Source organism: Varanus komodoensis, unplaced genomic scaffold (assembly GCF_004798865.1).
Source record: "Varanus komodoensis strain SLA01 unplaced genomic scaffold, ASM479886v1 scaffold21, whole genome shotgun sequence".
Taxonomy (NCBI): Eukaryota; Metazoa; Chordata; class Lepidosauria; order Squamata; family Varanidae; genus Varanus; species Varanus komodoensis.
In genome coordinates this window covers 6,335,558-6,623,915 of record NW_025335589.1, presented here as the reverse complement: position 1 = coordinate 6,623,915, position 288,358 = coordinate 6,335,558, and the positions used below count along the sequence as shown (strand labels likewise).

General features: G+C 41.2%; 4 protein-coding genes across 14 annotated transcripts; 1 reads left to right on the top strand and 3 right to left on the bottom strand.

Moving 5' to 3' along the window:
- Positions 1 to 7,587: 7,587 nt before the first annotated feature.
- Positions 7,588 to 9,484, bottom strand: POU4F2 (POU class 4 homeobox 2). The gene is made up of 2 exons (XM_044430848.1): positions 9,215 to 9,484; positions 7,588 to 8,526 (listed from the first exon to the last, which is right to left on the bottom strand). The coding sequence occupies exons 1-2, from the start codon at positions 9,482 to 9,484 to the stop codon at positions 7,588 to 7,590; spliced, it is 1,209 nt and encodes a 402-aa protein (XP_044286783.1).
- Positions 9,485 to 51,599: 42,115 nt separating this feature from the next.
- Positions 51,600 to 215,487, top strand: SLC10A7 (solute carrier family 10 member 7). 9 transcript variants are annotated; one of them, XM_044430838.1, is made up of 12 exons: positions 51,600 to 51,904; positions 59,400 to 59,482; positions 61,562 to 61,698; positions 66,454 to 66,529; positions 99,257 to 99,295; positions 156,690 to 156,725; positions 165,220 to 165,303; positions 179,076 to 179,241; positions 180,517 to 180,568; positions 182,983 to 183,056; positions 206,117 to 206,262; positions 209,392 to 215,487. In XM_044430838.1, the coding sequence occupies exons 1-12, from the start codon at positions 51,805 to 51,807 to the stop codon at positions 209,434 to 209,436; spliced, it is 1,038 nt and encodes a 345-aa protein (XP_044286773.1). In that variant the 5' UTR covers positions 51,600 to 51,804; the 3' UTR covers positions 209,437 to 215,487. The 9 variants fall into 9 exon arrangements, 8 of the variants coding, with proteins under 8 accessions (XP_044286773.1, XP_044286772.1, XP_044286774.1 ...); XM_044430837.1 differs by having other exon boundaries at positions 208,451 to 215,487; XM_044430839.1 differs by lacking the exons at positions 156,690 to 156,725; positions 165,220 to 165,303; positions 179,076 to 179,241; ... (2 more) ...; positions 206,117 to 206,262; positions 209,392 to 215,487 and adding exons at positions 146,515 to 146,615; positions 147,009 to 147,077; positions 147,273 to 147,429.
- Positions 215,488 to 231,495: 16,008 nt separating this feature from the next.
- Positions 231,496 to 249,564, bottom strand: REELD1 (reeler domain containing 1). 2 transcript variants are annotated; one of them, XM_044430920.1, is made up of 7 exons: positions 248,803 to 249,564; positions 247,527 to 247,743; positions 244,658 to 244,880; positions 241,130 to 241,302; positions 240,388 to 240,700; positions 238,696 to 238,759; positions 231,496 to 234,722 (listed from the first exon to the last, which is right to left on the bottom strand). In XM_044430920.1, the coding sequence occupies exons 1-7, from the start codon at positions 248,812 to 248,814 to the stop codon at positions 234,105 to 234,107; spliced, it is 1,620 nt and encodes a 539-aa protein (XP_044286855.1). In that variant the 5' UTR covers positions 248,815 to 249,564; the 3' UTR covers positions 231,496 to 234,104. The 2 variants fall into 2 exon arrangements, with proteins under 2 accessions (XP_044286855.1, XP_044286857.1); XM_044430922.1 differs by having other exon boundaries at positions 240,388 to 240,541.
- A 4,112-nt stretch (positions 249,565 to 253,676) lies between these two features.
- On the bottom strand, positions 253,677 to 258,659 carry LSM6 (LSM6 homolog, U6 small nuclear RNA and mRNA degradation associated). 2 transcript variants are annotated; one of them, XM_044430889.1, is made up of 4 exons: positions 258,506 to 258,659; positions 256,583 to 256,694; positions 255,505 to 255,618; positions 253,677 to 253,916 (listed from the first exon to the last, which is right to left on the bottom strand). In XM_044430889.1, the coding sequence occupies exons 2-4, from the start codon at positions 256,674 to 256,676 to the stop codon at positions 253,882 to 253,884; spliced, it is 243 nt and encodes an 80-aa protein (XP_044286824.1). In that variant the 5' UTR covers positions 256,677 to 256,694; positions 258,506 to 258,659; the 3' UTR covers positions 253,677 to 253,881. The 2 variants fall into 2 exon arrangements, with proteins under 2 accessions (XP_044286824.1, XP_044286823.1); XM_044430888.1 differs by lacking the exon at positions 258,506 to 258,659 and adding an exon at positions 258,034 to 258,376.
- Between the last annotated feature and the right edge of the window lie 29,699 nt (positions 258,660 to 288,358).

Sequence of the window (288,358 nt, the reverse complement as noted above, 5' to 3'; positions counted from 1 at the left end):
AAGGGACCATGAAATTTGCAAAGGAATCTGTTCGCCAGGAAGGAAAGGTTTATGACCACTGGAGCATGCTCGCATTAGGAAAAGTCCCAGATTTAAATTTACCATGCCCCTGAAAATGCGGAAGACAGGCCAAGAGGCTTGTAGACTGAGTTGGACCAGACCCAAATCCTGATCTTCACTCCCGTTGAAGCTTCCTGGGTGCCCCATTTCTCGGCCCACCCTACTGCACGGGGTCGTTGTGAGGATAAAATGGGGGGTGAGAGGAAGTCCTTGATGGAAAGGCAGAACATAAATAATAAGATGCTGAAGTTTCATTCTATAAAACTTGATCTAAAAGGAGCACTCACAATGCTATTCAAGGGGCCAGCGCGTTAATTCTCACACGCGTTTCTCGGTATGGAAGGCTCAAATAAGCGTGCGTCCCTCTCTTGAAGACTCAGCTACGCCCTTTGGCTCTCTGGAGCATTTCTTCGGGGGAAATGGGGGAATCCACATTAGAATTTAATTTGCCGCAATTATGAAAACACCACGGGCTTCAAATAGCCCTTAATGCTGGATGACTGAATGGCCGCTCCCGGGGCACAGCCTCTCGCCGAGCGCCATTTGGCGCAGAGCTGGCGAGGGGCGGCCACGCAGCAGCTCGCGGAGCCGCGCGGCCACGGCAGGCAGGCAGGCAGGCAGGCAGGCAGGCGGGCGTCTTCGGGCGCGTCAGCCCGGTTCCCGGGCTGCGCCTTCGTTTGCTGCGGAGGCGGCGGGGTGCGGGCCCTTTGCTGCGATTACCGTTCAGCAGCAGGGCAGGGCCTCGAGACGCGTCCCTGCGCCCTGCCCTCCCTTCCCGGCAACGCACTATCAGCACGGGAGCTGCAGGCCGGGAAGCCGCTGCCTTGTCGCCTTCCACCTGCACGAGGAGGCGTCTCGTCAGGAAAGCACAAGCAGAACCGACGATCTTACTCACCCAAAGCTTTGGGAGTGTTTGAAAACGAAATTGCACGGCAAGGAGAGAGGCTGTCTTCCTTTTCGCTCTTTGCATCCCCAGCCTTCATCGATTTGTTCCTGAAAAACCCTGCGCATTCTTATAACAGCCACAACCGATTAATATTGCATTAACCCCATTTAAAAGGAAAAAAATCCGAAAGCACCAGCATTCTGTACCCTATCAAAGCCATGTATTATTAACGCGCATGTAATTGGAGACGCGCGCGCACGCGCGCCCCTGTGCCTACGAGTGTGGGTGCGAGTGTGTTGCCGGGCAAGAAAAGGGAAACCCGTTGGTGACAGGACTGCAGGAAGGGGGAAGACCCGAAAAGGCATCTCATGTTTAATTTCAGGCCTGTGGTTTTGCTAATTCGAGATTAAAAGCAGTCACGTCTTTGAAGCCAGACACTTGGTGTAAATGTACAGTTAAAATATTCTCTGCCTGAATCCCCAGACGAGGCGTCCACGAGGCCCCGGCTTCATTAAATTGTCATTAGCATCCCAGGCTCGAGAAAGGCAAGGGGAGAAAGACGGTCCATCTAATTACAATTGATAAAAAAAAAGCTCTGCCCATCCCTCAGGTTTTTCTTCTTCGATATGTCATGAGCAACCCCTTTATATACCAAAGCATCACATCGTGGAAAAGAAAAGAGTGTTTCACCTGGATTTGTTAGATTTCACTATAGATTTGCCGTCTACAAAAACACCAATAATAATAATAATGAAGGGGGGGGGTCGTGCCAAACAGGAGGAGGAGGGAAATCCTGACTTTAGCTCTGGGCGAGATTTGGCGAAAGATCAACAGAAGAGCCGACCCTGCTCCCTAATTAGGTTCCTGCAGTTAAGAGATGACTGCCTTTATTGTCTCCAAAACAAAGCGCACGCTGCTTCTCTGAACCCTCCCGCTCCGGAGAGCCCTTCCTTTTGCAGAACGAGGGGAGAGCGACTTTCCTTGGGCCTGGATCCTGACTCGCTTCAGTTCGTCCTGCTTAAACATATGATTAAAGTCTTGACCCTACGAGACAAACTGTGCGCAAGATTAGGCTGGCTGCGACGTGTAAATAAACGAGATACAGAAATATAAATGTGGCTCTGGGCACCCTCGCTTTCTCAAAAGAACACGCTACCTTCCTTCCATTCTCTCTTTTGACTTTCTAAGCAGCCTCCTATTACTACCACTTAATTTTATTTCCATTCTCTCTAAGTTAAATAGAAAACCCTGGCACACAAGGGAGCTGCCATGCGCCAACAGACTAAGGATGTCAAGCAAAGCCTCCCTCTGCAAAGTTAATTTCAATTCCCGAGGAGGGTTTCACATTCCAGCTCACCGTGACCCGCAGTAATTAGCTGAGATAACGAATGATTACTTACTTATTCCTTGTAATTATCTGGATTTAATAATTCGCTGTGTAATTTATTAATTCGCCCATAATAGCCTTTAAGTGAATGGCTCATTTAAGTGAGCCATGAGGAACTGCAAAGACTATCAGACTTCGTGGCTTATGAAGGCCCCTGGACAAATCTTGCTCTTCTGCCATTGTGTAGGATTTCTTTGTTTTTTTTCAGGGATTCCAAAATTTCTGACCGGCCCCTTTCATTGCTGCGAAGGTGTGATGTTGGTTAGCATTTACCGGCTACATTAATGAGTCCCAAATCCACCCTAGTTGCGAGGCTTCCATCAAGAGGATCCTGACTGGTCAAGCTGTATGTAGGAGGGGTCTGCCATTTCACAGTAAGCTAAAAATAAAGAGGGGGGGGGGGGGCTATCTTCTGTGTTAGACATTCTAGATTGGTCTAAGGTCTAGATCTGTATCACTGAGTCTGCCAACCTATACACACTTACCAGGGAGTAAGACCTATTGAACTCAATGGAGCTTAGCCACATGGATAGAGGACAGTGCTAAATGAATTCTTAATATGTGTAAGTTTATTGTTAGCAATCTCTGAGCCCTGGGAATCTGCAATAATTACTAGTTAACGAGCAGAGGATGTTCTTTCTATTTTCATAAGGTATTTTAACTCAGTTTAAGTTTGGAGAGGCTGTTTAGCACATAAGACCAAAGACTCAGAAACATCGTAACTGTCCTCAACTCCTCCATCACTCCTCAATTTAGGTTTGATTTTAAAAGAAATCTGACAGGAATGTGTAAATGGAACTCAATTGCAGGAAGAGAAGATTTCACTGCAGTTCTGCTTGCTTGAATACAATTGTGTGTGTTTGATCAGCACAATGTTGAAACTGGGGGGGGGGGGGGGAGGAGCATAAGCACTCTGACAATGAAGGCAAAACTCCAGAACACTCAGTCCAAAGCACATAAAAAAGGGCTTGTGGAAGGAGTGTCAATCTATCTTTTCTGCATTTCCAGCTGACACCCAAGACAATCATTCTAAGTTTCAAAACCAATACTGGGCAGCCAGAGTTGTTGCAATTTTCAGGGCTGGCAACTATTTCCCAGGAAAGGGCACAGGGATCCCCACCTGGTTTGATTGAAAGACTGGTGGCATCCAATGATATCAGGCTCTCAAGTACCACCTTCTTGGCCTGTCAAAGTCTCTTCCAAATAACATTTAGGTACTGGGAGAAGAAGATGAGGATTTAACAGTGGCATTTAAAAAATCGACCACTTTCTTCCCTTTACTGTCAGTTGCTCCCGTCTTATACAATATCTAAATAGCCTGAGGTCTAGCAAACTAGCTTTTCTGGTTTGCATTCATTTTAACTTTATCAAAAAATGACTGTGCATTGACAGGAAAACAGGATAGCACTAAACAGACAATTAATTCATTTGAGTGTGTTTGTGATTAAACGTTTTTCTTTCAAAGTGGTTTTCTACCAGAAAAGCAAGTGACAGAGAAATACTTCATGCTTTGAACTCACAAGACCCTTTAATTAACATAGTGTGATGAAAGATTTATTGATTCAATAATGGTAAAATGACACCATTGTAATAGAATGCATTATTTTAAGAACAAAATGTGATATTCTTATGTATGTGAGGTGGGGCCAGGGGCTTCTATTCTTGTCTCTGCCATATGGACAAAGTCTATGAATTTGTGTCATTTCAAAATATGAAGTGGCTTTCTTGCCATATTCAGCTGCCTGTCTTGAATTCTTCACTTCTTTTTTGATATTTTGCTTTCTTAAAGTTTCGCATATTGTAGGTTCGAATGTCAGCTTATTTTCTAAGATCCGATGATATTTCCTTTAGTTTGCTGAGTCCCTATAGCAAAAAGCTGCCACATTCGTCTCTCTTCCACTCCTACCCGGTTCACCCCGCCTCTTTCTCTCTCGCTCTTTCCTCCTCTTTCTTCTTCGCTCTCTCCCTCTGCGAGGGAAGAGACAGCCTCTGGCGCTCGGGCAAGATTGACCAGAGAGCAAGAGAGCGCCGGGGAGCTGTCCTTGGTCCTGAAAGCACTGGAGACAGGCAGCAGAGGCTACAGCGAGCAATGCCATCTTTGTCCCCGAAAACCAAAGGTGGAAAGAACAAAGTGCAAAGGAGGAAGGCTATTTCCATACTCTCACTTTACCTTGTAATAGCAACAACAACCACAAGCACAACACCCCCCACCCCCCAGACTGCTTAGTTATAGACAGGTCTTTCATAATCCACACCCTCTATTCCAGCATGATTTGGCTTCTACAAGCCAAATTCATTTTATTCTTTAGAAATTCCCCCGTAAAATTCCAGCAGAAAATGCTCCCCATCCTCTGCATTCAAACCTCCCACATCAAAAAGCTTAGCTCCTTAGGCAACAAGGTTACCAATTTACACACCTCAGTTTGATCCTAAAGGAGGCAGAATATAAGAGATACAAACCTTTCTATGGGTTGCTAGTTCTTTGCACTACAAGAGAGAGCACAGTTCTGCGGGGTGTTTATATAACTCCTTCAGGGCTCCCTTTTGATCGCATGGTATCATTTTAATTCAGTTCTTGATCTGGGGCAATTCACGATCGCTTATCAAACACGAGGGGAGGTACAGTAGCTGTTTGGGAAGCGGGAGGATAAAACCCGATGCTTTTTTCTCAGCTTTTTCCCTGGGGCATCTTTGCTCATCCTATGGGAGAATGTCTCATTTAAGTTAGGGGTAACAGAAAGGTTCTGCATCTAAACATCTTGCACAAATAATTTTAGAAATCTTTCCACTCTAATAGTGCAATCCAGTGCATATTTACTGGGAAATAAGTTCGAGTTCATTGGGACTGACTCCCTAGTTAGGTTTGCAGCAGCTTACATTTTACATTTGCCACTGCTGTAGGATAGATTTTTATTGCTGTTGCTGGTTGTTTGTTTGTTTGTTGTTTCTGCAGGTATGGCACATGTCACATTTAATTTTTTCTTTCCTTTTTTCTAAAGACCAAGAAGCACTTTAAACACTACAGGAAATGCAGGCAAGTAAGTGGAGAAGCCTTTCTCTCCTGTCTCCCTCCCCCTCTGTCTGTCTCTTGATCTTGCGGTTATGCGCTTGGCACTGCGGTGGTGGTGCTGAGCTCTTGGGACCCAAACTGCCCCGTCATCATTCCCAGAGCCCAACTAGGAAGCCAGGCTAATTGAATAGCTCCCTTCCAAGGTCCCTGGGCACCTCTGCCAGTCGATGCCCTGGATTTTGCAGTTTGGCTATCTATGTACAGGAAACAGGCTGATCCTTGGTTCAGATGTGTCATTCAAGATAAGATGTGTCAACCAAGTATCATAGATTCACCTGTGACACATAGAAGGAAAATAATGTAATCCTTGAACGGTCCAATAAATGCCAAAGCACAGTTCTATGGGTAATCAAGCTATCTCTCAGTTTAAAATACTAGGAGAAAGAAGCACCTTGGTCAATGGAAATGGCTACAAAATAAATAAACAAACAATACAATACAGGAAATGCTTAATCAGATTGGACATTAGCCATCATATGACATTTCACCACTTTAGAACACATTGATGTAGCAATGTAACCTAGTGATTCTAGTGAAATATGAGTTTCGTATTATAGTTCAAACTCAAGAATATAAGGAGGGAGGGAGTTGGGTAAAGGAGCATGGCAAACATACATTTGTCAATAAAATGTTAAAATCCTTTTTTAATGAAAGACAATTCAACAACATTTTAAAGAAATGAATACATTACCATAATAAATAAGCTTTCTATGAACAAAAACAAAGAAATCATCATAATGTACAGGAGTAAGACTTCAAATAGCCTTTGAATGTAACAGCAATACAGCAACATCTGTAAGAATATAACTGTATGTGCGTCAATCTTGAATGAATTATTTACAATACACAGCAGTACCACAGTCTAAGTACCTTTGGGGGTTTGTTCCAAAAGAATTGTACCAAACGATGTGGATTTACAAACAGTGCTCTCTCTCTTGCTCTCCCTCTTTGTCTCTTGTGATGCTTTTTTCTCACACACTCCTTTTCTCTCCCTAATACAGTGTTAGCTTTTCTATAAACAAAACCTCCAAAAATAATGCAAATCTATTGCAAGCAAAGGAAATAAAGAGTAACTAGGAGATCTGAACACTGACGAGAAATCTAGAACAGACAATACTTTGATGAAAAGAAATCTAAAACAACAAACCCACCACACTGTCACATACTCAAGTGTGTCTTTTCTTAAAGTAGTGTGTATGGTGGGAATGATTTGGGGAATCCCCATTAAATATGTAACGCAGTCAACAAATACCTCCTTGAACAAGTGAGTCAGTCTACACAAACAACGCAGGACAGCCACTACAGAGTGAGAACGCCTTACAAATAAGAATACTTGCTGGAGAAATAGCTTAAATTCAGGTGACAATATACAAATGGGCAAAAGGAAGGTTTTAATAAGAAGAAAAAAAGCATAATTTCATAACTCTACCAACCAACATAAAATAATTAATTTACACTAACCATACTTTTTCCTTTGATTTTTATCAAGACTTTGATGGAAGTGGTGTACTTAATTAGGATGAGCACAAAATTAAGTTACTAGAGAGATAAATTAATAATTTACAGGGGGTTGTTTGGCAATAATCTAATAATAGCTCTTAAAAGGTCTGTGAACACAGCAGGATAATCTCTTTCCCTCAACATCATCTTTTCAGGGAAGATAACAGATAATAACCACAGTAAAAATATATATTTATATATGTATAATATGCAGTGTAATTGCAGAAAGCCTGCCATCTTCTTTTTAAAAAATCAAAATACTTTTGAGATGCCTCTCTCATAGCATAAGCTTCAACTCTAGATTAAAGTTTCGGTCACTCTAGTCAGTTAATTTTTTTTCTGAAAAATAGCTGCAAAGCTGTACATCTGAATAAAGGTGATGTCTTTAAGAATAAAAACAACTCTTACTTGATACGACTTCGGTCCTTTCTAAAGACTTCTTATCTGCCTTCGCAAAATCAGTCTGTCTTTGATGCAGGACTGAGCCTTCAAGCCAGTGTATTTCTGACACCAACTTTTGGAACTTGACGTTCTCCTTTTCTTTTCACAGTCTATCTCTGCATCTGTCCCTCTAGCTCTTTTGGAACATTGGTCTCTTTTCCTCCAAGAAAGATTAATGTCTTCTTCTTACTCTTCTACCTTACTTGTTTTTTGTTTTATTAAGCAGAAAGGTTTCCAAAGACTTTAAATCCCAGCGGAATATTTCATCCGCTTCTGTTTCTGTCTCTGATTACAGAACCAGACTCGGACCACATTCTTCTTCAGGTCCAGTTTCTCTGCGATGGCTGCAATTTTTTCTGAAGAAGGACGCGGCTGGATGGCGAAATAGGCTTCCAAGGACCTCTTTTCAGGAGCAGCGATGGATGTGCGTTTCCTCTTCTTCTCCGCCCCGTTGAAGAGCTCTGGCTTGGTGAGCTTCTCTCGGTGGGATTTCTCTGCCTCTTCCAGCCAGGCTTGTAAGATGGGCTTGAGGGCAATCATGTTGTTGTGGGACAAGGTGAGTGACTCGAACCTGCAGATGGTGCTCTGGCTCAAGGATCCCACCCCGGGGATCTTGAGGTTGGCGAGGGCTGAGCCCACATCCGCTTGGGTCACCCCCAGCTTGATCCTCCTCTGCTTGAACCTCTCCGCGAAGGCTTCCAAATCCCTCGGGTCCGCATCCACGTCGCTCATGCACCCCATGTGCGAGGGCAGCCCGTGGGCGTGCGCCATGCTGAGGGCTGCCTGGTGCATCGGGTTCATGCTGGCCATGTGGGGAGCGTGGCCCGGCGTGGAGACCACCGAGCCGTCGGGACCCGTCATGGCGCCCAGTGCCAGCCCCGGGGTGATGTGTTCCAAGAGCTCCCCCTCCAGAGCCTGGTGAGGCTGGTGGTGGTGGTGATGGTGGTGGTGGTGGTGGTGGGTGCCCGACAGGGCGGACGGGTGTGAGATGGGCACCGAGGACGACGAGGCGGCCGAGGTGCACGGGATGGTGTTCATGGTGTGATAGGTGGCGTCGGGCTTGAAGGGGCTGTGGTGGGGCGGGTGGTGGTGGTGGCTCTTGCCGGGGGAGACGATGTCTACCGCAGCCAGGGCTTCCGCGCGGGCCAGCAGGCTCTCGTCCAGACCACCGAAGATGTTGCTCTGCAATTGCAAGTAGAAGGCACACATTACTGCTGCCAGGAGGGAATTCACCTCCTTTCTCCGTGGGGTGCCATCCGAGAGAGAGAGAGAGAGAGAGAGAGAGAGAGAGAGAGATGGAAGGAAAGGAGGGAGGGAGGGAAGGAGAGGGAGGGAGGAGGCGGAGAGGAAGTGCAGAGAGAAAGGCACCGAAGGAAAGAGTGTGAAGTAGGGAGGAAAGAAAAAGAGAACAGAGAAGTAGTGAGGAAGAGGAAATGGAGAGGAAGGCGGAGGATGAAAGGAAGAGTAATGCGGGAGAAGGGAATTGGGGGAGGATGAAAGAAAGAAGCCGGAAGGAAGGAAGGCAGGAAGGCAGGCAGGAGTGGGGGAACAATGCGGGGGCAAAGAAGGGGACAGAGGGGGCAGGACCAAGAGGCAGCCGGGCAGGCAGCGGCTCTCGCGCGCGCCTCCTCTCTCGTCTCGCGCGCTCGCCCTGCCCGCCTCGGCATCGCCTTCCCAAGTCATAAAAATTCATGGGAGCCCCTCGGACGCCTCTGCTGGGCTCGGGGTGGGCGGGAGGCGCCGCGCCGCGCCGCTGCCTGGCCATGAAATAAACATGCGGCGGCAGGAGGCCCGCCAAGGCTGCCCCGCGCCCGCCGCCGCCGGCCCCTCTCTGCCCCGCGCCGCGGGCGGGAGCGGCCGGGTGACTCACCGGCGGGGTGGGCAGGCAGGCGCGGCGCATGGCCTCGGAGGTGCTGTTGCTGCTGGTGGTGCTGCTCGGGGCGCTGCTCCGGCCGCCGCTGGCGCTGGTGATGCTGGGCGAGCTGGCCGAGGGCGCGGCGGCGGCGGCCGAGGAGGTGCACGGCGAGGCGGAGTGCAGGGCCGAGTACTTGGGCTCGTGCAGGCTGCCGCCGCCGCCGCCGCCGCCGCCGGCGTGGGCCATGCCGAAGGGCTGCTTGCTGTTCAGGGACATCATCATCATCGTGGCCGGCGGGTCGCGGGCGAGCGCCGGCGCGGGGGCGGGAGAGGGAACGAGCCGCGCTCCGAAGTTGCCGCCTCAGTCCCGGGCGCAGCCGCCGCTGCCCGACGGCGCCTCGCCGGCTCTCTCCCCCCTCAGGTGCCGCCGCCGCCGCGGGCCACTCTCCGCCGTCCAACTGGCCCTTCCGCGCCGCGCCGCCGGCTTTTGCCTCGCCTGGCCGCCCGCCTCCCTCCCTGCCTTGCCACTAGACGCGGCTCAACTCTTGGGAGAAGCCCCTTCCTTTCCCTCGCCTTCCCGCCAAGCGCCCGGGGCTCCTTCGCCCTGCCCTGCCGTGCCCTGCCCTGCCGTGCCCTGCCCTGCCCTCTGCCCTCCTCGCCTCCTCCTCCTCCCCGTCCCCTGCCCTGTGGCAGCCCGCCCCGGAGGGGTCCCTCTCGGCCCCGCTCTCGGCACCCCAAGAAGCGCCCTGGTCGCGCAGCCCAGCCCGCAGAAGCCAAGCCAGCGGTCGCTCCCCCGAGCGGCTGCCCGAGGCGCCCCTTCACCCCGCTGGCTGCGCTGCGCTGCGCGGCGGCGGCGACAGGCCGGAGAGTCCTCGGCGCGCCCTATTGTTCGACTTTCTTCGGCCGCTGCCTCAGCCCCGGGCTGGCTGCCGCACACCTTGGCCTGGCAGGTGCCTCATGCAGGCGAGAGCTCGGAGTAACTGGGCTGCGCGAGCCTTCCTCGCTCCCTCTTTTCTCGCTGCTCTTCGCCCATTGGACGGAGGCTCGGCTGGGGCTGGCTGGGGCGCGGGGGGGGGGGGGAGACGCATGCGTCCTGCGAGAGCGATGTGGGGCGGGGGCGCGGGCGCGGGGAAGAAGTGCGTGTGCGGCGACGCGAGTGTGTGTGTGTGTTTGTGTGCGCGCGTGTGTGAGAAAGAAGATGTGTGTCGCTGTCAAGGCTGAGAGAGATCGTGAGAGGTGCGGGGAAGGGGAGATCCTCGGAAGCCTGTTGGCGGGATGTACGAAAACTGTGCGAGGAGACACGGTGTGAGAAAGTGTGGGGGAAATTGATACCTGGCGCGCACGTGAGGGGCAAACTGCTGGAGGGAGAGCGGGAGGGGAGGGAGTGGGGCCCGCACCGGGGAATTCACCCCGAGTGTGCTGGCAGTGGGAATTCACCTGCAGCCCGCGCGCTGGCCATGCAGGATGGAGTTCGTAAGGGAGGGGCTGTCAAGAAAGTGCGCTCGGAAGTCGGACACGGCGTTGGCTTTCCGCTTAGTGTCCGAGGGATGTGAGCGGAACTTTGCTAGCCCAAGGATTGTGTGTGACAGTAAGAAAATGGCATCTCGGATTTGCAACTGTCTCCCCCGCCCCGTGGACTCAATAGAGAGGAGCGCGAGTGCGTGGGTGGGGGGCGACCCCCCCCCGCGCTTGTACAGAGCACGGGTCGTGTTTGCACGCTTGAAACAGGTCTGCCTCGCGCACTGTTGTGCAGGACGAGGAGCAAGAGAAGTGCCTAGTTAGTCCCTGACGCGAAGGGGGAAGTCAAGGAGGAACCGGAGAAACGCGAAAGGCTTTCAGCTCGCGTTTTCCTCGTGCCTTCGCCGCCAAGGCGCAAGGAGCCGTGCGTGTGCCCAGAGAGAGCTCAATGCGCAGGTGCGACGGGAGCGCCCTGCATGCGCGCCCGCGCCCCCCTCCCCACCCCAGCACCCCGGCGGCGCGTCCCAGGAACGGGCTGGCACGAGCCCAAGCGCCGCCGCGGGCGCCTGCCGTGATCGCGTCGCGCGGGCGCCCGGGGATTGGCGGCGGCGCTCCCCGCGCGCCCCGTCCGTCAGCCGCTCCCGCAGCGCCGCCGCCTTGGTCGCTGCCCGCGCTGCATTGCGCGGCGCTGCGCGGCGCGGCGCGGGCTGGAGCCGTGCGCCTCGGGAGCGGGCGCTGCGGGAGAAGGAGCGGCAGGCGGGAGGGGGCTGGAGCGAGGCGCGCGCCGCGCGGAGCCCGGCCCGGCGGACGGACGCGTCCCTGCCGGCCCCCGGCGGCGCTTTCCCGCTCGGCCCCGGGGCCCCGCGTGCGTGCGTGCGGGCAGGCGGCGAGCTGCTCCAAGCGGGGGGAGTAGGCGGCCCCCAAGGCCCGGTCCCTCGGCGCCCCACCCGCTGCCGTGTGGCCCTGCCTCCCGGCGCCACAGGGTGGGCTCCCTCGCGAACTTCGGAGCGCTCGGGCCTGCCCGTTCCACGCATCTGTCAGCCTTAGGATGGACGGGTTTCATCTTTAAAAACGCGCGCGCGCGCGCACAAGTGTGTGTTTGTGTGTGTGCAGGAGGTTGCGTGAGGTTGCCGAGTGGCTTATTTCAATACATCCGGCTCCTTTTTGTGCTTTCATTTTACACCAGGCGGCTCCAGTAAGTTTTTCACCCCAAACGATAGGTTTGGTAACGTTCAAGGAAATAAATAAATAAATAAAAACATAGTATCAGCTCTCACTGTCGCCAGCTCAGAGAAATGAAATAAATCAAAGTTAAAAGCTTGAGTATCATTTAATTATTGTGCGAACACCGCTTGGAAAGGAGTGGAACAACATCTCTAAACAAATTATGGCCAGGCCAGGAAGGAATTATTAGATTGAAATTTCATTTAGGCTCGGGAGACACAGCGCTTCAATATGTAATCTGTTATGCCTCATCTGATTTGTATGCTTAATTCAGCTTGACGAATTTATTAGTTTTCATAATAGTAAAAAAAAAGTGGAGCAACACTATGGGCTAATGCATTGTGTGTACTATAAATTGTATGTAACTGTTGAAAGGCTGAAGTCTATAGAAATCTTTTATTAATGACAACATGGAAAGGGAGCAGATTCTTGCAAGCCTTTAAGGAGTTCACGCCAGCCCTCCACAGGGCTGTCTCGGTAGGCCATTAACATATCGTCATACTAATTAGGCTATTTCATCAGTGATATAATTTCAAACTTTAAATTATGTTCTAATTAACAAGGGTTGTCCAATTTGCTTAATCTTCAAAAGGCTTTTGGCTTGTCTAATTAGTCTAAACTATTGAGCATCTCAAATGCCTAATAAAAAATCCATAGGTTTTTTTTTTTTTAAGAATCACTATATTATATTGGTAAAAAGTTTGCAAGCAACAACTGAAGGGCTGGGTTGAGAGTTATTTCTCAGGTCAGTGACTAACCATCTGACTGGGCTCTTATATTCCATATTCATATTACAGGTTCAGAATATGAAATAAAGGTCTTTAATGTTCCATTTCAAGAGAATATTGAAAATTAAACAAAATAAAGGCCAAGGACAGTTAGGTTTCCCACACATCCCCCAAGTAGATCTAGAATTAAATTATTGCCTAATGATTCTAAATGATAATTAACACGACAATCTACATTTAATGTTTGGCTCTCAAGTGAACTTTAAGTTTTAAACCCTCTTTTAAAAATATTTAACCCCCTGTATGGGGTTTAATTAGTTGCACTAGTTGTTTTAATGTATGCTGTCACATGGGAGAACTGAGAATGCATATCGTTAATATGAATTAATCTTGATTTTAATAGCAACTGACAACTGATCTCCAAAATGCTAAACACTTGTCACCATTTCCTATGGTAAATAACGAATTATAATATATTAATGGAAAATACAGAGAACACTAGTGAAATAAGTGGGCAAACTTTGCTTGGTGCTACATTTAGCTAAGATTATTTAAACACTGCAGCCTCCAAAGTCTGGGCAGGGGGGAATTTACTATATGGATGATAATACTGATGTAGATTAGTCATCCATTTACTTTTCAATCAAATGATCTCTTCTAACAAGTATATTAACCATATCTCCTGCTGCCTACCTGGGCATGTCTTACTGCAGAAAATGGGATTTAAAGCACCCAACTGTTCTCATCATTGCAAGCTTGTCACTGAATGCACATTTTCTACTTTTCAGATATGTGAACATCTGCAAAACCAGAGAAGCAAATCACAACTTACACACTTTCCTTCAAGACTACATGGCATAGGTAACAGAGAATGAGCAATATAAATGAGATGCCAGTTTTTTTCAGGTATTGCAATGAAAAGAATCTGCAATATAGGAACAAAGGAAGTCAGACCATTGGCCCATCCAAGCCAGTATTGTCGACAGTGACTTGTTCTGCATGGTTTTAGGCAGTTGTTTTTCCAGCTCTGCCTGGAGATGCTAAGCTAAGGCATGAAGCTGGAACCTTCGGCAGGCCATGCAGGTGCTCTACTTGAGCCATGGTTCCCTCACAACATAAGCTTTAAGAAAAGGGTGAAGGATGAATAATGTCTAATACTGTAAGTTATAGTTTGGGTTTGAACTTCTGTGAAGGGATGGAATTCATCTCATCAAGGCCAATGGGAAACTGGCCATTGGCTTCACTGCAACAACGTTCTAAACAATTGCTTTGGAAATCCAGGTGAAAACCAGTTAAATGGGGAAAAGGTACTCGGAACTTTAATGGTGGGGTCTGACTGCTTGTAGTGATGCTTTATTAATGGCCTATAGCTTATTTTCCAACAATAATGTATTGTGTGTGTGGATGCTGCTGCAAAAATGAGCAGGAAATCAGGATGGATCCACCACCTCAAAGAGTCTTTGGACACTTTTGGATCTGAAGGCTTCTTTGTGCCATTGACTGGCCTCCGACAGATGTGAAATGCAGCTGTCCCAAAGCAGCAGCAAGCCCTCCTGTGCCCCCTGTGTGAGGCTGCCGTCACAAGCCTTCCAAAGCCATTAGTCTTCCTCCAGGCTCTGCACACAAATGGACTTGCCTAAATAAAATTAGAGTCCCCCTTTCATTGCCTGACCCATGCAGACATCTGGGGAGAAATCACTGTCGCCTCTCATGTATCCCTGCTCTGATTTATGATTAAAATTTAAAGCAATGCATTCATATTTTACTGGACCTAATGCGCTGGATGAAATTTTAATCCATTAAGATGCAGGCTATACTTTTAGGAAGCCCTGCCTCTCTCTTTTTTCGGCAAGGAGCAGAGTTCAGTCACGGCTGTGGCAGTAATTTATTGAAAATGCAGCTGTCCGATGCCCTCCCTGTTTTATATTAATGAGCACACATTGGTTAGCACCTCCATTTTATTTTAGTGCACCTGGATAGCAGCCAGCCACCCGTCTCCAGTCCCCTCCCCTACCTCACTTTCCCAGCCAACAGGCCTGATCTGATATGATTTATTCAAATAATTTGTTCACTTTCTTTGCCTAATATTGAAAACCCTATTGGGAGAAATGCTAGGTGGCGTGGCTTCCAGGTGGTGACTGGAGGTTGGTAAGTGAAATAAGCAAAGGGACACTGAAAGCTTTTGCTTGATACGCTGGAGAACTTTGGAAGGAATCAGTACGGTGGACAGCGCACCACTGCGGGTGCTCCCCTCTCCTGCTTACTGGTAAATGGAAACGGAGGGAAAATTACCACCCGACCCACGTGAAATCCCCTCCTTTCCCCGCACCCGCAACACACATACGGTGAGAAATCAATGCAGAAATATGCTTCTGGCAAACATGTAGTGGCCAGTTCATGCTGAGGTCAGGCTCTCCTGTCAAGTGTTGCTACCCCAAGAAACACCTATTACACTTCCACCTGGCGAACCTCGTGCAGGTCAAGTGTTTGCTTGCAGGAGCTCCACAGTTTGGCGGAGACTGAGGAACGATCATGGGTTCCTTGCAGTTTATCCTCTTCATTCTGCACAGAAGCAAAAAGAATGATTTAGACTCCCATTGAGAAACTGTGAGGTCTAGTCGACAGGCTTTCTAATGGAAAAGGACTTGAGAAATCCATGTGGTTCAAACTCGCTGAGCAGTGGGTCCATTGGATTGTTTCGGGCAGGTCACATACACTCCTTCCCTCTCTGTATAAAATGACTTTTATGCAGTGATTTGCCCTGTAAAATATATTGTAAAGAATACAAAAGGAACATAAGGTAACAAACCATTTTTTTCCCACATCAGAAATGCTGTATTTACATGATTTCCTTTAGTCCATCTATTTGCTTGTCTTGTCAGCAAGAGCAGGCCCAAATCAGTAGAGATTTCAGGAAGGGGAAGCAAGCCCAGGCAAGCTCATTTCTCTGATCTTTGAAAGCAAACTAAACTTCTTTTGGCCTTCTCTTTAAGTATTCATACCCAAAGTTGTTGGCCCTCCATCCAGCTCACTCGAAAGCTGAGTTTCATATATCTTGAACACACTGCAGCATATAAGGGAATGCCAGGGAATCTGCCCAGTCCTAAAGAAGAGCTGTGCTTGGGAGGGATGATGATGACCACAATGATGAATGGAATGGGAGAGACTTTCTCCTGCGTTGTAAATTGCTGAAAGGTTCTCCTTCCACCCCACCCCTTCCAGAGCTAAAGAACGAGTTGCTCTGCAGTTTGTAGGGCAGTAATATTGTCTTCATAGTCCCTTTGTGCTGGGGCAGGAATGTGCGCATGGTGGACAAGGCATCTCTGCACTACAACTACCCCCACCCCCTTTAGGGTTATGCATGTCACTGTTTCATATAAAATTTCACCACCAGCAGCAGCACTGATCAGGACCCATTTGCCCCATAATTTCTCTGGCAAATGTGCTCAAGGAAACCCCCTTTTCTATCATTACCTTTCGGGCCAGTCCCCCAGCCTCAAGAGGATGGCCCCATTCTCTGTACAAATAGGAAGGTCAATGAGTCAGTGTGTGCTTGCCTTGAAGCTCTCCATTGAATTCTTGGCTGAGCTTGAGTCTCAACACTGCTTTGCCATGGACTTTCTGCCTAACCTTGGCCAAGCCTAGGGGAGAATATCCTGCAGGGAAACAGGGGCACCAGGGAGCTAGGATTATTGAGAGGCTGGATAAGCAGCTCAGCAGCATGCTATTATGCACGTGTACTCAGAAGTAAATCCCACTGTGTTCGCTGGGGCTAATTCCCAGGTAAGTGTGCACTGGATCATGGCCTAACGTGCTCTGCACAGCAGCAGCACCATCCCCGCATGCAGACTTGGGAATGAGAGTCATGCTGCACAAAGGTGCAGTTGCAGGAAGAATAGTTTTATGCACACTTACTTGAAAATAAGCCTCATACAGCGAACTCACACAATGCATGTTTGCTCATATGGTGGGATAGATATACAGAATCAAGCTGCAAAAATGCTAAGCGAAGTATGTAGTTCACCAAGATATAATCCATGCTGACTCTCGTAGAAAAGTAATCTCTCGGGTTTGCTAACTCAGTCATGCCATGTTGGTGAAATTATTTCCGCCAGCTCTAAAGGCTGATTTTTTTAGTGGCCTGGCACCTCTTTATATACCCTGCATGTCTGTCTGGTCCAACGGCGCACTCGTACCCAAAATTCAGGGATAAAGCACCCGCTCCACCCTGAGCGAGCACTTCCAGAAGCACCTTTCCCAGGTACAGCTTCAGGTAGCCTCGGGGAGCGGGAAGTAGGTCGCCCCCACTGCCCGCCCGCCCGCCCGCTTATCCTTGGACGCCGAAGCTGGAGTGCCTTCTTCGCCAAGAGCAGGGCTGCGAGAGCGGAGGTGTCTTTGGCAGGGACCTGCTGGCTTTCCCCTGGCCGGCGAGCGTACCTTTCCCCAAAGTTAAGTCAAGTCACGAAATCAAACTAAAAGCACGGAACAATCAATGAAGCTTTTTGCAATCTGTGGCGCCTTGTGCTTCCTGGCACTCACAGAAATGCAAGAAATCGAAACTTAATTACTTGAAAGAAATCCAGAAATCCCTCTGCATAATTTATCCAGGAGTTCTACGGAGAGTTTGTGTTGAATAGATGCATTTAAACACGCTTCCTTTTCGCAAGCCTTTCCCCTTTCTCGGTCGCTCAGCAGGACTGGTAATGAGTCCCTGCCTTGGAAAACTGGTGCTTACTACTAGAGGGCATTCTAAATCGTTCTTGCGTTCCGTCTTCGTACTACTTAGAGTAGACCCGTTGAAATGTATGGGATTGAAGCTGGGCTAACGCTGGATACAACCTTCTTGCTATAAATTACAAGCGGAAGGAGGTGTTGGACGTGGTTGGAAAATTCTGGTTACTTGATTAACAGCGCGGTGCTCTATTTGTCTACTCAGACGTAAACCCCGCTGAATTCGGTGGCAATTGCTCCGAGATAAATGTGCATAAGACTGCAACCTAACTCTGCAGTTTTACACACACCGCGAAATAGGTACTATTAAAGTCAGTGAGGCTTACTTCTCCGTAGAGCGTGCCCTTGTTTCTGAAGCTTTTTTGTAGCTAAAAATATAATGCAAGTAATTTCCCGCAGAGTGGGTATGACCGCTCAGCTCCCACCCAAAAAGGAACGTACCCCTAGCTATATATTAATGCCAGTTCAGTAGTCCGCGCCCGGGGCGGCCGGGAACTCTTTCGAAGGAAGGCGTAAGCCGCGAGAAGGCGGGAGCTCGCTGCCCGGAGAAGGCGGCCTCGGGTCCCCCGAGCGGCTCCTCCCTGCCAGGCGTCGAGCGAGTCCGGGGACGCGGGGGCGTCAGCGCGTGCCGAGGGGCGACCGGGAAACACTTGCTGGGCCCGCGCTCGCGGGCTGCCGGGCGCACCGCGGAACCGCTCGCACGCGGCGCGGGAGGAAGCGCACGGGGTCCCGCGCCGGCGTAGTCCGCCCGCTGCTCCGCCGCCGTCGCGAGTCCCACCCGAAGCGCTGCGACGCAGTCAGGAGTTAACTTCATGCCGGCCTGCTCAGAGAATCTGAACTAATGTTATGAAAAGATGAAAAATGCATCGGGGAACTCCCTGGGAACCCAAGTACATTTTTATTTAACTCACATTAGCGAAAATATAATGTGAAAAGTGAGGGATCTAACAAAACCATTAATAATTAAAAAATAATTACAGATAGAGTGTCCTTACTATTCATAACCATTCAGCACCTTAGACAAAGAAAATGGAATATGCTTAGCATGAGAGAGATGTGAGCAAACTGCTGATCAGGAATCAGGTAGAGACAATAATTACTCTGTTGGTCCAAGAGAATAAAAATACAAAACAGATAAGGGACTATCTTGCATTGGATTTGTTTGTATTGCTGAAAAGGGACGCTGATTTCCCAGAGCCTTTCAGTTAGTGGAATGGTGACCAGTGATCAGCTATGGAGGAATAGGTTAGCCATATTTTGGATAGATTCTGGTATAATGGTCCAATAACAAACCACTTCAGGGACACAGGAAGTAAAGGACCACTGCACATCCACCTGTCTGGGTTCAGGAGCAGGTAGGACAGAGATACAGGCTGATGAAAATGCCCAAATCTCCAAGATTTCTGTTGAAAAACAAAGTTGTGTCTGTGGAATTCCTCAAAGTTATGAATGTTGTCAACTCCTAGGGGTCTCTTTTAGAGCTGTGGTGTAGTTTTGAAGGCCAGAACTAGAAGAACAGAAAACAAGGAGCGCATATGTTGGGGAAAATTGCTGCCTTGAGATTCTTGACTGGAATGTACTTACATGTTGCAAAGTTTCAAAGACTGTTTGGCCCTTAAGCAAGGATATTTTGCACATAAACTGTGGCCAAATTTCCAGTCCCCCTTTCCCTTTACAAGTCTTTCCCTGCCTTGGATCATGGGTGGGGGGTGCGAGACCCTCCAGTGGACTCCAGCCGTTATCAGCAACAGTCAGCATGGCCAATGAACAGGAAATATGGGAACTGAAGCCCAGTGACATGGGAGCGGGCGTTTTCCACCCCTAGCCTAGCAGTTGCTGTTTTCTTCGGTTTCAGAAGTGGGTTGTCAGGTGGAACAAAGGAATATTGTTGGATGTATCCAGACCCGCTGTTATTGCACTGGCTCCTTCCTAAAATAATTCTATGGTGTGCATTCGGATTGTCTAACGGGCTGTTTAGATCAGATCTCCCAACCATTTTGGACCCATGAGCACATTTGAGAATTTGGGTCACTGCTGTGGGTACCACCACCAACGCCTAATCTGTGGATTACCACTTTAGTACTTACCTGTTATGTCTACGGGGATTGTAGCTGCATCTAATTTAGCAATTTGTTTGTTTGTGTCCATCAGACTCTGCAATGTCTCCTTAATAAGGGATTGTGTAATTCAGCTAATTGGTGGTAGTGCGATTCAGCTTATGCTTCTTTTAAACACAAGTTTTGGCAATGTCCAGTAGCTGCTTCTTTTTGGAGGGAAGTTGTTATACAGATAAATTTTATATTGGAACAGTTTTAATATTTACTGACATGCATGCACCTGTACTTGATTTACCTGCTTAATGGAAATTAGCAAATGGTCAGCCTACTTCACTCACTTCATATAACGCAATGGTTTGAGGAGTTTAGAGAAATTTCAATATTTGAACAGGTGGAGTATAGGCATCACCTTCACACGGATATGCATTTGGAGGTTTAATCCACTTTTGTTGAAGCCTATGTATAACTGCCGAAAAACTGTATACATTTCAAATGTATTCAGTTTTATGAATAGAAAGAAATCTGTGTACATACTTTTAAAAGGCTCTGTAGGGGACCCTAGGTGCCACATTGGGAAGCCCTTTGTAGTGTCGCTGGAGCTGTTTGAGGGGTCACGCTGCTTTAGCTCATCCAGTATTATTCCATCTTTGGAGTAGGCAGTGGTGTAGTGGCATCAGGGCACACAGGGCGGCAGCCCCAGCAGGTGTTTACCGGCGGCACAGCTGATGTCATGTGCTACTACCCCACCCACCTCTCAGAACACCTTGATCCTTCTGAGTGATGAAGCTACAGTGCTTAAAGCAGCTGCAGGTGACATGGGGCTGTATTTTCATGGTGACTGTATATTGTTGTGTTCTACCACTGTTATAATGCCAAGTATCTGGGGGCTATTTGGTCTCGAATGGGCAGATACGACTATTGAATTTTACAAAAGATCCTCTCCTTGGTGGAGATTAAAACTGCTAGACTTATGGACATGGATCAACACACTGTGTTTTCTGGACTGTCCTTCAGGGCATGGGTATGGGCACTATCACAATGAGTGCCTGAACCTCAACATTTACTACCCGTGTGAGGAAATACGTACTGCACATGTCGAACTCATTTGCACGATCCTGGGGGACAAAACGTCATGGTGACTTCTTCTCCCCACTCCCTGCATGCCAGTCGTGCAGCATATGATTTGCCTAATGACCCTCATGGTGCATAGCAGCGCATGTCCTTCAAGCCCAGCAAGGTTCACAGTGGCAGAAAATTTGAACACTCCTCAATACCCATGGCTTGTTGTGGGATTTTAAGTCCGCTAAATAAATAAATAAATAAATTTTGGGGTGATTTTGTCTTGCCCACTGTGATCAAGCAAATCTGCCCTGTAGTCCCATCTTCTTCATTGCTATCATTCCCCTAAACCTGGCACAGCATGATTTTGCACTGGGGAAAGCCAAAAGCTCCGAGAGAAACTTGAGCCACCTGTGGCCTTCTCTGAAGTCTGGTAGAAAGGGAGAGATTCCAGTGGCCTAGTGGAGGAAGAACACAGGGGAATGCAGCTCTGAGACCTTTTTCAGAGCAGGAGCAGGGACATCATCTGCCAGTGTACTGGGGTAATTGAGAGCTCTTCCTTCTGAGTTAACAAGGTGATAATGAGGTTTTCAAGTTTTCTTAATGTTTGTGCTTATGTAGTAAGTCAAGGAATGAGGAAAACAATAAAGCAGAAGCTAAATACTTTATTTTTAATGAAGTTCCTACTTTAAGCTAGGAGTATGAATGTTTGCATGTTTGTTTTTGCAAACATGTTGGCATTCCTAAAGGCTAAAGTTTGCATATCAGGGGACTGCTGCATTTTTATTTTATTTTATTTTATTTTATTTATTTTGTTAAAAGCACCAATGGGGCATAATCCCAGGTAACCATGTACAGCATCCTAACAATGCTGATCCTAACAATGCACTGCTGTATCTCTGTGCATGTATCTCATTGTCACAATGAGCATTTGCACTTCTTAACTGACCCCTACACCATGGTGATCTTCCCACCTATGTTCTTTGCTGTATATCTCAGCAGGCACAAAGAGAAAGGGTGGACTTGCCTCACTTTGAACCATGTACCTCCAATGAACTGAGACAAGCCCAGCAAATCCTTTCTGATCTGCCAGGTATCCCTTGTAAAGTGACACAGCGCAGTCCTGTTCTTCCATGCTTGAGAATGCAGTGAGATCCCTCTCTTTATAGTACCTATCTTGAAACAAGGCCGACCCAACCATTAAGAAATGTGTGATGGTAGCATCCCATGGCAGATGCTGGGAGAGATACATTGAGGTGTTAGTAGACAAGACTATGGATGTTCTGCAACCTGCCCTGCTCCCAAAGCCAAGGAGGTTGCAGCTCTTTTAGCCCAAGGGCCAAATGCCATCTCAGAGAAAATATGAAATTCCATTTCAGAGAAAATTTTCATTTCACATTCCAAGGGTTGGGCGGGGCTATATATTGTTGTGTTCCACCACGGTTATAATGCAAACAGGGTGAAGCCAAAATTCCAGCATATTTTAAGTTAAAGTTCTTATCTGCCCGTATCTTAGCCTTCGGAGAGGCATTTCAACCTTTCAGAATGGAGTGTGGGGCATGTATGAAAGGGAGGCAGGGCCAGGCCCCAAGCCTGAGGTTCTGCACCTCTGCGCTGAGCTACCTTGATTGCCTCAGGTATAGTGGGCAGGGGTGTAGTCCCATTGCCAGCATGGAAGCAAGGTTCAGCCATCACTCTGGTCAGCTCCTTAGTGTTGAAATGGAGTGGTGGTGCCATGTTATACTTTGCCTCAGGCAGGAAAATGCCTTGGGCCTGCCCAGCATCACTGTGGTTTCTCTCATGCTGTCTCTTGATCATTGTGATGCAAAGTCCAAGTTTGCATGATGCCAAGTGAGAATGGCAGTAATGCCACTGAACGGGAACTTTTGCTACACTCACCCTAGGCCCTGGAGAACATTTCACTGCACTGGTCTCAATTGTGATGGTTTGGAAGAAACCTACTTTTTAAGCATTTTGTAAATGGAGACAAAAATACTAGTAAGGAACATACTGAAAACCTACTTTTTAAGCATTTTGTAAATGGAGACAAAAATACTAGTAAGGAACAGACTGAAAACAATTTGTGTTAGCTATGATCCAAAGGAGTGGTTAATATCAAGCACTGCTCTGATTTTCCTTTATAGCCTTTGACACTGCAAATCTGACACGCCCAGAACCTGCTCTGTTTTAAAAATGTGTTGCCCCATTGTTAGTTACTGTGCAAAAACTTCAATTAAAGTGCCAAGTGTCACAGGCTTTCCTTGTACATGTACAAAAACCACACAGTTCCTTTGTACTGCAGCCCCTTGGCTTGATCCAACCCAACCTTATAAGTTAAATGGAGGTGCTGTTACAGGGTGGTTTGTCTGTCCAGTTGGGTGATACTCAAACTATTCTGGATGGGGCTAAAATCCCCCAAAAGGACAAGTTTCATAGTGTGGGGATGCTCCTGCATCCAGAACTGTCACTTGAGGCACAAGCAGACTCAGTAGCATGGGGCACAGAGCTACCAAATATGACCCTATCAGGCAGACAGAGCCTAGCTGCAGTAACCTCTTCTTTGAATTACAACAATGCACAGTACATGGTGCTGCCATTGAAAATGGTCCAGAGACTTTAACTGATCCCAAACAGGACACCAAGATTGTTAATAGGGACTGGCTTATGAGAACATAGGATGCCAGTACTTTTCTAGCTGCCAGTTGAAGTCGAGGTCGCATTCAAAGTGCTAGTATTAACATTTAAAGCCCTAAATGGCTTGGAGTCAGGGGATCTGAAGGAATGCCTCATCCCATATGCACCTACCTGGACCCTAAGGTCATCTTCAGTGGTCTTTCTCTGGGAGCCTCCCTCCAAAGCAAGTAAGGAGGGTAACCACCAGGAGAAGGCTCACAGCAGTCCAGCCATGGAACGAGCTTTCCAAAGAGATAGGGGCTCCTGGAACCTACTTTGTATTCTTTTTGGTGCCAGGAGAAAACTTTTTAATTTTCCTAGTATTTTAATAATTTTCTTTTAAGCTTTAGTTTTAATATTGCATTTTAGCCTGTACCGCTGCTATATCTCTGCACTGTTTTGGTTGCAATTACTATGACTTCATTGTCTTATGCTACTTTCTTATTTGTGTGTTTTTAAGTTCTGCTAATCACTCAGACAGTCTAAGCTATTGGGTGGTATAATACATAAATGTCTAAAATGACAGCTAGGATTCCCCAGCTGGTAGGTTTTTTAATTCCCCATTCATTTCAGTAGAGAATGTTGGTCTGTGTGTGCTCCTTTGTATTCCACACCTCCTTCTTTCATGAAAATAATTGGCAGGGTGAAGTGGGCACTGGAATGCCCATGCACCACTGCTTAGAATTGCATACAATTCTTTTCACTCACCTCAAAAAGCACATGCTAGAAATTGAAAAGATAAAGAGAAGAGCAACAAGAGACGCATGGGCCAATGGGAATGATGCATTCCTTATGAGAAAGGCTTCAACGGCGCATTCTAGGGAAAATGGCTTTGAAAATAGTGAGTTGTAAGCCATAATAAAAGGGAATAGTCATTTGCCATTTGTCTTCTTATGCAACATACAAAGATAATATTTAAGCAGATTTTAAAGGAAGCTATGCAGTACAGTTTTACTATTCAGACAAATTTGTTTCATTGGAAGGCACATCTACTGATTTTGTCACCCGTGTCCCACGCTAATGCTTTGAGGCTGCAGTACTTACACATTTACCTGAGAGAAAACTCCACTGAACACAAAAGCGGCATGCATAGCACTGAGTAAGCACACATGGGATTGCACTGTAATTGTTGTGATATTTTAGAATACTGTACACCAAACCTTTAATACCAAGTTAAGAAAAACCCTCCAAATGCTATTTTTAAGCAAGCTTTACCAAAGTATTATCATGAAAAAATGCCAGCTCATTCCCCCAATGCTAAGATTTGTGTAGCTTTTTCCATATGTTCTGCTAAACAGTACTACTTCCATAACTATAGTTATTATAAATGGATTATGGCAATATTTTTATTGGATTAGGAATCTACACCCCTCAGGGGAGAACTTCAGCGTAAGATTTGTTTCTCCACTGAATGATGGGTTTTAAAAAAAGCATATTCAAACAAGAGCATTCACACTCGGGAGGTGCATGTAATATTGCAGAAGAGATAAATGGCATTTTACCAATATTTATTAAAGTACTGCCAAAGTATCTAGTATCAGCCACTGTGACCCAGTGCAGCTTTCCCTCCCTCCCTTCCATCATATTTCTACCCTTCCTTTCTTACATATTTCTAAAGCACCCAAACCTGGGAGTTGTAGGCCTGTGTTAGTCTAAACAGGGATAATATTGCACCCTTAGCTGCCATAAGTTGAGGGTGAATTTACACAATGCAGCACCTTCTCAGTTAATACAGGCCTTGGCAATCTTACCCCACTGATATGAGGAAATAAGATTCATCTGGCATTTTGCCCAGCTTTTCCATGTGGAATGGTAGGGGACGGGCATCTCTTCTTTGCCAGATAAAGCAATATGTCTCCGACTCTTTCCACACTGAACATCCTCCCTCCATCTGGAATTCTTGAATGAAACTAATATGAAATAATAGGATTTAATGTCCTTGAGCATGTATAGAGTGCTTCCCCCTTCCTATCAAGCAGTTACAGATTTGCACATTTAGTATCAAGGATCAAGTCTTCTTTCTAGAGAACATGATAGGGTGTTTGCTGGTTATCAAACCTGGCTTTCCTGTTTTGTTTTGTTTTAACTTATTTACTCAAGAATTCCTTCCATATTGCTTGACAAGTGTTGTATTGTACTTAACATTTTTCTACTCAGTTTGCCACTCATGGCTGCTGAATTAGGAGAAAAAATTCACATACTGCATAGAGTGCTCCTTCTATATTCAACTCAAGTCCTTAATGAATGAATGGAAGATTATTAAGTTTGGATGGATATTAACATAATTAAATGAAAGCAGAGAATAATTTTGAATGTTATGGAGACCATCCATATTGGAAGGATCTGGTTAATTATGCAGTTTTACAATGATATGATTACAAGGTGATTATGCTGTTTTGGAAAGTAAGTGCTTACGACATCCATTCTGTAACAGGCACTTACTTCATTCAGCCATGTGGCACACTGAGACATTTCCTACTGCAAGGTAAGCTGTCCGATCCTAAGGATATAGTATATCACTGCTCAAGTACCTAAAGTCCAGCAGAAGGGCTCCCCAAGTGGACCAACAGTCCCTGCCCTTGGTGAAGCTTCAGCACCTGGTTTGGGTCCACTCTTGGCAATGGAGAGCAGGAATAGGGTTCATTGCTGTACCAACGAAGACCCCTCATGATGGTCATAGCAACAGCCATGGAAATGGCATAATATGCTTTAGGCCGTTGGAACTGGGTGAATCCATGGAGGAGAAATCTACCAATAGTTGCTGGACCTGATGTCTGTTTGCTGCTTCCAGTATCGGAGTCAGTGGCAGAGGCAAGCCTGAACATGTAAGAGAAATTCTACAACAGCTTCCCCACCCTGATACCCCCAGAAGCGTTAAGAGCCACGCTGGACCAGATCAAGGGCCTGCCAAGCCCAGCACTCTGTTTGCACAGTGGCCAACCAACTGCCCATGGGTAACTCAAAAGCAGGAATACAATGCCACCCTTCCACCCATGCTCCCCAGCAACTGGTGTGTAGATTCACACTGCCTCTGATACTGCAGGTAGCAAATAGCTATCGGAACAAGCCTTCTCCTTGAATTTGGTAGACTCCAGCTCCTCCCATGGGTTAAAGTTATGGCAGTTGCTAGGGTAGGAAATGTGTCCGGGAAGGAAGGCAGTCCTAATCCTTCTGGACAATCCATTTGTATGATTAACAGTGATATATTTGAATATGGAAGACAGGATCAAATAGCTAACAAAAAGCCTTATTTTGGTACAAGTAAGTCAAAATTGCCTACCTTCTGGGTCTCATTTAGAATATTGCTTGCTTCTCACTTCTGAGTTAAAGTTAAAACCTCCTTCATACTGTATGATCAGTGTATTTGTTGGTCTTCATGATAAACTTATTGTGATGGATGCCTTATCCTGGTGTGTCATTATTGTCTTGATGCTACATCATCAGTTCTTTCTAGCACTAATGCTCTAGTTGGATAAAATTTGTTTGCATTGTCTGAATTTTAAGTATTCATCAGCAAATTACCGACTAATGTGAAGTGATGCTGGTAACAACATAGTAATGTGTCCTTTGCTGTTCTCCGCTGTTTGTTTGTCTGAAAGATATCATTCTTTGGTTCAGTTTTTCAGAAGAACTTTCTACTGACAGAAATCATGACAAGGCAAAGGGGGAAGAGGATAGGAACTGCACATAAGAGATTTGAATGTTTCCTGAAAGAACAACTGCTTAGCTTTTCTCCAGAGCATGGTCATGTTTCGCCTGCACAAATATGAATGCATAGCAGTGGTGGTGGTGAGAAATAAGTGATTTTAAAGCAAATAGCAGTGCAGTCTTACATGTCCATCCAGAAAGAAGTTCCATTCAGTTTAAGCTGAGCTGTGCTGGTATTTTTGGCCCTGTCCTTTTGATTTTGTTTCCACCCTGCCCCTAGTACAAGAATGTAGCCCTCCAGAGCATCTCAGAAATAGAATTCATCCCACTGATAGAAGCAAATGCTGTCAATACAAGATGTTTCCTTACCTCTCCACTGACTCTTCAAGATCTTCAGGGGATGCACATCAAGCTATATTTTTGTTGTGCTCATGTGCTGTCAAGTCTTCTCTGGCATCAGGTGACTCTATGAATCAAAGCCCTCCAAAAAGCATGACAGCCCTGCTTAGCTCTTGGAAGTTGAGGCTGTGGCCTTCTTTATGGAGTCAATCCATTTCATATTTGGTCTTCCTTTTCTCCTTCTGCTTTGGGCTTTCCCTAGCACGATTGTCTTCTCTAGTGGGTTTTCTGTTCTCGTGATGTGCCCAAAGTATAACAGCCTCAGTTTTACCATTTTTGCTTCTAGGGCAAGCTCTGGCTTGATTTGATCTAGGACTCACTGATTTGTCTTTCTATCAGTCCAGGCTATTAACAAAGCTCTCCTCCAGCACCATGTTTTGAGCACATCAATTTTGTTCCATTCAGCTTTCTTCACCATCCAGCTTTCACACCCATACATAGTGACAGGAAATGCAACAGTGTGGATGATCTTGGGCTTGGTCTTCAGTGAAGCATTCTTACAATTGATGAAATTTCCTAGTTCCTTCATTACTGCCCTTCCAAGTATTAATCTTCTTGGAATTTCTTGGCTTTACCTGCCAATTGAATAGATGACTGAGCCAAGGTATGCAAAATCTTTGACAATTTCTATGTTTTCACCACTGATTATAAATTTCTGTAATTCTTCTGTAGTCATGATTCTTGTTTCCTTAATATTTAGCTACAGTCCTGCTTTTTTATTCTCTTCTTGCACTTTCATCAAGAGTCACTTCAATTCATTGCTGCTTTCCGCCAGTAATGTGGTACCTTCTACATATCTTAAATTATTGATATGTCTTCTGCCAATTTTAACTCCTTCCTTTGATTCTAATCCCACTTTTCTTATGGTATGTTCTGGGTACAGAGTGAACAGATAGTGAGATAAAATGCACCTTTGTTTGACACCTTTGCCTATAGGAAACCATTCTGTTTCTCCTTAGGTAGTCCTAAGAGTAGCTTCTTGAACAGGTCATGTGATATAACCTTCATAGTTGGTTTCATTTTCTCCAGGTACTCAGGTGACATGACAATGCAATGCTCTTGTTGTTATTGTAAATGTATTTGTTGAGTTCTGCATCCTATCCGCAAAAGGATACAATATTAATAATAACAACAGTTTAAATAAATTAACAAAAAATTATGCTTGCAAAAGGGTGGGTCATATACAGTTGATAAAACTGCATGAAAATGCAGCCTGGATGGATAAGCAGATGGTCTTCAGTTCATTGGCATTTTCAGTTCATGGCTTTGCCTTAGATAATCCCCATATGTTTTCCTAGGTATTTTATTTACTGTTGTTCTGTTTTTCCATTGTTCTGTTCTTGCATGTGCTGGTAGAGTTCAGCTCAGAGTGATCACTGTTTTTCATGCTATGTTAGTCCTGCAACTAGGAGGGGGCTCTCTCCCACCCAAGAAAGCATATTCCAGTCTGCTTGCATTAGTTCTGCCCACTGGAGTGATGCTGCTTCTGTGTGTGCGTGTTTTGGGTATTTATTCTGCAGCATTGCAAAACCATGAAAACCCAGCTGTTTTCATTTACAATAAATAAGGCTTTGGTCTTAAGATAATTACATCACATGCTACTAGTTGCCATGTACACATTTATAATACACCTTTTCTCTCTCAAACCAAACAAAACCAAACCAAACCTGCAATTTCCATGGTTTTATCATTAACTCACCAAAAAACACCCATAAGACCTGTATGGGTAGGGATAGTTAGCAGGCACCAATAAAAAGGCAGTATCTTTAAAAGCACACATACAACCATATAAATAATTAGTCACATGTTTCATAGACTCTTTTCTTCCCACCAGGGTTAGAATTTCATTAAGACATGAAAGAGAAGCACGAAGATCTCAAGTTTTATGCTTACTGTAATATAGTTGTCCTAAGATCATAAACAATGCCAACTGCTTAGATGTTATTTCAGGCAACTTCCATCTCCTACACCTATAATTCTTCTACTCTGGTTTGCTCCCTTTAGATGTTGGCCTTCCTGCATAATGCCAAAGACCCTTCTTCTACAACTGTTTTCCAAATGTACACTATTTATGGCAGGGAAATGACATTTCTTCTTGTATTTTGCTGAATAGGCTCAAGAATCAAACAATATATAAAAAATAAATGTCTCAAGTATGTGAGTACATTGCACTTAATGAAAGAGCATTAATTATGCTGATCAAGGGCCTAACTCTAGAGCAATATAATTGTGCAAGGGCTATATCACTTCAGAATGTGTTCTTACCAGGATGCCCATAAAGCCCTGAATTTATGCTCTCCAGGGGCCATAGGATTGCTCTCACCAGGGACATTTTCTGACCTCTCTTCCTTCCTGCAGTCACCTCTGCCTCTCAAGAAGCCTCTCTGGGGGCAGGGGGTCTTGTGGTCTTCCTGAACAATATGGGTTGGGGTGTGAGGGGATGCAGAACAGAGGAGCTGAGGCTGGAAAACTTCCTTCTGTGTGTTTCCTAAAGGCATAATCCAGTGAGGGTGCCCATAGGCTTCCCAGCTCAGGGGATTATAGGTATCCTGTGCACAGCAGGAGCAACATGGTTTGCCTCTGTGCTCCTTTTGCTGTGTGAAGCACTCAGATGGCTGATTGTGTCTAACTGAGGTGCTTCAGAAGGGGGCTGGAGGATACCAGGGCACTGCCCAGATGCAGCATATCTTGCTAGGCGATCTCCTTTCCTCTTCTCCCCTCCTCTCTGCCCTCTAAACCCCTTATTTGAAGTCACCCTTTCCACCTTGGCATGCTTCCTCCCATGTGAGCTGCAAGGAAGGGGAGAGTGATCTTAGGTCAGTGCTTCTTTCTGATCTCAGCTATGGGAATCTGCGAAATGCTGTGTCTGGGGCTCATAGGATGGCTCTGCCTGTTAACCTATCCTAGGTTCCAGGGCTAGGTCCAAGTTTGTTGGGGCACAAGATGTCAAGACCTCAAGGACTTCAAGTTTCATCAGGCCCAGGCATCGTGGCCAGTGTTAGGGAGGCTGATGTCTGCGGGCATCAGACTGATGAAGGCTGCTCCAACCCCATCTCATCTTGTGGAGGAGAGCTCCAAAGGCACTCCAGAGAGGCGTTTCAGGAGTGCAGATGACTGAAGGGGAAGGGAAGAAAATGTTCCTTCTGTGAACCTCCTTGAGGCTGCAATCCTCATAGAAACCTCATAGAAAGCCCCATCGCATCTAGGTAGATATGCATCAGAATGCATCACAAGGTAATTATCTTGGGATCCCAGCAAGTACATCCAATTAGAAATCTTGATTTGTGATAAACTGAAACATATATGCAGAAGCAACAGCAAGTTCACTCACAACACAGAATGCCCTTATTCCCCTGGAGAAAACCAAATTCATCTGAATTTGTCAATTATATTGATTATACTTAAATAGTGGAAAAATCAGCTTTCCCCCTCAGTGATCAGCGTGGCATTGACAGTCTAATAAGTGAAGGAAGAAAGTATTCATCCAGACTAATTTGGCAAGGAAACACACTTTAAAAACTTATCCAGGTCTCTTTATCCCTCACAGTAAGGAAGCATTAAATGCATATATGCAAACAGTATAATCTGAAGCAGCCTAAAATGATGCAAGAAGCTATGTCAGCACTAAATATAGATTTTAAACATCCACAACAAGAAAATATTAGTGCAACCTCCCCATGTGTATACTTGTAGTCCTGCAGGGCTCATCCAGCAGGCACTGATGAGATTACAGACACTAATATCTGGGAAGGAAAGGACTAGTGCTGCCTCCAGGTTGTAAAGGGCCCTTGGTGAGGCACCCTGAATGGGTTTCTTCCCTCGGTGATCCTACCTTCCCACAGCCACTGTCACCAGCAACTCCTGCTCCTGCTTCGCCTCTTTCTCATCATTGCTCCCACTTGCTTGTTTAACAGGCAGGGAACCAGCCAGCAAGGAGGCAGTGGCGTCTGCTCCTCCTTCTCCTCTTCATTACCTATGTGGACCGGGCCAGAGCAAAAGGCAGGTCAACAAGCAGTTTGTAACTTAGCCCAGTGGGGCCCTTATCAGTGGGTCCTTGCTGTGGAAGGGAGGCAACAACCAGGCATGCCCCCTGCCCCTGTGCCAAGATGGTGCCATGATGGAGTTGGCTTGCATGAATCTGTCAAGGCTGGTTTCCCATATTTTCCCAAGCTTAAATTTGGTTCAGCCCAAACATTGAGAACTTTTGCAGCCTTAAGTTTGGTTTATCCCAGACTTTGAGAACTTCTTTTTAAAAGTTCACATGAACTTTTTTGTGCACACTTCTTCCAATACATGCATTTTTGAACATTATTCTTACAATAATGTTTTACTGTTTTATGCCTTTGATCTTGTTTACTGCCCAGAGAGCCTTTGGGCTATTGGATAGTATAAAGATGTATTTAAATAAACACAAATAATAGAAATGCACATATTTTGGAGAGCAATTTTCCTAAATATATAAATATAAATATATTCAAGCAATTTTTGACTGACCAACTCATTTTTAAAAATTGAAGAAGCATAACTACATACCATTTCTCCTGTTCGTTCAGAACTGCACGTATCTCTCCCATTCCTCTGACTGGAACATCCATCCCCAGAATGGAAATCCCAGAATCCCTGTTCTGGGAAGGAGAGAGCAGTAAAGCTAGGCATCCATCCTTTGTACGTCCACAGCAGCTCCATGTTCCGTTTGCAGTGAGGGCCCTGAGTCCTGATGCTGCTCTGTTGCTAGGAAGGAAGGTCAACAGACAGGGAAGTGCTATTGTTCAGCTGACAAAGGCAAGAGGGTCAGTTCTGTGGCCATGGATTGACCCTTTTAGGAAGGCCTGAATAAAAGGAGCATACCTAGCCCTAAAGAGATATTGTAGCTATATCGCCTCCCACTATCCTTTAAACACCCTCGTCCTGTTCCAGAGCACAAGCTGCTACGGCCAGGGCAAACTCCCTTACCACCAGACAATTTGCACCACAAGTATGTGCCCTCCCTTGCACCATCACAGCTGAGGCCCCTCACACTGCATCCCCCTCCCCAGCCCCTGACCTTTGTTGCCACAATGTGTGGCTGCAAGAAGCAGCCCCTGGTGCTCAAGACCTTGCTGAACTCCTGCGGGAAATCACGAGACTGCATCTTCTTTCTCAGAGCAACAGATGGTCTTGCTGTGGCAAATGCCTCTTTGCGGGGCTTGCTGGGGCACCTGCTGGAGGCGTCAATGTTGGACCCTCCTGGATGGGGTGGGGGTATGGTCTGAAAGCACATAAGGCATCCACTATATTGAGGCTAAGTAGGACTGGGGGCTGGCCTGAACTTGGAAGGGAGACCACCTGGGAACCACATGTAGTGACCTTGAGTTCCACAGTGGAAGAAAGGTGGGATATATAATAAAGAAATCACCACTCTTCTGGCTCCATAGCCTGATGTGGGTGCATGAACTCACAGGATGAAAGTGCTAGCTGTGTGAGCTGCTTTCCTTCAGAGCCCAAGTAATGTTTTAAACTAGCGGCTGGACCTACCTTTGCTTGGATTGGAGTAGCCCTTAATCTTATTTAATGAAGCCTTCAAGCAAACATACACAGCTGCCAGGTTTGGTACCTTGCTCTCACTCCACCTAAATAAAACTCAGTGTGCTGGCACTTCTAGAGATGACCCCTCTCATGATGCACCCCTCCAGGAAGGGGTCAGCTCATTGGATTCCTCTGAATGGCTGAGGCAGGTTTATAACTCTTTTCCCTGGCTTCTGACTGTACAGACTGCAAAGCTTTGTGCTGGCTAGGGAAGCCTGCCCCTTGTGGCAGAAGTAGGCTTTGACTGCATGGACATATTTAAATTCATTCACGTGCTTTAAAAAATCCAGGAGGGAAACTCCTGGAGATTCCTTAGCATGCTTGGCAAGTTTTGGGTGCCTAGGTGTCTTGCCTTGAAACAGAGAGATGCACACGTTTGTTACTACAGAGGCATGACTGCCTCAGGACCAGTCTTGCACACTTTCCTCCTGTTGCTAATAACATCTGGCAGTGAATTTGCATTTGGGACCACAACACCACAGGGATCCAGTCTCTGCTTCCTCACGTCCTGCAGTCTAGATGCTGCTCAATAGCTAACAAGAACTGTGTGGGCTAATTGCACGCATGGAGTTAAGGTTGCATCTTCTTTGGTCCCTAAATAACAGCCCTTTGGCTCTGTATGCGATCAGATTTGGGACCAGGCTGCACATAGAGGTGAGCCTAGCACTTTCCCCCTGCTTTGTTCCTGGCAGACCCACCCCTGCAATTGGATTTGTCCTGCCATGAAAGTAGGCAGTAGCACAAATTGCAGCTTCTCTTCCGTCCAGCAAATAATTTGGAAGCTCTTTTCCAGGCAGCTTTGGGAGAGGGAAGGGCGCCTGTTCAAGAAACCCAAGCCTGAAGCCTCTCTGCTTGTGCCAAAATACTGTAGCTCCTTGGATCCTGGATCCAGTCATTAACCTGGTCTGCGGGGCACCTACAAAAAGACAAGATGGGCCTACACATCCTCTGCGAGTCACCTTGTGCAATTTTACAGAAAATCAGGCTAGGCCCATCATAATGTTTGCAAAGGATTTAAACCCCTTGAACTCAAATAGGCCAAGCAATTTTGCCTTAATTATACAATAGCCTCTCACAACTGGGTTCCCTCCAGATGTGTTGGACTATAATTCCAAACATCTTCAGCCAGCATGGCCAATAGTACAAGGGATCTGGAAGGAACTGGACTGAAAAACTGGTATATAGTATTGTGTGCTGTGGTTTTCAGCACATGTGTGATATGTGCTGCCCATGTGTTTGAGGCAGCCATTTAAGGCATTCCTTTAGCAGGGTTTAACTTTTACCACATTTAGAGATCCCTTTTTGGAATAGGGAAGGTTGATTTATGAAGTCTGTAGCAGGAAATGAGTTCCCAAATAGAAAATGCTTGTGTGCCCCAGAATTGCATCAGGATCTTCTGTTAGCGGGTGGTTGTGGAAGATCATTTTCACTGCTATACCCTGTGGTTGGTGCAAATGTCAAAAATCCTCAAAGGCACTCAGTTTAGAGGTCAGGCCAGGGAATTACTGCCCCCAGTTGAGCTGATCTTTTTAAATAAGTGTTCTGGAAAGCTGGGGAACACAGAGTGCTTGATTAACTTCTTTACAGACCTAGAGTTGACTTTCTTTCCTTCAGGGACCCCTCCACACTGGCTAATCCTACCACACATGGAAGAACACATTAGCAGAGCAGTTAGGCAATTTTACAGTCATTGGTGTTGTGAACTTCAAAGTGGCATATACACAATGCTGTATTTTAATCTGGAAACTTGTTGCAGGCATTTTTATATTAATTCCATGATCTTGCTACAATGGGGAGGCTTTGCATTCAACAGCATTGAGACAGGAAAGCAAGATGTGGTTTGAGTAGAATTTGGTCACCTTATGTACCTGTTTTGGTTCTTGTACACAGCTACATTTTCATTGCATTTTATACTATTTTTCTTCTTCTGTCAGTAACACATATAGTGATACTTTTCCATTAATGATTATTTGATAGCATTGTGCAAAATCTCAGCACAGCAGCTTGTGTGAATGCAGAATAATGAAAACAAAATAGTGTTATACTTGGAAACTGGCTTGTTTCACAATTTGTATCAAACTAAATGTCCCTCCAAAAAGATATATGCAATAAGAGAAAGTAATACTGAAACCCAAAGACCTTTGTGATTAAATAAAAGTGCATGCCGTGTCACTTACAAAAGTGATGTAATATATAAAAATACAAAGGTGCTGTTTCATGTATTGGCAAAAGAAATGTAAAACAGCATGCATTTTTATGGAACTAAAAATCTATTTATTGCAAAAACAACTTAACATAGCCATCAGCACAATCAGTTAAATTAATCCCATGAAATAAAACTTGAAATAAAGATGATATCTGAAATCATTTTTATTCATGGTTGGAGACCATGCAGATTCATTTGACAAGCCTTAAAAACCTTATGGGTGATGTTGAAAACTTCAATGTACAAGTACTGATTCAATTTGAGGGGGAAAATTGACTTGATAGGATGGTTTCTGTGGAGAGACATTACTAGAACAGCAAACCCCCAAGCAATACAAAGGCAACTAGAGTATTGTATGCTCATTACCTGAATTTTCAAATGCTTAACAACTGTGAGCAGTATGAATATGCAAAGCTTGCAGTCTCTGAACCAATATGGTTTTTTAAAATCTTTTCCTGCTTTGGAGGCAAGGATGTCACCAGGTCAGACTCAACCTTCCAATATTTGCATGTGCCTCAGTCTTATCTGAGGGACTTGAAGGCTATAGATGGGGAACAGGGTTCACACCAGGTGTAGGTATTGCTGGGTAGTTGAGAAGGCACTCTCTCCAACAGGAGACTCACTGCTAATGCTGGTTCAGCTCCTCCATCTTGCTGCCCCTGCCTGTTCATTTGCCCTCTCAGCCCATACAAATAGTGACAAGAGTGAAGAAACAGAGCCTTGCAAGATGATAGGACATAGCTTCTGAGCAGTGGTACAAATTTGTTCCAGAGAGAGAAAGGGTAGGAAAACAGGCAGCAAGACAAAATGAAGCAGGGGATGAACCAATGCAGGGAGCAGGCCGACCAGAACATCTTGCCCAAGGGCCCCTCCAAACCTGAAGGCAACATAACCTTTTCCTCAGGCCAGCAGCAGGCACTGCTATTCTCTGAAGTCCTAGGAAATCAAAGTCATGTTTGGCCACTCAGGTATTACAAAGGTGTGGGTTCTGCCTCCTCGTCAGCCTCAAACTCAGGTCTGCAAGGATGTATGAAACTCTCTCGCACATATATCTGTACCTGACTAGACATACACAGCAGAAAAGATTGGGCAAGTCAGACTTCTAGCAGGAACCAAAAAAGCCTTAGTTCTCTGTGCCATTATGGAAGCTTGACAGAAACAGGAAGCTGCCATGCACCGCACTTTGGCCCTGTTTTGAGCCAACAGGATCCTAGACTCAGGCTCAGAGGGTGAGGAGCCAGTGGTGCAGACTAAGGAGACACTGACACCAGTCACCAACATGGGCACGACAACTGGGGCTCTGCTGAACCCAGATCTCTTGAGACTACAGACCCATCTGTAGGAGAGTTGACAAGCATATTGTTATTATATTAGCTAAAATAGATTCAACTTGTATAAATAATAAAGCTAGTTGCAGATTTTACTTCAGATAAACACATTACATTCTGTTTGTTCATCTACTCGTATTAGTTTCCTGAGTTCCAGCACTAATTCAAGATCCAGGTACCTCCATAAGTTGCTGGAGACTTAGAATGCTTCTGTAATATCAGTTTATTCACACACACAAAGACAGCAATCTGAATATTGTCTTATCCTCTAGCTTAATACTGGCCATTAACTTAGAAGCTGGCAGTCCCAGGATGGTTCAAAGGAATTCATTTGGAGGTCATTCAATTAGTTTGGGTCAACCCCCCGCCCCCACTTTTGTTCCATACATCAGTTGGAGGAACACTTCCCATATGAGGGAGATCAGGTTGCCCTTTTTAGTTCTACTGAAGCCCAGATTTGCTTGTGCTTCATGTAGATTAGGTTGGACTGCAACTCCCATTATCCTTCACCATTGGCTTCCCTGCCTAGGTCTGATGGGAGTTGTAGTTTAACATGATCTGAAGAGCCACATAGTCATTCTTCACCACTGCTTTAGCACATGAGCAACCAAGTAACCGTTCCAAGTGACCTTAGGCATCAACCATCATCCGGGTCCATCTGCAGGTCCATCTCAATGGCTTACATAACCAATGACTATTTGTGGCTATGTGGGCATAACCCAAACCCATTACTTTTTGCATTGGCATAATTTACATTATGATGCTCTTTGCAACATGTTTCTTTTGAAGCTTCATACAATAAAAATGTAAAACACACTTCTTGGCGCTTGAGAGAAGAGTGTTCCATCACCAAAATGCCAGGTGAAGTCCTTTAGCATAGTTTACACAGGTTGCCAGATTCAGGTTGTTTTAGCACTTAATGCAAGTAACTTTATGATTACAAACAAACCAGGATTTTTATACAAAAATGCACATAACCCCAATAAGGGCTGACTGCTAGATAGCATTTCATTCAAAGAGTGGGGAATGGTCATATTGGTTATTTCCATACATAAATTTATACTCAGTTCTTTAAATTACCTATTGCTTAACATTAAAGCAGAAATAAAAATGTAGGAGGCAATCTGATTGGAGCAATTTAAAACAGGGTGTCCGTCAACCTGACAGATAGTGATCAGAGACCCTTGTTGATGACCATTAAATGCCCAGATCATGCAACTTCCTCTCAGTGGACTGGATTCTGTCACTAATGTAAGATACTTTTATTTCAGTGAGTTTCCTATAGCTATGATTGTTGAGGACAAAAAATAAAAATAAACAATAACTCATCAACCCAGTGATATGGGAGTTACTTCTTGGTATACATTATTAAATGTGATATTCTTTCTGATTCATAGGATTGCAAAATGATTATAATTCAATAAAAATCTTGTTTATTATCATTGTTAATGATTTTCAGAAGCAAGAGGACTTGTGGACATAAATATAGCAGCTCACTGCTCAAGGCTGTGCTATATGTAACTTGCACAAGTGTATGCTACCTAAGAGTTGACAAACTGGTATTTTTCATTTTTGCATAAAATAATCCACATTCTCCTTGTTGGAGTACTGATTTGAAAATTAAAAATGCAGTCCAGTCTCCAGGAAATTTTTACTTACTGTTTTAATAAACTTTTGTTTATGCCTAGAGGTGCAGTTAAATTACCAGCCAGGCATTAATATACAGACCACAAGGGATCCTATGTACCAAATGTGATTATTGCTACGTGATTCACACAGAGCTTGCAATGTGCTTGGATATTTGCTGGACAGGAAGCAAAATGCAAATCTTTCTGAATCTTTCTCTAATGCACTCTAGTAATAAGTATGTATGTAACTTTTAAAAAATCTGACAAAGCCAATTTTGTTCATGTTCTGCCAAACACAAGATACATACAACCTGAAAAACACTGTGAGTTGGGACATTTTTTTAAAAATCAAACACACCTTACTTCCTGCTGAGATAAATGTTTCAAAGTCATTTTAAACACATGCACACACCTCAGCTAACCACAGGTCAGATTCACATGCCATGGTGAATCATGCCTTGACATTTCTGCAGCTCAAGGTGTTTTGCTGGAACATATAAGTTAGACTATCACGGTTGCGGGAGCAGCATGGTTTCCATGCTCCCTACTCCATCCTTCCAGCCTCACCATACATCCCAACAGTCCCTAGTTGGGGGATGGGGGAAATCCTCATCCTTTCCCTAATCTTGACTATGGACAGCAGGGGCCTCGTCCTGATTGGTCCACTGCAATTCTGAAGTGGGATCTGCCCCTTCACCCTCCTGAGTGTACCAACATATTGGCAGTGCTTTCCAGTCACTTCCACCCTCACAGAAATTTTATTAGATAGCAATAAAAATTTGAGGTATGAGTCCCCACTTCTCCTTCCATGTATTTGCATGCAGTCTTTCTGTTTTTGAAAGGAAATTGGAAATAGACACTTCACTCAACCAATATGGATAAAATGAGTGATGACACATCTGTTGCTAGGGAGCTGAAAGCAGGTGACAACAAAGGGACGAGTGGCCACTCTCATGACCACTCTTTCCGCTGGACTCAATGGTGTTTCTGTGCCAACAATGGTAGAATGACCATTGCAGCTCTGGACAACCAGAGAACTTTGATGAAACATGAAACACTACAACAGAGTGTTATTTCTCTCTGTGGATTCAGGAAAACAACTGTACCACATGGAAACTCTGGAACCAGGTCTGGACAACACAACAAATCCACCATAGTAGGATCTTACCATTGCTTATCATTTCTTGTGAGCCCAGACAGTGTATTTTCAAAGTGCCACAGATTCAGCTGCATCCAAGTTTATGGCAAGCCCCATTAAAAGTACATGCCTGTGCACTATGTACATATATGAGAAGGAACCATCTCTGATGGCTCTAAAGAAGAAATCTGGAAATGTGTTTTGAAAAAGGCAATAAAGAAATCTGATTTTATTTTAGCATGACAATACTCACTGTGGCTCACAATAGATGGGGAAATTTGTTTGCATTTTACTGCAAATGCATTTAACTTGATGTATAGAGTTAGGATATCGGTGATGTATTGGGTGGTGTTTTGTTTTTATCTTGTTAAACCATGTAGCAGTTTTTGTGTGATGAAACTAAACTCTAAAGCTTAATTAAATAAGACAGAGTAAGTATAACTTCTTTCTTTAGAAAATCAAGGTGAGTTTCAAACTGGATGAATAAAATACAACTTTTTGCAGAAGGGCAAGCATATTTCTTTGTGGCAACCCTTTTGTTTAGATAATGTCTGACCTGGGAAAATCTCCACAGTAAGCCCAGCTGCTGTAAGAACTGACTTAGCTATTTAATACCAATGTTCATTGCCCCAAAACATATTGCACATCAAAATTCCTGTCAGGGTTTTCCTCCTCATTAAAATCCCAGCCTGATTTTTTTTTCAATTATAAATGAAATGGGTACACAAGAGATCATCCTCCTGCTTTTGAGTATTGCATAAATGCCTGTCATAATAGTTGTATTAGGCTGCAATCCTAGGCAAACACTTAACTAGAAGACAATCCAGTTGAACTCAGTGAGCCAGTGTGGCATGGTGGCGAGAGTGTTGCACTGGGATGCAGGAGCTCCGTGTTCTGTTCTCTGCTCAGTCATGAAACTCGCTGGGTGACTCGGCCAGTCACTACCGCTCAGCTTAACCCACCTCCCAGGGTTGTTGTTGAGGATAAAATAGAAAGGAGAACTAGATAAGGAACTTTGGGTTCCTTGCAAGAGGAAGAAAGGGGAGGGGTATACATGTAAAATAATATAATGCCACAGGGTGCATTAATTGGAACGAGGAGAGACAGGTTAATTATCTCTCAGGAATTAATTCACAATATACCTTTACCCATATTTCTCTCTGATATTTTTCAGCGAGTACTACATGAAATAAATGACAAGTATAACTATCTAGACCAAATATGGTAACTCTAAAGCACACTTAATTCCAAATATGGTGTTACTCTTAATAGAACAGTGACAGTTGGGTTTCACTGTTCCACAGACTGCTGCTGGCCATTCCTGACACATTTTACCATTCCTCACTGGCTGAGGGCCGCTCCATTTGTCTCTTTTCTCTCACCTTCGACCTTCCACCACTGCCCCTTGAGAACATGAGTAGCCATGCTGGATAAGATCCAGGGTCCATGTAGTACAGCATTCTGTTCACACAGTGGCTGACCAGCTAGCTGCAGGATCCCTCCGGCAGACCATGAGAGCCCAGCCCCATCCAAGGGGAATACCTCTGCCCACTGCCTCTGATACTCATCTTTCTCCTCAGCAGCTCTGCTTCACTCTCCTGTCTTCTCAGTGGCCTCTCGTCCCTCCGCTCCTTCTTCAACATCCTCTCCCATTTAGCTCCCCTACCTCCCCAGTCCTAGAACTGTTTCCCCTCAATCCATGCCCTTCCTGTTTTGCATACCTTGCATTGTTAGGTTTTTAGAAGTAGGTATTGCACTTACGCATATCTACTCACTCAGACGTGAGTAGATACAGATAAGATTGCATTGCAGATCTTTTCATGATGGCCAAAACTAGGTTGCAGCTTCACAGGTGAGTAGAGACTTAACTGGGTATCTTGAATCCTAGCCCAGGATTCTAACTACTACACCACATTGGCTCTCACAGTCCAGGGCTATACTTCATTTTTAAAGCTAGAGTAAGGAACCAACTTAACATTTGCTTTTGCCCAAGGGAACTATTGGACATATTGAAAAAGAGGATTCCTATGTCCATTTCTCTGAGAAAGGGAAGCAACTGATTTTCCATTTAAAACAAAACAAAAAGGGCGGACAACCTAGTCCCATTTCTTTATTGCCCCATATGAGTAGTTTTCTCAGCAATAGCATGCGAGATGGTCAATTAACTGCAGTTCAGTTAGAAAGTATTTCCTGATAATGGGCATAATACTGTGTATAGAAGAACGAGTCACTTTCTCCATAAATATTTCCCAGATATCTGTACTTCTGAACTGTGTGGGTCAGAGAGGCACTGTCTTGAAGAAAAGTTAATATATTAGGGGAAATTACAAGCTTTCACCAAAGAGAGAAACATTCCCACCATGTCTTTTCTTTCTCTAGAAACAGTTTGGAGAATAGGGCTAGTTTTCCATCCATTGTGGGGAATCAGCTTTGTGACTCTGCCAGCCTTGAACAACCCCAGCTTTTCTTCTCAGCATTGTTCTCCTTGCTTTGCTACCAGTAAACAAAGAGACAAAAGGTCTGAGGTAGCAGAAGGGATTGTTGAGATGGTTGCTGATGTCACAAAGGCACTTATTGTCCGCTGCTCCTCAATAATGAAGCTGCAACAGTGGGCTCTCCAAGAGTCCTGGGCAGGAAAGGAGAGAAAGAAGCAGCAGCCCAGGGTGAGCATCCATATGAGGGAATGGTCAGATGTGACATAGATGAAGCATAAGCCCAGAGGAAGATGGTGAGGTGAAGCTGTGTGAGGGAAATAAGGCTGGTGTACAGTAAGCTAGAGGAGTGGTTTTCAACCTTTCCACAGCTGGAGACCAGCAAAAACAGGAAAACTACCTCAGGGACTGTTGAGGCAGAAACAAAAAGCACCACACACATAAAACACTGGGAGCTATGCAGCTCACTTCAGAAGAGGCAGAAGCACCCTCTAACCCTTCTGTCCACTGAAGATCATAAAATGCAAGTAGGTACATATGGAGGTCGGCAGCTCTTTGAACCATAGAGTCACCACCTGGCAGTGCATTTCCCCAATGGATCCAGCCATGCTGGATCAGACCAAGATCCATCCAGTTCAGCATTCTGTTCACACAGCAGCCAACCAACTACCTATAGGAAACCCTCAAATCGGACACAAATGCAACAGTAACCTCCCAGTCACGTTCCCCAGTGTCTGATGTTCAGAGGCATACTTCCCGATACTGTAGACAGTGTACAGCCATTGGAATTAATAGCCATTGACAGCATACTCCTCTGTGATTTTGTTCAACCCCCTGGTAAAACCACCCAAATTTATTACCGAATTCCACATATATAACTATGCACTGTGGGAAGACATACTTCCTTCATGTTTTCTGAAACTCCTACCAGCCAGCTTCATGGGATGGTTTTTTATGAGAGGGGGAGAAAGATGTCTGCCCATGTATAATGTTGCACACCTGTATCTTATCTCCCTTTTGCTAAACTGCACAGCCTCAGACATTGTAACCCCACTGACAAATTGTTCCAATCCCTTGATCATTTTAGTTTTCTTTCTCTGCATCGAATTGACTAACTTAACTTGCTTGAGTAAAATAGTGTGAACATTATCACAGTTTGTTTCAGTGGCTGAGAAAACCTTAAATTATACCATTAAGTGTTTTTGAGAAATAAAAATAGGTTGTAATCTGCTTCCCGTATATTCCTACGTTTCTTCCTCAATTTCTCTATTCATAATTAATACCTCTCTTTATCTTGTTCCTTTTGACTACCTTTGTTCTTCCCAAGTTAAATTATTTACAACCGCCTCTTCTTTTCATTTAAACCCTCTTTATCTTGTGAGCTGCTTTCTTTTATTCTGAAATCTCTGCTGTCTAAATGCATAATCAGATGACATCCACTACTGTACAACTTAAAAATCCCAGTGCATTCATGAAAACCATTTAACTGTGTATTTATTTGATGGTAAGGTATGTCATGCGGATACAGAGCTGAGACTTCAGACAGATACAAATTCAAAGGTCAGACCACCATTGCAGCAGCCTTTTATACATCCCTCCTGCAACCTGCACAATAGTCCTTTACCATGCCTGTCGATAAATATAACTTAGCACGTTAACTATATTAACGAATTAGCTAATGAAACAACCACTTTAAAACAGTGATAGTCTGAAGCTAATACACTCAAGATTCTTAAAAAATACATGTGGACACGCCTTCATCCTGAATGTATATCGTTAAGATGGCATTCTACAACTTGGCTCCTTGCAGATGTTTTGGACTGCAACTCCCAGCATTCCTGACCATTAACCACAATGGCTTGATGCAATAAGAATGGTAGTTCAAAACATCTGGAGGGCCCCAGCTTCATGAAGCTGCTTTAAGACATTATATAATACGCCTCCACAACTTGTAACCTAGCCAAAACATTTTGTAGTCTAAGGCATGGGACAAGTGGCCCTGGCCAGCTGTCCACACATAGAAGGCAATGATCAGACAAGCAATGGAGTTGGTACAGGATCCTCCTGAAGGCAAGCCTGGAGGTACAGGGCAGATCACATGGCCCACACAGCGGTGTCTTCCAATATGTCACTGCCCACTTGCTGTTTCCCAGCATCTGCCACTTGAGGCGGCTCCCTCATTCTACCTGATGGCAGGACCATCCAAGACACAAACACAATTCATAACCAGTGTATGCAATTATCACTGAGAACTGTTTGACAATCCCTGTTTTTGCAGCTTTAAGCAGGAAACCAAAATAGGAAGCTTATCAGGTCTCTTGGTGGACAGCTATATATGGTTGGTGGGCTCCATCTGGCTTAGTGGTCACAACTTATGCAAGCTTGCCTTGCGTTCATTCCTGCTTGCTTCCTTTCCACTAACATTTCTGTATTGCCTTATCTGCTTTAAAAGGACATGAAACAATTTCAAACAAATCCTTGCAACAGTAAAATAAGAATATAAAAAAATCCCAAACATTTAGAACTACACATTTTAACAGGCTAAGATATCTCCTAGACAAGTGGTGGCAAACCTATGGCACGCGTGCCACAGTGGGCACGTAGAGCCCTCTCTGTCGACATGTGAGCCAAGTCAGCCCAGCATTGGGCCAGCAGCCGAGCATCAGATGACAGCGCACACAGGGGCCATGCGAATGCAAGGAAAGGAGACGCGGTGCCAGGCAAGCCGCAACTCGCCAGTGCTTTCGCATGGCTGGTTAGTGTGTTGACAAGGATATATATATACATATACATATACATTTGCTTGGACTGGCTGTGAGTTGTTTTTTCCAAACTGAAACCTCAGGTTTCAGGCTTTATTGCAGTGTTGGCACTTTGCGATAAATAAGTGGGTTTTGGGTTGCAGTTCGGGCACTCGGTCTCTAAAAGGTTTAGCATCACTGGGTTAGGGTAAGAAAAATGAGGTGTATGGTTTTGATGGTTGGAGTGTGTTTAGAATGGGCAGAAATGTTGAGCTGTGGAGAAAGAGCTACTCAAGGAAGGCTTTTTCACAATTGCACCCTTTTTAATGAAAGTTTAGCCCCGTACTAGGGTTAGGGGTGTGCACCAGGGCAGGGTTAGTGTTACAGAAACAAGGTGTCCTGGCATGACTTTGATGGTTGGAATGTGTTTAGAACGCGCAGAAAGGATGAGCTGTGCAGAAAAAGCTACTCAAGAAAGGCTTTTTCAAAATCGGCCTATTGTCAATTGAACTTTAGTCCCGTACTAGGGTTAGGGGTGTGCACCAGGGTAGGGTTAGGGTTACAGAAGCGAGGTGTCCTGGTATGATTTTGGTGGTTGGAGTGTGTTTAGAATGGGTAAAAATGTTGAGCGGTGCAAAAAGAGCTACTGAAGGAAGGCTTTTTCACAATTGCCTCTTTTTTAATGGAACTTTAGCCCTGTACTAGGGTTAGAGGTGCGCACCAGGGCAGGATTAGTGTTACAGAAACGAGGTGTCCTGGCATGATTTTGATGGTTGGAATGTGTTTAGGATGGTCAGAAATGATGAGCTGTGCATAAAAAGCTACTCAAGGAAGGCTTTTTCAAAATTGTCCTCTTTTCAATGAATCTTTAGCCCTGTACTAAGGTCAGGGGTGTGCCCCAGGGCAGGGTTAGGGTTACAAAAATGAGATCTCCTGGCATGATTTTGATGGTTGGAATGTGTTTAGAATGGGCAGAAAAGAAGAGCTGTGCAGAAAAACCTGTTCAAGGAAGGCTTTTTCAAAATTGCCCTCTTGCTTGGACTGACTGTGAGTTGTTTTTTCTAAACTAAAACCTCAGTTTTCAGGTTTTGTTGTAGTCTTGACATTTTATGTTAAATAAGTGGGCTTTGAGTTGCAGTTTGGGCACTCGATCTCTAAAAGGTTCACCATCCCTATCTTAGACTATCTTTCAGACTGTCAGGTCCTTAGCCATTCAGAGCTTTAAAGTTAAGACAAACAGCATGAAATGTGCCAACGAGGCAACTGACAACCAGTGCAAGACTTTCAGGACGTCTCTTTATGGTCCTGTTATTGTGAGCTGATTAGCAAGCTAACTGCTGCATTTTGAACCAAATTAAGGTTTCAGACATTCTTTAGGAGTAGTCCCAGTTTGTACTGCAGTAGTCAAAACAAGAGGTAGCCAAAACATGGCTAGCAGTTGCAAAGTCTGACCAACTCAGGCAGGATCACAAGTAGCACATCAAGCATAATTATCCACATGCACTCACTGTCATCGCCACCACAAGGAGATCCAGAAGCAATCCCAGCTTTGGACCTGATCCTTCAGGGGAGTGGAATCCCTTGCAGGGAAGGTTGAACTCCAGTGCCCAAGTCAGGCTCTCCACCGACCAATAGTTCCTCCATCTTGTCTGGATCTAGTTCCAGCTTGTTCATCCTTATCCAGCCCATTACTGAACCCAGGCAGCTTTCAAGCATTTCAACTGCTTTCTTGGAGTTAGGTGACAAACAGGAATACAGTTGGTACTATCAGCGTACTGGTTGCACCTTAGTCCAAATCTCAAATTGACTGATGAACAGGTAACTGAAATGCCTTTATTTGTCCTATCTGCAACTGTATTGGCAAGGGGAAATTATTGTCAAAGGGTAATATCCAGCCTTGTCTCTGTGCTAGCACTAAGGACATTGTCCTCGCATACAATGATGCTTGCATGACATATCTGGCATTTGCTAGTCCTGTGGGAAAAAGCATTGATTGCCACTAAGATTCAGTAGGGGAGGGATGATTTTTTTTTTGCCATGGACTACTGAATTTCCCCAGCAAATCGCCATTTTTCTCTATTATGCTAGCATGTACTACATTCTTTGCACTGTAGCTAATGGTTATATAGTACCTACAGATTGAGAATGAAGATTAAGGACTTAAAACAATAGCCTTGCAGAAAAGGTGGGTTGTGAGGAAGGATTAGAATGAAGAGAGGGAAGTGGCACCATGCACTTGTTTTATATTCTAAGATGAGGTATTTTATGATACAGTTTATTATCAGAGATTTATTTAACATTGAAATAAGCCCACTGACTTCAGGTAAAGTACAGAAGAGGATCATATATATTTTCCTAAGTCTGGGAGAAATCTAATTCAGCAGGAGCTCATACATAATGAAACACAATAAATCACAAGAGATTAAGTTGTCTTTAGTTTATAATAGGTGTGCCCTTTCCCAAAGGAATGGCAGATGTTTCAGAATGCAGTAGGTCAAGGCTTTCATATGGCTCTCAGCAGTGCTGCATTGTAGATGTATTTGCTATGAATAGTTTTATCACAGTATTGAATTAGTTATTAACATGAATACAATCTCTTTTCTAAATCTGCCTGCATGGATCTTTGATTATTATTAAACCCACCTTAAAAAAGAAGTCGCTTGTGGTTTGCCAGTCAATCCCTCATTGCTGCAGCTGACACAACTGAACCGAAAGATTGGATTCACCTTCTCTCCTCAGAGAAGCGCGTGTCTTTGAGGCCAGAAGAGCCAATGAGAGCCTGAGCCAGATGCACAAATAGCACAGCACTTTCCTGTGGCCCTAAAAGACTAGTAAGCCTTTAAGGTGTGCAAGAGAGACTGACCGATTGATCGTATACATCAGAGTTGGGGAGAGAGATAACACACACAGTATCGTGCATGGAACAGGCGCAATTATGCATTTGGGTGCTCACTCAAACAATAGCCGCTCATTCTAAGCAAGTAAATGGAAAAGTACAGGACTGTATGAAAGCATCAGCAGATTGTATAGTTCAACAAAATCAACAAGAATCGGGTGACTTCTTTGGACAACTCCACCAGGATACTTCTCCTGCATTTAATTGGATGTTTCAGCGGTCCTTGGAGTTCTGATCGTTGCTGCTTTTAGGTTGCAATCCACTTACCTGGGAGTAAGCTCCACTAACTTTAGCGGAACTGGCATCTGAATAGACATGCATACAACTGGATTGTTACCATTTTGATCCATTTATTTATGCTGCTTTTGAATTTGCAATCATTTCATCTATGTTTTGTTTGGAGGGGTTCTTTGCTTTATGATGGACACTGATTAACAGAGATACAAATAATAGAGAAACAGGACAAATAGCTAAGTAAGGCTGTTAGCCTACTAATTATCTTGGAGTAAATCCAAGCTAAATGAACAGGACTTACTTCCAAGTAGATAGCATACAGCACTATAATTAAAAGTCATTTGGGGGGATCTTGGGAAGGAGTCTCAAACTAGCAATATTAAACTTGACTGGTTGTTAGTATTAGTGAACCCAGCTACCCTTCCATGCTCATCCCATAGTTATTTTTACAAGCAGAGCAGTGCAGCATCTGCTCCTTCAGATAAGGAAAATATCCAGTCCCAGGAGAAACTCATGATTTCCTCTAGATGGAAATCATGGCCACAAATTGCCCATCCTTGTATTAAACCCAAATGTTTTCAAAAGATTAACAGAGCAATACTATACTAGTCTACTCAGAAGGACATCCCTCTGAGTTCCAAGGTAAGTGGGTATAAGATTGCAGTTTGGGGATACTTCCAGAAAAGGCTTTTCTTAACCAATTTCATGGGATGTCCAGATGCAGTCATCTTCCATTTGTATTCCTTCTGTGTTTTCCCACTATTCTTTTCATCTCTTATCCTACCATAAAAAAATCAGTGCCTCACGTGCAGTGCTATGATATGAGTTAGAACACATCCTAACTCATATAATAGCCTACAATGAATATTCAAATTAAAGTTCCAACAAGATACTGCAGACTTTCCCAACCTGGTGTCCTCCAAACATTTTGGACTTTAAACCCTCAGCAGGCTCAATGTTCTAGAATTCTGGGAACTGTAGTTCAAACAACTGGCAGTCACCAGGTTAGGGAAGACTGCAGAAATGTTTTTTGTAGGTTGGTGGCTTGATGAGATTTTCTAATCACTCCCAAATATTACAGGATAAATAACTTTGTTCAGAGTGACTAACTTGTTTGACCAGTGCAGGGGAAGAGGTCTTCTTTGAAGAGCCCTGCTGAATTAGATTAAAGGCCAATTTAGTCTACCACTCTATTCCCACAGTGGCCAAACAGATGCTATCGGAAAGACCACAAGCAGGACATCAGCACAATAGATCACATCCCCCAGTAACTGATATTGAAAAATATACTATACACCTTTTTCCACTCCTGCCTCTTCCCAGCAATTCCTCTGGCTGTGTCCCCACTGGTACATCTCCACTATAATCACAAAGGCTTTCATAATGCATTCCTGTTCTTATGGCTTGCCTATTGAGATTTCTCTCATGCCCTGCTTAAAGTACATACAATAGTGCAAATTCCAGTGGTGGCATAGAAACTCTGCACATAGTTCTGATTGTAACAGAAGAATAAGAGATGGGAATGATTGACTGAGCCAGAACGGCATGTTGTATGGAGCAAAAGGCAATTAGAAAAGTTAGGAAAGGGAGTTTAATTACAATGGGCAAAGACAGAGAAAGGAATAAGGGTGCACAATAAGTTAAGTTAGGATGCAATCATATGCATGTTTAGCAAAACATTTTACTGTTCCCAGAATTCTCATGACTGGCTGGGGAGTGCTGGGAGTTTTAGGACTTTTTTCTGTCTAAAGATGCATAGGATTGCACACTTAGGGAACAGAAATTGAATCAAGGTATGAATGAGAAGGATTGGAAATAACCTTCTAAAAGTAGAGATATGGTGTTACATTTCTGGAACATAATTATTAATATTAGTCACTTACTGCTTCTTCTGACTAGTAGCATGTTAAATAAATAAATGTTTATTTTTTAAAAAACACCTATGTTCTGATGTGGACAGAACTGACATGTGGTACAATTCATCCTGCATGCTAAGCATATAAAGAGGAAAGCCCTGTAGCTCTGTATAATTCAGAAGGTGGTGGCAGTTGGTGTTTTGGTGGAGGTTGGGGCAAAGTCTGGACACAGGGATCTCTAGGGGCAAAGGCCTTATAAGGGACCCCTGGATACGCCACAAGGAGCAATGCACATGCCAGCTTGTTCTGGAAGAGCCACCATGTGAAAACTGTTTTAAAACAAATCAGTGACAAGTCCTGAAAATGTATACTGGTCATAATTGCCAACCACTACATGTCAGCAATTCTGTTTTCTTCTCTGTGAGTTCACACACACTGCAGTGTTACAAATCATCTTCTGGCTTACACCAGCTTCTATGTCCACATGTGTTCATTTCCAAATATAAAACTGCAGAAATAATACAGACAGCAGCACCACAGTCTTTTTGAATCAATCAGTCGTCATTATTTTTAAAGTAGCAAGACATGATCCCTCCTACCTTTCCATGCACCTGTAGTCCTATAATATATATATAAAGGTTTAAAATAAATGGGAATTTACAAGAGCACCTTCCCACTTCCATCAACTATTTTCCTATTGTATCATTTCCCTTATATTTGTATCCATCTCCTACTTTCTCCACAAAGGTGTTAAGTATTTAGACCTCACAGCAGTTTTATGAGCCGGGGTAGATTAATGGATAGTGAGATTTCTGGTTCACAGAACTAACTTGGTTTTCATTTCTTCCCCAGAACCCAAAAGTTCACCATCCAGAATCAAGATTAGAATTACAGCTGTGGGGGTGGGCAGACCCAGATTAAAAAAAAAAAATACTCAGAGGAAGCATCAATGACCTTCAACTGGGTTGAAGACACTCCCATGTAACTGTAGCTAGAATTCATCCCCCCCAGCCCCCACAACACACCCACACATATTGAAGGGCTTAGAAGTAATATAACATGACATGCTTCCAAGAAGATGCAGAGGTACAATACCCAACAAGAAAAGCACGGGGAGAAAAGGTTACGGGTGCAATGTTATGCAAGTTTAGACAAAGAACGCCTACAACTCCCAGCATGCTCAACAAGCTGCATCTTTCCAAACACGCATTAGATTGTGCCTTTAAGTATTTTTTGCAACAATATATTTTTTTAAATCTGAAGTTGCACAGGATGGTGCTTTAGGGCTGTAGTGCCTATACGTGTTTACGTCTGAGTAGATAGGCACTATAACCAGCAAAGGGTTGACAGCAGCTTATACAGCTCAAACAAGGCAGAGGTTTCGCCATCCCCCAACTCTTAGAACTTCTCCGGCAGAGACAGCGGTGGCTATCAACAGGCAATGCCACTCTTTCTTGTTCTACCCGTTTTGGATAGTTCCAGTCTTGCGCGCCTAAGAGCCTAATATTACTCAGAAGCCCCGCACAAGCAGGAGGTCCCGGATTCGACCCCGGCATCTCCTGGAAGGGCTCCTTAAACCCTGGAGAGCCGCTGCCGGTCAGTGTCGACAGCACTGAAGTAGATGGAGCAAGGGATAAGGGAGGCTAGATAAAAGCTTTCCTCCACCTGCCTGCGTGTCTTGCCGGTAGCCCCGCCCCCCGTTAGGGGTTCCTGCTTATCTCAACCTCCATTCATGTCGCCTAAGCCAAGAGCCTGGAAACGTGTCTCACACCAGGAACCGAAGGCACAGCCCCACCCTCCTACGTCACACGTATCGCGTCAGCGAGTGGCCGTAAAGCCTCGAAGAAGTGCGCAGCTTCTTTCCTGTGCTTGCGAGATACTTCTTTTCCTTTTCTCCGCCACTGCCACGGGGCCTCGCTCTGTCTGCATATTCAGGCTCCCTGCGTAGCACGGTCGCTGGGGGAGAGGAGGCGGCTGGACGTTCTCCTTATGAGCCCCCTTCCCAGAGGCATCTCGTTGGCCTCTATGTGGGAAACAGGAACGCTGGGCTAGGTGGGCTGATGGGGCTGATCCAGCATGAGGCTTCCTGCGGGCTTGCGATGCTGCGGCTCCTAGGCTGCACCCTGCCTGGCGTGGACGGTGGAAGATTCCCCCAAAGCGCCTGGAATCCTTCGTAGCGCGGCTGCTCCTTAGACCTGCTGGCGTTTTGCAGCGGCGCAGAGAAGAAAGGACTTGGGCGGGAGCGGTGTGTGTGCTGGGGGCCGTGCTGGTCCGCGTCCGTTTTCTCCCCCCTGCCCCAGCCCACCATACACCATGTTGTCGCTTTCCCTGTCGTAAGCGAGAGTGTGTGCGAGTCTATTAGCAGACGCGTGGTAGTGATGGCGGCTTTCAGGGCGACTTTTCCTGTCACTGGATACTATTCCTACGACCAGCGGCGGCGGGAGCAGCGAGTAACTCGCCCTGCTGCGGCTGCCGGCACGTTGCAAAGCCAGTCTCCAGGAGGGGCCAAAAGGAAATCTTGACCAACTCCCCTTCCTATCTCTCCCACCCCACTCTCTCTAGCTGCTCGCGGCCGCGGAAGTCTCCTGGGCACGCCGCCGCCACCATGGGCATGTTGGACAGACTGAGGAAGGACTGGTTCATTCTGGGAATAGTCCTGGTGATCACGGTGGCCAAGCTGGAGCCGGCCTTTGGGGTGAAAGGGGGTAAGTTTGTCCAGGAGCCTCGCCTGGAAGCGGGAGGGCACATGCCCTCTCCCGAACAGGCATGCCCGCCTTGCACTCCTCTTTCCCACATGCTTAACTCGCTTGTTTGCAAACAAAGAGGAAACGGGGAGGCTTTTAATAGTCGGAGCCGAGGTCTGGTCTTGCAAAAATAGCTTGGGCATTCAACAAGCGAGGGCTCGGTGCTAGGCTCCGTTTATTGCCAAACAACACGGTGACTCTCCCCACCCCCTCGCCTCAATAAGGTAGCAGCGGCGGTGCAGAAATCCCGCTTCCAAAGCAACTGCTCGTTGCTTAGGATTGCTAGACCACGATTCTCCTTTCCTTGAATCAGCGCAGCCATGCTGAGGTTGGCGATAGCGGCCGCAGCTTCCCGAGACTCCAAACTCCTGAGCGGAGTGAGGTTGACACGTTGCACGCTCAGCGAGAGGGACGACCCAGCTCCCGCGTGGTACAGCTGAGCAGCAGCAAGGCAGGGCCAAGAGGAGGTCTGTTCACCGCTGCAACCAAAATCGAAGGAGAAAAATAGTCGCTTTTAAGGCATCCGCAAACGTACGCACCGCATTGTTGCAAGAAAGGCGAATGTCTCCCGCAACATCGCTACTAAATTTCATAGTGAAGGGGAACCACAAGTGTGAATACTGAAATTCTGACTCTAATGGCAGTCTAGTAAAGTAATGGGGTGGAGTCATTCTTAAACTGGAAAATGTGTTTCCAGTTAATAAGTCTTGTATTTATTCATCTTCTGAAATATGTGTTTTCTGCTGCCTCATTAATTCTCCCAGTAATAATTGATATATTTGGAGGAGGTTTCCCCCCACAAATTCCATCTAAAATGGAATTTAAACAAATACGTTGTTAACTGGGAGTGTGTTAAGTTACATCCAGATAAAATAGCCATTTCACCTGGGAAATTACATGTGTTTAATCTGAGATAATTACTTCTTCTCTTCTAGAGAGAACTGCTTGGAATGCATGAATTATGTATATGCATTCCCCGAGTGTGTGAGCAAGCATAGAGAGCAGTTGTGTTAGTCTTGTTTTCTTCATATTTGAGGGAAGAGCAGACTTTATTGCTGTTTGTCTTTTTTCACACAAGCTCACTTCTTCACATATTGCCAAAACCTTATTTATTTTAGTAGTTATAAAAACTTGGAAATACACACACAATTGGTGCATAAAATCAGTAGCAGATGATCTTCAGTGTATCTTTATTGCACACACAAAGAAAAGCTGTGTTTTTCATACATAAACAGTTTATACTAACTGACCTGTGCTATAGCTTAAAATAATAAATTGGCTGTTACTGGTTAAGCAGCAAGACATAGTGCTAACCATTGAGTTGAAAATGAACAGAAGCATCTTCATGTAGAGAATGCCAAATCTCTCATTTATGTGTAGGTTGATCCCGTGTATGTGAACTTGGAAGTAAGGCCTTGTAACTTTCTCACAGGTATAGGATCTCATATTTTGAGACTAGTAGGAAACAAAAAGGCTTTGAAAACAATGTTAAATGGCTCTTTTTTCTTTTTGCTAAAGTTTCATGAATTCTAACTTGCCGAACTTCTATGTTCAACAGTTAGTTTTTTCTTTCCATACATCCAATTTGACCAGTTTCTGACAGACTAGAGAATGTCTCTTATCTCATGGCACACTCTGATAAATGTCTTTTTAAGACTAGATGATAACATTGTATAGAATTTAATCAAAACAACCTCTACATGAGTGCGCTCGCACGTGCTCGCGTGCGCGCGCGCGCGCGCTCTCTCTCTCTCTCTCTCTCTCTCTCTCTCTCTCTCTCTATATATATATATATATATATATAAAATTCTGAAGAGCTCGCTGACTTGAATGTTACCTTATTATATCCTTAAGGATGGATATATGTAGAACACCTTGCTAACTTTAAACTGAATGATGGAGCTTTTGCACTATTTGTATGATTTCCTGTCAGTGTAACCAAGCATTGTTACTGAGGGAAATTCCTACTGGGTTCTATGAGAATTACTTCCTTGTAAGTATGCTTAGCACTGCAGACTTAGTTATACTTTTAGAATAGGCTCTGCTAGTCAGTTTTAGTGATAGTAGATACAAGAGATGGAAGAACTGTTCTTTCTGAGAAATGGCTTCAAAGAAAGAAATGTGCTGCCAATGATATTTTGGATTATCATGAAAATTTATGCCTGGCTTTTTACTTTACTCTGATGAAGTATGTTTGCTTAGTCCTGGCTCTGGTTATTGGATCAGATGTCTTTGGACACTTGTAATCTTGACAACCATCCAGTAGCCACTTTAAAAGTGCTTGCTCTCTTTTAGAAGTTTGACAACACCTGCTGTTTACTCATGTCAGAGTTTGCTATTTAATCACCTATTGTCTACTACACAGCACAGATGCCTCAGAAACCACCTTTTCCTTAGGTCTGCATGTGAGTTTAGAGCATGCTTTCCCATCTATTTTTGTGTCAGACAATTTCTCACTACAATACATTGAACATAGGGAGAAGTTAGGCATTTAAAACTTCAGGTCTACACCTTTAAAAGTTTCCCCATTTTGATAAATACCATAACCCAGTGGTGGGAATAAAGTAGATACCCAGATGTTTTAGGTTTCATTCCCAGCATTCTTTTCTATTGACCATACTAGAAGGGGCTTCTGGGAAATGAAGTCCAAACATTTGAAAATCCATTGTCCGCCCTGCAATACTGAACATTTAGCTTGTCATGGGACAGAACTTTAACTTAAGGCTAGCCACTAGCTGCTAGTGTGTTACATGGCAAGTAACAATTGCTTTAGATTGTCGTGATGTTTTTGGTAATAGAGAAGTGCCTTGCATCACTGAGAAAACATTAGTTCTTGGTAGATGGCAGTAGGAAAAGCTTTGGAGTACAGCTACAACTGCACATTGTGGGCTGCCTTAGTTCTTTTTTCCTTCATATGCTTGCCCTGATTTTATTGAAGCAGGATGTTGATGTTGTTAGAGAACAGACACTTCTCATTTGTCCATCTATAACTATGCTGAAATGTGAGCGTCTTTTGCTTAACACTGAGGATGAAATTTATTGTTGAAAAAATCCACAAAAAAGTTAGGATTACAAAAGCTTAAGTTCGTGTTAACAAACTAACAAAAAGTTGATTAATTGAGTTTTAGCTGATTGGATGGGTTTTAGCTAACTGATTATTTGATTAAATTGGCATATGAGCAAAAGCATGGCTCAGATGCAAAACTATATTTACTAGATTAGTGTTATAATACGCAACTTCTTAGAATAAGCATTGTCTCTTAGAGCAATGGGATAGCTCTTCTGAGTTTACCATCTTATTTTTATAGATATTTAGCATTAAACTGTTTGTCACTAGGTCCAAGTGTCCCCAAACAGTGCTGGAATAAAATGAATAAAGTTTGGGCAGTCAGTTTTCCGCAGCTGCATGTTCCAGGTATTCTTCAATTATAATGAAAAATTGATATCTTTTAATCTCTCTCACCATCCTCCTCTTAAATTGGCAAAAAACCAATGGCTTGAATCCAGACTTGGTCATATTTAGAGTAAACCTATAGAAATCAATGGGATTTAAGTTAGTCATGACTATCTTAAGTTCCACTGATTTCCATATTTCAACTTTTAGCACAGGGGCAATACTTTTCCTTTTGGTCTGAGAACTGAAAAAGCATGTGCATAGCATTTGTGAGATCCAAGTGACCTCACAATATGCTGTTCAATTATTTAGAGTACAATTATGAGCCTGTTTAAACAGATACATTGGTATTACTGTGCTCTTAGTTATTCTGTAGGTTTCTAGAAGGTTAAACAAGACCCTATTTCCATTTCTTATGAGGAAGCAACAGAAAGGGTAAAAATACAAAATGCCCACTTTCCCTAATAATGCTATGAACAGTGTTAGATGTTGAAGTACCTGACAGAATACACAACTCCTTCAAAACTCTGATTTAAAAAAGGAGAAGCAGCAGCTAGAACTTAGTGAACATTTTCAGAACATGATGAACAATATTTACTAATACTCCTTTTGGGATTATTTTGGCCCCAATTGCATCTGCAAATTTTTGTAAGCAACTCACACCTCTGCAGGTGGCCAGGGTTAGTGACAATTCTCAATCAAGCTGGTTTGAGGCTGCAATCTTGTATCTACTTAACTGGAAGTAAGTCCCGTCAAGTTCAGTAGAGCTTATTTCTGAGTAGTCTTTTATAGTATTGTGCTCTAATTCTTCAGCATGTACAGATACAGCAGTGTTGGACAACAAAGCTGGAGATAATTCCCGTGTCAGTGACAGACTGGCTGGCTGCAGTTTTCCAGGTTTTCAGGCAGGAGTTTTTCCTACATGGAGTTATTAGGGATTGAACATGGAGCCCTCCATGTGCAAAGCATCTGTTCTGCCACTGAGTTACAGCCCTTCCCTTTCTCCGCATGCATTTCTAAATGTAAGATCAGATGATGGCTGAGACTTTTTTCCGGAAATACAGCAGACACTGCCTTTTTAAGAAGTAGCCTGTGAACCGGTCAGGCCTCCCACTGCTGACCCCAAAAGAGAGCAGGAGGGTATCATTACTCTGGTCAGTGCAATGAAAGAAAATTACACTAACTGTGCACTACATGTAGCTGTTTTCTTTGTCCAACTCATATAACTGAATTGTGGTAGCTGTTAACTGATGCCTGGATGTCATGTGCTACCTTCTGAAACATCTATATCATGTGATGTTGTGAATGGCACACTCTGTTTTAAAAACTGGAAACTATTTGTTTCCAAAGCAGCTGTGTACTTTACATTGTTGTGTATCCTGATTAACAATATTACAGGTATATTGTTTTACTGCAAAATAAATATGCTCAGTAAAGGTATGATTTATTTGTAAATGGCATTGTGCATAATACCATTCCCCAAATGTTTTATTTTTATGGCTATCCTGAAGTATATTTAATTCTGGAACAGATTGATAAAGTACACATTTCTGCCAACCGGCATTTTAAAAACTCTGCTAATCAATTAATTGGGCATCTTTTTAGATGATAAAAAGATTTTAATTGATTTATATAACTGATTAATATAATCTCAGTGCCTGGATGCCACTGAACTTGGTGGCTGAAACTGATAGTGGGAGGAGTGGCAGAGGTCGTTTTCACCTCATTCTCCAATCTCCTGTATTTTCACTAGATAGGCTTTTCAGCTTGTCTAGAGAGGGCATTTTGGGGATGGGGGAGGGAAGAAGGATGGGAGAAGTTCAGGATAACTGACATCCCAGTTTCTCTGGTATCTTTCCCTCTCCAACCCTCAGAATGCCTCATTTCTTCCTCTAAAGTCACTTTTCCAACCTTGGAGAAGCAGCTGGAGCAGTTCTTTTCTGCCAGTTGTGGGGAGGGGTTCCATTTCCAATTCACATTTCTGAGGTTGAAGTGCTGCTTCCTGAAAGTTTTTGGAGTTATCGTACAGTCCTTGGGATTCTTGATCATGAAAACATAGGATTGCTCTTGCACTCCTAAGGATGCTCTCAGATTTGGTGAGTCTTTGGTGCACAGAAGAAGAACTAGTCACTTGCAGCCCACACATTTACTGTCACAATAGCACAATTGAGCCGGTTGCTTCTACTCCACACAGACCAAGAGAAATAGCATGGATTGCTTAGTTACTGTAATTCACTCTTGTTCACTTTTCATGCATTACTTCCTAGTTCAGTGCCATCATTCTGGAAGGAATGACAACAGAAAGCCTCCTAAAACTAGCTAAGGGAGGTACCTGAGGGAACAGCTCCATACATATACTTTATACTGAAAGAGTTCAGAGTACTAGCCAGAAATGAAAAGCAATCAGGAGCTTGTGTGCCAGAACATTTCTGATAGTTAGTGCAAGAAATGCACATTTCTTGCTGATTTATTGTGTGAACTGAGACATCATCTCTCAAGGAGGCGCAAGGCCTTTTTAGAGCTTTTATTTTCCAGTGTGGTTGTTGAGATAATACAATTCTTTCCTGTTAACAGAGCCATTGCATTGTGAAGTGCTGGCTGTAATGTTATTTCAGGAGTACCTATTGGGCAGTATGTATGGCATTCTGATAAATGATTCCATGGATGAACCTAGTGCTTGCTTGATGTGAATACTTGCAGGCTCCCATGTGAGCCAAAATTGCCTTGAAAGTTATCAACATGTGGGAGAGCCCCGTTCTACTTCTCCCTTTTCCCACTTCTATCTTAGTTCACATCACTGCCTGTAACTTGCAGGTCTGCCTGTCCTCCATACATCCTTTCTTTAATGAAAGAGAGCACAACAGCTAAGGCATTTTACCACCATCAGTTTGCAGCAAGATTCTCTGTCCTCGTTTATTATGTGTAAATTGGGTATTGCATTATTGGCTATATCTGGACTTGTAGGATTACACTGCAGAGGTTAAAATCAATAGGAGCTGGCTTTAAACTTCTTGTACAGATTTAAGCCCCTGTCTTCTGTAAATATAGATTAGAACTGCATAGAAACTAAATTGTAGTGATTAAGAGTTAATAATAGATCTATGGCCTTGATTTTGTTCTTTAGATCATGAGTCTGTTTTTGTTCTTGAGTTTGTAATTTTCTTAATCTGATCCCTTCTATTTTGTCTCTGTTTCTCCTCTGTGTCTATTTATGAATATGTATTGTATGGGCTCCATTGGAAGAATGTTGAGGAGGTTATTAGGGTTCAACAGGTAATGTAGAAAACTTTCCCTGTGTCCAAATGCCAGGATAGTTTTCTTGGAGCCATGCCAAAATCTGATGGCCTTTAGCTAGTTAGGAAGAACACCAGAGATAATTGCCTTGGACCTGCTTCCTTTAATCTTTCTGTACATAAGGGCTACTTTTGCAGTGAGAATAAGACTGCCTTAATGAAGCAGCTTTGTTTCCAGGAAGGCAGGGCTGGAACATATGTACATACGGACAGAATCTACAATAGTGGGGGAGAAGAACTTTATAAAATCCAAGTCAGTTTTATAGAAAAGACATGGCATAAATCCATTCTCAACCTAGGGAGAGGAATGAATGCACTGGTTACCCAGGTAACTTTGGAAGCTCATGAGTGACCCAATAGGCCATAGAAAGGTGGTGTGTGAGCTTTCCTTCATTTGTTTATATTCTCCAACCATATTTCATCATTTCTGGACTCTGAAGTGAGGTGCCATAGCTGGACCAGGATCGTGGGATGAAAATATTATGTATCTGTACATCTGAATGAATAATCTCCCTGCTATTCCTATACAGATTCCAGATCCGCTAGTTCCACTCTGGTACAGTTGGGCTGCTTGTTATTTTGACTTTTCCTCTCTTGGCTATGGAATGGGAGGGAGCCATTAAGCTTGCATATTTTTATCTATTATAGCCTTCAGCGGGAGCCGTGTGTGTGTGGAGGGGGAAGATTAGGGCTTTCAAGTCTTAACATGGAAACATATCTGATATTGATAAGCTGTCTGAGTTTACCTTTGTATGTGTTTGTGTTTAAGGACCACTGAAACCAGAAATCACCATCACCTATATTGCTGTTTCAGCTATATTCTTCAACAGTGGGCTATCGCTGAAAACAGAGGTACTGCAAATTTAAGGTTCCTCTTTATCATTTCTTGTCGACTTCTTTTTATCTGAATGAAGGTGGAGCATAGTAAGCTGCCTTATTTTGAGTCAGACCATGGAACTGTCTAGCCAAGTATTCCTGACACTGACTGGCAGCAACTCCCTGGGTTTCAGGCAAACTTTTTTCTTGCCCTTGCTGGAGATGCTGTGGATTAAATGTGGGGACCTTTTGCATGCAAAGTGTGTTCAGCCACTGAGCTACAGCCAAGGATCAGGTTGCTAACTTTTCTGGTATTAAGATGCTTGCAATGACAGGAGCCATTTCACAGTACAAGCAATACCCATTTTACATTTTCAGAAGAGCAAATATGTCTTTTTTCACAGAGAATGGTTCAAATAATACCATGGGCTGCATTCTTAGCTCCTACAAGGTTCTTTATTGCTGCCAGTGCATTGAGCACACAGTTCTGTGCATGTTTAGACAGAAAAAAAATCCTTCGGCTCCCAGGATTGTCCTACCACCATGCCTGGCTGGCAGGGGAGGCTGGTGATTCCAGTGTCAGTGGAGCTCTTTCTCCATTGCTGCTTTTTCCTGAGGTTTATATGAGCTGTCCATGGTGCTGAACTCAATCTGCAAGATAGGTTTGCAATCACAGTTATTTACTATAAAACTGAGATTAAAAGCTGCAGTGGAGAAGGATCCCCACTGCCATAGGAGTCAGCAGCCTCCCCTGCTGACTGGGGAAAGCTGGGAGTTGTAGAGCTTTTTTCTGAACATACATTGCATTGCAGACATAATATTACATTCTGGTTTAAATTAAAATGGAATGATTCTTCCTGAGTTATTTTGTTTATTATTATGTCTGTTTAGTGAATTTGTTTAAAGGCCACTTATTAGCATCACTCTTTGTGGGCAGCTATTACACTATAATCGCCAATAGTTAATATAAATAACACAATTAAATACAAACAATAAAATTACATATCATCAACAAAAATAAAACTTAAATTTGTAAATTAAAACCAGTGCAAATTGATGCAAAAAAATTTAGGAGTATTTTAAGAGAATGCCCCTGAAATACTGAAATGGGCGTATGTCATTGCATTGATTCAAATAGCAGTATGTTTCAGGAAAATCATGTCTATGTGGCTCTAATTTTGGTATTACAGTGCTCTGTTTCAGAGTTGTTGATCCTCCGTGTTCAGACAGGTCAGGTGGTTCCACGTGTGGTTAACTAGTTGTCCCTGGACCTACATAGGTCAACCAGTCCTTATAGATAGGCTGCTTTAGAGAGAATTTCATTGCTGGTAAATTTACTTGCTTTCCCCTTAGTTATGTACTGTAGCATGTGCCTTGGTGTGTGTGTATGTGTGTGTGTGTGTGTGTGTGTGTGTGTGTGAGAGAGAGAGAGAGAGAGAGAGAGAGAAGAGCTCTTAAATATTAAAATTAGATTTTTAAATGGTGTTAAGTTCATTAAGCAGTTACCTTAAGGTTTGTCTAAGTTTATTCCTAGTTTCTTATTTATATCAACGTAATCTGAGGCAGAGAATTCATATTCTGTAGTACTTAGGTAGTTAATTGTGCACAAAACTATGTTACAGAGCTCTGGGTGGCTTCTGGGAAACAGCTGTATACATGCATAAAGTAAAGTCAGTTCTGATGTATATTTGAGGGTAGTGGACTTGTGTCATCATTTTTAAAAGTTGTTGGTATTTTATAGTACGGCCAATCACTTCAAAAATCCATTTACTACGACATCATGCTTCTTCTTGTTTTTTTGTTGAACTAATCTGAAGTGAGTCTAGTACATAAAGTTAGAAATAATATTATTCAACCATAAATTAATAATTAATACAGCCTTGAATGCCATACAACTTAAGTCTGTATTTTATTGCTAGTTTACTTTATGATAGTAGGCAGCTGGCTATTTTAAATTTGCACAAATCAAAATAATGTTACTTACTTATTTGGAGCACTGGCTTTTTGAAACAATGTGCACTTGGTGTGCGATGATTATACCAGCTTAAACAATACAAAACAGAGCTGACTTCAGCTGTTAAAACTGCAACCTCTTTTTCTCTCTTTCTTTTGTAGGAGCTGACAAGTGCTTTGATGCATGTGAAATTGCATCTTTTTGTCCAGATCTTCACACTTGTATTCTTCCCAACAGCAATATGGCTATTTCTTCAGCTGTTATCTATCACACCTATAAATGAATGGCTTTTAAAAGGGTATGTTTTAACATCTAAAGGGTGAAATATTTATGGCTGCTTTAGCAATAATATGCTTTCAATGGCATTAGGTTTTTTGACGGGGGGGTGAGGGAGGGCTTTTTTTAAGTCATTAAATGATTTTTTCTGTAGGTGAATGTTTTGACACTTGCTGTTGGAAAAAAACCATATGCTAAATATTATTCTTTCACAATCTTGGTCTCATGTATCCAAAGACTTGGCAGCTAAAGTTGTATTTAGGGACTTACTCAACAGATCATGCCTCTTTTGACAAGCCTCCTGTATTGAATTTACCACACTAGCTTTCAAGGAATATGGAAGGAAGAAATGTGACAGAATAGAAACTTAAATGTATGAATACATATGCATTAGCATCTTTCTATACAGTATGCTAAATAGTTGCTTCTCAATACCTTAAGTTGTTTTTCACTCTTGTGCTTTCTGAGCCAAGGAAAGTTCCTTGCTCCTTGTCCTTGTTCCTAATTGTATGGATATGTTTCCATTGATCAAGAGCTACAGGAAATTATAGTGTAGGTACAGAGGTTAACATCAGGAAAACAATGTCAAGGGTCATTGCTGTGTGTTATACTATTTTTTAAAATAAAATATGTTATAATAGTATTCTATTCTAGTATTTAGATTGTCTCTAAGGGTAGATCTGTTCTCCTATTTATTTAGTATGTTTGTCTACTTGTAGTCCTACCCTAGCAACTTTTTACAAGCCAGGAAAGTAAACAGGAAGTACAAATAGGGTGTGCTTCACCTTTTCATGTACTTCAAGATCCTGCCCATGTACAAGTCAATATTGCCTCAAAGGTCACGTGCATGTTCAAAAGAAAGGTGTGGATATCTTGATGGGTACGGATTCTTCTTTACAATAGCTCTCATAGCCAGTTATAGTACCATATTTTTTAAGATAAAGATCTATATAGTGACTTCAGTCTGGGAATTGCTGAAGAGAAAATATCCCTGACTGGGTAAAACATCTATTCATTTGAACACAGTTGTGTTCCATATACTTGGTTTTAGAATTGGAGTGCAAATATGAATGATGGTTGTGTATAAGATCTACAGGAGTGAGGCACATGCACATACACAGTGTACAAGGTCATTATCTAGGAATAAAGTGATAGATTCTAGTAAGCTATTTAAAATAGCGTACAAAGCAAGGAGATAATATACCAAAACAGCCATGCCAGTGATCCTTACACAAGCACACACAGCACTCCAAAAAAGTTAGTTTAAACCTTATCCCATCCACTTTCATCTTGTGATTCCACCATGCAGGAGCATAAACGTTTTCCACTGACTTCAGTGGAAGCTCCACCCCCTTTTTTCATCTTTCCATGGGAGAAGCGTGGAATTAGGGGACAAAAATGGGGGAACAGCACCCCTCTTCAAGAGCACCATGGTCTTGAACTGAATCGATTCTGCATGTGCTTATAAACAAAGAAAATTATCATCCATGGTTCTCCATGTTTAGACTAACATTTAGTTTGGCCCTTTGCATGGTAATGAATACCTAAACCGAGAGCTGCAAGCACATAAGACTGTTCATAACTGTCTCAGCGAAGTAGACCTCTGTCCTATAATCCCATGTGTATGGAATGTGCATTCAGAAATGCTCTGCTATTCCCAGATTTGAGCCCAAGTACTGGAAGCAGGTTATGGAGATGAAATGAGCTTTCTGGGGAAGCTTCACAAATTATGTTAACACCTCTATGGTTGTAGCCCAAGTCAGGCATTTTTTAATCTAAGCAGGATACAAGCATGAGGATGGAGAGCGTGGTAGATCCATCTCTTCTTCATGTGTTTTCACTATGGAGAAAGGCTTTCTGAGCCTTTGTAGAGGCTCTCCATGCAAATTTAGAAGGCTGACAACCACCCAGAATGTAGAGGAAGGAAGTTCCTGAGCTATCTGAAAAGCTGCTCTGTGTTTTCCCCTCAGCATTTGCCTTTGATGAAGGCCCTTCCAAGACTCATCCTGTCTCAGCTCACCAACATTTGTCTTACTTTTTTAAAGGAACAATGCATATATTCTGAGGAATCTTTGTGTTCTGTGTAGCCTTAAGGAGCTAACATTCCTGCATTCTCTCATTTATAGTACAGTCAGTGGGTAACAGTGAGTACAATCTTTCCTTATTTGTGAGTGTGGGGGCTGAGGATCCTTGCAGACATGATAGGTCAAATTTGTAGCAGTCACTGAAAACTGGAAATTGGTGGGCCAGAAGAGATTTTAGCACGTTAACTAAAAGATCTTGTGGAAATAGGACCTTCGTTTAAGTGCAGTGGTGCCTCAGCTCACGAATGCCTTGGTTCACAACCAAATTAGGTCATGGACATAAATTTCATGAAAATTTTGACTTGGGTCACGAATTCTGCATTGGGTGGCAACCAGGATCGTGGCCATCTCCACTGCGCCCCCCCCCCCCCCAAGTGGGGAGATGGCCACAATCGCAGTTGCGTTTGTGCAGGGAAGACGTGCATGATCGTGGGTGCGCTACTTCAGGAAAGATGGGTGCAATCTCGGCCATCTACCCCCCCAACCAGCACTATCGCAGCCATCTCGCCACCGCCACCCCAAGTGGGGAGATGGCCACGATCGGAGTTGCATTCATGCAGGGAAGACATAGAGGAGCTGACGACAAAAGAACTTGCTGAACTCCAGAGTGAGCAGCAGAAGGCACTTGCTGAGGAGGATTCCACTGAGGAAGAGGAAGACAGGGAGGAGGTTAGCAGTGATGTGATACAGTCCACTATGAAAAAATGGAATGAGTGCCAGGATTTCTTTGAGTAGCACCACCCCAACATAACTCTGTTACAGAGTGTTGAATCTTATGAACGATAACATGGTCTCTCATTTCTGGAGGGTTATGCAGCGCAGGAAAAAACAAGTGACTATAGACAGATTTTTCACCAAAATTGACCCTGCAGCTAAGAGACAAAGAAGAGAGGAAACCCCTGAAGGAGATCTTCCAATGTCCTTAAGGAGGGGGACTACTCTCCCTCAAAACAATAACCTCCCCACCACCTAGGTTAGTGTTCTCCACTGTACTGTACAGTACTTTGTTATTTTTTTGTTCTTTGTCACTTTGATTCAAATTTTTCTGATTAAAAAAAATAGTTACAGAATGGATTAATCTTATTTACATTGAACCTTACGGGGAAATTTGACTTGGCTTATGACCAAAAATTGGCTCACAGCCACACTCGGAGGGGCCAGAATGGATTAACCTTATTTACATTGAATCTTATGGGGAAATTTGACTTGGGTCACAACCAATTTGGGTCACAGTCCGAGTCGTAGAAGGGATTAAGTTCATGAGCCAAGGTACCACTGTACAGAGCTGGGCTTCAGTTTTAATATCTGTTTTCTGTGAGGAGTGGCCATAGCTCTGTAGTGTAGCACCTGCTTGATCCTCGGTGCAATCTTCAGCATTTCCAGATAGGACCAAGAAAGAGTCCTGCCTCAAAGTTTGGGAGAGTTTTGTCAATGTTAGCAATACTGGACTTAATGGGCCAAGCACCTTGAGCCAGCTACATGTGTACCTGGATCTCTTTAGAGTCATGTTCCATTGACTATAAGCAGAGGCTTAATTTAAAAAAAAAATCCTGTAAGCTTCCTAGACATTCAAGTTGCTGAATATACCAAGGAAGCAAAAGGACAGCCTCTGTTCATCTAGGAATGTTCCAAGCCAAAACTGATTAGGGCAAGTGTTGTACAGCCACCATTCTATGGGTTATTTTCCATAACTGAGGAGGGATCTTGAAACCTTTTCTGAATTTAATAGACTGATTGGTCATCTCTCAAAGCAATCCATTGCCACACATCCCATTAACATGAATGAAGCTTGAACAATTGAAGTGTTTAGGAAATCGTAGTTTAGGCCTTGAGCCATACGGCTACTAGGATAAGACTTCATTTACTGAAGAAAACTAGCCAGATTATAACACAGAGAGCTGCTTCTCCAATTCATTGTTTTGCATTGCATTACTTCTGTGAGCTGCTCATGCATCTGCATACATCTGGAAAGAAATAAGTAACACATCTAGATTATTGTTAAGCGTGTATGCTGTTGCAAAGTGATTTATTAGGGCAAACTGATCTCCAACTTGACACCTGCCAGATGAGTTGAAGTGCAACCCTAATAATTTCCAGTTAGCATGGCCAACCGCCATACTGGCTGGGAATTACAGGAGTTGAAATTCAATACATCTGGACTGTGCCAGGTTGGAGATGCCTGTATTAGAGGATTATGTGGTCATTTTTATGAAGATACTTGGTTATTTATGCAGATACAGAATTGGCCCATGCTCAGTTATCCTGATCCAAAACCTTTTCTTCAGTGCAATTCAAAAGTCTTTATTTGCTTTAACTGAGGGTGTAGGCATAGAAATTCTTTTGGATGTGCACAGTTTGTCTCACCAATGAATGTAGAAGCCCTGCTCTGTTAAGACCAACACGCAGTACCTTGGGTAATGCACAAGGATTTCTAAATCAGCGATCTGTGCATGCATGGATGTATAAAACAATGTGGAAATAACTCAGACTTGACTGAGATCAGAGAAATATCTGTGTGAGAGAGTTCAGAAATCTTCCCTGCATTCTGTATTCTGGTCATTAAATAAAGAACTTTTGCATTCATGGCTTATGAATTAGTGTGTGATTGTTTTCATTCTCCTCTGTGGATTGTTTGGTAATTGAATAGAATGAATATTACATTAGAATTTATGTTTTCTCCCCCTTTCCCTTAGTTTGCAGACGGTAGGCTGTATGCCACCTCCTGTATCTTCAGCAGTGATTTTAACCAAAGCTGTTGGTGGGAATGAGGTGAGTTTAACTTTTTTAGGCTTTCTTTCAAAAAATGCTTTTGTGCAGAGAGCAAGATGTGAAAGAATATGAATTAACGGTGATCATCATGAATTTAATTCTAACCATTGTTCAGACAAGGTAGAAGCATGAAACTTGGTGTATTTTATATTTCATCTACAAGTATAAATATCTTAAATACCAAATTTTATTTGAGTTAAACTGAAAACTGCTTACTTTAATGGAGAAAATACATCAACAATACATTCATATAGTAGATGTTTAACTGCAATAAAAATAGATCCAACTTTCCTTCAAATTGGGGACATAGACACTTAGACATAGACACTGTGAAAACTATTTTCACTAAATTTCATAGAAGTAGGTAACAAATACTTGTAATCTTCATTTCTTAATTGTTACTGTTGTCTTATTTATATTTATAATAGTTATATACTGCATAATATAATAAAACTTCTATCTAGTTTACACACAGAATAGTGTAATAGAACTGAGATAGATGTATAATGTAAAAACAATTAGTGATTAACAACTTACAACAAGAAGCATTCTAGGCACAAGCTCAGGATGAATAAGGCCAGTCTGCTCTGGGAAGGTTCTGCTATTATAAAAGAAGATGCATGAATTCACAATAATCTGGATACACTGACTACTCTGAAAGCCAGAATTTCACCCCAAATAGCACCTGTTCTGCTCTAGTGAAGAGTGGGTACAGGCATGTGGGAGAACAGTGTTTTCCTTCCTTTCATGTATTTTGCTCAATTTTCTCTCTCTTTTTTATATGAAATCTTTTGAAAGCCTCCTGTGGCTATTTACAGAGAATAACATTTCAGAGACATTGAAGCATTATTGCAGAGCTGTCATTGTCTGTTGTGTACATATGCCTAGAATCAGGAAAAAGGCTTCTCTACCCTTTCCTGGCAGCAAAATGGTGTTCTCCCATTTGTATAGTTAGCATTCTACAGTCGCTAGATTGGTACCAAGAGGAGCAGTAAGAGGAAAGTAGCTCTACACCTTCCAAAATCTAAGGCAATTTGGGTCAACTGAACTGCAACAAACCAGCAGACAGGCTTTTTCGAATTCTTCCCCGGGCTAAGTGTAAAATCCTTGTTTGGGGCTAGTTGGTAAGTGAACATCTTAAAAGATTCTGACATGTCCAGCAATATCTCTGGGTTCGCACTGTATGTGACAAATCATACCCAAATACATTTGAATGTAGTCCTATTATATGACATGAATATAATATACCAAAGCAATATTCCATGGCAAGTGTTATTTTTTTGTTTGCTGTTGCTATTTTGGGCTGTCAAGTTGTCTCTGACTTAATGGCAGCCCTATAAATGAAAGCCCTCCAAATATCCTGTCCATGACATCCTTTCCTAGCTGTTCTAAATTCAAAGCTGTGGCTTCCTTTGTGGAGTCAATCCATCTCTTGTTTGGTCTTCCTTTTCTTCTTCTACCTTCAAAGAAAAGGAAGACCCAAGTAAGAGATGGATTGACTACGTGTTCTTTTAGCATATCCAAATGTGCCAAAATAGTGGCTAAGATGACTTGCCATTTTGTACAGATAGTAGATATTATGAAATATGTGCACATAATTCACTGCTTCTGGGTGCTTTAGTTTTTATAAGCTAAGAAGAAACTGTGAAAGATCATTATGTTTGAAGTGGAAGCAATGATGTGGTATATTTTATTTGGTCTTGTGTGTTTAGTCCCATAAGAATAGAATGACATTTAAGAATTTGGAGAAAGTCTGTCTGAGGGCAGATCTTGGCAAAGATTGTTGAACTATCAAAAAGGATGTACAGAAGAAATGATGCAAAATAAACTGTAAAATGTTAAAGACAATTGATGTGTCAGTAAACAGGCAGAACTTTTTGAACTCTCAAATGTGTTTTAGTTTATACTCAAATATGGGTTTGAATATTGTTGCCTCTGCGTGTGAATGCCCTGGAAATCTAAATATGGGCAAGAGGGGAGGACGGGAGATGTCTCCATATCATTATAGAGAATTATTGGTTGACCTGCTTCACATATTACAGCACAAATACCTGGGTTATTTAATCCAGGAATTACGGAGACAAGCAGAACACACAAGCTGCATGCTTATTGTTTATGCTTTTAATTAAGAATCCAGAAATATTTCATGGGTTATTTCATGATATGTGAACGTAGACCTCTGGATTATTTATTGTTTAAACAACCCAGGTTTAACTCAGCAATTTCCCCTGGTGTTCTTGGGTTAACTCTGGATTGTTTAACTGACAAATGATCCAGAGTTTATGGGTTTGCACCTCATGAAATAACCTAGAAACAGGACATTTTGCATTGTTAATTAAAAGCAGGAGCACATGACTTATGGTTAAAAAACCCAGGCATTGTTGCTATGAAATGTGGACCAAGTCAGTGTGTGAATAATATTCTGCTTCTCTCCTAATTCTACCCCCACAGTATTATCAAGGAGCTTGGCAGTAGAGGTCACCAGACCAGTATAAACGTGTTGGAATTGGCCTTTAATAGACTGACAGAAACTGCTTGTTCTCTTGGGCCTGAAGTAGTAGTTAAGAAGTAAAATTGAGGCCCCTTCCCTTCAAGCTCAGTTCCCCTTCCCCACTGAAAGGATCCCAAATGAAGAATTGCTTTTTTCCATACCACGTTTCTACTCCAACTTCCTTTCATTCACCAAATAGCATGATGATCATTTACAGTCATCGCACACTCAAGGTGTGTGACCTATCTTTACAAAAATTCTTTAAAGGAACCCTCTATGTGGCTCTTATTTATGACCTGGTGTTAGGCATTTAAATCTATATTAAATTCTTTTGATTCAATTGGTATTCAAGACTCACCAATATATTACTTGGTTTAGAGAATATTATATTATTAGTTCTAGTGATGCCTCCAAATCTAAAACCTTTTCAGAAAAGACATACCAGTGAGTCCCATGGGGTAAGGTAAATTATTGCATGTGGTGAACTCGAAGTCATAGACCAAGGTCACTGCAGTGTGAGTCTATTTGAAAAAGGTTTTGTGTCTGCTTGGAAAGCAAATGAATGCTCTCATCATTTAACTTGAAAATTATAGCTTTAAGAGAATTTTCACCACAGCTAAAAGATCAAGTTCACAGAGGACATAACAGATTCTTAAGTTCCTTCTTCTTTGTAAAACTGGAACATAAGGCAGGCTGATTCCCCTGCCCCTTTTTACATTCTTAATAGAAAATAAGAGTTCATAAAGATCAGAGTCTTGGTAAGAATTTGCTCATGAATAAAATCAAAGTCTTTTCAAGATAGGAAAAATCTGATTATATTGAGCTATCTGAAATAATAGCGTTAAGGCAACTTTTTATTATACCTCCAGTTACACAGTTTTGAGGGATTCCCAGCAAAATACCCTGTCCCATTCAGCAGAGTCCTCTGGCCCTGTGAATGGCTTTTGGGAAGTGCTGAAGGAGCAGTTGTGAGACAGTGACAGCTCACAACTTCCAACCCAGTTGCACGCACTTAAATTTGGATCCAACCCCATGCATTTTGTTTTATTCATGCTAAAAGCTTATATCCCACCTATTTTCATGTAAGGGAACTCTATGTGGTAAACAGATGATCATTAATATGTAAAACAGTCTTTTAAAAAGTTAATAAACAAGAACAGTTTGTGAAAGTAGCAATTAACCATAAATGTTTAACCAAATACCTTCTTAAGGTCCCTCAGTTTTACCTGCAACAGCAGTGTTTGTGCCTGACCAAGTTTTGGCAGAACATTCCGTAAGGTGGGTCCAAGGACAGAGAAGGATCTTGTAGTTATGCTGGGTCACATTATTTAGTGGAGAACCCAGATTTGCCATCATGTGTACAGTCAGGTAGAGGACATAGTCTCAGCTCCTTGAGTATGCCTCTATTTGTGTTTGTGGGTGTGGGGGTAGTATTCATGCTTTCCAGTTGTAGACATGTATTTAAAACATCCATGACATCTTAAAGACACAGCATATAGATCTCAAATTCAGATACCCAAATCTGGACAGATTTGTATTTACCATAGTGGTTCACTACTTAATTGTTGTAGTCAACATCAGTAATGGAAAAGTATGGACATTTACACACTGCACATTATGCAGTAGCCTTGCTCAAATCCGAAACTTGAAAATCCGTTTTTCCTTGTGGTAGGCTAAACCTCTCCAAGTATACCATGCTTTTCATATGGACACATTTCTGGAAAATGTGGTGAAAAGGCCTAAATATCTATGCATAACATCCAGAAAGTATTTTGGGGAATAAAACAGCACGGAAATAAATGCACACTATTCTTCCGTGTTCGGTAATGATTAGTAGCACTAAGCCTGGTGCTGGAGGTTTAATCCAGTTGATCCCTAAAGACTTTTTGGATTCACACATGGGTATTTTGCCTGTTCCAACAGCATGCCCATGTGAAAGGAATGCTATACTTGGAGAAATTTTGGCCCATCGCAAGGAAAAAACTTCTCTCCACACCTGGAGATCACAGGTTGGCTCTGAGCAACACAGCCAATGTTTTATTTATTCTATTAACTCTACGTGTGCTAAGCTTACCTTTGGAGAAAACAGATGTCCATCAAACACTTTCCTCAGTCAATTATTGTGTTTACTGTTTCATTGTCAATTTAATTTTAACCTTTAAAAAGGTTATTTCTTACAGTGTTCTAATCACGTTGTTGTCTTGGAAATCCAAGCATTTATTTTCAGGAAAAGAAAGAAAAATATATCAAGCTATTTTAACAGTAGTTATGAAGATCTTGCAAAGGATCTTGTTTTAAAAATATGGAGAAACTGTTCTTTTGAGTCTTTTTAATTAGCAGGTGCCAGCTGCTCCAAGCTGAGAACACCTGTGCTACCTGAGGTATTAGGGAGTTCAGAGCCCAGTCTCATTGCACACGGATGGAAATTAGAACTAACCGAGTTCTGTGGCAATGTAAATGGCCTTGGTTGCTTTTGCTCTCTTGTTATAAATCTTTAGATTTGGGGAAGGAACTTAAGCATTCTAGTTTTGGAGGGCTATTTGTAAGGCATTTGAATCTTAGTAAGAATGTGTTGAACTTATCAGCTTTTGGCTGGTAAGAAATGAGCTTCTGTGCGGTAGTCAATAAAAATCCATTGTCTATCACATCCAGGCATGCAGAAGAAAAAGTCTTCATAGATAAATTTTATGTAGGATTAGTACATCATCTAAACTTAAATTTCTATATCATTTTCTAAAATAAGATATATATGAAATTCTGAATCCTAACTCTCTAGTCAGTCAGTAAATTTTAATCAAGATGTGCTTATATATTGAATTAACATGTCTGTCCTGATGAAACCCTCCCCTCCTTTCAGGAAACAATTGCCATGGGATGGGGGAATTGGTCTGCAAAATGGATCCATTTTTAAAATCATCTGGGCTGTAATGTCATATTGTCTCCTAGAAGTCTGTTCCACCAAACCCAGTAGGAGTTTCTTAAAAGAGAGTTCTATAAGATTGCATTATCAGTCTTCCTTAAACGCTTGGACCATGTTTTTTGAAATAGCCTGTACAAACACTGCCCCACTGAGCTTCCCTTCACTGTACGACTAACCTCAGTTGTGCTTTAGTGTGCCCTCTGCCTCTAGCCTGGCTGCCCCTTGACAGCCTGCCCAGTGATCTGCTATATGCAAGGGAAGCCTCTTGCATGTTTTCCATTTTTACTGGGGCACCGGGTGGATCTTAAAGAGTTTTTAAATGTACCATTTACCATGCATATTGCTTCTGGCTAATAAGCAGATGAGGATTACTCTACAACTTTCCCTTTTTAATGATAAGTCTATTTGTTGGTATTTTTATTGATGTTCATGGGTGGAACGACTGTGTGTGAGAGAGAAGTTGTGTGTAGTCACATCTTAGAAGACAAGGAAGGTCTTACTTATCCTAGTGAATGGAAAGGAGCCAGGGAGAGAACTGCTACAGGCCAGCCACTACCAGGAAACTGCTGCAGTAGGTGGAGTGTTTTGCACCTCAAGGCTGCTGTTTTATTATTTGCCAAGTTGACTTAAAGTTATGTTGCTGTAACATTAGAGAAGGGCAGTCTCACTAGTGAAGTAGGTATTTGAAATCTTGGCTGCATAACATAAGCTAAATATGCTTAGCCATATTTTCACTCAATGTTGGTATTCCTTTTATTGATGCTTGAAGACAGCAGAGTTCTTCCTAAATTCCTTCTTTACTAGAAAATGTATGCATAAAAATAAAAGAAATACCTTTTTTTCCTTTTAAGTCTTTATTTTCTTTCCACTTAAATGTATGCAACTTTGGATTAATTGAAGTTGCCTATATCTATGTGGGAAGAAAACCTCATTATTAATCAGATTTTAAAAATCTTTAACCTGGTTACAGCCCTTATCTGATCACAGGTTAACCACTCAGACTTTTCTCAGTGGGATTTCTTTTTCATACAGTATAGCAAATCAAGCCTCAGTGTGGACAAGCTGGATGGAGGTGGCCTGCACACATTTACGTGAAAAGAGTATTGATAGTCCATGTGGGTGCTGCAGTCAGAGAAATGGCTACCAGCCATCTCTGTATAGAGTTTAATCTACTGGACAACAAAATTTATATGGAGAGAGAAGTAGATGATTTTCATATTTGTGTACTGGCTCTTGAATTAGATCAAAACAGTGACGGGCTGCTGACTTGGCAATACTTGGTCTACTGTTCTGCATGTGTGTAAGATAAAAAAAATGGTAGAGGTGCACATGGATGTCATGGACTAGCATCCCAAACCATTATTCTCAGAAGAGACTCAGGAGTCAGTAGAAGTTACAGACACAGAAAGGCATTATCAGACTTCTATTTTCTGAGACCTGATTCTCCAGAGGAATCCCAGGATGGTTCTAGGCTCTGAAGATTTGGTCCATGAAGACACTAAAATGGCATGCTGGTAAAATAAGCCAGGCTCCTTCATTATTTGTTGTTCGGTGCCAGGCCAAGACCTTTTTATTTAAACGTTATTTTAATAATTGCTGATTTTATTTATTGGTTTTAAATTATGCCAGGATGTTTCCAGTTTTTTATGTATTTGTATAGATATTTATTTATGCGTTGGAAGCCGCCCCGAGGCTTATGAGAATGGGGCAGCATACAAGAATTCCAAATAAACAAACTTTTAAAAATAATATTTGAAAGCATTTTACTGGCATAAAGTGGTGGCATAAAGCGATTTCCAGTCAGATCAGTCCAAAAACATATAAGTAGCAGAGAAAAATGATGTTAAAGATCCAACTCAACTTTTCAATAAAAATGGCTTTTTGGAGAGAAAATTTATTTAAAGCCCACTCAAAAACAAAGGGGAAGAAGTTCCTTAGATAAAGAGCCACCACTGAAAAAGCCCTATTTCTTGTGTCTACCAGACTAATCTTCAAATGGAGGACCTGCAAGCTGCACCTCTGTGACGTATTTTAAGGCCTAAACAGATTTATATGGGTGAAAGAAGTCCCTCTTTACATTAATATAAAAATCACCAGAAAGCATCAGCAAGTAAAACACAAGTCAATGATTGCAGCTCTGAGAAAATAGCATCAACACCTAATGGTATTAAAAGAGAGGCAACTGTTTCATTTTCTTTTCAAAAGCCAACTGAACTTTTATTCTCACATGATGGTTGTTTGAAGTGAGCACCCTAAAGAAGTCAAATGGAGACCTGAAGGATTGATGGTGTCATCCTGGTCTACTAGCGACTGTTAGGGGAACACTTTGTTTCCAGTGTCCAGGGAAAGGGCAGAAATAAATAGGATTGGAATGTTTTGACTTGCAAATCTTTAATAGCAATCTTCATATCTGAGCTGGTTCACTACGAATAGACACACTCTCAGCCTCTTAACATTTTTTGCTGTGATTTGAGGGTTGCTCCAGTGTAGTCAAAGCTCATATTTGAGATGAGTGAAAGTGGAGACCTACCTCCAAAGTACAGAGCCCATTAATCTGGATTCTGTAGTTGGGTGCAAATATCAAAGTACAGAATATATGTCAGTTGAATGTTATATCGTAAGCACACATGTATATTGCCAAATATATAGGTGAGCTTTTCCCAATTGTCATTTTCACATACCATGATGAAAAATACTGTGATTTAAATGAGCGGGCAGCGTTTGTGTGTTTTGATGTCTGTTTTGGGTAACCAGGTGCAAAATAAGAGTTGGCATAGTTCTTCTAAGACTGTAGTAAGCAGTTTGAGGCTACATATGTTGAATAGGCGGTAACGGAAAGAGTCCAATCTTTTAAGATACAAACTAAATGAGGAAAAAGTAGCTGTGTTAACTTGCAGGCGCAGAGATATTATTTTCATCTTTCATACTTGTAAAGAAAAATGTTTACCTCTCCTTTTTTCCCTGACATGTGACGGAGCAGTTCTACATTTTGATGGATAGATTTCAAAGCAGTAAGCTATTTCTCCCTTTAGCAAAAAGCCCCGCTGAACATAAGCAGACCATCTGACCCCAGCCTGTAAGAAACAGGAAGACAATTGTGATATGCCAACTCAGTTGCAGGATCTGCTAATACAGTCAGGTTTTTTCCCTTGCCAGGAGCCTCTTTGCCTGGTGTCATTTCTTGAACTCTTGTGGGATGGGATTAGTCTGCAACAACAAAGTAGCCAGATGTCTGGTTCTGAGAAAATCCCAGGGGTCAGGGTATGGTAGGCAACTGTAGTCATTTGGGGCTGAGATCAAAGATACCTGAGAATTACTTATGGGCACATAGTGTGTGTCATGCCCGTTATTAACAGTCTGTGAAAATTTGTATCCCTAATTAACCCTTTTGTTGGTTAAGCTTTAGAGTGTGATCATAGTTCTAAATGAAAATATTAGTTCTTTTCAGTAGAAGTTAGAATACTTCATTTTTAATTGTATGCTGCGAATAGTTGTGCTGTAGCAAAAACACAATGTTTCTGCTCACATATTTGATATAATTTTAAGGATTTGGGGGATGGAATAGACAAAAGTAGATTGAGTGGAGAAATATTCCCAAAGCAGAAATCTTAATGACATTTCTTTCCTGTCCCCAAATACCATTCCTGATGAAAACATTATGAGCATTTTAAATATATAGATAATTTTCTGGGAAATTAAAAAATGGCTTTTGTTTTAGCATTAGATATAAGTATTCGGAAGATGTGCCAAAAGGTTTGATTCATCACGTTCAAGTGAATGTACATATTGCAGAATGCTCAAGTCAGAAACCTGTTCTTTTTGGCTTTGGAATATGCAGCCTTTGTTATCATGGGCCTCATTAGTGAACCAGTTGTCTACACTTCCCTCTCTTTATATAAAGTAATGTTAATGCGCTGATATGTTTGTAAGTGTGTGGAGGGAAAATGGGGAAGAGTGGTTGTGTTCATCTTGAAATTGCATTTGCAATTTATTGCCTCTGTTATATGTTGAGCAATTTTAAGGGACAATTTTGAGTGAGTAGACATTTTTAAACCCCAGTAGGAAAGCCCTCTGGAGTAATTTAAAGGGCATAATTGATTTATCTCTTTCAAACTTGACAGCCTCACCATTTTCTTTCTTGCTCTCTCACTCTTACTTAACAGCACTAAAGGAAAATAGAATAAGCAGATCATGGCTAAAAGAGCAGCTTATGTTAAACTTCCATCCTTGCTGGTGATGCCTGAGTTCCACCTGAGAACATTGAGGATGTTTATTATGATGAGATTTCATCATTACTTAACTTTATTTGCAGCAGACATAATAACTGGAGCAAAAAAAATTATTTAAAGGACATAGGCAAAAATAGTTGCTGGAGAAGAAAAGTTGATAGTGATCTTTGGCTGATTTCATACTGTTGCACTGCAATCTATATTCCATGACACATTTTGGACCCTTGCTTGCAATTACCAGTGCTGATAACGCAGGGAATAACTAGAATTGGGGGGTGGGATGGGGTTGCACAAATTACATGTGCATGATCTGTAGCCTGAAATTGAGCCATGGATAGGATTGGTGGAACAAATAGGTGCCAGGGAAGAATTAGTACATGAGGAACATCATCTCAAGCTAAGTCTTTATTTTCTCATCAAGTATAGACTTTATACTCCAGGCCAGATTTGAGGATTGTATGGTCCTCTTGATGTTGCTGGGACTACAACTCATGTCACCCCATACCATTGGCTGTTAGGGCTGAAGGGAGTTACAATCCAACAACATTAGGAGGGTCACATACTCCCCATCCTTGTCCAGACAGCTTTTTCAGAAATGATGGGAAACCATGATGAACAAACCTGCATGAGCTTTGTTCTCACGTTTTCACCTTTTGAGCCTTCTCTTGTACAACCCAGAGAGGGAGATTGGAGGCTTTCCATTCCATTCTTAAGGCATAGTTATCCATTACATCTGAAGATGTGGAACTGTGTTCTGTTGAAGCAGACTAGGATCAGGCTGAGGATTCAGATCTTGGCTTGTTCACCATAGTTTGAATGTAGGGGGAGTTGTGGCTCTTCAAGAAGAATACATGGATGTACTCATGTAGTGGGAAACCATGGTTTCCATAACTCAGTAGCACAATATGAATTCATACCAAATTCTCTGGTGTAAGAGGAAGCTAATGATGCTATTTATTATTTTTGGTAGCATTAAAATAGCACTTTACTAATTTCTTAAACTGATGCTTATTTTAACAAGTAATTTAAAACATGAATAAAAAGGTAAAGGTAAAGGTTTCCCCTTGACGTTCAGTCCAGTCATGCCTGACTCTAGGGAGCGGTGCTCATCTCCGTTTACTAGCTGAGGGAGCCAGCGTTTGTCCGCAGACAGTCCCTGTGGTCATGTGGCCGGCATGACTAATCACCGAAGTGCACGGAACGCTGTTACCTGCCCACCGAAGTGGTACCTTTTTATCTACTTGTATTTGCATGCTTTCGAACTGCAAGGTTGGCAGGAGCTGGGATGGAGCAGATGTGCAGATTCGAACCGGCGACCTTTCAATCAACCAGCCCAGCAGCACAGCGGTTTAAACCACTGTGACACCTGCAGACCTCAAAACATGAATAACAGCCAGTATATAACAGGCTGCTTAAAACCCCAGAGTGATTGTCCGATGCCCTACTAACTCTACTGCACAGGTGGTCCTCATGGCTTGTTCAGTGGTGATTTAGAGCTTGCAGGAAAAACCCAATATAAGTAGATATGCTTGTTTCTGGAAGAAACTTGCTTGGCAGAGTTTGTATAAAGGAGCTCTTTTGACCTGCTTTCTTCCAGAAATAAGCATTTCCACTCATTTAGGAGGTGAACAGAATTAGTGGAGCCAAAGAGAATTAGCAAGGGTGTAAAAAAACCCCTATTGGATATTGACCACTGGTCTCAGAAATATTACCAGGGCAACACATTTTTATACCTTGATTAGAGTATGTGCTTTTTTCAAGCACAGACGTATCTATTCCAAAAGTTTGTAAGACATGCTCATTACTCTTGAAATCCTTATGCTTCAACAGATGATCACTTGTTATGTTGTTCCAAACCTTATAAAACTGAATTTATATTTTGTGGGATTTTTTAAAGGCCACATCTGCCACAACCTCTTATACGTTCCAAAAAGTCAGTCCTTGTGTGTGCATGTGCAGGAATAATTCAGTTCCTTCTGTTGCTTCTTATTATCAGCAGTCTTTTGGGTTGACGTTCACAAATATTTACATGTGCTTGATGGAGTCAAGTTACAAAATGAGCCTCCATCAGAACTTCCATAAGACATTCCCTCTTATAGGGTGCAATCCTATGCATGATCTTTGCTGGCTAGCGCTTGTAACTCACAGGACATTTTCTGTCCAAATATGCATTTGATTACACCCTTCAGACACTAAATTTCCTTCACTGTGTAACTAAATCTTATTTAGAAACATTGTATACCTTGTCCTGGTGACCTGACTTCTCTTTGCCAGAGATTTATGAAACATCCGATTATCTGTGGACAGCCTTGCTGCTGTCTTGTGGAGATCCAAGAAAAATGAGCTGTTGTTGTTATATATTTATTATTAAATTAATAATAAGAAGAATGAATTAGAAAGACGCTTCCCCAGAAACATGTTCACTGCTATTTTTTATCTATAACCGAATGTTGTATGTGACTCAAGCAGAGGCTTGTTTCACCAAAATGTTTTAGTCTTTCTCCTGATCTCTTCAAAAGGATCAAAGAGTTATTGCTGCTCTTCCCTCCCTATTTTGTTCTTGCTAAAATGAGGCTATGAAGGGATCCCATGTGGATATGAAGGCCTCTGTAGAGCAAGTGTATAGCCTAGAGGGATTCTTCAGATGCCTGATGCCCTCCTCCAATTTTTTTTTGCAGTGGAACCAAGTATAAGGGCCTTGTTTCCAAATGTGTGCCATGATTAATGGATTTATGTGCATTTCCGTTTCCTCCCTAGTTTAGAACACAATCATACTGCAAGATTTACTTTTGAAACTACATTAAAGTTAACATTTAGCAATAGACAAAACCTAAAGTACATTGTTATTTTCTGCAATAATTTGGAAAGGTTCTTGAAGCAGATCTTTAATGAAAACAGAATAGCCAGTCTGTATTCAATATGGTCAGTCTGTACAACTTGGCTTGGTTTTCAACAAGGCAAATCATGTATTATTAGTGCAAACCTCCCCCTGCACCACCTTTAAAAGTGAAAATAGTGAAGACATGATATGGCTTACTTCAAAGAATTGAACCAAAATCCAGAATTCTTTCACTTGCCTTTTAACATCGACAAAGTTCTCACCACACAACGAACCATGGTTAAACAACCTATGGTGAATGATCATGGATTGTCATGTTGTGCAAAACCAGCATGATGGCTTACATAAGGATTATTAACCACAAACAACACACCCTTAGAATTCATGGCTTGTTGGGTTATTGACTTTGGTCATAGATTGTTTAAGCCATGGATGTCATGAAATACAAATCTGGGATCATGGGAATTGTATGGCTCGTTCCAAAGGCTACAGTGTTGTTTGGCAAGAGCAGCAAAAAAAGTTGTGTATTGTCATGTTGTCTTTTGTATTGCTTTTTGTTTTCTATGAATTTAATATGAAGTAAGCCACCCAGAGAGCCTATGGCTGGTGGGGCAGCATATCTATCAATCAATCAATCAATCAATCAATCAAATAAATTGAACAGATGGCACTGCAAGACCTTGTGCATACTCATTCCCAGTGCAAGCAGAACTGCATGGATTGAAGTAGGTTAAGGGAACAGCAACCCACAGCAATTGGTTGCGGGTTGAGCCATTTTATGATGTGTTGACAATTCTTCTGGACAGGAAGAACATGACACTTGGTTATACAGCTATCAGTGGCACCGCTTTGCTGCAGCCATTTTTAGGCCCTTGAAAGACCAGGCTTTCAGGACTCCAGAGCCATGAATATGTGTTGTCTGAAGAGAATATTTACTGGATTTTCACCTGGGTCAGGAGAACAGGATTGACAGAATATGAAGGGTAAGATGTGAAAGCAGCAGCAGCTATGAGTGGAGAATCAGAGAATTCCACTGTGAGAGACTGCTGAACTGCAGAGTGTATGAGAAAAGATCCACAGAAGCTGATATGCCTGAGGAACAAGCACAAAACTAACGGTGTGTAGTTTGCTGAAGACGTGGTTGCTACTGCAGAAACATCTACAGAATATTGTGGAATAGGATGCTCAGAAGGAGAGCACACCCAGTTCAAGGAAGTCAGTTGCTACTGTTCTGCATAAAAGCATCCATGTTTCAGATTATATATTTGAGAGGGCAATGGCGGAACAAGTGATGGAATGGCAATTCACTGTTTTCCACATGGAGTCAGCAGCTGTGACAGCAACTGTTCTAGGTTTGCAGGCTCAAGGCACTTATCATCCCTTCTCATATAACCCTCCACAGCCTTGATTCATGTTTCTGGCATATATCCTCACTTCCCAGAGTAACAGCCAAGAAGGCAAAACCAGAATATTATGATTCAGAATATTGTGACCCAGTAAGCCACATATGGATGGAAGAGAACACCCCCTAGAGACAGCTATGGTTCCAAGGTGATGCCTTATTTATTATTATTTATTAAAAACTTTTTATGCCATCATATTATACAAGATCTCAGGATGGCTTACATTATTTAAATACTATTGTCTTGTCATCTTTCCCAGTGTGTCTATTCAAGTGATGGTAGAGATTGCTTTGCAGGTACACCCTTAACACATTTCTGTAACTTTTCTGTTCCTCCATACCCTGCCCTGAACTGTTTGCATCTGCTTGTTCCTCTTTCACCTAAAGCTTTAAATGCACCCGCCTTTCTGGTACCATAATTCATCTCAGATTTCAAAGTCTGAAAATCATGTATGGATGACAGTGCCACAGTGGTGTGCTCTGTCTTTACGAGTCTACAATGCATCTTTGAGTAGTACAAGTGCTGTTCAGAAGCTGTTCAGACAGCATATAAGACTCTTTACAGCAGCTGCTAAAGCCTTGGAGAAGCACCTGCATGTAGTAGGTTGAGCAGAAGGAGAATCACTGTGCTTTCAAAGAGACTGGCTCCATCCCCAAACATGCAGCATGAATTAGAGGTACTGAAAAATGTCTGCCATGGCAGATCAAGCATGAGTGGCTACTGCAACAACTGACAACTGTTCCTTTGTCTGCCACACTGTCCAACCATACAGAATTCTGTAGCCATCAGTGAACAAGCTATATAACTGGACTTATCCACATTTTTGTGGAAATTTCTGGATGTCACAAAAAACTTTTGATACCATTGTTCTAGAAATCAGCCCATGATCCAGAGGCAAAATAGGGTAATGCAATGGATTGTGCCAATGAAAGAAATAGTTGAGCCTGACCCTGTGTGAACTAGTGTTCAACCCGGGCTAGCTTCCATTTACTACCACCTTTGGAGTCAGGAAGTCAACAATCTATGAATTTTTCAGAAAAATCAAGCAATTTCTGAACGAGCTATATCTGGCAGAAAAGATGGGGAATGAGAAAAATGTCAAAGTTTTCTATGAACTTGGATTTCCTTGGGAAGGGTTGGATTCATTCCATATATGAATCCTCGCTCCAAAGGTTAGGAGACCCAAGTTCTGCAACCAACAGGTTTCTACAGCATGCTTTTCAGGCAGTTATAGAGGCAAAGAGCAGGGTCACATGTCTGAAGTCATGACACAGCTGAAATTCACACGTAGCAAATAAGCTAGCTATATTTTCATAGCATTTTCCATCAGCAATTCTGTAACATATAACAATGTTCCCATGGAGCTTCTCATCCTGAGCAACCCTTCATGCTTCAGTCTTGCTCATGATGCCACACTATACCACAAGGGCAGCTCTATATTGAAGACTTAGCAGCAGAAGTTATCCTCATGTTATCATTTGCAATATCTGCAAATCAAATGCTCCTTGAGGAGAAATCCCAGTTTTAAGGTTTTGGGGTTGAGAGCAGTGCCATCCCCATCAAGCCAATAACCCAGCCCATGCATCCCTGCTTGGAAGCAGCAATGTGCCATGAAACATGAGCAATATGAGGAGCTCTAGCTGACTTCATCTGGATCCATTATCCCCTTCCATTATTTACCAGTCCATGAGAAGTTATAGAGTATTCTGGAATGCTTATTGTGGTCAATGAGTGACCATGAACAGATGAATGATGTCTTCATTTGTGACTCTGTGTTATAAAAACTCTTGTGAACCTTATTTCTTATATAAAATGTCAAACATCTATTAATGCTTATGAACCCTAAAAGGGCTAGGGCCTACTCAAGATTTGTAGGGTCTTTTTATAGAAATGTTAACTACAAATATGATCAAGTTATTAGTAATCAAATGTATGAAATATGGAGGCTCAAAGTTATTGATTGACTTTTGCCTGCTGGAACATGGCAGGACAGCCTGTGAGGGTAAATGCCATTTCGTTCTCTTATTCTTTTAAATCCTGTTCTCAGCCCACCCCCAGTTTTATTGAGAAATAAACGACTGAAAAATGCCTTTTTCAAAGCTATACTTTGTATTGAGAATTTGGTTTCAAGGACTCATTTCTGCTTGATGCAGCAGTATGTCCTCTAGACTTTCAAAAGTTAAAAGGCAATAAGTCAATCCCTCTGGAAACTATGCAGAAATTCAAATCATAAATAAGGAAATGCTTCGGATACATTAAACAGACATAGAAAAATGGCTTTCTATCCTTTGTAGCAAGGTAATTGGGCACCACAGCTTGGCAGGAGCTGGTGCTATTGAGTTGGCTGTAACTGCCACAGGTTGATAGGCAGGTGATAAGGCAGCTTCCACTTGGGTCTGCACAGGAGGCCTACCTAATATGCTGTCTGCCCTAAGGGCCTATGGGAACACAGTTGGATTATTATGTTAATGCATGAGCCTGCTGCCCTCTTCCTATCCCAGCTGGGTTCCCTGTTGTTAGGAACTGCTTTGCACTGACAGTGGAGTAATATGCTTCATGATTGAAAGGGCAAAGGGGCTTGGAAGAAAAAAGAATAGGCCTGCACAGATATGTAAATGAGGAAGGGAAGTCAGTAGGAGGGTTTTCATATAGGTATAGATAGAGAATTTATTAGAAAATGAGTAATATTGGACTGCTAATTAAATAGTTGTTTAAAAACCCCATTAAACAAAACTAATTTCCATTCTCATTGTTATTCCTAATATTAGCAAACACTAAATTGGTAGCATTTACCAAAGAAGCTTTATCAATGAAGTTTGATTTTTAAATCAAACAATAACATATAGGTCATCACTGTACAAAGCTGTCAGCAGTTTGGTTGTTGAGGACTTTGATAACTGTTTATGCCCCCATTGCTAATTTTCTTCCGAATATATTTGTGTTGAGGTTATAACTGCAAGTACGTACACCCTGGATTTTGTTGATGCTTCCAATCTTAGAAAACCACTTTTTGATCTGTAGCTAGGTATAGCATTTTTTTAAATTCAGTTTATATATATATATATATATATATGTTATGGGCAGTCTCTGTTGATGTTACATTAACATGAGTGACCTCTAGCACAATGTCAATAGCATATCCTGGTGTGAGAGGGTTTTCAAAGAAAAACCCATTTCACCAGTATACATACAATGCTGACAGTGCACTAGAGGTAGTGTTACATATTCAGGAAGGCCAGTAATAAGAGTGCACTCATCATTTGCATATGTTATCTTCTAAGGGTCAAAACAGACATTACTTTAAATATGTGTCTACAAGCTATGCCAGGTAGCTTCTTTTTGTAAGAGCTGCTTGTATCACCCACTTTCTGAGCCTAGATGAGCTTCACTGTTCACAGATGTACATTGTTGCCATACTTTTGGTAATTCCAGTGTAGGCTGTCCAGTGCCAGGATGGTGCCAGGTTGACCACTCCTGCATGAGTAAGTACCTTGGACAGAGATTAGTCCATTTCTATTTAGGATAAAATTGACCATAAATATAAGAGAGACAGTAGTCATCATGTGGAAACACCCACTCAGTTTGGGAACAAGTTCCTTCTGGAAATAATACTGGATCGTACTAGACAACTTGCTCCTACATTAACTATGTGATGATGTTCTTATGTGGATGCTCTTTTCTCCTAATTGCTACTGCTTTTAAGAGATGAAATGACCCTCTCATAGTGAGCCATCATGTGATGAAAGCTTCAGATGACTAGGCTGTCATAATAATTGCAGTTCTGATGTGAATAACATGTTTCCATCCCATTAACTGCTGCTAAAGTCGGTAAGTCAGCTTTGCCCTGCCCTAATGCTTCTACACACAAAGTTGTCCTGGAAATAACAGCAGAGTTGTAGAAAAATATTTCTTTCTTATTGCCTTAGAGGTAAATTTAAAAAAGGCCACCATTTAAGAAGTGGCCTTGTTCTTTCACTTCACGTAGAAAGTAATAGTGTTTGGAGTTATGGGGATGCATTGTTTTAAGTAGACCTCTCGTCATGTTATAGATTATTTGTCTTGAGGAGGATCGAGGGACAAGACCTTTAAGTGTTTTCATCACAGCTTCAGATCTCAGAAATTTTTAGCTTTAAATGAAACCTTCTGTTTGGGAGGCTGTTATTGCTCTGTATCCATTGGAGAATACCTTCTGAGGTAATTTAAAAGACAGAGAGGAAAAGTCACTTAGAGATATAAAGTGCTTGACTAGAAGAGAGTCACATGTTGGCAGTTACTTAGGCATCGCTGTTCAGGGGCCTCTTCTATTAAATCATAAAGTGACAAACCATTTGTTCTGGTATGACAGCTATTGCCTAGCCTACTAAGCTAATAAGCCTTTGGTAGTGAACAAAACTGAGTCATAAATTAAAATTTCAGTTAGTTTCATAGCTGGGGGTTTGGGGCTGTCTTTTATTCATTATTGAGTAACCTTTTACTGTCTGCACTGTGCATGTGAAAAGTTAAATTTTGAAAATGGCCTGGTGATGGGTTCCATCTCTGATAAGCTGTATTGTAGAAGGTTTTTGGCACAACATAAGACCTTTGTTTGAGCAACGTTCCATCTTGCTATCTGGAAAACCACAGGGCAATCCTATACACACATACCTAGGAGTAGGTACCATTAAATGCAATGGCAATTCTGAGTAGAAATGCATAGGATGGTACTGTGAACCATTGTGTTTTACCACAGGCAGGCAGAGGGCTATTTAGAATAGTAGTATTTAGAAGAAGAAGGGTAGAATGTAGAGCCCTTCATAAAAGAAATTGAGGTATAGGTGAGATTTGCAAATGAAATTATAGAAATTGCTATCATGCAGTATAATTGCCATTTGTTTTAATGTTAATAGTAGGGAGTTGGCTGAAGAGAGCCATTGTCGGCATAGAAGAAGGAGGGACAGATGGTTAACACCTGTCCCTCTTTCTGGTTATTCCCCCAGCTGGCGGGTTCCAGGTAGACCTGTCAACTGCCCTCCGGGCCTGTCGGTGCTACTGCTTAATGCCAGGTCGGTCTAAAATAAGGCAACACTCATCCATGATTTGATCATGGATGAGAGGGCCGACCTGGCTTGCATCACAGAGACCTGGGCGGGTGGGGGGGGGATGTTTCCCTCTCACAATTGTGCCCGCCTGGGTACCTGGTCCAGCACCGACCACGCCTGGAGGGGAGGGGAGGGGGGTTGCTTTGGTTTATCGAGCTTCTATTTCCCTTATGGGGCTTCCTGTCCTCTCAAGGCCGGGGCTGGAGTGCCTCCACTTGGTGTTGGGTGACCGAGACAGATTGGGGATTCTGTTGGTGTACCGTGCACCCTTCTGCCCAACAGACTCCCTGCCTGAGCTGAGGAAGATCGTCTCGGACCTGGTGTTGAAGACTCCCAGGATGTTGGTCCTGGGGGACTTCAATCTCCATGCCGAGACGGTTCTAACCGGGGCGGCTCAGGACTTCATGGCCTCCATGTCGGCCATGGGGCTGTCTCAACACGTCATTGGCCTGACCCATGAACGTGGACACACTCTGGACCTGGTTTTCTCGACGGGGCAGGAAGAGGGTGGTCTGAGGGTGAGGAATTTAAGTTTGACGCCCTTGTCATGGTCAGATCACTTCCTCATAAGGTTTGAGCTTGAGAGCGGCCTTTCCCTCTGTAAGGGTGCAGACCTGATTGTATTGGTCCATTCCCGGAGCCGGATGGATCCTGATGGATTCCTGGAAGCTCTGGGGGATTTTCTGGTTGACAAGGCTGGTGATCCTGTCGATGCCCTGGTTGAACTGTGGAATGAGGAGATGACCAGGCTATTGACACGATCACTCCCAAGCATCCTCTCCCACCTGACAGAGCCCATTCATCTCCTTGGTATACACCTGAATTACGGGCGATGAAGCAGGTTGGGAGACGTCTAGAGCGTAGGTGGAGGAGATCACGGGGTGATTCTGACCGAACACACTTAAGAGCCCACTATCGGGCCTATGCTGTGGCGGTGAGGATGGCGAAGAAGAAATTCTCCGTTTCCATTGCCTCCTCACAATGCCGTTCGGCGGAGCTCTTTCGGGTGGTGCAGCGGCTGGTACATCCAGGCCCAAAGAAAGATCTTGTGCCACTCTCGAAGGCCCGCTGTGATGACTTTGCCAAGCATTTCAGGGAGAAACTCACTCAGATTCGCCACGAGCTTGACTCTACTATTGAATCAAATTCTACTGGGGAGATGCCATCGACACCGTCGAGTCCACGATTAATGGATGAATTTCAGTTGTTGCGGCCTGATGATGTAGACAAGGTGCTTGGACAAGTACGGCCTACCACTTGCTAACTAGACCCATGCCCATCTTGGCTACTTAAGAAAGCCAAGGACGGGATTGGGACCTGGATCCTGGAGGTGGTCAACGCCTCTTTAAGAGACGGCCAGGTACCTGCCCCTTTAAAGGAGGCGGTAGTCCGGCCAGTCCTAAAGAAGGCATCCCTGGATCCAGAGGTGACCGCCAATTATAGACCGGTGGCCAACATCCCGTTCCTGGGCAAGGTGCTAGAGCGGGTGGTGGCGGGACAACTCCAAGCACTCTTGGATGAAACTGATTATCTAGACCCATTTCAGTCTGGCTTCAGACCCGGGTATGGCACTGAATCTGCCTTGGTCTCTCTGTACGATGACCTGTGCAGGGAGAGAGACAGGGGGAGTACGTCCCTGTTAGTTCTCCTGGACCTCTCAGCGGCTTTCGATACCATCGACCATGGTATCCTTCTGGATAGGCTAGCGGGATTGGGAGTCGGAGGCACTGCTTTGCAGTGGTTCCGCTCCTATCTCACTGGTCGGTTCCAGAAGGTGGTGCTGGGGGACTATGGCTCTGCACCATGGCAGCTATGCCATGGAGTACCGCAGGGGTCCATTTTGTCCCCTTTGCAATTTAACATCTACATGAAACTGCTGGGAGAGGTCATCAGGAGGTGTGGGCTGCGGAATCATCAGTACGCTGATGATACCCAGTTCTACCTCTCGTTTTCCACCAATCCAGCTGTGCTGAACCAGTGCCTGGCCGAGATAATGGGCTGGATGAGGGCCAATAAACTGAAGCTCAGTCCAGGCAAGACAGAGGTCCTGCTGGTGGGTACTCGGGCCTCGGGATGGGGAACTTGGGCCTTGTCCTAAATGGGGTAGCACTCCCTCTGAGGGACAGGGTTCATAGCTTAGGAGTGCTCCTCGACCCTGAGCTGTCTCTAGAAGCTCAGGTGATGGCAGTGGTGACGAGCGCCTTCCTTCAGCTTCGGCTGATACATCAGCTGCGTCCCTTCCTGGAGAATGACTGCCTGGTGACAGTGACACACGCGTTGGTGACTTCCCGATTAGATTTCTGTAACACGCTGTACGTGGGGCTACCCTTGAAGACGGTCCGGATACTTCAGTTGGTGCAGAATAGAGCTGCCAGGTTGCTGATGGGGACTGGGCATTGTTCTCATATAACCCCAGTTCTCCGTCAGCTCCACTGGCTCCCGATTGAAGTCCGGGCCCAATTCAAGGTGTTGGTTATCACCTATAAAACCCTAAACGGTTTGGGACCTGGATATCTAAAGGAACGCTTGCGTCCATATATGCCCTCCTGCCCCTTGAGATCAGCAACAGATGCCCTCTGCAGTGGCGCCCCATCTATGGAATGCATTCCCCAGAGAGGTCCGCCTGGCGCCGTTGTTATTTGTTTTTTGGTGCCAGGCTAAGACCTTTTATTTAAAACTTATTTTAAATGTTAAATTATTTGTATTTATAGGATTTTAAATTTTTAGCCGAGATGCACTGGGGATTTTTAATATTTTTATTGTTATATTGTTATTATTTATGTATGTATTTTGTTTCTGTTGTGAGCCGCCTCGAGACTTCATTACGATGGGGGCGGCATAAAAATGTTTTAAATAAATAAATAAATATGGCTGGAACTTGTATATTAGCTCAATGAATCACACAAGGTTATTTTCAAAGTATTCTTTTAACTGGTATAAATTTAATTGTACCTATGCACACTGTTCTTGGACAGGGCTTCTTTGCCTTTGTGGGGAGGGAGTACATCTTGTTTCCATTCAATTATATAATTATACTTAGAACAAGAATAATAGAATACAGAAAGCCATGAAAGGCAGAACAAAACTGCAAGGCAGCATTAGTAATATTCTAAATACTTAAAATGCATTTAGTTTTATTTGTGAAAGTGTGCATGTCACAGAACACTTTTGCTACTTCCAGTATTGCCAATGTTGTCACTTTGAGCTTTGAGAAAATCTCCCTTCTTTCCCCATACTTCTTGCAAAAACGATAAATATTAATTCAAGTACTGAAACTGACAAATTGAATAAGCACAAACATATCTTGCTGATCCATGAAATAGGAGAAAAAGTTGTGCAAGGGTAGGAACATGGAAACCATGTTCCCAGATTTTGTGGTATAAACAATTTTGAAGAGCATTTGCTAATTTTGAAAATCTCAAAATATATTGGCATGTGCAAGGAGACAGAAGCTAGGGTTTTGGCATTACAGCTGTTCTTTCTTCTGCATAGAATAACAGTGGTGTGTGAGATCTGGGCTGCGGCACGGGGGGGAGGGGGTTGAAGCTAGAAGATGGCAAACCATCCTCCATGAAGAGAGGCAGCTGGCTTGCCAAGTTGTCTGAGCCCAGGACATGGTTTCCATGGTCCTCATATACAACTACCACAGAGTTCTGTGGAAAGAGTGGCAACTGCAGGAACCATTCCAGCCATCCAGGGTTTATGTGTACACCAATGAGAGAGAGGCAGGCAACATAAGCAGGAAGTGAACCTTGGGACTGAATTTCAGGCACAGTGGCTGATGGGATACATTCCAACAGTGAGAGGACTGATTGGGGAGGCTAGAAACTACAATAAAGTAGTAACTACCGGATTGTTTGTCAGCTTGATCATGGTAAAAAATTGCAAACCTTGGTAACCTTGGTTGTTTGTCTGTTGTGTGAACTCAGCCACTGTCTCAAACAGAATGCCTATTTGCTTCTTTCCTTCACAAATGTGCTTCTCCTCTCCCTATGCCCACACTTATCCAAGATGGTGCTATCAGACTCAATTCCAACAGCAAATTCCAGAGTCCTCTGTGTAGTGCCCTCTCTTCCAGCAAATCACCTGGAGGGAGCGAGAACAAACACTGATTTGGGTTGGGTTGAATATCACTTTCCTTCTCTGCCTCCCCTCACAGGAAGCCATCCTTAATCCACATTCAAATTGTGGATGTAGTTGTACTTCCATGATATGCTGTGTTCCCACCCTAACGCAGGAAGAAGAAAAAAGCAGGGAAAATTATGTTCCGGTGATCTTTTTTGGCTCTTGCGGTCTGAGATGTCCTATTCTATTGAAAGTTTTGGATTAATTTCTGAAGCCTTGGATGACTGCATATAGCAGCAGGCAGTATCTGTTTTTGAAGCACAGATCATTGGTTGGGCACTGGCTCAGAAGACAGTTAATTTTAGAAATTGAGCCTTAAGTTTCAAAAGGTTTGAGAAAATAATGAAATTCATCAAGACCTTAGGGTTGCAGTGAATGATAAATTCTACTTATTTAGTGGGTTTACTCTTAGTAGAAGAAGCAATGAATACAAACCAATTAAAACAGGTTGAACCCTATTGCATACTACTATGTATACACTAGCTAGAAATCTTTTGTGCATAATGCATTCAGCCAGTGACAATGCTAAATGTGCATGGATTCATTTCTCATTTTGAGCTCTTGCCATGAGCTAAAAACATACTTCTGTACAGTTTTGTGTTTGAGGTTTGGGTTTCGCTCGCTTATAAACAGAACAGTGCAGTGTGTTATTAAGGATGCAATCCTGTACATATTTGCCTGAGAGAATCTCCCACTGATTTCACTGGGTCTTACTTCTGAGTAGACTGCCACTTTAACTGGCTCCTGCCATCCATTTACAAATTTATAAGACAAAACCATTTTCTACCCTTTGTATCTAGATGTAGCTGTTAAATTGAATCACTCCTGGGACTGATCAATTGCAGGCTGCTGCTACCACTGAAGTCATAAATTCCATGGGAATTGGCTGCAATCCTTTCAAGAAAAATGTAGCTTTAACAGTGAATAAATGAATATGAGCAAACAGTGTGCTTGCTGCCATTTTAGTTTGTAGGAACAGGATAAAGTTTGATTTGGTTTATTAAATCCATAGGAATACCCATCAACAAATGTTATCTTGGGTGACTTGTGCATAAAGACAAAGCAAAATGTTAAAAATACCATCCCTTTTTTTGAAAAATAACAACAGAAGAGTCACTGACTCTCAGCCTAATGTACTTCTCACAGGGTTGTTTTTGTGAGGCTAAAATTGAGCTATATAAGCTGGCTTGGGTTCCTCACAAGGACAAAAAAGGTATAATACAAATGTAATGTGTTAATGGTGGTGGTGATTCATTGAGAGTCCAAGGATTGTTGAAAAGACACAGGCAAATACAAAGATAGGTATTTATAGGAGAAGACAACCCTTCAGTTAGCTAATGTGTAATAGTCAGTGTAGAGTAGTGGCTAGAGTATTGCCTGGGGCTCAAGTGATTTGGATTCTAGCCCGACATTGACTATGAAACTCTGAATGGCTTTGGACCAGTCATGGACTCACAGCCTGACCTACCTCACGGGATGATTGAAGTTATGAAGATAATATGGAGAAGATGAGGAAAATTGTGTAACCCACCTTGGATTCTTTGTAAGATATACAAATTATGTAACCCACTTTGGATTCTTTGTAAGATATAGATATAATCAATAAAATAATACTAGGTCCAAGCCACTTAAAGCTCTATCAGTTAAAGCCAACACTTCAAATTGGGCCTGGACAGACTGGGAGCCAGAGCAGTTGGTAAAATATTGGCATATTTGACCACCCAGTCCTATTAAATAATCTTGTAGCTATATTCTGAATAAACTTAAGTTTCTAGATCATTTTTAAAGGCTGTCCTACTGCACTGTAATAGCAAAAACAGGTGGTTACCAAAACATGGATAAGTTTGGCTGAGCTATGAACGTTAAGGTCTGGTGATAGCTGACATATCAACCAAAGCTGAAAAAAGTGCTTTGAAGCACAGATGCTGCTTGCTCCTCTAATGACAATGATGGACCAAAAGAACCCCCAAACTGTAAATTTCATCCTTTAGGGAGAGTGCAGCCTTTTTTAGAACAGGTTGCATACCTATTTAGATGAACCACCAAATAGGTGGCCTCAATTCGTCTCAATCTCTTCACCTTCATTCAGGCCACTACCATTTTCAAGCCCTGATGCAGAACATCTGCCACCTCACTTGCATCTGATGGAAAACAGAGAGAAAGAGAGAGCTCTAATCTCAGATCAGTTCTCTAGTTGCCCTTTCCCATCAATCTCATACAGTGCAGTGGACATGAAATGACAGTTGTCACCAGAGCACACAATAATGCTCCAGCATCTCCTTTGGAAATTGGACCTCCAAGTAGGAGTGGAACCATTATGAAGCAGTACCTTCTAAGTTCAACTTGGAAAGTTGCCATGACTGATGGTATCAAGAAAACTCTGAGAGGTCCATAACAATCAGCAGGCTCCCATTCTTCTGTGTCTCTGGGGCTGAGGTCATTGCATGTGACAGTGAAGGCAGTTGCTGTCCCAAAATTAGGCCTTAGGTCAGCTAAAAAAATCATTAGCATCCAAAAAGGATTGGAGTTGCTTGGCCTTCTCTTTCTTCAGCACATTGTATCAGAGTAATAAATAGGCAATGCACGGGAGTAATAAATAGGTTATGAGCCATTTTGATACAGTGTTGAATACTGGCTGAATTTTTGTAGGTTACTCTGCAACTGTTGAAGTACACTATGAATAAAATAGAAAAAATGGGCTGCCAACTTCTTTTCTTGCCAAGCATCTGTTTCTTGAACAGCTGTAGGACAGCCAGATATTTTCAGGTGAAATTTTCCCTGGCTTGCAGAAGTTGTGATGCAGATGTTATGACAGTGGTGAAAACCTTTCTTCTGCTTAGACACAGGAGCTCCTCTGAGGGCAGGGAGAGCTGAAAATTCTGTGTGCTTAAAACAGCACTTTGTCATTCACTGTCCAAAGATTAGAAAGAGGTCAGAAGATTATTTCTGTGAGATAGATCTAGTGTAGCTGGATTTATTGATGCTAGAATAGCCTTGCAGATAGATCTTCAAAGTTTACTATCCTTCCATACCTATACACATATGGAAACCTTCATTTAAAATAAAATGAAACCAACCCATGGTCACCTGGAAGCAGTGCATGCTGGCCATAGGTGACCAAGGTAGCAATCTCTAGAAGGTTCCAATATGGCCTTCTCAGCTTTCCTGTGCAAGTGTTCATTTGAATGGCTTACACACGACAGCAGTAGGAACTTTTCAGAATCTGTGGAAATACTCTTTTAAAAAATCTGACAAGGATTGCTTAGGGATGCTCTTTGTATGGATACTCAAACAATGTTCCCTCTCTCAGATTAGGAAAGAATACATTAGGATTTCATTCACTTCCTAAATAACAAGCAGTGAAGGACTCTCTTGGGCTTTGCTAGGGAGAGAGAGCCATAGACCTAGGGCAATCATGGAAAAGAACCTGCTTGAGTTGATACCAGCCTTCCCTTGCATGAGAGAAAACCTGAAGCTCAACCTCCAAAAGGATTCCTAGAGGTAAACTAGGTCTATACATGCCACAATTCATATGGATCCAGTATATAAATAAGAATGCTAGTAATAATATTTATCAGCACCACTTTCTGGGGGAGGCTTTTTTGGTTTTTTGGCTCAGGTTTAGTACACATAAAAAGACATACCTTGTAAGACATTAGTTCTTTTGTCATCAGTAGGAACAGGGAATGCCTTGGCTTTGAATCTGAAAAGAATAACACAAAATTTGCTTCTGCTCTTCCGCTTTAAAGTGCCTTCCTTCCCAGAGCTGGGTCCATCAGAAGCCAGCACCCAGCAGCCGCTGATGAAGAGAGGGAGGAAGTGAGACCCCTTTCATTGGCTAGCTGAGGCTAATTGAATTCTATGCTGCTTGTGCTTACCTGGTGTGGGATTTTGTTTTGAAAAAGAAAGGTGGGATAGAATTGTGAAAATTAAACAAGTGAATCTTGTTGCAGGTTTGCTTAGGCTTTGCTTTCCATCATGGGCCAAATAACTGAGACAAGGAAATGGTCTGGAATGCATAAATGTTGAACGTCTGTTTTCAAAAAGGTGTTAAAGTACAGTGAGATCAGGGTGTATTCCAACCCTGTTATATTGCAAGGAAAGTATGTTTTCAAGAGAACAGTAAGGTGTTCTGCATCAAGGGCCTGCGATGCTTGCAGTTTCCACAGAGTTCAGCTACAAAGGTCCATCAAAAGATGGAAGTTGGATTTTTTTCTTTTTTAAAGTAATGATGTTGAAGTATTAAAGCAACAAGGTCATTGCTTTGCTGTTTTGGGGAGCATTTTTGCTTCAAGGGGAACGTATTATATATGCAATGTTTTTTGTTGAACAGTTAGAACCCCTTTTATTTTTCCATTCTGGAATAGGATTTTTATATGCATTTTAACAGTTATTTAAGAGTCCCCCTGTGCTTAAAAAAAGCATCTGAATATATGTACTTTTCTCTCTCTCTTAAATAAAGCTACATCATAACCAAAGTGTTCCATCAATACAGAAGAATGAGAGGGGAGCCATGGCTGGAACAATATGTAAAAACACCGCTCGTAAAAATTTTCCTTTATTAACTGTCATCATCCCCAGAATATATGTTCAAATAAACGTTGTGTAATAACTAAATTTGAGATTAATAGGCCCCTTAAGAAATGGTGAAATCATTCAAGATAGTCAGTGAAAAATTGGCTGTAAGGCTGTAACATGCGCATATTGTCCTGCTTACATGCTCTCTCTGGTGTCATTCCCATTTATCAATGTCGGCAAGCTCTGTTCTCATTAAAACACTCATGCACAAAAGCAACTTAATTTTCTTAAGAGGAAAGGACACCTGATTCAATTTAGCACCCACAACCAATAACTTGAATATATATTCTTTTCCAGTGTGATGTCAAATGAATAATTATGAGCCAAACTGAGATAAAATACACTGCTTAAAAAGCATCACAATTTTTGCAGCCTCAGAAGTGTGTGAAGGCCTGATTTCTGCAAAACTGGAGCATCCACTTCCTGGAAATTGCAGTCAGAACTTAAAATGTAATAATAATACATTTGACTTTGATTCAGGAATAAGCACTTTAAAAAAACCCAAAACATTAATGTGGTTCTTTTAGGCAAACCCCTTACAGTTTAGGACCAAATTAGATAGTATGCACAAAACACAACTGATGTCAAAAATGACATCAATGGAGGTTTAGCTCCCTCTCCTCCTGCATAATATATAGATACATAGCCATAATTTGACATGGCAACGTTCTGCATTTACATGCCTAACATTAGGTCTGGTGTCAAGGGTTGGCATGATTGGGCACCTGCTAAGGGCTCTAAGCAGATTGCCTACTGGCTTATCTTGTTCATTGTTGGCAACCTGCCTATTCACCATCTCTTGTGCTCCAGACGGTGGTGGTGGTGAGGGGGTGGCAATGCCACTTCCTGTTTCATTGTTTGACTGGCAAGCTAGCATGTGATAGTAATGAAGAAGAGGCAGTGTCACTAGTTGGTGAAAATGGCAATAAGAACATACACTCACTAAGGAAGAGAACCCCAGGCGACTGTCATATCCAAGGTTCTTCAAGAACCTGAAACTGGCCTTCCCTTCTCATTGTATATGACATTGGTGCATAAGTTCTGTTAGAGATAGGTGTCAATAAATGTCAATATATTTGTTTTCTAAACAATGTATATAATCCTTGTGTTCCAAAACAACGTAATCATCCTTTGTTACTCTAAGTAACCAAAAGAAGTAAGTCACATCTATAGTGAAACTGTTAACCAGTCAGAACAAAGAAGGCATAGCAAAGGTGTATAGTGTTACATTTCTCACTGTTCTTTTTAATTACCATTTAATGCTATTAACTTCTTGCATGCAAGACAGTATAGCTTCCTGTTAATATTTTTGTGGCAAGCAAAGTGGCAAGTGCTTTACTTTGGAAGGACCTCCAGGTTTGAACCAGAAAGGTCAGCTTCTCCTGGGACTAATTTTGGAATTCCAGAACATTCCCCTTACACAGGTACCAATGTATTCCTGTGGTATGTTGTGAATAGTGTCTGTGTAGACTCATTGGTGATACATCATGACTGAAACTCTTCTAGGGGCCTTGCAGGTTACCCATTTATTGGGCTATGAAGTGAACTGGGTGTTGTGGCTGGGCCTAGAAGAAAGATTGCTGTTTGCTATAATTTGCGCTGTCTTGGGGCTTTGAACCTCTGAAGTGAACTGTTTGTAGCTGCAAGTATCAACTGCTTCTCTCCTATCCAGTAGGCCATGGAAGTCTCTGGCATAGGTGGTACTATAAGGCCAGGTTTGTACATTATGGAAGGGGAGGTATGGTAGGTTTTGCAACATCATCATCATGACTCGCTGCTGGAGCCAGATTTGGCCAATTCAGCCCTGCCTCCTGGCTTTTCCCAGAAGGCTTTAACCATTTCCCCTATCACCACTCCCTTTTTCCTAACCACTGTTTGGTGGTTTCCCAGCTTCTGCTTAAAAAAAAGAAAAAGAAAAGAAATTCCTCCCAAATGGCTTAGTTACTGGCAGAATGACCATTAAGCTAAACAAATATACTGGTATTTTTGTTATTTTGACTCCACTAGATGCTCCCCACAATCCTCTGAGATTGAATTTGTCTCTTGGCTGAAAGAGGCTCAACTCATAGTTCCCCGTTCCCTCCAATAGTTTGGTTGTGAGTCATTCTAGAGAAGACAGAGTGAAATGGAGTATAGGAACTTACCCGCTTCTTTGTGATATGACACAGGGAAAAGACGAAGGTCAGCTTTTTCTGCCCTGTTCTTGCTTAAAGAAGCTTCCTGTTCCTGCAGGCAGCTGAATGGCTCCTAAAAGCCACTTTGGGAGTTTTTAGATCACTTGAATTCTTGAGGTGTTTTCAAGAGGATGGTTGTTCCTGTGTATCTCTGAAGATTAGATTTTTTCCCTTTTCCCCTCAGAGCCTAGCTGACTGCCCTCAGAGCCTAGCTGACTCCCCCTACCCCATGACCAAACTTTGGGGAACTTGAGTAACTACAACAGCTAGCATTCAGAAAAGAAAGCCACAAAGAAGGGCAGGTAGAGTTAGTATTTGACAAATACTGAAAAAGATGATAAGAATATAAAATATCAACCCAATTGCACAATCTTCTGGAACAGAACCAGAACCTCACTCACTTTGCATTTTTGACTTTCTGAAAAGTAAAATTTTAAAAGCAGCAAATCAGAAGGTTGTTATTGGAGCAGGAAGGAGGATACAAGATGGGCCCTGCCCTGAAGGGGACTGGGATACCAGCTGGAAGACCAAGGAAAGAGAACAGGGAGAAGAAGCCATGATGAGTCCAATAGTTTGTCAAGTACACACTGTGAAGCTTATTTGCAGGTTGGCTTAGCATGTCATACAGTCCTGCCCAGTATAAACAAAGGAAATTCAACTTCCAGATATCAACACAGACTTCAACCCTCCTTAGAGTCTAAGCAACTAAAGCATGCTCTTCCCCACTCCCTGCAACACAGCAGCAATTTGGCCTCTTCATTCAGCTCCCCTGCTCAATTGAGCAGCTACCCTGAACTCACATCACTGTGGCTGTCCCAGCACCTTGCTGCAGTCCCATGTAGTTTCCAGAATGGCACTGTACTGACTGTGCTGAGTCTATGAAGCCAGCAGTGGTAGACTTCAGGAAGCTGCAGAAATACCACCTTTGTCACACACTTGCAGGACCCATGATACCACCCAAAGCAGATTACTTCAGCCTGTTGCAGGGTCATGTGTGCAGGGTCAAAAGTACTCTGAAAACAGGATTTATGGTTGTGCGTCGTCCCGAGGCTTCGGCGAATGGGGTGGCATAGCAGCCTCCTAAATAAATACATACATACATACATACATACATACATACATACATCAGAAAAGAGCTTGTCTTCATTTGCTATCCATCTAACCTCTGAAGCTGAGGGCACCTAGGTGGCTTCAGGAGATGGTCGCAAAAATTGGGCAAGTTCATGTGGCAGAAGGTCTGATCCTAAGGTACTTGATCCAAAGGATAGATCAAAATCAGGCTAAGGGATGTGGTATATATAATTCCCATGGGCTCTATCAAGATTTGAAACTACAATTTGAAAAACTTGTTGGATTCCTATTTGTTGGTAATCCACCTACTTGTCTTAGCTGTGATCACTGGCAAAGTGATTCTTTTGGACTGCTGCCTATTCCTTATGTTCAAAAACAGAATGCTGATGAAGTAGAGATGTTAAAATATGTTGCTGTAGTTTTACAACTGTCAACTATGATGTTTTATTTAGCCGCTTGTATTCAGAGGCTCCCTCTGCAACATGGAATGCCATATGCCATTGCCCTTGCTCACAAGAAGCAACTGAGCTAAAGCTTCCAAGCCTGTACTCGCTTGTGTGTTTGGGCCTCTATGAAGCGATGGTCCAGTGATATCTTTTATTGATAGGGCCAGTCGAGAATGGCTCTAATGAAATTATCAAAGCTTTGAATTAATTATGAACTTGAATAAGAAAGCTAAGCTCTCTGGAGCCAACCATCTCATTAGCCATTCATTCTCATTGCACTCTCTCCATAGAGCAGAAGGCAGGTTCTGCTGCAGCTTAGCCTGTGTTTTGGATTTGGTTCAAACTTGCCAGGCTCTTTCGAACATCCTTGCCGTATGACTGGAAGACGTCCTTGGTGATTAATTTGATTCTGCTTCGACTCGTCATGTAAATAGCAGGCTCTTCCCCCTCCCCCATCTTCCCTCTACTCTTGGTTCAGCATCAGTGTAGTGAATGCCATACAAGAGTTCCTTGTTCTTTCATGGTAAAGGCGAAAGCTTACAAGAGTGAAATAGTCTATGTCTCCCGGAATTTAGTAGCATATGCTTAATGCTCTTTCTCATCGCTATTTCTTGGAAATTTCGGTAAGCAAATTTGTCTGCTCCAAAGCACTTCAAAATTGTTTATTTTTTCTTTTTTGTTATGTTCAGTGCATTCATTAGATAGCCCTGTGGCCTTCAGAATTAACTATGTTTTTGTTCTGTATCACTTTTGTTTTTTCACAATGTAAAATTTTACAAAATTGCAAAGGTGGCTCTTGTCGTTTGTTGTCAGCTATCTGCAACGTGTGTAGTTGTTTTGTTTTAAAGTATTTTATTAAAATTGCATTAAAACATTTAACAACATATTCAGTTAAAGGTTTGGAAAATAACTGGGGAATATTCAGGCAAAATATGGCTTGTTCAGTTGACATACTGTGACATAAGTTAATAAGACATTTATATTCAATTAACTATCATAATTTCTCCCCCTGTTGACCTTTTTTTTTGCAAGATTAACAACATAATCCTAAACATGTTTATTCAACAGCATGTCCCATTGAGCATCATGGGTTTACTTGCTAATAATAGTGCATAGGATCACACTGATAGACTTTGTGTACTATTTGTGCAAGTAATTTCAAAAGCATGACTGGCATTCAGTTCTTCTTTGCCTTTTTTTAAAATAGCCCCCTTACTTGCGGAGTTGTAGATTAAAGCATGCCTCCTTTTAGGCGACCTGTAATTGTTTTAAGTGGTGGTGGTGCACATCCAGAAGGCTGCATGGGTAGACAAGAGCATTTCATCTAAAGTACAAGACTATTATTTATTCCTTTTCATTTTTTCTTTTTCTAGGCAGCTGCTATATTTAATTCTGCATTTGGAAGTTTTCTGGTAAGTTTTCAATGTTTTTCCCCGCATACCACTGGCTGCTTTTTCCCACACCGCTATATTTGATTAAACATATTTTAAAATGTTTTAATTATGACTGATCATTGCTCTGAAAAAGATTTGGCAATCCCATATTATCTGTTCTGTTGCTAATTTCAGTACTGAAGCTTGTAGTTCTTTTCAGTGACTCATGCTCTCTAGAAAAATAGTGCACAAATAATCTCCAATCAATATAATTTAAAGATGCTTAACTACATGATAATAGTCTCCTTAATGAGGAGACAATCCATTATTATTCAGATGTTTTGGAGGCTAGTGTCAATATATTGATTTTCTAATGAGGTTTATCACACAATCATTATTTTCTATCAAGGGGCCATGGATTTTGAAAGGAAAACATGGCCCAGATGATGAGAGGCAATGCTAATTTACTCAGTGACGAATCACATCATTAGCATATATCACTGCCAGAGAAAAAGCTTGTTCCATGTCCCCAGGGAGACTATTGGAAGAAATAAAAATAAGCATACACTTGAAGTATAATTCCTGTGTTCGCATGCTAGGGCTGCACTTCTGAGCATGATACACTATAAATATACAGAAAGGAAGGCTTTCCTTTCCCTGTTTTATGTATTAAGCAAATTAAACAGCTGGGCCACTCACTTTGCATAATTTTGCATCTTTATAATGCAAATGGCTCATCTCAAGGATGGTGCTAATACTGTTTTTAATAAAAAGTTAAGTCAGTGGTAAATGCATAAAATAAGGAAGCATGAAAGGTATTGTTTTAGTAGGTTATGAATATTTACCAATAAATTAAACAGGCATATACAAAAATGCTGCAAGGTATGTGAGATAAGATGGGTATTTGGAAACATACTAGCCTGTTTGGATGTGCTTTTCATGTAAGGAGCAGTACATTTTTCAACTATTTTATTTCAACCGTTTTCATTTGAACGGATCACATAGTCTGGGGTATTAAAGGTAAAGGTAAAGGTTTCCCCGTGACATTAAGTCCAGTCATGCCTGACTCTAGGGGGGGTGCTCATCTCCAGCGTTTGTCCACAGACAGTCTCCGTGGTCATGTGGCCGACATGACTAAACACCAAAGTGCATGGAATACTGTTACCTGCCCACCAAATTGGTACCTTTTTATCTACTTGCATTTGCACGCTTTCGAACTGCAAGGTTGGCAGGAGCTGGGATGGAGCAACGGGAACTCACCCTGTTGTGCACATTTGAACCGGCGACCTTTCAATCAACCAGCCCAGCAGCACAGCGATTTAAAACCACTGCGCCACCTGCAGTCCCAGTCTGGGGTATTAGGTCTCTGCAAAAGAGTAGCTTTTGCAGCTGGACTCAGCTGTAGAACTTTTCATATCAGAGAAGTGTTACCTTGCCCTACTGTATGCCCTAACAAATGATATAGAAAAAGGTGGGTAGACCATTCTTCGGTGGATGAAGTTAAACCAGGTGAAAGTTAATCCAGACTAGACAGTTTTGGTTTGCCAACAGGATGGGAATAGAAGATATCAGCTTAGTATTGGTCTTAGATGGAGTTTTCCCCAGAAAGGTCAAGTGAACTGTCTGGAAGGCCTCCTGGGCTCTCTGTGAACTGGAGAAGCTCAAGTGGCAGCAGTGTCCCTGAGTGCACTTTACCAGTTTAGTCTAGTATGCCAGCTGCAGTTCTTTCTGGAGAAGATGGATCTTTCCTTGATTACCCATGTCCAGGCTGGCCTCCTCTAATGTTTGCTGAATGTGAGGCTGCCTTTGAGGATGGTTCAGCAACTTTAACTGCCCTAGTGTTGGAGGGTGAGTTGATTCAGCCATATAAGTGCTGTGCTGGTTACAGGTATGTTTCCTAGCCTGGTTTACATTGTCCATTATGACCTTTAGAACCTTCATTAGCTTGGGAGCAAATTACCTCAGATTATGAGCCTCCTCATTTGCCCACCTGTGAGAGCAGTCAGGTAGGTGACTACGTGAATGCCTTTTCCACAGGGATGCCACATGTCTGGGATAAATTGCCATTATAAGTCCACCAGGCTCCATCTTTAAGAAGGCCCGGAAAACTTTCCAATTTGGTCTTCCCCTGATATGTTTGCTGCAGTGTTTATTGTGGACATATTTAAGACTGTATCAGTTGGTAGAAGGTGTCTGTGTTTTGTTGCATGCCACCTTGAGAGGATTCCTGTCCTGAAAACTGACCAAGAAGTAATATAGTCCATGCTCCTGACCTGAGTACCTTCATTGCTTAGCCTTCAGTTAAAAACAGATTTTCCCATTCACTTTGCCCTGCATTTGCCATAAGACTAGTGTGTTTTGCTGCATGGCATATCTGCTGCTGGGCCATAAACCTCAATAAACCTTCCTACCCATTCTGTTCTGTAGTAATTTCTACTCAGATAAAACACACTACAAAGCCTGTTGCCTTTCTCATGAGCTGTCCAAATTACTGAATTTACTGACAGATTCACAATGCTCCAAATTTAATTTAAAATTGATTTTCTGAAGGCATAAATTCTGAAACCATGAGCATGCCAGCTGCAAGCAGACTGATTTCTAGATAAGAGCTAGTGTTGCATAGTGTTGAATGCATCTTGCTGACTTAGGAATTGCTCATCCACAAGGCCTGGAGGAATGTTGTCCATGGGGTCGCGATGGGTCGGACACGACTTCACGACCAACAACAACAACAACAAGGTTTCTGACTTGCCAGCATTCAGCTTCCATTTTTTGGACATTCTGGCCCATCATTGAGTCTAGGCACTGATTGAGACTTGTACATTCTCCCCTGATTCAGATGTCACAGGGAGACAGAGCTGTGTGTGAGATCAGCATACAGATGCCACTTAGCTACAAATTCTTTAACACCCACTTCCAGTTTGCTTCATACAAATGTTAAACAATACCAGAATCAAGATGATACCTCATGGAGCCCCATAGCCCAGTTGCCAAGGCACTGAGGAATAATCACCTAATGTTACTTTCTGAAATTGATCATACAGGTAGTACTGGAACTGGTGTGCAGTTTTCAGAGTCAATCCAAGGGTATAGTACAGTACTGGAAGCAGATGAGAGATGGAGCAAGATTCACAGGGTTGTACTCCCCCTTCCCTTTCTTGATAGCAGTTGTCCATCAAGGTGACAAAGTCTGATTCAGTCTCATAATAGGTCAATATCCAGACTGGAATGGGTCTAAATAATCAGAATGCTCCAAGACTGTCTTTGGTTGTTCTTTGACAACCCTAGCACCGTCCCTAAGGAAGGGGATTTGGAGACTGCGTGGTAGTATCAAGTACCCTTGGGTCCACAGTGGGTTTTTTCAGGAGTAGTTTTTCTACTGTCTCTTTAATGCCAGCAGGAACCACACTTTCATGTAGAGATGCATTTACCCACCTAGTCATACCCCTCAGCTAGATTTTATTAGATGGGAAGGGCAAGGCTTGAGGGGGATATGGCCATTCTCATTGTTGCAAGCATATCATCAGGCTGTAGCAAGTGGCATCAGTCCCACAAGGTCAGGCAGATGGTACAATCACACATCATGTCTGGAGTTGCACTAATGGTGTCAAGTCCACTTGGCCATGTTCATAGGATTGGGGTCATCTGGTAACTATTTGGAGGTTATAGTTCCCTCTCGCTATTTTAGGGCATCCAGCCCAACCAAATGAACCAGCTTTCAGCAAATAGGGCTCTAGTTCCCTCTAAATCCTACTGTGACCATTTGGCAACACATTTTGATGACATAATTGTTTGTCTTCAACAACTGGAGGGGCACAAGTTCCCCACCCTACAGGATTCCTATATAGTAATAATTTTGTGACTTGTAGAGACATTCTTGTAAACGTTTTTTTTAGATTTTAAGGTCAGATCTGGAAAGTTAACAGAATGTATACTTGGTTGCTGAAATATAATTTTTTCAAGCTAATTGCTCTGCTTGTTTAGGGGTCCTGGGAATATGAATGTGGTTTAGCTGAGATACGGATATGCATCCTCCTGGTATTCAAATATATTAGCATTTGTTAGACTGCTTTTACAGGCTATGTCTAAATGTATGGATTTAAAAGGGGAACTAAACCTCAAACTGTTCTTAGTGCTGAAATGAATTCCTGCAGATCTGTGGGCAGAAATTTGTGCATATTTATAACTTGTATAATAACATCATAGGTCTAATTAAAACATAGTGTTTTAAAGAACTAATTGTTACAGAAAACTTTTTTTTCCTGTAGCTAGCCTGGTAATAAGCAATGATAGATGAATTCAATTTACATAAATTTCAGACCCAGAGAATATTTTAGAATTATACCACAGAGAATTGCTCTAAGTTAAGAAGTTAATATCATTATCTCCTCCCCTCATTTAAAAGTTGAATTTAGAATAATTGTGGGACATAAGTGATTTGAGTTTTCCCTATGATAGTGACTTAATAAATTATGATAGCATTTTAGTAATTCTGAGTTGGTTATCAGCAATAATGGTGGCTCTAAGACAGCAATCTTATGAAAGCTTATTTGAGAATAAGCCCACTGTATTTGGCGAGACTTACTTCTAAGTAAAAGTATGTAGGATCAGACTGAATACCAGCTACACACTTGTAGATTATATCTAGCCTGGACTCCTATAAAGCTCTCTGTGTGAGTCATCCTTTTGAAGATGGCTAGGAAAATATCCACTGGGATAAAATGCAGGTGCCATAATGGCTTGGTCATGTTCTACAAATGTTTCATCAGTTATATTGGTTATCTTTATTTTTCCAGGCTCCTTTAAAAAAAGTCACTACTAATCATTTTAAAGCTCTGCATGGTTCAGAAACAAGTTATTTGAAGGACTTCCAACTCACATATGAACCTGCCAAGGCTCTGCTCTTTCACTTACCACTATGGTAAATCAGGCTGATAGTTACTGAGGAGAGGGCCTTTTCAGTGGTGGCCCCATAATTGTGGAATTCTCTTACCTGTGGACTTGTCTTGTGCACACGTGTCATACAGCTAACCATTTTATTATTTATTTATTTATTTATTTATATGCCGGCCTCCTGCATATGACTTTACTTGATGTTGAAGTGATAATATATTCAGTTGTGCTGTGTGTGTTAACATTTTTCTTGTATACTAGCTTGTGAGGGCTTGCCCTAAATGGGGGCCTAATAAAATAATCATATTCATAACCATACCTACTTGCTTATGATTAGTAAAGAAGGGCAGCAGGGGCGTGGGGAAGCTGCATTTCCATGTTGGGCATGGTGGAGAAAGCGCCCCCTTTCTGGCAGTCCAGCAGGTTTATGTACTGAGCGCAGAGGAAGGATAAAGCTGTCCACCTCCACCCACCTGCTCACTCACCTGCATGAATTCCCAGTTTCCTGTGGCTCCCAGACTATGCTTAAATATAAAGTTGGTGTATGCTAGTAGGGTTCACCCACCAAAGACTACTAGCTACTGTGTTTATATCTGAAAGCAGAGAATCTATTTTATGCTGTATGAGAATAGTACATGTTGTGTAAATATTATTCATTTGCAATTTGGATACATTGTTTCTGAAGACAACTATTTTGAAGTAATGCATAATAGCTTCCTGCTAAAAGAACAGAATCACATGTGTATTTGAAAATGCACATGCTTTTCCAGTGCATTAAACAAGGTGCCAACCTGTTTGAATAATCTCTTATGCCTCTGTGCTTGAGGTAATGCTGATGCATATTATTTGTTGTTGCATTTGTATATGTGAAATGTAATTTAATTATTTAACTTCTACACTGCCCAATAGCTGAAGCTCTCGGGGCAATTTACAACAATACATTAAAATTTAAAACAACACATTACAAAACATTGGAGCAGGGGGAGCAGGAAAAAAGTCACCATGCAAAATTTTAAAACCACTTTTAAAACGCACATAACATTTCAATAACTTAAGAGAAAATCTGATTGAACCTGATTAATGATTTGTATAAAATAACAACATTCATTTAAATGTGCATGTGAACACACACCACAACTATGAACTTCAGATAACTTTTCTACAACTAAATATGTAACTACACAGTTTTCTAGTGCAGGAGTGCCATTCTTCTAGCAAATTAAAGAGTCTCTTCTTAAAAAGGACTGTAATTGGTATTTTAAATAATTGCTTTCTGCAATTCTTCCCATGGCAACCTAAGTCAGGAAGGGTAGAATGTCTGAATTGGCAAAACAAGTATTCATAACATAGTTTTAGGATAATTTGCAAATTACGTTATTACATCTTAATCCTGCTTCCTTTCATTTGAGCCTAATAAACTGAAAATGTTATTGGAGGACAGCATTCTGTCAGCTGAGCTATTTCTTGTGTCAGTGTCCAAAACATTCCCCAGATCAAGAGTGATAGGTTTCATTGACACTGTCCTTCTATTCTCCTGCTATTTTAGAAACATAGGAAACATTTTCACCTGCAGCACCTGAACACAGAAATAAAATATAGTCAGAAAGCCTCCACATAGGAAAAATATTTTCTACAGATGCATCTTTAAGCAGGACTTGTTTGAAGTGCATGTGGCACATGTGACTCTCATTCTGGAGTCTTCTGAGTTTGGACACTTAAACATTCATTCATTCATTCAAAACATTTATATGCCATCTATTTCACCCATGGCTTCTCTAGGTGGCTAACATCAGGAGGTTAGTTAGGAATTATTCCCCTTCTGCAAAAGAGAAAATTCTAGTATTATCACCTGTGACTTAGAACTGAGCCTAGGTTCTCATTACATGACAACCAACTGTTGACTTTTGTCATTGGTTGACTGTCTTGTGCCAAGCAGCACATGGTTACTGGAAATGGCTCTTAACATGGTTGTCAGCCATGATAAGAACCAACAGTTTGTTATAGGGTTTGTTTGACTGAGAATGGGTTATCATGTTCTCTGAACATGGGCAACATGATTCATTTTGGGTCAAGGCCCACAGCAAACTATATGTCAATCAACAGCAGCAAAAACTTCTGATCATTTGTTGTGCTCATTATTGGTGCTTGGCACTTATCGTCAACCCATAATTTACTACATTAAGAGCAAACCCACTGTGTGTGTATATTTGTAGCAAAGCCAGGTCTGTTCTCATAGGGAAGACTTTATCAGGATAGCCAACCAGATGCCTTCGAGATGACATTGTCTGTCCCTGGGCTATGTCTTCCAAGACGGTCTGTATCTATTTATTTCAGAGAAGCAGACAGTCTATGAGAGAGAGGCTAGAAGTTGCATTTCAAATTGTAGTTTTTATTGTAATAGTACATAAAATTAGTCCCATAGCTCCTTACCCTATCCCCATCCTTGTACAAAATGTCCTTTTAATAAAAATGTATGGAATTCTTATCTACTCTGTTTTAGTAGCCGTAAGGCTTTATATGGTCTGACAAGACTTGTGTAAATGCATTAGGTGCAGTGTCCATTTTTCTTGCAAAATTGTGACATAGATTTAATTATGAGAATGACCAACAACTTTCAAATCTAATTTTCATAGGCTGAGCCAACTCTTTTATTTTTTAATAATGATGGATTTTTTTTTAAAGCAAGGATCTCAATATTATTTAAAGAAATTGCATGGTGTGAAACTAACCTATTGGCTGGCTTTTTATTTTATTACATTCCACCAAATGTTGTTCATAGTTTTTCTGTTAATTATTCTATGTTTTTAAAATATAATGCAGAAAACTAAGGGGAAAGATAGCTCTACATTTGTGCATTTTCATTTCCCTTCTATAATAGAATACATTTATTTCTTTTGTTTTTTGAAAGGCCAAATCTTGGAACAAGATTGGCCAATATACATCTTATACCAGTTTTGGTTGATTAGTTGATTGAAAGGAAGAAACTGTATGAAATTGTTTTCACTACTGACTTTGATTTATAAAATGCTGCATTTGCCAGCTTTTTCGTCATCGTGTGTATACATAATGGTCTCTGATGCCAATTCTGTTTTTCTCTGCTAGAACATGTGCAGAATTGATATTTTCTTCAGTTAAGATTCAGATGCCTTAATTTTTCATGTTTGACTTGGACAGTCCATTCCTGTTCAAGAGAAAAGGGACTGGATCCAGGATCTGCCTTCAGTGGGCAGGAGGACTCCACTCACCAAAGTGTCTCTGCCTGATTTTCAGGGATCACCCCTTGCACTGTAGCTCATGCCATTCAACAGTTACTTGCCACTCTGTGGCATTTTCAGGATGCAGGAAGAACTGCCATGGGGAAGAGGGGGCAAGGAGGTCTGTTCCCACCAACCAAGCTGTGTGTGCCCACATCTGGATCCAACTTATTTTTTTTTAGTAGACTTGGACAACAGAAAGGTTTTGTTGATAATGAATTGTTTGTTAATTATTTGAAGCATTTATATCTGTCTTTATCCAGGCAGATCTCAAGATGGCTTACAACCAGAGAGTAACAGCACATTAAAAACTTTAACTTATGGAAATTATTCTACAAGCTTCAACTTGTTTTTGGAGATCTTTTTATCTGATTGTGTGTGTGTATGTATGTGTCTGTTCTTCAGCTACTGGGCAGTATAAAAGTGTAATAAAGAAATAATAGCATAATTTAGCTGGGAGGGACTAACAGAGAGAAGGAAAAAAAGGCTTTTCCTTCCCCTTAACCCATAACTTATGAGGGGATTTGCAAGAAGAAATCAGGTGAGGGGAAGTTTTAATCCCTTTTCTGTAGCATTGTAGCCCCAATCCAAATTGGAGTCATTCATACTTAGAAAGGTAAAGAAAACTAGCACACACCGTTCCACTATACATGATTACCCAGACATTTAGTTTGGTTCTGTGCTGACTGCCCTGATTCACTACAACTTAACAAGAAGAGTAATTAGAATTAATTGAAAAGACAAAAAGACAGCAGAGAAAGTAGGAGGGAAATACTTCATTGCCTGGATCCACCATAAAATTATGTGAATGATGCCAAGTAATGAATAAAAACCTTGTCTGAGATTGCCCCTTTTGTGAGGTAAGGATTTCTGAAATAGTCCCTGTCTATCATAGAGATAGGAATGCAAAGCAGTGGAGTGGGGAAAGTGGAAATTGGTGAGACCATTTTCTCCTCCCTGTGTCAAGATACTCATTCCCACAGAAGTTAACTGGGAATAACCAAGAATATCTGTGTGTCCTGTTTTTGCTGATTTTATTTCTGTGGCAGCCTTCTGGTGACCTTTGTTATCTAGCCATGGACTAACTTGTTCTGTGAAAGATGGCTTGTGATATCACCTGACCATAAGATATTGCTCTCTTTTTAGGTTAATGTTGTGCATATTACTATAGCAACAAGTAATTCTGTGGTATGTACTAATGAGCCGTTGATGCACTTGCAGAGTATTTGAAGTCTCCTCCTCTTGGCCTCCTGCCTACTAATACACCTGAGGCATGTGGTTAATGGCCCATTAAGGTACACCCTGTTGTGCATTATTGCTTAATTGCAGTGTAGTTTACTATGTATTTTTTTACTTTATTCTATTTCTATTTGTTGTTAGTCTATATAAATGTAATGCCAGCTCGTAAAGGCAAAATACATATTCTGTACAATCAAGATGATAATGCTATAATTTAAAGTTTTTTAAAAAATAAAGTTGAATTTCAAATACAAAGAAAGGCCTTCTTTAGGATATGATCAAAACAATGTGAATGGTTTTATATCCTTGCAAGGCTAAATAATTATCTGCTATTGTACAATTCTTTATTGGCTGGACAGGGTGAAGATGAAAGAAGGCTTCTAGATAAAGCTTCAGTTCAGAACTGACTGAAGCAGGTGTTAGAAATGCAGATTATGTGTACTGACCAAAGACTGTACAAATTTGAAATGAAAATGCCACTGGTTGACTTGCAGTGCTCTGCACATGTGATGTTTCAAAGAGCTAAATTATTAATTTTGTTGTGTAAAATTGTTCATCTTTTAGGAATAAAGGTGCCTTTTGAAGATTCCCTTCCCCTTTTTATTTGCATTTGACAACAGGCAATCTGTTTGTTCCATTTTTGTACTATTTGCTTGAAGAAGTGACCTGCAATTCACAGCTATGTTCAGAATAATCTACTTAGCCAAGATCTCCAGAGTTTGCCTGCATTGTGTGAATATGCAGAAATTCTGATATGCAGAGTTTTTGAAGGGCTGATACAAGGAATAGGTAAGGATTAAATTTGCCTGACTGTATGGCATAGTGCACTGCTTGACTCCAGACTGTTTGTTGGATGTGGTAATTCCTTTGAACTCCTCATCCCATGCAGATTTTCCTTTCTGGCATCTTTTCAGAAAACCAGGAGATCAGAGTATGCGATTCTCTAGAAGTCCCTATACCTCTGGATTGATCCAGAGGTTACTAAGTATGCCTATTTCCCCATCAGTTGAGAACCTAAGTCATGTAACGGATGTTGGTAGCTCCATGTCTTGTGTTGCTTGCATGAAAAAATCAGGAGCAGTTGAAAATAATGAGGCCAATTGTCAACTTCTTTTTCCTGTTTCATGCGGATCCAAGGTATGCGGGTCTTTTCTATGTTGAGTTTGTTTCTTCTAGCACCTGGAAATGATGAGAAGTGAGCTATTCTCTGTTGTAGGGCTGCTATTGGGATGTAACTCCCATACAGAGAAAAGGAAGGCTGAACAGCAGATCATGGGTCTGTATACTTGGGAAGGAAACAAGGCTAATCGATATGGGTAAAATGGTGGCTGTTATTCTCACTACAGTTTGTTTTCTGACAGTGAAGTGTATAAGTGTATTAGTTTAAAAGTATAGTTAGGACTAACGGTGTAATGTAGTTACTTCTGTAATGTAGTTATTTTTGTAGTTACTTCTGTTCCAGCAAAATATATAAGTGCACATTGCCTTGACTTAAACCTGGAGCATTCAGGGTAGTTTTGAGATAGGATGTTATGCAGACAGAATAAAACTTGAAAGAAGAGCAGCCTTCTTCAAGTTTTGTCTATGAATATCAGAGAAACTTGGCCCAAAGGAAAAAAGACCAGTCACTATCAAGGGAAGCAGTGAACTGAAGAAGGAAGGGCAGAGGGCTTGCCCAAGGAGGTGGCACTTTGCACATGCTGTTGCAAGGCAAAGACTGACAGGCAAGACCATGAGAAATGGTCAGGTGTTTCACTGCTCTTGCCAGATAGCCCTGCAACCCAGCCCCTTTGAATCAACCACGAGCAGCTCATACTGCCACGTTTGCACAGCATGACAAACCATTTTGAAAACAGACCACCATGAACATCCCATCAGTAAGCCATGGATTCTTAGTGCAGTTTGCTCACAATCCATGCTTAAGCAGGTGTGCCAAGTTACAACACAGTAACTCACAGTGAAACAAACCAGGCTGACAGCCACTCTGGGTTGTCATGCCATGTAAACCAAGTCAGCTTCTTATGTTCTTAATTATGAATTGGACTTTAGAAGAAAAGCCACTGTCATTTCCCCCTTATTGAAAGCTGAGTGCTAACTTACATATTATAAGGAAAAAAGGTTATCCAATAAAGTGAATTGGTACCTCTATGCAACCTGAAATGTGAAAGTTCCTTTAATAGTACATCCTATTCAGAAGTTAGTCCTGATGTATTTCAGTGAGATCTATTCCCTAGTAATCAAGTTTAGGATTCCTACCTATGCATTCTGGTCCCAGAGTTACTGGTTGTTTATCAGCTCCACTAATTAATTAGGGTTCAGGATTTTTAATCTGCAGATAAATCTTGTCTTTATGCGAGTATGGCTCAGGGTGATGGTGACTTACCTCAGAAAATATGGCACAGCGAGTTGTTTATGGGATTAAATTGACAATTGACTCGTTTGCTTGTTGGAACCAGAGGCATTCATGAGTTCTCAAAGGTATAAAACGATGTAATCAGGACAAAACAAACACATAACAGCAACATTAAAAGGCACCACACTGTGAATTGTCCCCTCTGGGTAATGCAGTCTCCTACCACAGTTCTGTGGTGATCTCAAGAGAGCAAATCCTCTGGACCATAACGGAAATTTCAGTAAAATCCCTGGTCAGGGTCCCACAAAATAAAGACAACTATATTCATTTGTCTGAGTCTATGGGATTCATGTTATCCTTGCAAGGACCACTGTTAAGAGTATTAAGTTAAGAGGCAGTGCATGCAGAACTGCATAGAGGGCAAGGCACTGGGGCCGAAGTCCAGGCTCCCACAACCTAACGAGCTCCCAAAAGACAATATGGAGAAGAGCAGGTGATGAGGCTGGTGGATGCAAATCCGTTTTATTGCTGCAGTCATGAGGGTGCTGCGATCCAAGTGAGTTTAACATGCAGATCTGCATTTACTCAGAGTATGGGGAAGGTGGTTATCAAGGTTAGCAAACAGTTTTGACATTTTTCTAACATAGGGAATGTAAAAGTAGTTAAGTGTTGCATGGTGCTTGTTGAGGAGTGGGGCTGAATGTAAGTTGTATGCATCACAACTGAAGCAGCACTCATGGCTGTCTGAAGGAGGTGGGGAACACCATAAGACCATTAAGTCCAAGAGTTACAATTTCTTGGCTGCATCCCTTAGTGAACAAGGGAACATGAGGGCTGTGTTCGAGCAAGACTAAAGTCATGCAGACTGATCTTGGATTCATGCAGTATCTACTTTGTAGTATCCCTATTCATTTTTTCATACCATGTATAATTTTATACACCTTATCCTACCTTCTCACTCACACGCACCTATATTCGAAGGGCTTAACCATCAAACATCATGAGCTTTCCTCATAGGTGCCTTGCATGAGACCTGCATCATATTTCACCCCTACAATATCCCTTTTATAGGGAAGGTGTCTAGAACTACAACGCAGTATTCCAAATGCAGGCACAGCAACATTTGTATAATGGCTGTATAGCATTCATTTTGATCCCTGTCCTAATAATTCCCATCACAGAATTTGTCCTCTTTACCGCAGCCATACACTAGGTTTACCTGGTGTACCTAGGTTGAGTTGTTGATCACAACCACAAGATCTATTTCCTGGTCAATCCCTACTAACTTAAACTATATTAGCATATATGCAGCTACTTCAAAAAATGCCCCAATTTATGTCACTTATATTACTTGTTTACCTTGACCCACACAGGTACAAGCCATTTGCAGCTCTTCACAGTCCCTCTTTTAACCAGCCGAAATAATATTTGGGGTTGATAAGTCCACCTCACTATTTGCCTCTAACTCCAGATCATTTATGAACAATACTGATTTTGTGGGGATACCACACTTTACATCCCTGCAGTGTGTGAACTGATAATGTATTCCCATTCTCTGCTTTCTCCTCTTAGTCATTCATTGATCCTGACTGGACCTTTTTTCCATTTGCTGAATAGCCTTTTGTGAGGAACCCTGTAAAATTTGTTTTGGAAGTTGACATAAACAATATCTAACAGTTTACACTGCCAGATGTGCTCAAAGCAAGGATTTGGACCCATTTATCAGGCATCCAAATCCACCTATCTCTCATCTAGCTGCTACAGTATACTAATTCACAGTAAGCCTATCAAGCTGAAGAAAGTGAGGCATGTAGTCCCTGTTATGATATGCAAATTTGGCTTGGTTTCAGTGGCAGGCATGTAAATTAAGTTGGGGTTACTAACTCACCTTAATCACCTTAGCCTGCAGTCTTCTGAAAAGCAAAACTGAGCTTGCTGCTAGACAGCCATTTTTTGCAGTCTCTGGCTCCAGGGGAGGGGCTCTTGTGTTCACTGTGTCAACAGAAAGCCGTTTATATGATAGGTGCCTTGCATGAGCAGCTCTCATAGTGTTCCATGAGAGAAACAGCCGAGTAATCAAACAGTGCACTCTGCTTAGTGTAAACCAAGGGCCTATGTCTGCATTGCATTCAGTAGGAATAAAGGGCAAGATTAAATAATTGAATGTAAATGACTTGAGCCAAGTACAAGTTATGAAATCATAGCCGAGGGACAGAGAGGTCACCCACAAAACTTGGGTAAAATGTTACTATGGAGACACTGGCAAGAACAGGTGTTCTTTTCCAAAGGATGCATACTCAAACCTGTATGTTTTTCCTTTCTAAATTTGAGAACAGTTCTAGGATACATAGCATTATGGTTCACGCAGGACAATTAATGTTCCTGATTTCTCATAAAAAGGCCTTTTTTGCCTTTTGTAATGTCTGCCATTGATTAAGTAATTTTCTAGAAATTGCATCACATGTTCTAGAACAGTATTTTTGTGCAGGAAATTTCAGTAGTTGAAAGAACATTTGACCATTTCTCATTTTTCCTTTGAGATGTCAAGAGTGATTGCCTATACCATCATTATTGCTATTCACTCCTGTAGAACCTAGAGAATTACACAGTTTGCATGACACCCCATCATGGTTCAATACCCATGAGAACTGTTGCACATGCACTATTTTGCATGATTTCCATGGGTGCAGAGCTTCTCTCTCATGCGAACCCAGGTAGAAGAAGTTGTTAGGCAACTCTCCAGTAAAGCTAAAACAAACCATGGACTATTGTATTTATATTTAACCTTTACCTGGAGTCACTGTAGTTATTTCTACTCCACTTCTGTTGACATCTTTATAATGCAATCATCTCTCATAATATAAATGAAAGATGTAAAGTTACTGCAGTGGTATGGAAACATTTACAGAAGTATTAGCTGCCACACTGCTCTAGTGGATGTATAAATGGAGGTGTCATTTCCAGTCAAAACTTTTTATCTATATTCCACAGTACTGGGATAGTTATATTCTCAGGGCCAAATTAGACAATATGTTAAATGTATAATTCCATTTAATGATTTAATGATGTTAGGGTTTTTCTGTTCCTTTTAAGTAGCATGTATCTTACCACTTGGAACGTCCCTACATTTACAGAAACTACCTTATTTTTGGATGAATTATTTTCCCTCCAAACAAATAGGCACAAACACAACCAAGATTTGGATTTAATGGACTGATGTTGGGATGATATTTTGCCATGGCTGTGAAGATCAAAAATGATCTAATAATTTTTAACAGGTCAATATGCATGCAGATTAACTCCTCCCCCAAAAGAAAACTTTCTTGTGACTTTCCTATTTCACATAGTACAGAAGAAAAGTCACTCTGCAAGTCAATATTGTAATTAAACTTGCTATTTTTTAAGATGTCAAACATTACTTGAGTTCTGACTTTAATTGTTTTGTCCTGATTAAATGTAGTGGTACCCAAATTAACTCAATGTAATATTTTAATAAAGTGTAGCATCTTTAAATCATTTCAGTTTAATTGCTATACCCATAAACTAGACTTACACTCTTACTGCCTTCTCTTTGTGGAATTCAGTTTCTAGGCAGATAATTGGCTCTGTATTTAGGCACTAACAACATGTGTAAGTAAGAAACATAGACAATAGCTTCTTCTAAAACATTTTCAGGAAGAGGCAATTTGGAATGGAGAAGCAGCTGGGAAGTGTTTGATGCTTTCCATACCCATCACTTTTCACTGTAACTTCACTTTTTCTAAGCCTATTTTCCTTTGCCAGGCTCCAAATGCATCTCTGCTTTGTTGTTACTGCTTATTTACTATCACCACTGAGGATGGTTAGTTGGACAATGTATTAGGATGGAAGAATGGTATAGCTGTTATTCCCTGTACCATTCCTTGTCTATCCAATAAGTAAGATGCTGGAAACTCAAATTGTTAGTTACCTAAAGGAGACCCACCAGTTGCCACCATTTTGATCCTGATAATTTACATGTGCATTGTATCTAAGTTCTTGACTTGTAATAACAAACCTAAGAAAGTAAGAAAAGCCATGCCAGCTAAGACCAATGTCCAGCTAGTCCAGCCCTCTGTGCACGTGGTGGCAAACCAGCTGTCCAGAGGATCACGCAAGGAGGATGAGTGCAAGACCTCTGCCTGCCCAGGCTCCTCAGCAACTGGTGCATGCAGGCATGCCACCCCAATGAAGGAGGTAGCACACAGCCAGTAAGACTAGTAGTCACCAATAGCCTTCTTCCTCATGAATCTGTCCAGTCCCCTTTCAAAGCCATCTAGTTTGGTGGCCATCACTACGTCCTGTGGCAGCAAATTTCATTGTTTAACTATGTGTTGTGCAAAAAAGTACTTTCTTTCATCTGTCCTAAACCACCTACCAATCAGCTTCATGGGATGACCCCAGGTCTGAGTGTTATGGGAGAGGAAGAAAAATGTCTCCCCTTCTACTCTCCCCACACTAAGCATTGTTTTAAACACCTCTATCATGTCTTCCCTTACTCACCCTTTTCCTAAGCTAAACAGCCCCACTTATTGTAGCTGCTCCTCATAAATGAGGTGCTCTAGCCCCCTGATCATTTTTGTTGCCCTTTTCTGTATTTTCCCTACTTAATATTGTCCTTTTCCAGATAAGGAATCAGAACTGAGCACAATGTTTCAAGTGTGGCTGCACCAAAGATTTGCATAAGGGGAATATGACCTTGGCACGTCTATTTCTACTCCGTTCCTCGTTTGCCTACCAGGGAGTTTGCTTTTTTCACAGCAGCTGTGCACTGGACCAATGTTTTCATTGAACTGTCTACTACTGTCCCAAGATCCCTTTCTTGCTTGGTCACTGCTGAGTTCCCCATAGCATATGAAGTTGGGATGTTTTGCCCCAACGTGCATTACTTTATACTTGCTTACAATGAGCTGCATTTGCCCTTCTGGTGCCCATTCTCCCTGCTTGGAGAGATCCCTTTGGAGCTTCTCATACTCTGTTTTGGTTTTAACCATCCTAAATTGTTTGGTGTCATCAGTAGACTTGGTGACTTTATTACTTACTCCTAATTCTAGTTCATTTATGAATAGGTTGAAAAGCATTGGTCCTAATATAGAACTCTGTGGGACTCCACTGGTTACATCCCTCTATTTGGAGAAATTTCTGTTTATTCCCATGGTCTGTCTTCTGTTCTTTAACCAGTTAGTAGTCCATAAGAGGACCCCCTATTCATACACACACTTTTATTCCATGGCTGCTTAGTTTGCTCAGGAGCCTTTGGTGAGGGACTCTGCCAAAAGTCTTTTGGAAGCACAAGTAAACCATGTCTATTGGATCACCTCTGTCTATGTGCTTGTTGATGCTCTCAAAGAAATCCAATAGGTTAGTGAGAAAAAACCTCCCCTAGCAGAAGCCATTCTGGATTTTCTTCATCAGGGCTTGGCCCTCTATGTGCTTACTGATTCTATCTTTAATCATGCTTTCTACCAGTTTACCCAGAACAGATGTTAAGCTAACTTGTCCGTAATTTCCTTCATCTCCCCTGGGTCCCTTTTCAAAAGCTCATATTACATTGACCATTATCCAGTCCTCTGTTTCAAGGACTGATTTGAGGGACACATTAAATATTTTGGCAAGGTGGTCAGCAATTTCATGTTTGAGTTCTTTGAGAATTTTAATATGGATACCATATGGACTGAGTGACTTGCTGATTTCCAGTTTGTCAATAAGGTTAAGAATTCATCTTATGTCACTACTATCTGCCTTAACTCCTCACACTCCCTTACAGAATACATAAGCTCAGAGACTGGTATCTGCTTTTCATCCTCTGCTATGAAGACTGATGAAAGAATTCTTTCAGCCTCTCTACAAATTCCTTTTTCCCTGCTTAGTGCTCCATTAATTTCATTATTGTCCAATGCTCCAGCTTCTTCCTTAGCTGCTTTCTTTCTTTTGATATAGTGTGTGTGTGTGTGAGTGTGTGTAGAGAGACACTGACTTAATTCTGTATGGTTAGCCTTGACGTTACTAGTGTGCTCACAAATGATTCTTGAAACCAAAAATAGCAAAGCAAAAATTGGGGGTCATCTTATATGCCGATATATATACAGTAATAACATGTGGAACAAGTGACCAGGAAATATGCTTCATAAAAATACCTGTATATATTGGCATATAAAATAACTCACATATAAGATGAGGCCACAAAACAAAAAATCTCATTTAATTACTGTTGGCAAACTCAAGAATAATCAAATTCGCGAAAGTTAAACCCACGAAAGTTGAGGTTCGACTGTAGTTTGTTGGAGTGATTTATTTTAGAACTCTTTCTGCAATAGTGTATCTGGTGCCAATTATCTGATAAATATCTAGAGTTATGATTGTGGTACAGATATTAGTCTGATTCTTTTTTCTGTCAAGCAAGAAGGAGTGGAAGATTTTAAGGAGATCAAGAGGGGGAAGAACACACCACTCCCTCTGAACTGTCAGTTACAATGGGTAATGAAGGAAGCTGCATTCCAGAATGCAGGATTTTGTTTTACCCCAGAGAGTTCTGTAGGAGCCAGTGAGAACTTAGTCCATCCTATTCCATACCTTCCATTGTTTAGGTTTTTTTCACACAAGAATGTGTATATGTTATATGTCTGGGAGAAATTTGAAGCAATAGAGCAATTTCCTAAAGCCTCTTTCATTTACCAAGTAATAAAACTTCCAGTGTCTTATTTCAGTTACACCAGGAGAGAGTTCTTATAAATTACTGTAGGTTAAAAGCATGTGGTCATGTGCCACAGATTGCTACTGCTTATCTCCTAGTATGCTTTGAGTTCAGAATAAAGTGGATGGCCAGATGACAGAAGCATTGGAGAGATGTACAGCATTCCAGTGTCTAGCAAGCAGGTCCCCCGCCCTCAAGGCATTTGTGGCCAATGTCCTGCATTCCAGAGACTTGGCACAGCTTCTGTCAAAAAAGGGATGCTGTTCCCAGGTAAGGAGAATCATGGTCTGTATTTTAATAGTAGTGCCAACAGTAATTTTCAAATTCAGATTGATTTGAAAAGGTGGGAGTAGAATTCAGAGCACAGGTATTCTGGGTCCATGTCCAGCAGTCTTTCCATTAGGCCTAAATACACACCAGTGTAACAACTTGGATGAAATCTGTAGTTCAACTCATACATAGAAAGGAGTTGTAGCCCAATCTTCTGTGTGTTTACTCAGTAATAAGTCCATTTGTGTTCAGTGAGTTCACTAGTACGTATGTGAACTAGTGGGAGCCAGTGTGGTGCAGTGGTTCAGAGCATGGGACTGGGACTCAGGCGATCTGGGTTCTAGTCCCTGCTCAGCCATGGAGCCAACTGGGTGACTTTGGGCCAGTCACAGACTCTCAGCCCAACCTACCTCACAGGGTTGTTGTTGTGGAGATAAGATGGAGGAGGAGAATGATGTAAGCTGCCTTGAGCCCTTTGTAGGAAAAAGGCAGGATATAAATCGAAAAATAACTAAAATAAAATATAACTATATCAATAAATAAATATGTCAAGGATCACAGCCTCTGGCTAATTTCTTATCCTACAATTAATTGGTTCACACATAATGGTAACCATGGTATAAGTTGTTGAATTCCAGGTTGTCATCATGTGTGATCCTGGCTGTGCTAATAAACCATGGCTTGTTAAACACATACAGCAATGACAATCCATGGTTCAAAAAACCCACTGTTGTAGGATTGTTAACTCTGAGTGTTTAAGCCATGATTTGTGTTTATTTGCAAAGCCAGGACTGTAGGCTGTTCATGGATTGACTAGCCAGGATACAGATGTGCTGAGTGACAGCAGTCAAACAACCCAGCCGCTCCCCATGTTACTAATACTAGAGAACCACGAAGGTGATTGGGCTGCAGGGAGGGAATGGGAAACAAGGAGAGAAACAACCCAAAGGATTGAAGGGTGCAGGTGGTGGTGGGGTGACACAGTTTGATCACTTGTCAAAGAAACCCTGGGTAGGGCAAGAAACCATAAATTGAATAGGGCAAGCCTACTACATGCAAAATAAGTCTAGAAATACATTGTGGAACTGAGTTTTGTTTTGTGTTGTGAAGAATTTGTTATAAACAGTTTGCCTTAGCACAGACTTTGCAACCATCTTTTAAAAAAATGCAATGTGAAGATATATTTGACCATAACAAGTTTAAAGTGCAATTATGTCACTGCCAGTTTGTAAGAAGATTTGTTAGGTTTGTGACCACCATTTTCTCGATTAAACCCACCAGCCCTTTCTTTGTTCTGTTGCCCTCATTATTTTATATTTTGTTGTGGTGTTTGCACTGTGTCATGCATTGCCAGGGTTTGGACTATCCAGTTGGATTGTCCTGTTTTGCCATTGCATTTTATGATGTCTATATAATCACTGAAATTGCTCGTTTGTGAAAAAGCATAAGATGCAGAGACTGTATACCTAGAGAGACAGTAGTCCTTTTTTAGCATGATTTAAATAGCAATATGTGCTTAAACCCTGGGATTTATTTATTTTTTAATGCTCAAGAGGTTTTATTGTGTAAACTACAGAAACATCTTCTTTAAAACTGTAAGTTGAGGAAAGATAATGTTTTCCCTGCATTGTGATGAATGTAGCAATTGTGTGCATATGCTAGAATAGATCATATTGAACATCCCCTGAGCTCCGTTTGCAGACAAGTTGTAGCTCCACCATGACAAAATTCCCACAAGATGTTGAATTATTAATGCTTTGGAATCTGCGGGATTCAGCAGATAACATTCAGAATTATTGATGGCAAACTTTATCCTTTTATTTTCTGAGATGCATAATGAAACCGGGAGCCCATCAAGCAACTACAGATAGTGTTTAGGCTAATTTTTGCAGGGGCCGATTGGCTTTTGCTCTAACATATGTAAATATAATAATTCTCTTTCATGGTGGAGGGGAGGAAACTGATTTGGCACTAATTTATGAAGCCTTCTAGCATTCTCTGTGCATTGCATCCTGTGAGGGCATGATGCTCTAATTACACTTGCTCTGTATAATGAGAGCTCTTAATGACAATTACTGATTATAGTTAGGGTTGTTCAGGGGTTTTTTCCCTCTCATCATGAGATGATATATTGACTTTCACACAAGAAGACTTTATATACTATGGGTGCAATTGGCTAAGCAGCACTCCTTTGTGCTAGCCCTGTGGGGAAAATTGAGGCTGCACAGGAAGGCTTGATGAATTCAGATCAGTGTCTATGTTTCTGCACACACACCACACTTACGCTTATTTGAAGATGATGCATCTTGATGTAGACTGCATTTCGTTCATTCATTCCATTTTTATATTGCCCAATAACCAGTGCTCCTTGGGTGGGTCACAACATGATAAAACATAATATTAAACCTTCAATATATAAAAAATTAAAGAGTTTGGAATAGTTAAAAACAATTAACAATAAACATAATAGAACCCAATAAATAACCGACATTAAGAATGCTCTCCATATGCCATCAAATGCCTGAGAATAGAAGGTAGTCTTAACCTGGTGCTGAATGTATGATAACACTGGCATCAAATGACTTTCACTGGGGATGATATTCCACAGCCAGATCAGCACCGAGAAGACGCTCTCCCTTGTTCTCATCCCCAAGCCTGAATGGGAGGCTAGCCTCAGTTGTTGATCCTAGTGTATGGCTACATCCACAGTGGGAGAGGTGCTCCCTCAGGATTCACCAACTTGTAAACAGCTTGTCATAATGACTGATTCTTGCACAGAAAATGAGGGTGGAGCTGGGGTTGCAGGAGAAATATAGGAGACCCAGACCTATGACTTCCTTTTAATGGTGTCAGCATTGCAGAAAGATGGACTTTGCAGGGCAAAGGTTTAACCTTTAGACACATTTAACCTTTCTCTCACCTTTCATTTATTCCCATAAACTGCTTTTCATGGAGTTTTTAACTGTTCTTTGTTTTTAAATGAAACCTGGCTTCTAAAACCTAAATAAGCCTGCATGAGAGAGAAAATGAGAGAGAAATAGCTGGAGGAAGGTTACATTGTCATGGAAAAATGGATGGGCTTGGAATGGGTTGAGCCAGGTTTTCCCCTTAAGTTTGTCCCTGGATTTCCATTATTATCTTGACAAATGTGAGCTGCAGAAATGTGTGTGGAGAACACTGAATTTTACCCTGAGGCTGTTTCAGTACAATTGCTGATGCTTTTAAGCCTCCGAACATTATCATAACTATGTTTCTGCAAAATACTTGACACTTTCACTTAAAATAAAAGATAGGACTAATACCAGGTTTATTAAAGGGTGAGATAGGGAATCTGCCTTTTTCATAATAGTTATTTTAGAATTGTCAGTTCTTCATCATGGTCTCTGTGCATCACACATATATCGGTACTGCTGGACGGGCACCCTGTCTGTCCTAACCTGGAGACTGGGTTCACACAATATGACAACTTACACTCAAGGTTAAGTATGGGTTGTTATTCAACTGTGAATTGTTGTCTTGTGTGGATCCAGGCAAACTAACAAACCATAGCTTGTTAACCAGGAACAGGCTGTGAAGAGACCCCATCATTTCTTATTGTGCGGTAAATTGTGAGTTACTCATGGTCAGCAAATGATGGTTTCTTAATGAGACTTGGTTCAGACAATATAACAACCCACAGTGGCTTCATCCAGTGGTTCAACAACAAACTATAATCAACCCATATCTTGAGTAAGGACATAAAAAATCAGGTCAGAATTTGACTCTCTTGCACTTGCTAGGCTTCTTTTTCATGCTTGGCCCTGCCCAGGAAGTGTTCCAAGCTGACATCAAGTCCACAAATGCTCGGAATGCTAGTACATAACTCAAAGTACATAAATCTTTGTGCAAAATATGCAAAGCCTGCAAGTCACATGTGCAGAAGCAGAATTCCGCTTGAACTCACTTCCTTCCAGACGCCCATGCAAATATTCAGCATGATGCAGACTTAAAGAAGAGAGAAAGTGGGCCAGTGACCAGAGAGCCAAGCTGAGGAAATTCAGTGGATGTTAACCCCAAACTGGATTCCTCACATATCCCTAATCATGAGAATGGGATGTGCTATGGTGTGAACCTACCTATTAGCCTAATTCTTACAAACATTGCAGCCCATCATAGCTAATTTAGGATAAGGGTTGTAGCATGCTCTGGCAGACATTCTGAATATTCAAACCTCAACACAATCCATGCCATGGTTTATCATGTCATCCATGAGAAACTGTTCGAAGAGTCTCCAGGTAAGCAAACAGGATATAAAACTTTAATAAAATATATAAATAAATCCAAACCCAGGTGGCAGGAGTTGTTCAAAGCTTAAACACAGCTCAAATAATCCTAGAACAGACTGTTAATAAATAAGCCACAGTGGACTGTGGTGATCATGCTGACTGGTCCTATGACTGCATAGTACTTATGTGCCTTGTCATTATTATCAGAACTGTTAAACCAATTGCAAATGCCGTGCTTCCTCTACCTCAGCTTTCTGTGATGCAATAATGGGCACATCCACGTTTGCGCTGCTACAGCAGTAACAGCAGGTAGGATTTGAGCCCCCAGGAAAAATGATCATACTGGATAGCTACCGTATTTTGTGCTCTATAAGACGCACTTCCCCCCCCCCCCCCAAAAGTAAGGGAAAATGTCTGTGCGTCTTATAGAGCGAATGTGTGTGTGCCCGACGCCCGGGATGCTGTCGGCCCACCTGCACCACGTGGCGCCACCTGGTCGGCACGCGCTCGGCGTGCACTGCTCCACCCCGCCCCCCCCGGCGCAGGTGAGAGCTGTGCCGCTCAGGGGGAGCGGTGCGGAGGAGGAGGAGTCATGGGCTTTAACCCGCCAGCCACACGGAGAGACAGACTGCTCAGCCCCACCGCCCGGGAAGACCTGCCTCCACCGCTGCCGCGCCACCCAGAAGACCACCGCCGGCACGCTGCCGGCCCGGCTGCACCACACCTGGCCGGCACGCACGCCCTGCTCCACCCCCCCCTCCGGCTCAGGTGAGAGCTGTTAATCACAGGTCGGTGTGTGTTTTCAAATGGCAACCTGTCTTTTAATGAAGCCCATGGGGAAGTGATGGGGAATGTGCCTGTGATTATCAGGAAGCTTTCCATGGATCCCTTCTCTAAAAACTAGGTGTGTCTTATGGTCAGGTGCGTCTTATACAGCGAAAAATACGGTAGTTTCCATGAACAGATGAGGCTTAAGTTTTCTTGATGGGTACCTGATTTAATAATGTATTTCTGAAATAGAAGCAATGCATTTTGCCATAAGTAACTCTGATTAAGCTTTGGTGCAGCAGTGTTACAATGTGAATCATCACAATTGCAACATCTGTTTCACAAAGTAAAAGTATCTGTATGTATGGTGTCACATTTCCTTGTTATTCTATCTTTCCACCTATTGCCATGATTGCCTGTCCCCCACACTAATGAGCATGTAGTCGCTGTGTATTCCCTGCTGCTAAATCGAAACATTGCTTAGTAGCCAACTGAGCATCACCTCAAACAATAGTATTCACAAGTGCTGCCCCCCTATGGCCAGTTTTGCAGCACCATCTTTCTCCATCTCCTTTAAAGAGGAGCAGCAACACAACAGCGGAAGATTGAAAGGAATCGTTGCTAGTCAGTGTGCAAAGACCAGGAAAGGAGAAGCAAAAGCTGATGGTTAGTGGACAGTTAGAAGAGTCTTAGGAAGGGACTCTGATTCCCATAGAGAAAAATGAAACTGGTTAGGAATGAATTACTGTCCAAGCCCCAAGACTGCATACCGTAAGACTGGAAGACTGGCCAAAGTGAGTAGAATGATGGGTGAATACTTTGTGGAAATGTTTGCCTGTTAACATGGGTTTAGAAAGCTAAATGATTGATAATTGTGACTGGTTGTGTAGCTTTATATGGTTGCTGCTAGTACCATATAAACCCCCATTGCTGATTTTTTTTCTATGACCTGAAGACATTAGTTCTATCTATCTCTCCTTGTATGGCTACTGGATTTTACCACCACTTTTTCATTCTTTGTTTACAGAAGTAGATTTATTTATTATATTTCTGTCCCACCCTTTTTCTTACAAAGAAGTCAAAGCGGCTTACATCAGACTCCTCCTCCTACTCTTAGCCTTATCCTCACAGCAACAACCTTGTGAGGTAGGATGAGCTGATTGACTGTGACAGGCCCAAAGTCACCCTGTTGGCTCCATGGCCGAGTGGGAACAGGAACCCAGATTGCTTCAGTCCTGTGTTGTTAATCACTACACCACACTGGCTTTTAGAAAGCATGTCCCTGATTATTTGTAATCAGGAATTATTTTAAACTCATCAGACCAGCATATGCTGTTGTCATTGCACTGGATGTCAGTTATGCTAGCAATCACTCAGTTGTATAAGCTCAGAGGCTTTGTTGGATTCTGCCCATTCTGCACATCACCTGATGCAAGTAATGAGAATCCCTGTTCATTTTGCAGATACTATGGAAAAGGCAGTATGTATTCCTAGCTATTATTTTAATTATTCTTCCTATTCCCAATATTAAGACTCAAGACTGCTTGTAACATTAAAAATTATAAAGTTAAAACACAAATAGAAATACACAAAAGTTAAGAATATAATTAAATTAGTAGAATATAAAAATATATTAAAAACCAAAATATATCAAATGTTTTAACATATATAGAAAAATATAGAGAGTAAAACCAGCCCAGCACTGTCTCACAGGTCCAGTCTTTTCCCAAAGGACTGCCAGGACAGAAGGATTTTTGCCTGCCTCTGAAAGCACAACGGGGAGGGAGGGGTACCAATCTAGCCTCTCTTGGGTGGGAGTTTCAGAGCCTTGGAACCCAACACATCATACAACATGCAAACTCAATACCACAGCATGGTTCCTTAGTGGAGAGACCTTGAAACATATGCATAAACTGAAATGAAAATTTCAAAACAAAGGGAAGTATCATCAAACACCAGCGCTAATGCAAATTATGTTGCACCAGCATAAGGAACTGGTAGCAGGGAAGACAAACTGTTCCTTAAGAGAAAGTTCTCATCATGAAATTGTATAATTTGTGGGGGGAACTGCCCCCTCTCAGTTTGCACCCATGGATTATTTATATGAGATGACTGATCAGCCATGTGGGGAGCCTTGTCATTTAGTTAAGTCTACAAGCTTTACTACAGATATACATGTATTAAAGAAAAAATAATTGTACTGTGCATTTGTGATGTGGATGACCAGATACCCACATGGTGTATCCTAAGTTGTATGAAGGGTGGGTGGAGATGTACACACCATTAAATTTGCCACATTGTAAGCTGGGTCATTTGTATTACTTTACTGTTTGATCTGTATTTCCTTCTCCAAGATTTCAGCAACCTGGTAGAAAAGCAGAAATGCTGGAGTTGCTTAGTTAAACAGTATTGCTTAGTTAATTAATATGACAGCAAAACTGCCATGCAGTTGTAACGGTTGTGTACTAAAGTATTTCAACAGACTTATTCAAAGATATGTGCTAGCAACTGAATGCTTAGCATGGGTCAAACTGCAGCATGCTGGTCTAACCGACTTTATTACTCTGATGTCACAGGTTGATACATCAGCACAAATTATTAGGATAGGAACCCAAATGTATAAGTGTAGTAGTCATTTGTTTTTGTTTTACTACATTTTATACTGGAAACTGTCATAAACTTAATGTTCTTCCTCTTCCTTTATTCATACTACTTTGACACATTTATTTATGAAATGGGCATTTTCTTTAGTCATGATTATGTCCTGGACAGCTCCACGCTCTTGACCATTTCCTAGAGTCTGAAGAGCTGTTCTATTATTACAGTGGATGTAAAATTCTGTTCAGTAATTTAGCTGTTTGTCTTCCTTTTACAGAGAGATGGAGAGTGCATCAACTGTAAAATGGAAAATATTCCACTAGCAAATCTCTAAGTCTGAAGTGTATAATTTGGCAAGAGCTTAGGGCCATTCCTCAAGCTATTGGGACTTGGATATCCCTTAGCCATCAGCAGCACATATTGATTCATTACATAATAGTGAAAGTATGCTTTGGTTTTTGCCCAGCCTTAGAAAGAGTGGTGTCCATTATGATGTTTTAACTCCATGTAGAGGAGCAATATGCAACAGAACGAGGATGCTGGATCAGTAGAAAGCACACAATTGCCTGCAGACATGACATTTCTCAAATACCATCTTACAAACCAAAGTTGATCACCACATATGTTAATTCAGACTTGTGAAAAAATACTGAAGCATGCTTGTTCAGACCATTTATTTTTCTAACTTCTAAAAATAATTTAATTCAATCGAAGGAAAAAAATACTCATTTGGATTCAGTAGAAATAATTGTGAATGATACCTCTTTCCTTCTGAGACATGATTTATTCGTTACATTTATGCCTGCTTAGATGATTTTTCCCCTTGTCATCTTCTGAATATCAGGTAGGTGTGTACTTTGACATACTTTGTAAGAGATCTCACAACATTTTACACATTGTTGACGGCATGAGAATCTGTTGGATCTTATCAATGGATCAAGTAGCTCAGTATCATATTTCCAGCAGTGGCCAGCCAGAGCAGCTCATTTGTATGACATGAAGGCAGTGGGCCTCACCAGGCACTAGTTTACAGTGGCATACCTTGACTGAATAAGGAGGTTCAGCTCAGCCATCATAGTTAATTGTTCTTATTGTATTTAATAACCATTCATGCACCCATCTACACTTGAGCTCCTTATTCTCCCTCACTATGTTGTATCTCATGTAAAGTACTCACTTTTCTATCTTGAATTTACTACCAATGGGACATGCTAATATTCAAGCTTAAATGGCAAGGAAGTCAATGCACAGTATTCCAGCAGATTTACAGTCACTTCATTATTATAGCAAAGTTATGTGTAAAAGGATGGCAGTGGGTATGAAAACAGTGAACTGAGCATAGTGCACGGCTCTCAAAGAATATTGGATATAGTCCAAAATACCATGGTGCCCCAAAAGCATGGTGCTCTAACTTGAAGTTCTTCTTCATGGTCTCTGTGCATCACACATGTGGGCATTGCTGCACAGTACAAGACCTGGATTGGAGAGAAACTTCATCTAAAATGCATTTAGACAAGGAATGCATTACCTGTAGCTGGAGGGCAATATGTAGTCCACCAAGTCTTAACTGTGACCCCCAGGGTGCCCTGGCACCAACACCTAATCACTGTCAATTTTCCCCTGCCAGTTGTACAGTTGTAGTTGCAGATCCTGCTGCTTCTGTTGCTTGATTGTGTAGCACTTGCTAGATTGTCCTTTCCATTCAATATTTTCAGAGGTGGCAGAGCAGGCTTTTCAGTCCTTGTTTCATGTGAAGAATAACTCAAAAGATGCTATAATATGAGTCTTGGGGTTAAAGTGCAACTAGCAATTAATGACTTTATAAAGGTATAAATGTTTAGTCACCTGTTGTGGTGGCAAGGGGAACTTTAACCCTATAATCCCAAATGAGATTAGCAGCCCAGGACGGTTATTTGGGTCGGGGGAAAGCTTCCATTGGTGTAAATGAGATGAAAGCATTAAATTCCTCCTGCACACCTGTGCAATACTCATAATTGTGACCCTCCAGCTGTGCATTTTTAAAAAAGAACTGCAGATTAAATGCAAAACACTTTGCCTGGCCTTGTGTTCCATTGTGTGTGTGTTTCATTAAAAGGTGGCAAGGACTCATTCTTCTCAAAGGATTTATGTCTAGTGTGTAAAAATGGCATTCAAGCAAGTAAAAGTGTGCCTAGTCCCCAACTGCAGTTCAATATTTCAGTGTGAACAATTCAACCAATCATCTATGAGGACTATATTTCCCAGACCTGGCTTTTTTGACTGATAAGTTTCAAATCACTGGACTTCTCAGAACTATCAGTGTAACAGTTTCTTATTGAAAGGTCTAAGCCAGTGGTGGCGAAACGTGCCACAGCAGGCATGCAGAGCCCTCTCTGTCAGCACACGAGCAAAGTTGCCCCAGCATGGCCCTGGCAGCTGAGAATCAGATAACAGCACACATAGGGGCCATGTGCATGCTCAGAAAGGAGTAGCGGCGCCAGGCAACGATGTCACAAGCCATGCCTTATCAGCTGTGACTTGTCCGACCTTTCGCATGGCCGGTCAGTGCGCTGCCAAGGATATATATATATATTTGCTTGGACTGGCTGTGAGTTGTTTTTTCTAAACTGAAGCCTCAGTTTTCAGGTTTTATTGTAGTGTTGGTACTTTGGGAAAAATAAGTGGGTTTTGTGTTGCAGTTTGGGCACTCGGTCTCTAAAAGGTTTGCCATCACTGGTCGAAGCCATTCTGCTGACCCTAAACACAGCTAGGCTTCCCAGCTGTCAAATACCTATAGGGTACCTCATCTTGAAATTCTGTAGCTCCTAGAACTGCACCAGAATGGTGGTATCCACTGGGTATATGGCAATGTCCTCAATATCTATGACTTGAAGGTCAGATTTTCTGGAAACAGATTTTTTTTTTAAAACCCACAACTTTTTATAGTATTTCCAGCCAACATTTTTCAAAGATGGCACATGGGCTAGCAAAGATGACTGAATTAAACCTGAAAATGAAAGCAACAATGTTTTCTTTCTCTCTCCCCACTCCCACTCTTCTTATAACAGTAATCTATATGGTTCTTATAACAGTAAACTGTATTTAAGAAATGGTTTGCAATTCACTTTGAGCTTCCCACTTGGATAAAAAAGTGGAGTACTAGTTTGCCTTGAGTATGTAAATGTCGCAGAATTCTGGGTTTGTTTGTCCTTCTGATAATGTAAATGCATGAATTGTTCAGAGTCAGCCTTTAAGTCCATGTGTATATGGAGGGCTCCCCACCATCTTATGCAGATACAATATATTCTATGTTTTGGTATTTGTTTTTTATACTTTCAGAGATTGTGTACACCATTTTGGAATACTTAAATGTAAATGGTTCGTAAATATTGATAAACAAATGGAAAGGTTAGAAAACTGGTGATGGTAGAAATAACTCTGTCCTAGTTCCTTCTAACTCAGATGATCAGAACTGTTTCTCCTGTGTTTGTCACAGTTTGCTCTCTGGCTTGTAGCTGTAAAATGATTATTATTTATTTGTTATGAAATTGGCTAATCTGTTGCTGAAACCATTGGTGCTACTGTCTTCAATATATATGCTCATTAGCACTTTAAAACTATTTATTCCTATTACAATATCATCAGCCTTTGCATTGCTATCTCACTGCTCCCTTAAAAAGTGTACTTCATACTTTTAATGTTTCCACCACTACCTCAATGTAATGCACTGTGCAGAGCTATTTACCAGCAAAGTATTCATGGACAATAGATGGTTGAGGAGCAGGATTTAAACTAATAGTGTCTCTGTAGCTAAAAAGGTTATCTATTTCTTCTCTTTTGCATTTGCTCTGTGCAGTCTATAACAGAGCAACAAAGTGAGATGAATCCTGATTTGACCTTAAGTGCCATTTTGCCATTCAGCTGAGTGGTTTTCCTGTAGGAATAAAAGCTGACATTGCTTTGCCTGAGTTCCTTCAATCAATATTAGTGTGGGACAATACACATTTTATTGATATGAAATAAAAGCATCCCTATTGATACAGATGGATAGGCAGACATATTCCTGGCTCAGATCTTAAAAGGTTATGGCAAAGAGCAGACTGTGTTTGGATGCAACTGCAGGATTTTCATCACTGGTGAGCTCACTGCAGACACTCAAGCTTAATTCCTACATTTTAAGGCAATTTGACTTGGCTTAGAACTAACTGTTGTTAGCAAAAAAAAAGTCTTGAAAATTTTTATTTTTAGAATGCATTCCATGAAATGATGCAATAAGTGGCTATGAATCTAAGTTAATGAAACTGTGTTGATTTGTCTGGCTGGAAATGTTAATTATATTGTGACTTTGTGTTAATTAATCTCAGTTGTAATTTTGTGTATTTTGATACAGTATTTATTAAATAAGTGAAAATGAAATAGTTTAGAAACTTATTACTCAGGATGCCTTCCTTTATATGGGCCGCACTTCTACACATAGCTTTAGGTAGACATCCTAATAACCCTACTAATGAGACAGTCAAAGAATATAGAATTGAATTTACTTTAATAATATATTTAATCCTCAGTTTCTCCATCTAGTGATGTGCTTGGAGTCAGGACTGATTGAAAGTGTCTTAAAACCACTTTTATACATTAGCAGGGCCGGTGGTCCAGAGTCCTGCTAGCTGTAGTCCAAAACATCTAGAGGGCAACACATTTGGAAAGGCTGAGATATATTATCTGATTTAGGCATTGGACCCAATTAAATCAACTCCAGTGCATATGTGAACCTGTCCCTGCAGGAGGTCTTTGGTCCATGCAGAATTGCCACTTCCACTGAATTGAATGGGCAAGACCAAATGAATAGGAACTGTATGGAAATCATATATGTGGTAATTCTCCAAGAGTCAGTCATTTTACTTTTCTTGCTTAGCATAAACTAGGTTGTCATTTAATATCTTCTGAATCTTACCCATATCAGTTTCAAATACCATGTAAGGTTTTAACTGAAAAAGTTACTAGATTGATGAAAGTAGATTCAGTGAATATTTATTGCATTTGTATGCCACCCCATACCCAAAGGACTCTCTTCTTTGTAATTATTCTTACAAATCTCACAAGAGAAATTTTTACAGAACCAATGCCCCTCCTCAATAACCAAAATATGAGCTGGACATAAATGCTAAACTGATCTGAAACCTTGGCTCTCTTTCTGGTTTTGTTCAGGTTATTTTATAGTAATGAAGTTCATTCTACATTATTTTTCTTTTATCATTGATTTTTTTTAGTACAGACAAAATCAAAATGCATTTTCTGTAAAGGAGAATTACGTCCCTTCAAACTGCCAAGTAATCAGTTAAGGGATTTAAGTTTTTTCCTCCAGGAAGTTCACACATGTAAGCAGCTGTGTATTTTAACCATGACCATGCATTTATGCAGGGAAACCTCAGGGTGAGGAATGAGAACTGGGCTGCTTGTTGATAGGATCACCAAGGTCTTTGTGTGGCAATGGTGAGACTTTTTCTAGCTGCCATGAACATAGGAATGTTTGCTAGACATTGCCATCTCCAGCTACAAAAAACCTATTTCCTCTGAGAGTTCTCCATGCACTCCTGTTCATTAGAGGCACTGTGGGTAGTAAATAGGTAGTTTACAGGTTGTGGCAGCAGGAGGAGGAGGTGGGCAGCAGCCCAAGCAAGTAGTGGGAGGGAGTCTTCAGCAACACCTTGCAGAAATGCTCCTGACAATCCTTCTCCCGCCCTCCCTCCCTCTGAACTATTAGAATAGTTGGCTGAGGCCAAATAACAATGAGAGCAGTACAGATGAAAAAGGAACTAAAGTTGCTTGTGGCAATTTCTCTTTTCTTACTCAATGCTACAAAAGGACGCAGGATCTGTAAGATATGTGTTTGTGCACTGTCGCTGGATGCTCGCAGTTACACCCAAGTAATCCAAAGTCTTGAGCCCTGAAGGGACTAAGTAGTAATCCACAGTGCTAACAAATATTAGGTCTGATTATCCCCCAAAATGGAGAAAATGTATATTCTAATGGCTGCCTTTGTGGTGTTCACAGCCATGTTGCCTTTTGCAGCCATCACGTAATTGTTGCTTACGACTGTAGTCTTACTCAGATCGGACATATTTTGTCAATGTGTTTGATGGGGCAGGGAAGGCAAAAGAGTAATCAGTGCTTCCAGCATGACCAGTTCCTCATAGGGTACCTCCCCCCACAAGCCTGATGCCTTCCAGATGTTTTGGGCTCCAACTTACATGAGTCTCAGCCAAGAATGCAGAGCGCCAGGCTGAAGAGTGCTGTCACGGGGCCTCCCAAGTCTTGTTTTCTCTGAATGTATTCCTTGTGTATCATAATGTAATATAGATTGATGTGTTTTGTAGAACCAAGTTCCAATTAACTTAAGATAACTTGTACAGAATGGGAAGATTTTTGTTTTTGTTCTTTATCCTTAAATTATTACCACAGTCACAATCTTAAGTTTCCTTATAATTATTACTTCTCTTTCAAAGTAGGTTGACACACTGATGCTTGCCATAATTATATATTTTAATGATAAAGCTTTATAAGGGGTGCATGTAATTGCCATTGATTGCCACGAAATGGTGAAGATGACTAGCAAACCCAGTCAGAGAAGTAATGTGCAGCGTTATCATTGACGGAACATTTCTTACCATTAAGCGTTCAAACTCTTCAGCTGTCAACACATGGGCACTTTCTGGAGCCAAATTCTCTCACGCTGTGCACTGCCTGCAGCTTGCCTGCAGCTCAACTTTGACTGAAAATGTTGATTTCACTTCTTTTAGCCTTGTTCTCATTTAGCGTTAAAACCTGCCTAGAGTCTGCCTTTTATTCTGTAATGTACACATGCATGTGTCAGCCCCTCGCACACTTCTGATGTGAAGTTAAGGTGCTCAAAAGATATGCTCGTAATCTCAATGAATAATTGATTAGAGAGGAGTCTGGCAGTGTTAATTGTGAGGTGCAGCTGAGTGAACGCCAAAACAAAAGCGCCGAAAAAAACTTGTAAAGTCTTTAGCATTGAGCAACAGGGTCAGTGCACCGAAGTGGAATTTAAAGGATGCTCTTGAGTGTAATGGGTTTTGACTTGCTTTTGTCATGTGCCTCAGTGCATCATTGATTGAGCACTCATTTGTTAAATCAGCTATATTTTTGCTGTTTGTCAGTCCATAGACTGTTGAAATCTTTCCTCAAAAAACAAAAGCAAAAACATTTTCTTTCTTTCTTTCTTTCTTTCTTTCTTTCTTTCTTTCTTTCTTTCTTTCTTTCTTTCTTATCTTCATAACTCACTGATCAAAAAACACACATACCACCCCACAACTTTCAGTTACAGTTTTCACTAATGAGAGTGAAATATAATTGTGAAGAAATATATTGGAGAAACCCATCAGTTTCTTGGGGAGTTAAAGAAAAGAGTTGAGATTTATCTGAAATATTGATCAGTCATCTTCTTAAATGGTGCCTTTACATTTAGCACAGAGCAGATGCTCAAAGACCATTTCAGCTGGAAAAGGTTTTAAACATTGTGCACAGAAAACAGCTCAGGGTACATGCATTATCAACCTTCCCCAACCTGGTGCCCTTTGGATGTGTTGGATTGCAGTGCCCATCATTCTGTGTTAGCTGGGAATGATGAGAGTTGCAATCCAATACATCCAGAAGCCACTACATTAAGGAAGACTGCATTGTAGTTTCTGCTCTGAAAAATTATTATAAGAAACCTGGTAGATAAGAATAAGTGGTGGACTAGTTTCAAGAAGTTGTTTGATTATTGAAAGAAGCAATCGCCTACAGAGTGCTGGTGTTTTCAAGACACTAATGAATACTTGATGGTAGTTATAATGTTCTACCATAAAAAAGAAAATTCTTGAAATATATGAGAAAGTTTCTCTATGGAAATAGGTGGTGTTAGCTTTAGAATTAATATTCACTTGCTTCCAGTGATGGCTGATGTTTAAGAATAAGTGCTCCTGAAGAATTCTTGAATAATCTACATAGGTTGAGTTTTTAGTGTGTTTCTTCTCATACCTGAGGAAAATATATATTACACAATTACAGGTTTGAAAGCTGGGAAGAACTAATTAGTTGGAACACCTGAGTACTTTCACCTTGCTCTTCCTTGGAGTGATTTCATTTTTCTGTTCCAGTGTTTACTGTTGCAGCTGGCACACTCCTTCATGCTGGAACTGCACCTTTGGAGTGAGCAAGTTTGGTCATAAGCCCTAAACTTTAGAAAAGTCTTCCCAACCTGGGGTCCATTGGCCATGCTAGCTAGAAATGATCAGAATTGTAATCCAAGACCTCTAGAGGTTGTTGCTGTTTTAACAAGCCGAAAATACTCCAGCTACATTCCTAGGGACTTAGGGACCCACCTGCATTTTGCCTTGGTCAACCGCTCCTCTCTTTTTATGTTTATCCAGTAGTTGTGCTAGGCTGATTGCACAGGCTGCCTCCCAGCGCTCAGGGTGAGCACATTAATGGCTATGTCACTAGTCTTGCATGTCAGACCAGCTAGAAGTATAGCTAATAAGTTAATGACCAGTTTTATTTGCCTTGCTGATTTGTTGTTGGCTCCCTTATATCTTCTGTATACCACTGTGATAATATATTTGCAAACATGCCTTAGGCATCATAAATGTAAGATACATGAGCGGATGAACCTCTATTTACTGATCCACATTATGAGTGGAATTAACAATACACAGATGATAAGGAACAGAGGAAAGGCAGAGATTTGACTAAGATGTTGTTAGACACTGAAGAATGGATGTCCTGATGTGGGCAGCCCATTGTATATTTTTGCACCCCTTGCAGAAGTAGAAGAACAATGATTTGAATCCAGACCAAGTTAGTCACATTTTCTTCTCATTGAAATCAATGGAACATTAGCCATGAGTAATATAAGTGCTATTTCAGTGGTGCTAAACCATAAGTGCCTTTGTTTGAGTCCAATCCAGTGTTTGTCATGTGCAATAGCTAGGTGATTGGTGCTTGAATCAGATCTTGGCCACTGTAGCTATTGGACAGACAGGAAAGGATTGTACTGTAGAGGAGAAGCGCATGCTTTACATGCAAAAGTGTAAGTTTGATACCTCACATCTCAAGATAGGACTGAAAGACCTCTGCCTAATACCCTTGGGACCTATTCCCAGTTTATGTTGACAGTACAGGGGTAGAGGGACCAATAGTCTGACTCAGTATATGGTGTATTGCTTTGTGCAGCCATCGTAAAGGAGTGAGTAGCATAAAGATGTGAAACTAGAGCAGATGGTAGAAGGAAATGAAAACATTTAAAGGAGCACTTCTCACACACAAGAGAGATTGTAACTAAGCAAACATTTACACACTGCATTAAAACATTTGAGTCAGAAAGTCCCATTGTGCTCTTATTTCTCATTGACTAGTGCAGAAGTTCAAGGATCTTCAGAACGTGAAGAATTCAAACTGTAGGATGGGTGAACTTTCATTAACTTTGGATATGTTCCAGAACAAGATATTATGGAAATATATGAATTTCAACACCCATTAGTGCCTGTGCAAAATATATTCCACTTAAATTTTTCAGCATAATTTTATTCACTGTCCTCTAATCTCCTAATAACCATTGGGACAGCTGCTGTGGTATGAAACATACTCAGGATATGCTAAAACACCCTCTCTTTTAAATACAAATAAGAATTTGTTCCAACTTTTAATGCATGGACTGGGGAAAGGTTTCCTGATTTCTCTCTGCCTTTTCATTGCCAGTTCTGAGACCAAATTATTCTGATGATTAGAAAGGTCAAGTATAAATTACTTGTTGAAGCAGTCACGTTATTACTTAATTTTCTTGTTTGCTCAGTTTTATTCAATCCAGTTGTGCTAGTTCTGCAGTGGTAACATAAATGTGGATTTGGGAGCTATTCTTTCTGCAGGGATTAATTCAGTACACGCTCACACCATGCCGTTTAGTCATATGAATTGTTACTCAATCTCTAATGAAAGAGTGGAATCTAAAAGTAAAACCAAATGCTGCAATCCAAATTTTACTGAGAATTTGTAGTCCATTATATTTAAAGTAGACTTTTTATTGCCATTATCAGAAATGATATGAAGGCACTTCATTTAGTGTAGAACTTAAATGATCATTCTAGTAATTTTCCTCTGCCTAAAATCAGACAGCTGGTTACTATTGTTATTATTTGGGGGGTGGGTACTGTTGTCTGATGGGGTTGTTTGTATTATCTTCCAGTTGCTATGGTACTTTTTAATGTATAAGATGGAGCAAATGTTTGTAATATATTTATATGCATTTTTTCATAATCCTCAATATCTCATACATTCTTAAATACTTGGCAGAGGAATCTGTTAGGCTTGTAGAGTATGCAGCCATTCCTGACAGACAGCTCATTTCATTGAGCATTGCGGAGCTGCAAGAAGAGCACACTTTTACAAATAAAAATAAACTTTATAAAATGGACGTCCTACTTCCGTTGAAACGCTGATGGTGAAGAAGGAAACAGTCAGTCCTAGACGTTGTAGAATTGGTTCCTCAAGATGCTTTGAGCTTCAGCTCCCCACACCCTAGCCAGCATGCTCGGAATGCTGGGAATTCTATTCTAAAACTTCTGGAGGGCACCAGGCTTGGGAAAGCCGGTCTAAGAATTATGAGGAAAGGTTGAAAAAGTTTAGCCTTGATGAATGGTCTGTTAAGAAGCTGTGATATGATAGGTATTTTGAGATACTTGCATGGCAATTCCATAGATCATGGAGCAAATCTGTTTTCTGATGGAGCCGAACCAGTGGGTTCAAATTACAAGAAAGGTGTTTCAGCTAAATATAAGGAGGAACTCCTTCAAGGTACAAGCTGTCTGAGCATAGGAAAGACTGCCTTAGAAGGTAGTTGTCTGTCCTTACTTAAATATTTTTCAAGCAGAGGCTGAATACAACTATGCAGCACTGTTGCATCAGATATCCTGCATGGGCAAGGGTTGGAATAGATGACATCTGAGATCCCTACCATAGCTTAGTCTATTAATATATATAATATGGGGGGGGGGGTTGGGGGGATAAATGTATTTAGCAGTATGTCAAACACACACACAATATTCCACTGATTGTTTTTTAAACATTAAAAATGAACAAATTACAGATTTCATTATTTACCCTGTGGCAGGTTGTATCATAGCAATGGGCAACATAGCTGGTAAATTTCAAAGACATTTTGAAATTCTTTGCACAAAATGCAAAGACATTTTGAAATTCAACAGCACCTTTAAGTATCACTTAAAACTTAGTTTTCACACCACATGGACATGACCTGGGAAGCACTTTTGGTTGTTACTAGATGTTTTGAATAGTTTTTTTAAAAAGGCAAAATTATGGCTTGGATCATGAATTCCCTTCTGTGAACAGAAAGAGTTCTGGTCTCTCCTCCCTTCTTCAGTCTCCTAAATATCTGTTCCTGAGTATTGGGTCCCATAGAAATGTGTTGGAATTGTTGGACTCTCTTCCTTAAAAAAGCAGGACAATTTTAGAATCTGAACACATGTTTGGAAAAATATATTAATGAAAAGTAGTTGCATAGTAGGAATGAATTTCAAGGTCCAATGGCTACGTTATCCAAGTCGAATAGAAGTTGCTTTCCTATAGTTGTACTCTGCTTTGCCATGGCACAGAATTATAAAATCATATGGCAAAGGGTGGGTCATGTGAGAAATCCCCACTTCAGTTCTGCACAGACACAGGAGAGCCAGATTTGCTTTTATGGAAATCTCCTATACGGTCTGCACTTCCCACATGGTTCCAATATTGCCTCTGGAACTGGAGGCAGAATATAGCCATTTAGGACTAGTAACCATTGATAGTCTTCTCTTCCATGAATTTATCCAATCCCCTTTAAGGCCCTACAAACCGATAGCTATCACTGCATCTTGTTGTAGTGAATCTATGCACTGTGATTAACTGTAGTAGACTAACTATGCACTGTATGAAGTACACCCTTTTATCTGTCCTGAATCTCCCACCACTCAGCTTCATGGAATGGCCTGAGTTCTAGTACTATGAAAAAGGAGAAGAATATCTCCCTATACTCTAGTTGGTTAGAACATCATAGGACTCAGTACAATTCTACTTTGCCATGAGTGCCTCAGGATGTGCATCACACATTAAGCTGAAGGGAATTCATACAATGCTAGGTGTCAGTTGCTTCATTAATGTCAAGAAGGGTTACGGCTAAAAGATGTGTGTCAGTGCTAAATATAGGATAATAGATCTCCTGTGAGCTCCCATGAGAGGGCTCTGTGGTTTTCTAGTGTGAGCACAACAAATAGGCAGATGCCAGGAGGACCGTATTGTCCCAGAGTTTTGGTTTACAGTAGTAAATAGACTTGCAAAGAGAAACCAACAAAGAATGTATAGGATTACAGGGATTCCCTCAAAGGTTTATTTAAAAAAAAACACCTTTGTGTCGTTTTAAAATTAGAGAAATGGCCAGTGGAGTACTGAGCTTAACTGGAGCAGTGAATAAATTTCTAAGAATTAAAGTGTCATTTGCTTCAGAAGAGCAAAAGTTATGAAATAAAATCTAGAGATTTTAGACACTAATCCTAGTAGGTTTCATGCAGAGTTACATAACAAGGAACTCACTCATGAAATTTGGCTTTCCTGCCTCTCTTTTCCATTATAGCCCCTGTATCCCTCCCCCAAATCTTTCTTGAGGGTGGGGAATGCATGGGTTCTCCCCCACAGATATGCGGGGATTTGCTTCCATTGATATTAATGGAGACTTGATTCTGGTTCCTGTCTTCTAGACTGTCCCTAAATGAGAAAAGAGAGCTCCTACACAAGTTATCTTTCTTAAAATGCTGACTCGGATTGAGAATGTCACTTAAGCAAGTAGGAAGTTAGCTTCCATTTTCTGTCTCCTTCTGGAGCATTGTGCACTCCATGCCATTTCTGAGGGTCACCAAACCTTTAAGTGGGCTTTCCAGAAAGCCCACTTAAGTGGGCTTTCCAGAAAGCTGTAATAGGAAGGAAGAGAACCAGAATGCTCTATTACATGAAAAAAAATTTGATGTCATGTCTCTCGATGTCAGTCCACTGTTTAGCGTGCTTCCTTTTCAGCCTTCTTCCCAAAGCTGATGTTTGTCCCCCAGTTCAAATCTTTTCATGTTTCTTATATACATGGGCTTTATCCTGGAGTTGAAGGGTGTGTAAATTGTGAAAAACACTGAATGGCTGTGTTCAATTAGAAACCATGATTGTTTTCACTGCAGGATGGTCCATTGTGTTGTCTGAACGCTGTCATAGAATTACTGTGTGGTATGTTTGGTTTCCATGTAACCATAGGCAGAAACAATGCTCTGTTGTGTGGTTTCCATGCCTCGATATGGCTTATTCAGTCATATGAACCCAGAAACATGGTTTCCATGCAGCTACCATAGAGTCCAGTGGAAAGAGAGGCAATTGCTTGAGGCACGCTAGCCATCCAACCTCTGTATGTACCTGTGGAAACTGCAGTTGTCTGTCAACCTCACCCAGGTAAGAAACCACACCACACACTAAACAATACGGTTTAGTATTATGTGTGAACACAGCCAATTAGAAACATAAAAGAGAGCATGTCAGGAGGGGCTTCCCAGGCCATGTAATCTGACCCCCAGCTCCAGCTTGCTCTACTCATGACATGCCTGCCATGTGCATGTCCAATATGTATAATTTTGTTCATCCACCATGTACACTTAAAACAAATTTGATTCGATTTGCTGAAGGCAGAAGGAGATCCTTGGTCAGAAATTAGGTGGAGGTATCTTTCACTTAAAGAAATTAACCGAATGCATTAACAAGGGTTCCATGGGGAATAAATGTATAAATGCAGTCACCACAAATTCTCAGTAAATGAAGTGCTCAGTAATGAAGGAAAAGGAAAGCTGCAGAGCCAGGAAAGAGAGACAGTGGCAGAGTTCTCTTAAACCATGTACACAAAATCTCTCTCTCTTCTCTCTCTCTCACACACACACTCACTCACTCACACCCATGACAGAGTTGCAGACCATAGTGGCAGACCATTCAGTGCAGAAGTGACAGTATTACCAATTTTGGAAGCTGAGTCCATGAAGAACTATTGGTATTGAATGCACATTCTGGATTGCCTTCCTTGTCCTTCCTTAATAAAAGTATACTTAAAAAAATAAAGGTGGGTTATTGTTGAACCACATAATCTTTTAAGTAATATTTTGTTATTTTATACATTGAACTAGTGCATTTCATTCAGTTATTCTAGTGACTTTGTAAACGTTAACTCTTTACAAAGGGGGTCATTTGTAAGCCTTTTGAAAATTAGACTGTTAGCTTTCATATATTTTCTGAAATCTCACAGGAAAAAAGCATTGATCATCCCAGTGTAACAGCTCTGAAACTGCTTAGGAGTAACATTATGAAAAGATAGTATGAGGCATTGCTTGGAATTTACTTAAATACAAAATAGGAACAAAGGTTTGGTTTTACACTGGGATTTCATAAGTTCGATTTGAATGCTTGCTGTAGAAATTTAGTTATCCACAACTCTGCTTGTTCCCAGGGGATGTGGTTTGGTAAGGTACCAGCTGGTGCATTCTGTTTGTAAAACATGAGATAATCTCTCTTGTAATGCTACAATTGTGATATCTATGGAAATATGTTTAGGATAAAGAGGGGAAGTTGCAAGATATATGCATCAATTTTTGTTGGTAATGTCTGTCATTTTTTGCATTTTGACTTGTGAAGATTTTGCATTTATTAATTTGCAGGAGGCCTAATTTGAAGATTGATGAATTTGTTTTTCTGGAAAAGCAAATTTGGTCTTCATTTTTGCATGATGCTTCATATACAGATATTTTTGCCTTGCTTTTCTCAGAATTTGAGATGATATATCTTCCCTTTACTCAAAAAGATCTTGTTGCTTTCACATCTCTTAAATCATCACTTGGCTTCATTAAGAGTAGCTTTTAATTTCTTGCAAAATATTTTATCAAAAAAAAAAAGATACTGTACACTATCTTCAGGGTTGTAATGTTTTACTGAGCTCAGTTTACTTCTTTTCTGTGCTTTTCTTATGCTTTCCTTGGCGAATGAATGCTTAAAGGATTTAAAACATTTTTGTTTAAAAAAATACAACCAAAACAAAAAGTCAATATTGTTGTTTTTTACATGCAAGGTTTTCTCCTACAGAAGACACAATCAAATGGCAAAGCTGTGTTTTTGTTCCTTTTCAGAAATCTCTGACAAGCCCACGACTCTTGGTCCTACTACAGCTGTACAGATCTATTCATTATTGATGACTTGGGGCCAGACAGGCAGGCAAAGTGCACAAGCAGCACACATATAGATTACCATAGTGTGAGATTTGTTTTCAGTATTCAGAAATCAGAGTTGCTTAATTCCAAAAGGGGGTCTCAGTCCTACCAAAACTCCAGTTGTACGACATTTATAGTAAGGCTGTTACTGAAGCCACAATGAAATAAACAGTGGTTACACAAGGATAGTACCCATATAACCGTTTTTTGGTTCCCTCTCCCTCCCTCCCTCCCTCCCTCCCTCACACACACACACACTCACACACACACACACACACACACACACACACTTTTAATTACTTAAATCAATTTAAGACAGCCTTCTCCAACTGGGTGCCCTCCAGACATTTTGGGCTGGAATTCTCATTGTCTCGGCCTACATGGCCCATGATCAGGAATAAGGGGAGTAGTCATCCCAAACAGCTGTGGGGTGCTAGATTGGGGAAGGTTGGTTTAGGACAAGTTCCATGATAAGAGTAAGATGAATGGGATTGATCATGCACAAGTTAATGCAAAATAGTGTAGCTTCCTAACAATGTGAGAGACTGCACCTCAGATACAATGATTGCTCTTGGCATCCAAAGAAATTGCAGCCAAACATTTATTTGTCTCTGTGGTTCTTACTAGAAAAGATGTGATTTGTTATTGGAAGTAAAAAAAAACTTGAGGAAAGAAGTGGATTCAATTAAAAGGGCAAGTTCACATGCCACACTGAGACACTCTGAGAATAAGCCATGGTGTGTGAGTAGCCTATGTATTACTCCTGACAGATGGTCACCCACTCAGCAGCCTGTGCACTTACCCAAGACTGCAAAGGGGCAGAGGGGTTGCAGGTATGGTTGGGACACTGTTCAGTGTCCGTTCTTCAATGTTTCTAATTTTAAAAATCATGAGGTAGAGGACACTGAGAAGGAAAAAGGGGAATAGTGGCAGCAAAGGCAGAATAACTGGGAATGGTGGCAGTTCTCACTGATCTTGCCAGCCAGTTCACTAGCTTTCCCAAGAACCCATAATAAAATCAGTGCCAGATTCAGGCATCACAAACAGCAATCCTGGGAATAAGTCACCTAAACAACCCTACTACATGCCATGAATTCACAGGGTGCCTTGGTTGTGAAAAACAACCCACAATGGAAGATACGTTCCAGGTTTGTACATCACACTAAGCTACCCTGCAACCACCTACGATAATAATCCCACGTGGCTTTGCATGACAAGCAAACTAGATCTATATATAACAATTGTACAGTCCTTGTTTTCCAGATGAATTCAATAGGACTGTTCCACTTTTCTTGCAAGTATGCACACCCATTTGACCAGAAGAAGTGAATATAATATATGACTTACTTCCTTTAGAAAAGTATTTTAATTAACATTGTGGATATTCCCTTTTAGTGCATTTCTATGTGATTTATATTGTCTGATTTAACAAAAAATAAAATTGGTTTCATGCTAATAAATTAGTCCATCCATTTTCTTGCTTATAATTTGAACCATTTTATCTTGAGGATAAATCCATCTTGGGAGGGAGGAGAAAGCGTTTAAACACCATCTTAACTTCCAATGGGACATCAAAGGATGTAACTTTTGGCTCTAGACAATTTGTGTAAACATGAATATATGGTAACTGCGGTTTCATTAAAATGAATAAAATAGGCCCATTTTAGCCTGAAGTAGACAATGGTTTTCAGTCCCAGGGTCATACCAGTACTGGCTAAGCATTTCGGGACTGCAGCCCAGTGATTGGCCTGGCCAGTGCAAAAACAAGCAAAGCTTGAAAAATCCAACCACCCTGCAATCTCAATCTAGTGGCATATGTTCTTAAGTGGAATGGTAACACCCGAAAATTTGAGAGGTGTTATGCTGCCATAGCAGGGCTTCCATTGAACCCTCTAGCTCCTCGGCTATTAAATCTTGGACATAAGTTAATGTATCGGTGCACATATTAATGCATGTTCATTTTGCCAAGCTTTTCTTAAAAACAGAGAGAGTCTGATCCTAAGGCAAGAAGTGAAATGAGAAATGTATGTATAGATTCAAACATGAAAACTTTATATTTCTTTTGATAAAAAATATGTCATCTGAACTTTACAATTACCTTGCATTTATTGGGTAGAGATAAAAAGAAAAGCCTTCCTAGTGGTAAATTAGACATGAAGCAGGATATGGTGATTGACTGATAGTGGAAAGTATTTGCTTAGAAAAGCTGCATACTCTGGAAACAGTGATAAGAATTCATTCTGGAAGTGGGTTATATTTCATTTTCTAGAAAAAGAATATCTGCCAGAAATAATTGTCTTTCCATGGTATATTATTTCTATTTCTTGTCCTGCCCTTGTCACCATTTGGAAATGGCTTAACATCCTAATCTAAATTTCAGAATAAAGAATCAAGAGCATAATAAAACTTCCTTTTAGTTAGATGTGCCTTTTTCAGAAAGTGGCATAGCACCATCTAGTGTAGAATATAATTTCATTTTGACTTTTTTTTTAATCCTAAGGAAACCAAAACAATTAACTTGAATATTAACTGGTAGGTAAAATGAATTAGCATATAAATTATCCCAATCCTATATATTTCTGCCAGGTGGCAGTCAGCAGCATTAGTGTAATACCTGCCTGTGATACGATTTATCCCCAGTAGGCAAAACGTCCAGTTCTTTGGGAAGTATCCTCTACTGCTGCTGCACCTTCTTCTGTGCCAGTGAACAAGCTAGCACATTGAGAGGTGGTGGTTCCTGGAATAACCCCACAAATGGGCAAAAACACTCCTATCCAGAAGAAGACAGGTCCATGGAGTTGTTTGAGGAACCTCTTGTTCTGGCAGCACGATGAACCATTCCACCAGTGCGTGGGCAGTGTGGGCAGAATATTGGCCAAATCTTTATTTGCTGGAACTGAAAGTGCTGAAGAGCACCCCATATCAAACTGTCATATATCAGAATTTAACAGGATTTTTTTCCCGCTAAGGCCCAATCTTATGCAAGTTTAGGCAGAAAAATAGGCTAGAACTCTGGGATCTGTAGACCTTTTTTGTCTAGATTTTTATGACCTTTAGTTCGAGGGTCTTCCACATATTTAGAAATGATACTGTCGTTTCAGGTTAATCTGCAACAACGAAATATTGGGCTGCATCCAAAGAACCAGCCAACTTGTTTTGTGCTCTGAAAGGGCGGAGAGGCTTGGGCTTGAGTTTCAAAAAAATCCGCTCAATTCATTGAAACCTCACCATTGAAACTCTCAAATATTGGAGTGTACCCATAGTGAAGCTACATACAAATTGATTTCTTTACATTCTGTATGGATATTTTCAGCAAAAAGGTAACTAAAAGAAATAGTAATAATATATACTAATTTAAATCAAGCAGTGCAGTCATAATCAGATTACCTTGGTGGGAAGATTAGATTCACAAAATATACAACTTGGGGATTAGTAAAAATATGACAGAAACTTGTTGGAAAAAAGGGAAACCGTTGCACCTGTTTCAACAAAAGGACTTACAAAGGTATGTGTTTATAGCACAGGGAGTCTCTGTTTGCCCAGATTGGGAATTTGTATAGACACAGAACAAGGCCCATGAGTATAGAAAAGATGTGCCCCTGCATTCTAACCTCACAAACCTGGCATCTGCTAGTATATCTATGTTTAAGGCTCAGGGTTCATTGCAGCAATGTTAAATAGAAATAGCAATCAAAACTGCATTCAGACCTACAAACAAAAATACAGTGGCCAAGATCCAGGTAGCCACATACCTAGTTCCATATGCTCACGGAAAACTTGACTGTGCAAAAGCAACTCTTCATGTTCATTTTGAAACTTAGAGAAGTTCAGAGAGAATTTGTGATAATTCCTGGAAGATCTGCTGTTCAAAGAAAAACATAAAATCCTACTGGGCATATCCTGCCCCTAAAAGAGCTGCGTGGATCTTGGCTATAAACCAGGTACATTGATGTAGTTATTTCAGGTCTACTGCTACAAAACACCAGCTACTGTGTGGATGGTTCAGCTTGTAGTCACAGGTAGAGAATACCATTTCTGAATGCTTCCCTAAGGGCTAGTCAGGAGACCCACTACAAGTAAGAGAGAGAAACAAAGTGTATCAGGGAGATTGTTTTCAGTCCAGTGCCCCCCCCCCCCCGCATCCTGTGCTGCTTTTCTCTTGAAGGGGAGTATTTTTGCATAGAATTGCAAAAAATTAGATTTCCCCAACCCTACCCTCACATGCGGTGATGCGGTGGCACAGTGGGTTAAACTGCTGAGCCGCTGAGCTAGTTGATCGAAAGGTGAACAGTTCGAATCTGCAGATGGGGTGAGCTCCCGTGCTCTGTCCCAGCTCCTGCCAACCTTGCAGTTCGAAAGCATACAAATGCAAGTAGATAAAAAGGTACCACTTTGGTGGGCAGGTAACAGCGTTCCGTGCACTTCGGTGTTTAGTCATGCCGGCCACATGACCACGGAGACTGTCTGCGGACAAACACTGGCTCCCACAGCTAGGAAATGGAGATGAGCACCGCCTTCCAAGAGTCAGACATGACTGGACTTTAATGTCATGGGGAAACCTTTACCTTTACTCTCACACACTAATCTGAAACCACCATCTCATTCTGCTGTATGCGTAGATTTGGCTTTCTTGGAATAGATCACATCTTTAGATTTGAATGTAATTTTTGCTTTCTACTATACATAAAACTGTCTCCACACAACTCAAGAGATTTTCAAGTGTGTAGAAGATGCCCTCTGCTGGACAAAAGAGTTGTTCATGCAGGTGTGTGTGGTGTATTACAGTGTGTTAAGATTTGGTTTTTTGTTTTGTTTTGTTTTTTGTGATGCTAATGTTGAAATTATGTATTCACAATTTTATTTTCAAAATGGTCATTTAACCTCTGTTTTATGGACTAAACATTGGATTATTGCATAGATTGGAAACTGCTTATATTTTTTTCTTTGATTTTAATTGTTAATATGTTTGAATATTATATACTTGTATATATTTACATCCCATACATACCAATTCTATCCTCTTGTTATGCTCTTCCACATGGAATAAGATTGCGACATAACATAAAATTGTTACAGATAGGTACATACTAGTAAATTCCATTGAACAGAGTGGGACTCGTTTGGCAGTAGATAAGCACAGGCTAATGATGTAAATCTTCTTGGTCTGGTGGAGTATAACTTTATACTCCACCAGGTCAAGAGTTTTACTTGCACTATGTTTGTGCACTTGCACAAAAAAAGTTTTACTTGCACTGTAACATTCTTGCACCAACAGAAGCTATCACAAGCATAACTTTTACCCAGGCAAGGAACTTTCTCATCACTGACAACAGCAGAGCTGTCCAAAGAAGAGACATAAATGTCCACTGAAGTCCTCAGACAGCCCCAGATATCCAGCCTCTGCCCCTACAGTTTCACTGAGGTTAAGATTCCAACTTATTCTTTAGGTAATCTTAGTTCATCATCAGAAGTATCTAGCAAATAAATATTTTATTTCAGGATCTCATCTGTGTAGGCATACAGCATGTGGCTACATTGTTGTACAACCTTGTAGAACTAGGAGCACATAAGGGGAAGCAGATGAATAATGTTTGCTTTCAGAACCTTTGCAGGTATTCTGCTTCAGAACTTGAAAAACACCCACCAGGAATGTCAATTTCATTGTTGCAACTGGGACTGCAAGGAAAAGGCATTCAACTAAGGTAAGCTAAAGAAGACAGCTTACTAGATAGGGGAGACAGTGCTCCAAAGCAGATTTCCTGCATATCATCCATTCCTCTCCACCAAACCACCAAGAGAAGACATATGTGTGTAGAGTACTGCCAGATACCCACAAGGCGCCTCTTGCCCCTTGGCCTTTGAATTTTGGAAATAATGTACTGGCTTTACAACTGTGCATTACTCAGTAGTTTGTAGCACTGCTTCTCATGTCAGAGGCACAGTGTGAGTAAATGCTGCAGAAAACCATAAACCCTCCAAAACTAGGTTAATCTCTCATCAGTGAGGGATAGGGAGGCAATCATCTTTTGATAATGATCACCCAGCGTTCCTGACACTTCTTGCTGAACAGTTACGGTCTATCTTGTTTACTGTAGGACCAGAGATGACATATATACAGTAGAGCAAGTAATAAGGACAAGACTTCCAGCATACCACCCTACACAGTATGATGAGTATTGACTGAATGAGTACATTATGAATCCCTAAGCACTGAGATCAGGGGATTACTGGTGAAAGAGCAGAACACTACCCAGATAACAAAACCTTTTCTCAGTTTGTCCTGAATTTCACAAGTACTTTGATCACTGGAACTTCTGCTGCTACCAGTGATTGTTCATTGTCCCTATGTCTCTCCACAGGCTACCAGGAAACCATCCAACATGTGCAGAAGCAAGTATTGACCCCACCTTCCAGTGTCGGGGAAAGAACAAAGAAAGACCTACAGCAGCAGCAGTGACCAGTGGGAAGTAGGGTGTTCCACTGATGACACTGATCAATAAAAACTATGACTCTGCATTGGTCTTGGTGCAGTTTGTTCTGTGTTATTCATGGGTGTCTCTTTTCAGCTCTTTCTCCTAGGAATCTGGAGCTATCATTTCAGTCTGTGTTCTCATGTGTGCTAGACTTGTGCTGGTTTAGGCAGCTAGAGCTCCATGTAGAGTTCCTCCTGCTGTGATGTATGTGGCTTGGTCATAATGTTACTGGAGAAATGCAAAGATGGCGTGTCTTGGGCTACAGAGATCAAAGCATGCATCTCTTTTCTGTCTGCTCTTAACAGCTTCATGGTAAATGTTTAGTGATACAGAGTGGGATTTGTGACTTTCTCATTTTTCCACAAAAAATTGCATTTGTTAGCAAGAAACCCATGAGAACATATTTGCCCTTTTCATGTCATCTCCCAGGGGTGAGATTTATTGACACTCGGCTCCTCACTGAGTTAGGCATCATGAAGACTAAATGGCAAAATACAAATATGTTAAATAAATGGATTCCATGGTGCTGTCTCCTATAGTGTGCACTTTTCTTTTCCTTCTGATACCCTTTCCTCCACTACCATCACAAAAAGCTTGTTCCTGTAACGGTGCAGTGTTCTTAATACAGCCTGTGTGAAGTCATTGACATGCCAACAAGACTTCAAACTTTGGAGAGATTCTGAGTTCTTCAGGTAAGGGTTCTTACCTCTGAGCCATGGGGGGCTCTGATGGGGAAAGACATTATCTGGAACAGAGACATGCTTGTGGATTTCGTGTGAAGTAGTTGGTAGTGCTAGGTAGGATAACATAATGATCCTGTTCTGGCTGTTTCCCTAGTTAGCTAATGGGGATGTCATCTCTGTGCATCACTGTGGTTAAGGAGTGGAAGCAGAATTAGAAGGGCACATTATAAGTGTCTGACAGAACAAAACCACTTTTGTTTCTACTCCTATTGTGCTTTTTGTTCTCCTGCTAAGACAGTGACTACATGGTGTTTCCACAACAGGGTCATTGGCTTGGTTTCTCTGACCTGCCAGCAAAAATTCTGGTGTGTGTACCTGAGCCTGGCAGGTGAAATTGTTCCCAAGGTGACTATTTTGTAAATGGCAGAGACACTATCCATTTCTGACATCTAACGCCAGTTCTGCATTTTGCATATGATGTGACTTGCTGTGTTAATGACCTAGTCCTTCCTTTTAAAAGAGCACTAAAGCTGGTGTCTCAGGGGAAAGAAAAGCATGAAGCATCCGACTGGGATTGGAAGCCCAGGGCATAATCCCACTGTCTAAAATTAAAGTTGGCAGATTATGTCCTCTCTAATAATGTGATGGTTGTCTTGCAATTGCAATTCTGGTTTTATAATTCAGTCATTAAAATACAAACATCAGGCCCTTTGGAGGGCTATTTTTACCTTTTGTCATACTTGTCATTTTAATTGACTTGGAATATAGAAGGTTGCATATATTTATGAAATAACTATGCGCAACTTTTTATAGTTGTGTTTTTCACAAAAAAGGGGGGAAGCATGCGGTTTATACATGGCTATATAAGAGTTAACTTAGCTAATGGCTGTCAGTTTATAAGCCCCGTATTTCATCACAAAATAATATGCAGTAGGTATATATAAACTAGAGTTTTATTATTTTTGCTTGTTTGATCTGGAAGTAGATCATCCCTCAATTTTGAAAAGCATTGATTTTCACACACACAAAAATAGAAAATAACATGAACAGAAATGTAAAAAATTGCAGATAACTTGGAGAAGTGTTGAAAATACTATGTGGGAAAAAGCACATGGAATATAGTGATTATTCAGCATTTAAAAGCATGTAAGTAAAAGGACAGTATAAAAAGGCATAGTCTATGACCTGGTTTACACATAGCAGTGGTAAATGATGGGCTATTTAAACCACAATTTCAGGGATGTATGCCATTTGTGAGCCATTCTCAATTGCTGGAAATAATTGTGCCATTCCCAGAGGACTACTCTTCTGAAAAGGACAAGTCTTCCAGGGGAAGTGTGATGAGAGCACAAAATGACATGTGAACCTAAACCGTTGGTTTGTTGGTTGGTTGGTTAAACAATCCATCAGTCCATGTTTGCATGTCAAAGTCTTCAGTCAGGAAGAGGTTGTTTACAGAAAATGGAAGTGGCTCAATTAACTCCCAGTAAACTCCCAGTTGGCTGCCATTACTTGCGGACCAGTCCTATATGAGGTCACACTATGTAGCAGCAACAAGTCACTTGCATATTCTTCAATATACTGTATAATTTTTACCTGAGAGTTCTTAAAGAAGTGAAATGTAAATTTTCTGATCTAACAACAATACTTAATTTGTCACTGAGATTGGAAAGCAGACAATGTAACACCATTAAAAAAAGAAAGAAAGAAACCCAGGAGGATCAAGGAAGTTACAGTTAGGTTAACTTAACATCTGTTCTGGGTGGATTGGTGAAAAGCATTTTTGAAATTTATGTCACCATTTTTACAAAACAAGCCTTGTTAAAGCAGAACCAACATGGCTTGAAGGTTTCTGAAAATATAGAAACCTCTCCCTAATCTTTTACGTTTCTTTGAGAATGTTAATAAGAGGAAGTTAATAATATAGAAATTTTATACATGAACTTTCAAAAGATTTTGATTAAATACCACCCCCCCCCCCAGAGATCCCTGAGTAAACCTAAGAGACTTCAGATAAGTGGGCAGGTCTTGTTGTGTATTGCTAACCAGTTAAATAACAGGAAGCAGGCGGCTGGCATAAAAGGATAATTCTCAGAGTGTAGAGATGTACAAAATATGGTTCTCTAGGGATCTGTATTGAGCTGGTCCTTTTTAACTTGCTTATAAATGATCTAGCTTAGTTGTGAGCAGAAAGTTGACCAAATTTGCCGACAACACAAAAATATCCATGGTGGTAAAGTGAAATAGGATTGTGAAGAGTTTCAAAACGATCCCTGCAAAATGCATGAATGGGCAATAAAATGGCAAATGTAATTCAATGAAATTGTAAAGTGATGCACATTGGTACAAAAAAATAAAAAGTAAACCTTACCTTCACACTGGCAATATCTAAGCTGACAGTGACTAACCAGGAGGGTTCTAACTCCCTAAATCAAAATATCAACCAGGCAACTCTGTGGCAACTATGAAAAAAGCTAATTCCATGCTAGGAATCATTAGGAAAGAGGTTAGAGATGAAACTGCCAGTATCACCATGTCTTTATACAAAGTCTGTGGTGCAATTACACTTGGAATACAGTGTGTCATTCTGGTCACTCATCTCAAAAAGGGTGTAGGCAATTCCTCTACCTGGAAAAGTTACAATAAAAATAAGGTAAGAGAGGGAGAGATAAGAATGTATACATTGTGTGGAGAAAGTAGAGATGAGTTTTCTTGCTCTTGAGGAATGTTAGAACTAAAGAATATACAATTAAGCTGATGGTGAGAGATTTAGAACAAACTAAAACTTCTGATAGCGTATACTAGTGGTGGTGAACCTATGGCATGTGTGCCACAGCGGGCACGCAGACCCCTCTCTGTCAGCACGTGAGGCAAGTCACCCCAGCATTGCCCCAGCAGCCGAGCATTGGATAACAGCATAAATAGGGGCCACGTGCATGCTTGGAAAGTAGTGGTGCCAGGCGATGATGTCATGAGCCATGGCACATTAGCTGCAACTCATCCGAACTTGCGCATGGCTGGTCAGTGTGCTGCCAAGAATATATGCTTGGACTGACTGTGAGTTATTCTTTCTAAACTGAAACCTCAGTTTTCAGGTTTTATTGCAGTGTTGGCACTTTGCGATAAATAAGTGGGTTTGGGGTTGCAGTTTGGGCAGTTTTGGGTTGCAGTTTGGGTTATTTTCCATGGAAGTTTAGCCCTATATTAGGAGTGTGCACCAGGGCAGGGTTAGGGTTACAAAAATGAGGTGTCCTGGCATGATTTTGATGGTTGGAATGTGTTTAGAATGGGCAGAAATGATGAGCTGTGCCGAAAAAGCTGCTCAAGGAAGGCTTTTTCAAAATTGCCCTCTTTTCAATTGAACTCTCGCCCTATATTAGGGTTAGGGGTGTGCACCAGGGTAGGGTTAGGGTTAGAAAATGAGGTGTCCTGGAAAGGCGTAGCAGCTTCAGGCAATGATGTCATGAGCCGCAACTCATTAGCCATCACTCGTCTGAACTTCTGTATGGCCGGTCAGTCCGCTGCCCCATGTATGTATGTCTGTATGTATATACTTGGACTGGCTGTGAGTTGTTTTTTCTAATTTAAAACCTCAGTTTTAGGGGAGTGCACCAGGGTAGGGTTAGGCCAGTGGTGGTGAACCTATGGCACGTGTGCCACAGCGGGCATGCAGAGCCCTCTGTCGGCATGCAAACCAAGTCTCTAAAAGGATCACCATCACTTGCATATACATTACCACAAGAAGCAGCAACAGCTACCCACATACATTGCTTTAAAAGGAGGTATCCATTTTATCTTGGAGATACCAGCAATCTACCACCAATCAGTCCAGTTACAGTCCCACTGTAACATCTACCAAATGTGGAAGATTGGGAAAAACATTCCACCAACACTCACCCAGTAGAAATATTCAGAAATACAGTAGAAAAGCCTGCCATATTGTCACTATGAACTAGTTTGTGTATGTTGGTAGATACAGAAATCCATGAATTATTCAAATTATAAAACAAGAATGAAGAGTACAGTATATTTGTGAACAGAGAAAGAATCCCATTAAAAGACTAGTTCCATAGAGCAGCTGGTAAATTATTTTACACTATTAGAAACCATTTTAAGTATACTAGCATTAGGCTGTTCTAAAGAGTAGAATAGCACTCAATCTGTGAAAAGTATTTAAACATTTAAATAGTAATTCTGTGAGGAGGTTGTTGTTTTTTGGTGCTACTGTGTTGTAGAAAATTAGTTACACTTTAAGTGAACACATAAAGAAGTAAGATTGGTATGTGTGACTGCTTTCTTTGGGTTGCTTCTTTCCAGTGGCACCTAGGCAGATAAATGGGCAACTTGCTATCCTCTGGACTGCTCAGTGAGGATCAGATGCAGCTAGAGAGAACAAAACAGACAGCGGCTAGCAAGGTAGAGGGCAGTATCTGAAGTTGCCCATCCATGACTAAGGCATGCTTCCGTTGCACAAGCAGCACCCACTACTTGTGCAACAGTGATTTAGCCCTTCTGGGAGCAATCTCCAAAACAAGTGGAAAAGCTTACTTTTCAACAGGGCAGGACGGTGGAGCTCCTTATGAAGGTTCCACCAACCTGCCTTGTTCCAGAAACTACAATTTTCTCTCATTTTGCATTGCCCTCAGAAGTGCTAAATATCCATTGCACAAGGGCTTGGATTGGGTACTGCTGGCTACCTGAAGGCAAGCATCATTGGGTACTGCCCATAGACACTAGCACTACTTGATTTGTGGTACATCATGGGCAACAGAAGTGACTTTCCCCTTGCAGATAACACAATGCCATGCATTAGACGAACAGATTATGCAAAGGACGTTCTGGCATTTTCTGCCAGTTTTAGCTGTTAAGGAAGGTAGTGCCTGCTTTGAATTACTACAGCCAGAGAGGCCGCAGTAGAGCAACCATGTAGTAAATCTGTATATGTCAGCGGGATGGTTTTACAGCAAGGGTGTGGAACTTTTTTCAGTCAAGTGTTACATTCTGTTGGAGGTAATTTGTTGGGATGATTGCTGTAGGCACTGCTTGATGGTGCTAGAAAAAATTGGGCAGCGCTAGCCTCTCCAGATTCACTTGCACACCATCCCATTCTCTTTCTCTCCCCCCCCCCACCCTCAATATTTCTCTCTTTTTCTTCCTTTCCATCCATTAGAATCTTTTTCAGGAGACTGCTCCTGTCAGAAGTCTGAACTGATTGTTTACAGAAGGCTTTTAATAGGAGGCTGGGACAACGTGCAGCCCAAGGGCCAAAAGTTGCTTGCCCCATCTTTAGCGTATGTGATTTCAGGATTGGTGTTTACGCTTTGGTGCTCAATCTCTGACATCATATTCTCTTAGGAAAGTCTGCCAGAATGATTCCAAGATGGATGTGACTGACAGATCAGCAGCTGCAAAGCTGGCCCTACTTGTCCAGGGTTTTTTGCTCACCGAGCACAGTGTGGCTCTACCGTAACAGAGCCGCCACCCCCAGCACTGCTTCTCTTGGAAGAAGCACCAAGGTGCCATCCTAATTTCCTCCAGCTTTCAGTGTCAGGAGGTGGGGCTCTAACTCTTGAGCTTTAAATTACTTCATAATGTTTCTCATTGAAATCCAGTTTGGTAAATGATCAGTGTATTGTGCATCCTTGACAAGCTAACCATCTTCTCGTTTGCTGCATAATACTGGAAACTGAAATAAGTTAGTTTTATCTTCTAGAGAAGATTGTAATAAAAGTATATCCCTTGGTGCTAGTTTCCCTTTTAGATAAGCATAACTGCCTTTCTAAAATATGACATGTTAGATGATCCTCACTGTAAAGAAAAGTGCATTTACAGCTTCTTGATGTGACCGCTTCTATGCAGAATCATTCTTTGTATGAGCATTTTGGGTCAGGCTGTGAATTTTTTCCCCCTCTTTCCCTTCCCACTAAAATCATTGAAATATATTCTGTTGGTCTTTCACATCAGAGGTGTAAATGGATTTCTTGAAAGTTTTTCTTCAGAATGGTAAAAGGCAATCACTTTACAACTTTGACTCCATTACTCGCTGCATCACAAAGCTTAATATACCACCCAAACTCCGAAAATGCGCTGCTGCTCAGTGACCTTGCCTCCACAAGGACAGAGGCTTTGTTTGTGCAAAGAAGCATTGTCTGCAGTCTCTGCATCTGGATACGCTGCATGATTTGACTGCACTTGCACAAAAAGCACAATAGGGAGAAGAACAGTGTAATCTGCATTTTTGGAACAGATTTATTTTACTAATGGCATTTGCATGCCCTGTGCTTCTCCCTTTAACTTTTCTTGTGTTTTAATGGCACCAGTACTGTAAGGTTAAACTTCACATACCATACAGATATCTATATTTGCTCTGCAATTGAAGCATTTCATACTGAAACAAAAGAACTAAAGAACAAGTGGACAAGTTTTTAATGACTTTGTTTTCACACTGGTATTCTCTGACTCAACAAAATATGCAAACCAATGAAACCTCTTAAGTTTTAAGGTATAGCCTTCAAATGGATAAGATTAAGCAATAATGTTGGGTTCAAAAGAACAGAGTAAAAATGTAGTCTTTACTTAAACTGCACAACCCCTACCATGCATTTACTGTATATTTCTAACCAAAAGATAATCCCATGTCCCATTCACACTTTCACAGTATTTATGCAATAGGCAAATGCCTGCATAGCTACATTGTCTTTTCCATATCTCCACAAATAGAGTTTAGATGTCAGGGAAAGGGGATGGCTTAGGGCCCTATAGGCCATCAAATCACATGAATATAGCTTGAAATCTAAATAAATATGTGCTCTAAATTAAATTAAAAACATCTGTGTAAGGAAATTTCTTTCTTTCTTTCTTTCTTTTATGGATTTATGACATGATTTCTTTATGTTTTGCTCTGTCCCAAAGGCCTATAGTGACTAACAGCATGTGTATTTTATGTGTAGTCCTTTGTCATTCCACCCTACCTGTGACTGAAGGTTATGGATATTCTTTCTTTACAAGTGTAGAACTTAAACAAAATTGTGTGTCGAGGTAACCCAAGGAAACTATGTCTGGGTGGGGATTTAAATGGAGATCAAAAACTGGAGCAGTTTGGTTTTCTTTAGAATAATTATTTTAATTTCATTTTCTGTTATTTTGTTGAGAGAGAGCAGATTGACTGTCCTCTAATCTTTAAAAAGTCTACTACATATTTTGGAAAAAGTAATCTTAGCTTTGAGTGGAGGGGCTATGTAGGGTTTATGAATTAATATGCATTGAGTAGCAGTGTGATTTTTATTAATTTATTATTAAATACTGAAGTATGAAGGAACGGGTAACGTGAGAATTGCCGTTTGCTGTTGTGGAGATGATGCTTCTGATGTTATCTCCCAATCCTAAAACCTCATCTTAAGCTTTGTCTTCATGAGACTTAAAATCTTGTCTTATGCCCAATGATCAGCCTTAAACCTCTTTGCTGTCACCGAAGAAAACAAATCTTTTGCCTTCCTTTGCCTGAGGGATGTGAAGAGCTGAAGTGGTCCTGTGTGACTAAATTAGATGAAAGACTTGCCTTCCCACTACGGAGACATGGAGTCTAATCAAGTGAAATGAGTTCTGAGATCTCAACTCACTTCCTAGGGGATATCAGTTTACATTACAAAATCACACGACACCTAATTCATCACGGTTGATGCAGACTTTACTCAGGAGAGGCCACAGCTCAGACAATACAATAGTAAGCCACCTGTCCCCTCTATGGAAGAAGCTGTTTATTAAGACAGTAGAAGGCATTGGTTGGAAGGGTCTACAAGGCATTGACCTGCATATTTATAGGGTATATGTAACAGGAGAGGGATGTCAAATTCCAAAATGGGAAGCAGAATCTGGAAGAGATCATTTATATTCTTAATCATTATTAATATAGATAATTCACCACTCTTTAAACTAGATAAAAGGCGGAACCTACCTTGTTTACAAAGTTTAAACATTAAAGCATAAAACATGATGTATATCCAGATTGTAAAACCTGCTACTTCAGTGCATGTGATTGAAAAGGGGACATAACAACACAGCATCACAAATCACTGCAGAAGTGACATTACATTGATTTTGTAAGTGGACGCACACATCAACCTGCCAGTATACAAGGATCATTAGATGAAGACTTTCTCTGTAGTCTTTCCATTAAAAAATGTATTTAACAAGAGAGCCTTCTTTGTGATGATACCCTGACTCTGGAATGCTCTCCCATGGGAAATACGCCTAGTACCAACATTGTACTCTTTCTGGCACTATGTGAAAATGCCTCTTAATTTGCACAGATCTCTTTTAAACTTGCAAATTTGTACATTTTTAGATTCAAGAGTGCACAATTTTGGCTGGAGAAATACTTTTAAACGATTTGAAATTAGGTATAAAATATTTATATCCATTTAAATTTTAGGTTGTTTTTATTGCAGTGTGTTGTGTCATTTTTATATAATTTATTGATACATTTACCTGATGTCTTCTTTTTATATATAGCTAAAACATCAGCAGAATGACTGATGTCAGTATCTTCATGCACTGAAATTTGGTGTGACAAAGAAAAAGTTCTGTTTACCAAACTAATCAACTTCTTAATTTCTTCTAGGGCATCGTTATTACACCCTTGCTTCTCCTACTTTTTGTGAGTATCACAATATTTATTACTGTTGATACTATGTAACATACTGCCTAATATCATGTTATCCGTGGGAAAGGGGGTGTTTTTAATGTTTCAGGTTGCTTTCATTGACTCAAGAATATAATGTGGTTTTTTAATAGTTTTGAAACTGTGGAAATGAAAATGTTTTAAAGAAATACAGTATTCAGAGCCTACCTGCTTTTCTAGGCAAATATTAACTCTGAGCTTCTCTACATTGAGTTTTAACCCATTTTAAACAGCCACTTCTGAAGCTTCTGCTTCTGGATTCTTTGCAAGATTAAGTTAATTTCTTTTATCAAGGTTATAGGGCTTTTCTTTGTATTATGCAGCAATTCTTTGTCCTTAACAGATTTTCTGCTTTAAGAAAAGAGATGGAAGAAACTGTGGGAAACACCCAGTTTACCCATAACGATGGCAAATGGGTTATTGGAGTCATGCAGAAGTGAGCTACTTGCGCTTTACATGAGGTTTAGCAAACAACCCAGGAATCCTCTATTTGTTTGTCACTTCTGTTAATCATTAGGTTTGCTTGGTCAAGAACCCCTATGACAAAGGACGTCTAGATTCCCCTTGATCTCCCCCTTCTGCCAACCAAGTCTAACTGCTAAGGGAACCTTTCAGAGCTCCTTTGGCAAAAAAAAACTTCAAATGGGGATCTAGAATCCTGTCCTGAAAGATCATTTTAGATACTTTCCCCAGCTAGGCCCCAGCTCCAGCCTTATAGAGGGCAAGCATGGAAGGGTTAGTTGGTTGGAATGGTCATGAATCTTTCCTGCCCCTGGCAGTTCTGCTCAAATCGCTCCACCCTGACTTTGGAAGCTGTGTTTCCCTACTTTAAAGATCCAAGCCAGGGTGAGGGGGAAAATGTTTTGAAACATGAAACATAATTTCATGTGAAATATGAAAACATAATTTTCACAGAATAGGTGAAGGGGTAAGCACTGTCTTCCAAGCATTTATCTGCTGTGCATGCCTCCTTTCCTTTGCACTGTGAGAGGAAACAGAAGGTTTCGTGCTTCTGTCTCAGGTTAAAGACCTGTTTGTATGTACTGGTGAGTATGTGGCTTACAGTGTAGAAGGCTGAATGGATACAGAGGTGCTCTGTTTGTGTGCTTGTATTTTTCTAATGCCCCTGAATTTTCATTTATTTAAACAATGAAAGCAATTATTATTTGTTACTTACATTTATACCTTACTTTTTGGCCTGAAAAGTTCCCAGAAGCAGTGCCTTTTACATCACTGCTGCTCTCTCAGAACCTCCAAACAAGGAACAATAATGAGTATATTAATCTGTATGTATAATTAAATAAGAAAAGAATTTCCCCCTCAAGATAGCTTTACTTATTGATCATAGTTTGCATTTTGCCCCATTTCCACAAAATTAATTCCTGACAGCGCTCAATAGTGTGAACTTATTTATTTTCACAAACTTGATAATGTAAAATAAGTAATATTAACTAAGTTGTTTAAGATAGGTTGACATGCACAAAGGAAAGAGTGAATACTTAAAATAAATTACACATTTTGCATAAATATTATATTATCTTAAATAAGTGGTATTAAATGTACAGCAGTTTTATTTTTGACTTTACTATAACCGAGCTTAATATTGGATTAATTCCTCTTTAGAAAAATATGATTTACCATAATGATAGAACTGCTGGGACATCAGATCATTATTACCTTATTTAACAGTTTCTTCCAACTTGCTCAGTTTTAAAAACCATTTGTTAGAGACTTTCATTGAGCTTCCTCTTATAAAGTGTTACTGAACCTTCTTTCCAACAACATTCAACCCCAACCATATTTCTTTCAAGTATATAATAATGAACATGCTGAAGACCCAAGCAAGATGTTATAATTTATAAATTTGGTAAAAACAGAACATCTCTGCTTCAAAACGCTACATGGGTAGGATTAACCTTGTCCCAAGTACATATAAGATGGAGCTGATTTAACTGGCTCTGACCAGATTCACACAACATAATGGTGGTTAATAAGCCACGGTGTTCTGTTGAACATCCCTGCGCATGCCCTTGATGTACTTGATCATTTTCCTAATTACCCTGACCAGGTGGATGTTGTGATGTATGAACCCAGTGAGAGAGAGTGGCAGGGTTGATTAACAACCTATCTAGAACTCAGATTCTGTTATACAGTTGCCAGGTAGATGGTTAACCACTTCACCCACCCTCCGTAACCCCTGGGTTCATACAAAACAGCAACCCACATTAGATAAAGTGACCCAGCATGCAATCAGTACAGTGCAAGGCACTGTGGCTTATTAACCACTCATGTGGCATGCAAACTGGGTTGCAGTGGTATACTTGAAAATTTTCCAGTGCAGGTGCTCATCTTGACTGCCTTCATGGCCACACTACCTTGCAGAATCCAAAAGGCAGGCAGCTGTGCCGATTCATGCTATTATTTAAAAAGCACGTGTGCACTCACACACTCTTCTGGTAGTTTTCATTTCCACAAGGAACTGTCTTTTGTAAAGCTAATGGGTGTTAATTGCCCATTCAAGAGCAAGCAATTACAAAATGCATCGCATTACATCAAGAGTATCTATTTATTATATTTGCATCCTGCCATTTTTCCTTCAAGGAACTCCCTTTCACAATCTTATCACAACAACTCTAAGAAGTAGGTTAGGCTAAGAGAAAGTGACTGGCCCAAAGTCACCCAGTGAGCTTTATAGTCAAGTGGAGACTAGAACCTGGATCTCCTTGTTATTGGAAAATCCATTCCCCCCAGTGAGGATTGCTGCTGAGCTCAGAGGGTGGCAGATCATCCTTGCTAATCAAAAAGTGTGAACACTTTAACACTGTGGAATCTGGGCCCACTACAGTACTACTTGTAGCACTTGATTCTTTGGGGCTTAATAGAAGGCAATGAGAACTGAGAATCTACACCTGCATTGTATTGTTGTGCTCCAGATTTGGCCAAAAGTGATTATAAGGCTGGGAGAAAAATTTCCCTTACATAGTTCCATCAAGCTTTCAGGTCCTTGTTCATGCAGTAATAGGGTAGAAATTGTCTTTTACTGATAGCCAAAACAGAAACATCAGTTAAGAAAAAGCTTTCCAATGGAAACACACTTTAAAGAAATCCCTCATGAAGCTCTACTTATGTCATGTTCCAGTTCACTTGCATATCTAAAGCCAGTACCACATCTACTTTTATCTTTAACAGAAGCTTTCTGAGTCCTGGGCTTGTTTATCCTTCTTGATATATTTGGTCATTTTCTTTAAGTTCTTTAATTTGTATCAATAATTTTGACATTAATAATGTGAATAATGTTGTTTTGCACTATTCTCAGAAGGAAGTTTGGCTGCAATTTCTAAAAGCATTTGATTGTGTGAGGTGGGAGGGAAAAATATGAGAAGAGGAGAAAGGAAAGATTGGTTGTAATGTATGTTGGGTCAATATATAGCACAGTATTTTAGTATTTACCCATTTTGAACATGATGCTAAGTTTCTTATATGTGCAGAAAAAATCACTGCAAATTTTCCAGCTGTCATTTCTAATCTTGCTGCATCTCAGTGCAAGTTTTTTAAAACATGAGAGCTTTGTAAGCAGTTGATAGTAGTGTTGGTCAGCATTTATTCATCTTTTTCTTATTAAAGTGTTTTTGTCTTTCTTTTCTAAAACAAAACCCTATACTATTAACATGTTTTATATCAAGAATTAAGTAAAACCAATCAATTCCATGATTATGATAAATTCATTGATAACCATTAGGATTAGCATATTAACCAAGGTTATTTTATTTCAGTTATTATGCATATTAGCTACCCTGTTATTTTAAAAAATGCTCAAGGTAGCATATGATCCTTCTGCCAACTACAGTTAATCACAGTGCTCAGCAGTGTGCTTGATGTGCTCAGCAGTATCTGATAAATGCCTTTAAGTACAATGCTTCCTTAACTAACGGGAGGGAGCACCATCTGGTGAGGCCCCTCCAAAAAGGCCCTGCTTTGTATGGACAGAAAGGCTTCTTGTATGACCTTGCAGAGCAGTGACCTCATCCTGGAAAAGGCACCTAGGTTTTTCCTGCAATTACTGTACTTCCATACGGGTGATTCTTAGTGCTACCAAATGATTGCTGTCCCTTTTAAACCGCAAAGGCAACTGCAAGTGATTTTCTATAGTTTCAAGAATATTGTGCTATGATTGGTGTATGCCTCCTTTGTAACTGGTGCCATTTTATACCCTTGCTTTAGTTTTTTTAAGCAGTCATTTCATGATGCTAAAATACTGTTTTAGGTTGATTTCTTTTTTTAAGGAATGGGGAGAATAATGCAACAACACCATATGCTATTATGTTAATTATCCAATAAGTAAATCAAACTCTTTCTGTTCCTCATCAAAATGGAAATGACTGGAAAGTTTATTTCCCCTCCCCACAATTAACCTTATTGCATTATCATGTTATAACATGATAATGCTATTTATTTATTAGATTTATATCCCACCGCTATATATTTTTAAAGAACTTAAAGTGACTTATTTATTTATTTATTTATTTATTTATTTATTTATTTATTTAGAAAATTTCTATGCTGCCCCATTCGCCGAAGCCTCGGGGCAGCTCACAAATATATCAATTAAAATATTATACAGTAAAAATATAAAACAAGTTAACTTACGTCATGCTGCTGCTGCTCCTCTCAATCTTATGCACACAACATAGTGTTATAATTCTACGGCTGGATGTACCCGTCATGGCAAAAAACCCTGTGCAGTTTCCACTGCACACAGATTTTTGCCCAAACTTAACAGTCAGATGATCACATGGTTCCCACAGCAATAGGAAACAGTGTTTTCTGGGTTTTTCACTCCGTCTTCCCAGCAAGTGAACTCCTCTTTCTTATACCATTGCTCCCTATGGACCTCAGCAGTCTTTTCCTAACTGGTCCACTGAGGTTTTGAGGCCTGTTCTCCCTGTTCCTCCTGTCAAGTGTACCAATTCCTCCTAGCCACTCCAGCCCCCAAAGGTATTTTTATTAAATCATAGTAAACAGTTTTGCCATAATTTCCCCCTTCTGCCTCTGTGCATTTACCCATTTTCTCCTTGGTTCTGAAAGTAAACAGGGAGACAGGCACATTACTCATCCAATCGGAATACAGCATCTAATGGTGCATGTGTTGCTGGAGAACGGAGGACAGTAGAGAACACGTGGCTGAGTGACTATTTCTGTGGCCACTCTTTCCATGAGACTCTCGGGTGATTCCATACCAATAATGATAAAATGGAGATCCCAGGACAGGGCAACCAGAGAATCCACATGGAAGCATTGAAACCTTGAAACAGACCACTGATTTACTCAGTAGTTTTGGGAAACTAAAGGTACTACACAAAACACCATGACTGGGTCTGGATGATACAACAGACCAACAAGGATAAGGAATTACTATGGTTGTGTCTCTCTTGATTAAAAAAAAGAGTTAAGAGGTATAGAGCTATAATGCTACAATGTTAATGTTGTAGTCTAATGTTATAGTACAGTAATGCTGATTCCTAGAAAATGGTTTTTGAATTTTATTTAATTTTATTGAAAATTAACATTAAGCATTATGGTATTATAATGTTGACCTCTCTTTCATTTAAAAAAAATCTACTGAAAAAGCCTTTTGGCAATAATTTAAAAATGGATTAAAAAACAGAAACGTGGCCATATAGTGACAACTATCACAAAGGTAGCTGTGATGCATTGCAATACATTCAGCCAGGTAAACAAGTAGATTATAATGATGAACAGACGGGTGAGTCCCAGCAGCACTTGTTGGTGGGGTGGGATGGGGTGTGGGCCCCTGCTAGGGTGTAGACCCATGCCTACTTTTAATGACAACCCTCAAAAAAGAAAGGGGGGAGGAGGAAGAAGGAAAGGATAGTGCTAAAAGCATCTACATCATATATCTACAGAACCCTCCAACCATCAGGTATCAGTCCCATAGAATTGTGCCTTTACAGCAGTGCAAAACGCATCTACATCTTGGGAAATTGCACTCCTCTTCCGTTTTTAAGGGGAAAGTTTCAGATTTTCTGTGGTCTGAGAAAATACTGGATGACAGTGATCGGATGATAGAATAATGTGGAGTCCCTGTAAAGAGTAAGTAAGCAATGCAGACAATTCCTCATTTCAAACCACTTGTATGGATGCATCTTCCGTGTCCCTGTGGCTAATGCCATTCAGTTCTCTACAGTCAACAGGAGTGCAATAATTCCCTCCCTCCCTCCCTCCCTCCCTCTTACTTACTTACTTACTTACTTATTTATACATACCCTGCCCTTCAGAAAAATGCTTTTAAGGCAACTGTCAATAAGAAATTATTTAAGAATGCTATGACCATATTATCATAAAACAATAAGATAACTGAAACAGAATACTTGAAAAGAATTCAATCAGAATAAAACCTTTTTTTAACAAAGGTCTGAAATAAAAATGGCTTTGCCTGGTGCCAAAAGGACATTAAGACAGGTGCCAGATTGACCTGACAAGGAAGAGTATTCAAAAGACAAGGAGCCAGTGCAGGAAAGAGACTTTCTCCTACTGCCATTTGCCTAATCTTATAAGGGCCACTGAGAATGGTCCCAATACATGGACAAGAAAAGATTGTTCCTCTGGTATCTAGATCCCAAACCAAATAGGGCTTTAAAGTATCAACACTTCAGATGGTGCTGAGAAATTATATCACCATCATCATCCATAGCTAAAGTTCTCTGGGTGGTTCACATTTTAAGTCATCCATCCAAGTTTCAACCATGCCTGACCCTGCTTAGTTTCCCAGATTAGACAGGATCAGGCACTTCAGGCTATTTTGAAATAGGATCATAAGTCAGCAAACACCAGCATGATGGATTCATCAGGAGCACTAGATCAGGCTGCAGTTCATGTAGTCTAGCAATCTGTTCAGCTGGTGGCTAACCAGCTACCCAAGGGACACCCACAAGCTGGACATGAATCCAGTAGCATCCTCCTGCTCCGACTTGCAGCTTAAAATACATTCCATTGAGATGGTCCCTGGTAGCAGCCTAGTTGCTCTATTTTCTGTTAAGGTGAGTTCCTGGAGATGTTCAGCTGTAGCCTGCAGAACTTCACTTTGATTAGGAAGATTCAAGAACACCGTCTGGTAAAAACATGTGAAGTATATCCTGAGCAATATAGTCCTGTGTATGACTGCCTCTGAAATGGTCTTAATAAGTGGATGAAAGATTGAAATTTGGCTCAGCTGATAAGAAGCGGTTCATCATAATTCCACTAATGCAATTGTGGCAGTTACAGATGCAGTGTCTTCCTTGGGGGATATTACAGTTGTAATATTCATCCTCTTTGCCAGAAAAGGAGAAAAACTGAACAGCTGGTTTGGGAAAGAAGTTAGAGTAAGATGCTTGAATTCAGTCTGAGAAATATGACCTGCTTTATACCAACAAACTATCCCATCTTTTGGTGTTCTTGTTCTGTTTGTAAGCTTGAATAGAAATAAACGTATTAATTCTTTTGGCAGTCTTTGTTAAAGCCAGTAATGCTGTTTTTAAAGAGGAAATTGGAATGATGAAAGAGTTTTAGGTTACATTGACTACATTTAATCAATGTAGCCCTATGCTACAAATGTTAAGCCTATGCTGCAAAATGTGGATTTACTTTATGTTTTATCATGTATTCCATAAATGTATTCCCATTTTTGCCCATGTGATTTATTACAATGTAGTTGTGAGCCTATGTATGTGTAGAGTAGTCCATTTAGCCATGGACTTTATCAAATGATAGACTATAGACTTCCTAGAAGATATTGATGAGGAAAATCAAAAGATTACCACCATTTCCTAGAATAGTTCTAGCTAGTGCATGTGTGTTAGCACCAAACCTCTAAGTTCCCATGCAGCTCTGCTTGCTTAGAGTGCAAAAGATTCTGCAATGTTAGGTTTGGGAAAGTATAATGTAAATGACTTGCCATTGATTCTCCACCACAAGTATTAAAATGAGTCCAAGATGCTTTGGTGCTAGTTGCAGCAACAAAACAAATATACTTCTAGTGTATTGTGAGCATATAGAATATGAAGAATAAGTGATGAACATTTTAAAGGATTCAGAATGGTACACTCTGGTATTGACCCAACTGTAGCTATGGAGTTCTCTCATAGCTACTGACTGGTCACTGGTTCTTTGCAATGGGACTATTCAAGAGCAATTCATCTTTAAGGTGTGCTTTCGGAATGATTATGTATGTTTGCTCTGCCAGGTATGTTTATGTGATCATTATATAGATCTTGCAGAATTAGGCCACGTAGTCTTTCATTTCTAGAATAACCTTGTGTTTTGTACTTAACGAATGCGCATGTGCATATGCACAGACACAAATTTAGCTTTAAACGGCTTTTAAGATTTATATATCTAAATATAATTATGTATCACTGGTAGTTGATTAGTAGTTAGAAATCCATATTAATTTTGTACTTTTGTCTTATAGCTTGGATCATCGTCCTCTGTGCCTTTCTCATCTATATTCTCACAGCTGTTCATGACTGTTGTAGTTCCTCTCATAATTGGGCAGGTATGTTTTAAAATACAGACTTACTGTTTTCTTGTCCTAACAATAGTCCACAAAAGAGAAGATGCTACCACCGAGGAGAAAGCTTTTGCATAATGAAATTTGATAGCAGAGAAAGAACACTGTAGTACTTCTAAAGTCACATGGATTTTAGTTGAGGCTAAGGAGCTTGGATACCTTCATTCCCCCAAATATATGATTTTTCATCTCAAAAAGAGGGCTTGTAACCATAAAATAGGAAAGAATATGGTAAGCCAGATGCAAAAACAGGCAGTTTAATATAAATTAGGTGTGAGCACCTCATGAAGTGGGGTATTTGACTTGACTAGGAAAGGTCTCCTGAGTAGTGGATCTCAGGCTCAGGCTATAAAGGTAATTGATGCAAAAGGAAAAAAAACTTCAGTGAAACTCAGCATGTTATAAAGCAGGACTGAGGAACTTGTGATCCTCCAGATGTTGGGCTCTAATTCCTTTCAGTCCCAGCCAGCATGCCCAGTGGTCAGAAATGGTGTAAGAAATTACCCAGACGTTATCTTGCTTGACCAAATAAATTGTTTTTGAAACTCACTTTCATGTTGCATGTTTATATGTGAATATTTATCCTTGTGTTAAAAAAATGTTTGTAAGGTATGTAATGCAAGTTCGGTCATACTTCAAAATATATCAGCCTCAGTAGACATGCCAAGGAGCTGGTATTTGTGTTGTCTTCTCAATGCATAAAATACTATTGAAATGCATGCTCGCATGCTTATTTTTAGAGCAATAAATACATATATTTTGGATATGGGCAGGAGTTTTTGCTACCCAGGAGATATCAGTGATTGAGCCTTCTGTATGCAAAGAACATACCCTGTCCTGAGTGATGGCCTCTCCCTATGTATTGTGTCCACTTCTATCCTCTTAAGAACAGTTTTTTCCTTCCCATAAAGCCTGCCCAAAAGGGACTCTTTATGGGACCTTTTTTTGGGGGTGGGGGGTAGTGAAAACTGCTTGAAATGTCCTTCCCATTTTGAATCAGCAATCATAGAATAAAATCTGTCTAAAATATATTAATGTAAAATGGCTTTTATGTGGATTTGTCTTGATCTTTGTATTATTTCAAGATAGATTTGGGTTGGTGATTGTGTAAACCAAGCAATTCATGAGCCACACTGATAAGCTGGGACAATTGTTCATATTTGGTACCACATGTGGCAAAATTTTTTTGCACAATACAATGCAGTAATTTCATCAGTCTCTAAGCTGTATTGCCCTATTTTTCTAGCATAGGAAGTCTGGACAAAGATTGTGGTCTCTTTGTTTGTGTTGTCTCATTTTAACAGAAAAGTGACAGTTAGCAGAAAAATGAAAACCAGGGCAATATTTCCTTTCCTTTTCTGCTGTCCTTCTTCCTTCTCTAGACCTAAGTGCTTGTGACAGACTTTTATTTTATGTTTTATTTTAAAGAGTGATTTATGATTAAAAGTTAATGAAATAGAATTTTCACAGTGCTTTTATTATATTCTACCAGTTTGAACATTTTTCAAAGCAGCACACCAAAACCTACTGTTCTCTATGAATAAATAATAAAAGCCATGTCTGTACATTATCATTCATGCATTCTGTAGTTGCCCATTGGTGATTTGTTTGCCAGCGCGAAGTGGGTACTTCCATTAAATAGTCCTTAAGTAAAATTCAAATTAGTTATTACAATTTCTCCTATATAAATGCTGCTATAAGATCATTGAATTGTCCTGTTCATGTACAGTGCTGTGAAGAATTATTCAGCCCCGTTTGACTTTTCCCCATTTTGTTGTGCTGCAACCTGAAATTGAAATGGCTTTATATGGCATTGTTACCACATAAAGTACACAAGATGCTCAACATAGTGAAGGTGCAAAGTATTTTTATTGCAGCACAAAGGTAAACAAAAGCAAACTGTGGTGCAGTTAGTTGTACAACGCATAGCCTCCAGAAGTCACATGCTGTAAGTAGTTGAATGAAGTCCACTTGTGTGCAATTTCATGACCTCAGATTAAATACACTTGTGTTTGGAAGCCTCCTGAGTTTGCTGGAGATCATATGTAAACAAACAGCATCCAGAAGACCAACAAGCTGTCATCACACTGGGTTAAAGTTGTGCAGAAGCACCAGCCAGGGTTGGAGTATATACAAAAAATCCCACTATGACAGAGAAAGCCACCCACCAAAACACACTGACCGGGTAAGGAGGGCAGTATTCAGGTGGCAACCAAGAGGCAGATGGAAGCTCTCAAGTTGCTGAAGACATTCTGCAGCTGAGATGGGAGAAACTGCTCATGGGGCACATAAGAACCTGGGACGCCACAAAGCTAGTCCTTATGTAACACGGGCAAACAGAATGCCATTGCTGAAACAAACCCATATCAAAGTTCATTTGGAGTTTGCAAAAAGGCATGTGAGTGACACATCAGTCATGTGAGAAAAGGTTCTCTGGTCTGCTGAGATCAAATAGGAATTTTTTGGCAACCAGCAAGTACTAGCTCATTTTTGGTCACTTAACTTTTGTGCAAAATAAAAATATTTTGTACCTTCACAGTGCTAAGCATCCTGTATACATCAATGCCAGTTGAATAATTGGCATGTTTTAGTTGAGTAACAATGCCAATTAAAGCCATTTCATTGCCAAGCTGTAGCACAAACATATATGAACAAGGCAAAGGAGAACAAATACTTCAGCAAGACAAGGTTTAACCAGTAGAACTGTATGGATCTGCTCCATACCTTAGCACAGCTTTCTTCAATGGTGGTGTCCTCCAGACAGTGTGGTATGATGGGGTTTTGATGGTTCCCTGGGGTGGAGGCAGGGCTAGCAGACAGAGTGAGACAGTCACCTCAGATTCTGGGAAGCAGCTGGAAGGTGTTGGGAAGACAGCAGTGTACAACATAACCCACTCTGTTCTCTCTTAGCTAGCCTTCTGTTCTCAGGTACAGAGATGGAGTATGTCCCGTATCCAGTGTTGAAGTAAGATCCAACTGCCAGTCCAATTGGTTTTTGTGCATGGAATGGAAATGGATACCTTCTCATTTACCACTTCAGATAAAATATTGTGGACCCACCCTGGGTGGGGGTTCCAAGGTTACACACTCCAATACAGTCCAGATTTTGAGAACCTTGGCTGAAAATCTCCCACTTTGATTAACACTGGCTCAGTCCTAGTCCTGATGCCAGAGCCTAGGTTGGTTTCCAGTATTTCTGCCTGCACTTCTAATGGTCCAGTCATTCCTCCTTAATCGAGCCCAGGTTTCCCTCCAGCAAGCAATTCAGTACAGTCCTTGCACCTGTGGCACCAGAAAGAAGCAGTTGTAAATGGCAAGTAGAGCAGACCTGTGTGGGTCAGACTCCACTGGTCAAACTTAGAGGCCATTTTCTGCCATGGCAGCACAGCTCTTAACACTGATTTAGTGCACGGCAATGAAATATCAGTTGTGAATTGCCGAGTTTCTCAGTTCTTTACTCCAAACTGAAAAAGGAAACCAGAGATAATTTACTAAAGAGGGACCTTTAATACATGAAATACACACTTATTTGGGAGTTAGTCCCATTTATCTTAATGTGCTGTAATTCAGAATAGACGTTCATAGGATTGCCCTGTCAATATAACCTCTATTCAGCCATTCAGTCTTCACACATTTAGGGCTCCATGAAGGGAAGAGTGGAGTGGTATTAGTTCATTTAGTTATTTATACTTTCATTTATATGCCGCCTACTACCGTAGTCTCAAGGCAGCATATAAATGAGTTAGTTGTTCCTGCCTCCTCAGGCATGGCTCTTTTACCTGTCCCTATTGCCCTCCATGCACTGGACAAGATAATTGGAGGTGGACGGCCTGCTGTAGGCTCCCAATGCTATTTAGAACCCTGATGGTACGAGGTTCTAGAATGCATGGGGAGCCTGCATACACAGCCTGTGCTTCCCACGTCAGAATTCTAATTGCAGGGAGACTGGTTGCCCAAATAGGGGGAATAGTATGGCATTTGAAAGAAGGAAACTTACAGTGATGATTAAGAATCATGTTCAAGTAGAATATATTTATAACCATAATCCATATAGAAGTGCCCTGTTTATAGCTAAACTTCAGCTGAATTTCAGGAAGGAGCAGTAGCCTTTTGGGAGGCTGACACTGCTGAAAAGCTGTTTGGAAAAATTGAGATGACAGATTAACAGCATTCCTGCCATAGTTCACTCTTATCTGACATTTGACTTTAACTACAGACAGCTGAATTCTCAATAGGAAGGTAAACAAAGAATAATATAATACAATGCACCCTTAAAATGTCATGAAATACTTTGTTTATGGTGTAGAATTGAAGGACATGTTAATGTTTAAAAAACTAAAGTTTCAAAATTGCCTTCAAATTATTTAGGGGATTTTAATAAAGTGCAGGAGCATTGGTATATCTTGGCTAAAGCTAAGTAGACAGAGACATGGTGATTTGTGTAGTAATTGCTCATGGTATAAGATGCAATTGATAAACACAAAAATGGATGAGGTTGCGATTTAAGGAAGCAATAAGTAGAGAAAATAAAATCAAGAAAGTAGAGAACATTTACCATTTCAAGGAGGATATGGCAGTATTCATCTTTTTTTTTTAAAGTAAAATTCTGCATCGGAGTATTAACTGCCAACAAAATAATTTATATGTAAAACCTTACATGTTTTATACTCTCTTCCATTTTCTTTGAAGGACAGAATCATAGGTTCTCTGGTATTCTCAATCAGAGAAAATTATGTGGAATAAACTGGGTGGCAATTAGTAATCGACCAAGACAGTAGAATCCAACAAGCTCAGACCATTTCCAGGACATTATTTCTTATCTAGCCACAAAATTCAGCTCTCAAGATTAAACTAGACTACATATTTCTTGCATATTTATGTATCTACAGAGTCTGTATTGAGTTGCATGACCTCGTTGCAATCCCATGTATTGTTTGACTGAAAGATTTGGAGAGTCCTTAGCTGAAAAACTCTAATCTGAATTCACATTAGCATCCCATTCCTATGGCTTATTATTGCAGACACTGCTGAAACGGACCCTACTCGAATGCAGAGCACTACTGAAATGTTCTTCTTCGTGGGCTCTGTGCATCACACATGTGGCATTACCGCACAGCGCAAGGCCTGGATTGGAGAGAAACTTCCAAAGGTCAACGTCATGGAGTGGGCGGGAGTCCCCCTGTCCCTTCTGGGGCCTTGGATAAGAAGGGGAGGCTCCCACCCACTTCCTCAGTTTCTTTCCAACCACACATCTTGCTGCATTGCATGATGGGTTTGAACTTGATCACTTGCATCTTGTCCTTTGTTTCCTTCTGTGTCCTTCCCTTCCTCATTTCTCCTATTAAATATATTAAAATCCTCTCTACTTTCTTAAAAGAAAAACTTCACACACCCATATCGTTTTTCCCTCTCTCCTGCTACATGCTTGCTCGCTCCCCACAGCTGCCCCTGCAGCCTGAGGAACACCTGTCCTCCGTTCTTCTCCTCCTTCTTGCTCTCTTCTTGCCTCCTCTAGCAACAAATGGCACAGACCCTGCACTCTGTAGCTGTGGCTGCCATTGACCACTCGCTAGGCCTCCTCTGCCTCAGCAAGGGGCATGCAGTGGAGACTTGTCCACACTGCCAGGTGTTCAAAAAACAGACATGCCAGCAGGGGGCAGAGTGACTGAAATTCCCATTATGGAAGTGGACCCTTCACACGGCTGATGCAAAACCGGAGGCCGAAAGCCCCCAGGCAGCTGAGGCCATGTGAGCCATGAAATCTAGCACAAAAGGAAGCACAAGGCGAGGCTGCCGGCTGCCAGCACTGGCATTTCCAAGAAGAAGAAGCATCTTGCGGCTGGGCTCCACTGCGCCCGCTGCTGAACCATAACGTGCTCAGCCTCCTACCCTGAACATGGAAGTGCAGAGATGGACCCAGACCAGGTCAGTCCTCCACCACCCATGCATACCTCACCGCCTCCATCGCCTGGTACTCCTGCAAGTCCCGAGTACCGCACCACTGCCTCACCACGTACTTCACCTCCCAGCCCATGGGCTTGCTTCGCCCACGAACAGAGCTGAGTCCCACTGAGAACGCCAGAACTTTCCCTGCTCTTCCCCTCTGGAAAGGGCCTGCAATGTGCCGTGGTCACCAGCATCCACTTATCCCAAGGAGTTATCTGAGCCCTCAGTCAACACCACAGGGCCCTCTATGCCCTTACATACACATCAAGTGGACTGGGAGGCATCCGTCTCATCCAGCAAAGACTCTCCTCTGGGCCCCAGCCATGCTAGACCGCATATTCGCATCCCCCATTGTCGCAACTTTGCAGCCCTGCCTCACCTTACCTGAAGGCAGACCCCAGCCATCCTCAGCTCTGCTCCCAGGCCGAACCCAAGGACCTGTGCCAACTTGTGCACATGCACAGTAAGTCCCAGCGTCGAGAGTGCACTGACACCGCTCCCAAGCTGTCACACTGGGCACCTGGCTGTGCTGATCCTGTGAGACCTCCTGTGTCGACACAGGCCCCCACAAGGCCCACACGCACCTTCATTGATGCCAGTCTGCCCCCGGCATAGATGCCACCTGGCCCACCGCTCCCAAGGCCATGCCAGCTCCCAATCCCACTGGCCACTTGCCCAGCTGACTAGCAGCCAGGTAGCCGTGCACCACCACAAGGCCAGCACATGTGCCCACAGCTCACACAGCCTGTGCTTGCGCCCACCACCATTGCATCAGTCTCTACCACAACCTTACCAGTCCTGCCTCACCTCAACCACAGGCAGACGTTGGGCACTGTTGCCGTTGCTCTCCGGCCCAGCATAACCTGCACTGCCATGTGCATGCACCCAACACTTCCCAACACTAAAAGTGCACAGACACTTCTCCGGCCTTCCTCAACCCAGCACAAGGCCTCCTGCAGTGACACAGTCTGCTATGCAGGCCACGCATGCACAGAGTGACGCTGGGCTGACTCCAACACCAGTAAGGGCCCAGTCTACCAATCCAGAGACCTTGATGCCAATGAAGTCCCAGTCTACCACTCCAAGGGACCTCAACACCAGCCCAGTCGATCACTCCAGGAGACCATGCAAGATCTAGGCACCTCTGTTGGTAACTCACCAAGCTGACCAGCTCCAGCTCCATCCTGCACAACCACGGGACCTGCCAGCACACCCACTGCTGCTGCAGCCCCATCCAGCCAGTGTTGCTCTTCTCACCAGTCCCGAGAGCTGTCACTGTCCAGCTGCCACAGGTCCTCCTTGGATTCAGGTCAGATTTACTCCCCTGACTCCACCTGCTCTCTCTCACCTGCTCTGCAGCAACACTTTCCCAAGACCCAGGTACAGGAGCAAAAGCCAGACTTGCATTGGGAGGAAGGAGACATTTCACCTCCCTAGTCTTGCACATGGCTGATGATGTTGACCTTGAGGTCTTCCAGCCTACAGAGCCCACAGCTGACCCCATTTTCGGGGCCCTGACCTCGGAGCACTCTCCTGTCCCCATTCTCTTTTCTCTAGCCCTGCTGCAGTCTTGGAAAACCCTGCAACAGGGTTTACCACCTTGTGCCACATTGAATCTACCTACCAGACCTTGCACCACTCACTCCCTTCCTGACTCAGCATCCCAAGCCCAACTCTATTATAGTTGAGTCGACTTCCCATCAACAGCTTCCATTCTGCACCAGCAGACAGGAAGGGGCGACACCTGGAAAGCCTGGCCCAAAGGGCCTATGCTGCAGCCTCGCTGGGCCTTTGTGTCCATGTGTGGGGCAGCCATGGCCAGATACCAGAGGATACCAGATGTTCTGGGACAAGATTGGGTCTTTGGCACAGCACCTCCTGGCCAACCAATGTGCAGCAGCTCAGCTACTTCACGCAGAAGCGGAGAAGCTCTCCAAATATCAACTATAGAGGCAGCATGGGACCACATTGACTGTAACAGGAAGGCACTACTAGGGGCTGTTGTTATCTGTCACCATGCCTGGCTCTGCTCCATTACCCTCTCTTGGGAGACCTGTGCCTGTCTTGAGGAAATGCCATTCAATGGGGAAGGACTCTTCAGTGCCAGTATGGATGAGCTCATGGGTTCCTTTCACAAGGCCAGAACCACCACCAAGCATGTGGGATTTGCTCAACATCCTCAACCCTGGCTAGTCAGCTCATGTGGCACTAATAGTGCACCAGCTAGCTTGGCACTAATGCAGCCACATCCAATTTATAGTGCTGACTTTTACTTTTGAAGCAGCCTTTCCCAAATCAGGTGTTACCTAGAAATAATGAGCAATGTAACTCCCATCACCCCCAGCAACATGGTCATTGCCCATGCTTACTAAGGATATTGGGAATTAAAGTTCCACACACATCTCAAGAAAACTAGGCTGAGAAAGGTTGCCTTAAGTGATTTGCACCTGCATTACTTGAAGTTACCAGCCTGCCCACATTCTGGGATCATGAGTAGAAACCCTTCGCATTTGCTTGCTTCCAAGGACAGTTAAACAGGTAAATATGAAGGTGAAGTCCTTTTCAGTAGTGGTCCCACCCTCCAGAATGAGCTTCTTTAAGCCCTTTCATTGCTGACTTCAGGAAAGCTCCAAGGACCTGTTTGTTCTTGTTGGTTTTTCCTTGAACTGTATTTCTGCCCAGCTGCTTTTAGTTGTAATAATTGGTGTATCCTGCTTTTACTGATACTCACCTTTTTATTGTAGTGTTTGCTTTCTTATGTGTGCTGCTGGGGGTGGGGTCCACCCATAAGGATAGCCTCACATTATTTAAAACAAACAAACAAGCATCTCATTATCGGGCTTCAAATTGTCACCTCCTGCAGGGTGGGTTATTTTCCTTCACTGTCATAAAAGGGCCATCATGGTTCAACTATGTGTGTTTTCATGTACCATGCTGCGTATACCCTCAGGTAGAAACAGGTGGAGAGAATGCCCTTTTAAATGCAACTTGTTGAAAAGGTGGGACATAAATAATGTAAATAAAGTCAATAATATATAAATGCAACAGTGTTAACACTCCCTTGCTCACTGGCCTCAGATGCCTTTGTACAGTCAACCAAATACCCTCCTTTACTTGCTGCGGGAGACTACGACCTTGGTATTCTTCAGCATGAAGTATGTGCTGGGACAAAGCAATTGCAGAAACACAGCTTGTTGGGAAGAGCTGCTTAGGTTCATGCTTGCATCTTTCTTTGTGAGGCATACGTGGTTCTTTTTCTTTATTGGAGTGCTCTCTGTGTACTAAGTAATGTTTGAGAGCCTGAATTGCCAAGCTCGCAGTTCAGCTCTCATTGCCACCCTCATGTTCAGTGAGGAGATAATACGACTAGCTTACCTTACAGGATTTTTGTAAGAATTTCTAAAATGAAAGTGCATAGAGCTCTTTGAATACTCAGAAAGTGTTCTATAAATGTTAAGAATTATTGGCATAGGGCGTGAACTGCCTTAAGTGGTCCCTGTTACAAGTTGTCTCCAATTGCAACTGGGGGGGTCCTCCTTCCAGTCACACCACTGAACTTCCCTTCACATTAATTTGTAGTCCTCCCAAGAACTTATTAAATTAAAGCCAGTGTTACTGTCCATGCAGAGCAGATGTGAAGCTGGACTAAAAAAATTTGGCTTCCTTGTAGCTGTTTATTGAATTCTGGCAGTGTTTAGACTCAGACTAGTGACATCCATAGCTCAGTCCTTTTGCCACTATGCCATACCAGCCCTTCCTCCAAAGTAGTTTTTTCTGGAATGGCACCTTCTCAGTCCTGATTTGCACAGGGAAAGAATAATCCAGTCTTGGAAGTCACATGGTTGAAGAGGAATGTGTTTTCCTATGGCTTCTTACTGTCTTTTATGTTTCCACAGAAAGGGATGGAATGGAAAAGATGGATAATGTCTTTTGATTGGTAGTGCTGAGAGCCATCTGATTTACACACACACACACACACACACACTTAACACTTTGATATATTTGCAAGGAATTTGAAAATTTGGAAACATCATTTGAAATTGTTTCTATTTCAGTTATGTACATTCAATCAATTGTGGTTCTTCAGCCATGAAGTACCTGTGATATTTTACTACACTAGAAACCATTTAGGGCAGATAATATATGCTGGAGCAGTGTGATACATAAGAGCGTGTCAGGAGTCTCGTCAGAGTTTGCAGTCAGAAATGTGAAATGAGTCCAATCAATAGTCATTGTCATCAGAGTGCATATATTTAATAAATATATGTCAGGGTACATCTGATGAAAGCATACGTACAAGTTCACTTAAAAATATGCATAGTATTTTGGGATGGCTTTTTGTTTTGGGGGTGGGGTGCCAAGGCTTTCTGTTTTACTCAGCTTTACGGGAATTCCTCTCCCTTGAGCTTTTCTGATTCACTTGCCACTTACGTAGCTGCGGGAGTGGAGGTGATGGTGTCTGCTCACTCTGGGGCTCTTTCTGCTGCCAGCAATGTATTTCTTGTAATGTTTACAAGGCTGTGTTGCCAGAGGCCTGAGGGAGCTGTCCTGTTGCATTCCTGCAGAGGAAAATTCCATTGGGATTGGAAAAAGACAGGAAAATCTTGGTGCAGTAAGAAGCCCCTGCATTGTTTTTTGAACCTGACTATAATGAGAGCCAGTATGGTGTAGTGGTTAACATGGGACTGGGACTCAGGTGACCTGAGTTCTATTCCCCACTCAGCCATGAAACCAACCAGTCACAGACTCTCAGCCCAACCTACTATACAGGGTTGTTGTTGTGGGAATAAGAATGACAGCAGGAGGAAGCAAATTATGTAAGCCACTTTGAGTTCATAAGAAAAAAAAGCAGAATATTAATCTAATGAATAAAATTAATAAATAATGGCTGATTGAGACCACAGTTTTCTCCCTACCCGGCTAACGTTGGAGAGGGGGCAGAATAAAAAGTAGATAGGGATTAAACCAAAACAAACCACTCTGAACTGCTCACCAGTGTACTAGGGGGAAATGGAAGAGGTATGCACAGAGCTATGTCTTTCTCCACTGATGCATAATATATACACAAAAAGTGTTGGAGTATGGAAAGTCCACTGCAATTCCAGTTGCAGCTTACAGCAGAGAAGCAGTAAATTTGTAGTGCCAGGATTCTTCCATCTAGAAGCACCCCTCATCTGTAAGGGTAATTGAAGTGACTCATTATTGCATGTTTTCCTTTGGATAACCCTCTGATTTCTTTCTCCGTCTTAAGTTCCCATAAGCATTATGGTAAGGAGTGACAATATGGCCCTAGTAGCTAGTTACTTTTCAGACCTGGAATTAGCTCCAATTAGATTCTGCAGGAGAGTCCATACCTCATACATTTGCTAGTTTAAATTACTTTTTGTTCTCCCTTTCTTACAGAGCTGCCCACCATATTTAATGCTCTTATTTACAACCCTATCCAGGCTTAGGATGCTTCTTGACAAAGGACTTCTCTCATTATCAATGAGAAGGCGTTCCACCTTTTCCTCTGTAGCAGATGCACTGTGTTAAGGAAAACATGAAAAGTAATAAAACATGGAAGGGCTACAAATGAAGACATCATCTTGCAAAATTCAGTGAAGGAGGCAGTGAATCGCACAATAAAAGCCTCTCCTGGAAGCCCCCTCATCAATCAAAATAAGCCATCAGAAATAAACAGATATTTTTTGAAAATCTTGTAAAGTTGCTCTGATTTTGTTAATCTAATCTTGGATGATTTAATCTGAAACCTTCTCATGGCAATGCTTTATCATTAATACTATTGTTACTGTGAGGTAACATGACATCTCTAGCACTCTCAAATTAGTATGTAGCATGAAATTGCAGCATAACTTTTAAAACACCAGAGTAATACAATCTGTTAGGTTGTCTCCTGAGAAATCTTGTAATGTGGTGACTGAAAAATTAATACAAGCCATGGCTAGTATCATTTCCTTCAAGTCAAATATGCTCTCCAAAACAGAAACATTCGAACCTATTAGTTCTGCTTGACTTATTTATACTTAAGCATGTAGTCTACTTTTTCATGCAATAAAGTCCTTCAAGCAGCTTACAACAAAATATTAAAATAACATAAAGTTATATTAAAAATTAAATGAAAAGCACAATGCCAATGCATTTTAATACCTGCACATTTTAAAGGGCTTCCAAAAAAAATCAAACAACTTTGAAGCCAAAGAAGATTTAGTAGTAAATGAAAGTTTCAGTTAAAAGTGATGATAAAATGGGTCAGATGCATCTCCTTATCAGAATATTCCATAACACTGATACCACCAAATGAAACATCCATGTCTTGGTAGAAGACGTAGCCTCACAGCTAACAGTGGTAGCACCTGAAGCTACACTTCATGGAGTTGGGGGGCATATAGGGTAGGCATTCCCAAACACAGAAGTAGGCAGAAAATGTTTTGGACTTGAACTTCTAGCCTTCCTGATCAGTGGCTCTGCTGGTAGTCACGTCTAGGAATCCAGATTCAGAGCATAAGAAGATCTGTTTTCTGCCTATTACAATGTAGATCATGCAGTGCTGGTCTCCTATATGGCCTTGTAACCAAATAAGTAGGGCCACCAACATCAGGTTTTCTGTAATGTCTGGATTAAATTCTGACTTATTCACATTCATTATCCTATTATTATTCACTATCATCAGTTTATTATTGATCTCAGGCTGCTATTCATGGAGGATCTTGCCATACCTGATAGTAGGGAAAAGAAATAAAACAAGAAAGCAAGGGTCCTGCTTTGCCCAAGTTTGTGCTCTTCAGACATAGGGGATTGCAGCTCCCATAATTCCCAGCCAGCATGGTCTTTGTCCATGATTAATGAGAATTATGGAATTAAAGTTCATCATAACTGAAGGGCTTGAGGCTGCCAAAAGCCACTGTATGATAATTCCCATGAGGAAAATCTACCTATACCAGCTTATGGAACCATCTCCAGCCCATACAAACATTTAGAAAGCTGCTGTGGTAGACAGTAGAAAAAAACATCCACCATGAGAAACAATCCTGTATTTCTGGAAGCATTCTGCTTCCACCTCTAAAAGGAAAGTAAAAACTGATTAAAATTCTAATTTCATTTTCAAATTCATAATGTAAAAAGTTACTCACTACATTTTAGGCTTGTTCATCTTCCTGTGTTAATTCTAGTATTCCAGAAGCATGCAACTGGCATTTGTCTTTGTATCTGCAAAAAATCTAGACCTTCAGATTCTAAATTATTTAAGCTCCCACAACACATGCATTTTTGCTTTTCAAGCATGAGTTATAATTTAATTAAAAACTTCTGGTGCATCACTAGCTATTTAAATATTTAAATGTTCCATGGATCACTTTCGATTATCTGCTCACATGAAATTCCTGAAGATGTCAGATTTTTAAGATTCCCAAAGTTACACTTGGAATTGTCTGTTGATGCAAAGGGGACTGTGATAATTACATACATCCATTAGTATCAGCAGAGGAGATAAACTTTGGGGAGGCTTAATGGGTATGTCTCAGTGACAGCTAGCAAAGAACATTTGGCATGATTAAGGATAGATTTGAATGTACTTGAAAATATACTCTCATTATGGACACCCAGTGGAAGTTGCACTACAAATGTTAAATTCCCCAGAAGAAGAGTTATGTGGCAAGAAAGCTTTGAAATCCACTGTGGCCGTCATCCAAATTATTCTCTTCTCTTTATGTCTTTCTGCTGTCAGATTCGTTTTGTGATGCCCAACTTGGCTCTCTGTGTGTGTTGAAAAGAGGCAACCTGTTGGATTTTTTTTCTTCCTTGTGTTTCAGATTGTCCGAAGATATATCAAGGAATGGCTTGAGAGAAAGAAGCCTCCATTTGGTGCTATCAGCAGTTGTGTACTCTTGATGATCATCTATACAACTTTCTGTGATACATTTTCCAATCCAAATATTGACCTTGATAAGTTTAGCCTGATTATAATAGTTTTCATAAGTGAGTACTATTTGCACATTGTCATTTCTTTTAGCAGCTGGGTTATGTTTCAGAATGGCTGTTTCCGACTCAAGGGGTCAGGGCCTGTGAATGTCTGAAAAGTCAGTACTGAGGTTTTTTGCATGGTGGCCTCAATATTACATGTGGTGAATAATGTCTGTGTAGGAGTGCTATCTTTGAATGCGTTTTAGAAATATCAAAGAATTCACGTTCTGTTGAATTCTGTGGGGGGTTTTAAATTGTCTAAAACAGAAGTGAAATCATATCCTGATCATATCACAGTGTAATGAATTCAGTTATGATTTATGTTCCTTTTTTGGTTTTCTGAGTGACATGCACAAGCAAATTAAAATTGTAATTGCAGTAGGGTACACAGAAAAGCATAAAATTCAATTTCTTTTACAATTTAGAATGAATCATCTTCCTCATATGTATTTTTGCATGGAGAATATGCTTTGTAAGGTGTACAAACTATCAAATTGTAAGATAAATGGAATTTGAAAAGGTTGATTTGCAGCAATTTTTTAAAAATTGGGCTGCAGGAGCCAGCTCTTTTTGAATTCTGCCATATTTTTACTGATAATAATAGTGTCTCCTAGTAGTATACATTAGCTACTGATAATGATGCTATAGTATAAATTAATGTGCCCAGAATAACTGTGCCTTGCTAGAAGAACAGGAAAAGTGGTGATTCTAGTTTTGAAAAAGGGGAAAACCAGAAGCCTGAAATCTGCCCATTCTTGCAAAATAAATCATTTAATCTTGCTTATAAGGAAGCTTTTTCATATAATGTTTTAGAAAATATGCTGCAGTCTCACACTGCATATAAGGACAAAATTGTATGTATACGCATTTCCAATTATTTTCTTGCTTTTTAGCATTGTATTTTGTATGGGTATCTTTGAATCACTTTACTTACAGAAACCTTAAAAAAGTAACTTATAAAGATCACCCATCAAAAGAAAACAGCTTGACTCAGAATGTGAACCAACAAGCCATCAATGCTCTTATTTTCTTGTGAAGGGGATAATTCTGCATCTAGTTCCTGCATTATTTTTTCTTGCTCTGGGTTCAGTGTTTGCATATTGAGAAGTAGACATATTGATTGGGAACTAAATTAGATCAGCTGTCTTATTTTTGTCTGGGTGTCAGGTAAACATCATTAAAATGCATGCTTTTTCCCATATGAAGAGATGAATGTATATTTTAAACACATGTTTATGTAGTTATTTGCATGCAACACATCAGTATTTATCAACCTACTTTGTCTTTCAGTATTTTCAGTTCAGCTGGGTTTCATGCTGTTAACTTTCTTCTTTTCTACGAGGTATGTAATACCAGTAGCACATGAACTCCATATGAACAAACAGAATAGGTGGGTGCAAAACAAGGGAGGATTGTCATTTCTTCTGTAGCTCAGACAGAGCACTCAGTTTCTATCTGCAGGTTAAAAAGAGGATCTGGATAAAAAGAAGTTTGGGATTTTAATTGACTCCACTCCTTATTTATTGGACATGTATATTCTACCTTTCTATGATTCAGTCAAATACAAAGTGCCTTACTATAAAATTCTAATCACAACAGGAAAAACCTGACAATAAATGAACAACGTTCTAGAATAAGGAACTAAAAATGCCTCAATGGTGCTGAAAAACAGCTGCAATGATCAGCAAAGGGTCATCACTTTAGCTGGTTGCAGATTCAGTCAACTGCAGAGTGGGAGAAGCAAACTGCAGATTTTACCAACAGATTCCAGATGTGATGAATAACTTTAATATAATAAATACACTGCTGCCTAGTTTTGCACTCACTTATTCTGCCCTAAGTTCATCAGGCTATTATAGAAGTTTTGTGAAATATTTTGTGGCATTATATATTGTATATAAGCATATGCAAACTGAGAAAATGCACATCAGTGCCACTTGATTTTATTGTGGATATTGGTTTACATTTTTGAAAATCTGATATTTAAAATTTTAAAAATATGTATAACATGTATAATAGGTATGACTCCACCTCAACTATTCGTGTCCCTATTTTTTTTTATTATTATTATTTATATCCTGCCTTTTTCCTACAAAGGGCTCAAGGCAGCTTACATTATCTCTCCTCCTCCTTCTTATCCCCACAACAACAACCCTGTGAGGTAGGTTGGGCTGAGAGACTGTGACTGGCCCAAAGTCACCCAGTTGGCTCCATGGCCGAGCGGGGACTCGAACCCAGATCCTCTGAGTCCCAGTCCCATGCTCTTAACCACTACACCACACTGGCACCATACTGGCTATGACCATGCAAGATAGCATTAGCATGATCTGGACTGTAGATGCAGCTGTGGGCACAGGTGTTCCTATGACCATGAAGACTGGAAGAAGCACATTCATTGCCCCCAGACCCAGCATTAAAAGTTAGTATGATTGGCCACCTACCATTGGCCCCAAGGCTTAGAATGGCCCATCACCAGCCCTGTTCACCCCACAGTTAATTTTTTTATTAGATTTGTAACCTGTCCCATTAGCCCTTTGGCTCCCTAGGCAGGTTACAGCAAAATAAACTACATAATAAAATACAGAATAAGATGTGATATAAAACAGCAATTACAAATAAAAACATTAAAACCAATATAAGACGCACAAAACTATTGACATACTCACAGTTAAAATGCTGTTTAAAACAAGTTAATTAAAATACCATCAAAATAAAAAAAGGTGTTCATCTGTTCCCTAAAAGAATGTAAGGAAGGTGCCAGGTGAACCTCCGTGGAGCTCGTTCCAAGGTCAGGGTGCCACTGAGCCCTGTCTGGCATTGCCAGGTCCATCCTGGGGGCAGGGGGGTGGCATGGCTCCACTAGCACTATTGCCAGTTGTTTACATCTTCTCCCTGATGTCTTTAACCAGTGAACACTAGTGCTTTTGCATGTGATGGAGCTGAGCAGGTGGGCATCATGTTAAGTTCCCTAAAATTTAGTGTGCAATGTCATGCATCACATTTCAGGAGCTCCTAGGGGCAGCCACTCTCATCGAGAAGCACTGTCTCTGGCTGCTAGATAGTTCAGGAAAGATGGTAAATGACTGGCAGTAAGTGTAGCAAGCAGCCACACCAGGCAGGGTTCCTAGTGGCAGCTGGGATTGAAACAAGCAGCATAGGTGAGGGACCCAACAGTGGATGACATGTTTATGATGTGGGGAGGGCAGTAGTGGCAAGGGCCCATTAGCACACGCAGTCAGCCCTTTCTTTGGCTTGCACTTTCCCAGTGCAATCATAGCACCTCTTCTGCCTACATGATAAGGGAACTTAACTACATGACCAGGCTGATTCACCCTGTCATTGGATGACTGCTCAGAACATGTTAAACATGAATGGGTCTGCAGCACAGCATTCCAAAATAATGAGTTAATGGGGCTGCCAAGGAAATTTTGCAAGATAATACAAGATAAAGATACAGAATTGGAATTTGAGAGTATTAGCAGGCAGGCAGATGTGGTGTGGATAATTTTGTGTCCTGCAATAACATTCTTGGATTTTCTGATGTTTCAAATAAGAATGCATGCATAAAAGACTTTATACAAAGAAATAATTCCATTTAAAACAAAAACAAAAAACTGCTAAGCATATGTGAGTAGAACTTTTTGTTGCAAACATTGATCAGAGTGATTTAAAACACTCTTACATAAAGTGGCTTATTTGATCAGTGAACACACATTTGGTAGAAGAGATTTTTAACATTCATAACATCTTTTCTAGGAAGAATTCTGGGTTCACACCAGCAGATACAGTGGCTATTATTTTCTGCTCGACACACAAATCTCTAACCTTGGGTAAGTCTTTCCTAGACACTTGGTTCAACTTGTTATAAATGTGGCTTTCTGATTTTCTGTTATCAATTGAGCAGTATGACAAGATGCAGTATAAAAGCCTAGCATTAATATTAGAACATTCATGAGAAAAATTATTTTAATGTGTAAGTAAATGTTTTCTAGGAAGAAGGCAACACTGTCTTCTCCTTTGGGAATGTAGTAATTGTATTGCAGTGCCATTAATCTGTTCCTTCTTTTGAGAAAGTGATTTGGTTTTTTCTTTGTTTTTGATGTTCTGTTTCTCTAATCTAATATTGATAAAGTTTGTGGTTCATTTCAGATTATGTTCTGAGTTATTACAGCACAGTCAAACAGTGAAATTATTATAGCTCAAAACTGTAATGTACAAAGCATTTACAATATAGAGAAACAGATCAATAAAGACAGCAGTGTTTTATCAAATATCTGTGTATTTATCCCAAGAAGTCTCTGGACTGTGTTTATGCATTATTATTCAGTATTCAAAGACCATTGACTTACTAGTCATTCAAAATTCCCTTGCAATAACACTTGTTCTTGTAGATATGTACAATAAATTTAATTAAAATACAGTAATACTTAAAACAGGAGGGTAGTACTGAATGTTGTTTGACATATGGCGATTAGCAAGGAGCAAAACAAACATTTTTAATGTGAAGTTGTGGATATTTGTTTGACAAGCTGTACCCGCATACAAAAATAGATGTACTGATATGAAAACTGCATTAAAACAAAATCTGTGCGGAGGATCAACATGCAAATCAGGTAGTGATCTTGAGTTTAAATGTGTCAGTACACACCAACATGCCCAGAGCAAGAAACACTCAGAAAATATGGCCTGGGTGTTACCATTGGTGAGCCACGTGGCTTGCTTCCTCATTTACGTATCACGTTTATATCCCATCCTTCCTCCAAGAATCTCAAGTAAGTGAGACCATGCCTTTCTTTCCACATTTAAACTCTGTGAGAAAATTGAGCTGAGAGAAAATTATTTTCCCAAGGCTAAACTTTGAACTTTAGGGTTGAGAGTAGATTTCTCCCCATCTGCGTTTCGCACTCCAACCACTACACCATACTTTCAATCTGTGAAGAAGCTATAATATTGGCAAAGTAGTCTCTGCACTGTGATTTCAGTTAAGAAATTGCTCATTTGACTACTCTGACATACCAAACCATACTGGCATGTTTTTGCCTTAATATGTATACCTTTAAACTTATGCTTTGAATGGGATTTGCCATTTTGTTACATTTTGTTTGGCCAGCTGCCTCCATAGCTGCTTTTCTGCTTCAGATACTTGAATAATTTACTATTGTTGGTCTGAATATTTTTAGCAATGTGCTCCTTGGATTCCTCTTTTGCATCCCTTACTGTCTGCTTGCATTTCCTTTGGCAGAGTCTGTGTTCCTGTCTGTTCTCTTCTATTGAGAAAGACTTCCATGTCCTTATAGAAGCTTTCTTTTCTCTAATAACTTATTTGACCATGCTCATTAAGCACACAGGCATCCTTCTGGATGTGGTGATACATTCTGGGTGAATTACAAATATTATGGTTTTGAGAAACCTCACATGCAAGCCCATCACTTGGAGGCCAGTGTTGTAGCTGACATGCAAAACAAAATTCACTGCCTAATCTTCCATTGTTAGGGCTTATTCAAAGTAAGTGATCTTCAGTCCAAGTCACTACTGCTAAAGATGATGAAGTAAAATGCAATCTGGAACCTAATCAACCAGATGTTTGGGCAGGGTAACGTCAGTTTTTAATTGCTGCACTGGAAATGTTTGGGTTTTTTAACTGTCTCTGAAAGCACCCACGGAGATTCCATGCAAGAACACATCACTCAGAGATGGCACTATGTTCCTAGCCACCCTCTTCAGTGGGAAAGAGCACCACATTACACATGAATTAATATCTGGCAGTTTTTCCAAGCATAACCACAAGTTGGTATTCCGGGAAGCTGATAAAAAGTTTACAGAGCAATTCAAACTGTTATTCTTGTGGTTGCTCTGGGAAAGATATTTGCAAATGTACCCTTTGTTCCCATGGGATCTTCAATGATACTTTAGTTTCATTCAAACATATAGCTAGACCACTTATTTTGGAACATTCAGACTGCTTCCCTGGTTCCATATGGAAATTTGCCAACCACAGAAGTATGTGCTAATAAGCATGTATCACTTCTCTGTATAAATTAACTTCACAATTTAGTGTGCAGTTCTAGATTAGCAAACAATTAAAATACTTTCTGGCATTGTTCAGGCCTTCTGGTTTCCCTGCAAGATGTATGTATCACAGTTCCTGGTCATTTTGTCTCCAGGTAGATGAATTGTGGATTACCACTTCATTGAAAAGCATGCCCACTTCAAATCATAGGGCAGTCTTGCCTCTCCACTGAATGTGTTGTGCCAGTGAGACCAATCACCAGTGCAACAAGAGGTTTGTGCTTCCAATAGCAACCTGGAAATAAGCCAAAACACTTGTTCCTAGAATGGGACAGATCAGGAATTCCTTTCTGCCAGATTCTGCCCATATGCTATGAAGCTGGCTTTTTTAAACTCACAATACTTAAGTGTAACCCGTTCGTGTTTGAGATGCCATGTTAAATGCAGGTTGATCACAAATGGAAGTGGACACCTCTAATCTCCTCCCAGTCTATCCAGGGGAAAGGAGGAGAGGAAGTGAGCAAGCCCGCAGCTCATTTCTGTGACACAAATGTGGTACACAGTGTTGAAACCTCATAACAATTAGCATTATAGTCAGACACAACTATTATGTATGTGAGAAAATTAATTATATCTCAGCAGAAATCATATTGAATTTACTGTGCCTTCTCCTAGGATGTCAGGAGCTACTATTGGCATGCCCAACATCAATTAAATCAATCAGTTTTAACCTAGACGCATTGCTAGATGTGTTGTAGTCTCTGTCAGTCTAGGTCCTTAACCCACTGTATCTCCTGTGTTAATTTCTCCGAACAGTCAGTACTTCCCTTGTTTGTTAACCGCTCCAACTATCCTGGCCGGCTCACCCACAACAAGAAGCTGCTGCATGCCAACCACTGCAGCTTGGATTCTAAAAATACTGGGTTGGTGCAAAGTAACAAAATCCATGGATAAATTAACCTATGATGGCTTGTTGTTATGTATGAACCAGCCTGTTGCATGCAGTGCTTTTTTTGTAAAAAAAAAAGGGGGGGGTGCTGGAACTCATGCCAGCAGCTCAGCGCACGACCACACACACCAATCCCACTATCAGATAGATAGCAGACACAAAAGCAGCAGGCAGGCACTATGTTAATGATGTTTGCTGCTGATCTGCTATGCCTTTCAAAATCACTTCATAAAATTCATTGGAAAAAAATGGTGCCAGACGTTCTGGTTCGTTCTATGACAGAAAAGCCCTGGTTGCATGTATAAAGAGCACTATGCTAAGCAGAAAAAGACTGCTTTTCTTTGTGTTTTCGTGTTTGCATTTGGTACTTATTAGGAACTAGATAATTTAAGCTGATTGGACAACTTGTAAAGAGAGACATCATCAAGAACCTTGAATCACACACTATGAAACGTGTGTATGTTTTCCTCAGAAGAGCATAACACCTTTCAGCCCAAAAGCCAATATTTCAAAATGTGGCCTTTAGCCAGAAAAGCACATGGAGAGATTCCCATGCCCACTGCCCTATTCTTACTGGACCTCAGTCAGCCTTCCACTCTCCCTCCCTCCCTCCCTCTCACCAAATATAAGTCTCTTCCAGGAGTCTTTATTCCAGTAATGGCAATGAAATACAAGTATAAATACAGTAGACTCTCAACAATCCGCCTCACGACTATCTGGCCTCCGTACTATCTGACCTAGTAAAAAATAACTATCAATGAACAGTAAAATAAGTTTAAATAATTTTTGGAAGAATTAAGCCTACGTTTTATGTTAATGTTTTATTTATTTTAAAAGTATATGTATTCATACTGTACAGTGTACATGATTTTATGTTTCCTGCAATTAAGTTAGACATTATAAAATTTATCTTAAAATGTGTACAATATTTTTATCCTTGGACTTCCTTTTTCTGTAATAAAATTTTAAAACATACAGTACAGTACATAACAAACATTTATAAAGTACTGGCCTGAACTAAGAGGTCAGAAAATATGAATAAGAGCGGGTTTTGGTATAAAAAGGGTGTTTTTAATGGTATGGGTGGGGTAGGAAGTGAGCATTTATAGAACTCCTGCCTATCCGGCTTGCCCTTCCGCCACATTAGGCCGGATAGTTGGGAGTCTACTGTACTTGTTCTGGAGTGTGATCTGTGGCAACATTGGGCATTATGTTTTTGTCTACTTTCAAATTGTTCTTGAATAATAATTTAGTGCATTTACTGTCATCTATTCCCAGTGCCAAATCTGGCTCCCGGTGAAACTAGTGAGACTTCTGCAGTTGACTTCATAAAGTATGACAACTTGTCTGTTGTGTTTTTCCACTGTAATTTACCTGAACAGGTTTAGGAGATGCAAGCAAGTTTCCATTTAACACTTGTGTCTGAATATTTAAGGGCATCAGTGAACTTCAGGGCCTTCTTTAATGTCCGCTGTGAGGATGTTTTTATCTGCCTTCAAAACTCCAGTGCCACTAAGCAAACAAGAGCACTTAGGGGGCCTCCTGCAACAAAAGCTGTTTCACTTGGAGTTTAAACTGATTTTTCACGTTCTGGCATGTGAAGCCTCCACAGGGTGCCTTGCGTCCATTCCCTGGGGAGTGCAGCATAGCACCAGCAGAGGAGGAGGAAAGATGACAGCTTTGAAGCTTTAGAAGTGGTAATAAGAGAAGCATGAGAAGACTCTTGTAAGGCACTTCTCCCTCACCGTATTATGAAACCAACTAATTCCCACATGTAGCATGCTCAGGAGGCCATCTGCCACTTCCTCTGCTTGGATCCATAGAGAAGCCCTCACTCAACACAGAGACAAACACAGTTCCCTCCCATATGTTGGGTTTTGTTCTGTAGACAGAACAGTTGACATACCTGCATTTCTTCAAGGCTCAGGACACATAGGCTGAATGTATAAGCATCAAGGCACACACGCACGCAATCACACACCTCACTGGCAGGGAGCCATACACAATAGAGGTCCTTGGTATATTTCATCTATTGTCATCTATTTTGACTGGTGTCATTAATAGAAATTGGACTTTTCTAACAGTTTTTAACAAGAATGCATAATCACTCCCTATGATGTAACTTTTATTTGTAATTTCATTGACTAGATAATTAGAGATATAAACTCACTAGTGCAGTACCTGATAATTCCCTCAGGCATATTTGCTCTCACTTTGTTCTTCTATTCCCTCGCTTCTATAACATACATGCACAGTACATGCAAGCATATGAAACACAGACATTTGATTCATGACTTTTATTAGAGTATTTGCCAGTGATTGATTAGTGCTTGGTATTAGTACTTCTTCTATTGATTGATTGCAGATGAAGTGACTATTTGACCTTTAATTATAAGCTTGGCTATTGAAAATGACATTGAGCTATGGCCTCACATAATCCATCTGGCAAACCCGACATGATGTCATTCCCTGGAGTTAATTCTGCAAGAGAAAGGAGGCCTAGAAGAAGTGCCACAGAGCTATCAGGATGGTTCATCTAAAACAATACCGCAGGTTTTGTTGCCCACACTCCTGTGCAGCGCTGGCCCACTGGAGGAGTTAATTGTATAGAAAAGAAATGGCCTGCTACAAGTTGACAATTTGCAAAGGGTAGGGTGTGCTCACCAGAGATCCAGAACACCAAAAACTAGGCAATTTTAAGTTACCCTTCATCTCAATTTTTGACCCCAACATTGTTCATATGTCTTTGATATAAGCACTTGATCAAATGGATAGATATTTAGTTTCTAAAAAATCTATGAGACTTGGAAGTGCTTAGCTGGATTGTATGTGAACTGCTTAATTTTAAAAGTAACATGGTTTAAAGAGGCATGTCTTCAAGTCTTGCATATGTATGACTTACATTAATTAAATACTTAGTTCTCTAAGGTAATAGACTTTTGCTTCTAGATTTCTGAAACTGATGCAATGTTTTTAGTCTAGATAAATCTGTTTTCCAATATGAAAATATTATATATTTGTGTGTCTGCAGAAACTTCATGACTAATCCATTGACTTTTATCTGTGAACAGGAGCTTTTTAATGTTTGTGTTTTCTGATTTGGATGATATTGCAACTTAGTGTAGTTTTCAAAATAAGCTTGGATTAAGGTTCTTCACGGTTGGTTCTTCTTAGTACAATCTAAATGTAACATGTTGTTGCAACAATCTCGTAACCTCGCCATTGTACCATGGCGTAATTTGCAAATAAGTTAGGTCTGGTGAACAAGGCAGGTTTAGCAAAGATCTTGCTCTCTTCAAATGTGAAATCGCTTTTGTTCCAACTTGCCAGCTTTTTCTGTTCCATGTTGTTCCATGGTTATGTGAACTTCATGTCTTTTTATCACTATTTTTTCTTTCCTAGTTCCATGCTTAGTAGAAAGAGGAAAAGGTGGCTTGTCATCAGAAAAATATATACAAGCTGAGTGCATGATCAATCCACGCTGTTGTTTTGAGCAGACTTACTTTTAGGGCTCTTAGTGACACAACATAGGATTAGAAAAGAATGCACCCAGATCCCTTGCAGTACCCAAAGATTAGCTGAGGTATAGCTTTCGCACTACATGTAGCTGCTCGCTGACCAGGCTGGTTGCTTCTAGCTGCTTACAGTCTGTGAAGATCGCTTGTAGATGCTTACAGTCAGAATAGTTGCTTGTAGTTGTTTGAAAACAACCAACTTCACTCTAGGAGTAGGAGGAATCCCGCTGTGCTTTCTAACTGAATGTTCTTACCCCGATGGATTAATCAGTATTCTAGCTACCACAACAGTGTGCAGCTATAGCCAGTGAATAAACTGGGAAACAGTTTCAAAATACAGAAAAATGAGTACATTGGAGAGTCAATATTTATGTGATTGAACAGGATGTGATATTGGATATACTAATTATTTGACCTGAAACACAGGCTCTCTGAATTAAACTTGGACAGGAAAGCCAGCATCAGAGTGCTTCCCTGATGCTCTCACTTCATCCCCACAGCCTGCTTGTAGTAGATTTTGAATTAATATTTAGAAAGCTTGCCTGCAGCAGTACTAAAATGTGCATCAGAGAACAACAGTTGTTTACTGTGTTTGAACTGAAGAATGTCACCCAGGAGATCATATTCGCTTGAAGTTTACATCTCTCAATCTCAACTTGCAGAAAGGGATCAATGAATAACAATTGTCATTTCAGAGTTGCACCTCTCCAATTATTTATTTGGTTGTGTGTCTTCCCAGATATACACTTAATTGGATCAGACACACACACACACACACAAGACAGATTACAGGTTTCCAATGACAGCAGCAAGTTCATACCTCTTTATATAAATCTCACTCTTTTTTTAATCTTATATCCAAATGTAAAATGATAATGGCACAGGAGACCTTCCTACCCCCATATCACACCAGAACTGCAGTTAAAGTTGATGTATCTCTCTTTAAAAGTTTCATTCTACTAGCAGATTGTTTGACAAGTCATGCAGGGAGAAATCCCAGTTTGTTCATGACTCAAGTTTCCAAGCTTGTGTAGACTATAGTTGTATCTATACATAGTGTCGAGTGTTTGAGGACATCATTTATATAGCATTCCAAGTGGGGGCAGATAGGGGAACCAACTTCTTTTCAGGTGGACCTAAAATCATTCCACCCCATTTGGCTACATTTGAAACCACTTCAATTTTTTTTGCAGACTCCCAGCATTGTATCTGTGTGAGCTGTTCTGCGTATAACCACTGCATATAATCTTTGTTTGCCACAAAACATGCTTGTTCCAGAATGAGGGGGATAAAATGTGAATCTGAAGAGGTGAACTTTTGTTTTTAAGTGATTTGATTAAATGAGCATCAAAGAAAATTTACAGTATAGAGTTAAGGTAGTGCACAGCTATCCTAACTGTCAAAATAAAAATTGGACTCAGTTATACATCCCCAAGTCACAAACAACAGCTGGCTCCTCTGGATGGAGAGACGCATCCCCAGCAAAGAAGTTTCCAGCCAATTTGTTCAAGCCTGGGTGAGCACAGAAGTGCAGATGTGAATGCAATGCACAATGTCTATTCATGCCCACATTGTCCACATGCAATGAAGGCTCCTTTCACTGGTGGATCTCCATTGCTGAATTAGAGCTGTTATCCACGTACAGCTATGATTTTTACATGTACCCCAGAGAAGTAGTGGGCATGCAACAATCTGTAAGCAGTTCTGTCATTTCTTAAGGGTCTTGTACTGACTGCTGCTGTATATCAAGTATACAGTCAGGGTTAAACCCATTTTGACCACCCAGCTGTGTGTCAAATAGGCCTTTCATAGCCATCCATGAGCCACTTCTGAAATCTCTTTCATGTCTGTGGAAGTACCACAGAGCCACCCCACAGAAAGTGGTGTCTGTTCTGGATTGCATTTATAGAATGGAGATAGAGCAATTTCTTCAGCAAGGCTGATGCTACAAGATTCTTTTATTGCTTAAAGGATTATTGCCCAGTGAATTAACTCTGAATGGATCATTTCCTAATGTCTCAAAGCATATATGCACTAAGTTTTGTTTATTCTATTTATATCCTGTCCTTTTTTTTCTTGTAAGAAACTCAAGGTGGTTTACATAATCCTCCTCTTCTCCATTTTATCCTTAAAACAACCCTGTGAGGTTACACACGCAGAAGTAAAAACTTCAGTTCAGTATTTGTACTTGTGTTTACAATTTGAAGTAGGCTAAACATTTGGTATGACTAGCAACATAAAACCTATCTGAAACATTTGGCATATTTAGTTTATTAGCAGATGGGAAGAGTTTTTGCTTATATTAAACTTTGATTTTTATCATGTTTTAGTCTCTGAGGAAAGGTTAACAGTAAGGGTACAATTCTATGATGCTTAGACAGAAAAAAAATAAATCCTACAATTCCCAATATTCCCCAGCTAGTCATACTGGTTAGGGAATGCTCGGAGTTCTAGGACATTGTAAGCCCATTTGCAATGTATTGATTACATATTAAATTACATTTAGAGCAAAAGAGGCATATGCATTTTCTGAGGTCATTTTTGCAACAGATGACAGTTGTATCCAATGAAAAGTAAATTGATGAGGTCTTCCTTTGCCTGTTTCTAAAACAGATGTCTTTTTTGTAAATTCTGTCAGTGATTGCAATAAGACTTGAGCGCCGAACTTATTTTATAACCCCTGAGTGGGTCCTTCTGAAGTCTGTAAGGTAATAGATAAAATCTTTATTGCTTAGCCAAATGCCATTGCCAAGGTTTTTGTTGTATGTCCCACCTTTTAATATATCTTAGATCTATCTTGTACAATACAGCACCAAAATATTCCACTCATTTCTAAAAGGGCTAAAACCAGATTTTGCTCATCTGTAAAAAACATTGTTTTAAATGCTACTTGCAATGAATCATATGTGCTTCCAGGCATTCAGTTTTAATACACAAAGTTGCAACTATTCTTGAACACCCTGGGAATCTTTCTGCATAACATAACTGCATCTATTGTAACATGACTGCAGAGGAGAACTATTAAAATTTACCAAGGAGATCTTCAGCACTTTTGAGTATAACAGATATATAACATGTTGTTATATGTGGTAGAAGGGAGCTTCTAACATCCAGTTTCAGTTAGGAAGAGGACATTTTTTGCTATTAATCTCCATCAAGGTCATGAACATTTAAATACAACATATGTTGCCTCTCCAAATCTAAGACTTTCTTTTCTACCTGAAAACAAATCAGACAAAAATCCTATCACACTTATCAACTTAGTGACTGACTTAATACAATCAATGCCCAATGATAAATCAATGCTTAATGCCTAGCATAATCCAGCACACGTTCATCTAGTTACTAACTTAGCTTTGGCTCAAAACAAAGAAGATAACATCCATCAAGGTAGCTGGAGTATCATTCCCAAATACTGACTTTAATCCTTTGGAAATCCAGAGTAAGCCAAAGCTGTGCTCCACAGAGCAACTATTCCACTGCTTTTGTCTAAAAGAACTTTTAAATAAGAGTTGTAAGAAGTCAGCCTCTTTTGCCAAAGTAAAGTTCAAGCAATCCCTTAATTGTTGGATCAACATTTCTCACGTGATTCCATGTGTGCTCTAATGTATCCTGAGCCAATAAAAGCAATCCCTAGATCAGCCTTCCCCAACCTGGTGCCCTCCAATGTTGTTTATTGTATTTTATTTATCTATTTTCAACTTTATATGCTGCTCAATAGTCCAACAGGACTCTAAGCTCATAATAATATCCAGATACAAGCCAACATTACAATACAGGGGGAAGAGGGGAGGAAATCTGCTAGAGCAGAGTGAGCACTCATAATCAGGTATTAAAATTAGGTCTCAAAAAATTTGCAGAAGAGGATGACTTTTGCCTGGCACCAAAATGAAAGCAGAAATGGTGCCAGGCAGACCTCTTTAGGAAGCTTGTTCCTAAGGTCAGGGGCAGCCACCATGACAGCCCTTCTTCTAAATGCATCCTTTTGCTTCCTTTAGGGATGGCTCTCTGAGAAGGACTTTATTCCCAGATTTCAGTGGGCAGGTAGGGGTATATTAGAAAAGGTGATCCTTCAAGTAACCAAGTTCCAAGCCATTTAGGACTTTGTATGTTAAAACAAGCACTTTAAATTGGGCCTGAGCTTCAACTGGCAACAAATAAAATAGGTGTTAATGCAGGCATGCAAACTGACGCCCAACACCAGATGCACAACCCCATTTTGGACCAGTTGAAGTCTCTGGACCATCTTTAAAGGCAGCCCTATGTAGAAGGCATTACAATAATCCAGTCAGAATGTTTCCAGCACATGAGTAACTGGTCAGGCTCTGTCTGTCCAGATAAGACCGTATTTGTCATGTTCACCACAGCTGGAAAAAGACACTCCTGGCCACTAAGTCCACTTGAGACTCCAATGGAAGTTTTGGGTCTAGGAGTACTCCCAAGTTGCAGACCCTGTCCTTTAGGGGAAATGCAAGCTCCTCCAGGATAGGACAATGCCCATCTAATCCATCAGATGGATCATTAACCAACAGCACTTCCATCATGCCTGGATCAGTTTATGGGCCCTCATCCAGTCCATTACTGAACTCAGACACTAGTTCAGCACGGAGATTGTCTTGTCTGGATCCCATGTAAATGAGAGGTAAAGCCAAGTGTCGTCAGCGTATTGCTGATACCTCAGCCCAAACCTCCTGATGACCTTTCTCAGTGGTTTCATGTAAATGTTGAAGAGCCCGGTGGATAGTACAAGAGCCCTGCAGACAAACACTCACAGCATATCCCAGCCAGCCATACCCTGAAGATCAAGAAGTGGCCCATGGGTACCCAAATGTGGAAGCAAGTCAAAACATTGCAAAGAAAAAGAACAAGGAACGGGTGGAATACCAGTTGCAGTCTTTCTGAGGATTCTCATACAGAACCAAGCTGCAGTCAAAGGCAAGTGGGTGTCAAGTGAATGGGTTGCCAGGAAGGAGCTATGGGAACCTGCAAGAAGCCATGCAAACTGAAGCAGGACCCAGGACAAGCTGAAGGTTCTGCACGTACACCTTAACTTAATGGTATAACTTTGCTCGGCATGAAGAAGCAAGAGTCATGCTTGAGGAAGACGTGAGGCCACTGCCTCTGTGGGAAGTCACTTAATATTAACTAAGACAGTCACAGACAAAGCAGTACTAAACCATGATCACCTGCCACTCTGTGGTGCATGTACTGTGGTCCCAACTTAGGGCCTGCGTGGGTTTTCTCATCGTGGCTCAATTCATTTTTTTTTAATTCTCTGTTAACTAATTGTGATACAACACAGTCAGACAGGTGTAGGTGTTTTCGAATCTAAGGCAAGTGTTTTCAGATGTTGGCCGTAAATGTTTCATAGTTAGCATCTGGAGAGATTGCCCAGGCCATCCATTAAACATAATTTCCAGGCTGTGCAACTGCAAAGAACAGGAAGAAGTCAATTCTTTCCAACTTTTCCATATTTCTGTTTATTTAAAAAAGAGAAAAGAAAGCAGCACAGGGAGATTTTCAGGAGAAGTGAGAGGAGGTTGCAGTAATGTTGACTTTGTAAAGCAGTGAAGTGACCGGAAGGATTTGACAGTCTGTGTTAGTTGGCACTGGTGGGTTTAGGACAGTGTCTGAAGCCCTTGTTTTCCCAGTGTGTTATAGCCTTGCAGTTAATCTAAGATTCAAAATCATGACTTCTAGAGAACTTCTCTATGGGCAAGAGACAATCATGACTCTCCTATTAAAAGGTTTGGTGAAGGAAAGACAGTGGAAGAAAACCTGTTCTGTTTCTTGAAAAAGACATTTCTTCTTTCACTAACAGAAGAAACAAAAATTACTGCCAAAATAGCTTTTCCTTTTTCCCCTTTTCCTGACTTATATTCTCCAGGGTTTTGGTGGTGAGTTGGAGGGGAGTTGGGAGAGATACAATTGTCTCTTTCTCATAGAGGTATTCTCTCAAAATAATAATTTTGAGCCCAAGATTAACTACAGGGCTTTTAAAGTAGCCCCATTGGGATGTGTTACGATCTTTCACAAAACTTTATCCCAAGACTGAAATGAGAAATTCAAATCTCCTAATCATTCCAGAATTCCTTATACTGAGCTTTCTTCCCCTGTAATGTTAATAAAACTTTTTTATCATTGCATTGGGCATTTTCCCCAGTACCAGTCTGCATTAGTTCTGTAGGAACAGTTGTGATTGCAGGAGAATGGAGGGAATGTTTCACTGCATGTTACAAAGGAGAAATGGAAAATGTTTAAAATGACCATACCTTGTTTCCAGATAGTGCATAGTTCAGCCAAGTCTAGCCTAGTCTGTTTGAACTTCAGCTCCCATCAGCCCCAGTAAGCATGATCAGAGGTCAGATATACTGGGAGGTATAGCAGAGGGCATCAGGTTAGGGCAGTAGTTTTAGTTGCAGACAAATATTTCAGGTTTTTTATGCTACTTGCAAATGGACCTAGCTTAGCATTGTTTGGAATAGCCCTTAGTTTGATATGGCAAATCAGCCTTCAAATAAAGTTTCACAACTATCAAAGTTGGACATCTTCTTCCTACCTTCTTAATGAAGCCATGCAGTAGCACTCCTAGTTATAGCCCCTGCCATGGTATACACCCTTGAAGGAAAAATCTGCCATTCCCCTAAGGGGGCTGCCTCACAGAAGGAGACTGATTTTATTTAAGATTTATTTTTGTACTTGTTGCATTTATATGCCACTTTATTGGCTTAAAGTCATCAAGGGGTGCAACTATTTTAAACTAAACACGCTTCAAACTGTGCTAAGGACAGTAATGTGCAACTCACTAGGAATTTCATGTTGTTTGAGCCCAAGGGGATTCCTCAGTGTTTTTGCTCTGGTGAGAAGCAGGTGATGCAGTTTTTTCCTTCTGATTCTAGAAATGTTCCTTTGCATTTTTTTTTCAAGTCTCCCTACTTGCATAAATGCTAATTGCATGGGGGGGTCTTGAAATTTGCACAAACAGGGCCATTGTTATTGTTTTATTTATAATTCCCCCCATAGTTTCATAAGTTTGCAACAGCACAGATTCTGCTGTCTGATATGTGTACTGTTGTCAATATCCTTCAATATTTCATTTATCAGATAAGATAACACTGCATGTAAATAAATTCAAACCTGATGGCAAAGGATGTGGGAGGAGAGGGAGAATAACAGTAAGTTAAAGAAGGGGCCTGTTTTTGCAATTTAGAAGTGTCAAAAAAAGGGAAACAGAGTGAACCAAAGAGGGATCAGGACATTATCTCCTACTTGACAGTGTAATCCTTTTGCTCTTAAATGCTGGGCTGATTGATTGATTGATTGATTGGACTGCTATGTTGCCTCATTAGACATAGGCTCTCTGGGCAGCTCACAACATAGTGCTTACACTTGTCAGTGCTTTCTTCCCTTCCAAAATTTGGCCAAGTCTCCAGCAAATTCAAAAAGGGAAGTTATGTCGCCTTCTCTCTCCCTCTCTCCCTCTCTCTCTGCAGTTCCTTCTCAGAGCAGTTACAGCTGTTGTGCAAAGTTCTCCTGTATAGCCAGTAAATTTGTGCAGTTTTAGAGCCTGCAAAGCAAGTGAAGTAGAAGTTTGCTCAAACATAAAGGCAAGAGGGAGAGTTTGTGCTGCTTTTATTGCATGCATTTTATTAATTTTCTTTTTTGTTGTTTTTGAATTACCCAAATGGCTTCTTCCTTTGCCTTACTATTATTTTACCTTTGCCCTTCATCATCATTCATGAAATGGCTGTAAGTAATCTTGCTTTGCCAAATGCTCTGTATGCTACTGACTCCAGAACAAAAGGGGAGCAGAACAAAATCCACGAGAATAAACCAGAATAATCCATTCATCTTCCAATTGAATTCTCATACCTCCCTAATCAACTGCAAAGCTGTATGCTTAGTTCAGAAAGCCCCTCGCCTAATATCTGAAGATAGTTTCAAACTCAAACAGGTTGATATTGATTAAAATTAATTTGTTTTAAAAGCCATATAACTGCAAGTGGCTTCTGGTCCCCTTAGTATGTCTATCAGGTTAAAGGTATCTGGGTGTCATAGCCATGGCACTAACAAATAGACAACTGCATTTATTGTTATAGATTCCAAATGTATTTATTAGTTTGCAAGATTTGTATACCATGGCATATCTAGACATATTCAGGAGCAGTGAGCAAATGTTTTTGGAAACATTCTATATTGACCTTTGCAATCAGATGCACTGAGGAAATATTTATCTTAGACTACTTGGTTACCAAAAGCGAAGCTCATTTGGCAGAGTTCCATCTAGCAGCTTGTAGCCCAAATAATCTTTGTTCCCTCTGATTCCTCCCAAATAATAATTCTGATCAAACGTAATTGTATATGGCATACCTTACAGGCATCAAGAGAGGACAAACACTCTCATTAATAGTTATAGGACTATTGATGAGGTTTGATGCATTCCCTTGTTTGTTATTCTACTAGTAAGTATTGATGGAAATACTCTTAAAGGAGTTTGCCATGTTGCTTCCTAACTATATTAAGAGTATTTATGTATTTATTTATTTTAGATTATGAATACTGTCTCTTGAAATGCCAGCATTTGCAGATTCCGACAGAATTTGACTCTTCCTTATCTCTTGTGAAACACTTTGTCAACCCATCACTGGGAGCAGTCATAAGTCAGAGCGGGCTCAAATGCCAGCAGCATATACAAATCATTTGTTTGAAAATATTTTCAGAGATAGGCATTCGAGCCTGTAACAGGCACGACTGGACTCTGGCACCACGGGTGCTTCTCTGCTGCTCTAGTGTAGCCATCGTCATCATGAGAGCAGCACAAGGGATTGAATAGGTATCAGCTAGATGTGCAGTGACAGTTACTTCAATTGTGATGTTAGGCAGCTGTATGAAGAGCTCCCCTGCTCAATGATTTGCCAGAGGCTTTTGATGAGGGAGCACATTTTGCCTCTTATATCCCCCTGGTTATAGCTTATAGCCACATCTGCCTGACTCTACAGCAAATGTAACAAGGTGTCAAGGATAATGTACATGACAAAAACAGGTAGCCATCTTAGTCTCTTGCAGCAAATCCCTGTATACTTTAAAGCTTAGCAAATTTATTGTGGCATAAGTTTTCACAAGGTTCTGGACTCTTTGTTGTCTCTGATGAAATGAGTTGTAATGCCCACAGATCCAAAATAAATTTGCTAAACCTCAAAAGGTGCCAGAAGACTTGTTCAATATTTTTAATCAAGACAATTATTATCTGGAACTATATAAACTCAGTTTGCAATATATGGCCAATTCCTGAGTTGGTTAAATAACCCGAAATTAAGTTAGGATTATCAAAAGATTATTTTCTGGATCTTCTGGCACATGTGACATCATCTCCAACCTTCCTCATCATCAGCCTCTAAATTTTTCACATTCAGGTACATTTGTCAGTAGCTTCCAAATTGAATTTCTTTTGTTTTCCCCCCACATCTTGAGGCACAGACTCCAAAAGCAAATACAGATTGAGCATCTCACCACAAGGGCAAATACAAACTTTCCACCTCAGATCCAATTTAAAAACAATAACACCAAGAGCTCCCAAATGTTTGAGCTTCCTGTTCTTCTTGCAATGTCCAAAGCCAATCCAAGTCAGTTCAGGGAAACTAGAAGTTCTACTATTACATTTCAGTGTGGTTATGCTGCATATTCAGGGACGTGTCTGCCCAGACATCGGGAGGACGTACACTGATTTGTCTGTTATACTGGGGATGGAGTAGCAGTGGACAAGCTCAGCATCAGCACAGCTCTGGGCAAAGGCACGTCACTAAGCCAATTCAACAGCCAAACCAGCTCTCATGTGGCTCAGATGCTCAGCAGCACTTTGCTGTGGAGCACTAGTTTGCTTTCCTTTGCTGCACATGAATGTAAAACAAATCAGCATAGTCAAGACCCTGTGCTCTGATTTCTATTTTGAGTTTCGTTTTTCTTCCAGTTTTCAAAAATGTTTCATGGGTCATTACAATCAGGTACAGGCCTGAATGTAGAAAAGACACTTTTCACTGCTTTAAGCCTTGGATTATACTTTCATAAATGTCCAGTGAACATATTTTCTAGTGAGGGGTATTGCAAGAGGCAGCAGGGAAGTAACTAGAAGGCTGCCTTCTGTGAATTACATTCCTTTTTCTGCACACCTGGTGTTATTATTTTGAAGGGATCAAAAAAAAAAAAATCACAGGCTCTTATTCAGCCAAGTATATATCTTTAAGTAAAATATAATTGTGTGATTTGGACTGTGATTCAATAATATAAGACTTTATTCTGAGATAAATTGTTGATACTCATCTGCTTAGGGAAAATAAATTTAAATTCTAGAGTAAGTAATAATGACACCTAGTAATAATTTGTAGAATGCGCTATATATGTGACAGATAGCCAATATTTCGGCAGCAACAAAAAGAAGTTTCTCAAATCATAGCAATGGAAATGGCAAGTGACAAATGTGACTCTGAAGACAGCATGGAAATTCAGGGAGCATAAAATAACCATATTAAAACTGATGGAGAATGAACTCAAACTTAAGTTCTTACTGTTTTACCCTTTCTATCATGGGTATAAGATAAAAGAGAACTCTTGGTTCCCTGTTAGAGAAAGAAAGCTCTTACTTGAACTTCTTGCTTGGCAGATGTCAGTTGAAAGCTCGGCGATGGAATAGGCTGCGATGTCAAACCCTGTTGGGTAATTTTAGACAAATGTGTCATGTGTGACATGGAAATATGGTGTGCTGTACATTAGTGATTTCCCAAGTGTTTGAATCAGGTAGTAATGTGCTGAGAAAGTGCTCTTTATCTATCCTCACCGTGTTCTTGCACAGCAATGGGGAAATGCTTTTGGTAGAAATTACTTCAGTCAGAAAAAAGAATCCATTTACAATATGTGCCTTCTATCATCTTTCAGACAATGCATTGTATTAAAGAGGCATTTTTGATTAATGTTTTATAAACATTTTTCAGCATGACAGCTTAAAGTCCCTGTAAAATTGTAAATGCGTGCAAGAGTGCTCACTTTCATAAAGTCAAATGGCATCTCCTCGAGCTTGCTTGGATCCTGTCAACCATGGTGACACAGAATCTGTACCTTGGAGCATTAAAATTTATTTGCTTCATTTCTAGGGCTGCATTGATGGCAGGATGCAAAGAGACCCATATTTAAACTTCCTTGAAAATATTGTCAAACTCTTGCAATGTTTTTTTTAAAAATATGTATTTTACAACTAACGAAATGAAGTGCAGTGTGCTATTTTTTACATTGCTTAAATGTAAAAATATAGAGACATAAAGAGGCAAGAGAAACCATAAAGGATGTGTGAGGTTATGTGGGTGCCATCATTGCAATAGATACTTATGCTTGAGTTGACTTCTAGTTTTAAAGAGTAGCCTTCTTTGTTCTAGAGTTGTCCAAGTTAAGACCTTGAGGCAGAATCAGGACACTAGACAATGTTTTCTTTTTTCTTAAACTGTGTCTGATCTGTTCTGCTGCCCCTAAATTCCCAGGCATCGATATGCACGTCCCTTACATGCACTAACCAAATGCAGCCTACAGAAGAAATAGCTTCAAATGACAATGGCAAAGAATGCTGGTTTTCATGGCACCTTAACCCATTGTAGCTGTATGTGTTAAAATCAGAAGCATTTGACATCACCAAAAAGGACTTAGGACTCTAATATTGCACGTTACTTAACCAGTGTTAACAAAGGCTGCTCCCAAAGGGATAATTTCATACTTTTGTTTGTTCCTTCTGTATGTTATTTCTCAGGATTGATTTTTTTGTGGTGCCTATTTTATCCCAGTGTCACATTGACCCGGTGGATATTGTACTGAACCTAAGTTAGAAGAGTTCCAATCTTGGTGCAACCACAGGTGCTCACGTTGGCCTCCAGCACTCCCTAGCTCTTGCCTTTATTAGAGAATGAGAGTATTGCATGGCCAGCTTCCACAGGTTGTTGTGACAAAGGATGGTACAGCTCTTGCATGCAACAGCTGCAATTTTAAGCATACTTGCCAAGGAGTAAATGCCACTGAACTCCAAGGTAAACTTTTAGGTAAACATAGGATTGGAGATGATGAAGAGAACTATAGGCCAAACTGCACAGTATCCTAATTGCCCAGCTGAAGTTTGCCTTTTATTTTATTCCAGTCCAGGTGCTCATGGCTCCAGTTCATATCAGGACCACTGTATTCCAGGAGGGGAGGATGAAATCTTCCCCACCAGTTGCTTCCTGAAATTTCTCTCTCTTAGGAAAAAAATCTCCATTTGCCTCAATGGAGCAGAGAATTTGGGGAAGCAAATGGGATAAAGGAGATAAGGGCAAGTACACTTACACTACAACAGAAGAAAAAAGATAAGCCTTGCCTAAATGTTTTGCACAGAGTGTAGTATGACCCTTAGGGTGAACCTAAGCATGTATATTCCAAAGCAAGTATGTGTAGCTGCAGAAAGTTTGGAAGCACACCTGAATGCAAGGGACATCTCTCTCCCCTGCTCCCAAAAAGAGCTGTTGGATAGCTGTGCCCAAGCAGGATTGGTGATCAGAACACTCCCCTTCTGTTTCCCCTTCCCAAGCACACGGAAGATGTTATCTAGTTGGGGGTGTCCATCTTCAAGTCCCTACAGAACATAATATTTCTCTGTCTCCTTCCAGGCTCTCTCTGCAGGAGAGGAAAGGAAAGGGGATTGTTCCAAACTTACCTGCAAGTTCTTGCATTTTGTCACATTTGTTTTCTCCTTAGTCCATGAACAGCTGCTGCAAAGTTATTGAAGTGTAATAGAACTTTTTCATTTGTTACATGTGCATTCTACTGACTGTTCAGATGACACTACTTTTATTGGAAATCTGGCTTGAATAAGCACTCTTAACTATATTCTCCTTAAAAAGCTGACAGCAGCATACATAATGACCAGGTTTGTACAGCGCAGCAACCCATTGTGGGTTGCTATTCATACCAGGTAGTCATGTTGTGGACGCGCAGAACAATTTCCACAAGGTGGCTTGTTCACAGGCAGCAAAACCCTCAGCAACCTATTGACTTTTGTTGATGTTATTGTGTCCACAACATATTGTTGTCTGCACTTCAGTGACCAACTCCATGGTGAGTAGGGAGAATCCTTGGCAATCCTTCCCACCATAAAGGCAAGTTTTCATGAGTTCTGGTTTGACTCCGAAAGCCCCTTCAGAGTGCTTGAGTGGTGCCTTGGAGGCACTGTCCATCGTTATCATAGTTACACTCTTTAGAAACAGATTGTGCAAATAGTACTTTGAACCTCTCTTATGCAACTGCAGCCGTTTGAAACCACCACAACGTCCAGGAGGTGCATGCTGGCACTGTACTAGGAGCTTGCTTGCTTATTTATTTATTTATTAACAGCTTTTCTAACCCGTCCACTACAAACGTCTCGGGACGGCTTATAATAAATGAGGGTGGCGTTCAATATATAAGAATGTGCAAAAAGGCACCCTCTTCTTTTTCTAGGGAAAGTTTTGACAGCTTTGATAATTAGCTGCCAAAACTTTGAGTCCTTTAAAAGTGTGTGTTAACAGGGCAATAGGTGTATTTTTTTTTCTTTTAATTGGGACATGTGGCTGTATATATCCCATTCAGAAAGATGTGAAGTACCTTGCAGGGAGAGAGATGAGGCTATTGCCATGAGCAGGATATCAGTCCCCAAACACATGATCTTGTGAAGCTGTCAAGAGAAACCAACCAGGGGGGCAATCCAGAATACTTGCTGCTTCTTGGGAACAGGCACCCTTGGACACTGCCTCAGCCAAGGCTTGAGGTCCACTTGCTGACTTAGCTATGAAGTTTCACAGTTGTGCAAGTTTGGCAGAAAGGCTTTTTAAACTGCTTTTTGTGCATGTGTGTGCGCTCACAAAAAAACTTTTTTTAAAGGTTCTGACAGCCATGGACAGACCCTCCAAAGTACTGCTTAGACACTTCAAAGGGGCTGCTAGTGGCTGTCAAAACAACAGTCAACATAACCTCCAGGGAAACAAACAAGAAAGGGAACAGGGAAGCTGCAGCGAACCAAAGACAGCTCATGATCATGGCAGGTAGAAAACTTGGTATACCTGGGAAGGAGCAACCTACAGTCAGCCTGATTGTCAGTTGGGCTCACCATGGTTTGTTTGCTTAAGAACCAACCCACCACGGCTTGTTCCAAGGGTGGGGTTAGGGTGACATGAGAAAGCACCCAGGAAACAGTGCATACATAGCTAATCTAATGGAACAATGTGAACCATTTTCTGAAATTCTGTAAAAACATATAAACCTATTCTGAACTTATGACAATACTTGAGAGTCTAGCTGCACTTGCTGTTTGTTTTTATTTTTAAAAAAACTACATCTGCTGAGATACTGTGCAAATTTATACTGAACAGATTTAAAGTTGATGTACCTATCACATTTCATTACATCAGAATTTATGTACTTATAAGTGATGAGAGAAACTGGAGTGCGCAGATCAAAATAAAGATAACCAGATCCTTTTAGCTTAGCACCTTCATTTTTTGCTACCTATCTTAAAGATTTAAATTCATCTACTGTGCTTTACTATTTTTGTTAGAGCGGCACCTGCTGCTGTCACTGTAGCTTGAATCACGGCTTCTTTTCGAAGTTGCTCTCTCAAATGCTGCAGACAGAAATATTGAGAGTGGCCTGGGACTTATGAAGGACTTTTTCCCTTGTTGGCATGAAAACGTTGTTCAAGGAATGCAGTATCCCCCCTTGGGTGAAAAACAGAAAAAGCAGAAGAGCCTGAAAAATGTGTTTGTTTCCTAAAACAATATTTTGTTTTTCCCCATTTCGGAAGCACAGGATTTAACCTTTTTGCATTTTGGAATTTTTGCTTATAAGCATGTCAGTTGATACTTGTTTTCAAGTGGTTTTTCTTCTTAGATTTTGTTAAAATTGCTTTCTGAAATTAAGGAAACATTAAGCAACTGTAGTGGGTAACGACAACTCTTACTACATTGAACAATCATTCAGGAAAGTATTTGCATAATGCATTATTTTATTGGAAGGACTGATTGAAGACTCTCAACATTTTTAACCATCTAAATTGATTACCTCCCTCAGAAAGCTAAGAATGTTTTATGGAGATAACTGAAAGTAGCATAAACATGAAGACTATAAACAGTTGAAAAAACTTCTTCCCCTTGTTTCGCTAGTGGCAAACATATGTCTACTGTAACTGTAATTTTTTTACATTTTCTCGAACACTGTAATCTTATGCATGTCTACATTAATTCATTGGGTCTTACTCCTGGGGAAGTGGGAAGCAAAGTACCAGAAAATTCGTGATGGCCTCAGGGAAGCTGCCCTGTTAACTTAAAAATACCTTGTTCTGGGAGTTCTCCAAAATAATATTTCCCCTGGTAGTGTCTTCAAGACCTTATTCAATCCCAATCTCCTACTTGGTAAGATCTTCAGTCAGTTTTGTTTTTTTGTTTTTTTGCTGTCTGAAATGTGCTGGACAAAATAAGAAGCCTTCCTTTTCCATTCCAAGTTACAAGTGTGTATTCTATCTAGACTGACCCTTTCACAGTAGACAGAGCAGTAATATTACACTGCTGTAAGGCAAGCCTTGAACATACTTCAGACTTTTGAGATCTACTTTGGGTTTTTTAACTCCAACTGGAGCCAGTCAGATGCAAAAGCACATACAGGGGACCAGAGGGAAGGCATCCCCTTTAGAACAAAGAAATGAGGATTTTTGAACAATGGAATTCGTTCTCAGCAGCAGAACTGAGCTTACACTTAGTTCACACATCAAAAACCACTTCTGTTTCCTATCCACCCACAGCTTTCTTCTGTGTCAGCAGCCTAATTTAATTTAGAAGAGAGGACATTTTTGTTGCTGCTGTTAAATCAGTTATGAATGAGAAATCTTTGGTGATCTACTACAAATCACCCAGAAATCTTCCAGTAAATCTTAGTCTACATTCTGTCACCTGTGCCTCAAGCAGAACCATGAATGAGGGAGCAGATAAGCAGCTTGGCACACAGATAAAAAAGCAAGAGGGAGATTTAAGTCACCCCGATATCTATACAAATGCCCTCTAGCAGGGTACCAATTTGCATTAAGCCTCAAAGAATGCAGCTTTCAAATCAGTGAATTTGTGCCTAGAGTCTCCATGATATTCTCAGTCTCCGCTTTTCCTCACTGTGAAATTATTTTGAACTCATGTTCTCCAGCTACTTACTAGATGCTTCTGTTCTTGAGCCTTTCTGAAATGTGTGTGCGTGTATTTGGGGGGAGTCTTCTATTTTTTCTTCTGTTTTGAAATCTCAGTGGAATATTAAAAAGATAGAATGCTGTCCTATTAGTCTTAACACAGACAATGCATCGAAACATTATTCAACTTAAGTATGTTTCTGCCTACAGGAATACCAATGCTGAAGATAGTATTTGAAGGCTATGAGCACCTATCTTTAATTTCAGTCCCTTTACTTATCTATCACCCGGCTCAGATCCTTCTTGGCAGTGTGCTGGTACCAACAATAAAATCTTGGATGATTTCTAGACAAAAGGTAAGAAATTATGTTCATTATAGATTGGTAGGTAGGTAGATAATTCTACTTTAGTGCTAAAACTGGGAATATTCAGAAGGTACACAAAAACAGAATTAGCATGGCTTAGGAGAACTCTTGATTACTGTATTACTACAGAGATTTCTCAGCTAACACTGTCAGAACTGGGTCTAAGACCATGCTGATGTCAGAGCAGAATATCAGGCTTGCGCTCATATGCATGGAAAGAGCACATCACTGCATAGGGCCTGTGAATAGCATCATGGCACATTTCTCCTTTTATTTACTCTGCAAAGCTTAACATAGGCATAAATCCAGAAGAGAGTGTTCTTCGCCAAAGGAATCAGAGGAATGAAATGGCTGCTTTACCTCAGCCTAGATTTCATGAGGCCAGAAAAGACTGAAATAAGCAATGTGAGTTATAGATGTGTGATTTGATGATCCAGCGACTTAGTTTGCAGCACCAGAAATACTTTCAGAAACACAGCTTTGCAACTGAGCTATTGTTAGCCAGATCATCTGCCTAGCAAGAACCTTCCCCTCCTGGTATTTCTTCCACCCATGCATTTGTGCCCAGGAAGCTCTCAAAAGCCCAGATGAGGACTGCTTTATGTTCTCCTCAGCGAGTGGGGATTCTGCCTTCTCTGGATGTGCCCATGATAGGCCTCCAATTCGGTCTCTGAATTAATCAGTCTACACTGCCTGGCAGGCTTATTTTGATCATTTGTCATTTTCCCATACAAATGTTCTTCTCCTGGTCTTCTGGGTTATTTTTCCAAAAACAATATTATTCTAATTATGTGACAGTATTATTATTTTTGTAAATCAGGAAGGTAGTTTTTGTTCAGGAGCAATAATTACAATGGATTTTGATGTTGTGCCTGGATAATGGTCCCCTGCTTTGAAAGTAAACATGTCATCTTCACCTTGATGTTTATTTTCTATCAATCCCTTGGCTTCACTTTGGCACTTCTCTCATGGTGGAAAACTGTTATCCAGTCACTGTATTCAGTTCCACTGACATCTTTGCTTTAATTATGATACCAAGATGTGATCTCTTCATGAAATAGAATTTAAATATTTAGAGGTTCCTTGAAAAAAGGGTGTTTCTACTTCACAAGTAGTGCAATAGAATTTGCAACACACCAAAGTAAAGAGGATCCAAACAGAATCTGAAATACTTGTATTTTCATTCTCAATATCAAATACAATTCATGCTAATGCTCAAACTTAACAAAGAAAAATTACAGTTTTTACATGGGTAATATTATCCATTCCTTTACTGGTTAGTTTGTTTTTAACTTCTGTTGAATCTTTCATGCCAAATAGTTTTTAAAAACAAACAACTGGCATTAAAATATAAGTTGTATTCCACAATCTTTGGAGCTTTTAATAGGGGCACAGAGCAAGTAACAGTTTTTCATTAATACCCAGTGTTGACTTGAAGGTGTAAAGAACTTGAAAGGAACAACTAGCTTTTTATATTTATTTATTTATTTCATTTTTATACCATCCAGTGGCCAGAAAGGCTGTCTGGGCAATTTACAAAGTTATTACATGTAAACAAAAGCAAAAGTAATTCTGTCACAGTAAGACAATAACAATGGCTGATCATCAATAGCCAATATTTGTGTACAAAGAGAAGAATCCAATTATGTCCAGACAAAACTATTAATACTACTGATGTTGTGCAGGTAGAAACCAAGCATGTACAAGATCAGTTGTGTTTGCTAGCACCCTGGGTTTCCCCATTACACTAGCAAGCACCGTAATCTTGGTTTCCTCTTGTGCAATGTCAGCAACACTAACAGTATGATCCTTTTTGATTTGCTATATTTGGAATACAAGAGCATAATCAACACTGGCACTAGCCCTGAAACCCCAGCGACCAAAGATGAGGAGTTATGAAAACCTACTGGTACTCGGTCTCACGAGCTATCAAACAAACAAGAGGATGCTCAACACAAGATTAATCACAGTGGTGTCTACTTCAAGGAAAGTGTGTTTGAACAAAGCAGTGCCCCTGTCTTTTGAAGTTTTCAAGAAGGAGCCTTCTCATCCCTCAGGAAGCCGTTGTCTGCTTTGGAACCCTGTGTTCTACTCTCTCTTCCTCTATCTAGGGAAAACAGTTATGCCAATCCAAAGTATTCTTAATGGGAGATGATAATACATAATTTCTTTTTCCCAGGGAAATTACAACAGGTGGATTCCAGATCTACCTAAAATCTGCCAGCCTTTACCATCCATGCTATATCAGATGTGTGAATTCAGTTTGGAAGTACCAGGCGTGAGAGTAGGGCATGCTGTCAGTTAGTGGCAGAGAAACAAGGCAGTGTCATATATCCAGGTATGAGGAAGTGAGATAAAGAAATAATCATCTATTGAGCCCAGGGAGTGATGTGATGAAACATTGATTGAAACAAAACCAAATTCTTCTTTGGCTCCTGATAATTGAGGATTGTTTCAGTGGAGGAGGAAACTAGTAAGACTGGGGGGAACTAACTGCAGAAAGGTGTGAGCAGAAGATTGGTGTTTCTTTGGGAAACATTTAGTAGCAACTGCTTTGCTACTTGTTGCTGGTAGTATTTGGAGTGTTGAACTGAGGCTGAGGAGATCCAGGTTCAACCCACCACATGACCTTGAAGCTCACTGGGTGACTTTCACACAATCAAACAACCCATGGTTGTTTGTGAGCAAAAGCAACTGAACAAGCTGACTTCCACTCTCTCGCCTGCTTCCACTTTCTGAAACAACCCCTATGTTTGGGCACATCTCTGGGTTGTTTGCCTCTGAGCTTACATGTCAAAACAGCCCAGGGACCAACATTCGGAAAGCTGATTCACAGTGGAAGTGGCAGAGGAGTAGGAGGCAGTGCACTCACTTATTCCCATGCAGTCTCGACGCTTCATGGAATATTAAACTCAGACAAACAGGTCACTGATTCTCAAGCCTATCCTACCTTACCAAGTTGAGTGAGGTTAAAATGGAGAGGAAGGAAACCATGTAATCTGCCTTGGGTTCTTGGAAGAGAATGCTGGATATAAACGTATCAAATATATAAGTATGTTATGTTGATTAGTTGTGTTTTTATGAATGCAACCCACTGATGCTCCTATTTAATGTTTTCAGGCATTGAAATTGACAAAGCAGCCCAAGGTGCCAGTGAAAGTATAACAACGGAAGTGATCCATTGAATGTAAATATGTACTATTTTGTACATACACAGAGACAATTTAGAAGATGGGCATATGTGAATGTTGCTTCAGCACTTACTTTATTTTTATAGATACATATATATTTACAATACCTAAGTACCTACTGAAGTGCCTTAAACTATGTTTGATGAAAGCATTGATTCCAAAATCAACGGTCTGGTTACTGTAAGAGATTGCACACAATTTGAGGGTCATTTGATTTTTTTAATTATTTTTCTTACTGGGCAAATACTTCTATCGGTGAAAGACTGGAGCTTCCATCATTGCACATTCTCAGAATCAGTGGACACGATCCACCGTGTGTTTTTCTCACACAGATTCTACTGAAATTAACGAGAACTGCATGGGAGCGCTATTCCGTGAATTGCACTAACCATTCACAAATGCATATGTTAACCCCTGGTTAAAACAAACAGGGCAACTCTCTTCTGGCTGAGTACAGGAAAGAAATTTCTGAAGTTCCAGTCAAGTTTAACTTGAATTTTTATGTGATTCCATAACCCTGCCTGCTCATGGTATTGTGACATGCCTTTTTCTTCTGAGTTTGTGTACACTCAGCATGGGGCCATCCATTGGAAAGGAACTGAGAAGCATAAATTATTTGCATTTGTTGACACAGTTGTCTAGACATTCCTTCAAAGCTAATGGTTTCTCAAGACAATTCTCTCAGTTCCATTTTTATGATATTGTGGCATTGTATATCATAAATGCACCCTGAGCTGCTTCAAAGAGTAAACCTGGTGCTTAGGATAGTAAGGAAAGATCTGTGATCTGTAGGCAAAGTGAGGAGACTATATCATCATCATCACTAACCCAAACCAAGTGGAGGATTTTTGCCCCCCTTTTTTCCAGCCACAGCACACCGCACACCACAGGGACAGAAGCAGATCAGGTGCTAAAAGTGCAGCAGTCACTTTACTGCCATTCATTGAGTTGATTGAGCTGTGATGTTTGCAGCCGCATAAGCAGCATGCAAAATGCTAGTTAGGAAGGTAAACCAACCATTTTTTCAGAAAGCAAATATATTTATATATTATTCACCTTTAGGGAGCAATGGTATGAAGAGGGATAACTTCTGGCCCATGTGACAATCAGATGTAGCTTGGGTGGAAATTAAAACAAATAAAAGTATTGATTTTCTTTACATTTTAATAAGGGGAAAACAAAATACTAGGGTATTCATGAATACAGAGGAAATACAGGGAAAAGTCTTTTCATATAATAATGTAGTATGCAGTGCACCTTATTCATAAGGCCGGACCACAATCTGAGAAACAGACGCATCATTAAAGCCTCATCGGCTTGGGGGTCATGTGAGCCCAATCCAACAGTTCCGTGTCCTGTCCAGGAGGTCATCCCCATTCATTGGCCAGTCCAGTGATGAACATAAGAAATCAAGCCAAGGGTCCATCTGGCCTAGCATTCTGTCAGCTACCCAAGGGAGCCCACAAGCAGGACATGGGTACAGCTGCACCCTCCCTCCCCAGTTCTCCAGCAACTGGTGCACCATCAAAGTGTGTGGAGAAGACAACTGGGGCAAATGCATGCATGTCTGTTTGATGGCATGTGGAGTATGGGGAATGACATCACTGATTTTGCAGATGGTCTTCCCTGGGCATTGCAAAGGAAGGACAGGGTCCTGGCGGATGGCGTACAGCTTCAGCATTGTTTTTAACAGCATACACAGTGTTTGAAACACAGTCCACTTTCCCTATCCCAGAGTGTAACCATGCTTAATTGGGATTAACTGTCCTGCCCATATAATGTTATTTGGTGCCAAGTTGAGGTCCTTTTTGTTAGCAGCATTTTCTATCAAACAGTTTTTCATGGTCTCCACACATCGCACATAGGAGCTCTGCAACCTTGTGGAGCACTCTTCTGGAAGCAAGAAGAGCTGAGGAATTTCTGGCAGGAGCCCTGCAGCACCATCGCAGTGCATGTGTCCCACGCAGGAACCCATCTGCTCCATCAGGTCCCAGCATTGTTCCCAGCCTCCTTGAGAACTGCAATCTTACTCCATGAGCTGCGGCGAACAGCTGAGGTGTTACTACCTCTTACCTTGCTTTGCTGTCATCATTTCTGTCTATTTCTTTGCGTTTTATTGATTTGGTTTTATATTCCCGATCTCTGGTGGCCCCATTGCCTGAGATCTTACGACCCTAAAGGCACACTTCTTACCACACGTGTCTGCTCCCACCCCTAGACCAGCACTCTTTGTGGCTTAGTGTTTGTGTTAGTTGTTTTTGCTTGCCCTGGAGAAGGAGATCAAATGGAGGTACGTGCCTGTTGCTTAGCATATGCAAAGAAAGCCGGGTGCTCCAGGTTATCCTTGGAAAAGTCCATGTGAGGAGGTGAATCTGCTGCCGGCTTTGGCATCTTCAACCTTCAAAGGTCAGTGCACAGCCCTGGAAGGAAGGGGGGTTGAAATAACAAATGCTGTCTCTGACACTCCTCAGTGTCTTCTGCAGCCTTCTGTCTTTAAACCTGTTTTCTGAACTCATCTGTCATTTTTTCTACCTGGATGGATCAACATCATATTGGATCCTTCAGTCCTTTCTACTACCCAGAGGGGTTACAGGATCAAGTTTGACACTCTCCCTCCCCTCAGTACCATCAGAACCACAGTTCCTTCATGGATGCTGAAAACAGAAGTAGAGAAGGGGGCCATAGAGCACATCCCATCAGAACATGATTATCAAGGATGTGAACTCTTTCATCACCCCCAAGAGATTCTGGATGGTTACATTGGTATTGATATTCCCACTACTACACAGTGGGGACTGGTTCATACTGGTAGATTTAAAAGACATATTAAATTCTTTCCATATTACCACTGGGTCACCATTACCTCCAGTGCTGACCTTTGGTCTGGCCACTGCAGCAAGTCCATGGGGGTGGCGAGAACCCATTTTTTTGTCCACGGGGGGAAGGTCTATGCTTATGTCAACATTTGGCTACTGGTCAACTCTATGAGGGCAGGGGTCCTCAAGGCTGATCTTTCTGATGTGCCTTCACCTCTATATCTTTGGTCTTTATGTGGAAATGGAATTATGGGTGGACAAAATAAACTTGTTCATGGAGATTCTCTAGCCTTCCACATCTTGGGTCCTTAGAATGAATGTGTCTCTCTCTCAGGCTGGGGTGCCCACTGCAACACACTGACAATATGAGGGATGTGTACAGGAACAGAACCTAATGGGGTTGGATGTTGAAAAGGCCTTGCAGGTGCTCAGAATGGGCCTTGGGTTTTTTCTTATTCAAGTAGTTCCAGATAATAGCACCACCATTTGCTACTTGAACAAACAAAAGGAATACCTTTGACATCCATCAGTCCCAAGCCTGATTGCTTACAGCCAGGGCACAATTTGGCACATAGATGCTTTACATGACCTCCTGAGTGATCCAATAACCCATGTGCCAGTTCTCTGCTTGCACTGGTGTATAATTAATGCAGTTTGTAAACCCACTTTGAAATCTTACATCCATGAGCAGGCAGTGCCTTGTGCATCTGCCACAGTTGGCAGTTTTGACCGCAAGTCCTGCTGGTCTTATTATCTGTTTCACAAAGACCAGAAGCCTTCTCTGCAAATGTATCTGGCAGCTGTCTCAGCCTCACTCCTTCTGGTGGATGATCTCTCTTTCTTCTCCCGCTCAACCACAAGTTTCTCGAAGGAGTGCAGGATCTAACGCAACAAATTTGGCACCCTGTCCTGAGTTGAGATTTGTCAACCAGCCTGAAAGATTTGGCCACCAAGCTGTTTGAACAGCTTGCTAAATGAAATCTCCATCTCCATTTGTAGAAAATGGCTCTCTCTGTAGCTTTGCTGCTTTCCAGTCGGGAAAACAATGTGCCTTATATATGGACACAGCTGCTATTCCATCTTGATAAAGTGGTATGCCATCCAGATGTCACCTTGCTTTCCGAAGTTGTGTCTGATTTTCTTCTGAAACAGGGCACAGTCCTTCTGGCTTGATTACCATTTCCTGCTTCTCCAGCTGAGTCTTCTCTAGACACTTCGGATGTTTGGTGGGTGCTGGCTTTTTACAGGGCAAGGTACAAGTGTTCTCGTGAGACTCTCCGCTTGCTTATTTGTTACGATGCCAGGCAGCATGGACCTCCGGGGTCAGTGCAAAGATTTACATCTGGGTTGTTCGATTCCATCAAGTTAGCATATTAAGTCGGCTGGCCTTGATCATTCCAGTCCAAGCCCACTTAACCCAGGCTGAGGCTATAGGTGTCGCCTGAGAGAGGAATTTCCCCTTCTCAGCTCTTCAGAACAGCCACCTGGTCAAAAATGTCAACTTTCATCAGCCGTTGCAGACTTTATGTGCATGTCAAGGTGGAGTGCTCCTTTGGCAGTGCAGTTTTGTCTGCTGGTCTGCAGTGGGACATCAACCTGCCACGAGTAGGTCAGTTTGCTGCTTGCACATTTGTGTGATGCATGGAGACCACAAAGAGGAAAACCAAGTTGTTTACCTGTAACTGAAGTTCTTTGAGTGGTCTGTTAATTTACGGAACCATCCACCATCCCTGCTTTGGTGTCTACCAAGGCTACAACTAGCAATTTCAGTGAACTGAGGGAATAGGTGGAAATACAATAGGGAAAGGTGCATGAGACAGTGGGGGGAGTTCCTGCCAAAAATTCCTTAGCTATAGGCATTTTCCAAGTAAGGTGCTCTACAGATACAGTGCCCACATGTTTGAATGTTCAGATGACCACTTGAAGAACTACAGTTACAGGTAAGCAGCCTGCCTTTTCATTAGTTTATTGATAGACTATGAAATGATGTCATGAGTTCTAAATGCTAAAAATGTATGAGCCTGCAACATTCTGTCTCTTGTTAACAGGAATTAAGATCACTGAAACTGTGCCAGTAGAAAGGTTACTGCATTCCTCTAATTAGGTTGCCTCAATCATTTTATGTGCAAACATAATCATAAAGTGGATGTGTCACTTCAGTGTTTCTAAGAAGAAAGCCTTTAGAAATGAACCCCAAGAAATCTTAAGTAAAATTCTCAACAAAGTGGATCAACTTCTTTTCCTGTTGTGGCTCAGTATCTTTCTTGACTCAGTGGTTTAAAAGTATGCAAAGAAAGGCAAATAATCAGAAAAAGGGCACACAATGTACTTTCTTTTTGTGTCCACAAATTCTTTTCTGAGTTTCCAGAATACATGTCCAAAGCCCACAATTGTTCTGGTCATGGGTCAAGGAAGAAAATGAACCCCAAGGGATTTCTGCTTGACTTCCAAAACAGGTCACAATATATTGTGGATTATTTTGTGCAGCCCCAGGGAAATGAAAAGGATTTATATAAGAGTGCAAGTTTTGCTCATATGTAGATCCAGTTCATTTTGTTTCATCTTGCACAGGAAACATTCCTAGCAGATTGTTTCTGATTCGATTAAACTCATGCACAACTCTTCTATCACTTGAGTCATGTCTGATCTTGAACAGTCACAACACTGCTACTATTCCAACAGATCTACCTCAGATTACTACAGCAGCATTGGTTGTAACTATGATCATTTGTCATGGCAATTTCATTGATATTTTATTGTATTCGAGACTGTTCCAAAGAGGCAATTTTGGCTATGGCTGTTTATAGCCTGGAACAGCCTAAATGGTATTATGTTCTTCTTTTTACATATGTGAATGTTGGACGGATTGTTCTGAAAGGGGCATAAAGCAAAATCGAAGTGCATCTTTTAAATTCATACTTAGGAGAACTTAATTATTCATATCCAAAATGTTACATTGTGTTTAAGAACTGTTAAGATGCCCATTTCATGCCTTCTGCTGTAAAAGGAGCTCATTGGGTGTTGGTTTGGAAAGAGACAAACAAATAGGTCTGCAATTTATTTTTATAACTTGGGTCCTTTTTCCCTGGGTAAAGTGTTCCTGTTTCTTTTTAAAGCCTATATGAACATTTTTAAAATAAAAAATAAAAATAAGTTATCTGCTTTCTTGGTCATATTAAGGATATCAATTATAATAAAATACAATACACGATGTTACCTCTGACTTTATTTGAAACCTTCTGGGCTGTTTGCAGTATACTGATGTTGCAAGCAGCATGCCAGTGGTACCCCAGCTCCTCCAGAACACCAGATTGTTCATTTTCCCCATTTTCCCCATTCTGAACTTCTCGAGTTTAGCACAGCTGCATCCAGTTTAGCACAGTTGCCTCCTAGCATTACACATTGTTAAACATTTGAACAAGAAGCAAGTGAAAATAATAACATTAATGCAATATCCAAGTCAAAAACAAGCACAAACACACAGGCAAGGAACACACACAGCATCCACTTTTCTTTGCCTTCATGCATTTGGGATCAGCGCTAGGGGGCTCACCCCCATGTCAAAGCTCCTTAGCTCATTTTCAGATGGTTTGTTGGGATTTGATGTAAATTACTTCATGGGTTTCTTCAGGGGTTCTCCTTGCTTAAGTGTACAAACCTCAGTAATAGTTTTGTGACCCTGGAATAATAACTAGAAAGGTAAGCCCTACCTCAATACCATACAAACCTCAATACAATGAAATTAAATATGAGAACTCTATATTCCTTTAAATTGGTTGGGGTAGATTCAAGGTAGAGGCAAGATATATTATTTCACACCAAGTGTGTACAGTAAAGTGAAAACACAGCACAGGCAACCCTTTTTCACACAGTGGATTCCTTCTTTAAGGAAGTCCCTGTCGACTTCCAGGCCCAAAGGAGCTCTCTCTGAATGCCAGTGGGCAGCAGGAGGGTGGGAGAACAAGGGAAGGCTATGCAGACCTGTGGACCATTAATCAGTGCTGGAGAAGTTGCTCTTTCCACAAAGTCCCTAGATTTCTGATACCTGCCAGGACAATTTAATTCAGCCGCCATCGTTACATCTTTTAAGTAAGATGATTTCTCTGGAGCAGAGGCTGTAACCGCTGTGGCTTTTCTGCAAAGTATCCGGTGCACGGCACCCGCTCCTGAAAACAGATGCTTCTATCAAGGCTCTATGGCAGTGTTGCCCCTTCAACAGTCAGAAATACAATCTGCCCATCACAGCAAGTCCTTCTCAGTGCAGCTTCTTCACACTACCCGCCTTGGCATTTTTCCTTTGTTGGGGAAAATGGAGCAAATGATGTTTCAAAAGGGAATTCAATGTTTGACAATCAGCTGCCTGCCTGCAGGATGTCTATGTCAGCTGCCGCTTGAGTAGGTTTCCATCTCATTTCTCTTTGTTCTGGCAGTGGCAGGCACAAATCTGTTCAGATCGGAGCCGGTATGTCTACCTAAGGCAAGGCCCAGGCAGACTATGATGAGCATCCTTGCATGAGCCAATCAGACCCTTGCCATGAAGTGAGGTCCTTGCTGGCTGTAGTGTTTTCCATTGAGGCAGATATGGATGTGTTGCTTCTGAACGTCACTGTGACGGAATTCCCTGCCAACCAGCAAGAAGTGTATCTGATGCATCATCATTCTTTATTTCCCTGCATTGGACATTGCAGACCAGGAGGTGTGGGACAAGGGTCTTTTATAGTTTTCTCCCCAACCTCACCTTCTCACAGTAGTGCTGGGAAGCCCTCCATTAGTCTCATGATGGCTGGAATCCCCCCAACACTGCAGAGCTGGTCTCAGTGAGAGCCCAAGGATCCATTATCGCATCCAAAGGATGCCACACCCTCCCCACTTCTAGAGGGCAAATGGCACCATTCAGGGGCAGGGACTTATATCTATTTCCATGCAGGCTAGTTTTCCTGTTTTGCTGTGCCGTCCTGTGGAGTGCACTGGAGTTGTAGCCAATCTTAGCTTCACAGCACTTATACAAACAGTTAAAAGGTATCAAGGTAGATATATGATGATGACAGTCTTTGAGTGGTGTTCACACAAGATTTCAGTACATTACCCAGTTCCAGTCCAGTCACACCAATCTTGCATGCAGTCTAATTTCTGTGGCTGTGGATACCCAGCCAGAGAATTCACCTATCTCATAGCATCATATACACTGGTCCAGATCTAGCAAGGGTCTCTCAGCATTGGTTGCTCTGATACTGACTACATGGCCATAACAATGACTAGTACTGGCTCCATGACTGCCCCATCAGAGCGTTAATAGAAGAAAAGGAAAGCAAGCAGCAGTTCCACAGATGACTTCAGTGTTGACTGTGCCCAGTTCTATGTGGTTGTGTGTATTCATGTGCAGAAGTTCATTCATAACGGCCACCGAGAGAATGGGAGAACCAGTTGATGTCTTTTCACTAAGATTTTCAATACCCTATATATTTCTCATTTTTCAGTGCAAGAAAAATAACTTTTGCAATAATTAAGGAAACCTAATTTCAAGGAAAATCTTTGCTAATATAATCTGCAATATCTGACATAGCTATTACAGAGTGCTTTGTGACAGGGATGGTTGCATTTCATTGCATTTACTCTTGAACTTTACATTTGCAGACCCCCATGTCATATTGCAAACTATTTTTAACATTCCTTAATTTTTTTTTGGGGGGGGCAGGTTTCAAAGTTTGCCTTACACAGGCACAATGCACCCTTGAGTATGCAGGTCTAGGAGTACAGTCCTTTTTTACTCATATGAAAGAATCTTACGGACATTGAAGAAGATATGAAGTTTTGGATCAGAGTGAATTCCCATTGCCTGTAACCTAGGAAGGTTTTCAGTTCCATTTAAAGAAAAGACACATAGCTTAGATCCTGACCTGGCCATACACAGAGAACTATCGAGATCAATCACACTCAGTTATGACTGAGTAAAGACCTTTTGATTTCAGTGGGCCTGCACCAAGTATGATTAAGTCTGGATTCCATTTATTGTTCATAACAGTTGCCTGCAGTGCTTGAGAAGTCATCTTGAGTTTATTATTTGTTTCCCAATAAATAATAACATAACTCCCACATGAAAAATGCTGGACAAGCTACACAGTTTCCAGCAAGTAAAGGATGCTACCTTGTGGTGAGTACTCCTCTTTGGCTCAAGCATCGTCTCTACTTACTGCTGAGAAACACTACCTGGAGACATTTCCAAGTTCTAAACACTCCTGCCCGCATCAACAGCGCTCCGAGCAGCGTGAGGTGACAGTCTTGCTAGTCTGCCTTTCCCAGTGCCCTCAGCCTGAAGCGTGACCCACATGCCAGTGATTCAGAGGCCCTTGTTACTGACCGCAGCAGGCCTTCTGTGATTTTTGTGGTTTCACGTGGAAGACTGTAGCTATTCTGAAAGGACACACATAGGGTAGATCACCCAGTATGAGGCTCAGCAAATAACTGAAGAGCCTAGCGCTTTAAGCGGCAAGACCCCCACCACCCAGTGGCAGCATATCCTCTCTCTCTCCCCCCCCCCACACACAGAGAGACACACAGAGAGAATTAGAAACTTACTTTCTTTCAGATTTTCATCTAATACACTTTACCATATTGACATGGTAAGTCATGGTAAGTAGTGCTATGTTGACATGGCAAGTCTTCATTTTCACAAGAAGCAATAAGAAGGAAGGGAAATATGAAGTGGGAATGGGGCCACTTTTTTGCTCCTGACAGTGAACTTCCCTTTGGAAAGCGCCTTGGAGCCATGGCCCAGCAGTGGGTGGAGCTGGGAGCCCAGAGCAAGGCCCAGGAAAAATCGAATTCTGACCAATATGGACATTTTCTCACCCAGCACACGAAACACAGCTCAATTCCCTGCATGTCTACTCAGAAGAAGGCCCCACTTAAGCAGTTCTCATACCCATGAAACCAACAGCTCAATTCTGTGTAGGGCATTTTTAATTATAATTGTTATTATTTTCATTTATAAACCACCCCACAGCAGAAGCTCCCTAGAAACAATCCTGTGCAAGTGAGTCAGAAAACAGGCCTTCATCCTCTTACATAGGAGCATGCCCTTAATGGTCTTTCAATACTCTCTAATATCCTGTCACTAACTGCAGAAAGCAAGAAACAGTTTCAGGTCGTGTGATGCACCACTAGGTGCTTCATCTGGCCCATGGGCCAGAAGGTTTTCCTCCCTGACATAAAGCCCCCAAATCTTCAGTTGGTAAACAAATAATTTAACAGTTTTATTTATGTGCATCTAATTGCAAATTGTAATTCTTTGTCCATAAAATGCACCTTATTTATTTATTTAGAATCTTTCCTACAAAATGGGAGGGAGCAAGGGAGGGAGAGGTTTAAGCTAATCCCAGGTTTTTGATTGCAGCCATGAGCACAGCTTTATTGTTTATATTCTTTTAATCATGTTACAATCTTTTTATGGAAACCTCAGAATAATCTGGAGTTGTGTTTGTATTGCAAAATTGAATAAGCATGTCATCTAAAATATCCAGGACATGCATCAGTTAAACAGAAAACCCTAACTCTTTGAAATCCCATGAGTTGCTGCTGCTGAGACTTGAGGACAACTCTTGCTAATTCTTCGCTTCAGAGAGTTATTGTCTCATGCAGAAAGTGGTTGCTGAGAACTTGGAAAGTGCCATTTCACCCCCTGGAGGTAAACAAGACTTTATAATTGTCTATAATTAATCTGGAATTCATAATGGTCAGAAACAAACAAAATCCTTCATAAAACTAAAAATTCATTCATTTGGGATGCCTTAAACACAAAAATGCTCACAGCAAACAAACCAACGTTGAACTCTGTTCCATTGAGGCTATTGCCATGTCTTTTCAACAGCTCAGATTTCCATGAGCATTATTTTGAACGGTGCACTAGAGAACAGACAGTTTTTCACTAGCAAGCTACTAATTTTAAGTTTCCAGTCCTTATGATTGTAAATCTAAGTTTGAAACTGTATAACTTACATATAGTGATCCTCAGAAACTTGAGGAGTGACTGAACAAGATTTCCAGTGGGCAGTGTCCACAAAGCAGAATTAAGTATACCATATTATGCAAATTGCTTTATTTGTACACTTTAAATATTCAGGGGGAAATTAGGAGAGAATCTGGCTTCCTTTTATTTTTAACTGTGAGAGATGGATAAATTTCTTCTTGAGTCTCCATTGACATTGGAGCTAAGGGATACTGTGTATAATGGTCCTGATCCATAGAACCTATATCTAGTTGCACACATTGTACAGCTGTTGTGTGCAACGGGCAGCCTCTGGTAGGAATAAAAATCCCTAGCAATAGGTGCAGCCATCAAGTCCAGGTGATCGCTAGGCTGTAGGCAGGCATTTGCCACTGAATATCCACTAGTGTGTGTGCACACACACTGGTGGATATCCAGAGTGTGTGCACTCGTGCACCTGCACATTTAAGCCTCCAGTCCTACACACCCCTGAACTCAGTGGGCCTCGTTGCTGGGGAGACAGGTGCAGGATCGTGCTGTAACACACCTTGCTTTTCTTCATCTGATCACTGACAACAAAATGTGGAAGGGAGGAGCGGGACCTGTTTCGGTCCAGAGCTGAAGCTCTCGGGGGCAGCATCCCAAAAGGGCTTGGGTCAAAAAGGGTGGGCCCAAAGTATTTTTTTAAAGGACCAGCATGTTGCTATTTAAAATTCTTATTGCTAGCAAATAAGCCTAGGAAAAGCATTTCAAGCTTTTAGAATGGGCAAAAACCTGCACAAAACGCAGGACAAAAGATCGTGTGCCCATTTGAGGAACCCCAGAGGACTGAATCTGCTCCCTTTCCCAACTCCTGGTGAGGATCCCTACCCCTGGTGTAAGCCTAGTCCACTGAGCCGCATGACATTTAAATGATGTTATGGGTTGTGAAAGTTTCATTGATGATACTCTATCTGTGATAGCCTGTTTATACATAGGCAAGTTAACACTTTGCGTGCAGCAGTCACTTATTTCGTGAACAAATTTTCTGTGTACAAGGAGATAAAAGTGGCCATGTCTCTCTCTCTCTCTCTCTCTCTCTCTCTCTCTCTCTCTCTCTCTCTGTGTGTGTGTGTGTGTGTGTGTGTGTGTGAGAGAGAGAGAGAGAGAGAGAGAGAGAGAGAGAGAGAGACACACACACACACACAGAGAAAGAGAGGTTCCCAGTGATGGTCATTTCCTCACCCAGTATGCCTTGAAACATCACGTCTAGTCAAGAGGCTGGCAGCCTGGTGCCCTTCAGAGGTTTGGGACCACAAGTCCGTTGGCTCCAGCCAGCACTGGCAGTGGACAGGGATGTGAACAACCGCGGCCAAACTTATCCCGAGGGCTCCGTGTTCACTGCACTTGGCCAGGGCATGTGGGAAAACAGAATGTCGGCCAAGGAGAGCAGCTGCACAGATCTAATTCTGCCACCACGATTGCAGCACATGGTAGGTGAGCACGAGATACAACTGCAGATGGACACAGGTGGGCACTGAAGAACAAAATGAGTGAGATTTTACCCAACCAGTAGCAACACTAAAAAGTATCTATGATAATAATAAAAAGGATTGCAGACAGTGGATGCCGCCTGATCAGTGGATGGATGCGTCAGTGTGTGCCTCTTCCATCTATGGCTCCTCAGCTGCACTGCACACAGCAAAATTTTTGTTCCATGTCTATTGGACACCGCAACATCTTTTCAAAAATGTTGAATGTTGATTGTGCACTTCAGCTAATTCTTTGTGGTACAGACAATTAGCACTTCTTTTCAATCTAGATTTTGGCATGGTCCTGCAGTTACCTCTTTCGGGGGCAAGGAAATTCCATCAGAGATACATTTTGTATTGGAACACCCTTTAATATACACCAAAGTCCACTTTTAAAGTTTGCATCTGCTTTGTGGAAATTAAGAAACAGTCAGCATCAATGGCTTCTCTGTGCCCATCTGACAGCTAAAAGACTGCCCTTACAAAGCTGACAGGATAAATACTCTCCTCCTGCAATGCAATGCATTGAAGACGATATAATCTCTCATTCTTTGAAAGGGTGGCATATGAATGCTAACTTCAAATGGATGCTTGTTTGAATATTTGGTCTGCTTTTGGTGAAGCCTCTGCATGACTGCCAGAAAGTTGTTCGCATTTCATACATATGCATCTATGTAGTTCTTTTTTAAAATTGAAAAAATAAAAATTGAAAGGGGAAAATAAAAATACCTGCAAGCACCTTAATAGGAACCCTTTGTGGGTATTATGTTGAGGACTCGTGCTTGTTTGCAGGATACCCAGTTCAACTCCAGTTTAAAGAGAGAAACTGGTGAAAATGGTTAAATGGTGAAAAGAGAGAGCGGCAGAGGTCTTGAAGCTGCCCTTCAACCATTAGCTCTGGACTGAACAGCAGATCAGGCATCGCCATGTATTTCTTGCATTCTTCTGTACATTCTAGTAGTTATTTCTGCAGTTGCATGTGTACATCTGAATTAACAAGTTTAAATAGCTCGGTGTCTCCCTTTGTCCTTCTAAAAGATAAATTTCCTCCTTTTTTGGTGATCGGTAAATGGCCACACTATGGTTGGCCCCGCGGCTATAGCTTTGCCCCATCCTGACCCTTCACAAAGGAGTGAATCAATACGAGCCCATTATGTAAGGAGATGAAGGCCTTCACTAAAGCAGATAGCTGGCGGTCAGAAGGCACTCTGAGACGATTTCTTGGTTTTGATCAGAGGGTTCCCCTGGCTTTACAAGAGATTTAGCACAGACAAATAAATGTATATTCTTTAAAGTGGCTTTAAAGAACACCAGATTAATCAGAGGAGTTCTTAAATCATTCTTTAGAATCATCAACAATGCCGAGGGCATCTTCTTTTCAAGAACAGAACAGAACAGAAAAGAAAAGCGAAACTAGCATAATCAAGCTTAGGTCCAGGCGACTTACAAACACTGGAGACAAAAGAGGCATGAAAAGGCCTCTCAGTTCATTTCATTCCAACTCAGTATGGCCAACCCAGAGATGATGCAAAAGATTCAAACAGAAGAAATGCACAAGGGTTAGAGGTGGTCAGGTAGATGAGAAAGATAAGTACAATTCCAGACTTCAGTATCTTTTAGCACTCCAACTGAAAACATTAAAGCACATACATCTATGTCACATAAAGCAACTCTCAATGATGCACCACCTGGAACTATAATAAAATAGAAGTGCAGAGTATTTGGTGGTGTTGATGGGTGTTCAGCTGCCTCTACTATAATATTCTGTGATTAAAAGGTTGTTTATATACTTTCGTTTATAAAAATAAAGTTGATTTTTTAGAGAGAGTATACATTGAACGAAAAGCATATTTTCCTGGGAAAAAATTGCCTGCATTGGACAATACATTTAGCAATGGTGCCCTCTAGTGGAAAGATAGGGCCAGTAGCAAAAGAAGAACGGACTAAAGGTGCCAGTTGGGATAAGCCTGATCCCCAATCGCAAATGCAGGGCTGCGGAGACACTGGTGGCTTGTCCTTGCCAAAGGTTACCTCCTCCAGGTACTCCTTAGTTACTGTTTGCAGTCATGGCAACTGGAGTGAGGGTTTTATGCCCTTCAGCAGTAGGGCAGCCACTTTTTGCTTCTTTCTTACAACCCCTGTTGTGCCTTTAATAACTGCAAGGCAGGAAGGCATTCATCAGGTACATCATCTGCAAACATCGTCAGGTAGGAAAGGCTACATCTGTTGAGTTTCCACTTCTTATATATCTGCTATAAAGACACTGGGTGAGTTTTCACACCAGCAAGATGTCCACGGGGGAAGAGGTGTGCACACATCTGCACATACGTGTGCATATGTGAGTGTGAAAGCAAGACTTGCACATGGGCCGCTGGAGACTTGCACGCCCCACTTGTGACTCCTCCCTCCTTAAAGACGAGGGCATTAAAACCACATGGGTGAGGTCTATACTAGTAGCAGCAAAAGAGCGTCGTGCCTGAACCACATGTGAACCTGCATGCATCGAGGACAGTGCCTGCCCCTTCCCCGGATGTATAGGATCATCCCCACCCCAGCCAGTGAGTAGGTGTCATCCCAGAAACCCAAGGTGATGTCATGGATTGGCTCGGACCCTGCTCCATCCCCCATCTCACCATGCATCCTGGGACGCTCGTGAGCAAGATCCCGGTCCTTTCCCTATTCTGGCCTATGGACTGCAGCAGCCTCCTCCTGATGGGGCCACTGCAGTCCTAGGTGCCCGTGGTCTGGCGCATGTGGGTCTTGAGGGGTAAGGCTGCTCTTGTGCCTATAAGAAGATAACACTAGGATGTGGCTAGGCGAGTAGGACAGAGTCTCAGGCTGGCCCCATAAACCTGCATCTGCTCAAAAGTGAGCCTGTAGCTACAGACCTGGCAGCAAGTCCTGCCAAAGCCAGCCTCTTGAGAATTACACTGTGCCTCTCCTTTCCCCTCTGTGAGGTTCATGTCTGCACAACAAATGCCAGTATGTCGCATCTACATTTCTCTCTTTGCTGGCAACTGAATGGCCTCATCATGTATACATCAGTACCTAATGTACATCAACACATAGTAATAAACACTGATTCTGATCTTTGACTTGCCAGCAAAATAGCAACTGCTTGTAAAGAATCCATTATGCTTTGACATTAGAAGAAGCTGAGATGTAATGGAGAGTGCAGTTCCAAGAGCGAAAGAGGCCATCGGGGATCTTTGACCTTAACCTGGAGAGTGGAAGTCCTTCTCCTTGCTCCTGTGCTAGTTGTTAGTAGATCACCACCTCGGGAACCTATTTTCTGACTGGAGTTGTTAAGTCCCACTGCAAAATAGCAATTATCATAATAAAGTGCCATTCAAAAAGGCTGATGGAGAGGATAGGAGGGTACTGGTGTGGCAGCATGCCTGGTACATTCATTCTGTGACACTCCAGCAAGAATAAAGCACTAGTAAAATCAGCTGGAAGCCTGATCACAAGAAGCTACCCGGATGAGCACAGCGGATGCCTGAACATGCAGATAACAATCACCTTTTGAGGGACTCTGTTTCTGAGCAGCCGCAAGCTAACCTGAATTTAGCTTTCTCACTTTGGTTGGCCATCCATTGCCAGGAAGGCAGCTGACCTGTAACCAGACTCATCCAGCAGTCATCTGATTGTCATAAGTCTCAAGTGATTCAGCCCTCCAGTGAGTTGACCTGCAGAAGCATCATGTGGTTCTGCTTGGGATGGCTGGGTGGGGCAAGGCTGAATAAGGGAAACAGAAAGGAGATATTCCTCTGTAACGGCTGGCTTTGGCCACGAAGATTTTCCAGTCCTGGCTGCTGGAGTCATGCCAGCCCAGAAGGTGATAGAGGTCAGGACAGGAATAAATGGCCTTGCTTTCTGAGAGCCTTTAAATTGTAATAAGGATGCAGCCGTTGCTAGAGTCATCCAGCAATAGAGCATTCCCATATATCTTCTGCAACATATGATGAACATGCTTTAGAGACAAGTTTGTGAAGAATTCAGCCCCATGACTGAAGAAAGATGAGCACTTCCTGGTGGCAAAACAACACAGCTTTCCTTTCATTTAAAAATATTTCTCTCACACATACTCATTTCCATTGATAGAGTTCTTTTTAACATCTCTCTTTGCTCTCCTGTGTTCTACAAGACTGTTTTACTTCTGAATATGTTTCATTCCCTCTTGCTCTCATTTGGTTTATGTCATTGTCACTTTGTCTAGTTTTTTCTTGCTTTTCTTTGTTCAAATTTCCAAGACAATTTTATCTTGGAATGGTCCAAATGTTCTGTGTCATAAAACATCTTCACCATTGACATCCATCCTCCTATCTCACCAGTTCTGTTCAAACGCTTTAGTCAGGTTCTATCCACTTCACCTGACACAATCGTCTCCATCACCACATTTTAAATGGTTAATGTTTCTTGCATTTTTACCCAGCTACCATATATGTATTATTTTCCAGAAGTGACTAATTCCTCCCATCAGCTTGCATCTCCTCCTATAATATGTTGCTGTTTTCCGTACCCTTTCTGCTTTAATTTCTGTGCTTGGTTTTCCATCCTATGTTGTTTTGTTTTCAATTACTACAATTGTTCAACTTGTCCTGTGTGTGTGTTTGGTACCATTGGGTCATATTTTTGTAGGTTAACGTATTTGGTGGGAAAAGGAAAGTCTGAGGAGGTGATAAACTATTTCAACCTTTTCACTTAAATTAAAGGTTGCTTTGGCTTTGGCACAACTGAAAGAAAAGGGCAGTTCCTCTTGCTGCTAGTTATGTGGCCAATCCATCAGTGATCATGTGGGCAGCATGATGGTGTCATGGTACAAATAGTCACTCAGATTCAGCTATGTGATCCTGAAGCCAAAGCAGGGGCAGCAACACTTCCTGCCTGTAGTCTGAACATAGGAGCAGTTCCCCCATGCCACAGGCCCTCCAGTTATTAGTAAAAGAGGATTACTACCCTTTCCCAATTTAGCTTATCTCATCTATGTGTGAGACAATGCTACAACAGGGTTTGCTACGTTTTACTTATCTGTTTAAAATCCTCATTTGTGTTTAAGTGGCAAGCATTGTTTTTACTAGGTTCCGCAGCTTTCTTCTATATCCTCAGCAAAATGTGACCAATCATTGCCTTCTAATTTATAGCAAAGTTACCTCAGAGAAGGTACACAGAAGGCTCCAATCATCTAAAATTAAGTTCATTTTTTTAAAAATCCTAACTTATCCCTGCCAATTATCATTGTGCAGTAAGCAGAATATAGCGGAGTAGCATGGGCCCCAGTGAAATCAAAACAGCCTGATATTACAAGTTCCCAGCCTCTGAGCTGGCCAAAATCTTCCACCAGTGAGGTTTGACTGCCACTAGAACCCTTCATTAGAAGGGCGAATTACTTGTTACTCAGTAGCTGCCAAGAATAACTTACACATCATCCTCTGACTTCAATGCCAGGATCATGCCCTGTCAAAATAAGCTCAGTCCATGAAGTCAAGCTTTTGCCTGACGCACACCCAGCATGTTAAAATTAGTCTTTCATGCAAATGACGGTAAAGGTCATGGGTGTGACAAAATCCTTTGGAACTAAAAAATCTAATGCATGCCTTAATTAGCTGCTACAGTGCTGACAGTAAGTGGCTTAGCAATCAACCTATTTGATCAGTAGGAATAATTTTAATTATCACGTCTCCTTGTTTCCCTCAAAAAGTGGTAGAGAAAGAAAACCCACTTTTTGGCTCCATGTGTCAGTAGTGCTGCCACTTAGCCTGACTGAATTAATGCCTTGGTTGAAATTAGTTGCAAATGAAATGCTCATCCCCAAGCCCCATTAAAATGTCCAAGGGGGAGTAGATAGACGTGTCTGTCTATTCCAGGGATCCCTTGGTGGTATACCGTCTCTCCATGTGCCCTGCACATAAGACGCTGCGCACCATCCCCTGCCTGCAGTGCCCCTCTTCATAGGAGCTGGGCCGCGAAGTAGCCCAGGGGCAAGGGCTGCTTTTTCCCACAGCAAAATATCCACAGGATTCAAACAATTGCTCAAAATCATGGCTGATGCCGAAGTCCAGCGTTTGGGGGCACCTGCTGAGGACACACATCCTAGCGGGGGCCCTCCCACAAAAGCCTCCCGGACTTGTTCCTCCTCCTCCCCTTGTGAGTGGCTTGTTCTGACCCAAACAAGGGTGGTGGGGAAAAGGAAGAGCAGCGGAGGTTGCCACCTCCTCGTCCATTGGCTCTCTACCTTGCAGGCATGTGAATAGAAGCAAAGAGGAGGAGGAGCAAGAGCAGTGGGGATCATGGCAAAAGAAGGCAGACTCACCAAGGGAGGAGTTCTTGAGGGTGCTTTGCCCACGAACTCAAAACTTGGAGCCATCCCTACTTGGAGTGCTGGCAAGACATTTGGGACTTCATTGTAAGCACTGTCCTTTTCGTGAAGGGCCTTCAGTTATAGCCCATGATCATATACACACTCAGCTGGGTGTAAATCCCATGGAACTCAGAGGGTATTCCTTCCATACACATGATTGTTCTCTCAGTGAATGTTGGTTGATAGGGGTGTGTTTGGGTTTATTCTTTCTGGGTTTTGCTGCTCTACTTCTTTCAAGTTATTTATTTTGTTATTTATTTTTATTTACTGCTTGATATAATACAGTCTCTAAGCAATTTACACACAAAAACACTGAAGACAATCAAATGAACCTCTTAAGATACATAACTAGTGTTATGCTTATTTCATCTATTTACGCTGCTCTTTACGGGTGGGACCTTCAGGAAACCCACATCATCTGGAGACGTGGCCTTTATAATAGTGAGTTTTCCCCTTTATAATAGTGAGTTTGAATTGTCCCTTCCATGGAATTCAGTGTCTTGGTTTTTGCCTCAGTGCAGTCAACTTCACAGCCTTGGAACCTAAGTAAGCTTTAGATTTGGTAAGCATAATTTAAAAAATCTGGTATAGCTGTGCAAATTTGATAGCCATGGGCATTCATCTCTAAGTTCTCAGCTATTTACAGGTGAAAGGAGGAGTGGGAATCAAAAAACTACAACCTCTTGCCCTACACAGGCACAAAATGTGGCCTAGAGCCAGGGTCTGATTCATTCCTTGAGAAAGCTTTCATGGGAACCATCCACAAGGGGAGGAGAATTGTTTGGGATGTACTCAGTACAAGAGGGTAGAGGAGAAAGGCCTTGAAGTGTTACTGGTTTATGATCAGATTCAGTTGATAGAACAGAGTAATTATTAATGAGCTTTGAAATCATGCCCTTCTTTATAAGCTCATGCAAAAAGAAGCCTTGCTAGCGTCAATGCCTTTTGTGGCTTGGAACTCTCTCTCTCTCTCTCTCATTCCCCCTCTCCCCCACAACCCCCAGCCTCCTGCCCACCCTGCTTCATGTTTGCTTACTGGATTGCTATTTGAGCGTAGCCTGCTCATATGCCTAGCAGCCTGTTTGGGACTTGCATCATGAAAACTGGCGTCTATTGCTAAACAAGGATTCTGTAACTGTGTTTAGCTCCTCGCTGTGGGCACTGCTGCCTTGTCTGCCACCAGGGACTGGAACAACCCAGGACTTGCCCAAACCCAAGCCTTGTGTGTGGCTGGGCTCCTGATCGTTGAGGTCTGCCTGGCTTTGCTTGATTTGGATCTCCATCAAAAGTGGGCCTGTCTGTTGAACTGATGTTTGCCTTGATGCACCTTCCTGAACCACATCTTGCACCGCATGGAATATTGTCTTCCCTGGGCTAATGTGCCCCTTGGCATTGGCTGGTATTTTAAACCATTGCATGCCCAACTTGAAAACTTTCATTAGGCTGATCTCTGACACTGTTCTTGTTATTAGCCTAATTCTGGAACCAAGATCTGCTACAGTCATTTTACAGTGCAGCCCCTAAGCAGGGAGCCCATGTGCTGCTCAGGATTCCTTCTGGCCCACTTAATTCCTGAAGTGCCAGACTTAGTTCAGTTTGGACCCCACCAGTGTGAAAATCTTAAATGAGAAATTTCTCCAATAAGCCAAGACTCTGCCTTTGCCTAATTTATTATTGTATTCTATAATCTAAGTCAGCTTGAGGGTCCTGCACATAGAGATGTTGCATTTAGTAATGTCTCTGTATTGCCTGAGGTTCCAGCCATGACCTCTCCAGAATTGTGAACAATAACTTGTTCTGAATCATGTACTGTGAAATCAGCAGCAGCAGCAGCAGCAGCCTGTTCCAACTAGTGGGACTCAAGGTGGCTTGCAACACTAAAACTGTATACAATTAAAGCAAAGATATGCAAAAGTTAAAAAATATAAGTAAAATTATATAAAACATCAAAATTAAAAATGCAGTATATATAGATAGACTAAAGCTAGTCCATGCAGTCTCACAGATCCAGACTATTCCAAAAGGCCTGCTAGAACAGAAAGCTTTTTGCCTACTTCCGAAAACATCTATCCACTCTGGGCAGGGCATTCCAAAGCCTTGGGCTAGCTGTTGAGAAGGCTCTTTTCTGCATTCCCATGAAATGTACCTGTGCAGGAAGTGGGAACAAGACAAATCCACTCCCCACCCCCCCAAAAAAATCTTAGGACTTGAAGAGGCTCATATAAGCTTCTGTATAGCCCAAAGTGCCTGATCCTGCCTTATCTTGGAAGCTAAGCAGGGTCAGGCCTGCCTGAAATTTGGATGGGTGAATATAGGTTGTGAATTGCCCAGAGAGCTTTGGCTATAGAAATGTAACGTAATGTGATCATGATCATCATGATGGAGAATACAATACAGCCTTTCAGATAGCTTGGTCCTGAGCCATATAGGTCATGCCAACAGCCGCCGCGATAGATGCATTCCTTCCCTAACCCCTTTCAGTCAACTTTTTGCACTGTTTAGGATTGCTCTGCAGATGCATTCAGCCTGCTTAGCTTCAGCAAGGCCCTTCTTCATGCCCCAGGACCCTGAACCAAGCTTGAATACAGATGGGCCCTTTGACCCAGGGCCCCCCACCCTGAACCCACATTTCACGTGAGTCCTTTTGACCACACAGAAGTCCTGTTAACTCACTAAACAGGGACCACAAAAATGAGCCACTGGTAATTTTGTAAACCGTCTTGAGATTCTCTAGGTATATAAGACCGTGTAAAAATTTTTAAAATAATGTAAATAATAGTGCAATGGTTTTGTACAGTGCACAAAATCGCGATCATATTTTACCACCAGCACCATTTGTTACCAAATGGTTCTAAGACAGGGGTCTCAAACTCAACTTACCTGGGAGCCGCTGGAAGTAGAGTCTGGGTGAGGCTGGGCCGCTTCAAGCAGTGGTGGTGGGCCGCTCATCCCGCATCGCTCCTGGAGGCTGGCCTGGGCACCGCCGGCGCTTGGAAGGCCGCAGGGCCCCTCGCCCGTGCCCCGCCAGTCCCGGCAATTGAGACCCCTGATCTAAGAGGTGCCTGCATTATCTCACCTTCGCTGTTGCATGACAGGTAGGAGAAATGCAAGGGTAAAATAAAGTTGGTCCAGTCTATCCTCAGGTTGCAACTTTTACTTCTCTACTGAAGATGGGGGAACTAGCTATGGTTACTGTATTAAAAAAAAAACAAAACCACGCATCCCAAGCTATAACAATCTAGTATTATTAAACACAGACAGACAGAGCAATAGTGCGGGAGGACAGAAGAATTTGTAATTTATTCATAAACTGCTAAGCCATCATAGCCAACTTTTTAAATGAAATGTGATAGTTGTTTAAATATTTACCAGCTTGTTGACCTATTTTCTCAGTTAATTAGGGATTGCATTAACAATGTATTGAATATAGGCAGCTTTTAAATTAAGCAGTCCAACTATTGTGGGTTACACAAAGTTTTTATTCTGTTCAATAAAGCTAGAGAAGAAAATTTCCATTAAAAAGAACTACCCATAATACAAATAAAACTAGATCCGTCATTTTTCTTATGACTCAATAGCCAAATGCAAACTGTCAGAATAACATAATGAATATAAAAACAACATTAATTTCTATTGTTGTCAACTTTTTTTACTTCTACTAAATAATACTAAGAGTACTTCATTGAGCTCAGGAATTATTCCAGTGAAATGTTTTGTAATCTTTTTCTTCTAATGAGAACAAATTTGTACTTTATTGTACTGAATCAATAAATCAATACTTTATCAGTTTCATTGGCACAGCTTTTATTTCCCTCTTTAAGCTGAATCTCTCACAGCAGCCGCAACCTGTACTTGTGCTGCTGAAAATAACTTGGGAGAGACGCCATCACACAAACTGTAAGGCCTTCCTTAAGGAAAGTCTGTGAGGTGTTTGTAGCATGGATTTCTTGTTTGATGATTGTATCATGTACCCCCCCCCCTCGCTTGGGTTTCCCCTATGGGTGTTTTGGTATTATTAGCTGTTGGTCTGTGCTCAAAATCCTAATTTTACTTGATGTGAAAGGTTTTTATTTTTATCTGTTTCATAAGTTGCCTTCAGCAGCTCATATGGAAACCAAAATCTAGAATTTAATATTTTAATACATAAAACCTAGAGGAGTAAGAGGAGGCACCCATGGTTCATTCTCAATGTAGAGTGCCCACCCGTCCTCCCTAGCAGAGGATGCACCTCTGTTTGAAGGCATCTTCCACCTGAAGGACTGGTCTGAAACATCCTAAGACAGGAGGGCCACAAGGCAATGAGGCTGCATTACTGACTGGACAGGCACACAGCGACTTCTCCTCCAAGGTGGGATGCACTGCATATTTCTGTTTACAGCAATTTATTTCTAAGTGCGCTTCTGTATGTACCAATCAGCACGTGCAAATATGTATCTTCATGTTCGGTGAGGCCTTCCCACTGTTTTGATCGCAGATGGCTGGCCCCCACCTTATGTGTGCTGCCAGGGCCTCTTAACCATAATGGAAACCTGCCTTGGCTCAGGCAAAATAAAAAAGTGTAAGATTTACAAGTGGGACCCCCGCAACAGTAGGAAATGCTGCTGCTCAGTGTTCTGGGCAGCCAGGCCCTCTTCCAGGAGGCTCCACTAATTCCTTCCATGGATTTCTCTGTACCCTTTCCAGTCATCAGCCAGTATTGCATTGCTATCAGTATCATATCAGTGCTCCTCAAGCTTTTTGGGATTTAGGGTGCTACCCCCCCCCCCAACAAGTTTTGCACTTCTGCAAAAAACATTTTTCCCCCAGGTCAAGGATCTCTCTCTCTCTCTCATGCTTGCTGTTTTGGATTCCTAATGCCCAGCAACATGGGAACTGGGTTCACTATTAGTATACATTATGCTTATTCCAAGCTTAAAAATAAACAATCTGCCACAATGGAATCTGAATCTTTTGTATCAGGCTGAGCCAATGCCACTGAAACAACATCCCTTGACATGGCACGACCTGACTCAGAATAAAGTTTCTTCTGGAACTTCAGAGTGCTAAAAGCCTGCAAAAGTTGGGACTGGGGCATTATCTGGGTTTCCTGAGATGACCTAAGATCTCTCTAGTCTTCAGTAACACCATGTACCAATAGCTGCATAGAACTGACCTGAAGTAGAAAACAAAGCAAATGCCAGCTGTGAGGCTTAAACATGCCAGCTTATCAAGGTGCAAATGGCCAGGAGAAGTTTCCCTCCATTTACACCTGATGAAGAGCCATGTTCCTCTCCAAAAAGGTGGCATTAGCTGTGTCTTTGTTTCCTTCTCAGAGATCAATTTGCCATACAGCCAGCCAGCCTTTGCATCCTGTGGATCAATTTTCTTAACTGGCAGCATTGCTCTGTTTTGTTCTGCTAAACAAAAAGCTAGTTCAAGTGGCAAATTTGACCAATTTGAGACAAAGGACACACCAAACCAGAGGCATCACAACTTGAGTGACAAGAGAGGTGAGAGCTGCTGCTGGCCTGAAAGAAAGAACTGTGGGACCAACAACTTTTATTGTTGTGCTGTTGTTTGGTTGGTTTTGTTCTTTGCAGAGACTAGGAGTAAACACTCAGCTGCCTAAGGACATTCTCTTTTTCTGGTGGTACCTTAAGGCAACAAAGGAAACATAATGGCTGCAACAACCCAATCTATAAGCAGGTCTAGAATATCAAGTGGATTAAGTGAAACATTCTGAACAAAATGTCTATTTGCATTTTCATAATATCTGAAAGAAAGAACACCTACATTTAATAATATCTGTAAAGAAGTTAAAATATGCCTGTAGTGCAACCAAAACATGTTGATATGGAGCTTATTTGCGTAGATGATTATATGCAATTGTTCTCTTTCCTGCATTGTTATTAAATTTTACCATAATCATGCAGACAAAGATGAAGCTACATGACCTTAAAAAAAAAACAAGAACAAGAACTGGCAGGTAATCTAAAGAGCAGCTTTTTTCCCACTGCCTGGTGGGCTGATCCAGTTATACTCGGCCTGCACCAAGACAAAGCTATTTTCTCGGATCTTTCTGAAATGCATCATCTCCCCACTGTCTTGGAGTGCAATGACATTGTTGTCTGGCTCGCTGAAGGACACTTCAGTTCGCCTGTGACAATACTGGGAATGGATGCAACGCAGACCAATGGCCACAACCATGCCCAGCACAACAGAGCAGCCAAGGAGAACGCCGAACTGAGCTGCCATGAGCTGTGACCCTTTGTGCAGCTTTCCCCCTCCTTCCCTCGAAACAGCCACTTTCGGTAGAGCTCTTGTCACCTTCAGCAGCGTGTTGCCAGGCACATCCTTTCCCCCCTTTTCCTCTTGCCCAGGTGCTGTGAGTTCTGCCTCGGGTAAGAACTTTGCTGGGGCTTTCTGAGTCACTGGCTGTTTCTCCATAATTTGTTGTGAAGCTGTTAAGCTCTGGTAGACATTTGTGTCCTCTTCGTGATCTGAATTCTCTGCTGAAAGCAAGGAAGAGTTCCATAACTGGACCAACACTGAAGATGCAATGGGTGGTGCAGATTTGCTTATGCCTGGGTTAAATGTTGCTGAAACCTCCTTAAAAAACAAAGAGATTAAAAGCATATTGCACACAACAGCCATATCTTGACTGAGATTTACAACTTCGTTGTACATCACTGGATCAAAGCTATGTTTAATAGAGCATTTTAAATTCATTGTTATCAAAGGGGGATAAGCATACGTCTACTTCAATTGACACCATTTCTAACAGGGAACCGCTTTCATAACAACTGTGTACCACTTCCAGAGAGCCACTAAAAAGGAACATACATATGAATGCTGAATGATACAAAGGATAAAGCACTGGAGAATAACTTATTTTCTAGGACCACCATTCTGGCACTCAGTGTTCTCAGTTTAGAAAGACAACTTTGCTCAGAGAAGTAATAGCACTACCTGCTGGTCTTCAGAGAGAAAGATGGAAGTTTTTCTAATGGTGGCACTATGTAGGCCAGGGGTGGGCAACACATGGGCAATGGATTTCATGTCCATATGCCCCACAAGGGTTTTTTGCAGCTCCTCTGGGCTTTCTGCCTCCGTGGAGCAGCTGTGTTGGTGTCCCAGCAATTCTGCTGGGAAACATGGTATGCAGGGAACATCTACCCTGTTTCCCAGCAGAATCTCCAGTTCTGCAGATAAAAGGGCATATGAGGATCACACATCTTGTTCTTCTGCAGAATCACATTCCCCCAGCTCACCAAATGGATGCTTCCCACATGGCTTGTTCCCCAACAGAATTGCTGAGAATGCACCATGTGGCCACATCTGGCTGCAGGGTGCCAGTGGTGGGGGACACGTGCAGCCCCTGGAAGGTTCTTGGGGGTCCAATGCAGCTCCCCTCAAAAGCTGCCCACACCTGACTGAGGCATTCACCCAGCGTCCATGGGAAGGGATGTTACCTAGGAGTTTCTTTACTTCACTTGCCCTTGCTTCTCAATGCATGGTTGAATGTTTGCATAAAGATATGAGCAGCTAGTCATAGTTACAGTCAGTCATCTATTCAGTTAAGAACTGGAAAGCAGCCTGGAAGCACTTACACTAAAGCAGTCAAGCTTAATAGCAGAAACAGGAACAAGGTGTGGTTGGAACAGCTAAGGCTGTTAAGACTATTTCCATACATGACATTAAAAAGCATATTTGACTGCTTTGGACAATGTTTTTGCAACATCATATTCTTGTTAATGTGGGATAGCATAGCAGATAAGGGAAAGTTAAATATGTACTCTGGCCAATAAAAGTCGTTCTTCCACACCCAGTTAAGCATCAACTAATTTTAACTTCAGGTGTGAAATGGTGGTGGGACGTTCAATAAAAGATCTTTTCAGTGCAAGATGGGGCAAAACAGTTTATCCAGACAGTCAGAGAATGTCCCAAATGAGATTATGTGGGAAGCACCTATTCAGTGTGAGGAGATGGTACTTATACTTCTCTTCTTCCAGAATGCTCTTGCCAGAGATCTGAACTGAGCGCACCAGAGGCCTCTGAAATGAGGCTGAGGGATGTCCACCCTTGGGCTGCAGGTTCTCTGTGCCACCTTGCTATTCCCACTAGCCTCCCATATCCCTGCCTTTCATCTCCTGTGTGACTTGGAAGTCTGCTTGGCACGTCCAATTCTACATTTTCCACAGTGCCCAATATCATGCCCACAAAGAAATATTTAGAAATAGATATAACTGTATATATAGGTATATACACAGGTAGAGCTGATATAACGGGGAATTTTTGGTCATGGAAAGAACATGGCCAGTGTCCTGTCTATTGTCTAGCAGCAAATAATAAGAAAAGTTTAGTCTTCTCCACCAGAGCCATTAGCAGCTTGTGGAAGTCACAGTGTGAAGCAAGTATTTCTCTGTACTGTGTAATTGCCTCTAAACACAGACATGGCAGAGACAAATATGATCAAAAAGTGGATGCACTTCTAAATTGCCCAATTTTAGTGTAAAAACCCAAACAACCAGCTGCCTCCTATCTCTACAATACCTCTGGATTATCAGACCCACATTTAGAATCCAACGTGCTTGGAAAATATGCATAAGGACCCTGTTAAGAGAGCAAGGTTTAACTGCAACATAATTTCAGAGGGTCTGCTGCCCTCTAACTGGAATAAGTGAGCACAGCATTCATGCCTCCAAATATACTGAAGTGAGGCAGATATAAAGGAACTGTGTCAAGATGCAACATCAAAGTATTGACTAGCCAACCTTCTATACAAGAGTTGCCATCAGGAGTATGGCAGCCCTGGGGCCTGCTCATTCAGAGCATGTTCCACAGCAGGTGTTGACTGAAAAGGATCCTGCAGCTTCCAACATGTCCCACTGCTAAATGTCAGCTTCTAATGCAGCAATCCTACACTCCTGTACTTGGCTGGAAGTCTTGTTGAACTAAACGTGGGTTACTTCTGAGTAGGCCTACATAGGTTTGCAATGAAAGTGATGCAGAAGTACCTTGAGTTCCCCATTTTGAAAAGAGAGGTACAGATTTCTCCAGTAATCAGGGTATTTCAAATGTTGGCTTACTCAGTCACAATTATAACACCCCTGTGAATAAGAAGCCAGGAAGCAAAGCTGTCACCCATGGGCCTTTTTCTGTTATCCTTGTACAGGATTGCACCTTTAGACTTTCTGAATTATGGAGGGGGAGAAGTTATGAGATTACACCAGTGTTTAAATTTATGCTACCTTCCAATGCTTTAGGAGGAGCAAGTCATCTTGTGCTGCTCCTTCTGGACCCAATTGCTCTGTGGTCAGCACTTGGCCTACGCCTGAGAATTACTGGATTCAAAACCAAACAACTCTTAATGCTAACTAGGTTACAACTAATTAAGCACATCAGTTCTGGCCATCCAGGCTTACCGAGAAACATTAAATAACCTCAGGCACAATCCATATATGCCAAATGTTTATTTTATGCTTATTTATTGTTTTTATTTTTACTATAAGGCTTATATTGTGATTCCTTAATGTATTATAAACTGAGCTGAACTAAATTGTACCGTTTTAATTGTTGTTAATGCTGTTATATGTTGAGAGCTGCCCAGAGATCCTACGGCTCATTGGGCAGCATATAAGTCAAACAAATAAATATCGAGGATTGCAAAAAGTTAAAATATGGGTAGAATCCAGCATAAGTCCTATTTAGTCTAGGCTAATTGTAATGAATGTCCCTGACTAACTTTAGCCTAAGTAGATTTTTTTCTAGTGTCTTTACACTGTATTTCTGGCCAGGGGCAAGCTTTCAAGCAGCAGAGATAAAGAATCCAGCAAAGACCCTCTTCCGTCAAAGATAAGCAGGGATCCTACGTGGAACAAAAGGCTTCCCACCTGGACTCAGCAGGCTCGCCATTTCTTTAACCCATATTTTGCAAACATGCAGCATATTTCCTACCCAGTCTCTGTAGCACCTTTGAGATACAGGTTTCAGGCTTTGTTTCCAGGCACCCACCACTGAGTCCACGTGCACATCAGACAAGACAAAGGTGTGGCTAAGATTCCTACAAGTTCAAGGACAATTTCTTCACTTTACAAATGGCTGGGAATGTATTTACAGCTTGTTTTCAATCCTACATCATTGCACCACTACAACTGAAATACAGATTGAAACATGACATAAGCTACGATTGAGTTCAGTAACATTAGCATTAAAATGTCAGACTTGTGATTCTTTCTGACTGTAGTCATTACTCTTATGATGAAGAAGCATCAGTAAAATACCTGTTAAAGCATTTGAATTTATGCTTGACGACGGACAGTTGTTTTAGCCATGGGGTGTTATACATGGGACTCAGCAGTGTGTTGGGTGATTGTAGCTGTCCTTAGTACATTTTTTTAAACTACCAACTTGGGTGAGCCTAGTGCGTGATACCAGTTTACGCAAGTATTTCTAGCTTTATTAGGTTAGATTTCCAGCATGATGCAAAATACATAATGCTGCTGTAGAAAAGTTACCATGGGTGGCTAAAGGTCTTTTTCGGAAAAAAATCAAAGGCTGACACCCTCCCATCCATCCTTACCTCCATGCCTTTCTTACAGGTGGAAGCCAACAGTGATACAGGAATACTTGAAGCACTTTCTGTCCTGAAATGTTGGGAAGAAAAGTGCATATTCATTATTTTTGTTTGCATTCTACTTGCATTTTCCTGGCTGCCCCTTAAAAAACCTCCAAAGCTTTTTCAAGTTATCAGCTGAAGGCAGGAAGATGATTCTCACGCCCTGTGTGTAGAGTGCTTCCTTCTATTATGAAGTCAAATTCATGCATTAACTGAGCTGAGACAATAAGACATAAACATACTCCCTTCACCAGTCTTTTCTATTTTTCTTGAGTTATCTGAATACAAGTATCCTTCCAAGTGCTCCCCTGACTATCGGGAGGTGGGATGTCAGTCTTTTAATCCCTTGTATTCATAGTCTGAGATATGTAATCAAGATTTAAGCAGCAAGAAGAGAAATATAATCCACTTTGTGTTCTTTAAAATGAAAAAATGTGAGGTCTAATAAACAAATTAGAGCATAAATATAAATCCTCCTTTTCCCTATTAATCAGAGTATCTCAGCTATGTTTGTGTTAAATGTCAGCTTCTAATGCTGAATCTTATACCCACTTACTTGAGAATAAGCCTTATTAAACTCAGTGGGTCTTACTTCTGAGTAGACATACAGAGGTTTGCATTGTAACTGATGTAGAAGTACCTTGGGTATTATGACGAACATGAGTTCTCCCATTTTGAAAGCAGAAATATAAATTTCTTCAATAATTCAGGTCATCTCATGGGTGTCAGATTTCAGTTTTCTTGGTGACAATTCTAACACCCTTGTGAATGAGTGAAGAAGTGAAACCTTCACACTTTGTTCATACATCCTTATAAATGTGACATACTTCCAGCATATTAAGAAGGAAACTTCATCCATTCTCAACTAAGGCACTGCTACTGAGTACATGTCCATAATGCCTAAGCAAATCTTTATTTTAAATAAAGCCAAGCCTAACTATCTTAAAGGAATTGCTTATGTGTTATATAAAGTATACCTAGGTAAGCCAGATGTATGAACCACACTTAGACTTGTGTTTAGGGTCTAACTCTAAATAATGCCAGTGAGGTGATTAGCAATTATACTTTAAAAAAAAATAACCGCAGGGGTAAGGGTGGCAATAGTCATTGCAACTGCAGCACAGAAGGTTAATCCTTCTTTCCCAGTAAAAATCTCCACCACCAAGTTTCCTGCTCCATATCAGGAAGCCACTGCATGAATTCTGGAGCCACAAGCCACAGGAACAATACACAGAGACATGGAGACACACGAGGCAGTGGCCAGCCCACTTTGTGAGCTCCTATAGATGAACACCTTATTGTGCTGCTAGACAGGTGTCCTTTCAAGTAGCTTTCACGTGGCAGCCTTTTTCTGTTTAGAAAGGCTCCATCCTGTACTTGTGAGTGCTTGAAAACTCTGAGCAGCACTCAATTTGCCATTAAAATCATTAGTGCAAACCCAGACTTGCCTTCCCAGTAAGCCATACTGAATTAAGTGGGTTTCACAGGTAGTTATGAGCAGGGTTACCACCTAAATTATGTGGAGATATGTGCATGTGTGTGTAATAAATAGGAAGCATGACTTCTTAGGATTGAGTTATATTTGGCAAGCCCAATATTCCCAAACCTTAATAAAGAACTGTACATATAACATGAGATTTAATGCCTAGACCATACCTATTGTGCGTGCTGTAGCTGGAGGAATCATCTTGTGTTGTGACGCTTAGGTCCTGGAAATGGAGCGAAGACTCCAGTCTGAATCCACTGTCCATGTCACTGCTGTTCGCTTGTCTTCCTCTGCCATGAGCGATGACATGTGAAGTGACCAAATCTGCAAGGGATTCAGGAAGAACCTTCCCTTTGTCAGGGTGCTCAGACACTTGTAGTTCGCTGTAAGAGGGCTCTATATGCAGTGCTGGTGCACTCCAAGTCAGGCTAGCAGGTGTTGATTTCGCAAAGCGACTTAGCAAGGTGTCGGGAATAAAATGTTCTTGACAGAAGGAGAGACAAAAATATTAACAATAAAAAACCAAGCACACATTTGTGAAAATATTGAACATGCTTGCTTTACCTAAATCCAACCCTGTAACAAAACAGGTTGACCATGATGGAGCACCCTAGATAGCTCCTATAAAGCTCAAAATAAAATCTGCAAAGTTTAAGAAGCCCCATAGACATTGGGGTCACTGGCCTCCCTTGGTGGCACCATAAAAAACTCATCTGCAAGGACCCCTAAGCATTGTGGGGGAGGTCACTAAAATCAGTGGGACTTGCTTCCAGGTCAACAAACTTAGAATACAGTTTAGCATGGAGACTTGTAGCTCATTTAAGCCATGTAACAGGTGTTGGAAATGTGAATCAGTGTAGAGACCTACACACAAGTTGGACTGGATGGAATGCATGACAGAGGAAGACACACCTTCGCTTGCCATAAATGCTTCTTTGGGGTCACTGGGCTCCTGAAGAGGCGTTGGCTTTATAGCACTGGAGTCTACAGTACTTTCAGTAGTGGTTCTGTTTTGCATTTGCTGAGACAGAGTGGACGATCCAATCTTTGCCCAGTAAACAAAGTATGACTGGACGACTGATAAACTGTTTTTAAAAAGTATTGAAGCAAGGTTTAGTTATTCTGCACAATTAATAAATCATCAGAACATTTGCTAAATCAAAGGGAATTTTTAAAAATCTACAAACAGAATTAGTGCAAAGAACATTAAAGGATTAGCCCATAACACATTTTAATTCTTGAAATGATAACAGATAAACAGCCAAATCCTTGGTGAAAGGGAAATAAGTAAAGTCACTTACAGTTAGGGCTAATCAAAACACAACTGTGCACGTGCGGGTGCTCGCTCAACTTATCCAGCTTTTAAAAAATTAATTCTGCATTTGAGAAAAATAGATCCATTTTAAAAATTCTGGTTAAGATTGCAAGCTATCATCAGGAACGGTGAGAAAATCTTGAAATACTGTTTGAGCCCAAGTATATAGTTGCTTGTAACTACATTACAGGGACTGCGGGTGGCGCAGTGGTTTAAACTGCTGAGCTGCTGGGCTGGTTGATCTAAAGGTCGGCAGTTCGAATCCACAGGATGGGGTGAGCTCCCGTGCTTCGTCCCAGCTCCTGCCAACCTTGCAGTTCGAAAGCAAACAAATGCAAGTAAATAAAAAGGTACCACTTCGGTGGGCAGGTAACAGCGTTCCGTGCACTTCGGTGTTTAGTCATGTGGGCCACATGACCACAAAGACTGTCTGTGGACAAACGTGGCTCCCTCGGCCAGGAAACGGAGATGAGCACCGCCCCCAAGAGTCAGGCATGACTGGACTTCAGTGTAAATTGTCAGAGCCTCATTACATAACCCATCTGAATATTTTTACTCCTACAACCCACTGCCACTATCTCTTATGGAGAGCATACTCTTTTTCAGACCTCAGATCTTGTTTTATCTAACTATACAAAGATAGCGAGCGACAGCAATGCTATGCACCCTGCCCTCCATGCACACAAACTTCCAAACTCAAAACTTTCTGTGCATCCTCTGTCCTGAGTAAGGCGTGGCAGGGCTGATCTCCACCGCCATCGTACACTTGCACCCTGGTGGTTGGCTAGACGGCCTTTTTCAGCCACAGGATGCCTGCCTGCTGGGACAGCAGCTCGGCCCTTGGAGCCTTAGGGCCATGAACTCAGGCTTGCACAGCTTGGTCTCTGTACAGTCCCCTCCATCACTTGCCTGGACAGTGTTCAAAAGCCGTGGGGTTGCACCCTGAAAGTAATGATCCACCGAGCCCCTTGAAGAAACCAGAATGGGCAGTATCCAATAGAGCTAAAGCAAATCGCATTGTGTCGGCATCTGTGGCCTTCAGCACAATGCCAGCAGTGCAAAATGCATGGCTTCAGCACACATTACTGGTTATGTAGTAGAAGTCATGTCCTCTGTTGCAGCATAATGTGCTTCAGTGCTGGTGCCACGTTGACTTCTTCCATGTTTGGCTATGGGGTAAAAATCTAATACATAAATAAATGATAGCATATTATCTTTATTTTAATCTGTGTTCCAGGGCCTATCCATTTTTCCTATGGTTGCCTATTTTTTTTTTTAAAGATCCTCTGTATTTTATTCACCATCTGATTTGTCTAGTCAGAAAAGGTTTTCTTGTTACCAAGAGAAAGAGAACAAGAAAACAAACCTCACAAAATCAGACACTGGCCATAGTAGCATCAAATATAATTTTGCCTCCTGACCTAAATGAAATCAGGGTTACTGCCAATTTCTCTTGCAGGGCTGATATGCTTTTAATAACTGCACAGCAAGCACGGATAAATTGAACAGCTGAAATAGGATTGAAAATAAAGAAACTGAAATGGAAAGCTCAGCTAATGCCTTTTCTCACAATTGTTCTAAAACTGTAATTTTAGGGGAAGGTAGCTTGTCATATAGGTAGAAATATCAACATGTGCATCCTAAAATTGTATACAATGCAATTCTTTACAAAAGGCTCACAGAGTTCAGTAAGGTTGATGCCACTGTAAAGGGTTGGCCTGCAGAAGCTGTTGAACTGCATTGTCCATCAGTCCTACTTAGCTTAGCTAAAGGTGAGGGATGAGGGGAATTGAGGTCCAACAAAAGCTTGAGGGACACAAGTTGCCTGTCATCACCCTAGGAGGATGCAACAACATCTCAGAGCAGGAGGAAAGGAGGCTGGAGATCCATGCATTATGGTCACTCTTGCCTCTTGCACTCCCTACCACATCCTACCTCTCTCCAAAGTCACTTTACTGACCTTGGAAAGTAGCTACAAGTAGCACAGTTTTCCCCCTGCAAGCTGAGATGGAGGCAGAGAAATTGCTTTGGCAGTGCAATTCCCAAGTACAAGGTTGAAGTTCAATCATTGATCTTGGAGCTGGGAATCCAAACTACTCTATGGCACCTCAAATGACACCTAGGGGCCATAGGATCTTAGCCAAAGGGTAAATTTATGCAACCAACATACAACTGATCATTCTTGTCATTTGGCAGTATGATTAAGCAGGAAACTGTCACAAATTTTGAGGATCCAAGTTACCAGTTAAGTTTGTCAGAGCAAAGCTGATATATGCCAGAGTTCATGGTTCTTCTCAATCCGTATTTCCCAATCTGTATTTCCCAAACATGTAATTTAAAGATTTTTTTAAAAATAATGTTTTTCCATGCTTCCTTAAAAAAAAAAAAACACCTTTTGAATATAAGGGAGACTATATTAAAACCTTACGTTGGTAATTTGAAACAGAGTACCGAGGGCACTGTTTTTCCAATATAAAATGACTCCTGCAAACAGCAACTTCTACCTGCTTATTAAACTTTCATTAATGCCTGATTATTGCTATTATCATTATTAATTTTATTTAACTCCGGACACCTGGGATTTTAGTTTAAAAATGCTTCCCACGTTGGTGCAATTCCCATTCATTTTGACTTTTTCTGGCTTTCTATTTTCTTGCTTTCTGTTACTGTAAGATGTTTTTATATTATTGCTAAATTATTTTCTATAGGAAAATGGGTCAGATTTAACTTATTAATGACTACTAATTAATTAATTCATAATAAGTAACTGTGAGGGCACAGAAACATAATCAGCTATTGTTGTGAAGCCAGGAATTCATACAGGCAGACCGAGCAGAAGTCAACAGCAATCAATGCTGGAACAATAATGGAGCAGAATTGGGAGCACCTGTCCCTTCCTAAGTAGCCCCCACCTTGAAGTAATGAGGAACTAATTGGAAAGGTCCCTCCTTCAGTAGCAAGTATGTCCAAAGAAAAATGTTTACAATTGCACTTTCTGTGTCAAGAATGCCTACGACACTATCTTATCCCCAGTGAATAATACAAAGGACAAGCTAAGTTGTTTCCAGAAGAAATACTTCCTCAAGAAGACATCAGTTATGGCTAGCGATAAAAAACTTTCTTACAAGAACCTGATGTCTCCAATAGGCTGATCTGACGCTTTCCACACGAAGGACAGGTTTCTCTTCAGTGATTTGTCTGAATGGGTGACAGTGTCGCCATCTTCAAAACAGGTCAGCAGTTTGGAGCCAGGAGGAATGTACACAAATGTGCCAGCAATTTGGTCATTTGATACCCTGCGAGCTTGAAGCATAAAGCCCATGAAATCCCGTGTGCTCCTGACCGTGACTAAAAAGAAAGAGGAAGTTACACAAGACCTTAAACCTTTGCAGGTAGCTTAATACTTGCATTGTAGAATTCTGCATCCACCTTCCACCTTGGGAAAGGTGTAGGTATTGCGTCTTTAATGTGTGTGTGTATAGATTCCATCTTCATCAATTTATCATGCAGAATCAGGGTTCGGATGTGAGTCGAAGGATGGAAGGGATGGAAGGGTATACCTAAACAGTTTTTAAGGTCTTCTGTTCTCGATTCCTTTGATTGCCACTATCTCTTTGGGTCCACTACCACCACCAGGGCTGACTCTCACACACCATGTTCCTGATCTCCATATGAGAACCTAGTTTCCATTTTTCTCCACTACTCCCTTCACCCTCCTCCAGTGTCCTCCACTGACCCATGCCAACTCTCTAAACTGTTGCCCACACTTATCTAGTGTGCTCAGTGCCAAGTTGAAGCACTGTTTCTCCATAAAATTCTGCATGCATCTAATGGGAGGATGGTAGAGTCAAGAACAGAAATTACCATTTCCATATTTGACCTATGCCCTCCTAAAAGGAATGGAGCTGCCATAAAAGAGAAGTGCCAGCTCTGTTCAAGTATTCCCCATATTGGCTGAGAAATGCTGGAAGCTGTAGAAATTTCTAAACTTTCATGGGATTGTGCCCTAAATCACAAACATATAATATGCAGCATGTAGTCAAGGAATATAAATGCTTTTTATAAAATGGGCAATTGTTTTCTCCTGTCTCTTCAGAAGAGAGGATTTTGTAGAGAACTATGAACTAATGTCACTTTCTGTGCATTTCTACTCGTAACTGTTTACTGTCAACCTAACACACCAGTACTGAGACTTCGAGATGATAATAACTAGGTTTGCTGTGTCCATCTGTCTCTCTTTCCCCACCAATTCACCCCTACCCACACTATAATATAATGCAGGAATATTGTCTGTTTCTCTAAAGGGAAGCTGAAAGAAAGTGCCCCCTTTGGTGAAAATTTTTAATACAGTATCAACACATAGCTTACATAATATCTTACAGAGTCTTTGAGATTCTTCACAACATTATGTCAGTAATTCTTATAACCACCCTGTAAAGTAGGACAATATTGTCATCTCTATAATTCAGATGTGGCTCTGAGGCTAAGAGGGAATAGCTAACCTAAGCCCATCCACTGAGTTCATGGCAGGCCCAGTATTTGGACCCTAAGCTTCCTAGTTCATAGCTCAGTTTTCTTAACTGTCGTATGTTGCAGTAGCTCCCTTATCAGTTTAAAAAAGCCTAGCTTGTTAAGTAAGGGTCCACAAAGATGTTTGCCAGGATACGCTGCACTACACTGGTATATTTACAAATATGCAAGCATACCTGAAATTCCTCCCCTGTAAAAAATCACTCGCCAGATATAAAGGGGGCACAGTCTGGACCGATTTAATCAGTCCAGGTTTTTGTAAGCAGTGAAGCCCCTCCACATATTCACTGCAAACAGGAAGAAGGGAGGGACTACCAGATCTTTTGCCTTGGTGAGGAAGAAGCCACAATAGGGAGCTTCACTGGCCGTTAGACAAAATAATTGACTGTGAAGCCTCATTAAAACTTGCATGCCTTGGCAAATAGTCTGAGTAAAGGCTTTGCTTTACTGTAAATCTCTGGCTGTAAAGAAAGAGTGTAAGAGTACTGGTAACTTCAAACCTTTATTTACCCAGGGAACTAGCCATTCAATTAAGTTAACAGCATGATACACTTGCAATAATGATGATGAGCAAAGGGGTGGGATGCCTTATTGATGCTGTTTTATGGAATGATGTGATTGTTGAGGGGAGCTGTTACAGCCTCTCGTTTTGACAATAAACCTGATTGTGTGATGGACACATATAGCAAGAAGCATAGAATGCATCTGGTCCAGTAGTCTGCAGTGACACTTGTACAGAAAGGCCTTTCTGTTCTCATTCTAGAGCCCCGTAACAAGCAGAACGCCTGCGATTCTTTTGCCTTTGCCAAAGTAAGACTCTGTTTGCTGAGACGTTAGAGCTTCCATAGCAGGAGGCTAAGTCATCCCCTTTGGCGAGAGCCAACAGGAAATAGTCTGTAACTGGCAGTGATCCATGAACTGCCTGTGAAAAGTACTGGCGTTTTATTCCTCCTCTTGCAATATAAGAAAGCATGACTGAACTACAATTTTTACCATGCACAACTGTATGTGAAACTGCATTTTTAAAACCTTGTTCAGATTAACTTTCACATATATTTTCTGTGCAAAACGTTCTGCTTAAGTAGTGTATCCTCACAAAATACACTTTGGGTGCTCATCAGTGCAAGTATATCTAACCTAAGAATGTTTATAAGTTTGACTGGGCCATTTCAATTAGTGTTGCAATTTTCTTCTTGCTGTTACATCCACTTACCATTTTAAAAGTCATTCTTCTGTTCATTCAATTAATTTTGTCCTCCAATTTAGGAAAATGGGTAGTGGGGCTTTACCAAACTCAGACTGTGCTTCTTACCACTAACTAACTATGAAATAACTTACGAGTATGTTTCCAATGTAAGGTAGGCAGAAAGAACTGAAAAGCATTAAATGCCTTGTCTGTGACTTCAAAGTAAACTGATGCACTGCCCTTTCCTGAAAATATTGTAGTTAGCTGCTAGTCCTTACCTGGAACCCTGCCACCTGGAAAAAAGGACATATTGGTGTGGATGGTGATATAGTTATTTTGTGGATTCTGAAGGTGAGCTCTGATATGTTTGGGCCTCATGTCAGTACATGCTGAAAGGCTGGCACCATGTGAGAATGCTGCAGTGTATGAAACCAAGCACAGGGTTGTAAATGCCCACACAGCAAGAAATGGCTGGGCTTTCATCTCATCCTCTACCTGTCAAAAAATAATACATTAAAGTGGAAGTACAGTGATAGCATTTCTCCATATAAAAAGACCCAGCATGGTTGACATTATACTGCTTGACACCTTTGAATTTCAGATTTAGTTGAAATCAGGGTTTTCAAACACTTTGGAAAGGAGGATTCAATCATCCGTGGAGCTTTGCCCTGGTTAGTCCAGAAAATAAAACATTTTGAGAACAAAGCAGGCTTTGACATATTCTGGAAGTGTGAAAAAGAAAAAGCCATCCTGGCAGGGTTGTAATCTAAAATGCTGAGCCAGTATACTCCGGCTCATGGCAAACTGGCAGCGCGTGGGCTCCCCCAACCCAGCAGTGGGAAACACCAGAAACACCAAGGAATGTTTCCAGACATCGCTTAGCACCTGGGATAGACCATGGCTACCTTTTAAGACTGTACCCCCAGAGAAAGTGACCATTTCAAGGAAGTCCTATTTTCAACTCTCTTATCCCACCAACCCCTCTTTCCCTTTGCAAATGTAGCTACCTATCAGGAAAAGCAGTTCTCCACAAAAATTTAGCTGTGACCATGATTTTTTAACTATCTTTATCATATATCCCTAGTCAGTCTCAAGACATTTGGTGCATTAGTTACACCAACTTACAGCTTCTTAAACTCTTACACAAGAATGCAGCTATGTCCAGTACAGTCCTGCTTATAGACTCTCCTATGACTTACACCATGTGCCTGACCAGATGCAGTGAGATACTAAACTGTTTGTTCCCAGCATTAAGCAAAGAAGCAAGATGGGCAAAGGTTTATTTTAACTCAATTGTGTTCCTCCGAAATTATTTCCCCACCCATTTACTTGTTGAAGCGAATGAAAGGAACACATTTTTCAAAACCCAGCTGAAAAACCAGCAGAGGGTCTTCTGAACAATGGAATCACCTTCTTGTCTACCTTCCAGTATTAACCCTATTAGAGCTGGTTTTCTCAAAGAAGAGAACTATGTTCTAATGCAGTATTTTGTCTTATAAAATTTCCTTTTTATTCTCCAATCCCTAAGTTGCATTAGCATTGCAAGTTACTTACCTTGGGGCACATGTTCCTTCAGATGCTCAGCAATTTCTTCTTCAGCCTGTCAGGCAAACATCCTTTAAGGAAAAATGTTCTTTACTTTCTCCACTAATGGGAAGCACAACAGCTGTTACCGCTAATACCTACAGGAACGCTATCAGTGTTCAAATCCTGTTTTAATCATGTTAGTTTTCTTCACACTCTACTCATCTACTGAAAATACACACACTTTCTCTTACACACACATGCACCCAAGGATGTGCTATGAAAGCAAAACATAAGCTATAGTGTCATTAGAAAATTAAATATTTCAATTTATGATCAGGATCCACCAATTTTGCACCTTTTGACCTGAACACCAAAAGGATGCAATGTGCCACTGAGGTCTGTACCTTTCCATGCTCACAGTGTGATTCATGGGAAAGCTATATTCAGTGGAATTAGTACATTTGAAAAGTTCACATAGAAAAAATGCATATTTTAAAAATGTGAAAAAATATCATGGGAAGAATACATACATTTCAAAGATGCATAGAGCTGATATGTACAACTTTTAGGGAAAATACACCTGAAAATTTGCACAGATTTCATGTGAAAAGTAAAGAGAACAAGGCTCATGTTCCAGTGCAGACCTGAACAAGAACAGGCTTCAAGATGCAACCTGGAGAACTTCAACCAGCTCAAGTTTTATGAATGTGTGCACCCCTAAATCTTATGTGCATTTATATTCAAAAACCCCTCAATGGAACTTACTCATGTGGACCTAGAAATAGAGGCAAAAAAAAAAAAAAAACCCTATAAGGGATACATCCAGGATGGCTATCAAGAAACCTCAAGCAGAAGGCCTCTTCATAGAAAAAAAGTTTTCTTTTGCACACCAGGGACCATACCCTGAGCAATTTGTTTCTTAAGTGTTTATGGGAACAGTAAAGAGAGTGTAGTAATCTGTTGGGGGCCAGGCAGAATCTGGAGACTATGCCTGCTGTGTTAAAATAAGCGGAGATATTTGACCAGTCAAGATCCAGTAAGTCAGAAGGGAAAGGTTGCTGCTATCCGACCCTGAAATCTCCCCATTCTCTATCCCCCTTCTGGCTATCATTTGTTCCAGCCAAGAATATAGGTCATAGCCTATTGTGAAGAAAAGCTGCAAACGTCAACTGACGTTTAAGAACAGGTGTTCAGGTCACTGAAGCATGAGCAGTTTGCAGTTTATTTATACCATATTCCTTGACTACAGCCTCATCCAAGTAAGATCAACATTAAGAAGATCAAGGAAGTCTGAAAACAACCTTGCGTAGATTATGCTTTTATTATTTATTAATTTGTGTAACCTCTTTTGACTGAAAGTCTGCAAGGTGGCTAGCAGGATATGTTTTGTTTTTTTTAAATAAAATGTTCCTCATTTTAAAAGCTGTCTGAAAATCCTGCAAATACTGAATGGTGAAAAGAATCAGAGCAGCAGTAGAAAAGAAGGGCTAATCAGGACCACAGAACCTTCTTCTGGAAGCAGGCAACCTAGGTTTGATATCTAAAAGCCATGAGAGAAGCGGCCAGATTGTCTTCTCTAGGGAAGTTCAAAACCTTCAACGCCATTTCAAAAAAGTTGTACATTGCATCACAATCCACCAGACTTTCATCCACTTGGGAATGAACTGGGCCTCCAACCAAGTTCTCAGCTGATTTACAATTCGTATTTTCTAAATTTCCAAAACTGAGAAATTCTGGTAGAGGACTATTTCTTTTGAATTTTTAACTTTAAACATGCTTGAAGTAGCATAAAGAACAATCACAAAGGAAATGATTGTTACTGGTTCCCAAGAATAATGAACTAGACACATCCGAAAAGCTGAAAGATTACTAGTTCGTTGTCTCTTCATTGCTTGCTAGCCTGGAATAGAACCTTCAGAAATGGAATAGAAAGAACCTTCAGACATCAAGGGATTGCTTAGTTTCACATGTATCAAGAAATCGTTCAGCAGGGAAATCTAATTAAAACACCCCTAGATCAAAGACATCGAAATGTGTTGGATATTCCAGTGCATTATAGACCACCAGTGTCTGATACGGGATTTGTTCATCTCTGTATTTTTCTTCTTTGACCCAATATATATCAAAGATAGATAGATAGATAGATAGATAGATAGATAGATAACATTATATTATATATATGTATTTCTGACTTTCCTTTCAATTCCTCCAGGCCTTGTTTTCTCTGTCTCTTGGCCAGTTTGTAAAGTTTACAGCAAGCACTCACTATGCAGTCAATTTTTCTGTTCCTGAATAGGACTATCATATCTATTTCTTTCACTCCTTTCCTCTGAAGAATGCAAAAAACCTTCCTTGCCCTTATGCAGTCATTCAACCTTTCTGTATCAGGCACTGTGCACAGTGAATCTGCTGTACAGCTGGACCACAAATGTAACTTCACATCATGCTGAACACTGTGCTTTTCTATTCACGTTGGTGTTCCAGAGGGAATTTCCAGTTAAGACACAGGGCTTCATATGCATTGCATGTGAATCTGGAATAATGCTTTCTTCATAATTGTGACATGTTTAAACTATAGGTGAGATTCTAGGCCTACTGTTCACTCATAAGGACTGCCCACTATGGGTTGCCACAGCCATTGCTATGCAAACCCAGGTAGCATGGGCTGTTTGTAGGCAAGATAACTCTCAACCCTAAAGCAAGCCATGGGCCAAACCATCATGCCACCTGGCTTGCATAAGAGAAGCCAAGTGCAAACAGACACCTGGCACTCTGTGACAGCTCCCACTGGTAAATTAAGCCACAGTAGTTGTTGGATCTTGCGCACTGCATCATTGAGGAATCAGGCAGCATGGTGGTGTACATAAGACATCCCATTAATACACTGACCTTATTCACACATATGCTAACCCATCGCTCCATTGTTAGTTGCTCTGCCCAGGGCATTTCTGGCAAATGATGCAAAAAAAACATTATTTTAATAATCTTGGGTCTGCTTGTTTCCTTCTTCCTTCACCCAAATACCCTTGCAGCACTGCAGTCCTGGCAAGTAAAAACACCCGGATTTTTGGCAATTCTTGCCTGCCACATCTGTAGCTTAGCAAAACAATGAATGGTTCTAGGTTCAAACTTAAGGAAAATTCATAGTTCTTTTAAAAACAGAATTCACAATCGAACAATGTGTTTTCTTTCTGGATTGCTCATGGTTAACAAACCATAGTTATTGTATCTGAGTCCACAAATTGTGACAACTAACAGGTTACAATTATGTGTCAACCAGACTATTGCTCTAAGTGTGTGGAATGAAAATAAATTAGCAACTTTCAGGGGTCATCTGAGGTGAAGAAGGGATGCAGTAACCTTGCCAGCTGTAGGCTTTTTCCAAAACCAGTTCAAAATTACACAGTAAACTTGAAGGAACATCCTTCAATTTTTTAAAAAAGAAGCCATTCATAGGAGACCAAACATGATTCGTATTTATATGGAAGACCTTTCCCAAGCCCTTGTCAAATTATAAATTACTGAAACATATTATAAACGATGTTCTCTTTGTATGTCAAGTAGAGCCATGTGAAATATTTAACACAAACAATTATTAATTCCTACTTCTCAAGTGGTGCCATTCCCTCCTATTTGGTATTTGAGGAGATGAGACAATAGTTGTGTTCACACTATTGTTAATGCTCATTCATGCACATCTCAGATGTGTGTGCTGTTTCTAAAAGGAAGCATTATGTTGTTCAGAGAGAATGGGCAACATACCCCATGCTGAGGTTTTTTAAAAAACTTCTGTTCTATGCTATTCTTGTATTTTAGTTCTTTAAAATCCTATACTTATCTACTTAGAAATAAGTCCCATTGAGTGCAATGGGACTACCTCGCAGGCAAGCTTGCATGGAAAAAGCTGTACCTCAAAGACTGACCTCACAGGGTGTTCTGAGGTGGGATGTGGAGGAGACTCAAGCTGTGCAACCTCAACCTGCTTTCCCTCCCCATTCAGTGTGCTGCAGTTAGATCTTGGCCATCTGACTGACTTGCACAGTGAGAAGTCAGGGGGCAAAGATGGCCTGCATTCTTCTCCTGCCTTGCACAAAATGCCCATAATCACATTCAGAGGCTTATGGGCATCTCCACTGGTCTGCACTCTTACATTACTAAACCCAAAGCAGTTTCTGACTGCAATGTTTTCCTATCACTCTCACATTTGTGCAGCTTAAAAAAGCAATGCATTTAGTTGAACATCCCTAGCCACAAATATATGAAAGATGAAAAGAAGTGTGTGGACTAACAGCTATGTAAGGTGAAATCGTGACCACTGCAACAAGCCTTTCCCTATTTATGTTATAGCAAAAACTAGTAATTTATTTTCTTGTTTGACCTGAAACACGACAGCTAGGAAACTGACTTGGGTGTGTTGGTTTGTTTAAAGAAGTCATGCAATCAAGCTGCTGAATGTTATATTAGATACCACATCATACAGCCTGCAACTCAAAAGCAAAATAAAGAGTTGCTGGGACTTGAAACACTGACACACGAACAGAAAAGCTGCTCACTTGTGGTGCTTAATTCTAGTTGACACAGTGCTAAGCCCTGGAATTTTCTTCCAATCTGTTACCTATTGACAAATTGTCACTGCTACACTCCCACCAAGATTTTTGTTGGTTAACTTCAATCAGCAACTGAAAGTTTTACCCTGATACTAAACTTGACGATCTTAGTGTGTATGCTTTTAAACGGGATATGTAATTTTGCTTACCTTCCTAGTCATCCAAAAAGTTGGAAAACAGAATTTCACACCTTGGCAGCCCAAGAAAGGTTCCAGTGTGGTGTTACTCTCCAAGTTGGAACTGTTCATGTATGTACCAGATGTTGTTTAAAATTAACTTTACAGCATAAACAGATCACATTATTTTCCATTTTTATTTCATTCCAGATTTTAACAAAAAGTATTCCAAACTCAGAAAATGTTCCATCTTGTTTTCACATATTAAAACATATCCAACCTTCCATATAGGCCATGTAACTTTTCATTGAAAAATTACCAGCAACAAACAAAATGTTAAGAAACAAAAATTGTCGTACAAAATACTCCATCTTCAGGTATGCTCACATTCTCCTCTTCTGTGTACTTATATATAGAACTGTTTAAAAGGGGAGTGGGAAGAAACAATTAGGATACTTTACAAAAAATATAACAGCTTGCAACAGATGAAAGTAAGTCCAGCCGTGGTCCACAAACAGTTTACTACCAGAACTACTAGTTGGATGCAAAGCTGATTCTTGGGTCATGGAAAGCCTGTTTTACACTTTCACTACAGTGTTCTGTAAGAAAAGTCAAACTAAATCTGCTGCTGATGATCTATTGGCACGTCTTTCATAAGAACTGTTATAGAATCTATTATAGCTTTATATGATATTTTTTAGTATTTGTACACCAGTGCTAAGGGCTATTTTCCTTCTCTTTAAAGTTTTAAGATGTTTTTTGGTAAGGTTTATGAAAATGGAAAATTTTAGTAGGATAAATGCAAGGCCCTGTTAAGGCCCACAAATTAGAATGAAAGGAATTTTTAAGCATATTCTTCTCTGCTACTGAAATCAAGTGGCTTTCTTTGACTGGATCATTCCCCCAGTGTTTTGCTTTGCTTTAATTAAATGTGTGACAGAGTACATCAAAAATTAATCTAAATAAGATTCTATTGTGTCAGCTGGGAGACCCCTCTATCTCCTGTTACAAACTGCCACTGCTTTCATCGGATGGAAAGGGAGAGGAAGCCCTTCCATTCTGTCCACGATCTGCTGAACTTTACAATCAAAACTATAGCATCTGTGGTTGCTTTTTTCTTCCTCCCTCACAATCCCCTTTCCTTTTGTGTCATGTCCTTCAGATATGACATAGATCATAACAATATAGACAGGGACCCCCTTATTAAACTTAGTGTAAGCTGCCTTGGAAGCCTTTTTTAAGTAAAGGATGGAAATAAAATAAATAAATGCTGGAGAAGGTCCTTTCTGCTAGACTTCTCTAACAGTTGCAAACACTCCTGAACTGTAAACTATTCATTTGTCATATATACAGCTGTGTAGGCATATGTGTGCACGCATGTGTGTGTGTTCCCACTACTACACTCCATCTACCTTCCCCTGCCATCCTGCTAAAAGAAATGGAAACTGCATTATGCAAAGGTTAGAAAGACAGCATAGCATTCCTACTGCTTACAGTTCTCTAAGTCTGCAAAAAGTGGTAGTAACATCTTGCAAAGGTGATGGAAAATATTTTTGTTGAAATCTATGACACATAGGGATGGGAGGAGGGAGAAGATGAGCTTCACTCTCTTTTCCAAGCACTAGGAACAAGTCCTGAAATGTGCAGTGAAAATAAGGCAGAGTCTCATTGCCTATATACAAAGTGTTACCTGTGCTGATGACTGCCGTAATTCCTTCCCATATTACAAAACCTTGCACAGGTTGAAAGAAGAACATACACTTCCCTGAGATACTTTTATGCATGCCTGATTGAGAGGGGACAGAGGGAAAAGGACGGCGTCTGTCATTTTGCATCAGCCTTTCACAGAAGCCAGACATCTGTGGGTGCTTCCTTTCTACATCTATTATGCCAGAAGTACGTACAAGAAAAAAAGCTGCCTAATTTTATTCTTCATGTGTTGTTCTTTTTCAAATGTTTTGAATGAATATATCCAAACCCAATCTCTTGTAGTTACACATAGTTACCATTGTTTCCTCTGATGAAAGCATCTCCATATTTATTCTTCAACTGCCCATTTACATACTCCTCTGTCTGCTCCAGAGCTATATTCATGTACCCATCCAAGCAAGCCAGCACACCTGGAACAACAACAACAAGGGCCATTCAGGCATCAGAATTATATTGCATTCACTAAATACTCTATTAAAAATTGCACAGATGTACCCCATAACAATCTTTTTGTACTTGATTCAGAATGCCTTAAGATAACATACAATTACTCATGCCAGTTTTACTTTTGTAAGCTGTTTTATTCTATAATTATATAAATGAAATGGTATATTTTCCTTCTTTCTTTCAAATAAAAAATAAAAATCCCACAAACTTCCACCCTTTGATCTGTGTGTTTGTCAAACATAAAATGGTATTCTTCCTAAACAACCACTGGGACCACAGGGGACCTTATTTAACAATGGTTCTTCTTCCAAAAGCCAAGTGCAAGCTGAAGTTCCCTGTTAGCCTGAAAACCATATCTGAAAGGAGTTAGTTCCTGCAGGAAATTAGTTGCATCTAACTCTTAGAAAGTACAAAATGTGTAATTTATACTGCATACTTTCAGAAAGACTATCTAGGACTGGGTAGAGATATAATCCAACTCTCCCATAGTTCAAGTGCTTTTTAATACTTCTATTCTCTAAACTTCTGGTCTAACACAATTAGGTACATTTATAGAATTTAAGGAAGTTCTAAATTTTATCACCTCAAGCATAGTTCAAACTGACTAACATCCCTACATCTAGGAATCCTGGCTGAGTTACCACAAGATCCCCAGTGTTGAGGACTGAAGTAATCTCATATTTACTACTCTTGTCCTTGTTCAAATAACCACAATTCAAGCATTTTGACTGTGGCCAAGAGCCCACCAAGAACAGGCTTGTCAACATCACATGAATTATATACGAATCTTTCTCCCTAACTGAAATATCACACAATATATCAAAGGAAAGAAGGAAAGAAGAAGAGTTTGAGAGAGGTTTTACTTTAGAGGAGGCCTAAAAATAATTAAATAAAAGGGTTTTTTTTAATAATAAATAAAAAACCTACCTCGATAATCAACTCCAGAATTTAACTTTACAACAACTGGTCGGCCTATGATTTGTTTCAAGAAATCACTTGGAGTTTGTTTCCGTAGACTCATTCTGAAAGACCTTGGAAGCTAGAAGCAGAAGTAGGAAATGGCTTAAATGCAGAACATATAATTAAAAAGGTTCAGCAGAGACAATAAGATGCCTCTCAGAAGTAGTCAGTAAAGGAATATATGTCAAAGAAGACGCTTCCTAGGGAGAGGAAATCTGAGAGGCTGCGGCTAATTTGCCATCCCCAGAATGCACCATGGGTTGCATCCCACCCTCACCAACAAATTCAGTAACTGCAAAAATTGTTCATTTTCACTTTGGAACAAGCCATGTGGGGAAAACATACCTTGTTTAATGCACAAATGCATTCCCCAAAGCCCTGGAAGAACATGCATTAAAACAAATGAAAATACACATTTTTCCCAGCAAGACGCCACAATCATTCAGCAGAAGCAGGCTAGGGTTAAAGATAAGGTTTGGTGGGCATGAAACTCACCCTGCTTTAGATGCTGGTATTCTAGAATAATAACTTCTGCTTTGTTTTGTTTGCTCAAGTAGTATAGTAAACATGATTCATTCTAGCCATATATGACTTTAAAGTCTTTTAACAGTACAATTCTCTGTGCATTTACTTGTTTATTTCCAACTAAGCTGTATAAAGTTGCACTGGAAATCTAATTGAAATGTCCAGAAGCAAACACCAGAAAAGATACTGGAGGAAAGACATTTCTACAAAACTTTTGGCATCTACGTAACCATTTTTTCATGATATCCACACTGACCAAAAACATCAGAATACCTCTCTATTTAAAATTTCTTGAAAGCATACAGTAGGGATTTAACAGTCTGAACTGGGCTATAATCTAAACACATGAAGCAAATCCTTAAACATTCAGAAGGTCTTACTTTTGAGCAGGCATGTTTAGGATTGGCCAGTCAATTTCAATGGATTATTTGTACTTATGTGTAGTACATGGTGTACTACATAGATGAACACCCTTCCTGCACCATCAACCCAAGCCTTTAATCCTGGTATGTTAATTTCATCTACTTAAAATTGTATTAAAAAACCCTATGTGATGCAGCAGTTATCGCAACTCAAGATCAGGGACACCAAAGTTTAAATCCTAATTCAGCCATGAAGCTCTCTTGATTACTTTGATATGGCCACTTTCTCACAACCTGAACTACCTCACAGGGCTGTTGTGTGGAGAAAATTGGAAGAAAAAACAAGTAATTAGAACTATATATGCCACCCTGATCCCTTCGGGAAGGCAGGCTGGATAGCAATGCAGCTCATAAAAAAGCCATATTCCTAGTGATCTTTCCTACACAGAAAAATTCCGAGTTTGGCCTGCATTCTTATTTTTCTTTCCTAGGCGTACATTGGGTTAGATCATTGGAAGCGTTAAAACTGACCTAGTTTGTTGTTTCTATTTTACATATACTGCGTTGGAATTCTTGAAGAATGAGCGCACTGTATATTCTTAAAAATAAATAAATTATCCTTATCCATTACGACTTGCTCAACATGAACCGCTCCTGGGGGCCAGAAACCACGACGGCGCCACAGCCTTCGAAGATGCTCGGCCACACATTGCAGGGAAGGAACGGGAGAGGGAAGAAAAATAATAACTCAAGCGGGAGACGGAGGCCCCGACCACCTAGCCGGCATGGACTGCGAAAGTGGCGGCCGCTGGTCTCGCTCGCCCAGACGGCGGGGAGGCGAGCGAGGCGGCGCGGAGGGAGAACCGGCCCCTTCCGACAGCCCGCCGAAGGATCGCCGGGAGGGAGGCCGCTGCTGGGAGCGTTCCGCGAGAGGAGCCCCGCCAGACGCCGCCTCTGCCCTCCACTTCTACGCCCGCTCGCCCGCCCGCCCTCAGGCACTCACCCGCGCCTCCTCACGCTGGTTCACGAGCCCAGGCGGGTTTCCGCACGAAGAATGATGGGCCGCTCGCCTCGCCAATCGGCGCTTTCCGACTCTGCGCCGTAACTACGGTGGCCGAACGTCGCCGAAAGTCATCCCTTCTTTTCTTTGAAGCGGGTGGCGTTTTCTTATTTTGAATCTGCCAGCTGCTGAAGCCCTTTCTTGATCTGGAGTAAGCCCTGTTGAACCCGCTGGCTCTCGCTTCCGAGTGCACAGGGATATGGAGGATCGGGTTCCTTTAATGCAGTTCCGCGCTCCTCATACAAAAGGAGGAAACAAGTTCAAAAGCGGTTGGTTGGGGTGGTTTGTTTTTTTGAACTTAAATGCACCGTCCTGTTGCGTGTGCAGAAGGATTAAAGTCCTACAACTCCCAGCGTTCCTTAGTCAGCATGCTGGGAGTTGTAGGACTTTCGTCCATCCGCGCCCGCAGCAGGAGCGTACCCTGCATGGATGCGTTACGTGCGCATATTAAAATAATGTAAAAGTAGTGAGTTATGCTTTTGCTTTAGAACCAAGACACTTCTGAGGTCAGTTCAGAACATTCCCAACCGAATTAACCAAAATAATAAATACTGGAAATGACATAATGAAACGCTTTCTTCTTTCTGAATTATCAGAATGCAGGATGATTTCAGGACAGCGGGATGCGGAGGCCAATTTTTTAATTGAAATTATGTATACCCATGGTTGATTTATATCCCACCTTTTCACCGAACCATAACACTCAAAAGCAACCAACAATAATAGCCCAGGGTTAAAAAAAAACCCTTAAAGGAATCGTTAAAAAGAAACAAACAGCACATGATCTTATTCTTTCTTTTTCAGTAACAGACCAGTTTGAATGTCAAGCGCCTACCTGAACCAAAACTTTTTCCCTGCCTGCAGCAGGACCAAATGAAGAGGGACCAATGTAGCTTCTGTCATCAGGGTTAAAGAAGCTATAGATACTCTCTGGATCTGTTCAGAAATCCCTCTTAGTTGCCTGTCCTGAAACAGGTCAGAAATGTGCCGTGGATTTCTATAGCATTTCTTTATTGGGGAATGTGCAATACATTAGAGCAGTGACTCCCTAACTGTGTTCCGCAGAATCCTAGGGTTCTGCAAAAACCTCATGGGAGTTCCTTGAAAAATCTCAACAATCAAATTTAAAACGGATTTTAAAATGAAACCAGATGAGGCCAACTATTCTATTGTCAGTTGGCATCCAAGCAGCAAACAAGGATATACATCATGTCATTTGGTTCCTAGGATTCCATTGCATAGTGTTGGGAATTCATTTGGGATATTACCATATAATCACTTTATTCATTTGTTATAGTTAAAATATTTTCTCTTTATTTCCAGAACTACTATGTGATGCAAAGCACTTGGGTAACAGGAGCAGATGAAAGAAGGAAGAATGTTGTGGGTTCACAATGCTTAGTAAAAATCAGGGATACAGTTAGGGTTTCACAGAAAAAAAAGTCTCCAGAAAGGTTCCATGACCAAGGAAATTGGGAACTGCTGCATTAGAGAACCGTACCACAATCCTTTTAACCAGGGGTCCTCAAGCTATTTCAACAGGGGGCCAGTTGAAAGGCAGCGGCAGTGGGCTTGGCCGTGGTGGTGGGCGCATTTTATTTGCATGCGTGCAGCAACGCGGCAGCTTGCTCACTCGGAGACTGTTTTCTCCGAGCGAGTCCAAAACCTCTGAGGCAAGCCGGATAAATGGCCATGGCAGGCCGGACCTGGCCCGTGGGCCATAGTTTGAGGATCCATGCTATAAGCCAAACAGTAGTGTAGTGGAGCCAGGGCTCACAGGCACACAATGCCTGCAACTTTTTATTAGCAAAGATTCTGGCACATCAGGCACCTCCTAAGGTTCCTTTTGAGCTTAGCTTCATTTCTCACAGTAACTTGGAAAAAATTATTTATCCCCAAAACAATATTTTGGTTTGGTCTTGAATGGCCTATTAAGACCTCTTAAATTACAAAAGACTAGCTAGCAGTGAAGATAAAAACTGCTGGTTTGTTGATATGGATCAACATAGCTACCTGCATTTTTGAGCTCTCCTCAGTATGTAATTATGGAGACCTTCATGATGAGCACCTGCATGCCAAAAAGTATATATTTTTACTCAGAGCTGGCTTTACCAGTGGGCAATGTGAGGCAGTGTGAGGCCTTGGGTTTGGGCTGTCATTTAAAATGGGCAATATTTTATTCATTTATTTTATTGTTGCATTTTTACTATGGTGTGAAGGGGGAAGCTGTTTACGAGATGTTGCACCTCAGGTGCCAAAAGCACTTGCCTGCTTTGTGGGGGGGGGGGGGCATCACTGCTGCTTTGCTGCAGGAAGTAAAATGTTATGGGCCGACAGTGCTCACAAGACCTGTAGCCTTCTGCTCAAGAAGCACTGTAGCAGGCTGAATAACCTACAGATTGCAGCAAGTAGAATTGCTAACTTCTGACAAAAACATCATGGTTTCAGCTATGGCCTGAGGGCAGAGCCCAAGAGTGCCCAAGAGTGGGACCATAGGCAGATTCTAGCAGCCCTTGGTCCTTTGCTGGCTCAGGAATGCCAATCAGTGCACATTCAAACAGTAAGGACAACAATTCTAGGGGGAGACTCCGAGAAATGTTCTTGTTTCTTGCTTTTCTAACAGTTAGGCAGAGCTGTTTTCCTCCTGGTCACTTGCAACTAACTTCTCATTTAGCTTCTGCCCAGAAGATTTAGGAAGTGCCAGAGAGAAGCAGCCATAAAGAGGAACAGTGAAAGCTCTCTGACCAGAGTAATTGCAAAGACGTGTGTATCCATAACATGGAGTAAGCTTCCCTGCAGTGTTCCTGGAATGCACAACTATGCAGCTCTTGCCTTCCCCTGGCCTTCTGCTGTGTTCATCTGAGAGGAAGTGTGCAAATAAAGTGCAATGCAAACCTTCGGGGCTTCACACATAGGCCTAGGACATGCCATTTTTGCTCCTTAAAACCAATCCTGATCATCTGGGTGCCCACTGTGGGAACAGAACACTGGATTAGATATGTCTTTAGAGTTCATTTTATGTTCTTATGATTTCCTTTAATCTGGATGAAGTTGTGAATCCTGGATTAGGTATTCCAAGGACAGGGCAGGGAAGGAACCAAAATCCTCATTTGGGTTGCTTTACAAGTGAGAAGGTGCAGTGCCTTTTTTGTAAGAAAAAAGGTGCCGGAACTCAGGAAATTAATTACCTTTCACATGTAGTCAATCACTGTACACACACACACGTCAGTTGTGTAACGAAACATAACGGTCGCTGCCTGCAGTAAGCACTCAGCACGCGACCACACGACCAATCAGAAGCCAAGCAGCGCCACAAGCCGAGCAGCGCCATCACAACCAGCACGGGAAGTACGCATGCATCGGATTCGACACACAAGCAGCCCGCATGCACCATTTTAATGATTTTGCCGCCAACCTGCTACGCTCGACAGGGAGATTCGAATCCACATGGGCCAAACATCAAATTTTCAAAAGTTACTTTTAAAACTTGGAAAATCTGTTGAAAAAAGTGCCAGAACTCTGTTCTGATGCGTTCTATGACAAAAAAAGCACTGAGAAGGTATAAAGTGATCAAATAGCTACCAAGAGCCTATAAATTGCTAGGCTGCTCATGACATAACACACATTCAGGAAGTAATATTGGGAAAAACTCAATTCCTGCAATGATCTTGGACACTCATTGCATCTCATATTCTTTCAGGATACCCAAAGATTTTTTTTAAAAAAATATGGATTCCTTAGAGTAGGCAGCTTGAACTTAATTGCACTAATTTACATACTCTCTGCTCTCCTTTACTTAACTGGCTATCATAGTCTGAAAGTATTTATTGTTAAAATGCTGCTTCTATTTGTTTTGTTTTTAGTTCCCCTGCCAAGCAAATCAGGAAGTACACCCTAAATCATGGGGTTGTTATAGCTATGCTCTCCTATGATGTCAAGGGGAGACTTGAGTAAACACTCCAAAGAAGCAAGCAGTTTCATGTGTGGCCAGAAGAGGAAGCAAAGACAAAGGCTTTGGTATTGTTTAAATGATTTTAACTTATATCTTCAAAGAGAAGGCACAACTGAGAAAATCTTCCACATAAGCCCCACAAAAATGCTTTTGCATCAGTTTCACCCATTTCAGCCGAGCTTGTGCAGAATGACAGCTTGATTTAAGACATGCTTCACTGGGGTGTTCTGGTGAGCTGCTCCATCAATCCATCCAGTGCCCTGGTACATGTGAGCCTGCATTAGTTTTCTGGTGGGAATAGAAAAGCACAGAAAACCCACTATAACACAGCACCTTCTTTTTTGCACATCCACTCCCTACATTTCTGGTTTGCATTAAACCTCCCATGGAGATGCGCCCAAGAATTACCAACTGCTTATCCATAGAAAACTCCAGTGTTCTCAAAAGCCCTGCATATCCGGAAGCACACCAGATCCAGCTTCTCCCATCATGGTATGGCAGTTGCAGAAAAACCTAAACTTGCTGAACATCTTCCTGCTGAATCAGTGTTTAGAAACCCTAATTAATGAAAAGGTCAATATCTCGGTTCAGTTTAACACAGGAAAGGCAAGTGGGAAAGTTCTACAGAACTGCAATTATCCAATTAACAGGGCTACACTTAATTTTTTGTTTGTTTGCTTTGCTGGTATTAATTATTCATGTGTAGTTTAGTTCAGCCCATTTCACAGTTTCATATTATTCTGAGGTTCATCAGTGAAATTAAATCGCACTGACAAAGTTCTTTGTGGGGAGGTGGAGGGGAAAGTCAAGTTAGAAACATCTTCCACATGTGCTGACGTGAATATTTCCAAGGATTCTGAACATCTGTTTTATCTGTTTCACATATAAACAATACACAGCACTCCAGTGTTGGCCTTTTCTCAGGTTTTGATGACACAAAGAAACAATTATTGCATAAAAGCCTAATTTTGTGGCCCTTCTATGCAAAGAGGATGAACAAAAGCCAACTGGAAAAGAAGTCGAAGTTACTGTAATGATTTAAAGTGCTATGAGATTTTGTTCTTTTAATACTGGGACGTTTCAGAAGCAGATGAAGGGGAGATGAGTGAATGAGGTGATTGGTTGGTGATGGAGAGTATGTGGGTGAAGCTTAGATGAAAAAGAAAAGGTGTCAGAGTAGTGGTCTTTCAATAGCCAGCCAGTTGTGTAATGGTCTGTCCACTGTTACAGTCACGTGTGGACTGTCAGTGGCTAATGGGCAGGGTGGTGGGTTGTCAACAAACCTGAAGAGGCAGCCTTCTCAGCAGAATCCCAGATAGTGCTGTGGAAAGCATTTAAGATTGGAAAGAAGGAAGTAGAAGACTCGGAGGACATATTAGCGAATAGAGAGAGTCAGAACCTAATTTGGTCAAGTATTCTAAGGGTATGAGAGATGGAAGCTAAACAGATTTTGAGTGCAGAAGGGAAAGATTGAGCTGAGTGAAACAGAATAAAGGCTGGTCAAATTTACATTCAGGAGAGAAAGGAGCATCTGTGTGTGAGGAGTGATTTAGAAGGGAAAGAGTGAGAGACCTCCTTTAAAAGTTGTTGTTCTACATTGTTTATTTACTAAGAAAAAGTTACAGAACATCTTGAAACTATTGTGCTTATTATACAAATAAAGTTTTATTTTGTTTATTGGTAACTGAGAGGCACAGGCTGTTTGATTATCAGCGTCTCTTCTTCAGAACCACACAGTCCAACAAAGGAATCTTACAGCTTGGGTACAATACTGTGGGAGGTTAAGTGAAAAGATTGGACTTAAAATCCCTGGTGGCAGCAGTAGATATCAGAGACTTAAAGACAGACCACATTAAAACAAGGGAAGACATATATTTGTGACATACTTTGGCTGTGTGGATTGATTTCCAAAATGTAGAGAGAAGCTAAAAAGGACAGGTTCATGGAAATTTGGTTTTCCTTTATAACATTTGAATATAGGCTCCATGGACCCATACCCACCAAATAATCGTATTTCTGAAAAGGAATAATAGCTAGGAAGACAACCTCGGAACAGGGGCTTTACTAGCAGTAATAGAAGATAGAGCTTATCTTGCAACCATATATCTAATCTCAAAATCTACCAGCATATCTAAGAAATCATGTTATACAAACTGCATATATTGTGTACTGTTGATGTTTTGGTTGTATATCAAAATCTTTACATATCTTAGATCAAAAAATGAAGTACATATCCATGGGAAATATTTATTCAGTCCCATCATCATATCCAAAATAGATTTCTGCAAAAGTGAATGATGCACATTTTCGGATAAACACATTCATTTGTTTTGATTTTCTCATGGAGACTGTGAACTGCTGGAATGCCTAAGGAATGTAAATGGCAGAAGATGGCTGTCAATGCCTTCTAGCAAAGGCCTAGCAAAGCTCATGTACCTGTGCAAGGCCAATCTCAAGACCGCTCCAATATGCTGCCTTTTTCACGTAATATACTTTCTTGCCAGTGGATACTATTTAAAATGAATTTTGGATACCACCAGGTTTATATTTTTAGATTCTGCTAAGCACTATAATGCATATTAAAATAATGTCTTTGACCAAAACAAAAAAAGGCAGAGTGACAATGCATTCTTTCCTATAATGTCTCAAATATGCATTTGGCAGGACTGTTATCTTCTATATCCATCCAATCTTTCATTCTGAAAGCAGTGTTTCACAATTTTGTGATAGTGTTTTTATTGTTGATGTTGTAAATAACCAAGATCCTTTCATAATGCATTGCTGAGGCTGAATGTTTAACAATGGAAAGGACAGCGGAATATCATGTTCTGAGCTGTATCTTCACTCAGCAAGCTTCCTCCCAACAATTACATTAAAACTTCATTGTTGAAATCTCAGATCTGCTTGAGTCAATAGGAATCATTTCATCAATGCCTGTCTAATGAACCACAGCTCACTGTTCACTACAACTTGAAACATGACATGTACATTTTGTTTCAATGTTTGCATCTTGATCTGAAGACACCAAAAGACCCATTTCTTAATGTATATAACCCCTGAAGCCTGAGCCAGCCAGTCTGGAATAAATAAATGTGTGGAATAAAGGAATGGATTCCTCTAGTATTATTGGGGATCAAATTATGACAATTTGAAAAGGAACCCTAAGAATAATGTAACCCTAATAGACATTTCTTCTTTAAGAGATTTGATATCATTTCTCCTTATCTCTTCCACTGTAGCTGTCATTTTCAGAGAACAGGATAATGTTAAAAATCTATAGGGGAGAGCAACACAACAACAACAACAACCAACATCTATTGGCATGTTTCCATACTGAAAGGTAATGAAGGGCACACATATGAAACAAGCCAGAACTGCAGGAAACTGAGAAGTGGCTATTTGAAGTAATGTTCATGAAACTTGTTGATAAAAGAGCTTAAGTTAACCAGTAGTGAAGTTGCCATATTAGTTGATGACGCCAATGACACTGGATGAGTGTCAACCAATTGAGACTCAAGCTAGACAAGACGGAGGTGCTGTTGGTGGATGGATCATCTGTCCAGTTGGGAGATACTCAAGCTAGCCTGGGCAGGGTTGTACTCCTCCTAAAAGACAAGGTTTGCAGTTTGGGGGAGCTCCTGGATCCAGAACTATCACCTGAGTCACAAGTGGATTCAGTGGTATGGAGAACATTTTATCAGCTGAGGCTGATAAACTAACTGCCAAGCTCTGACCTATTTGAACAGTCAGAGCCTGACAACAGTTATCCATGCTCTGCTAACCTCTTGTTTGGATTACTGTAATGTGCTATATGTGGGGCTGTCCTTGAAAACAGTCCAGAAACTCCAACTGGTCAAAATAGGGCAGTGCAACTTGTGAACAGGGACTGGTCTGAGAGACCAAATCTTGCTGGTCCTTTTTCAGCTGCGCTGGCTGAAGTCTGGGCCCAATTCAAAATTCTAGTGTTAATATTTACAGCCCTCAATTGTTTTGGGGCTGAGTTATCTGAAAGAATGTACTATCCCTTATGTACCTACCTGGCCCTAAGATTATCTTTTGGGGTTCTCAGGGAGCCCCCTCTAAAAGAAGCAAAGAGGATGGCAACCAGGAGAAGGGCCTTCTCCAGGTTTCTTCTGTGGAATGAGCTCCCTAAAAAAGTATGTCTAGCACTTACTCTTTTTTCCTTTTTATACGCTAGGTATTTTAATAATTGGAAGGCTTATACTTCAGTTTTAACATTGTACTGTATTTTTATCTGCTGCTGTGCCTCTTCCATGACTTAACTGTGGCCAGTGCAGTTAGTCCATTGCTGTTCTATTGATTCTATTGATTGGTTTTCATGGTTTATCAGTTTATTGCTTTTTTTGTTGGTGGTAGTGTTTTGTTGTTATTGTTTTCTTCTAATTCTGTTAACCATCCAGTTAAACCATCTGTTAACTTTTTGGCTATTGGGCAGTATAAAAATGTAATAAACAAAAAACAAGCAAACAAAAAATATATTGTAGGGCTGCAGAAGGTGCAGAAAGGGGCTTCCAGAATGAGCACAGTGCTAGAATAACTCTTTTAGGAGTAAAGGGGACAATGATTGGAGTTTTTTTAAGCTGAGTAAGAAAGGGCTATCATGATAAAGGTGTACAAAATAATGCACTATGGAGGGAAAGTGGATAGGACAAAAACCTTCTCCCTCTTTTATAATGCTGGAAGATCAATGAACCTGGAGGAAGATTTTGAGACAGATAAAAGAAAGCACTTTTTCACATAGTACATAGTTAAACAATGGGATTTGCTATCAGAAGATGTAATGACTGCCAGCTTAGATGGCTTTGAAGGGCTTAGTGCAGGGTGAAAAGCTTGTGCCCCTCTAGGTATTTTGACCCTTATCAGCCCTACTCAGTATAGTCAATGTTGAAGGATCATGGGAGCTGTAGGCCAAAACATCCAGAGGGCCACTTCTTACCTAACCCTGGTTTGGAGAAATTCATGTAGGATAAGTCTATCAGTGGCTACTAGTTACAATGGCTGTCAATTATCTCCCATATTGGAGATGCTATGACTTTAAACACCAGTTGCTCAGAAAGAGGAGGAGGGAGCTGCTGCATTCACATTCTACTTATAGCCTTCCCATAGGCATCTGGTGGGGCCTGTGGAAATAGCATGCTGGTCTAGGTAGTCTTTCAGTAAGATCTGGCACAACTGTTCTTAAATTGGTAGTTTAATTGGTTCAAGTTGCTCAGGCTCTACATGTATCCATGCACAAGGAGGTTTGGCCAAATCTACATTGGTTGATCTCTTCCTTATAGAAGGTTCCAGTATTATTTTAAGGCCTGAAAGTGTTTTAATTTCAAGTAAGTTAACTTCCATTCAGTAAGACTGCAATCCTATAGATATCTACTCAGACACAAACTCCATTGAGTTCAATAGGATTTGTTTCTGGCTAAGTATGTATAAGTTTATTCCTAAGGCACTCTATTGCATTTTTGAAAGTCTATTTGTAGAGAATGTGGGGGGTGGAGGGAGCTGAAATGAGCTTATTTAAGGAATAGTTAAATTGAATTGTGGTGCTGGCGGAGACTCTTGCGAGTCCCTTGGACCACAAGGTGATCAAACCAGTCAGTCCTAGGGGAGATCAACCCTGACTGCTCTTTAGAAGGCCAGATACTAAAGATGAAACTCAAATACTTTGGCCACCTAATGAGAAGGAAGGACTCACTGGAGAAGAGCCTAATGCTGGGAATAGTTGAAGGCAGAAGAAGAAGGGGACAGCAGAGGATGAGGTGGCTAGATGGAGTCACTAAAGCAGTTGGTGTGAGCTTGAGTGGACTCTAGGGGATGGTGGAGGACAGGAAGGCCTGGAGGAATGTTGTCCATGGGGTTGCGATGGGTCGGACATGACTTCGCGACTAACAACAACAACAACAAACAAGGAATAGTTATTTGATGAAAAGAAAAACAGATTAGAAATGAACAACAATGCACTTTTATAAGTGTTGATTTCAAATTTTCAGTAGGTTATACAAGATTATAGCCAAAATGTGTAGATTTCACAAAAAATTATATACCATCTTGTTCATTTCAATGATTAAGAGACATCCAAACATTCAGATAATACTCAAATTAATCTCTTTAAGTGGCACAGAGTAAGTTTAGATGGTCAGAATTTTTTACTGTTGAATATTCAATAATCAGGGTTTCCCTGTACTGCCAAGTACTGGGTGAATGAAATCATTTTCAATTCTTTCAAATACTACGACTACACAGTGCATTAAAATGACTAATCTGAATCTTCTTGGAAAACCCTAAGTCAATAGGCCAACTGGTAGATGCCTTATCTTCCTTACCGGTCAAGAGGAATGGATATTAATTATTAACAACTGGAGAATGGAAACAGCAGATGAAAATGAAAACCTCTAAGATGGTTGGATTCCATCTTAATATATCCACAAAGATCATGTAATCACATCTGTTAATGGACAACCTAAGAATGCTACATTTCCGGAGTTACAAAATCTAAACGACCTTAAAGATACAGTCTTCAAAGAGCTGACGTAATCCATAATTAATGGACTACTTTAAACAGTTTGAAACTCTGGAGGTGAAAATAAAAGCTAATCTAAGTTGGTTTATACAAGTATGACCAGAATACTAAAACCTTTTAGTCACAAATAGTCTTACATACATTGGACAGCAAATGTTTCATGGATTCTAGCTTGGTCTCTTTTTATATTTAACCCATGCAGATGAAAGAAGGATTTAGACCAGATCAGACAGGTTACTTTTAACACTATATCTCTTCATTTCTTCATAGTGCATGATGGTGAAGTGTTGCTAGTCTTATTATTCATTGGAATCAGACAGAAGCTGCCCTTGTCTTTTAATCAAGATGAACTTGAAAGGTGAACATTGTAAGTGGCAGAAATTATTTATAATTTGGTAATAAAAGTTTATGTCCAACATTTCAAATTTCATACATCTGCTCTGGTGCTGGCCTTGAGATATAAAACTATGGAAGTTTTCCTTTAGATTGGGCATTAGTTGAAAGGTAATAAATCACCATGATAGAGTTCAGAGTCATTCCTAGCTCACAAAATTTCCATATTAACATCTTCACCTCAAATATAAATGGTTACAAAGTAACAATGAGAAGAGTTGTGTTGGCCTTTGTCAATTGAACTTAATGATGGAAATCAAGACGATGGAACATTTACCTACTGTAAAGTGTTAAAATGGGAACAATTTCACAATCCTTGTTCAGAGGACCCAATTAAACATTTATGGCCAACTGTAAAACATAAAGTGATATTTGACAGTCTTTCTCTTGTTCTCCTTTTAGTGAAGTACAAAACAATGAAACATAAGAAGTTCTCTTAGCCCCAGCTACTTATAATGAATCCTTTTTACAGATCAACAGAACTGCACAGAAGATGAAAAAGAGATGAAGCTCAGAGTTGCATTTAATTTATTTTATCTGTAGCTGATTCTGTGATGAAGCCAAGGAGATAGAAGCAACAGGGTAAAAACATAACATTGTTGCAATAAATAAAACTGTGGCCATATTATAAACTTTGATTGATTACATTCTTACACATATTGATACTTGTTTTTATATTAGCTTATCAATAGCCATTCAGATCCAACTAATATTAAAAGCCTCACTTTTGAAAGGCACTTGGTCCACAGCAAATCTTTGGGGAACCCAAGATACACACCAAGTGTACCCTTCTGTATGTTAACTTGACACACTGATGATAACCCAAGATGCTCTGTCCCTCTTTTACACAAGTTGGGAAATAAAGTATTCTGTACAGGCCAAGATAAATGCATCACCCTTTACCTTGGCCTAGAAGTGAGTCAGGACTTTACTGGGTTATGTTTGTATATGGTGTTTTCTGGATTTGGTTATTAACGTTAATGTCATTGTATTTATCACTGTTTTATTGTGTTTTATGCTTTTAAACCTTATATGGTACTTTTTTCCTCTCCTAAAAGGCAGCATATGGATCTTGCAAATAAATAAATAATCAACTTTCTAAAAATTCTCAACACGGTTGGAAGGTGGTTTGTGATTTGCTGGAAGAGCTTGCCAGTGAGTACACTGACACAGCACAATGACTCAGCAGGTCATCTGTGATTGTCACAAGATCCAGTCAATTAACACGTGACATATTTTTAATTATTATTTTTTTTAAATCCAGCCTTTCCATATGCAATGCCCAAAGTGACTAGCAACAATGAATCAGAAAAATTGGAATAAGAACTCAATCACATGTCAGATTGCAGTCAAAATTACATGCACAGGCAGCTTCTCCTTGAAACAGAAGCTGGATGTTCTGGGGCTCCAGTTGCCTGCAGGATCAATTCACTTTGAAAGCTTATTTTTCAGGGTGTGTGTGGCTATTTCTGGCCTAGAGTATCCTGGGTATGTGCACTGGTGGGTCAATCTATGCTTCTTATTCTCATTCTTAGGAACTTGGGGTTGGTCCAAATGAACTTTCAGGGGTTGCTTACAGCCCAGTGCCCATGGCTGCAAAGACAATCTGGAGCCCTCTGTTATCCTTGAGTCTAAGATTTCTTTAAGTAAAACTATCAGTAAGAGTGCAATTCCCCATTTCAGGAGCTGGTGACATTCTAGTGGTGTGTTTCAATGGGAGGCAGGACAACCTAAGAGAGCTTATGGCGGGGTTCACGCCATGGCTGCTTTAACCCACCCCCATCTGTACCAGGCACATGCCATACCATGTGGTTGAATATTCTCATAAGGTGTGGCTTCCCATGTTGTCTGAACTCAATAAAGTGCATGATGGGCGTGCCTTTGAAATCTCTCCAGAACACCACAGCAAGCCATTTTGTGCTCAGGAGGGGATGAGTGAAGTTTGTGTATCTAGCAGGAGATCAGTCTATGCTAGAACCGTGTCTTAAAAGGAGGCAGAAAGCTAACGTTGTTTTCTGGAGGAAATCCTATGGCAATATGAGTTTCCCTAGAAATTTGATGGTGAATAGGAATCCAATAGCATGCTAATGCTGTGAACTCTCACTTTTATGTGTAAATAAGGTTAATGGTACAGAAATGCCATATGTCTCTAGTGACTAACACCTCTGAAGCCTGGAAGTGCTGGAACCCCATTTTACTGTTCAGAAGGAGGATGCATACATGACCTGTCTTTAAAAGGAAGAAAACATGAAGGTACCACACAGGAATTTTTCTTGCTGTTTTCTCTCACAAGCAAAACTTTGGAAACCTCTTTGTCACACATGAAGCTCTATGTCATGCCAAGTTAGCAGATTTAGGGAAAAGGGAGCATTTTAGTATTACCAGATAAGAGAAAACAACAACAAGTCCTAAGCTACCCACCAAAATGACTGTGGAAGGATAGGAAGGGTACACACACAAAAATAGCCTCAAGTAGTGAACCTCCTCTGTCATTACACAAGGTGCTAGAAAGTGCTAGAAATCTGGTGGACACCTGATTCAGTCAACATAGCATATGATAAAAATTCACACATCTTGAATGTAGTTTTGAACCTTTCAATTTATGGACCATCTTTTGGGGTATGCTCTCTTTTGTTGCAGCAATTCAAGCAGCTTTCAACAAGACAAGCGAATCTTACTAATCAATAATCGCTCTTAACTAGAGTTGATTAGTAAAAAAAGTGATTGGAAACAAATTTTAAAAACAAGAAACAAAACAAACAAGACCATGCATGGAGTCTCAAGGACCAGGCAGGTGCTTTGCCAAAGGCCTAAGCAGTCCAAGTTTGGCAGCAAGATGTGCCTAGAGCCCTGAGCGTAGCTAGCAGAACTGTCATGGCGCACTTTCGCTACTGTGGCCTAACAGTGGGCCACCGTTCACATCCACACATGTTTTAAATGGCCACCTGTTGCAGACAAGAACAATGACACCCTTGTGGGTTACTTGCACACCGCAGCCTCAGTTAAAGACCTCTCAGCCCAGAGATTTGGGAACACAGCAGAAGGTTGCTTGCTTGCTGCTACACCCGAAGATCACCCCTGAGGAAGTATGGAACAGATTGCCAGTTCTAATCGCATATTGAGCAGGGAAGAGGAAAGCAAGCACTGGACTCACTCCAGTCCCCAATCCCCTTTCTCTTTCCCCCACAATAGATTATTAGTGCTGTCAGAGCTGACAGTGTTTATTATTTTGTTGGCACTGTCTGTGCAATACAGACATACCATGTGTGTATGCACAGGTGCTGGATGTTCAGTTCCTACTCTTCACCATTTGTTATTCCTAGCAGGGGATATCCAAGAGGAAAATCTGTTTCTGCTTATGGATCATGCTTGCTGAATTGTGGCAAATGTATTGTTACATCCTCAACTTCCCAGCTATATGTTCTCTACACCCAATTGTGCTGAAGGTACTATTACATGAAGGTACTATTACATCCTCTGTGCCCCATTTCTCCAAGTGATGACACCACCAGGGGTACCAGTGTTACCCAGTGCTCTGTTTTCTTGGCATGAGGCCACTGGAGACTGACACTGTTTCATGCTATATAGCTTATGTTCACATGTATGCAGGTTAATGGATACACTAACACTCCAACAGATATTTTCCCCCAATCTGATTTCTAGAGGATGGCCCAGCTGCTTCATTGCTCCCAAAAATCTTCCAGTCTGACCTTTCCTCAATCTGTCTCTGTTGTGCAATTCTCTCTGCCTGAAAATCTTCACCTGCAGCTTCTTCACAAAATCCTGGATGACGTCACCTCTCATGGGAGTGTAGGGAGGGAGCTAAGTCTTGATTGTCAAATGGCTCTCTCCTTAAGAAAAGCAGTGGAAGTGGCCACTTTCCCAGAGCCATGAAGTGATGCCCAGCAGGCTTACTGGTTCCATTAACTCTTTCCTGACCAAAACTGATTGGATTGTAAAGAATCTCTGAAGGGTCATTCAGAACAACTCCAAATTTTACTATTATATAGCTCTAAGCCTATAATGTCTGAACGACAGCCGTTGCATTTCATGTTAGCACTGTAAAAATGTAATAAAATCACTTGGCAATTCTACATTTTATAATACATTAAATTATATGGGTCACTATCTGTCAGTTTCCAGGTCCTGAAACAATGGCAAGAAACCTATTATCAGCAATGGTTATTCTACAGCCATATTTCTAATTACTGAATCTAATTTATTATTAGCCTCTGTGTGTGTATGTGTGTGTGTGTATAAGCACCACATTGATTATCAACACAAATATCCACCTAGATTGTCTAGTAAACTCCACCTTGTTTCTCCTCTGTTTAAAAAATTTATTCAAAATATAAATGATGTGGTCATATGGAAGAGCAACATACTGTACTTTTGACACAGTGCAGAATAGTTTTTCCCTTTGCTGTAATCTTTATTTGCATTACTTGCTTTAGTTTGGATTTGGTTTATGTGATATGTAATATTTACAGTTAACCATGTTATTCCTTAATGAAGATATTTTTGCATAGTATTATTGCCTTTATGTATAGGCTCTGCGAAATGAGGACAGGTGTTACGATGAACATGTTTTGATAAAATTGTTGGTCAGGGATAAAGCTTATGGTGCAACCTTGGGAAGTCATTGATTCTCAGCCTAATCCACTGAACAATTTTTGTTTTGAGGACAAAATGAGGTAAAGGTGTTTACAGGAGAGGGCAAGAAATGTTATCTGCTCTAATCTACAGGAACAAATTTGGCTCAACAAACTGATTGTCTTGAGGGTGATTCCAATGGACACATGGACCTCTGTGATGGTTGTCTTTTCACTTCAGGACCAAAGCTCACATTATTTTTTCTTCATTATTTCTTGCACTTATTCTAGTATAAAGTACAAGACCCCTTTATCAGGACACTAGCTGGGGCACAGGTTTAGTGCGCCTTTAACCCCTCCTTTTATTGTGGTCTGATCCAGATCAAAGGGTCCATTCCTGCAATCATATGGCCAAATATCAATCTATTGATGCCTGTTGTTCCATTCATTAAAATAATGCAGAAATCCTTTGATGCGAACATCAGAGCACACACAGGCCTCCGAATCAGGATAGTGAAATGTGAGAACTGCTTCTCTGTAAATATGAATCTCATTTGAAATAGCATGACACTTTCACAACAGGCTCATTTGCTAACTGATCCAGGGAAAGCCAGGGAGAATATGTTTTAAATATCTGTCAGCAAGACCCAGAGTGGTCAGAAGCAGAGGATGTGGACTAAGAAAGGCAGATAGTCTGATTCTGAGAAGAAGAGTCCATTTGAACACCTGTTCTCCTCACCTATTCTCTCAGGTGAGTTGCTGAGGGGTTGCTAAAGAATCAAGTCTGGAGCAAGAGCTGTACGTAGTCACTCCAGCTTCTTATTGGTCCTCAGGTCACTTGGCCTGATCGGGCTGGCAAAGCTGTGGTGTCGCCTCTGGCCACTGCGTAGGTGGTGGCCAGAGTGCAGCAGTGGTCAGCATGTCCTCTCCTTGCAAGCCTCTCCAGATATGGAGAACTACAGCCCTCAGCCTTCTCAGCCAGCCGCAATTTTAGGTCTGCTGTTCACTGTGTGACCTTGGGCCAATTGTATTCCTTCAGATCAGTCTTCCTTATATGGATTGATGAGAATGAAATGGGGGCCAGGAGTCGGGGGAGAGAACTTGCATGCTGACCTGATCTTTTTGCTGTAAAAGCAGAATAAACATGTAATACCTCTCTATGCAGAATGCTTGAGGAGCCTTACAACAAATAATATTAAAACTTTGGTGTCCTTTTTGTTAGCCTGCTAAAGGTATCGCACTAATACAGATTTTTTAAATTGTTCTTGGGGCCAACATAGCTATCTTTGTTTTTTAATTAAACATGGTTAATGGCAACTACAAAGACTAAAGCAAGAGATAAAACATGTTGAGGCTCAAATGCCAGAGAAATTATGATTGGCTGGTCAAGTGCCTGCTGAAAACAAAAGTGCAGCAGAAGTGACTGGCCTTCCTGGAGAGATAATTCCAAGGCCTGGCCATGGAGAAGGCCTTCTCCTACATCCCAGTCAGGCGTTGCTGCAGTTGTGATGGGAAGCAAAAGCAAAACTCCTCAGATGACCTTAATAGCAAATTGGATCATATGGAAGGAGATGGGACTTCACATACCCCAATCTTGAGTCACATATGACTACACATTGTCATACCCATAGTTAGCTACACATTCATACATTTGCTATGGATCTTCACACTAGGGTCCTAATCCAGATTAGGGGCCCTGCTTCTATTGTAGAGCAAAATTTGGACATATAGTTACTACAAACAGATTTGAAGGATGCCATTTACTTATTTCATTTTTATACTACTCAATAGCCGAAGCTATCTGGGCAATTAACAAAGTTAAAAACACACAACAAAAAGACATAAAGCAACCTAATATTGCATTCTGCTTCTTCTTCTTCTTCTTTGTTCCAGAACGATTGTTAGAAAGTTATATGTGTACATGTCCAAACTATGTACACATTATAATACTGAAGGGCAAGGTTACAGTCCAGCAATGTAAAGTTAAGCCATTTGAATCACATTAATTAAATGTCTTAAATTCTTCTTCAAAGTTGTACAAAGTGCTTTACAGATATTTTTCTTTACATCAATCCTGGAAACTTTTATTCCCATTTTACAGGTGTGGAACTGAGACTGGAATAAATGAATTGCTAAAAGGTGAGTCAGAAAAGCTAAGGCAAGGTTTTGAATCTTTAATGTTTAATTTTGCTTTTGTAAAGTCATTTCCAATCAATTTATTGAAAGCATGAAAGCAGGTGAGCTTTACTAGAAGGCTGACAATGTCATGAGATAGAAACTAATACATTATTTATATTTTTATTACTGTTCAAAAGGAATTTTGCTATCAGATTCCTTAATAACACGTACACTAGTTGAATATTTTTATAGTTATTTCCTAGAGGCCACACAGGGGTTTTTTTGTTTTGTTTTGTTTTATATGTGATTTAAAGATGGGGGGAAATTGGTTAAATTATTGTATGCTATTTCTTTTGAGGCTGGAGGCCTAAAGTCAATGGGAAAGGCTAATGATTTACTGCATGAGCTAGTTGAAAATGTATGCACTAGTACATTTTACTGCCCTGTATATTTATGCTTTTTTCCTCTGGCTTTTAAAACTCTGCCTGCGTGTGTTTATGTGTGTTTGTGTGTGTGTTTGTGTGTGTGTAACAGCTCTCTAAATTCAGAGATATCTTATGAAAAATGGCCCCAACAGATAATAGCAGAGTTAAGAAAACACACACACACGTGCCCGCGAACACACATTAAAGTAACCTCATTGCAGTTGTGCATCTTATAACACAGAGGCTGAGTTCTTATCTTCATATTTTCATAATGAAAGCTCCCCAAGCACAGGCTTCTGTGGCAGATTTACAGCCTTTGAGCATGAGAACTGACAGGCATTTTAATATGAAAGGAGATATGATGTCTTTAATGTACAGTGATGTCACTTCCAACAAGGTAGAAAGTGGGGGTGGTGAGGGGAGGCATTGCTGAGGCTTTTTGTTTGCATGTTTCCTCTTAGTGCCACAGCTACTAAAGCAAGTGAAACCTGCCTGCTATATAAATGACCTTTTTTAACCAGAGAGAGGTCACAAATAATTGATAAAATAGGAGAAAGAGCTGCTGCTTATCCAGGTGGAAGGCACACTCTGAGGTTAAAGAAACAAACCTACCATGCGAAACTAAAGCCAAGACTAGTCTAGACAGAACTAACCTTGGGAACATAAAAAGGCAAGATATGATACTGAACTGATAATGAATGTCCTCAAGGGACTATTAAAATTAAAACACAGTTGTCTCTTAACCACCTTTTCTTCTTTTTCTCTGAAAAATCCTTGAAGAAACCTAAGAACTTGGAAAATAGAATACTTGATATTTTAACTCCCCCCCCCCCAAAAAAAATAATTATAGATGTGTTATTTGCAAAACATGCTTAAAAGTTTATAATGTAAGTATAATTGAATCCAGTGGGACATCCACTCAAGTAAGTGTTAGGATTGCAGCTGTGGTGTGTTGTTTGGCAGGAAAATATGTCCTGTTTGATATTTAGGGATATCAGAAGGATATTTGTTGTCATGGGATGGAAATCCAGTGGTATCTATCAGCCAGAAGAACAGAAAGTTGGTGGAATGGATTCCTTCCACAGCCCCCCATATTCTACTTAAAATCTGATATGAAGTGTTCAGAGGCACACTAAAGCATATTTGGGGGTGAGGAGGTGAGAGAGGACAGAAAGCTGCTTGTGCAAATTGGATGTCACCCATGATACTCTTTGGTTAGACAGCACTTGATATTTAACTGTGATCCCAGGACACTGCAAAAATGATGGTGACTCACCTTTTCCTTAATGGTGCCACATGGAAGATGACTGTGTCGGGAAAAATAATAATGCTGCCTTTTTATGAATGGTGATTTTTTAAAATATATCTATTTGGGAGAAGCATTCAGACATGCACTCCCACACCTGCATTTTGAGATTACTTATAAAAAGGCTGATGCCATGGGATTTTTTTTCTGAATATGTAGATTGGCTGCTATTGAAATAAAGACACTGAGATTTGAAGGGTCCATTTTTATTCATTAATTCATTTATTACAATTCTATCCTGACTTTTTTCCAACAAGGAACCTAAGGCAACTTACATAATTCTCTTGCTTCTCTCCAGTTCTGAATGTTTAATTAATACTTTTTAATGTTATAGTTATCATTATCTCTCCTCCTTTGTAGGGAGGCAGTATATAAAATGTCTTTGGATAGGTGATCTGTCAGACTCAGACTTCATTTTAGGCAAAATGTAATGAGTAAGTGGCCATTTGACAGCTTGGGGGATATCTGGGTTCAGTCCTGCTGCTTTTCTGAACTCACATCAATACAGATTACATTCATGGTATGAGTCTCCCCTCCCATTACATTTGTGCTGGTCTTGGCTGACAATCTCTCTCTGAAGACTGGTCGGCACCATCATGTTATATTGACCTTTTATGACCTTGGATGCATATTAACTGTGAGATATTAGAGTAATTATAGCAGGCAGAACAAAGCAAGTGTTTCAGGCAGGAGATGCTGGAAGTAAGCAACAACATACCTGGCTGTTCCTTTACAGCTCCCTGCCATTCCCACCTGTTGGAGAGCTGGAACTAGATAAGCTGCATGGCCTGTTCTGGTGACCCTAAGCTAGTCTTAGCATGATGGAAGATTCTATCCTATTAACCTTCAGTCCAGTTGGCTTCTTCAAGAAGGATGAGGATGGATACCATCTTGATCTGAGGCAGCAAATGTCTTCTCATGGCCCCTTTTCCACATGTCCATGGAAGGAAAATTCCTAAAGGCAACAATGAGTAGTTTTGCAACAAATCTTGTACATTCCCCCTATGAATGATCTGTAGGTGTTTCATTTTTTTCATTCTCATGATGAAGGCTTGGAACTTTGCTTGTCAAATGATTTTTCAGAAGATGAATAGTGCATCCTACCCATGCCTACTAGCTCAAGAGTAAAAGCAAACCAATAGAAGGGAACGTCCTTTGGAGAAATCAAGCACAGGATTGTGCCTTTCATTATTTGTCTCACAGGAGCAGCATCTTGCTTTGCTGAGTTACAGCTACTAGAGAAGGAATGAAAGAGTTTTAGTTTGATCGTAAGTGGTTGGTTATGAAACATTGAAAAGTTTTAGAAAAGGGATGGGTCAATTAAGCTTTCTTTCTGGCATACTAGAAATGTTGGATGTTGTAGACTACCATGATATAATCTAGCAGCTTAGATAACACATGAATTGGACAGATTGGATTTGGGTCAACAATTTTAGAAGTATGAAAAAAAATCAGCTTCAGATTTTAGTTCCCATGATTCTTCAAAGAGAGAGAAGAAAACAAGCGCATGATAAGCAGGCAAGTCATTTTCTATGACAGTAAATTTATGTCAATGTGTGCGCATCCATATGAAAAAATAGACTTAGATATAGATATGCATGGCAATTACTAGCAAGAAATGCTGGTTTATCTTACTTTTTAAAGCCAACTCCTTGCAGTGTGTTTGGTTATTTGACTGAGAAGTAACAGAGCAGCATAACTCTGAAAGAACCAATTTCCATTAACTATGGAAAATGTACTGGCAGGTGATAAGGGAGAAGGTGGTCTCTTGCTTAAAAAGTAAAACACATTCCAGGTAAAATATCTAACTTTGAGACAGTCCAGTTTAGTAAATGCCACAGATTGTAACTAGGAGTCAAAGTAACAAAAGGCTTATAAAGGCAACATTGGTTGTTTTACAGATTAGGCTTTTGGTATGGTGAATAAATGAGATGTTGGAGATGACATGCATAGAATTGTATGTTAAATTATTTTAGCTTATATTGTTCTCAAACATGATCATGCTCACCAAACTGTGCATCTATTCAGTAAAGACTCCTTCCCTTTTTCTGTCCCAATTGACAACAGTTAGCCTGAGAGAGGCTTAAAGGCACATCTCTTTCCATGTAATGTATAAATATGCTCCTTGGGACTGCAAGAGCATTTCCTGATGAATTGTACCCATGGCACACTGCAGATGGAATGTGTTTTAGAAAATGTAGCTCAGCACACTGAATCGGTTTAGCAATTAGAATGCTTGCGTTGACCGGGAAAAAAAATCAGAGAAAGATAGTAATGAGAGACCATAGTCATGGCTCCAGTAGAACATATTATTAGCATTAACCTTAGCACTAGGTCATGCACTGTCCCTTCTAATGAGTGATGTTAGGGCTTCTCCAACAGGCTTTTTCCAAGTGGCAGAGTAACATAACCTTTACTATCTGATTATGCCAGGAGGTATGTATAAACTGCAACAGGCTAGACAAGCCTAGCCTTTTATTATAAAGAATAATTCTATTTCCATCCTACTCCTTTCTTTGGCCTTTTAATTTGCTTCCAGAAAAAAAGGGTCTAACAGATCTATACTATGCATATTTATTTGATTATTGAGTCCTATCAAGTTCTATAAGGCTTACATTGCAATCTGAAGCATATTTATTCTGAAGTAATTTCCACCTTATTCAATTGGGCTTGCTCTAAGATAAATGTGTATGTAGCAACACAGCCTTCCTATGCTGCTGAGGAGCACCAGGGCACATGTGCAAGCTGTAGAAGGTAAGAGTGCATTGGCAACTCAATGTATTGTAGTTTTCTGAGTTGGATTGTGGGCTAGTGCATTGCAGTGGTTCTGCTCCTGCTAGGATGGCCAACTCCAGAAAGTGGTACTTGGGGAATATTGTTCAGCCCCATAGGTTCTCCAGTATGGGGTGACTCAGCCTCCCAGGCTATTAATAGCTACATGAAACTGCTGAATGGGGCCATCAAGAGCTTTGGAGTACATCGCTATCAGTACACTGATGACATTCAGCTGTATTTTCCTTTTCATTTTCTGCAGGTGAAACTGTGACTACGGTAAACCAGTAATCAGGAAAATGAAAAAGTACAGCCCACCCCATTCACAGGAGCACTTATCTTTGATGGCTGTCAAAAGCAAGGGTTTCTGTTAAAACAGGGTTTTTTACATGGCTAAACAGTGTGCTTTGGCAGGGATGGATATAGCCACGAAATCGGTAACATATTTGACACCTAGCTTTGTCAGCATCCATGGATGTTGTCTGCTCTGACAGCAGGCCCAAGCCAGAACATGGATCAAGCAAAGCTTCACATTTGGAGTAGTCAGAGTTCTACGCTTGCACACCTCCAAACTTCCACCCCAATTTTAAAAAGAAGTGAAAACGTTTGTGTACATCTATGATGCAAAGACAAAAAAGTGACAAAACAGTGGCAGCTGCTCCAATGTGTCAGATGAGAAAATAGCACAGTAAGTGCAAAAAAGGTGGCAATTGGAGTAGGGAGAGCACTGGAGACAAGGCGGGCTCTGTAATGAAGGGCTGGAATGAGAGAGCAGGAGGAGGAGACACGAAATGACAAGGCCGATCTTCAGCCAGAAGCACTGTGTGTCGTTCTCTGAACAACGCTGCTGCTTATTAAGCAGGTACGTTGACATGTCATGTCATCTCACCCAATGGACAGGTTCTTATGTACCAGCAACTCACTGTGGCAAATCACCACAACAGGTTGCTAAGTGCCAGCTGTCCACAATGATCTGGATGGGTGGTCAGGCTGACTGTGGGTGCCTTGCTCCCTGCTCCCTCTCATTCCCCCCAGAGGTACCTGAGGGGACACTTTGGAGAAGAAGGGGACTCCTTTCCATGACAGTCAGAGTCATGAGCTGGTCCCTGGCTCCTGCCTCCTGTCCAAGAGTAGATCCTCTCCAAAAGCCATTCCAAAGTAAGGGCAGCTGTCAGTTGTGCTCTCTGGTTATCCACTTGGCAAGAACAGTAAGGGCCATCTCTGCCAAATGGCTCACTTGTTCTGCAGCTTGCTTGACAATGGGTTGCATCATCTGTGTTCAGACAACACAAGTGTGGTAGCCTCAGACTCTAGAACCGAAGTGTGTTATTGCAGTTGAACACCAACCTAAGTCACAATGGTTGGTCACCATGACTGGGTTCTAACAAGAACAACTAACCCTGACCAGCAACAGTTGGGTTTTGTGTCATGCAAACCCAATTACTGAGCATAACTGTGAAGACATCCATGTATATTCCCAATGAAATGTATATTTAGGGCATCAATTTTGCATATCAGCCAAAGTGCTGAATAGTGCAATCTTCACTTGGTCCTTCTATCCACTGACATAGTGTCTAGAGCACACATCTTCCATCAGGATGCCGATAATCAAAGTAAGACCAGTAATCAGCTTGTTACAATCTCTTTCCCCTCATCAGCAATTGGTTTAAATAGTGGGAGCAGCATTAGGATTCAGTTCTGTAGTCCTAGAATTGCTTCCTCTGTCTAAATGTCTTGTAATACAAAGTACTACACTGAAGGCCATCAACACTGTCCAAGCAAAGATGCTGATCTTCAGATGCCCCCTTTTTATTAATCATATCTGGGTAGGAGTGGAAAGAGAGTGCTTTTGAAAAGCCTCGCAGCAACAGGGTGATAGGCCTACAATACAGTCTAATCCTGTCTTTTGTGAAAGCTTTTGTGTTGCGTTCAGCAAGAAATCCACTCTGATCAATGTCACCCAAACACAACTATCAATAATCACAGGAATGTATGACAGAAAAGAACTACTCGTTTATATTACAAAGTAGGCCTTGTTAGCACAAGCATTTACTTTTTGGATGCTAGACAAACAGGCTGATGAATAAAAGTGACAACAGTTTTTTATGCCTGCTTTTATTGTAATTGCTTGATGTATCAAACCATGTTTATTGTATATTTGGTTAATTTAAAATATCAACATATGCATTTACTTGTACAGCTCTGTTCTGTAGTGTAGAAAACTACACATTTAAATTGTCTGCTTTTGCCTTAGATCTTCCTTCAGGAGACCCTCAGAGAGATGAGCTTTGTACTGTTCCATATCAGTGCCCAATTTCTAGCTGCACACATGATAGCAATAATATATTGCTTCTTTTATACAAGGCAATAAACGACCTTGATTATGCAATATTTATTTAAGAGGTAGCATGGCTCATTATACTGGGAATAGAGCTAAGATCAAGAAACCTCTTTAGCTGTAGACTTTCCTGCCTATACTATTCATTACCTGACTCAACATTTATAGAAGCCTTGCTTTCTATGAAATCTAACCATACAAATCTGTTATCTTTCATAAGTTTCAGGATAAAGGCGTTTGAAGATTAGCTGCAAGTAACCAGTTTCAACTTGAGATTTGCTCAGCATCCACAATATAAGTTTCAAATTAAACATGTTGACTGGATTCACATAACATGGCAGACAGCCTTGTGCTCCTTCCATGGTGCACAGGTTTTTTTACTGTTCAACACTCCCCACTCTGTCCTCCCAAGCCCACCATGTTTCCCAGAAGCCCCCATGAACAAAATCCCTGTCCTTTCCCTGTTCTTGCCTATAGATTGCAGCAACAATTCTGGACTGGTCCACTGTGTCCTGAGATAGATTCCCCCCATTCCCCCTCCAGAATGTACCTGTATGACTGCAGTGATTTCCAGCTGTTCCAGCTCCCACAGAGATTTCTATTAAATGTTAAAAAGTTTTGCTGCAATTCCACCTTTTTCCTTCTGTGTATTCTTGCACTAAACAGACACATTGCTTGACCAATGGAAATAAAGAAAGCTATAACGTGTCAGTTACTAGCAAGCTGAGGGCAGTAGAGATTAAGATAAGATACATTGGTATTGAGGCCACATATTAGAAAGAAGGTATGATCATGAAGGTCTGTAAAATAGGGAATGATATTATTGAGAACTGGGAGTCTTGGCTTGAGATCATTCAAATATGTAGCAAAAAGAATATGTGTTTCCCTGCTTCCAGATTAGTAATGTGCAAGTCAGAGTTAGGCATGCCTGTGTATACACATAAGGGCATTTGTCATGGGAAAAGCACTCTGACAAGCTATGGTTTCTTCTAGAGGTTGTTGGAACAACAATGGGTAGATGCATTGTCTGAAACCAGCACACTGATCGCTAAGCAACCCTTGTTGCTCTTGGTGAGTTTGTCCAAGCCCCCACTAGTGACAGTCCTTCTATCTATACCCAAGTGGTGGTTCAGAATGACTGTCATTGGTTTGCCATCTTTTCTTTAAAAATGCAATGTGTGTGCACGCATATATTATCATCATCATTATTTTATTTGCACAGATCTCATAGCTGGGCAGTAAATGGAAGGGAATCCTGCATATATTTTCCCTCACTTACTGTTGAGACATGAGATTTGCATGTATTTTCCTATTAAAATTGCATGCATCTCCCAGACACTTAAAAACAAAACAACAAAAAAGCAACAGAAGTTGCAAAATAGGACGGCCATTCCACCCAGTCACCTGGTCAGGGATTTTGACAGCTATCAGGGAACCACAGTGACAGCCCCAAAAGAAGCCATGAAAAAAGGATGGCCTTCCTTTCCTGGATTACCTGGTGATTTGAGATGTATATGCAAGGTGGAGGGCACTGAGAAGTGTCAGTGCAATACTTAAAACCCAGAGGATTACCTTGCTAAGAGGGAGAGTTACAGGCCATCCCCTTCATTTACAAAATTTTACCACTTGTAGCCCTTACATATTATTCCCATTATTTCTTTTGTCTTTTTTCTTATCACAGGAAATCTGTTACAGGAGAAACTAAAGAATAGCTGTACCATGTCTTCTGACTGTTTACAAAAAGCAAGAATAGCTGTATATCGTATTCTGGTTGTTAGCATAGGATTCCTACATCTAGAAGCACCATTAGTTTGCCACTGTGAACCAGAATGCTAGACTAGGATGGTCCTTGGTCTGATCCAGCAGCGTTATTCTCAACGTTCTTAATGAACTTTGCCTAACCCCACTGCTTCCATTATTTTCTCAGCAACTAAGTAAAACAACAGCAGACTTGAAAGCCACTTCATTTTGCAATAGACACTACTACCTAATGGAGAGCCTTGCAGAGTTTCAAGGTTGCAACCATTGTATGCTACTAGAGTTGTTCTCATAAAATATGAGTTGCCATGACTAAAGGTCCTGCAGGGCCTGTGCACATGCAAAACCATTCTTTTCAGTTTCAAAAATATATTGTGTGCACATCCCCACTGCGCTGTGTGTACATTTTGGAACTCTCACACACTCACTGTTGTCCCAATTCCTTTGACTTTTTCTATGGCAATAATTCTAAGAATATTTTTGTTTGTGAGCTTTTAATGATAAGCTACTGGACTATTGAAATAGTATAACACTGACAAAAGAAATATAATCAACTATTTCAGAAAATAAATTAAACTGACAATGTAATAACCTTCTTTCTTCTAATCTGAATTGTAATGAAGAAGAGGGTGACAAAGAGTGGTGAAAGGCAGACATTCTGAAGGTTTGGCTTTTAAACAATTAGAGCTTTTCAAAATAAATAAAATTGACTCAGCTCTCAAATACAATGAGAAGCTAACCTGTCCTGGTTTGTGCTGGTGACTCAGCACTGGGATTTCCTTTGACATGTTTTATGGCTATGAACTTTTCATCAATTATGGATGTGAACTTTTTCATTCTACTGGATTGTTTGTAAATACACTGAACCATCCATTCCTTAGTTCATATGAAGTTGGAAATCCTTGCTTACTGAGAGTAAAAAGTAGAATACATTATGTGAGGTTATTTCCGCTACAGTGCTAATGCCCAGGTACTCTATGCTGTGTACTCTTCTGTATCAATCTGTCCCTTAGTAAAAAGGCAGGTGGATGTACCTGAAGAAGACTCCATGAGCTTTGATAGCCACATTATTCACAAACAGCAACCCTGAAGTGCTAAAAAAAATGTCACTATGTGGCATCATCTGTTGGAGTGTGCCCATAAACAGGACATAAAAAGGTTAGCTGGCTCTGGAATAAAAGCATTGTGTGTAAAATCTTGATTGGTATTCTGATTTCTACAGTTGCCCAGAGATGAAATTCTAACTCAAGAAAAGGTAGTCCCACACAAATGATATGATAGAATGTTCTTCCCCACTGTTAAATGACTTATTTGGTTACTCTTCATCAAAGTGAACAGATTGCCAGTTCAGGAATCTGATCATAAGTCATCATTCAGGGTCAGGCACTGAGGCCAAGAAGCAAGCCAAACAAATAAGATGATGAAAACTTGGTTTCTACAGTTGGTTTCTACAATTGAGAGTACAGTCCAAATATGTGTGCATTATTGAATTATGGATTGTTGTTACATACAAATCCTGCACTATGGTCTAATTAGAGTTAGGATTAGGGTCTAATTATGGGTTATTACTATGAACAACCCAGAAGTCAGTGTGGTTTAGTGGTTAGCATGTTAGACTGGGACTTGAGAGATCCAGGTTCTAAGCTCCATTCAACCACTGATTCTCAACCTACACTATTTCACAGGGTTATCGTGAGAACAAAATGGAGAGATGGAAGAGGAGGACTTGGGTTCCTTGAGATGCCCATGGTAAGCTGCATGGTACTTACTCTTGCTTTAAAATGACTAGGTAGCCTGGACCTGTCCTGAATTTCAACCCTGAAGTCATCAGAGGAAAACATCAGACTACTCATACATTATTAAGAGCATCATCACCATCACCACCACCAGCATCAATATATGGCTTTAAAATGTTCAAAGCGTTTCACACACATTACCTCAGTTAACATTTTCTGTCTCTTTATGCTACTATAATTCGCGGAACAGGATTTTGTTTTCTTTTGCAATAACCAGATTAAGCTAAATGTCAAGCATGTTTTAAAAATAAAATAAAATGAAGAGCTGATGTCTCTGGTCTTCTTCAGCAAGAAGCTTCTTATGCCACAACTCAGCAGTTTCCTCAATATAGGATTTGTTAAAAAGAGAGCAAGAGTGAGAGAGAGTGATTGCATTGTGTCAGATTCAGCAACCAGTTCTAGGGGGAGGAAAGCTTAGTCAAAGCCAATAATGCAGACTCTGCAACTCACAGAAGAAAGGACAGAATGGGAGGAGGTTGTCATCATATGAAGTTAAACCAGGAGCATTGTGTATTAGGCAAACCACTTTGGAGGAAACATGACAAGAGGACTTAAATCACACCCATCAAGTGTCCCTTAGTCAGAGGAAGTTTGGCAAATTCCTGTCTACTCTTATACAGTAAAGATGTAGAACAGGTGCATGCAACCTATGGCCCTCCATATGTTTTCACTTTCAGCTTCCATAACCTCCCATCATTAGTTATATTTGCTAGACTGATGGGGAGCTCTGGCCCCATCTAGAAGGCTGCAAAGTGCCTCTGATGAGGCCTTGAGAGAAATAGAGGCCTTGAGAGAAATAGTGAACAAAGGAACCCACAGGAAAAGGTGGGACAGATCTAAAACAAAACTAATGAGCAGCAGGACAATAAGAAGGTGTGACTATTGCTTGGTGGTACAGCACACACTCAGATTCAATCCTTGGCACCTCCAGCTATGGCTGAGGAAGGCCATTGTCTGAAGCTCTGAAGAGTTGCTGTTGCTGAACATAGGAAAAACTGGGCTAGGCAGAAACTGTATAAGGCAGGTTCCTGGTTCAGCATATTCAATTATCCTTTAATGAAAAGGACCCTGGAGATGTTTGGGCCAGTCTCAAGGAGAAGTAAGACTGGTGTGGTATGACATTTAAACCCCACAAAAATAATAGGGGTGCCTGTTGAACACAGCATGGAGCCTCTTCTAGATGGGGTTGCAATCCACAGGATGTAAATCTTTCACTCTTTGAGTGTTGTTGGGCTGCAGCTTCCACCATTCCAAATGATGGAGCGGATGGAAATTGGAACAGCAACAACTGGGTGGGCCATAGTTTGCCCACCCGAAAAAGGACCAGGTTCTCACCTTTGGACACGGTTAGTTCCTGCCCTCACTTTGGAGATCCATATGTGGCACAAAGCACTTTGCAGCAGTTCAGGTTGATGTTCCAATTATGACCCCTCCAGGGAAGAGATAGCCTGACCATTGTCATCCATGTCTTGATAACAGTTAGATTACCCTGATCCCAAGTCCTAAAAGGCTTTAAAAGTCAAACACAATACTCTGACTTGAGCTTGGAACTAAAGTAGGAGCTTGACTAGTACAGTTGGCGAAACACTGGCAAAATAAAATAATGCCTGTTCCCATTAACAGTTTTGAAGTGGCATTTTGTATTGATTGCAGTTCCTGAACCATCTTCAAAGGTAGCCCCAAAGGCAGCACTGCAGCAGTCCAGCCTGGAGGTTACCAGAGCATGGAGAACTAAGGGCAGGCAATCTCTGCCAGAGAGGGCCACAGGCAGTGTGCAGCTGCCCACATTGGTAAAAGGCACTCTGTTACAT

Coding starts and splice junctions, on each gene's coding strand:
- POU4F2 (XM_044430848.1), bottom strand. CDS start 9,484: ATGATGATGATGTCCCTGAACAGCAAGCAGCCCTTCGGCATGGCCCAC. Junction 8,527..9,214: donor CCTGCCTGCCCACCCCGCCG/GTGAGTCACCCG, acceptor TTGCAATTGCAG/AGCAACATCTTCGGTGGTCT.
- SLC10A7 (XM_044430837.1), top strand. CDS start 51,805: ATGGGCATGTTGGACAGACTGAGGAAGGACTGGTTCATTCTGGGAATA. Junction 59,483..61,561: donor GGCTATCGCTGAAAACAGAG/GTACTGCAAATT, acceptor TTTCTTTTGTAG/GAGCTGACAAGTGCTTTGAT. Junction 99,296..156,689: donor CTGCATTTGGAAGTTTTCTG/GTAAGTTTTCAA, acceptor AATTTCTTCTAG/GGCATCGTTATTACACCCTT.
- REELD1 (XM_044430920.1), bottom strand. Junction 244,881..247,526: donor TCCAGGTGGCAGGGTTCCAG/GTAAGGACTAGC, acceptor CTTTCTTTTTAG/TCACGGTCAGGAGCACACGG. Junction 234,723..238,695: donor CCTGTAAGAAAGGCATGGAG/GTAAGGATGGAT, acceptor TTGTTTTTTAAG/GAGGTTTCAGCAACATTTAA.
- LSM6 (XM_044430889.1), bottom strand. CDS start 256,676: ATGAGTCTACGGAAACAAACTCCAAGTGATTTCTTGAAACAAATCATA. Junction 255,619..256,582: donor TTCTGGAGTTGATTATCGAG/GTAGGTTTTTTA, acceptor TTGTTGTTCCAG/GTGTGCTGGCTTGCTTGGAT. Junction 253,917..255,504: donor TTTCATCAGAGGAAACAATG/GTAACTATGTGT, acceptor CCTTTTAAACAG/TTCTATATATAAGTACACAG.